The sequence below is a fragment of the Rhamphochromis sp. 'chilingali' genome (genome assembly GCF_963969265.1).
Source record: "Rhamphochromis sp. 'chilingali' genome assembly, chromosome: 14".
Classification (NCBI taxonomy): domain Eukaryota; kingdom Metazoa; phylum Chordata; class Actinopteri; order Cichliformes; family Cichlidae; genus Rhamphochromis; species Rhamphochromis sp. 'chilingali'.
In genome coordinates, this window is record NC_137941.1 from 26258700 (window position 1) to 26499532 (window position 240833).

The window sequence follows — 240833 nt, forward strand, 5'->3', positions numbered from 1 at the left end:
GATGACCTCACATTTTCTGTTATCCTCTCTTTGTATGTCTTTTCAGAAGGCAGCTGATGAAGGAATGACTACTTGATGCCAAGGCCACAAAAAACGATAAAAAACACATCCCACTCTTTTCAGTAAACGAGTCGTCAGCCACTTACCAGCCTTGAGTATGCTGTATTATAAAATGTGTGCAAATGTTACCAATGGCTCTGAAGAGCGTCCCTGACCAATTTCTTTCTGGGTCCTTTGATTCATACACTGTGGGGGAGGTGTTGATGCAGACGAATGGAACTCAAATGAGTGGCCTGGGCAGACAGGGAGGTGAATGACTACTGCTGCTATTGTTTTCCATGAAAAATAGTCAGTCGTGTTACTGGATGAAAAATATCTCAATGTGGTAGAGAGCTGAAACAGCCGAATACAAAAGAAAGGTGTTGTTGCTTTATTATTGGCCCTTTTAAAGTCGTCTGGCTCTGATCCATTTATTATACCTACTTCCTGTTTTGCATCTGTTATATTGATTATCCATGGAACTATGCTTGTGTGGGTGGTGAGTTTGTGTGCAAATATACGTTTCCACATACGTTTCCACATTTCGAACTGTAAAAATACTGATGCTAAAGATGTCCTGGTATCTGTGATATTGATAAGGAAGCAGTTAGAGGAAGTGAAACAAGAGACTGTGGTGGAGCCCAGTGTGGAGCCCTTTCAGTTTTAACCACCAGGAAGTCCTGGGGTGAAGCAAAGAACTGTAGCTTGTAGCAGCCAGCGCCTCATCTTTCTTCTGCTTTGTAGCAGGTGTACACATGAAACTGTCTGACTTGTGACCTTCAAACCTTCAGTTTGAGTATGACATCGCTCCTCAAAAACCATGAACTGTATGAAACTTTTGATGTTGCCACTGCTGTCTCTCCCTGTGATGAAACTAGCCTGATAGCCTCTCATCTCATCACCAGGACGGTTAGCAGCCACATGTGTTCCAGCCCACACACTTCAGTTTTGATAAATGGAAAACAAACTGTTTGATGGGGAAACTGTAGAGGAGGTTTCTCGTTTTGATTTAGTTTCATTTCCCTTATTTCACTAAACATTCATTAGGTTCTTCTATAAATAATGGCTCAGTGTACATAGGAGAAATTAGTTGAGGACTTTCATGATAAATATATATCTACATAGATAACTGTCTGCTAGATATTATGTATTTCTAATTTGCAGCAGAAACGTATCCTGTAGAAATTTGTGATCAGTGACAAAATGTTGTTCGTAAAACGTTCACTGGCAACACATTTCTTTTCTTTTCCCTGACTGTGTAGTTTTAAAATTTGTTCTAGTTATGTGTTGGCTACACAAATGATCAATGATCAAGTCGAGTGACAGCACCTTGCAGTTTCCCGTCGCTTTCAGATTGTGTTTTCTGCATAGTCCACCTGTGTGCACTTTCCTCCACCCTTGTGTCCACTACATTCTTTTTCCAATTGTCCTTCCGCATTCTTAACACCATACCCACACAACACCTTAACATAATCTCTGACTCCTTCAGTTGCATTGTTATTGAAGTCCAAACAGCATTCTCTCCTGGGAACGCTCTCTGCTACTTCCTCAGTACCAACAGAATTTCTTATTCTCTTTTAACCGACATCCAGCTTTTGATTGGATCTCACTCTATCGGAGCTTGGGACTGGCACTAGTACGCTGGCAGTGAAAGCAGTCAGGGGTGGCTCGTCTGGTCTACTGTTAGTCTCCCATCAAAGACCAGAAGTTTATCCACAATACATTTGTGCATACAACCAGAAAAAGCTGCTGGCCTCTCAGCCTAACCTAACAGGGTCCAGTATTTCTCATTGTGACATCAAAATGTCAGGGTTCTGGGTTTTTCTGACCCAGTGTTTTGAGTTCCTGTGTTCTTGTTGTTTTGTATTATGAATTATGTATTAAGTTCTCTTTGTTAGTCTCTAGTTTACTTCTAGAGGGTCTAGTTTCTCGTGATCCTGGTTTAGTTCCCTAATTGTTTAGTAATTTCCCTCTGTATAGCTGACCCCTGTGTCTCCCTCTGTGTGACTAAGTTTATGTGAGTTCTTGTGCCTTGTGTCCACTCCTTATGTTCCGTGTCTCCCTCATCCCGTCATGTCTGTGCTCTCTCTCGTGCCCCTCCGTGTTCTCTCTGCCTCCCCCTCCAGTCTGTCTCTGTGTCCTCCCCGTTTTGTGTGTAATTGCCCTCAGCCGTGTCTCCCAGCTGTTCCCTGTTTGCCCTGTTCTCCTTGTGTATTTATTGTCTGTGCTCACCTCCATTCGTTGTTGCGTCATCCCCTCACACTGTGTGTTTTCCTCCATGCTTCCTAGTTCCTTGTGCCCAGTTTAGCTCCCTAGTGTCTTCGGTTGTTTGGTTTGAGTTTCATGTTTGTAGTTGCTTGTGTTTAGTTTTGGTATTAGTATGTTCCCAGCAATAAAGCTGTCGTTTTGAGTTGCATTCCTCCCCGTGTATGAGTCCTGCGTCTGGGTCCTATTTCCTGCCTGCCACACAGCGAAACATGACACTAAATGCCCATGTAAATGACACAAACCATATTCCAGTGGCTCAAAGTCATGCTAGTTTCCAAAGCCAACTGCAGCCGCAAGATGGTGGTACTTTCCCATGGACAGGTTTAATGTCAGACAATAATTTCACAGACCAGCTTTTAAGGCGTCGCGGATAAATACAACAAAATAAACGATACGACCAAGACAAAAACTGTGGTATTTTGTAAATATAATTATAAACGCAAATTCACTGTGTGATTGTGTAACTTTATTAGCAGCATCCTCCTGAAATGCGCCAACAACATTGAAAGTAACATCCTCCTCTCTGCCCCTTAATGTTTTCTGGTCACTATGGTAACATGTAAATATTTCTTTCAAAATAAGACTCACAATTACAACACGAGAAAAGATAAAAACCCTGAAAACCATAGATTTCACACCTAAGCCTCAAGTCTTGCGGCCCGGTACCAAACGACTCACGGACGGGTACCAGTCCGTAGCCTGGGGGTTAGGGACTGCTTCTATGGAGGACCAGAAGAGTCACGTACATCAAACTAAAGAATTATGCGCTTCAATAATGAATTTTGCAATAAAAAATGCTTTATAAATTAGTTACCATTTATTAAAATACCATATTTTAAAATCAACATTTCAAAATTAATTATTAATCCATTAAAAAAAGGAGCAGAGAGCATTTGAAAGTCAGTGTTTTGTTAAATAAAGTACTAATTTTGGCTAGCAAAAGAAAATTATCGAGCAAGCCTCAACTAGCAATTCAGTGCACTGCAAGACTGCAGTTTTTCCACTTTGGCTTCATATTCCAGCTCCAAAGATTGCTTCTCAATTGATTTTGTTTGACCACTTGTGGCAGCAGAAACAGTCACACTGTGATGTGTGATTTCAGTTATATATTATCCAGTGGCAATCAAGGCAAACAGTGCTTGCTAAAATCGAAAGTTAGCCATCAAATAAAATATACCAAGTGTCTGTGAAGGTTGTCAGTCATCCAGGTCATCGTAGTCTAAGAAGCTTGGAAAGAAAAGCGTCTGGACGTCTTTAAGTTTCTTGAAGATGTTTCACCTCTCAAATGAGAAGCTTCTTCAGGTCTAAGAGAAAATTGTGGAGAGTCCGCGATTTTTAAACCCTACTGGGAGTTTCCCTAAGAGGGTTGTAGTGTATGCTGTACAATGCACAGACCTGTACATTGGAGAGACCAAACAGCCACTTCACAAACGGCACAACATAGAAGACCTACCTCAACAGAACAAGACAACAACAAAAGGTCGCTTATGTCCACTGTGAGCGACCATATTTGAGCAGAGGCAATGGCTTACGATGCCAACTGTGTGCCATCTATAATCCAGTTTTGAGATCCCTTCCCAGCCGCCTTAATGGTCACTCTTGAGTGGCTCACACTCACATGTCACATCCACGACCCTCTTAGGGACACTCCCAATGGGGCTTAAAAATCTGGGACTCTCATTTAGACTCGCTTTTCAGGTTCTGTCCAGATATGTGAAGAATATGAAGGGACACTGCAGGGAAATGAAGTGCTGAACCTCACAGTGTGCGCCTGTGGACCCAGCCTGACCACCTAAATTCATTCGTCACCAGAGATGGGCAGTAACGCGTTACTGTAATCTGATTACTTTTTTCAGGTAACGAGTAAAGTAAGGGATTACTATTGCAAAAACGGTAATTAGATTACCGTTACTTTCCCGTAGGAACGCTGCGTTCCTGCGTTACTAAAACCGTGATTTTTTGCGAGAATGTCTCATGACAGTGACGTAAGCAAGTGCGCCATTAGTGACAACAGCTGTGTGCAGATCAACAGTGGATCACATATCGATTGTGGGAGAGAGTATGAGCGTGCAGCGTTTAAAGCGTGGAAGTACTGACCTTACTTTGAGTTTGATTCCTTAAAAAGTGACAAAAACATTAGCGTCCGTTGTGCATGGGAAGAAAACTTTTTACAGCGAAAAAAACCCCTAAACTTCCAAGCAAGCACCGAGTGCGCTATGACGTGATGGGAAATTCACAGAGAAACTCGCGGATTCTTCAACTGACCGCGGCACACCTGCACCAGGGTAAACCTCCGCCTACCGTAGTCCTGCTTTACAGGTGAAAATAGAGCAACAGGACCGCTGAGTCTTTGACTTTATTTATTTTCTGCTGTGTTTTACTTGCATCTATTTGAAAGAGTGAGTGTAAACACAAAAAATATTTTATTTTATGTGCTGGAATGTGCAGAAAATAGGTTTAAATGTTAAACTAATTAATTCAAGTCAGAGAATGTTGCATATAATTAAATTTTTGCTTGATGCATAAAGTTAAAAGATTAAAACTGATAAAACAAGTTAAAAAAAGAGACCTCTCCATTTGATTACATTTTGTATGATGGATTATGCAGAAAAAGTAGAATTGGGCTGAAAGATCTATCACTTTATCACCTATTCAGGTTGTAAATCGTGTTTTTAAACAGTAACTAAGTAACTAAGTAATTAATTACTTTTGAAAATAAGTAATCAGTAAAGTAACGGGATTACTTTTTTGGGGAAGTAATCAGTAATTAGTTACTGATTACTTTTTTCAAGTAACTTGACCAACACTGTTCGTCACATACACAATCATACAGAGTACAACATGCAGTGAAATGCTTGTATTTGAGCGGACAGGCTGCAGACGTGGCCACGCCATCTCAGGGCTTGGATTTTAGCATGGGGAGTCTAGCCAGGAACCTTACTGGATATCGCCCCCAGGTGGGAATCAAACTTGTGAGTCCCGCTCCAGGTGTGTGGTCACATTCCTTCTCAAATGGACATAAATGATCTTCAAGGACCAAGTTCACCAAATCCCAGCCTCTAACACAAGATCTTCAATTCAATTCAATTCAATTTTATTTATATAGCGCCAAATCACAACAAAAGTCGCCTCAAGGCGCTTCATAGATACAGAGAAAAACCCAACAGTCATCTGACCCCCTATGAGCAAGCACTTTGGTGACAGTGGGAAGGAAAAACTCCCTTTTAACAGGAAGAAACCTCCGGCAGAACCAGGCACAACCAGCGCTAAGATCTTGAATCTTAGCGCTGAATGTCCACCATATTGCAATGAGTATCATTTAACTATTCACTTCACCTGCAGGAGCTACACCTAGTCAAATGTGTTGTAAAGATACATATAACCAAATTGAGCTATTACTCCAGTATATGTAATGAAAAATAAAGATGTGGTTCATTCAGTTTACTAATTTTCTCTGTATGCTCTGCAGTGTCTGTGCCTATAAAGATGCTGAATATGGAGATCTGTGCAGTAAGTTTTGTAGTAATCATTTTTACAGAGGTCATAAAGTTATTAAATACATGCTGATATTTTTGCTGATGTTTACATTTTCAATTTATTTTTACGGTGCTCCGCAAGGGACATTGGAGAAAAAAAAAGATATAGATGAACTTTTGCGAGATCTCGCCAAAAAAAAATTCTCCAGTGTCCCTTATGGGGCTCCGTAGATTTTTATGTGTCTAGGTTTGTTTGTTAATAACAACTTAACAAATAATGTGGGCGTGTCCTCATCTGGGAGATGAGGACACGCCCACATCTTTTCCATACCAAGTTCATGGAGGATGTTACGGCTTTGACAGCACTTTGACTCAGCTTTTTGGCATCAGGCACCCACACAGGAAAACCTTCAACCTGGGCTTCTTCTGGATTTCTTTCTCCTTTAAACCACAATTCCAATCTTTCTAAAAGAGTCATGCAAACTTATTAAAAAGGAAGTCCTTAACTTGCTAACATTTGTGCTTTTACTTTTTTCACGAGTTCTTTTCAATAGATCTTTTTGTCTGATGATTAGCAGATGGTTTACAGTCGTTCTCTTCTAAAAACTGCTGCTTGCTAAGGCTCAAAATAAGGCAGGCCTAATGCTAACTTGTGAAAGCTGCCGTATTATAACAAAGTTTAAAATACTTTATTGAGCAGTATGAAGGTGCAGAAAAGCCCAAATGTAATATTCCCCATATGATGACACATTATTTCAGACAAAACATATGTGACCCAGCATTTTACAAAGAATGCAAACTTTCTTACTGTAAGCTGGTATTGTTTCAGAAAGTTGTACAGTTGGATTTATCAGCTCTGTGAAATCTGCCACAGGTCTCCATCACCTACCTGAAATTTAGGTATTTATCATTTTGTCCATTCCCTTTTATTTAGCTTAATTTAGCAAAAGGATGTAATATCGATGAATTTGTTTTGTTACAGCAGAAAGTGGACAGTGCAAAGTTACATAGCAAAAAATTTGAAAAACACTGGAATAGGATAAGACAAATAATTAGATATTGTACACAATAGAATAAAATAAATAAAATACTATATACAATAGAATAAAAAATATAAATTAAAAAAATATAAAAAAACATAAATATAAAAGGGAGCCAGTTGCAGTGGTTCAGGAATCTGATAAGGATGTCTCCTGGGCGCCTCCTGGGTGAGGTGTTCTGGGCATGTCCCACCAGGAGGAGACCCCTGGGCAGACCCAGGACACGCTGAAGAGATTATATCTCTCGGCTGGCCTGGGAACGCCTTGGTGTTCCCAGGCCAAGCAGGAGGAGGTGGCTGGGGAGAGAAAGGTCTGGGCTTCTCTGCTGTTGGGTTTGAAAATGAAGCCAGTGCAGAAATACTGCATTCTTTCACTGAATGCATAGTTAAGGTTTGTACGTATCTCGCTAAGCAAAATTAGCACTTTATTTAACAAGACACCGAATTACACATGCTCCTTGCTAACAATGACAGAGAGCACTAGCATTCATCGATACCTCCAAGATGATCAAGACCAAACTGCCTGAGATTTCAGAACAGCAGCCCACAAAGCAACTGCACTTATGCTTGGTACTTGGGTAAGGTTGCCGGTGAAAAATATCCATGCACATGAACATGAACATTCGCTGTATGCGGTAAACCTAATGTGCAGGAGACACTTAAAAATCATTCACAAGATCTTTTTAAGAGCTATTCCAGACCGCATTGTAATAGAGATCTCAATGAATAATTAGAAAGACAAACACAATCTCACAGTGTGCTATTTTTTATTTCCCTGCTCCTCAGATTAAGCTGAAAGCCATTTGTTTTTGATGCTGGAGTTTAAGACCCATCCTTGCTTATTGGTAGTGGCTGATATTCAGCTTGCAATTAGATGAATATGACTTTGCCCATGCCACGTGACCTTTGGCTGCACAGTTACATCATCATGGCTGACATTCAACGGGCCCTTCATCCCTCCCTAACATCCAGCATCGAGCTCTTGAAAGTTATCTGTCATGGTCGCTGTGTGGCAGGCAGGATGAGGACCCAAAATGCAAACTCACGGACTCAGGGGATAAACTCAAAATGCAGCTTTATTGCTGACAGGTGACAAACGAAAGCAGTGATACCAAAGCAATACAAAACTAAACTACACTGGGAAAAGCTAATTGTAACATATACCAGAAGACACGGGGAGAACCACACACAGCATGAGGGAGAACGCGACGCCGAACAGAGGGAGACGCAGACAGAAATACACAGAGGGTTAACGAGGAAAGTGGGAACACACGGGGAACACAGCTGACACAGATAACCATAACGAGACAGGGCGGGGTGAACATAACACTGACGGGAGACGGGCAGAGTCAAACAGGAAGTACAGAGGTTCAGACAGGAGGAGAGAGAGCACGGGGAAAACACAGACATAACGGGCTGGGGAAACATGGAATAAAACATAAGGAGAGACGAGGGCTCACAGATACACAGAGGGGCACACAGGGGGTAAAAGCCACGAAGGGAAAACACTTAGGGAACAACACAACAGGGCAACTCAGGAAACATGGCCTAAATAGGGAACAAAATACAAACATACAAGAAAACTAAGAATACTGGGCCAACATGGCCCAGGACCATGACATCACCCCCCCCATAAGGGCTGGCTCCAGACAGCCCAAACACAGGAAAACAAAAACCAAACAGAAAACGACCCAGGGCGGGCGGCGGGGGCCCAGGACGGAGGGCTCGGAACAGAAAACAAAAACGAGCAACAGAAAACACAGGAGCACAAGACCATAGTTCAAATAAAGTTCAGGGGGCCGACCCAGAGCCCACCGGCACAAAAGTTCACGGGTCACACGGTCGGGGGGCCGACCGGGCGGGTGGCACAGGTGACAGAGCTGGTCCGGAGGCCGGCCGCGCGGAAGGCAACGGCGGCGGCGAAGGGGACGACTGAGCAGTTCAGGAGGCCGGCCGCGCGGAAGGCAGCGGCGGCGGCGAAGGAGACGACTGAGCAGTTCAGGAGGCCGGCCGCGCGGAAGGCAGCGGCGGCGGCGGAGGAGACGACTGAGCAGTTCAGGGGGCCGGCCGCGCGGAAGGCAGCGGCGGCTCTCCAGTGTCAGGCGTACTGGCCGAGGTCCGGTGGGCACAGGACCAGTCGAGGCAGGACCAGACGAGGCAGGACCAGACGAGGCAGGACCAGACGGTGGCGATGCGGGGGCCGGACCAGGCGTCGCTGCAGAGGCTGAGGCTGGACCAGGCGACGGCGAAGCAGGAGCTGAGGCTGAGGCCGGACTGGGCGAAGCAGAGGCCGAAGCCGGACTAGGCGGAGCAGAAGCAGAGGCCGACGCCGGACCGGGCGACGTTGAAGGCGATGACGGGGCCGGACCAGGCGATGACGCACAGGCTGGAGCTCGACCAGGCGTGGCAGAGACGGAGGCTGGACCAGACGAGGATGAAGACTCGGATGAAGCCGGACCAGGCGTGGCAGAGGCGGAGGCTGGACCAGACGAGGATGAAGACTCGGATTAAGCCGGACCAGGCGAGGCAGAGGCGGAAGGTGGCTGGATGGGCTCCTCGGGCCCTCCAGCTGATGTGGCATGGTGCTGGACGGGCGGCTCGGGCCCCCCAGCAGACGTGGCATGAGGCTGGTGCGGTTCTCCTGAACCCCCAGCTGACGAGGAAGGTTGCTGGACGGGCTCCTCGGGCCCTCCAGCTGACGAGGCGTGAGGCTGGATGGGCTCCTCGGGCCCTCCAGCGGAGACAGGAGGCTGAACGGGCCCCTCGGACCCTCCAGCGGAGACAGGAGGCTGAACGGGCCCCTCGGACCCTCCAGCGGAGACAGGAGGCTGAACGGGCCCCTCGGACCCTCCAGCGGAGACGGGTGGCTGAACGGGCCCCTCGGGCCCTCCAGCTGACATGACGCGAAGCGGTGGCGTCGCCGCAGGGTGCCGGATAGGCACACCTGGGAGTCCAACAGCAGAGGCAGGATAAACTGTTATGAAGGCCCCTGGCTGGACTAGGAGCTGAGGAAACACAGGCTGCTGAGGCACAAACCCAGAGAGAGAGAGAGCAGGTAAAAAACAGTCTATAGGGCTTAACATCTTAACACAAGAAACCATGAAGTGGACAGTGGTAGGGACCACCAGTTCTGAGCCAGCAATCACTAGGTTCCCAAAGTCTGCATCAGTCCAAAGTGGCTCAGAGGTTACTAGCCCAGTCTGTGTAGTCCTAGGAGAGGTCAACATAAGCTGGTTGGACTCAACCGGTGGTAGTGTGCGACTCAGAGGAGCTGGTTCAACCATACGGAAAACAAGAATTGCCACTCGATCCACAAAAACAAGGCTTAGATCATCAGGAGCTAACTCCTGGAAAAACAGTAAACACACAGGTATGGACCTAACCAATGGCACCGTGGTAGCATGACTGTGGTGTGTTGGATGGATGTGTTTGTTGGAACCCGCACCCGCAGTGATCTGTGGCTTCAGAGTGATGACTATATTGAGTGGAGAGACAGATACAGGTAAAACGGTACGTAAACCATTAACTGAAGCGGGTGACACTTCAGGCTGAGAGTGAGTGGTTACACCATTGTTCGAGGCCAAAATCCTATCTAGTGATGAGTTCACAGAGGCAGGAGAAAATGGTGTCACATTAACCCTGATCTCAGCCTCCATCTCCTGAGTGGAGGTAATGGTGCTGGAGCAAAACAGTTCAAAATCACCCTGTTTATTACCTTCAGGAAGACAGAAGTCATGTTGTGACATTACAGAGTCCAGGTCACCATGATCTGCAGTTATGTTTGCCTCATGATGACTTAACATGGGTTCATGATCAGTGTTCACAGTTTTCCGTTTGTGAGAAACAAGTGTAGCTGGGCAAACCGGAGCACTAGTTATGCTTCCGTTACCTTCATTCAGAGACTGGTGGAGGAGCAGGGCCGGGTCAGGAGGGAAGACATTAGCCACCGGCAACTCAGACTTGGTTGGAACTGCAGACACGGAAAGGGACACAAAAGGAAACACCTCCCTCCCACTATCAACATGAGAAGCAGTGGAAGTCTTTCTCAGTCTATGTGTGGATTCTAAGGTCCCTGCAGGAGTGAGTGAATTAGTCGTGAATGACTGAGAAGAACTGTCTCTAGCCTGCGGCTTGGTGAACAGCTCATTGCTAGCCATATCACCGGCTAAGTCTGTAGCCACCTCACATGCCTTCTGCTCAGAGGTAACTTGGAGTGACTGGACAGTTTCACTCACCTCCGAGCGTCGGGCGATGCGATGGCGACGCGAACGCCGTTTCCTTTTGGCCGTGGGCCCCGTTAACGTGGAAGGTGGAGTCTCCTGTGGCGTCACAGAGGCTGAGGAGGCGAGTGTTGGCGGGGCGGCAGGCGGGAGCTCCAGGCAACTCCGGGGGCCCCCAAGGGCTAGGCGTGTCCCGCGGAAAATCTCACCGTAGTGAGGAGCGAGCCATGGCTCCTCCCGTAGCTCTTCCTCCAGTTGCGCGCATGCGGCGCGCTGCCGCTCCTCGAGGTCGGAATCCGCGCCCCCCACAGCCACCTCGTGTTGCTCAGTGGAGGGCAGAACGGGCCGTGGCGGTGCGCGACAGCGGCGGGAACGCCGTTTCCTCTTAGGGGCGGCCGTGGGCTCAGCCTCGCCCTCAGACCACATCCGTGCCAGGCAGGAAGCAGGAGACGAGTAGCCCGATCGCGGCGGCGAGGGTGGGTGGTCGATCTGTGGTGGGACAGCTGACGAGAGCTCCTCCTCGGTGATAAGCCAGGGCTTCCAACGGAGCTCGTCCTCCCGATATGCCCGTAACACCTGCTGCCGCTCCTCTTCACCGAAGTCGCTGGCCTCTGGCATCTCCGTGCGCCACGTAGTGTAGACAGGCGGTGGCAAAGATGTAGAAGCCGATGAGAAGCGAACAGGCGGCGTAACGGTGGTGAGCCCCATGGTCCCAATCCTGACCGTTTCCGGTTCTTTCTGGGACAGCTGCCCCGGGCGGATGCCCACGGCGGACACAAGAAAGTCCCGGATGTGGGGGCGCAGCGCGCCGAATAGCCACGGGAGCCCGGACACCATCCGCTGAAGACGGACGGCTACGGTCTCCCGGTATTCGCCTCTAGGCAGCGTCGCCCATTCCTCACAGTGGTATTCCACCGTGTAGACCAAGTCTTCCTGGAGGTCCGCGGAGGGGTTGTGAGCTGCTGGGTCCAGTTCGTGGTCGCGTTCTTCTGTCATGGTCGCTGTGTGGCAGGCAGGATGAGGACCCAAAATGCAAACTCACGGACTCAGGGGATAAACTCAAAATGCAGCTTTATTGCTGACAGGTGACAAACGAAAGCAGTGATACCAAAGCAATACAAAACTAAACTACACTGGGAAAAGCTAATTGTAACATATACCAGAAGACACGGGGAGAACCACACACAGCATGAGGGAGAACGCGACGCCGAACAGAGGGAGACGCAGACAGAAATACACAGAGGGTTAATGAGGAAAGTGGGAACACACGGGGAACACAGCTGACACAGATAACCATAACGAGACAGGGCGGGGTGAACATAACACTGACGGGAGACGGGCAGAGTCAAACAGGAAGTACACAGAGGTTCAGACAGGAGGAGAGAGAGCACGGGGAAAACACAGACATAACGGGCTGGGGAAACATGGAATAAAACATAAGGAGAGACGAGGGCTCACAGATACACAGAGGGGCACACAGGGGGTAAAAGCCACGAAGGGAAAACACTTAGGGAACAACACAACAGGGCAACTCAGGAAACATGGCCTAAATAGGGAACAAAATACAAACATACAAGAAAACTAAGAATACTGGGCCAACATGGCCCAGGACCATGACATTATCAGTGGATGTCAGACATTCTTTGGGAAGTGGTAGAAACTCAGAGCAAGTTTTGTTTTTCTGCCCTAACACAATCACATTCCTCTGAGCTACTTAAAACACTAAGGCAGCTGGAGATCCAGTTTCCCTTTTAAGATTATGTTGTGGCCTGTAGATTATTTTGCTGGCCTTTTCACAGAGTTCCCATCAACAGGATTGCCCCCATCTATGGTTTCTGCATCTTTTTTCTACAGTCTCCCTACTGGCTTTTTTAAAGTCCAGCTCTTTTATCATATGAAGTTAAAAACAACCAACAGTTATCAAATAACTTGGTGTAACTTCCAGGCAACAGGAAGATGGAAATATGAGAAGGACTAGAGGGAGAGGAGACACAAAGAGGAAAAAATAGTGAATGCTTCTCTTCTTTCTCTGGGGACCAGCCTCTTTTAGCTCACATCTACAACGGCAGGAAACCATGCAGCATTGTGTGAGATGAGGCAACACACCAAATTGTGTGTGTGTGTGTGTGTGTGCGTGTGCGTGTGCGTGTGCATGTGTGTGTGTGTGTAAAATACAATCAGTTAAGCGACGGGATAAGGGGGGAATAAATGGATAGACACAGCTGCCGTTATTCCTCCAAATACCAAGCAGTGGAACAACAGCCTGACACATTTACTGTGACACCTTTAGATTTATATGACAACCTGTGCAGGATGTTCACTGAGTACATGTGTGGGTGTATGATACACAGGAAGATCACATAATGGTCATGGTGAGAACTGTAGAAGAAAATATAAACAAGAGGCAGTTTTCGGGGAACTAGGTTTCCCTAGCATTTCCCATTTAAAGTAAATGTTGCTTTTCGAGGTTAATTTTAATCGACATTTTTGTGTTATTCCTTTGAAACTGTTTCCTAGTTTATCTCATTATATTCTGAATCATATAAAAATTTCTGAGACATACAGTGGGGCAAAAAAGTATTTAGTCAGCCACCGATTGTGCAAGTTCCCCCACCTAAAATGATGACAGAGGTCAGTAAGTTGCACCAGAGGTACACTTCAACTGTGAGAGACAGAATGTGAAAAAAAAATCCATGAATCCACATGGTAGGATTTGTAAAGAATTTATTCGTAAATCAGGGTGGAAAATAAGTATTTGGTCAATAACAAAAATACAACTCAATACTTTGTAACATAACCTTTGTTGGCAATAACAGAGGTCAAACGTTTACTATAGGTCTTTACCAGGTTTGCACACACAGTAGCTGGTATTTTGGCCCATTCCTCCATGCAGATCTTCTCGAGAGCAGTGATGTTTTGGGGCTGTCGCCGAGCAACACGGACTTTCAACTCCCGCCACAGATTTTCTATGGGGTTGAGGTCTGGAGACTGGCTAGGCCACTCCAGGACTTTCAAATGCTTCTTACGGAGCCACTCCTTTGTTGCCCGGGCGGTGTGTTTTGGATCATTGTCATGTTGGAAGACCCAGCCTCGTTTCATCTTCAAAGTTCTCACTGATGGAAGGAGGTTTTGGCTCAAAATCTCACGATACATGGCCTCATTCATTCTGTCCTTAACACGGATCAGTCGTCCTGTCCCCTTGGCAGAAAAACAGCCCCATAGCATGATGTTTCCACCCCCATGCTTCACAGTAGGTATGGTGTTCTTGGGATGCAACTCAGTATTCTTCTTCCTCCAAACACGACGAGTTGAGTTTATACCAAAAAGTTCTACTTTGGTTTCATCTGACCACATGACATTCTCCCAATCCTCTGCTGTATCATCCATGTGCTCTCTGGCAAACTTCAGACGGGCCTGGACATGCACTGGCTTCAGCAGCGGAACACGTCTGGCACTGCGGGATTTGATTCCCTGCCGTTGTAGTGTGTTACTGATGGTGACCTTTGTTACTTTGGTCCCAGCTCTCTGCAGGTCATTCACCAGGTCCCCCCGTGTGGTTCTGGGATCTTTGCTCACCGTTCTCATGATCATTTTGACCCCACGGGATGAGATCTTGCGTGGAGCCCCAGATCGAGGGAGATTATCAGTGGTCTTGTATGTCTTCCATTTTCTGATGATTGCTCCCACAGTTGATTTTTTCACACCAAGCTGCTTGCCTATTGTAGATTCACTCTTCCCAGTCTGGTGCAGGTCTACAATACTTTTCCTGGTGTCCTTCGAAAGCTCTTTGGTCTTGGCCATGGCGGAGTTTGGAGTCTGACTGTTTGAGGCTGTGGACAGGTGTCTTTTATACAGATGATGAGTTCAAACAGGTGCCATTCATACAGGTAACGAGTGGGGGGCAGAAAAGCTTCTTACAGAAGACGTTACAGGTCTGTGAGAGCCAGAGATTTTCCTTGTTTGAGGTGACCAAATACCTATTTTCCACCCTAATTTACGAATAAATTCTTTACAAATCCTACCATGTGGATTCATGGATTTTTTTTTCACATTCTGTCTCTCACAGTTGAAGTGTACCTCTGGTGCAAATTACTGACCTCTGTCATCATTTTAAGTGAGGGAACTTGCACAATCGGTGGCTGACTAAATACTTTTTTGCCCCACTGTAAGTCATCATCAGTGATGACCCCAGCGCTGGCTCCAAACCTTGTTGTTAAATCCCTGTTGTTATGTTTTGGTAAAAGGCCAAGGAGTTATTTATTTAAAAAAAAATCTAAGAAAACAAAACAGTTTTCAGTGCAAATCAGAATGATAATTTAATTTGTCCCTGATTGTCAATACTCCACTGGCAGAGGTGGCCATGAGTTATTTATGGTGAGAATGTGATCAGACACAACTATCAGGTGTACATTGAATGTTTGAGCTAAATGCTTCCACATAGTCGTGTACTTGCATTCTGGGATGAGTAGCATAGAAACACAGAGTACTGAAGATGTGCAATGGATACAAACTGTTATCTATTACAAACTGTTGCAATGTTGAATGTTCTTATTGGGATGGCTTGACAAATTTGATTTGCTTGGGGTTTTCTCTGTTTCTAAAGAAACCAAACCACGGGAAAAGCTAGGACTATACAAACTTATCAACCAATTTGGACTAGAATAAACCAACTGTAGGTGCCCTAAGATCTCCCACAGTTAACCAAAGCCAATAGAGGTTCATAATTTAACTGTTTCCATTCTGGAAGCCTTACATCAGATTAAACACAAACAATTTAACTGGAACTATTTATTATTATAATAGAACCTGCCACCAATGAAGACGTATGACAATTTGAATAGATGTGACACTCTTGAGTCTATTTCCATTCTCTGAAACATAAATGTGATTGGGCATTCTGCCTTTTGTAGGAAATATTGTTTTAAATAAAAAAAAGATTTATTGTTTTTGAAAATTCAAAAAGAATAAAACAGATATGACCGTAGTGAGGACAGTTGAATCAAAGGGGAAGAGAAGAAGCAAGCGCAGCTGTTGATCAGTGAGACAGAAAAGGAAGAGAAGAGAGCAAGAGAGGAAGCTGAACATGGGGAAGCAGAAACACACACACACACACACACATTCGGGAAGAGAGGGAGAGAGAGAGGGAGAGAGAAAAAACAGCAGCGAGCGAGAGAGAGAGAGAGAAAAAAAGGCTTAATTAATTCAGGCTGGATGGGAGGGATGTTGCTTCTGTGCCTGCTGAGGCTCCAGTCAGTGCCTCTGCTGTCGTGCTGCATGTAGCCGAGTGTTTGTGTGAGCAGAGAAGACGACTCGGCGGCTGCTGCCTGCCTCTCTTTGCCTGCCTCATTGGGAACCAGACACCAGTCCAGTCTAGCCACGACTCCACATCCTTGAGCCTGCTGACTGACTGGCAGTCTTTTGGACTGGACTAGCTTGGTCTCTACTAAACGACTAAACAAGGATGTTACTTGGACTGTAGTGAGAGCAGCAATGGCCAGAGGTAGGACAGACTTTCTTGTGACTACTCCTCATGCTCCCGCTTCTCTCATGTCTGTCTGCTGCTGTTGCTTCCATTTTTCTGTTTCTGTGAGCACTCTCTTCTCTCTCGTTTCTATTTAACCTTTAACTACACTTAAATATTTATATCTCCTGTTTTGTTTCTTGAAAAATTTCTGTCTCTCTGGCTAATGATATTTTCCAACTTTTCTGGGGGTTTTTGTTTTGTTTTGGGTTTTTATTGTAAACAAAACTCTCATTTAGGTTTTGTGATAAAAGACTATCATTTTGCAGTTCAGGAGGTTTGTGACGTGTGTTTGGGTGGAGATGGATTAAAAACCAAAATGCCTCAGACTCATTGTTCCTTAAGAAACAGCTGGCTACAAAACAGTTCAGCAAAATATAGGATCAATAGTGTAGTCTGACCGGGCGGTATTAGGCAACAGAGTCAGACATCATGTTCCAGGTCAGGTTACTGTTCATTTTAAAAATGTCTTTACAGTAAAATATGCAGCAAGCCTAATACAGTGACCTTTGTGAAGGAGTTGCAAGGCAAGAGAAAAATCAAGTAAAAGCATTTCCCCAAACATCAGCTGTTTTGAACCAGGGTTTAAGTTTGAACTAAATGTGTGTGGTCTGTCTTCAGTTCTAATTCTGAGGCTATTATATTTGTATTTTTCATTAAAAAAACACCCATTTATGGGTATATGTTGCACATCTTCAAGTCACTCCCTTGTAATCCCAGGATGCCTCCTTGAGAGCGATGCTTTAGAACGAAGCGACCGACTCCTCGTGATTAATCTCAAATCGGCACGCCTAATTACATCTCATCAAGCAATCACCGAATGTGATGGTTATTTATTCCTTGACAGCATCCACTTGGATGCTGATAAACATTAAGGACTCTCTGCCCCAGCCTCGTCTACATGAACACGACGAGCGAGCTGAAAGGGCAGAGCTGAGCCAATTGGGAGGAGAGGATCAACAGAGAAAATGAGAGGAGCAGAAACACATGAGAAGAGGCTGAGTCCCTAGCAGGGAGTGTGAGGATAGAGGGTGAAGAGAAGAGGATCATTTAGCAGAGCCCTGAAATGCTGCTCAAGCAGCAGGAAAGCATAGAAGCACAAGTGCATGTGTACACCACAGTACATGGCCATGTTGCAGTGTAAGTCATGTTGAAAGAGGATGGCTGCTGGGTCAGTCAAGGTCTGAGACAACAGTAGTGAAACCTACTGATGAGGAGCTGTCTGTCATCAGAGAGTAATTCACTATTAAGAGGTGAATAAGTGCCTATTTCTTTCATTTACACAGTGACCTGAAGAGGTGATCCCACACATTTTGAAACATCTGTTTCTTGATCGAAATACATATTTGTTCAGTCACATGAAAGCAACATTTAAGAAAAATTAGTGTAAATTCTTCTAATTATTTTACACAAGTCTTCACTACTTGAAGTTTTAGACCCAAACAGTGAGAGTAAAATGAGTCATCACTGGCGCTAAATGAATTAGTGGCTCAGCATCGCATTCTGTGTTGTTTGCTCAGTCATGATACACAGTTTTAAAAGCTTATAGACTCAAAGATGATGTTCTGTACATAGGTGACTGCTGAGGCCTTTAACTTATCATTTTAAGACAGAACTGAGTGAGCTGTGAGTCTGACTGAGCAAACAATGACACTGCAAGGTCATAGACTAGCAACTTTCAGTTGCAGAGAAGCCACATGGTAAAAAACAAAACAAAACCTTTTTTTCAATAATCTTCCCCATTGACTTATTTTTTAAAAAATATTCTTATATGTACAATATGTGCAATCAAGTCATAATGGCAGAACACAAGACTTACATTCTGATGTGACCTTTTAAGCTTGTTGCGAAAACTTGCAACAGTATCATTAATTTATAGCCAGTAAAATGTAACAACTGTCAGCACCTGTCATTCCCATACAATTAACCAATAATCAGGTTTCTTCAACAATTATTTTAAACGATGGTCATGTCACATTGCTGAACAGGAAAAATGGGTAGAATATTTCTACTCTTAAACGGCAATGAAAGGCAACAAAAGCCCACAGAACGAGCCTGTACAAATTGCATGCAATCCACCAGCCAACTTCAGCTCAAGACTTATTTCGGACTTTCATTTTAATCATCTGTTTTGTTTTTACTGGTTTCATTAAGGTTTGGAGAACAAAATGACTTCTTTTTTGTTGGAAAAAAGATTCCACTTTGGGTTGTAATAGACACTGTCAGGTAAACATCTGATTAGAAGTGTATCCACCATCTTTTTGCTCTGATTTTGATCTCCACCACTTCCTACGGGAAATATTTGTCCCTTCAGCTGCAAAATTCTCCACTACATATTTCCACTACTGATGAGTTTCACTCTGGGCCTGTAGCTGTTTGCTGCCACGCAAGTAGTAGTAGTATTGATTATAGCTACTTTAGCAAAAAATAACTAAATTACACATTTTTAAATGAGGCCATGTTGTAACATGACTAATGCAACTTTGAGTTTGTTTTTGATGTTCGTCACACCCTCTGCTCTCAAGCTGTTAAAAGCAGTTTTGTGATTATTGAAAGAGGACAGCTGTTTGTATTTTTATTTCTCTTTTAGTGAAGTAAAAATAATTTTATAACAGTGCTAGTTCTATCAGACAAGTGTCAGCAAAACATGTAGCTAACATGATCAACCCGAAATGTTTTAGGGTGACAAATAATAACCTGTAGTACAGCCTCTATTAAGACTAAAAAGATATCCTAATAAAGGGCTTTCAGCAGTGTCCAGGCAGACCTAGATTCTCCACAGAGCTAAAGCAGAGGTAACAGGCCTCCAGAAGCATTTCATCCTACTGAAGTCGCATTTATGAAGTCAGGCTTTATTAAATGGAGACTATATAATATATTTGATGCATATGTGTGAAATCTTGCACAGTATTAATTAGACCCTTTTTCATGCAGTAGGTTTTTAACAGTGTATTGCTGACCAAAACTACAAGAGACTACAACCATTTCACTAAAACATCCTTGTATGGTTTTCTAGTGAAGAGGTTGGGTTGAGAAATGATGCAATACAAAGCATGAGGGGCCAAAACAAGGATTGGTCTAACGCTCCAGTGATCCAGAGGTAAATGTGTCCTGAGTATCCACAAGGCTGCATACCACTGTCTCTTCGCCAGTCATCTATATCACACATTTGTACAGTTAAAAGTAACTCAGGAGTGGATGTGCAAAACCTACAGTGTTTTGATATTGTAGTAAATCTACACCGACCATCCACCACATTACTGGAGAACTGCCTAGTAGTAGGATTAGAATTAGGACGTATTTAAGCCACAAATATGCTGCGTTTCAGAACCTATAAGATGTTTCTTTTGAAATCAAGTCTTTATAGATCTGTATTATGGCCTGTGAAGTTATTACAGTTTGGGTATGCCATGTGTGGTCTGCAGACCTGCAGCTCCAGTGTTCCCTGTGGCTCTTTGTGCCTGTCTCCAGTAATTCCCTGCGGCTTTGGCAAAAATATAGATGAATATGAACACATGAATATAAACGTGGAAATCATATGACATGTATATTATGACATATTCCAATTATACATGTATAGTAATGCATGATCTTAAGTTCAAAACAAAACAAAACAAAACTTTTAATGTTCAGAGTGCCCCATATAGTTTAAGAGCAACACCAGTTAAAATAGGACTGTACATTTTAATAGATTTGACTCCACACTTGCCCAAATTGTGTTAATTAAACAATTTTTATGACTTTTATTCTACAATTTCATAAATGTAACAACAACATATTATTATTGAAATAACAACGTAAAGTTAAAGTACAAAAAAAACTATAAATAGCCCCTTGCAGATGAGTCATAAGTGGTATAAGATTTTAATCATTTAGACTTTTTACATTAGACCACTGTTACAGTACGATCAGCGGGGCCTATCGCGCGGTGCCCCGCGCTTCACTCGGACTTTCTGACCACGTCATGATCCACCTAATCCCCGCGTACAGACAGAGGCTGAAGCTCTCCAAACCTGTCGTGAGGACTAAAAAACTGTGGAGCAACGAGGCTGTGGAGGAGCTTCGCACGTGTTTGGAGTCCACAGACTGGGACACAATGAAGGCTGCTTCTAACAGCTTGGACGAGTTTACGGACACTGTCACCTCCTATATCCACTTCTGTGAGGACAGCATTGTGCCATCACGCACCAGGGTGAGTTATAACAATGACAAACCCTGGTTTACTCCTAAACTCAAAAAGCTGTGGCTGGAAAAGAGTAAGGCGTTCAGAAGCGGAGACAGGGACTGCTACAGAGAGGCCAAGTACAGGTTCACTAAAGAAGTGGACATTGCCAAACATCAGCACTCTGAGAAGATGCAGCAGCAGATCTCAGAGAATGACTCGGCCTCTGTGTGGAAAGGTTTTAGGAATATTACAAACTACAAGCCTAAAACCCCCCACTCCACTGATGACTTGCTCTTAGCCAACACCCTTAACAACTTTTACTGCCGTTTTGACGAGCCATCAGGCAGCCTTCACACCTCCAACGACCCCAACAATAGAGGCACTTTGGACACTCATTCCCCCACCTCTCCCCCCTCCATAGAGCCATCACCACCTTCAAACTGTTCACCTGCAACACCCGCCCCCTCACCCCACACAAAAGAGGATTTCACACCACCTCCTCCGACCACAACTCTTCATATTCATGAAGCAGATGTGAGGAAGCAGTTTAGGAGTCTGAATGCTCGGAAAGCTCCCGGCCCAGACGGTGTGTCTCCTGCCACCCTCAGACACTGTGCAAACGAGCTGGCCCCAGTGTTTTCTGGCATCTTCAACTCCTCACTGCAGGCATGTCATGTGCCTGCCTGCTTCAAGTCCTCTACCATAATCCCTGTCCCCAAGAAACCTAGGATCACTGGACTAAATGACTACAGACCCGTGGCTCTGACATCTGTGGTCATGAAGTCATTTGAGCGCCTAGTTCTCTCCCATCTCAGGACCCTCACGGCCCCCCTCCTGGACCCCCTGCAGTTTGCATATAGAGCCAACAGGTCTGTAGACGACGCCATCAACATGGCCCTACACTTCATCCTGCAGCATCTGGACTCCCCAGGAACCTACGCCAGGATCCTGTTTGTGGACTTCAGCTCTGCCTTCAACACCATCCTTCCAGACCATCTCCGAGGCAAGCTTTCCCAGATGAATGTGCCTGATCCCATCTGCCGGTGGATCACTGACTTCCTGACGGACAGGAAGCAGCACATGAGGCTGGGAAAGAATGTCTCGGACTCCCGGACCATCAGCACCGGCTCCCCTCAGGGCTGTGTTCTTTCTCCTCTGCTCTTCTCCCTGTACACCAACTGCTGCACCTCCACCCACCAGTCTGTCAAGCTAATCAAGTTTGCAGATGACACCACCGTTATTGGGCTCATCTCTGACGGGGATGAGTCTGCCTACAGGAGAGAGGTTGAACGTCTGGTGTCTTGGTGCAGCCACAACAACCTGGTGCTGAATGCCCAGAAGACAGTGGAGATTATTGTGGACTTCAGGAAGCACACAGCCCCACTCCCCCCCATCATCCTGACTGACACCCCCATCACCTCTGTGGACTCATTCCGCTTCCTGGGTACCACCATCACCCAGGACCTGAAGTGGGAGCCCACCATCACCTCCGTCATCAAGAAAGCCCAGCAGAGGATGTACTTCCTGAGGCAGCTGAAGAAATTCAACCTGCCAACACGGACGATGATGCAATTCTACACTGCAATCATCGAGTCCATCCTCACCTCCTCCATCACCGTGTGGTACACTGGAGCCACTATCAGGGACAAACAGAGACTGCAGCGTGTTGTGCGCTCTGCTGAGAAGGTGATTGGCTGCAGACTCCCATCTCTGCAGGACCTGTACACCTCCAGGACACTGCGGTGTGCAGCCCGGATCTCAGCTGACCCTTCTCACCCTGGACACAGTCTGTTTGACCTGCTCCCCTCAGGCAGGAGGCTCCGGTCCATTCGCACCAGAACCTCTCGCCATAAGAACAGTTTCTTCCCCTCTGCTGTTGGACACATGAACAATAACCACATGATTGTCCCCGCCACTAACACATGACCCTACGCTGTGTCACTGCATCATTTCATGTTTGGCACTGATCACCACCTGCACTCATGTATATATCTTTCTACGTAGCACTCATAATTCTTATTCTCATGTATATATCTCATGTATATCTCATGCACATATCTTTCTTTCTACATAGCACTTTAATTCTTATTGTCTGCACTGAAGCACCGCAGCAATTTCCTAATGTTGTAAACCTCAACATCTGGCAATAAACCCATTCTGATTCTGATTCTGATTCTGATTTTTAATAGCGTTGATAGTCAAATTTATATTTAAGTTTAGAAAACAGACAGTCCCTCTACTCTGATTCTTTCTGTGAAAGAAGCAAATTAACTCGCTGAATCCTTTTGAATATCTCTATTTTAAGCAGAGCTGGAATTAGCTATATGCTGTAAACCCTCCTAATTTGTGGTGTATATCTTATCAGAAGGGAAGCAAAAGATGTATAACTAAATGCTTGACTTTAGTAGCCTAAATTTGCTAGTGAAATCGAATTATTTGCTGCTGTAAACAGATGTGCTCCTTGAACATAATCAGAACCATAAATCAGCAGGAAGTAAAAGAAATAAAATTATCAATTTCAGCAGCACTTACAGAAGTAATATACAATTTTATTTATTTATTAGCTTCCACCATGTGATTGCTACTCTTCCTGGTGCCCACCAAGGGGGGAAAAAAATCTTCAAACTTACAAAAACCAAATTAGAAAACACAAACTTTATAACCAAAAAGTATATTGCATATTAAAAAATAAGCATTAAAGAACTGTTTTGTTCATACTGGATTTACTAGATCTAACATCAGTTGACTTCACTGACAGGTTTCATAATTATGATTAGTTCCAGTATAGGCTAATTATATACAAAGGTGTTGTGGTGCATGGCACTTTCTAGCAACAGCTATCAGCTATCAGCAGCCATTGTTGAAATTACATAGTTCACCTGTTTAGACCAACAAAAAAGAGTTATTTAATTTTACATTTTTTAATTTAATCTTCTTAACCTGTTCAATGGATATCCTATCAACATCACAATTCAACAAATGAGACTTAGAAAGAGGTTTCCTAGAACCAAACACAACAGATTTAGTTTTGACAATATTTACTGCTAATTTGATAATTTTCACTGATTGATTTACAGCCTGTAAGCTCTGCCTGCAGGCGCTAATGAAGAAGTTGTAAATGATGTATGTATTGCAAATGTACATATTACTTTGTCAGAATTTTAACAAACTAAATCATAAAAATTAAAAATAAAAGAGGGCCCAGATGGCTGCCTTGTGGAACACAAGAGTAAAGTCCTGTTTTTTTTTTTTTACCTCAATTATTTTCTCTTCATTAAAGTCAACACTGAAGGTGCGAAACCATAGTGTTAAGCTTTCCCATAAGAATGTCATGATCAAAACCATCAAGTGTTATTTAAAAACAGTGATAAAGTTTAACAAACTTACTATTGTTAGTATCCCTTTGTTTGTCTCTTATACAGTACTGGTGGAATATTGAGGTATATGCATGTTGCAAAACTGTTTGCCATTTTGACAAAAGTCATCAAACATTTGTTTCGATATTATCTTTTCAAACATTCACTTCCAGTCAGAACCAATAAAATCAAGACTTGTCAAGGAAATTTATGCAAAGGCAATACTTTGGCTTCTATCCAGATCTGGAGGTAAATTCCGAACATATTATAAGGTTAAAGGTCTTACAACTCTAGACTCTTCAGTAATCTGATTTAATGCAAAATGATACATTTCATCTTTCATTATATTTTTCAAGATCTGTTGAACTGAAAAAAAAAAATAGTAAATTGTATACTTTACTGACAAAAAAATCTTTAAAATAAAATTAGCAATACCTATATGCCTCCGAATTCTACATATCTATGAAATTTTATTAATTCATCACATATTTATCACTTTCCATGATTTCTTACTATTATTTACAGTGTTGTCTCTTATTGTTGTGATTTAGTCATCTTAATTCTTTATCTACAATATGACTTCTGTCATAAATACAACCCAATTCCTGAGCAGTCTCTTTTTCCCTTATCTCTCTGCAGCATTGTTGATCTTAACTCATCATCTGACAACCCTTCGCTGTTTGCTTCCCGATTGGAGCATGTTTGTTAGACAGATTCATTAAATTATCCATAAACAACTTGTTTTAACATCATGCATCTGACAAGTTTCTTTTTTTCATGTTATTCAGAAATAGATCCATATTAAAAAAATTTTTTTATCTGATCCATGGAATACAATTCCTCTTCCAGGTTTTCCAATTTTGTCTTTCAGGTGACATTTATCAAGTTATGATTAGTTGAACCCACCCCCCACCAATACAGCCTGTGAACATAATCTTTTAACATTTGTAAATATATCATATGTGTATGTAGAAATTCTATTATGGTCTATTGTGACTCTGTGGTTATTTAAGGGAAACCTTGTTGGCTGTGTCACAATTTGAAAAAGGTTACAGAAGTCTGACTTAAGACTTAAATCCCTTTTTCTTTTTCTTTATGAACAACTCCTATTAAGCCAATTAATATTCCAGTTGCCAAGAATTAAAATATCAAAAAGTGGTATTCCTGGTGATGACCCTAACCCTTTCCAAACTGAAATCCTACCTTATTGTTTGGAGTCAAGTAAAAAAGTATTTTTTTTATGTAAATGTAAATGGCAAATTTTTCTTTGCAATTAAGGGACAAAGAAAAGTTATATTCAGTGCCAGTGTAGCTCAGTTAGATAAGCCATATGCTGCATGGCTGAGAGCAGCCGACACAAGTTTGAATCTGACCTGCGGCCCTTTTGCCACATGTCTCCTCCTCCTTCTTCCTCTTCTTTGTACCTGTCCAATAAAGCCCAAAACATATTAGAATTATTTTCTTTGTCCCTTAATTGCCAAAGTTTGGGCGAACATTTTTTTTTCTCATAAACAAAATGTATATATTGTGATTGCAAAGGATTCAGGTTTTCACTGATGATGATCTGGACCTCAGAGGGTTAAGCCAGTTTTCATCTGATTGGCTGTCCCTTGGAAACAAAGCGTTTAAACAGCAGTTAGGTGGTTTCTGTGCTCACAACCAGCTTTGTACCTGAGTTGACCATATGAAGGACAACCACTCTTTATGACATCACAGAGATCCAATAGTAGAAAAAAAGTTTTATTATATAGTCGTATATACACGATTAAAATGTGGTAAATTACAACAGGTCACATGTCAATACACTGTATTTTTAAGTTAAAGGTGCCATTCGAAGCATCAGTGGTGTTTTTGCCTTTAAAGAGTGTTCACAATGTTTTTTGGTCAGTGCATTTAACTCTGGGAAAGCGGTATTTCATACATAATCATGTTTCATATACACAAAACTCAACCATGACAGGGTGGACAAGCAGCATGGAAACCTCTTATTTCAAACCGACTGCCATTCCTCTTTAAGTACAGTGCAATCAGTACTTGTGTATAGCTTGGCCTTTCCATTTCCCTCTGCGTTTTACACACAATCCCCCAGTTGCCATGACACCAAGGCCTTCCATAAATACTCGTGGTATTTGTGAGGCTACATCCCCAGTAGGTTAGAGAACAGAAAGCCCTATGTGAGCCTTGCCTGCAGCAGTGCTAATCGCAGATCAATCTGCTCCCAGATAGTTTGTCACCTACAGTGCCATTTCCAAGCTGAGATTTTGCTCCATGTGCTGTGGGTGTTCGCCACAGTAGATCATTATCCTTGTAACCTTCACAGTGTACACTTGCTGTAGGCAAATAACAGTGTGGTAGAAGTTTAGCAGATGACTAACAATGCTCATCATACAGACCTATGAAAGCATAGGTGAAAGCTATTGTGATTCATTCTCTTGAGATTGATAGAACTATCATAGAGAATATCAATCTTCTAGATTAGGATTTAACGGGCGATGAGTTGGGCGAGAATTAAAGATAGTCCGGGACAAGAAGCAGGAATAGCATATGTGTGATTTTGTGAACATGATGTGTGTGCCCTGTCACGTTTTGACATCAATCAGCAGCAGTCCTTTTAAGGGTAAAGATGAAACACGGTGTAGTCCATAAGGTTACCCATGGCTCCATTAAGTTTCTTTTTTGAAACATTAATAATCACTAAATTTGTCTCGAATTTTGTGTTTGGCCTGTTAGACCTTTGCCTCTGACCTTTGTTGCAACACATTAACAATCTCACAGAAAAGGAGTCTCTGTCAGAGCAGAAAGGTTTTCCACTGACTAAGGAGTGGTTTGTTTTAAGACCAGGATTTGAAATAAAAATGTTATAGTAGACAGTAAACCACATAACTATCAGAAAAGTAATAATAAATGATAATGATGTAATCTTAAAACAAAAGGTACTTTAGCCTTCTGGTTCCATCTTGAAAGTAAAAGCCGATTCAAGTTCAAAATACTCCGTTATGGTTGAATTAAAACAATTCTGTAAAAATGAATGGGACATAATTCCTCCACATCACTTTCAACAGTTGTTTACATTTCTTGCTGCCAAGGGTGGCAGCAAGAAAAAGAAAACACATCTTTTTAGAATTGCATTTTGTTAACTTTTGTCTGTTTTTGTTTTATACCTTGTGAAGCACTTTGTGATTTTTTTTTTATCTAGAAATGTGCTATATAAATAAAGTTTTACTTACTTACTTACTTACTTAAGGCGCTTCATATTGTAAGGTAGACCCTACAATAATAGATACAGAGAAAAACCCAACAATCATATGACCCACTATGAAAAAGCACTTTGGTGACAGTGGGAAGGAAAAACTCCCTTTTAACAGGAAGAAACCTCCTGCAGAACGAGGCTCAGGGAGGGGCGGGGCCATCTGCTGCGACCGGTTGGGGAGAGAGAAGGAAGACAGGATAAAGACATGCTGTGGACGAGAGACAGAGATTAATAACAAGAATGATTCAGGGCAGAGAGGTCTATTAACACATAGTGAGTAAGAAAGGTGACTGGAGAAGAAACACTCAATGCATCATGGGAATCCCCCAGCAGCCTACACCTACTGCATCATACCTAAGGGAGGATTCAGGGTCACCTGATCCAGCCCTAACTATATGCTTTAGCAAAAAGGAAAGTTTTAAGCCTAATCTAAAAATTAGAGATAATGTTTGTCTCCCAAATCCAAACTGGAAGGTGGTTCCATAGAAGAGGGGCCTGAAAATTGAAGGCTCTTCCTCCCATTCTACTTTTAAATACTGTAGGAACAACAAGATTTGTGATTGCAGTGTGAGATTGAAGTGCTCTAATGCAGCGGTCCCCAACCTTTTTTGCGCCACGGACCGGTTTATGTCCGACAATATTTTCATGGACCGGCCTTTAAGGTGTCGCGGATAAATACAACAAAATAAAACTAGTACCGGTACTGAAAAAATGAAGATTTATTCATAACATATGTGAAAAGACCCAGGAAAACCAAGTTAACAATAAAAACGATAACAAAATAACGCTGAAAACCGATAAAAACCCTGAAAACCATACATTTCACACCTGAGCCTCAACTCTAGCGGCCAAACGACTCACGGGCCGATACCGGTCCGAGGCCCGGGGGTTGGGGACCGCTGCTCTAATGGAGTGATATGGTACTATAAGGTCATTAAAATAAGATGGGGCCTGATTATTTAAGACCTCTTATGTGAGGAGCAGGATTTTGAATTCAATTTTAGGGACAAGTACTTTTTACACAGGACCTTGGATAGTTCTTTTCCCATAAAAAATGAAATAATGATTTAAAAGCAGCATTTAGTATTTATTTGGGTTGTCTTAGTCTAATATTAAAATTTATTTGACGGTCCTAAAAGTTTAAGTGCGACAAATATGCGAACTAAGAAATTGAGACTATACGATATACTGCACTGTATATGGGCTTGTAGCAAGATATAATAGCGCTTTTGCTAAAAAAAAAAAAAAAAGGGGGGGGGGGGATTCTAGCCCTGTTATAGCTCACCTGGTTGAGTGGGTGACACAGGCAGCATTGTGCTTCCTGCATGTCATTCTCTCTGCCTTTGCTACTATCTTTATCTATTAGTATCTCTACTATCCTATCAACAATAAGGGTAAAGATATTTATAAAAACATTTTTGTAATAAAATAATATTAATAATAGTATAATAATAATAGTTCCACAGCTACACTGTAGCACTATGAGGACTTGGCCTAACAGAAAATATTCTGATTACCATGTTTCTGTAAATATAAATATAATTGTTAAAAAAGTTTGCTATAAGTGACTGATGTTTGACACAAAGGTTGCTGTCTCTATCCATTTAATCCATTTAAGAATTTAAATTTGGGGGAATCTTGGATAACTTTCTTTTAAACTATTACATAGTTTAAAAGAAGAGAAGAGATCGTGGCTCAAGAGTTGGGAGTTCGCCTTGTAATCGGAAGGTTGCCAGTTCGAGCCCCAGCTTGGACAGTCTCGGTCGTTGTGTCCTTGGGCAAGACACTTCACCCGTTGCCTACTGGTGGTGGTCAGAGGGCCTGGTGGCGCCAGTGTCCGGCAGCCTCGCCTCTGTCAGTGTGCCCCAGGGCACCTGTGTGTGGATGGGTGGACGACTGGATGTGTAAAGCGCTTTGGGGTCTTTAGGGACTAGTAAAGCGCTATACAAATACAGGCCATTTTAATAGGGAGTTAACGGTATTCTTCCCGAGTGCTCTTCTATCTAAAAAACACTTTAATGTCATTTGCATTTATCAGTCAGTCCTCTTGAAGCCCCTTCTCTAGTGTTCAAGTACTTTAAGCATCTTCCCTAACATCTTAGACCACTTCAAGAAGCCTAATGAGCCATTAGAGACACTAATTTGTCTGATCAAAGCAGAGGAAACCTGCCATAGGATTCAGGTGACTGAAGTGATTCAAGTGCTTTGGTGACTAATGCTGAAGAACTGGCCCCACTTCATCTCAAGGGTGAAAGAATTAAACCTCAGCCCACGTGCACTTGCTGTTAGAGTTCCTTCTTTTAGTGAAAGCTCTGAATGTGCAGACAGCGCTGATGATGTGCATTTGAGACACACACAAACACACCCACACAGGAAAATGCAAATTGAACAGCAGATATGAGCTGCTGCAGGTGTGCAGTGCTTGACTGAAACCTGTGCCCAGTCCTGTAGCATGAATGTGACTGCTTGGTTCCTCACTGTCATGCTGCAGGACTGGGCACGGGTTTCAATCGAGCATTGTCGGGGGGCACACAAAGTGGGGTCCAAGGACTTAATTTTCTCTATTATGGTGAATTTTTAGTCACCAATTTGTGTAATTGTCTTTTATTTAGAGGAAAACACAAAAATCCGGCACCAGATGTTCTTTTAAAATATATTTTATTAATATAATGTAGTCAGGCTTTCGGAGGTTGTGAGTTGCTTTCAATTAATTATTCTCAATTTATTGCATTTTATATGGTCCCTGCTGAGTCAGAGCACATGCAGGCTGGCTCTAGATGTGAGTCAAGATGTAACTAGTTTAATCATGATATCAGGCTAATTTTGTTTATGTGTTTTAGTAATTAAATGGTAAATGAAGTGATACTTATATAGTGCTTTTCTACTCTACGGCAAGCCTCATTCACACACACATTTACATAATGTATCATTTGTCAAATGTTGCACACATACATTCCTTTGATGTCTTTGTGCGACACAGAAAAAGTGAATGGATGGTCTCTACATGCAAGGAGGAGGTGTGATGGTGTCTTGCCTCAAAATTGAAGGCACACTAAACCAGCATGGCTACCACAGCATACTACAGCGTCATGCCATGCCATCCAATTTGCGTTTAGTTGGACCATCATTCATTTTCCAACAGTACAATGACCCCAAACACACCTCCAGGTTGTGTAAGGGCTATTTGACCAAGAAGGAGAGTGATGGAGTGCTGCGCCAAATGGCTTAGTCACCTGAACTCAACCCAGTGGAGATGGTTTGGGATGAGATGGACCACAGCGTAAAGGCAATATGGCCAACAAGTGCTCAGCATCTCTGGGAACTCCTTCAAGACTGTGGAAAACCATTTTAGGTGACTACCAATAGTAGTCACCAGAGCAGTCATCAAGCAAAGGTTGGCTATTTTAAAGAATATACAACATGTTTTGAGTTATTTTACACTTTACAACATAATTCCATATGTGTTCATTCATAGTTTTAATGCATTCAGTGAGAATCTAAAATTTAAATAGTCATGAAAATAAAGAACAACCATTAAATGAGTGTAGTGTAGACTTCATTTAAAATGTAACACCTGTCAACTTACCTATTGTGACCTGTGACTGGTTGCTTATGACAAGTTAAATGACATGTTTTTCTCAGTTATGTTATTTAGTGACTGAAGACAAGGTGTTTTCTTTAAAGATTTTAAAGGCTTATTTGACTGGCAGTAAAACTTCAAATCTAGAAATTGTATGTACTATATTGCCAAAATTTCAATTCAGTTCATTTCTATTCATATATCACCAGATCCCAACAATCGTTGCCTCCAAAAGACTTTATATTATAAGGTAAAGATTGTATAATAATACAGAGAAAACAGAGAAACCCCCAACAATCAGATGACCCCCTATTAGTAAGTGCTTTGACGACTGTGGGAAGGAAAAACTTTCTTCGTACATGCTTTGTCAAAGAGGATAGGATTAAGCCTATTCTTAAAAGTAGAGAGGGTGTCTGTCTGCTGAATCCAAACTGTAAGATGGCTCCACAGAAGAGGGACCTTAAAGCTGAAGGCTCTGCCTCCCAGTTTACCTTTACATACACCAGAGACCACAATTAAACCAGCAGTCTGAAAGCAAAGTGCTCTCTCGGGGTGATACAGTACTATGAGGTCTGGGGCCTGATTATTCAAGACCTTGCATGTGATGAGAAGGATTTTAAATTTGATTTTGGATTTGACAGGGAGCCAGTAAAGAGAAGCTGGTATAGGTGAAATATGGTCTCTTTTTCTAGTCCCTGTCAGTACTGTTACTGCAGCATTTTGGATCAACTGAAGGCTTTTCAGAGGTTTTAGAACATCCTCATAATTAAGGATTAAGTCCAGCTAGAAGTTATAAATGCATGAATAGTTTTTCAGTATCACTCTGAGACAGGATGTTTCTCATTTTAAGGCTATTACAAATATTAAACATATATGTTTAATACGCGCATTGAAGGACATATCCTGTTCAAAAATGACTCCAAGATTCCTTCCTGTCTAACCATCCAGAGTTACACACTCAATGGGACCACCTGTACAAATAAAGGGTAAATAGAATATAAACACAAAAATAAGACACTATATTTTTAAGGCTGAGTACAATCACTTCATTTTTATTTGAACTTAGAAGCAGGAAATTAGAGGTCATCCAGGTCTTTAAGTCTTTAAGACATAGTTTAACTTACTGATCTGGCTTCATGGTTAGAAAGTTGGGTATCATCTGCATCGTGGAGAAAATGCATGCTAAAGGCTTTATGTAATTTTTTTTTAATTTCTTTTTTTAGGCAGTGTCATTGGAAGGTGGATGTATAATTCAATCACAATCAGAATAGATCGTAGCACAGAACTTGGGGAACCTGACTGTGTAAAATGGAATCTCCATTTCCATGAACAAATTGGAGACTACTAGATAGATATGATTCAAAGCACTGCAGTACTGTACCTTTAATACCTACAAGCACGGTCTAGTAATAAAAAATTATGGTCATCAGTATCAAATTATTATTTAGGATTTCAATTACTGCCAGCTTGTGGTACGTAGCCCATTAATAGAGATAGATTGATCATATTTAAGTTTGAAACACTGATTAAAATAAGAGTACCATCCCAGTCTTTATCCATGGGGTTTAATATGTCGGCCCACTCTTTGTAGCTATAACAGTTTCAACCCTTCTGGGAAGGCTTTCCATAAGATTTAGGAAAATGTTTATGGAAATTTTTGACCATTCTTCCGGAAGCACATTTGTGAGGTCAGACACTGATTTTGGATGAGAAGGCCTGGCTTGCAATTTCTGCTCTAATTCATTCCAAAGGTGTTCTGTTGTGTTGAGGTCAGGAGTCTGTGCACGCCAGTCAAGTTCTTCCACACCAAACTCGCTCCTCCATGTCTTTATGGAACTTGTTTTGTGCACTGGTGCGCAGTCATGTTGAAACAGGAAGGGGCCATCTCCACAAAGTTGAGAGCATGAAGTTGTCCAAAATGGAACGAGACTCCTAAAAAACAGCCCCACACCATAACCCCCCTTCACTTAACTTTACACTGCACAATGCAGTCAGACAAGTCACGTTCTGCTGGCCACTGTCAAACCCAGACTCATCTATCATATTACCAGCTAGAGTCCAGTAGCAGCATGCTTTACACTGAATCTGACGGTTTCAATTGTGCCCGTTGATGTAAAACTTAGATGCAGCTGCTCAGCCATCGGAGCCAAAACCATGAAGCTCTTTAGCTCTGTTCTTGAGCTAATGTGAAGACCACATGAGGTTTGGAGGTCTGTAGTGATTGCTTCTACAAAAAATATAAAGTGGTTTGAGTGCTCAGGTGGCATAGATGCACTACATGAAAGATGCACTATGCACCTCAGCATCTGCTGACCATCCATCCATCCATCCATTCGCTTCCGCTTGTCCTTTTCAGGGTCGCGGGGGGCGCTGGAGCCTATCCCAGCTGTCATAGGGCGAGAGGCAGGGTACACCCTGGACAGGTCGCCAGTCTGTCGCAGGGCTAACACACAGGGACAGACAACCATTCGCACTCAGTGACAATTTGGATTATCCAATTAACCTATCCCCACAAGCTGCATGTCTTTGGACGGTGGGAGGAAGCTGGAGTACCCGGAGGGAACCCACGCAAACACGGGGAGAACATGCAAACTCCACACATCTGCTGACCCTTCTCTGTAATGTTACACGGCCTACCACTTTGTGGCTGACTTGCTGTCATTCCCAATCAGTTCCAGTTTGTTATAATACCGATAACAGTTGACTGTGGAATATTTAGTAACAAGGAAATTTCTTTAATGAATTTGTTAAACATTCGGCACCCTATCACAGTACCAAACTAGAATTCAGTGGCTCCTAAGAGCAATTCATTCTTTTGCAAAAGGTTTTTAGAAGCAGTCTGCATGCCGACACACCTGTGGCATGGAAGTGATTGGAGCATGATGATTTGGATAGGTGAATGAATATGTACAGGACACACATGATGCTTATGGGTAAAAAGTTCAGCTGACTGTATAAATAAAAACGTGCTTGCTAATGATGACAGCCCTCCTGTTGCAGTAATTTGGTCTTTCCGTAACACCCACAGGGGTTGCGTTTGTAACCTTTGAGCACTTGGAGTGTGGGTTTCATCTGTGTGAGCCAGGCTTGGTAATTTCCATGTGGAAATTAGTCCAATAAGGAGAGATCACTTGGAAGAATTTAGCATTATTTATTGAGATTGAGAAATAAATGTGGCAATTAGACTCTGATCACACATCATGGCAGATCGGGAATCCCAGGACTGATGCGATTTAGAACAGGACCCCCTGCAGTCTAGATGCTGGTGGTGGTGAAGATGAGGACTGAGGCTTGACTAGAGCTCTGGCTGAGGTGACTGAGGTGGAGCTGGGGATGAGGTGGGTTATATTGGAAGATGACTGGACTAGAGTAATGATGCCAGTATTGAGACTGACAGAGTGAGAAGGCAATAGTCCTGTAAAGAGCAGAAAAGCAGCTGGACACTTAGAAAAGCAGGCAGAAGAGTGATTACACATCTTCCGTATTGAACTTACACATAAATTCATTTAAATTTCACGTGGTTCAGTCTTCGAGATTACCTTCTCTTTCTCACTTTCTCACTCACTGGGTGGGGTTTAAAGGCTGTCAAATGGTAGGGCTTTCTGTTGTGGGTGGAAATGATAAACGTTTCCCCATTATAAACATTCACAAACAAGTTGAATTCAAGTGTGTCTACTGATATATAAGCTGAGCTCTTGTGTCAGAGTAGATCTGAGGAAAAATACAGTTTTAGAGTAAAAGAAATGAATTGCACCAAAAACACTCAATCCTCAGTTCAGTGAAACATAGGCTTTGTCTGCCTTTGTTTCATTAAAACATAGGCAGACAATGCAGCATTGCAGTATGAGCTACTACATAATGCAGGTGTGAACTGGAGCTAGAATGTGAGGTTTCTAAAGTGTTTTGGTAATCTACCGACCCAGTTATGACAGGATGTCTATATTTAGAAGTGCTTGGATCATGAAGATTATCTCAGTGCTGTAAGTGACTGATGTTTGACACAGAAAAAAGCTGCTGTCTCTATCCATTTAATCATATGGTCACACAGTCCTATGGCTTCCTGCAGCGGACAGGGAAAAATACTTTGTCTCAGAACATAGCTTCAGCTATCAAAACACTCTTCCTGTAGAAGGGGCCTTCCCAGTCCACAGTATCCTGTTTAGCCCTCTACAGTGGGGACGTCAGAAGCATGCTGCATGGCATTTGGCTTCCAGTTTTACACTGAAGTGCATTGCCTCACAATTTCTTAGTTGGAATTCTGATGACTGGACTATGAATCAACCTTCTGCTTTTATCCTGCAGACTCATCTCCATTTAGTCCTCTCTGCACATAATCATGTCCCTGTTTACACTCCCTTCCTTCTTCTGTCGTATCACTGAACTCATCATCACTATCCTAATTTGGCAGTGCTTCTCTCTCTACATGCTTAATATCTTGCAACATGTCCTGCTAGTGAATGCTGAGACATCAGACCGGAGTGGTACGTAGGTTCAGATTGAACGGTAATAAAATGGCACATATTCAACTTTCTGCTATCATAGTTTTAGTCGAGGAAATTTGGATGACTGTATTTCTTGCCTTTATTTTGTCATTCAAAGAAATAAATGAAACTATTATATGTTTAAACCATAGAGGTTCCCAACGCTAGCAAACATGATAAGTAACAGACTAATAAAATACTAGAATTTCACTCACTCGCACTCACAAACTGCTTGGATGGGTTGCACCACGGAGTAAGTCACATTATTTGTTACACAATTCCTTCAAAAATGTTCCAAAAGGCACCAAAACAAACAAAGTTGTAAGGGACAGTTTAACGTCAGACAGCCAGTCTGACGTTCAACTGTGGACGGATCTCTAAGTTTGATAATTAACCATATTTTGACCTAAAGAGGACATGTTATAGTCTTTGTTTTCATTATGTAAAATATTGCGATCAATAACTTTAAACCAGCTATTATTGACTGTCTCCATGCCAATGAGTAAGTGGATTTGTCTCAACTCTTAAAACCTCTTTACGTCAGAACAGTGTGGAGATGTTGCTCTCTAGCTGGTCTGTTCTAAAGATAACTGTTGTCAACCACAGACTGTCAGTTGAAAAATGCAGTGCAGCAGGCTGACAAATTTGTTTGATATAGGGAAAATTTCTTTACTAATACCAAAATAAGTCTATTATGGAAGATGTTGCTTGTAGTGCTGAATTTACAATGAATCATCTCTTATATCTGCTGCTTTTGGTTTCACTGAGCTTTATAGTGAGTTTCCGCTCACTGTTAAGCTGTCCAGCCCACAACTTCACTGTTTTGGTTCAGTCTCACCACCCACGCATTGTGGTTTGTGCAGAGTTTGCGATCCTCATGCGGCTTTAAAGGGTGGTTCCTTTCATTTTATGATAATGTAGCTTACACACATATGTCCAAACATTCTGAAGTGCTGTGCTATTCTTTAAAACACATCCATAAGTTTTGGTGGACCTTTTGTAGCACCACAGTGACAGAAGAGCTGCTGTAAGTGTAAATAAACAGAGCAGTGACATACAGTAATTATATGCAACTCTAAAAGCATTAAATGTTTACATGCATATTTGCCTCTTCCAAATTAAAGTGCCACCAACCTGGCAACAGTGTCAAAGGCTGCTATTCTACAGTAGCTAACATGTAGCATATGAACAATAAACAAGTCTCAAAACACATGGAAAACAACAAGGCGATACGGGAAATCAGGAAAACAAAGCCAGTGTAACAAAGCTTGATCCTTACTAGCCAAAAATTACTGGAGGAAAGGAAAGAGACGTCTGTGGATGTGTGCATTTGTCAGACCCAAAACCCATGCAGGGTGTCCCTCCAGGGGCTCTACAGCTGCTCTGGTGACCTTAGATAACCTGCTGAGCCTCCATGGTGGTGATGTCTCATTCGTATGTCTTCCCTGCCATCTTTCGATGGTACTTTATGGGCCTACTCTGGTGACCACGTGTAAGATGACCTGTTTCACTACAATGCCTTTTTGTTGTCTGCCACCTAAATGCAACTTAAAAAACTATGTATCTGGTAAAGGTGCTATTGCTTTTTCCGGCATGCAGAATGAACATAATGTGCATGGAGGTGTAAATAACCCTTCTATTTTTCTTTGCAAAGCTCTATGAGTCACCGTCGCATTTTAAAATCACAGGCAACAGTTTTAATGCGGAGGCTCATACAGCTCAGCTCTGTTTTGACTGGCTTATTGAGAATGAATTAAAGACTGGAGGGACTCAGGAATACTTGCTTTATTTCATAAAAATATATATATCACTCTCTGAGAGAGAGGCATATACAAAGACTGACGTTACTCTCACATCCTAGTATATTTCCTGATTTTACACTAGGTATGTTAGGTCACTTTGTGAATTAAAAACCTCTGAGTGAAAAGACCAATTGTTGCTATGAAGATCTAACTCCCATAACTCCACCGAGGTTTGACTGGCTTTTTTATTGATACTTATGCAACATTAGCTTTTTGTGTCCTTGTCTTATGGATTTTTTTCTTAAAAGTCCAGCTGATGTTGAATCATTAAATTTCATTGCATTTTGTTAATTTGTTAAAAATAATTTTTTACAAACAAAAGTTTGTAAAATTCATTAATTTCTTTTTTTAATTTTTTATTTGCACCCACAAACAGTATTGAAAGTCTTTGCTGAGATATAATGGTCATTTAACCAGCCAGTATGGCAACAACAAGCTTCATGTAAAGTTGCCTCTGCTCATTATTTGCATATGGTTTACCAGTTGTAAACACCTGGTGGCCCAAACTGCATTCACTCTGTCAACTTCTGTAAAACAGAAAACACATTCATTTTTTTTTAAGTTTTTACTTTTAAATGGAATAAAATATGTTTTCAGGGTATACAGTGGTAACAGTAGTTATGAAAGCTAGTTTTAACTGCCAAAACAAGCCCAAAGACACTTCAGTCCAGCAGAATTTTATCCATTCAAAATCCAACTGTGGAGCAATTAATTACCATTATCAAGCTAACTTTAATAAACAAGCACTCTGATGTTCTTTATTCTGCATAATACACAGACTGGTATCCTTCAAGTAGTCCGCTGGACATGTCACTTTCCTTTTACTTTTCAATCGATTTTCCACCATCTAGTGCACCGCGTCTTCCCACTGGTGAACTCACTTCATTGTTTCTTTTGTTGTTATTTGATTGCTTCACGTTAATGTTCAAAATCACTAAAAACATTCACAGTAACCTAATAAAAAGCAGAATTACGCTGGTATTTCCAGGTAGAGTTAACTAATTTATGTAAGGCAGGAAAGCAGAAAACTAAAAGCACTAAAAGTAGTTGGAACAAGAAAGGGAAAAGTTAATGGAATAACTAAGAAACACAAACAAGACCGGAGAAAATGTACAAGCCAAAGAAAGAAGGAGAGATGAAAATATTTTTGGACGGTTGGCACTTTTGTTTTCGTAGCAGCAGTGCAGAGGGAGCAACCTCAGTTTATGCCTAATTTAGGCATATACCCTTAAAATATAGGTCAATCTTACAATTGCTTAATATTATATTACAGACACAGTAGTAATTATTGTCTACTAGTATTTATCAGCACCTAGCAGTTAGACTGACTAGGCACTAGTTAAACCAATCCTTGAAGATATTTTGTGGTTCAGTAAACAATCTGCATGGTTTATATGTTCATGTGCAGTATCGATCCATGGCATGTAGTTACATCTGGTCATAGCAGCCATAGTGATTCCTGTTTCCCTCTTTGCCTCTCTTTGTCATGTACTCCTGTTACGTCACAGTTGCCAGGCAACCTCATGAGCAAAACAGAATCCCTCTCTGCTCAGAGGGGGAGGCCCACTACCCTTGATCTGCACGTGCTCTGTCTTTCAGTCATGGATTCACAGCATGTACATATAGACCTCCCCTTTGTTCCCTTCCCATTAGTAACATCAGTAAACATGCACAGCCTGTTACAGCATGCTGCTGGCTGTTTTCGCATGTAGTCCGGGAGTGAGGCGAGCACCTGATAGAGGACGAAGGGAGAATATTAAGGAATAAAGCATGACACAGTTTCCCTGTGATAATGTTTGGACTGAAGAGTCCTTTCTGTAAAACCCGAGCGAAATTAAAAAGGCCTTGTGTTGCTTCTGCAAACAAAACCTCCTAAAAGCAGCAGAGGTGTTTAAAGTATACACTATGTACTGCTGGGGGTGCAGGTTATGCCCACTGGATTTTTGCTGGGAAGTATTCCTTTAGGGCTTTTTGGCAGAAGGTATTTCTGACTGAAACACAGAACTAAGATAAGGTAATATAAAGGGCAGCAAAGCAAATATTCATACGAATAAATGTTTGACTGTTTGATTTTCAGTGCAAACTTTTAAGTATCCTGAATATTATAATATACATACATACAGTGCATGTCACATTTTTATTTTGTGGTGTGTTTATAATAATTTCTGGTTATATCATTTCTGGTGTTTAGCTATTTATTTTGTATTTTTACCCTGTAATTTAATGTTTAAATATTTAGATAAAGGAATGTATAAAATATATAAAGAAAATAGAGTACTGACTCACAGTATTGCTATAAGGTGATTATTGACAAAAACTATTATGTTTCAGTGATATTTCACTTGGTTGCAACAGCAGGGAATACATGATGAACATTTGCATTTTTATGTTTGCGAACACAAGACCACATTGGAGTTTTAAATCGATACCACAGGTGCATCTACTGAAAATCTTTGGTAAGTTCAAATCTCAGTGATCTTGACCTCAAGATCAAGGTCCAAAGTCATGTTTTCTGAAAATCTTGTGAACACAATAACTTGAGAAAGAGGTGAAATGTAATTTTCCAGGACTAATTCAAAGCCTGGTGACCTCAAGATCAAGATCAAGATTTGAGGTCAAGTTTTCTGAAATTCATTAGGCGTGCCATGTATGCAGTTTAATGATGCATGACTATTACATTATCTACAAAGAAGCTGGGTTTAAACTGTAAAAGCTCTGCTATTTAGAGTCACTGGGTTACTAATCAAATCAGTCTTTTAGCACTGACTCATTCACAAAAATGCAAATACAGACATGAAACAGCTAAATTCCAAAACCAGTAGCCTATGTGTTGCAATCCTACATTACATTTATGTTTTCATCTATGATTTGGTAATTATGCTCGCTATAAATTTAGATAAGATAAAAACTACATTTAATAATGGATTGGATTTATATAGCGCTTTTCAAGGCACCCAAAGCACTTTACAATACCACTATTCATTCACTCTCACATTCACACACTGCTGGAGGCAAGCTATGGTTGTAGCCACAGCTGCCCTGGGGCAGACTGACAGAAGCGAGGCTGCCATATCGCGCCATCGGCCCCTCTGGCCAACACCAGTAGGCAAGTAGGGTAAAGTGTCTTGCCCAAGGACACAATGACCAGGACAGAGAGCCCAGGGATCGAACCGGCGACCTTCCGGTTACAGATGCGATTCCCAACCCCCTGAGCCACGGTCGCCCCAATTTAGCTAAGTAAACATGCATAAATCATATATATATATGTGTTTAGCTTACGCATGTTTCCTCAGTCCTGGCTTTGATGGCAACTCAGACCTGACTTTTGCCTTTCAGGGTCACCAACCATTTTCATACTTGTCAGCCCACCTATACCATCTCACACCAGTATTTGACAGCATTTTTCATACAAACTAGTGGTGACCGAAGCAATCTGCTAGAAACCAAAGCAATAACAGGGAGGTTTTTAGTGACATTACACACACACAAGAATTGTGTGAGAGCATACAGCATACAAATCACATCAGTGACATATTTACAGTGTAACTATTGTTTTGATATAAACAAGTGAATAACATCAAAACACAGCTGTGCTGAGCTGTATTTTTATGTTATTTAACTATACATTTTTACCTCTGTTGTTTGACTTGAGCATTACCCGTGTAGTAAATGTTTAGCACCCTAAAGTCCAAATACTATAGTAATTCCGAGTGCATTCTCTCTCAGTAGTTCACGGTGTCTCCAACTGGCTCAGATGTGAAGCAATGGCTAGAATCCCAAGTGCTTTTATGCTAATCAGAGCTTTGAAGGGTTACAAATAACAACCGTTTTCTAGCCATATTTCATTCAGTTGAGAATCATTTCTAAAAATAAGCTCTTGTTATTCCCTCGGTAAATTAGAGTTAGTCACCCGTGCTTTTATCTCTTCTCTTTTGGAACTACGTGTACTCCAACATCAGTCAAATAAATCCTCTCATTTCTAATTTACACAAAAAGCACAAGCACAGATTCTTCCAGGAGCCAAGATGGATAATATCTCCTTTTGTTTTTTACACTTTTACACTGGAAACCTCCAAGTTTTACCTCGTGCTTTGAGCTTCTGGTAAAGTTTCAGATGGTTCCATCAGTGAAAAGACTTTTTCTCAGCAGACTTTATGAAAGTATGATAGAAAGCAGAGGTGGCTGTACGCCATTCTAGTGGACTAAGTGGAATGCAGCCATCGTTGATGTTACAGAACACACCTGTGCTTTCTAATGTTACTATTAACATTAATAAAATACACATGAAATAAAAACAAGATGCTAAAAAAGGAGTAAACAAATAGAACTGTTTTTTGTTTTTGTTTTTTTTTGCTATACTATCTGTGGCCACTAGAAGAAATAGAAAGCTTTTGGGGTGGCTGTAGCTCAGGTAGTAGAGCGGGTCACCTACTCAAAAAAACCTTCGATAAAGTGCTTGTGTGAATGGGTGAATGTATGAGTTGTATTGAGTGCTTTAAGTGCTCAGTGAGAGTAGAAAAGCGCTATCTAAGAACCTTTCCATTTACCATTTACTTTAAGAAGGGCTCATATGCCAGCTCTTTTAATGTTAAAAATGTTTTAAATCACTACCTTGGAGCACATGCAGTTTTACACAAGTACCAATCATAATTTTTAGACTTATGGAACAATAAAATTGCTATGAAAATAGCTTCAAAATCCGGGGTTAGGTCTAAAGTGACCAAAACCCTGTTACAAACATGCTGCAGGTCATAGGGGATGAAAACCACGTTTATAGCAGGTCCAGTGCTGAAGTAGTGAACACTAAGAAGTGGTACTAGTTGATTATCAGCAAGTGAACCATTTAAATAAGACCATGGTGTTGTTCAGTTGTACACAAATTGCACTATCACGTCTAGGGCTGGGTATCGTCACTGATTTCTAGAATCGATTCAATTCCGATTCACAAGGTCCCGAATCGATTCGATCCACGATTCGATTTAATTCGATTCGATTCGATTTAAATCTGGGAAATTTTGACAGTCAGAGATATAATTCAGATCAGGACATTTACATATTTTTGTATCTATAAAAAGGAAGCTGACACTCTCAAGACTTTATCCAAGGTGTGAGCATCACAGCAGATGCCTTTGTGTCAAAGTAGCTGAAGATAAAACACAGAAAAACATGTAGGTGATTTTCCTGGCCTGGGATTTTATAAAAATATTCTGCAGTACATCAAAAACGAAAGAAAACCATTAATTAATCAACATTACCTCTGACGTTACAGCGGTTTTATTAGACACACGGCTAAGCATTTTGCATTTTGAATAATATTAAAAAGTTTAAATTTGTTCAGTATTGAACAGCAGAAATGAGGTTTTCTTTTCGGAAGAATGTAAAAGGGAAAAAAACAGCGGCCGACAGCGCTGTAAGCAACAGTAGACTTGTGTAACAAGCAAGCGAATAATGAAGAAAGCGAAACTGTTCGAGAGAGAGAGGGGGGGGGGGGGAGGGGGAGGGAGAGAGAGAGAGCTGCGCATCGCAATGGAAGCAAAACAGTAAAAGAGTGAATTCATGACGATGTTTATGTGAAGCGTTTGGATCTTCTTTTGCTGCTGATTCGGTCAATATTGTTTGGAGAGAGATCAAACTAACAGCTTTAGAATCAGCGCATAAAGGGCGTGAACACAAAGCGCGGACCCGGATCAGCGAGCTGTCGGCTTTCAGCCCCGACTGTGAGAAAGGCGACATCTAACTGATTCTGATCCGCGGGTCGCGCTGTGTGTTTAAGTCTATGTGCAGAATCCCTGTACCTGCTCTCATTTACTGTTTGGTGGTTCTTGAAATTTTGTGAGATGTCACCAGAGATTCTGGCATTTCGGACAAAATAAATTTATATTAAAAAATCGATTCAGGATTTTAATGAATCGATTTTACGTTATCCAAGCCAGAATCGATTTTAATCGATGAATCGATTATAAAAACCCACCCCTAATCACGTCACATATATCCATTTTAGTAGTTTAATTGTCATCATGCTGAAAATCACAGAGCAAATGATTCTGTATTAAATGGCTATACTAGTATATAATAACAACTGTAATGCGACAAAACAACAAAGCTCAGGTTGGGCAGAGCTTTGCAAACATAATGTTAACAATATGATTCCAGCATTAAAAAATGAGCTGCTTGAGTCTACAGGGACTTTTCTTGTCGTGCACTTACAATGTATTTCCCACGGGAAATGTTCAGAAGACAAAAGGCTCCAAAAATGTATCTGCATCGTTTCAAATTTCCCAGGTCAGCTGTAGAAAAGTAATACATTTGTCACAAATAGGAAACTTTAAAGGCAGACTGGTGGTTTAATTTTGCAGCATTTCCCTCAGCTGTCCGCCCCTCACTTTTATAAATCGTTTTTTGTTCATACTTGTTGCTTCTTTTCCTCCTCCCATTCATTTCTCCGTTGTGCCTGCTAACATGAGGCTATCTACATATTTCATATCGAATCAGAGAAGCCTGATGATCAACTCAATAAATTTGTTTCTCTTTTCTCTCTTTTTCCTCTCCCTCTCTCTTTCTCCAGGACAAAAAAGGGATTTTTGATGTGGGCATGCTGAGAAAACTTGTGCCATCTTCCGGTGATCAGGATCAGTTAGCAGCCTTTGTGGACAGACTTCCCATTGGTCTCATTGCTTCAGTGGCTGAACTGGATCGAGTAGACTAAAATCCTATGCTATTTTATTTTGTGATTCAAAGGGACAAATTAAATATCCAGGGAGGGAAATATAAACATCGTCTTCCCTCCCCCACTGTTCATGTGGCCTCAGTTTTTTCAGCTTGCCCTCCTATGGTTCTCGTAAAGTAGGAGCGATGACATCCCAAAACCTCTTCTTCTCAGTCTTTTTACACAACGTGACCGAAGGATAGCCATCAGTTCCCACTGCAGCACTCGTGGACTGACACCAAGAGCTCAGCCCCTGGCTTCAGGCAGCATGGGAGACAGTAGCTGGGTGTGTCTGAGCCCGGCTGAGTTTAGCCAGCTGCAGCAGTACAGTGAATGTGAGTACCCATGTGACTTTGTCCGGAGATTTGTTTGCATGGCAGATTTAGGTACATATAATGAGGTTTGTCTGTATGTGTCTCCATTTGTGTATAGCACATTCATGTATGCATTAGATGTTACTCAAAAGCTTTGTTTGCCAGTCCAAATCATGCAGTCCTCCAGCAGCCTAAGCCTATTTTTAATTAGATAATTAGATGTTTATTTATGATAATGTGCACAACATTTCAAATTATGTATATTTACAGTTAAGTGATGTATCCATGCATGCGTTTAAATACTGCCTCCAGTGGTGAGAAAAGGGGTACTGGTTCTGTTTTAGCTAGAATTGCAAAGCCACTTTGGGGCCATGTCAAGAAGAGCATCTGTTGTAAAAATCTGCCACATAAAACATGTAGACCAGCCTGCTGTGGTGACCCCTCGTGGCAAGGAAGCAGCTGACATTGGGATCAGTATTTTATAGACATATATATGTCATATTTATACATAAAGCAATCGGAGGGATCCAAACACTGGCCCTTCAACCTGCTTGATTTGTATTGCATGACTGTTTGCCACTTATTAGCCTGCTGAATAAGCCTTGTGGCTATCTCTTCCCTCACTGTCAGCTGCATTTGTTAGTCAAAGGAGCATCTGTCTTCTTGCTCCTGCTGGATTGTGCGTGTCATTGTGAGTGATGAACAGAGTGTGATTCTCTCACGGAAGCTATTCCACCGAGGAATTACACAATCATGCATAAGTCATTGTCTTATAGACCCACACGAACAGCATGCAACATGTAAGATTCACCGGCTGATTGCAGAGCCATTAACCCCAATCTTTTCATGGTGATAATAGTAGGTGTTCCCCTAAAGATGATAGAAAAGTCATGCATAGGACTATTTTACTGTGTATGCTCTGATTTAAAGCTGTCACTGATGTTGTCATTGGAGTGGTATTAGGACTGTTTGAATCTCTATCTCTCCAAATACTGTATTATTAATTTAATATACAGCTGTACCTAAAACAGTGATGCACAAAGTGGCGTTTTTCAGTTTCAACAGGTGCACTAGAGGGGCAACAAGGAGACAACCCCCAAAACATAAATGGTTTTACAGGTGGAGCCCACTGACATTTTTCACTCCCTATCATTTTTGGCTGTTTTTTCCCCCACTAGTTTTGCATTTACTGTACCTAGGGTCAGTGTCACTACTGGTAGCATGAGGCGGTACCTGGACACCACCCAGGTTGGTAGTCCAACCTCTCCTAGATGGCACATCACTATCTTTCATTGGCAGAAAGTTGGCTGTGTCTCCCAGCACAGCCTCAAAAGCATGGAGGAGATTCTAGGAGAGGCGGTTACTCTAGGAGGGCTAGAGTAGCTGAGCTGTAGAAGGTCCTCATCTATCACGTTACTGATATCTGCTCTTTTGTGCAAAGAGGAATAGGATGAGCACTTTCAGAGCAACAAAATTACCTCCAGCAGGCCACTGGTGTGAATATCTTAGACCAAAAAATCAGAAACTGACTTCATGAGGGCCTAATGTCCTCTTGTGGGCCCTGTGCTCACTGCCTTGTGTCGCATTCGCCACAGAATACTGAATTGGCACGTCCACCACTGATGCCATGTGCTTTTCACTGATGATTCATTCTGAGCACGTATGACAGACATGAAAGTTTCTGGAGAAGCCGTGGAGGAGGTTATGCTGCTGGTAACATGATGGCCTGCGGAGGCATATCCATGGAGGAATGCAAAGATCTCTACAGCACAGGCAATGCCACCCTGGTATATGGCTGAAATCCTTGAACTCATTATTGCTGCTTTTTAACTAAATACAGGGAGTGCAGAATTATTAGGCAAATGAGTATTTTGTCCACATCATCCTCTTCATGCATGTTGTCTTACTCCAAGCTGTATAGGCTCGAAAGCCTACTACCAATTAAGCATATTAGGTGATGTGCATCTCTGTAATGAAAAGGGGTGTGGTCTAATGACATCAACACCCTATATCAGGTGTGCATAATTATTAGGCAACGTCCTTTCCTTTGGCAAAATGGGTCAAAAGAAGGACTTGACAGGCTCAGAAAAGTCAAAAATAGTGAGATATCTTGCAGAGGGATGCAGCAGTCTCAACATTGCAAAGCTTCTGAAGCGTGATCATCGAACAATCAAGCGTTTCATTCAAAATAGTCAACAGGGTCGCAAGAAGCGTGTGGAAAAACCAAGGCGCAAAATAACTGCCCATGAACTGAGAAAAGTCAAGCGTGCAGCTGCCAAGATGCCACTTGCCACCAGTTTGGCCATATTTCAGAGCTGCAACATCACTGGAGTGCCCAAAAGCACAAGGTGTGCAATACTCAGAGACATGGCCAAGGTAAGAAAGGCTGAAAGACGACCACCACTGAACAAGACACACAAGCTGAAACGTCAAGACTGGGCCAAGAAATATCTCAAGACTGATTTTTCTAAGGTTTTATGGACTGATGAAATGAGAGTGAGTCTTGATGGGCCAGATGGATGGGCCCGTGGCTGGATTGGTAAAGGGCAGAGAGCTCCAGTCCGACTCAGACGCCAGCAAGGTGGAGGTGGAGTACTGGTTTGGGCTGGTATCATCAAAGATGAGCTTGTGGGGCCTTTTCGGGTTGAGGATGGAGTCAAGCTCAACTCCCAGTCCTACTGCCAGTTTCTGGAAGACACCTTCTTCAAGCAGTGGTACAGGAAGAAGTCTGCATCCTTCAAGAAAAACATGATTTTCATGCAGGACAATGCTCCATCACACGCGTCCAAGTACTCCACAGCGTGGCTGGCAAGAAAGGGTATAAAAGAAGAAAAACTAATGACATGGCCTCCTTGTTCACCTGATCTGAACCCCATTGAGAACCTGTGGTCCATCAAATGTGAGATTTACAAGGAGGGAAAACAGTACACCTCTCTGAACAGTGTCTGGGAGGCTGTGGTTGCTGCTGCACGCAATGTTGATGGTGAACAGATCAAAACACTGACAGAATCCATGGATGGCAGGCTTTTGAGTGTCCTTGCAAAGAAAGGTGGCTATATTGGTCGCTGATTTGTTTTTGTTTTGTTTTTGAATGTCAGAAATGTATATTTGTGAATGTGGAGATGTTATATTGGTTTCACTGGTAAAAATAAATAATTGAAATGGGTATATATTTGTTTTTGTTAAGTTGCCTAATAATTATGCACAGTAATAGTCACCTGCACACACAGATATCCCCCTAAAATAGCTAAAACTAAAAACAAACTAAAAACTACTTCCAAAAACATTCAGCTTTGATATTAATGAGTTTTTTGGGTTCATTGAGAACATGGTTGTTGTTCAATAATAAAATTATTCCTCAAAAATACAACTTGCCTAATAATTCTGCACTCCCTGTAAATGTCATGATGGGAGGTAATGAGTTTTACTGGTTAACCTGCAAAATTCACCATTCTTTTGTTAGAAACCGTTTATGACATGTCTAGTGAATTACTCACACAGTGCAACTTACCCTACTGTAGCACACAGTTAGTGTTTGGCAGAGATATGGTGAATATGTATGGAGTTGGAGACGCAGTGGAGGGATTTGCATATATATCCATGCATACTCATTTAGAAAATAAACTCTTTAAGGCAGGAAGAGTTATTCCCATGGAAGAAACTTAATGACACATTACAGAGGAGGAACTTGCATGTTTTTAGAAACAATGCACTTTCTTACACTTAACATGTGGAAGTAGCACAGTGGATTAATGAAGCCACCTACACACACACACACACACACAAAAACCCACCCTCCAAGCCCTCCTTTTTTCTTGCTGCGTCTGTGCTCCAGCAGGGTTTTTGACCTTGGCTGCCTTAGAGAAAAAATGTAGCGAGGAATACAATAATTTGAATGGGTGAGTGAACATTTTTGACAATATAGTGTATCAAAAATATTTTTGGCTGCTCTCTTGTTATCAAAAGCTCCAGATACTTTAATTTGGCAAGAATTTACCCCCTGTGCCTTTTGTGATACAGCTGCAAAGGGATTTGTGTCTCCTCACTAGATCGGGTATTTTAACCCACGTCTCACATTACCTGAGACTGTATCCTCATTCTCTGCATTTGTCTCCTTGTGTCACTCTAATCACAGCAGATATAGGAAACACTTCCATACTTCCATAACACTTTTTTCTTTCTTTTTTTTGCCTGTCCCGTTTGGCTCTTTTGCCATCAGAATTATTGTCTAAAGGCAAAGAAAGATGCCCAACAGATTTACTTCCATAACGCTGAGATTACCAGTGAAACTAGGCCTGGAGCAGATGGTAAATGGACTGATTCTTATATAGCACTTTTCTACTCTCAAATACTGAGCTTCAGTACAGATTCAGTTATTTATATGTCTTATCACCTTAAATCTTCACTCAAAGACAAGTATCTTTGACAGTGCATATATAGGTGTATCATATATAAGAGACAAATGTTGTTCCTTCAGTATGCTGGCATTACTAAATTTGGCTCATTGCTTACATATATTTATAAAAAGAAAATGTACAAGCTGTGATAACTGTTTCTGATAAAATGAAGAGTAGACTGATATATGAAATATTCCTTTATTGGGTGAGAAAATCAGACCATGTCATAACTGCTGTAAGTCATACAGAATAGATATCAGAGCCTTAAACAGGCTGACGTCTGCTAAATGGGTCAAACTGGGCAGAAAGTCTACAAACACATAACATCCTTATAGAATATGATGTAACACTATAGATCAACTTACCTCAGAATATATAAAGCATATAAACAATTACAGCAATATGATGCAACAAACACAGCAGTGCTACTGATCCAAAATACTCAAAGCTTCATAGAACTGAAACAAACATTTGTTTTTAGCTCCATTCTGCTGCTGATACATACTTTAGGTTTCTGAATATTAAACTTGTTGCTGCCTTTCATAGTGTGTAACTTGAAGGCCCTGAGTACTTTCTCCCACACTGAAAACACTGGAATGATAAAATTATTTGAACATTACCTAATAAGACTGATTCAGGACAGACAATTAGTTATTTTAAACTTTTCTAGCAGTCCTTCACAAACAGGGAACGGTCTGTCTATTCTCTCCATCTGTCAGCTGCTGCTGGCTCTTCCTCCTCCTCTTCCTCACACACTGCTGAGTTTGTCCTGGTGGATCATCAGATGATGTGCAGCAGTGGGTCCCTCAGTCTGTCCTCACTCTGGACACTTGCAGTTGTCACACATGGAAATCAAATGTGTGATAAGCTGCAGGATTCAAACACAAGTGTGACTTATAAACACATGTTCATACTTTTATTCCACAATCAGAGAAAAAGAAACAGAGAGCGAGTGCAGGACAGACAGACAGGTGACAGTCTCAGGTGTATACACTGCTACAAAACAGCACAAAAGAAGGAGGATTTAGTGTTTGTGTTATTACGAAACAAGAGGAGTTCCCAGATGGTACAGTGGACACATGTGTGACTCCTGCGATTAAAGCATCTTTCTTTCAGCTTAACGAGTGAACCGTCAGCTGTTCAAACACACGTTAAAGTCCGTTTGGCTCAACACCACCGAACAGAGGCAGCAATATAACATAGCTAACATTAACAGTGCAGTGAATCCTCCTTGTGCTGTGATATTCAGGACTGCAAACCGAGCAGCATCACTGACTTTCAGCTTGTTGTGTTTGTGGATATATGACTGACTTTAATTATCCATAAAATCATCACATTCTCTGTAAGATTAAGGTCGACTATATATATATTTTTTAAAGTAAAGGCTTTAAAACCAAGTTAATTCTGAAAGTACAGACATCACTAATGTCACATAACTTTCCCGACATGTGGCCAACAATAATGGTTTAATGTTCTTCATTAAAAAAATATTTGCGCATAAATTAGTGACATAATATTCAGTACTTACTTCTGAAAGTTTACTCTTCCTCCGCTCCGCTTCCACCGTTTTTTTTCGGCAAAATTATCCACACCACCACCGCACTATGAAGTCTGGGATATGTTGGGCCATGAAGGCTACACCGACCCATCCTTAAAATTCAGGGAAATTATGGACGCATTTGAGGGCCGCATTTCGAGCAGCCTTTGAATTGGGAAAGCCTTCTCTTGTCGCTGTGACGTAATCGGCCTTAAAATGCGGCCTTTAAGGCTGCAGACCCCAAATCCGGTCATTGGTACTTCCTGGCTTGTGTAGTTACTAGGTAACAAAAGCTCAACACTGCCCCTAGCGTCCTGGAGCACTTCCGTTGTGTTTTGGAATTTGCATGTGTTTTTGAGTTTGCAAGTGTTTTGGATTTTGCAAGTGTTTTGGAGTTTGTACGTGTTTTGGAGTTTGTACGTGTTTTTTAGTTTGTACGTGTTTTGGAGTTTGTACGTGTTTTGGAGTTTGTACGTGTTTTTTAGTTTGTACGTGTTTTGGATTTTGCAAGTGTTTTGGAGTTTGTACGTGTTTTGGATTTTGCATGTGTTTTGGAGTTTGCATGTGTTTTGGAATTTGCAAGTGTTTTGGAGATTGTACGTGCTTTGTCTCTAGGGGCCACCGTACTCACGGAGTACTCACAGCGCTGTATAAAACATGCCTAATTCACCCAATCACACCCACTTTATCTATACATAGTGCTTTCTAACGACATTCATACGCATTCATACTCTGATGGACGCATCGGAGAGCAAATTCGGGTTAGTATCTTGCCCAAGGACACTTGACATGCAGACTGGAGGAGCCAGGGATCGAACCACCAACCTTCCGATCAGTAGGTGACCTGCTCTACCTCCTGAGCTACAGCCACCCTGTTGTGTATGTGTTGCGGTGATGGTGGTCCTGTGGTTTTCATGCACACATGTATATTTGGTCTTTCTAATTATTAGATAGATGGCTGTGGGATGAGGTCAGTATTCTGCACAAAGGCATTTAGTGTGTGCGTATAAAGGATTTGCATCAAAAAGTGAGAACTACGCAATGTCCCTTTCCCCTTTTAACAAGGCTGACTCACCAGCTTAACTGATCCAGAGCGCCTTCTTACAGATGAGAGTGTTTATCTGGGAATTTATTTATGAGTTGTATCATGTTTATTTATTTTTTGTATCCTCATTTTGGCTAAGATGTATGTGAGTCAAAGTAAAATACATTGCTCTGTGTTTACTCAGTTTTTCTCTTGCCTCTTCAGACTCCACAAAGAAGCTGAAGGATGTGCTGGAGGAGTTTCATGGTGGAGGAGTCCTTTCCAAATACAATCCAGAGCAGGTGTGTCTGCAGCACAATTCCCTGCTCCATTATTCTTCTTGCACTTTGATCTTTTGTCCCTTTCTGCTTGATATTCTGACTCTTTCCTGCACACTAACAAAAACAGAATCAGCCTCATTATTCAGGTGCTTGTTAAGTTCCTCTAACTCAGGGTTCTATGAGTCTTCGAAATGCTAGGTCAGCCCCAAATTTAGGATGATTATCTGTGTTTAAACACAGCCCGAAATTCATCACTACCTGCCACCTGATGTCAGCAGATCAGCTCCCAGCTGTATTGTAGACTCCTGTGTCTGCGGCTTTTGGTGGAAAAATGTTTATATCATCGTCTGGGCTTTGAACAGCACTACTATATTTCTTAGGCAGTGGCGTGTCTAGAAAATTTTTGTTGGGGGGGCCAGGTAGCGGCACAGATTTGGAGAAGGGTGACAGATGTAATTGGCAGATAATGTTAAAAAAAAATCCTACCAACCGTTAGGTTGTAAAGTTTTTAGATACTGCGTTGATAAAGTACAAGAGATACAATCAGTGCTTTGTCAGTGTTTATTCAGCATTCAAGGACAGCAATATTTGCATAGTATTTTTACTGACATATAGTGCACATATGTTTTGGGCAAAAACATTTTTGAATATTAAAATTTTTATAACATTTTTAACAATTAGCCAATGCCAATGCAAAACTTTATCTGCCTATTAAAAAAAAGAAGACAATCTTCTCACAAACTGGTGTTTGATTTTGAAACAGGGAAAAAGTGGGGAAACAAATGAAAAGACTAACATTTGAATAAAACCTGAAAGCAAGTAAATACTTTCTATGCTGCCTCATGGTAAACTATGGTAATATTGATGTATAAAGAACAACACTGGCTGATGATAAATACAGTCAGCTGGCATGGTGACACTGCCAGTATTAACCCGCAGAGCTGGACTGGGACAAAAAAATCGGGCATTTTCACTACAGACCAGCCCACCAGGTATTAAAGCTATAAAGCCTTTGAATGAAAACAAACGCTGTTGTGACAGTGATGTACAGTCTTTTTGGTATATGTATGATTTCTATACATTTTACGTCAGATAAAAACTTTGTTCGTAAGATTCAGATAATTATTTAATAAAAGCTAGATATTTTAAATGAGAATAAGAAAGAAAAGTATTTCTTTGTGCCCCCTTTCCCTGTTAATGCCCTACCTGGCCCCCTGGCAAAACTTTGCTAGATCCGCCCCTGCACAGTTACCAGCTGTCAGCTACTTAGAAAAGGATCCTGGTGTTATTTGTCTCTCAGAAACAGTTCATAACTTCCCTTCAACTCATTCATGTCACCTAAAAGGTAAACCTGTTTCTCCATCACCTGTTCAGCTCTGATGATTCAGTAAGGACATCTCCTGGTTTCATCTGCATGTTTCCCTCTCACCACATATCCAAACCGACATCATGACCAGCAGCTTTTACAGCATACACCATAACTGCTCGGGGACCCTGACAATGAGTCACTACGTCACTGACATTCTGTTTATTTATTTTTGTACGATGGTCTTTTTTGGTCTTTTGTTTTTACAAAAAGCCTCTAATCGTAAAAAAGCACAATTAGAGCTCCAGTGTATTTAGTTAAAGAATTATTTTTGTGCCTGTATTCTGAACTAAATCTTAACAAAAGCTACATCATAATATTAAAGGGTTAGTTGTTATTGTTGTTCGTGATCTCCTATTCTTATGCATCAGACAGCTATTTAGGTTAGAGTCATGGTTTAACATTTCTTATGGCTTAGGGCTAATTTTATACGTCGGAGTGGAGGACTGGTGAAGGTAATCAACTGATGTTCATTAAATCTATGTTCTCATGTGATGTTCAGCCTCTCCCTGCCACCTTTATATTCTCATATGAGAGCCTCATTTTTCTTTCTTACTCTGTTCATTATCACCTCCACTTGGCTGTACGATTGTCCTCAGTATTTGCGATGACACAACTAACAGCCTGGCTGGACATTTGGCGCCACAGAACCAGACTTAATGTTCACGTGGGCTTTCTGAGACCCCGTTGTCACCTGGCGCCACCGTGACGACTCTAGCCCTGCATCTGCCATCCATCAGTGTGTGTGCGCTTGTGCATGTGTGTCTGTGCGTGTGCGCATACATAACCCCCAATGAGTCATCGCTGCATCAAGCTAGCTGTTGTGGAATCCACTCAGGAAGTAGACCTTTCTTTCTTCCCACTCACTCATTGTTTTTATTGAGCTTTTATTTTTAGCCAAAGTGTGGTCCGGAATTTTTACACTGATAATAATAATAATGAAAAATCACTGACACATGGAGCTGTCGGTGTTGTTGGGTTTTCTCCAATTTAGCAAACAAATAAATATCGCCCTATCATTCTCAGTGACTGATGAGTGACTGAGAAACAAAGACTGAACATCACACCCACAGATTTCTTTTAACAACAGGCGCAGTCTCTATAAGCATCTGTCATGACAGTGTGGGAGTGATGCCTTTTGCCTTTGCTCTATGCACTTTGTTTGTTGGCCAAGGTTTCAATGAAACAGTGCAAATGTTTGGAGAGCTGTTTTTGAGACATGCGAATTATTTATGTGCTTAAAATGTTTAAGTTGGGTGTGCACTTCATGATTGTCAGGTTGATGTGATTTGGATGTGCTGGCTGATCAAAACCAGACAGACTGGGTCACTTCCAGCTGGGCTTAGTTGGTGTTGACAGCTTGTAGAAAGTGTTATCTTTATTTTTAGGAACCAGTCATTGTTGCCTGTTCTCACTATGTTTTTGAAAAATATATCTAATATTTGTGATTTACAGAGTGTTCACAGGATGTTTTCCTTGTGTCTCTGTGTGTGTTCATAGGTGACTCTAAATTGGCTGTAGGTGTGAATGTTCTTCTACAGCAGCAGTCCCCAACCCCCGGGCCACGGACCGGTACCGGTCCTTGATTCGTTTGCTACCGGGCCGCGAGAGTTGAGGCTCGGGTGTGAAATTTATGGTTTTGAGGGTTTTCATCATTAACTCGGTTTCCCTGGGTCTTTTCCCGTGTTGTAGGAGTGTTTTATTTTGAAAGTAATATTTACACGTTACCATAGCGACCAGAGTGCATTAAGGGGCAGAGAGGAGGATGTTACTCTCAGTGTTGTTGGCACATTTCTGGAGGACGCTGCTAATAAAGTTACACAATTACACAGCGAATTCATGTTTATTATTATATTAACAAAATACCACAGTTTTTGTCTTGGTCGTATCGTTTTATTTTGTTGTATTAAAAGGCCGGTCCGTGAAAATGTTGTCTGACATTAAACTGGTCCATGGCGCCAAGGTTGAGGACCGCTGTTCTACAGCCAGTAAAATAAGTACTGAGTATTGAACATGGCACCAATTTTCTAAGGAAATATATTTCTAAAGCTCCTTGACATCTCACCAGATTTTGGTAACAACCCATCCAAACCACTCATGCAAAGAAATCAAACCATAGATGTCCATAACTTATGTGCAATAATCAGAAATGACACAGGGAAAAAGTATTGAATACGTGAAAAAAGCATGGAAATCAAGACACCATACACTATCAATTAGAAATTAATTAGAAAAAAATCTTGCAGTGCTAATTAATATCAGCTGGCTTAGTCCCAACTGATGGCCTATAAAAAGGTGTCTCATTACCAACGTATCACACAAGAAACCTCTCACGATGGGTACAACCAATGAGCTCTCTCGAGACCTTTGCAACTTTAATGTTGCAAACATAATAATGAGATTGGTTACAGAAGAATTTAAACTACTAATGAATGAATATATGGTTTGATTTCTTTGCATGTGTGGATTGGATAGGTTGTTACTGACATCTGGTGAGAATTTCATGTCAATAGCACCTTTGGAAATATATTTACTTGTTTTCTTTTTTCTTTCTCAGCAGGTGACCCAGGTGATTGATATATGCATTTTTTTTCTTTTTTTCTTCTTCTTTTTTTTCTTTTTTCTGCTCATTCTGTTGGTTTTTGTCTTTTGCCCTTCTCCCCCGTCCCTCTTCTCAGCTGTTTCTCTTTCCCTCTTTCTTTCTCCCCTTCTTTCCCCCAGTGAAGTCTGTCCCATATTCAGTAAGTGAAAATAAAATAAACAATAAAAGGTGAATCAAATGGACCATTACGGCAAGGCTGGGATGGTCAATTTGGTAAAGTAAATCCGTTGGGCATCTTTCTTTGCCTTTAGACAACAATTCTGATGGCAAAAGAGCCAAACGGGACAGGCAAAAAAAAAAAGAAAAAAAAAAAAAAAGAAAAAAGTAAATATATTTACTTAAAAAACTGGTGATGTGTTCAGTACTTATTTTGCCTGCTGTATCTCTCTCTCTGTCAACTCTGTGTCAAACTGGCTACCTGTCCATGGTGGACTTTGGCTCCTGAGACCCTGAATCTGGTAAAGGAAATAGAAAGGAATGGATGGATTTGTGGCTGCTGTAAAGTCAGTTTTTTTTCTTCCATGAGGAAGCTAGCTGGGGCTTTTCTCCACTTCACAGAGGTGGTAAACTTTTATTGCAGGCAGTCTTTTATTTGTTATAAGTAGATATGAACAAATCCTGCTTTTGTGGTGCTCTTTTTTCCTCTGTTTAAGTGACTGCTTTAAGCAGCAGTATCAGGGTCTAGCAACTGTATCCAATCAAAGAACCACTCGCTATTCTTTTTTTAGATTCTATTTTTGGCATTTTAAGCCTTTATTTGACGGCACAGTGGAGAGAGTAGACAGGAAAGCTGTTCGAGAGAGTGTGATGGAATGACACGCAGGAAACGATCTGGGGCAGGCTCAAACCCAGCTCACTTTTTACTTTATGAAGATTTTTTAGCTGTTCTTGCAACTTCTAGTAGTTAACTTATAAAAGCACACCTTAGAATTTGCTTGTTTAGCACGCGCTAGTAGTTCTGGGGCAGGTTCTTCATTCATGCCTGGCCCAGCAGTTCTCTGCTCAGGTGCTTAGAGCTGATCAAAAATGATAGCTGTGGATGGAACAGTGATGCATAAGCAAAGTCAATCAAAGCATTTGACAGACGGGCTAAAAGAAGAAAAAGAAGAAGAAGATTAAATGGAGCATGTAAAAGTGTCATTTGGGAGATATTTACAGTTCAGCAGCCTTGAGCTCGCTCACACAGAGAACAGCCTGTAGTTGCTCTCGGGAAAAAGTGTTTCCCAGAGGGATGAGAATTTTTGCAACTGCATCTGGAGGTACTTCGATTCAAAGCACTGTATCAACCTATGAAAAGCAGCTTTTTGTATGTCCTGATTTCATATAAAGTACGTTCTGTGGTATGTGTGCACATGAGCATATTTGACTGAATCTGCTGTGCTACACGATGGACACCGGATTAAAGCCTTGCAGTGTTTTTGGCCAAATAAGGAGAAGCGAGTGATATGAATAATGCCTGGCAGGATTTGGGAGCTCTCAGGGTTAGGTTAGCAGTGTTGAGCTGAGGGCGGATCCTTACCACTGTGTGCTCTTCTCCGATGGGCATCAGTTACAGCAGCTCCAAACCTGCAGAACAGAAGCATTTTAAAAGTGTGTCTGTCTTCAAAGTGAAAAGAATCAATTGTACTTTCTACTATTTTAGAACATACTAAATTCTGTACAACCTTAATATATTTGCTAGTTTTACTTGTATTTACTTTTTTGTTTATTATTATTATTATTATTATTATTATTATTATTATTATTATTATTATTATTGAAACAGAACTCTTAAACAACCCACTAAGAAGAATATGACAGACAGCTTTGGTAGTGATGGGAGCCCTTATAAGAGGTTATCAAAACGTTTTGAGTCCAGCTGCTATTTTTAGATCCCAATGCAGAAGTCCTGTTATGGACCCTTTGTACTTGTGCCTCTGTGAGGAGTGCTGGATCTCCTCGTGTGTGTCAAAATGGCGATCCTTCATTTTGATTTCCAGTTTTGGGAATAAAGTTGCCTGAAGACAAATCAAAAACAAACCAAAAAACACAGGCTTGCTTCCGGCCTCGTTCATTACCTGAAATTCTGCATCCAGGCCTGGAAACTATCGACTCATCTGAAAACTGTGGAAAACTGCCGAGGCTTCACTGGAGAACCAACTCATCATTAGTAATGATCCTTCACACAAAATTTGTGTCAGTTTGAAACAACATAATGTCTGCTCTCTGCACAAGTTTGAGGACCATTGCGAAATTGCAAAGCACAAGATCCCGACCCTGTCCCAACTAAACAATTGTCATAAAACCTTTTTTCTCTCCATTCTGAGGTGCAGACTCCTTAATTTGCAGTCTCAATTGCTGTTTTCTGATAGCACCTATGCTGGATTAGAGCCAAGTGTCACGGTGGAGTGTGTATGGAGGACCCAGGTGCGGACACAGGCGAAGGAACAGAATTAATACTAACAAATGGCGAGCCTTTATTTCGGCTGATATACATGAAACATAAATCAAAGCGAGAAAACAAACTAGACTGTGAAACTATGATTCAACTAAGACACTATGAACTGGACTAGGATTTCTACAACAAGGGTAAGATCCACATACAACACAATGCTGAGCACACGAAGACTGAGGACTTTAATACACACATGAGGTGATCAGGGGAAGTGGAGACACATGAGGACACAGCTGACTCGAATGAAACAGGGGGGAGTAAAACTAACCACATGAACACAGAACACCAGACCCTTTTCAAAATAAAATAGGAAACATGGAGACTTACACATGACAACACAAGCTTAACAGACCTAAAACACATGACAGTCTAGACAAGGAACGACACACAGAAACCAAGGAGACAGCTGATAAGTAATCGTTAACCTAAACCTCCACTAAACCCGAAATAAGAATAACACACAAACTTATAATCACCAAACTAAAATGAGAACTTCAAAATTACAAAATAAGACCCAGAGACCCAGCCTGTGACACCAAGCTTGGTCGACAGAATGATCAACCTTTCAAGTACGGACACTCGTCATCACTGAACAACATTGTTTTAACTAATAGAAGCAGTTGACAACTCTCCAAGAAATACGCTAGTTTTTCCGTCTTATATAGGGTTTTTCAGCAGTACAGTATATATGAGTAAAATAACTATTATGAACAGATGATTCCTCAGATGCCTTGCCCAAATTCTAGACCAAGTGGTTTTGCTTTCAAAAAAAAAAAAAAAAAAACGTGTAAAGATCAATAGACAGCATCCTGAAAACTCTTGAAAACAATCAGGCATTTTATCTTTTCTGCCCAATTTTTAACAATATCCTTGATAAACCCCTTCTACTTCTTTTTTTTTTTTGATAAAATAACATTTCAACCCTTAGTTCTCAGTCATCTTATAAAGCTGCCAAAAACCGTCTGTCATGTTATTGTCCAAATCTTACACATATGTTACTGTATTAGACTATTGTAAGCCAAAATCTAGTTTATATATATTATATATATTATATCTTTGAAACATCTTTGTAACATCTCCTTCATATCTTTGCAACGTTGTCCACTTGATTCACCTGCTTCAAAAAAAATGTTTTGAAAATCAGTTTTACAACTAGAAGTCATATAGATTTAAATCATCAATTCAGCTTGACTTGGAATTAGTTTTATAAGCACTGGTTGTGTACAAAAGCATCTTTAATTCTATATGTTGTCCACCAGATATACAAAACTGAAAACAAATTCTCTTTTGACTTGATAAATCATAGGGACGCCTACAGTAAACTTGGTGATCCATCCCTCCTCCACCTCAGTGCTGATCTGATCGCTAGACTTATAACTCTTATTTGTAATTTAACACTTTCTACAGCCAATTTTTTTTAAATATGGAAAGCTGCACAGGTCTTACTACTCGATAAAAGTAATGACCCTAGTCACTTAACTATGGAAGAGGGCCAGAGGGGCCGATGGCGCGATATGGCAGCCTCGCTTCTGTCAGTCTGCCCCAGGGCAGCTGTGGCTACAACTGTAGCTTGCCTCCACCAGTGTATGAATGTGAGAGTGAATGAATAGTGGAATTGTAAAGCGCTTTGAGGGCCCCGAAAAGCGCTATATAAATGCAATCCATTATTATTATTAACTAATTACCACCCTATTTAAAACTGTTTAGTCCTAAAGCCCTAGATAATGGGCAATTAAAGTGTATAACATTTTACAGTGATAGCAGACAGGTTTTAGATCATGTCGCAGAACAATGCCTGCAGTGTGTGTGTACGTAACAATAGTATGGAAATGCTTGATCATCAGTATTGTGCTGCACTTTTGATAGATCCATCAAAAACATTCGATTCAGTAGATTGTGGCATTTTATGAGAAAAAACACACAGGTAGATCTTTTTTGACTTCTTCTTTTCACCGTGTACGCAAACAATGTTATCAGTGTTACCCAAAACTGTAATGTACATTTTTATGCAGACACTATTTTATATGCCACTGATTTGGCAAATCTATAGAAACAAGAAAATTACACCCAAAGATTGGATTTTTATATAAACATAAATCACTATACAATTTTGTCTGCATAAATAGGCAATTCTTTTCCTAGTCACCATTACACCTTACATGGAAAGGTGGGCTAGTACGTGCTACTGGAGTGATTACAAAGTGTAGGCTGGGGCCATGAAGGTACTGCAGGTGGGCCACAGTAATAACATACCTGAATTTAAAAGTACTGAGAAGTATGTACACATACATGTTTATATAAATGTATTTATATAAAATTGATTTAAAAATAGCAACAGGAGGTGATAGTTTGCGATGTTAATCATTAGTCTGGCTTAACTGTACAGCCCTTGTATTGTTTGTGTCCCAGCTGCAGGTGGGTCGTAAATTGGCTTTAACGCGTTGCATACGAGTGGGTAACATTTGCAACTGATAGCCAACAGTGTGGCCACTGATGGCTGTCACTTTATCTTATCTTAGCCACTATTGGCTAATGTTTGGTTTATGTGTTTTTTAAGGAAATACATCATTTTCTCCTGTATTTTGATAAGAATGAAGATTTAAGGCTCAGTGTGCCCCATGGGATTTTCTGGTATGGAAATTCCCATCCCTGGGAATGGCTGCCCTAGTGAATCAAGGAGCATTGCATGATGTTTATTTACAAGGCTCAACTGCAAAGATTGCCTGCATACCTCTGTTCCTTGACTGAATTTAAACATAGTACTTAAAATATCAGATCACAGGACCCCTTAACATTAGCTGTACCTCACACTCACACTGAACTTGGAAAATCTTGATTTAAATCCTTTGCTGTTACTTAGTTAGTTAAAAGTTGCAAAAACTATGAAACTTGACTATCTGATTTCACTGAAAAATTTTAAAGAGTTGAAAGACTTTTTCTTTATTTGTGATCATGTATGATTGGTTTTATTACATAGCTGGGTGTCTTTTTTCTGTATACATGTTTCTCTTAAAAACAGATCTTGACCTCAATGAGACTACCTGTTAAGAAGCTTGTTAATGCAAACTTAAAAATGTAATGTTTTCATTTGATGAGTAGTACAAAAGCTGATTATATAGTTATTTTTACAACCATTTTTTTCTAAAAAATGCCATTGTCACTTGCACAAACTCTGCCCATGGTTGCCGTGACCTTTTCCAGTAGACCGTACCTCCTTTTGTCATTTTTTCAGCCTGACTTCCTGCTTGATGGTACACCAATGTTGCCAAAGTTGTCCTAGTCAGAAAGCATCACTACCATCGCCACTGAAGATTCACACGAACAAGCTAATTCCTTTTCTTCTTTTACCCACTCCTCCCTCACTCTTCCTCCTTCCTCCCTCCCCATTTCCTCTTTATTGTTCCAAATGTTAAACAGAAGCAAGACGTTCTCAACCAAGTAAGCCTCAGCCCGGTGGGCTCTGCATGCTGTGTGGTGTCTGTGTCAGCAGACTGCATGCACATTCTGTCCACTAACATAACATGACCACGCTCTTACCGCTGCAGATGATCTGTTACACAGCCAGGGGAAAAGGCCATGGGGCTGTTGAGTTCAGTGCTAGTATGTACCCATCATATTGCTGTATCAGGGGAAGCTGTGGGTGTGTGTGTGTGTACATTAACATGACACAACATAACATTTCTGTATTCAGCAATGTGACTATTACATGTTTTACTGTGTATATTTTTTGTGTATATATATCTTTCTTTACATTCTTTTTAAAGCCATTGGGCCTCCAAGCTCAAATGGGTTTTTTTTCTGGATGCAGCTTCTAGTACATCCATTCAGTCATTACTAAGCTTAAAGATGTGATGGTCAGTTGATACCACATTTACATTGAACTGTTTAAGAAAATACTGGCATGGCACTCCAAATCACGACTGTGGACTCTCATTTCAGGTCAGATCAACTAAAGCTGGAAACCCCATCACATTTTCTGTCCATGGGTGGTGGTATTGGTGTATACATGTCCATCAGTAAGTCTGTTAACATCTTTGCCCTTTCCTTTCTCATGCAGCCTATTGACTATGAGGGCTTCCAGCTCTTCATGGTGACTTATTTGGAGAATGACATACCAGAAGAGCTTTGTCAACATCTCTTTACTTCCTTCAAGAGCAAGACGGGAGGCTGTTCTCCAGACCAGTCTCGGGCAGGAACGAGCTTATTGGGTAGGCTGCTTGTGTTGTTGTCTTAAATAATACTCATCCCAGTAATATTCACCCCACGCATCTAGTGGGAATGGATGTGGGAAGTTGGGTAATACTATTACATTATTAGAGGTAACACAGGGTAACAAACTGTGCAGATATAGGAGGTCGGATGATCTGATATCCTCGTGTTGGTGTTGTTCCCAGATCATCATGAAAATGTTGTTCCAGGTTCAACATTGCAAGTGACCAATCACATTGTTGTGACGTTATTCCTTTGCGCGCCAAGCCATTCGTGCATTTATGAAATTCCAATGTTGCAAGGACAATATCAATTCTGCTTACTGTTTATTAAAGGGTCAGGGTCAGGGTCCATTGATCGGCGGACAGAGGCGGTTTTACGCAGCTTAAGTACAGTTTTTCGTTTTACGCCGGTTTTTCCCGAAGTCGCAAAAGTATGACGTCACAACATTCTGATTGGTCACTTGCAATGTTGATCCTGGAACAACATTTAGTATGATGATCTGGGAACAACACCAACACGAGGATATCAGATCAACCATAGGAGGTCAAGGCTGAGGATAATTATATAATTGTGACCATGATGCCATATATGTTATTATTTGAATCAAAACCTTGACCTGTTTCCAAACATAATAAAGCTGCCATATCCCTAAACCTAACCAAATAGAGCAAATAATATATACATATATGCACTGCTTCAGGTTGGAGGACACACCATTCTAATGATGTGTAGTTCATTAGCTAGCTTCCTTCATAGCTACGAATTAGTTACCTTTCTACTTCCTAAACTGGTTGTGCTTTTGGCTGTCTAGCTTTAACATTAGCATTAGTTTGTAAAATCTCACCACTATTTGTCAGTAGATTGCAGATTGCTGTGAACAGAGTTATGTTTTCTTACCCTGTCTAATTCAAGTTTATAATTCTAGCTGCAGTGGACAACATCCGGTTGTTAAGTGATGATGTATGAACCCTGCTTTTGGGTCCAAACTACTCTGTGTTTATTGAGGCTGTTGTGTTTTTAACATGTTGTAATGCTTTGCATCTTGTTAGAGTTAATCGGTGATCACTTTCTGATCACTTTCTCTCTTGGTTGTTATTTCCACTATTCATCGGCAAACACATTTTAAAGCTCAGTTTTTGAAACCATACGATGTAACTACAGCCCAGTCCCTGCAGCAGTAAATTAATGACTAACCTCGTATTGTGGATGGATTATCTAAGTTGTTCTCCTGACTGAAGTTTGGTCCGTTTACAGCATCCTGCTGTGCAATTGCATTTGTCCCTAACCATCGGGAACCCTCACGTTAACTTTTATCGAGTGGAAAGAAGTTAGCGTTCATCCTCCAGCTTCACTGTGTTCATATTATGCTAACATAGCTGTGCAGCTAGCCACCACGTAGCGCATCATTATATACCAGCTAGGCCAACTTCAGTAACCGTACAAAGGTCACTGCTGTTTACTTTTCTGTCTTCATTTCTGTTGGAAGTGATAGCAGAGCTGTACGTTTTAATTTTTCAGAAGTCCCTCGGTCAGAACATGGTACATCATGTTTAGATTGAAACTAGCAAGCTAACTCTCTGCTGACTTCGAACTCCATTAAACTGTCATGGTCCTGGGTCATTTTGACCCAGTGTTCTTAGTTTTTCTGTAGTTTTGTATTTTGTTTCTTATGTCCATTGGATTGTTTGGTTTGGTATTTGGATTCCCCCCTGTGTCCATGTTTTTATTGTGGTGTTTGCTCTGGTACCGTGTTCCCATCCTATGTGTTCTGTGTTCTCCTCATCCCCTCGTATTCATCCTTCTTCTCTGCCTCTCTCTCTGCCTCTCTCTCTCCGTGCTCATCTCTGTGTACTGTGTTGTGTTTAAGGTCCACATCTTGGTGTCAGTATCGTCAGTTTCGTGTCCTCCCTGCTCGGCCATGAGTAATTGTCTTCAGCTGTGTTCCCCGTGTGTTCCCACTTCCCTCGTTACCTTCTGTGTATTTATGTCAGAGTGTCCCTTTGTTCTGTGTTGCGTCGTCCCTCTAGGTTGTGTGCATTTTCCGTGTCTTCCCAGCGCCTCAGCTTTTAGTTGCTCCCAGTATAGTTTTGTATGACTTCTTATGTTCCTGTTAATAAAGACCGGCCTTTGAGTTCATCCCCGTGTGTCTAGAGCCGTGCATTTGGGTCCTCTCTTGCCTTCACACAGCCGCCGCATGACAGAACGACGCAACCACGAAATGGACCCAGCAGGCTCCGCCCGTGAGGGAGATATTCTCCGTGTACAGAGTCTGGTGCAACGAATAACCCACGCCTCGGACTCACGGACGATTTCCGTCGGACTAAACGCCATAAAGGCAATAATCGAGGGAAACCCTTTCCTTCAGCAGCTCACCTGCTATGAAGGCTTTATCGACGAATTGAGCTGAGCTAAGGAGGCATTACAAGCCCGTGAGCTGGCAGACAGTGTCCGTTCCCGGGATTCCACGCCACAGCGACTGCAGACGGAGATCTCCGCCCATCAGCCGCCGCAGCAGCAGCAAACTAAGCTCACCGCGACGGTACCGCAGCAGCAGACGGGGCTCTCGGTGTCACAACAGCAGCTGCTAAAACGAGAGGGTTTTTTGGCGCCGCTGCCGCAGAGCCCTTCTCCATCCCCTCTCAGCTCTGACCGTCGCTCTCCCGCTGCTCTCCTAGCAGCGATGTGGTCGGATGATGAAGAGGAGACCGTCACCTCCGCATCATCACCGGTTTCCCCCGTCACCTCCGTTCCCTCATTAAGGAGGAGACGCCGTCGCCGGTCCTCTCCTCAGTCGGATTCCGGGACTACTGGGCAGCCGGCTGGGGTGAGTGACAAAGACACTTTCTCTGTTCACTCTGAGGCTAGTTCTCACTACTCTGAATGCAGGAATGCAAACTCTGTGACTCTTGCCGTAGACGCTAAAGGCTCACGGTCTGTAAACGTTGAATCTGAACCCGAACTTCTTATGAACCATTGTACTGCCCGGAGGGTCAACTCAGAGACAGTTTCTCCTACGTTTGGACTCATATTCGAGAAAGATCATCCTTCGCTAGTGTTTCCTAGGTCTAAAAACTCGAAGTCAGCATTTCCTGAGTTAGAGACACCTGTTTCTGTGCCCTTTACCTGTGTGTCTGCTGAGGATGATTGTTTTGCAGTTAAGCTCACCCCTGGGGCTTTACTACCTGCCCCCTTAGATGGTAAAACAGTAAAATCCAAGACTGTAAATGTTCCTGTGATAGCTCGACTCCAGCTCGTTGCTTCTGAGCCATCACCCCCGGGGATTGTCCATTCTGACGTATGTACTGATTCAAATGTTCTTGAGTCAGGGGGCTCTACACCCACCACTGTTTACCCTAGGTTTACTGCTTCCGGCGATCCGGTGGTAAAAGACTTTGTTTCATCTGCCTCTCCGGTGCACAGACCTATGTTTACATCGGCTATTAACCCCTCCTCTGTCAGTATAAGTACGGTTAGCTCCGAAGAAAGAAGCTCTAAGACTGTTGGTGTAACTAACAGTGAAGTGTTCCAATGTTTTTCTTGTGTTTATATTTGTAAGTTTCCTTTAATTGTGGAACTTTGTTTTGTAATTGGTGGTAGCGGAAGTAACGTGCAGCACGGACTGAGTTTGTGGTGACACTAGAGCAGAGAAGCATGGCGCTCTGTGAGTTCAGCTGCATCGTCCTACTGCTTTAAACTGGACTTAAGTTTTAAAGAACACATAAGTTAAGTTAAGTTAAATTAAACCCAATTGTGAACTCACCGTTGAGAGGAGTAGCGGCTCGCGCGAAGAACGGACTTTCTCCCGTTTGGTTACAGCAGGCAATGAGGTGTGTTCAGGGTGCCTCTGTTAATTTCAGTTTCAATGAAAGTGCCATAAAAGGGCATTTATGTGTCTATACCTTTATTGTTTGGATTTACTGTGATAAGAGTTATTGTAAACATGTTGCTTATTGCAATTGTTTTCTTTGGGTAGTTCTCACGATGATGATGATGATGACGACGCTGAGTGATCTTGTCGCCGAACATTGAATAAATCATCTGTAAACAAGAACTTGTCCGCGTGGTGGCTAACGGGAGCTACAGTGAGAACTCATCTGCTCCTTGTGAGTGGGCGAGAAAGAAAGGAACATAAGTCATCTCTAGCGTGTCTACAAGGGTCCCCAAGCTCCTGCCAGAAGCCAAGAACGGGTTTGCTCATCCTAACAATTCAAAGAAAGGACATATTGATCTTCTCAAGTGTGCTGCAGAAAATTAACCTGAAGACCATTTGCAAGTTTGGATGCTTTAAAGTGTTAATAAGGGTGTCCAGAAGTGGCTTCATTGTAGCTGCAAGCAAGAAGGTTCAAGTTTACAATTGATCATGAGTTTGAAAAATATGTGTCTTTAAGGGTTGTTAGTGATTTCAGACATGTGTTTAAGGGTTATAAGAATAAGCTACTAAAGCAGTCCTGGATTTTATGCAAGGTTTTATTCAAAGGAAGTAACCAAGTTTGTTACAAGCTATAAGCAGTGTTATTTTATGTTATCAGACTCCTTTACTTAGCCTAACATGTCAGTCACAAATCTCTCTAAACTGAGTGACAATCCTGAGGCAGAGACTGTGACCAGGCCTCAGCAAAACCCTCCACTGTGCAGTTCTCCTCTGCAAAATACAGATGGTCCACAAGAAGTTCGAGTAACATCAGATGTTCATCCATCAACAAGTAAGTGTGCGCAACAAAAAATTCAAAACCCACCTCGTAAAAGCCAGAGGTCAAGAACCTTAACTGAAAAGGGAAGAGGAATGTTAAACCAAAGGATTAAGGAGTTGGAGCAAAGTTTTAAGATCAAGTACGAAAAGTGGAAGGTTCTAGCAAAGGATGCTAACCATTCAATTTCTGACAATTGTTCAGATGAAGAGCTGCAAGCAATAATAAACAACATTAATACTGCTTCCAGCGAACTAAACACAGCATATGAAAACTGGCGTCAGGTGGACATTCCTGATAACAATGCACGCCGCAGAATTGATACTTGCGAGGAGGTAACAAGAACTGTTATTAAGACTGCACAAAGACGTTTGAGAGGAAAGGCACCAGTCAAACCACAGTTTAATGTAGATGAATCTTTTTTAATGTCTGAGAAATCATATGGCGTCAGTAAGCACTCACAGGTTTCCAGTCAATACAAACAGTCACACGTTGCATCAAGAGTCGCTTCTAAGTCCTCCAGTGCGTCATCCATGAGCAGACAAGAAGCTGCTGCTAAAATGGCTGCAGCCCAAGCAACACTGGAAATCCTTCATGAACAACAGTGTCAGCAAGCAGAGCTTCTGCAGCTGGAGGCTGAAGATAAAAGACAGATTGCAGAACAAACAGCTGAAGCCTGCAGACGACGTTTAAGAATGGAGGAAGAAGAAGCACAGTTACAAGCAAAACTTGAGGTTGAAAATGCTGCCAGGCGAAAGCTTTTGGAAGACAAACGCAAGGAACTGGAACGATTGGAAGCACTCAAACAGTTAAGGGTGGCTAAGGCAACCATGCAAGTGTATGAGCAAGAGCAAGATGAAGATTCAGAAGAAGAAATTAAGCAGTTACTGCATGGATGTAAAACTGAAAGCCAAAGGGAAGGGGACCGATTTCAGCACACAAGTCACATACATAACTCACCAGAGTTACACTTACCACAACAAGCTGTTATACATCCACAGCATGATGGTGGCATCGCAGCACTTGCCATGTTATTAGCAGATTCTATTAGTGCCAGTCGTCTTCCTATGCCAGAGCCGACAACATTCAGTGGTGACCCGCTAAAATATAAGAACTGGAAGGCTGCCTTTCAAACTTTAATCGAAAGAAAAAACATACCAGCCTCTGAGAAAATCTACTATTTGTGCAAGTACGTTAGTGGACCAGCTAAGAAGGCTGTTGAAAACTATTTCCTGTTAGGCACTGAGGCTGCTTATAGGGCAGCATGGGAAGTATTAGATGAGAGATTTGGAAACTCCTTCCTTATTGCCAAAGCCTTCAGAGACAAACTCAGTGCATGGCCCAGAATTGGCTCCAAGGACAGTCTGGAACTTCAGGAATTTGTGGACTTTCTACGGAGCTGTGAAGCTGCGGAAAGCCAGATTAAAGGTCTAGAGGTTCTTAATGATTGCAATGAGAATCAAAAAATCCTCTCCAAGCTCCCTGATTGGTTGACATCAAGGTGGAATAGGAAAGTGTTGACGATAGAGGAGGAGACTGGCAGATTTCCAAGCTTTAGCCAGTTTGTGCAGTTTCTCATAAGGGAAGCCAGGATCGCATGCAATCCTGTGACTTCACTCCATGCCTTGAAACAGTTCGATGGAGAAAAGGTCAAGCCACAACGAAACCAGACTCCTGCAGCTAAAGTTCTAACAACAAACACTGATGAGAAGATTGCTGCCAGCAGTTGTCTGTTTTGTGAAAGACCAGGCCACAGTCTGTACAAATGTAGAAAATTTTTGGAACGACCAATATTGGAACGACACAGGTTTGTTCAAGATAATAAGCTATGCTTTGGTTGCTTAAAGCCTGGACATCACTCGAGAGACTGTAAGTACAGAAGCACTTGCAGTACATGCCAGAAAAGGCATCCAACTTGCTTACACGATGATCAAAGAGAACAAAAGACACGAAAGACTGAAGGAATAAGGCAGGAAGCTAGACACAGAGAACAAAGCAATGAACAGCTAGAAGAAAGAGAAGCTATAGCAATAAGTGAAGCAACATCCAACAGAGTTCAGCATGACAACACCAACATTCAGACATCTACAATCATTCCTGTGTGGGTTTCAATGATGAAAGAGCCTGACAGAGAAACACTTGTGTATGCTCTCCTTGATACGCAAAGTGACACAACTTTCATTCTTGAGGAGGCAGCAGATTCTCTAAATGCAAAGGGGGAACAGGTCAAGCTAAAGTTATCTACTATGGCCTCTACAAACAAAGTTGTAGCTTGCCAAAGGATCTCTGGGTTGCAAGTTAGAGGATTCAACTCAGAGAAGAAAATAACTCTTCCTACAACCTACACAAGAAAGTTCATTCCGGCGAACAGAGACCACATACCCACACCAGAGACAGCAATGGCATGGCCCCATCTTGAGCAGATTGCAGATAGGATTGCTCCTCGTCAAGGGTGTGATGTTGGTCTACTAATTGGCTACAACTGTTCTCAGGCACTTCTTCCTAGAGAGGTGGTGTGCGGTGAAGAAAATCAACCATTTGCACAGAGAACAGACTTGGGATGGAGCATTATTGGACATGGCAGCCCATACGTAGACTGTGGAGACACTATTGGAGTGAGTCATCAAGTCATCACAAGGCAAGTGACACCGGAACTTCAGCTTCCATCAAGTCCCAAACAGGAAGTTCACTATGTATGCAGAACACAGATCAAGGAAGTCATCTCATCTGACATAATTAAAGCGCTTGAAAGTGACTTTAATGAGAGAGTTGCTGAGGACAATCACTTCTCTCAAGATGACCTCCAGTTTTTGTCGAAATTGAAACAAGGAATCAAACACAAAGAAGATGGTCATATTGAGATGCCTCTTCCATTTAAACGAGAAAGGCCGAGCTTGCCAGACAATATGGTGTGTGCTATCCATCGCCTTAAGCACCTAGAAAGGAAATTAAGGAGAAACAGCAGATATTACCAGGACTACAAAACCTTCATGGAAGAGACCATAGCGCGTGGAGATGCTGAGAAGATCCCCAAGGCTGATCTCCACAAACACCCAGTGTGGTACATCCCACACCATGGTGTTTATCACCCGCAAAAGCCTGGGAAAATCCGCATTGTTTTTGACTGTTCAGCCCGGTTTCAGGGGACATCTTTAAATGATCATCTATTGACTGGTCCAGAGCTGACAAATTCCCTTGTTGGTGTCTTGTGTCGGTTTCGCAAGGAAAAGGTTGCAATCATGTGTGACATAGAACGTATGTTCCACCAATTTCACGTGAGGGCAGAAGACCAAGATTACCTCCGCTTTCTCTGGTGGGAGAATGGAGATTTAGAAGCACAGCCAGCAGTCTATCGCATGAGAGTCCATTTGTTTGGAGCTGCTTCGTCTCCAGGCTGTGCTAATTATGGCCTCAAACATCTTGCTGCAATGGCAAGGGGGAATTTCAGCGAAGCATCCGTCCGCTTCATAGAAAGAAACTTTTATGTTGATGACGGTTTGACTAGTGTATCCACCGAAGCAAAGGGAATCCAGCTAGTGAATGAAGCAAGGGAGCTTTGCAACACTGGCAACTTAAGGTTGCATAAGTTCATTTCCAACAGTAAGCAGGTGTTGTCATCAATCCCAAAGGAAGAGTGTGCTGGAGGAGCCAACAACTTGGATATGGCTCTTCATGAACCACACATGGAGAGAGCCCTTGGTGTACAATGGTGTGTCACATCAGATGATTTCCAGTTTAGAGTGGTGGTGAAAGAAAAACCCATGAGCAGAAGAGGGGTATTGTCCACCGTGGCCTCGGTGTTTGATCCGCTTGGCTTTGTCGCACCTTTCATCCTTTTAGGAAAGAAAATCCTCCAGCAAATGTGTCTCGAGAGAGTTAGTTGGGATGATCCTCTTCCAGACCATCTGCTGCCCCAGTGGGAATCCTGGTTGAGAGGACTGCAAGATCTAGCAACCATAAAGGTACAACGATGCTACCTACCAGGAAGCTTTGGCAAAGTTGTGAAATACGAGCTGCATCATTTTTCAGATGCCAGTGCCTCAGGTTATGGAGAGTGCTCATACCTGAGAGTAATAAGCGCATCGGGAGAAGTGCACTGTTCCCTCGTGATGGGGAAAGCAAGGGTAGCTCCTTCAAAGGTAACAACTATACCAAGACTTGAGCTCTCTGCAGCAGTGGTGGCAGTGCGCACAAGTGACATGCTCCAGAGAGAGCTTGAAATGGAAGGCCTGCAGGAATACTTTTGGACTGATTCAAGGGTTGTCCTTGGCTACATCAACAATGATGCAAGGAGATTTCATGTTTTTGTAGCAAACCGTGTCCAACGTATCAAGCAGAGCACACATCCTGACCAATGGAACTACATTGCTTCAGAAGACAACCCCGCTGACCACTCTTCTAGGGGACAGACAGCAGAACAGCTCAAGGCATCTAACTGGTTTAGAGGTCCAAATTTTCTGTGGCAGCTAAACCTCCCAAGTAGTGTGTTCACAGTGGGAGAAATATCAGAAGATGACCCAGAGTTACGAAAGACTCATGTCCACAAAATTCACTCAAGGGAAGAGAGGTCACTGCTAGATCGTCTTGAAAGGTTTTCAGATTGGGCAAGAGCAGTACAAGCTGTAGCCATACTGAAACGCAGAGCAAGGGCAGCTAAAGGCCACAAACCAAGGTTTAGTGAACCCACCACTTTGCAGGAGCGTAAGGAGGCAGAAGTTTTTCTCATCAAACTGGTTCAAGCAACACACCTTGCTGAAACCATGAAGAGTCTCAAGCTTAATGGGCAAATCAAGGCAATTGACAAGGCAAATAAATTGCACAAATTAAACCCATTCCTTGATGAGCAGGGTGTACTCAGGGTTGGAGGGCGCTTAACAATGTCCAGTCTTCACCCCCATGTGAAACACCCAGCTATCCTTCCTAAAGGAAGCCATTTGGCAACACTGCTCATCAAGCATCATCATGAAAAGGTGCAGCACCAAGGTCGAGGTATGACTGTTAACGAGCTGCGAGCCAATGGTGTTTGGATTCTTGGATGCAGTAAGGCAGTCTCCTCTCATATTTACAACTGCACAAAATGCAGGAAGTTTAGACGGAACACTGAAGGACAAAGGATGGCGAACCTCCCACAAGAACGCACGGAGTTGTCTCCACCCTTCACATATTGTGGGATGGACTGCTTCGGGCCTATCTATGTCAAGGATGGCAGAAAGGAGCTTAAGCGTTATGGGCTTTTACTCACATGCATGTGCTCAAGAGCCATACATATTGAGATGCTTGAGGACTTAACAACTGATGCATTCATCAATGCCTTGCGTTCGTTTATTGCATTGCGTGGAAGTGTCAGGCAAATTCGATGTGATCAAGGCAGCAATTTCATTGGTGCAAGGCACGAGTTCGCTGAAGCCATGAAGGAGATGGATGGAGAGAACCTCAAGAAAATTGGATGTGAGTTTGTTATGAACACACCATCTGCAAGTCATAAAGGTGGGGTTTGGGAACGCCAAATACGCACCGTGCGTAATGTTCTGGCATCCGTTCTCGACCAAGCAGTTAAAAGGCTCGACAGCAGTTCGTTAAGAACCTTCCTCTACGAAGTTATGGCAATTGTGAATAGCAGGCCATTAACATCAGAGCATTTGCACAATCCATCTGGTCCAGAACCCTTGACACCTAACCACATTCTGACAATGAAGTCAAGCATTATTCCCCCACCTCCTGGAAAGTTTATCAAGGAAGATGTGTACCTGCAAAAACGATGGCGCAGAGTACAGTTCTTAGCCAACAGCTTCTGGGAACGGTGGAAAAGGGAATATCTGTTGAATCTTCAGAGCAGACAAAAATGGAACAGAGCAAGACGAAATGCGAAAGTCAATGATATTGTGCTTCTCAAGGACGATTCTGCTCCACGTAGTCAATGGAAGATGGGAAGGATCATAGATGTCTATCTGGGACAGGATGGAAAGGTGAGAAGTGTGAGGTTGTTGATCAGTGACTCAACTCTAGATGCTAGAGGAAGGCGCACCACAAAACCAACCTATCTGGAGAGACCTATTCAAAAGACTGTAACTCTACTGGAGGCTAATTGAAGAGTCACTTTGCCAATCCACAAGTTCAATTAATGTTAAATGTGATTTCTTGTTATATCCATACATGTTACGTTTTATGGGAAAATCACAGGTGATTTGGTGGGAGTGTAACTAACAGTGAAGTGTTCCAATGTTTTTCTTGTGTTTATATTTGTAAGTTTCCTTTAATTGTGGAACTTTGTTTTGTAATTGGTGGTAGCGGAAGTAACGTGCAGCACGGACTGAGTTTGTGGTGACACTAGAGCAGAGAAGCATGGCGCTCTGTGAGTTCAGCTGCATCGTCCTACTGCTTTAAACTGGACTTAAGTTTTAAAGAACACATAAGTTAAGTTAAGTTAAATTAAACCCAATTGTGAACTCACCGTTGAGAGGAGTAGCGGCTCGCGCGAAGAACGGACTTTCTCCCGTTTGGTTACAGCAGGCAATGAGGTGTGTTCAGGGTGCCTCTGTTAATTTCAGTTTCAATGAAAGTGCCATAAAAGGGCATTTATGTGTCTATACCTTTATTGTTTGGATTTACTGTGATAAGAGTTATTGTAAACATGTTGCTTATTGCAATTGTTTTCTTTGGGTAGTTCTCACGATGATGATGATGATGACGACGCTGAGTGATCTTGTCGCCGAACATTGAATAAATCATCTGTAAACAAGAACTTGTCCGCGTGGTGGCTAACGGGAGCTACAGTTGGTGCATCAGCTGATCACATTTCTCTAGAGTCTGTACACACTGAAGGTGATGCATTAGTGCCTGTAAGCCACAGCTTTAGTACACTTAACGCTACGAAGTCAGAGCGCTGTTCCTCATCCGCTCACTCAGGGCAGGGAATCGATCTCTTGCAGACTGTTCTTTCTAGGCCCGCCTCCCAGGCCCCTTGTGTTCTAGGGATAGCTGCGGCCCAGCACTCACCTGCACCTGTCTCAATTCCCCAGGTGAGGGGGGCTGGCGCCCAGCTGGTCCCTGTTCCGGTTTCCGGGTCAACTGAGGCTCTGCTGGTCCCTGCACCCGTATCGGCTCCTCGGGTGGGGACAGCAGCCGCCCAGTCCCTGCCGAAATCTGTGCCAACCGCTGAGGTGGGGCCCGCCAGGACCCAGCCAGTCTCTGCACCTGTACCTACTCCTCAGGTGGGAGCGACTGGTGTCCAGCAGGTGCCTGCACCTTTCAACTGCGTTGTAGGCCCAGGGGAACTGACACTGCCACCTGTCCTACATCCGCTCCCACACCCATCATTGCACTCAGCGGCACAGGATGCCCCTCAGTCAGTCATTCAACCCATAACCCTGCCATTAATACACTCTGTAGCTGAGCCATTAGCCGCCCGATCCGCAGCCACTTCAGCCACTCCTCCACCCGTCACACCTCCACTACAACCATCACTGCAGTCTCTAGCGCAGTCTCCTGCAGCTCTGCTTTCCCCAGTGCAGTCTCCAGTGTCCCCAGTGCAGTCTCCAGTGTCCCCAGTGCAGTCTCCAGTGTCCCCAGTGCAGCCTCCTTTAGCACAGTCACCCACTCAACCACCAGCACCACAACCGTCACTACCTCTAGTTCATTCCCCTGTGAAGTCATTAACTCCACCACCTACTCCACTCTCACCACCACCGTTACTACAGACATCAGTTCAGTCCCCTGTGCAGTCATTTACTTCTCCACCGTTAGCAGCTCAGGTCCCCGTGTGTCCAGCAGCTCAGGTCCCCGTGTGTCCAGCAGCTCAGGTCCCCGTGTGTCCAGCAGCTCAGCTCGCACCTGAACCTTTGGCCCAGTTCCCCGTAGCAGTGCAGTTTTCTAGCCAGCTTAACGTTGAGCCCGGGGTCCCAATTCTCTCTGGCTCTACATCGGCTCCTGCTGGAAGCTCGGATGAGCTCATCCAGCACTCCGTGGCTCCCGTGCCGCCATCTACCTCGTCCGCTGGGGGTTCCAGTGAGCCCAGCCAGCACCTCCTCGTCTCCGCTGGAGGGTCCGAGGGGCCCGTTCAGCCTCCTGTCTCCGCTGGAGGGTCCGAGGAGCCCGTTCAGCCACCTGTCTCCGCTGGAGGGCCCGAGGAGCCCGTTCAGCCACCTGTCTCCGCTGGAGGGCCCGAGGAGCCCGTTCAGCCACCTGTCTCCGCTGGAGGGCCCGAGGAGCCCGTTCAGCCTTCTGCCACGTCAGCTGGAGGGCCCGAGGAGCCTGTTCAGCCTTCAGCCTCTGCAGCTCCGCCTGGTCCAGCCTCAGCCTCTGCAGCTCCGCCTGGTCCAGCCTCAGCCTCTGCAACCTCGTCTGGTCCGGCCTCCGAGTCTTCGTCCTCGTCTGGTCCAGCCTCCGAGTCTTCGTCCTCGTCTGGTCCAGCCTCAGCCTGTGTTTCGCCTGGTCCGGCCCCCGCATCGCCACCGTCTGGTCCTGCCTCGTCTGGTCCTGCCTCGTCTGGTCCTGCCTCGTCTGGTCCTGCCTCGACTGGTCCTGTGCCCACCAGGCCATGGCCAGCACGCCTGAGACTGGAGGGCCCCCGCTGCCTTCCGCGCGGTCGGCCCCCTGAACTGCTCCGTCGTCTCCTTCGCCGCCGCCGCTGCCTTCCGTGCGGTCGGCCCCCTGAACTGCTCCGTCGTCGTCGTCCCCTTCGCCATCGCCGCTGCCTTCCGCACGGCCGGCCTCCGGACCGGCTCTGTCGCCTGTGTCGCCCACCTGGTCGGCCCCCCGACCGTGTGACCCGTGTACTCTTGTGCCTGTGGTCTCTGGGTCGGCCCCCTGTACTTTATTTTTTGGTCTTGTGCTCCTGTGTTTTCTGTTGTTCGTTTTTGTTTTTTGTTCCGCGCCCTCCGTCCTGGGCCCCCGCCGCCCGCCCTGGGTCGTTTTCTGTTTGGTTTTTGTTTTCCTGTGTTTGGGCTGTCTGGAGCCAGCCCTTGAGGGGGGGGGTACTGTCATGGTCCTGGGTCATTTTGACCCAGTGTTCTTAGTTTTTCTGTAGTTTTGTATTTTGTTTCTTATGTCCATTGGATTGTTTGGTTTGGTATTTGGATTCCCCCCTGTGTCCATGTTTTTATTGTGGTGTTTGCTCTGGTACCGTGTTCCCATCCTATGTGTTCTGTGTTCTCCTCATCCCCTCGTATTCATCCTTCTTCTCTGCCTCTCTCTCTGCCTCTCTCTCTCCGTGCTCATCTCTGTGTACTGTGTTGTGTTTAAGGTCCACATCTTGGTGTCAGTATCGTCAGTTTCGTGTCCTCCCTGCTCGGCCATGAGTAATTGTCTTCAGCTGTGTTCCCCGTGTGTTCCCACTTCCCTCGTTACCTTCTGTGTATTTATGTCAGAGTGTCCCTTTGTTCTGTGTTGCGTCGTCCCTCTAGGTTGTGTGCATTTTCCGTGTCTTCCCAGCGCCTCAGCTTTTAGTTGCTCCCAGTATAGTTTTGTATGACTTCTTATGTTCCTGTTAATAAAGACCGGCCTTTGAGTTCATCCCCGTGTGTCTAGAGCCGTGCATTTGGGTCCTCTCTTGCCTTCACACAGCCGCCGCATGACATAAACTTAATAAATTCTGTTTTCGTGGATGTTAAACTTAATTTTTACACCTGGTAGAGCAGGCACACTCATCATTTTATTAAAGATAAAAGAATTTACACAGTTTGTAACTGTGATGCAACAGTATTAATTTGACTTATTAATTGTTTATTATTATTAAGTATTAATTGTGCCTGAAGCGGAGTTTTGACCTGGAAATGGCGAATGACGTCAGACTTATAGACCGGACAAGGAACTCTGGCCACTGAGTGTAGGCTTTAAATCCAGTATTTACCTCAGTTATCAATATGCCGGGTCTCCATGTGTAGTTACTGTAGAGGACACTGTAAAAGTTGTGATGAGTCGGTGGAGCTCAGGATATCGGGTATGGAGGACCACAAGAGCCACACACATCGAAATAAAGAATTTTATGCTTGAATATTGAATTGTAGAACAAATTATGCATTTTTAAATTCATTTACGAAGTCATATTTAAATTAGTAATGTTTGAATGAATAAAATAAAGTAATTTATTATTTAAAAATTTAATTTAAAATAGTGCTGTCAGCACTTTCAATACTTGAAATGTGCAATTCACTTGTATTTTTATTTTTTATCCCTATTTATTCTATTTATCCCCTTTGTATATTTTATTTATATTTGTCTCTGTATTTATATATGTGTGTGTGTGTGTGTGTATATATATATATATACATATATATATATATATATATATATAACAATTCTGTAACTGTAACTTCGGTCATTGCTGTGCTTTTTGGAAGTCGAATTTCCCAGAGGAACCCACCCGAGGGATTAATAAAGTTCTATCTTATCTTATCTTATCTTATTAATCTCGTTAAAATGACGTTAACGCCATAACTGAATTAACGTGGCAAATCTCCGTTAGCAGGTTAACGCGGATCGCCCCGTGCGTGGGGCTGCACGATGCAAACACATTAACGAGCTAACTGCGCTAACGCGTTGACGGCGTGCAGCCCCACGCACGGGGCGATCTGCACTAACTACTTATATAGTATTTGTATTTGTATTCTATTTTTATCTTATTGTATATTTATTTTATTTTATTCTACTGTATATAGTATTTTATTTTATTCTATTCTGTACAGTTGTGTACTGTATTTATTCTTATTGTATTCTAATTTTTGCCTCATAACTTTTGCACTGTCCACTTCCTGCTGTGACAAAACAAATTTCCCACGTGTGGGACTAATAAAGGTTATCTTATCTTATCTTATCTTAACTCACTAACTGTTATTTGCCACGTTAATGCGGTTATGATGTTAACGTCATTTTAACGAGATAAACGCTGACAAAACGCTTTAAAATAAAAACACTATATTTCAAAATGAATGATTAATCCATTTAAAAAAAAACTTCAAATCAAAAAAGAATTTCACAAAAAAAGAATTAAACTCTAAATAAAAACCTCCTTTCAAAAACCATTTTCGAATTCCAATTAAAAAACTGATTTTCAAAATTGTTTTTAAAACACAATTTAAAAAAGAGACATAAGTAAATGGATTAAAAATCAAACATTTATTTCTGACATTTAAAATGGCGATTCCACTCCTCACTCCCCATTTACCTTTCCTGTTAGCTCACGGATTAGCTATTATATTAGCTATTGGATTAGCTTTCTCATTTCTGAAATACCGAAGCAATGCAAATTAGCCACGCGGCTTTCTGTAAGGAGCTCCCTGATTGGTTGGACAGACACAGGCTGGCTAACTGGGTGAGAATGTAAACAAACTGTTTATCAGAGGGAAATGGCAAATTTTAGGATACTCAAGCCTAACATTAGCCACCATAATGTTAGCTTATAACCAACTATTGCTCATTGTCAGCTGTTCCATTCAGGTTTGCATGTCTACTCTGCAGACAATAACTAACTCTGACAATAGCTATAATAAATCGCCATATTTATCCACGTTTTCTTGTATCAGATCCCTGATTCAGTTCAGGAGAGGTGTCTTGAGGTCATATCTCAAGACACCGCTTTTAAATGAGATATTGATTGTGTTTTCTTTTTTCTCTTTATTGGTGAAGGGAACCATCTTCTCACATGTTAAAACACTGATGTGATCCTTCATATCTTGTTTTTGAAGGTACTTTCGCAGCACTCGCCTATGAGGTCACCATCACCATGGAATACATTGTTAAAACCCCTGCACGGGTTCATATTTACCTCAGTTAGGACAGTTATAGTTTGAAACTGATGACAATAAATGACAAGCTTGGGTAGAGAAACATTCTTTTATCATTCTTATATACAAATGAAAACAATACTTTAACTATTTTTCATGTGTATGTGTTTACTAAATATGTTGTAGTTTGATTCATGCCCTGCTCACTAACAGAAAGGGCAGAGCATATGACCTCTGATACAAACTGAAACCAGGGTACAATCAAGATATTTTGGCCTTACTGTATGGGAGCTTTCCTATTGTACATCTTCATATTCAGTCTGTGGTTTGGGCACTTTGTGACTCTTTGTGTGCTCAAGACAACTACAACTGTACATCAAGGCAACTTTATCAGGGGTTACATCATGATTGACCATCCTGTGTAAAAACCCCAAAACCTTTAAGCTAGCCACTTTCAGTTTAAAGTAAAGAGAGATTCGCTACTTCCATACCTTTTTAAAAAAAAATACCTTTCATGTTTTCATTTAATTCAGTGAACAAGTTTCACAGTATAAGAGAAAGCTGAGCCACCATGTTGGTCCAATTTAAAATATGGGAACCGACAGCCCATGAGACTGTCCTTGTCCAGCCAGTAGCTAGATGCCTGCATGTTAATGGGAGGCTGTAGGACAGGGAGAACACATATCAGTCATCTCTTGTGATGGATTCTAGTGGCACACCCATTCTGTATCCATTAGTAGAAAGTAGCATGATCCCTTGCATCAAAAAGCACTCCTGTGGAAACACAATGCACAAACCTGACTTCTGTACTCGCCAGCCACTAAACTCCATGATCAACCTCGCACAGGTTAGTTAGGTTATTGTTATTGAATCAGCTGTGAGGGCAGTCAGCAGATGTTCACTTTCTGACTGACTGTTCTGTCGTGTTAAGCTGATTTTGTATAAGATTTTTTTAAGCCTATGGCCTGTCCAGGCTCACAGCGCTTTTTAAAGAGATTTTTAAGTCCTAGCTGTAACTTTTATCAAACATGTTTAACACCAATACTATGACAATATAGACTCCACAGAGAGATTGACAATGATATGAAAGTCAGACCAGGTTGTTTAGTTTCCTTTTTTAGGTTTACAGCCAAGATTACTGTATAGAGTTAACATCAAGCAAGTGAAGAGAGCTTTCGAAGTAGCCATGTTTGCTGAAATTTGACCAGTGGTCAGATGGTCATCAGCTGTAGTTGTTCAATTATGTCAGAGTTCAAAGCATTTGATCATTCAGTCATTTGAGAATCTCTTGTTGGGTAAATATCCAGTGAGAAAAGGAGAAGATAGGGATGTAGTACTCTTTATAACGGTATGCCATCAGACAAACATCACAACAGTTGCTCAATTAACACTAAAGACGTCAGCGACAAAAGAAATATTACAAGGTCAGACAGAGAGGCTCTCCAGTCACATTGTCGATCTGCAAATTAGGCTATATTTAAAAGTTCTCAGTTAACAAAAATGCACAGATGAACACTGACGCAAAACTAACTTCACACTGATAAGGGGAAAAGCACACACGAGCACAGACATCTATGGGACACACCGGGTCACTTACTCTGTCCTCTGCGCAGTATGTAAACACTTTCTGCCTCGTTGCCGCCATGTAAGTGCTGCGTGGGCCTAGGCACCAAGATCTGCCCGTCTGACTGCAGAGCAGCTGAAGAGACAGATGGACTGCTGAATTAGGAGTCTATTTATGTGCTATAAAGCTTGTAAAAGTAAGAGGCAACAAGTGCAGAGAGGCAAAATGTGAGTGAGAGAATGTCACTTTGGGTAGTGGCATTGGAGCTGTGAGTCCCAGCGCTGTGACTCAGTCCACAGGCCGAGGTTGCCTGTCATCTGCCTGTCTTTGTGTCATCCTTTTAGTCTTTTGTAATGGTCTGAAAATGCAGAAATGGCAGTACAGCAAATGTTGCTATCAGTCTTATTTGTTTTCCACATGGACCCTAAAGCCTCTGGTATACTTGCTTCCAGGTAACAGTGGGAGTTTGGCTGTTTCGCTGTGTGCAGCCTGAACGATGAGTCTTACAAGTAGCATGCCCATGAGATACAGTCAGGATAGCTAGTTTTTATCTACCCGTAAAATACTTTGGGAAATGTCCATCCTAATTTTCAGCTGTCAAAGGCAGCATATTTTCACATTTGATAGGAAAATTAAAAGATCATTACCATTTACTTTAGAATAAAATCTCATATTACGTGTGTGTCGTGTATCTTAGCTTCATAGAAGGGTGGTAGTGAAATCAGACTATCAACAACAATGAAAGTCCTAAAAGATGATTGATAAACCAAACATCAGGAGACAAGAAGATACCAAGTTGATAAACTTATAAAGGCAAAAAGAGTTAATACTTTAATAAAAGGAGAGAAAAAAAATCAGACACGAAATCAGAAATTAGGATGGGAAAACAACAAAGGTAGGAAACTCAAAAGCAATAGACTACATGAGAAATAACCTTAAAATAAAACAAACTAACTGAAAAATTCATGACATACACAGACATAAAAAGGTCAAATAAATAGGTAAAATACTATAAAATTAGGAAAAAAAATGAAGGACATGCAGAACATGGTACACATTGTTGGTCATTTAGGATTCTCAAAGTAGGTATTCTTGTGTGGGTGAAGGAATTACTCTTTACCTTTGTATATTCATGTTTATCCTCTTTGGGGGGTACAAAGTACAAAGGCCTGAACAAGCAGTGTGTACATGAGCAAATGCATCATGAGTTCATCTTAGGAAGCCTGCATACAAGTGACAGTAACTGAGCATAATAACTTCACTTTATCTTCATCATATTTGTAAAAATGAATGAATAACATTAACCTAACCTGTGTGAGGTTGATCACCGAGTTTAGTGGTTGGCGAGTACAGTCTGTGGCAGCTTCAGTGTTTAGAGTCCCACAGTTGTTAGAGCCTGCACTACCACCTGGTGGTAGACTGGTATAACCTTACTGTACTGGTTAGATTTCAGGTATGGCCTCATATTGTTATGCATGTTTTTTTTCGGTACGTTTCATCTTCATCATTTGTGTCAGAAGAAAAGTCATATTTGCCCAAGTCTATGCTCCTTGGACAACTTTATAAAGACTGTTTCACTGCATGTGATATGTTGCATTCTGATGCTGTGTTGCATTCTCATTTGAAACAATATCTACCTGAACATATAACAGAATTCTTAATTGCACCCACTGATTGTGCAGTTAAACTTCTGTGCTCATTAAAGATCCAAAAATGAGGCTCTTATTTTGATAAGGTTTCTGGGAATCGATTTTGTTCTTAAATACTGAACAGTATATGCATCAGGAGGTCTCCATCAACACTGATGTTCACTCACTGTTGCTGCGTCTACCACTGTCTTTTCCCCCTCAAATCAATGATGGACCATAGAAGCCCGTTCCATCGATGCAGGCATCTCTATTCAGACCGAAGTGGCCTGTGCTCCCATTACAGGTACCACAACAAGCTTGTATCATTGCATTGATGTAATCATAATGGGTCAAGAGTCCTGCGGGCTGTAGCCTCCCGCTCCCTTGGTGGTTGCTTCTTTATGTTGTGTTGATGTGAGTTCATGGTCTTTTGGCTGTAGCTCGGTGAATGACAGTGGTGCTTTGTGAGTGTATTTGGTTTTAATGCAGCATCTTACCGGCTTCCTTTACCTATAAGGCACTTGAGATATTTGTATTTGGATTATTGTTGTGAAGTTATCAGCTGTGCTCATGTTACTCGTTGCAATTAACCACCATCCTCATCCAGCACTGTTGTTATTCTGCTAAATGCCCTTTTCAAATCTCTCTTTTCTGTTCCATCCCCCTTTGCCCTGTTGTGAATCTGTACAGGGATGAATGGGAAAAGCATCCTGTCTGCAATAAGCCGACACACACCAGAGCACTCCAGTGTGATGAGCACAGCGGGTTCAGGAGCGACCACCTCCCCTTGTTCATCTCGTTCCTCTTCACAGCGTTCAGGGACAGGGGCTCACACGCCTGGGGGGCCACACCTATCACCCTGCACCCGAGTCAAAACCTTAGAAGGCAGCAGCAATGCCCTGACCCCTAACCCTGGTCCTGCCAAGTCACCAGTCTCCCCTAAGCTTTCACCAGGTAAGATCAGCCACAATACTGTTTTACTTCTTTTTGTTGGGCTTATAAAGTTGCCTCTCACCAGCGTGATTACAGCACAACAGATCATACTGGTATGAGTGGTAATCATGAGGCGTACAAGTGTGTCTTGGCAGGAAACTAAAACTTATCAGGAAGTGAACACATCTGCTTCAGGGGTATGATACAAATATTAAAAAATCTGTGTCCCTTAGTCTTCCAGTTTTAAACTCCAAATAGCAGTTTAACAAGAAACTTGCTTAGTTAAAGAACAAAACACATTTTAGTTAAATCTTCAGGGTTGTGGTCAAATATGGATTTTTGTTTAGGGGGTGTTTCAGCCAAATCACCCAGGAGTCTCTTAAATACCAGTGATAATAAGACATCATACTCTCTGAATGCCACAGGGAGGACTTTTTTCATTTCTTTGGTGGTTTATGAAAGGAAAAGTGATAATACTGCGCCACAGCTCCTCACAACCATATCAAGAGCACAAAAAAAAATCATGTAGCCATCTGTTTTTAAAACATACAAATAATATAGTTTGTAATGTAAAAGTGTGATTTCAAAAAATTATGAGAAAATCTCAAACTAAACAGTATTTAAAAAAAACAAAAAAAAACCTAAACAGCATACATTTTTACAGTATAATAAAAGAATTACTTCTGACTAGTGCAGAGAGACATGCAGATGTAAATGTTTCAGTTTAAATGATAAGTTAAATAGTGTTAGGATATTTAAGTCAACTTTAGCATCCTTTTAAGCGCTTGAATGTGACAACATGTGGTTAGATTTTAGTAAAGACTGTTTCTTTAGAGTCTGTTACTGATTACACTGGGCTCAATAAAAGTGCAATGGCAAGCAGCTCGCGCTGTTATACCGTAAATCCTGTATTTCATACACAGGGGTTAAAGTGGAATTTAGCAGAGGGGGGAACACTGTGGTGGTGCAGCATGAGGAAAAGATTCACTTACAAATAAGTAATGTAAAAGCTTGTATTGTAAACTCCAGTAGTTTTTACTTTGTGTACAGGCTGTGGTCAGCTGACCTGTGCTGCTGATTTTCTGCACTTTGTGGCTTTAGCCAGTTGAGTTCAACAAGATACAAGCAAATATTTCATACGCTGTCATGGCTTTAAAAGCTCTATGCAGCATAATGCTAGTATAAAAGGCTTGGTGAGTGAATCTAATCAGCATCGATACCTTAAATATACTTTGATCTTTGCTTGATGGCTCTTGGTGTAAACTAATACAAAATGATCATACATTTTGATTTACAAGAGGCCTAATAAAAAAAATTAAGAAAGAAAAAAGCAATGTATCATGTGTACATCCAATACCCAATTTTTTTTTTTTTTTTAAATCCAAAACTATTTAAAGATGATTTCAGACATTAATTCCAGGTTATTGAACGTCACTTTCAGCTCAGTCCTTGGCTTTCACTTTCCTGTCCTGTCCTTCTTACATTAATGTCTATTGTCTCCCTGGAATAAGCTACCAAGATACAAAGTGTTATAAACTGCACTGGAAATGGGTTTGTGTTTGTTGATATTTGTTGAGCTGTATGAAAAGACAAGGAAATCATATGCTGTGTGAGAAACATTCTCACTCTAACTAGATGATAAAGTACCACAAAACCAACTTTGACCACCATGAATGTATCAGAGGGGTGAGGAGAAAAAAGCAGTGCATTGAGGGTGTATCATTGTTATATCATTGTTTTCTCAGTTACTCCATCAGCTGGAAGGAACACCACACAAGAATGAGATGCAGCAGAGAAAAAATGAACTCACTTGACAGGATCCTGTATTGACCTGTCAGATTTAATTACTCATGTACTGGAACGCTGTTCCTCCACTTTAACCCCTTCTGTACAGCACAGTGCTTTAACCTTTATGGTGTGAAACCACATAGTTATAGATTAGTCTATGTGCACTGTAAAATAACAGCACTGACTGTATTTTACTGTAATGTAGTGTGGAACGTGTAGCTTAGTGTAGTGCAGATACTGTTAGCAGCACATTTCCTCATGAGCTGTCCTTTGCATCTTTTATAAGAAATAATTTTTTAATTTATTTGATCATCCATGGCTTAGCTCGCAAACAGGTGAGGTGACAAATCAGGACAAAGCTTGTTGTCTGAAACCAGAAAAAAAAATCAGGATATAGATTCGAATCAGTGAATTCATGATGTAGCCATATTTTATTTCAAAATTCCAGTTCTAAAACTAATGACTAAAAAATGAATTCAGCACATATATTTCGATATGTAAATCGCAACAGGGTTAAAGTATGCATCTCACATCATGGCCACAGTGCAAAACACAAAAAATAGTTCTCCTTAATAATAATAATAATAATAATAATTAGAGCTAATAAAGCTACCTAATATAAGCAAATAAAATTAACTAAAACTAAACTAACTAATCAGATTTAATTGACAACAATATGTCCTCTCAATAATATGATTTATCACAGTTTTTGTATTAAAGTGTGTCATACTCAGACTCAGAATGCAGGTCAGTGAGTTTATTTACAGTCTTTCAAAAAAGACAAAAACATCTACAGTCTCTATGCACAGTATCCAAGCCGACAGTCCAAGCAGTCTTTAGACTCGATAACGAAACAGACTTTTCTCTCCAACTTACACTCACAAATCCTCCTTGAGGAAAACAAAGGGAGCCTTTTGATATCCAGATGAGGGGCAGGTCAGTCGATTGCCACAGATGTGCTAGGCCAGAAGGTGGGGACCAAGAGGATCCCGCGTTTGAAAGGTGCGGTAACCACACAAAAGCACACAAACAGATAGGCAGAGAGAGGAGACAGAGAACCAAGGTGGAGAGAGAGAAAAACTGGCAGGAGTACCAGGAGGAGTGAAACCCAAAGAAAAAAAATCTTTTCACACCCAGCAGGTAAACTGAGGGCCACCATCCGACATGATATCCCAAAGGAATCCGATGCAGCTGGAAGACATGATTGGTCATTAGCTAGGCTGTCTCCAGTGTGGATTGCAGTTGGGTAAGGTGATGAAGTGGGCTGCTTTAGAAAACCAGTCAACAACAGTAAGGATGACTGTGTTACATGCTGAGGGGGAAAGGCTGGTGCTGAAGTCCAGGGGTATGTGGGACCAAGGTCACCTGAGCATAGGAACAGGTCAAATGTATAGAGCAAGAAGCCTTGTTTTTGGGACAAACCTGGCAAGTAGACATATATTCCCAGCCATCTTTCTTGAGAGAGGGCCACCAGAAAAGACGGAGGAAGGTTATCATGTGGTCAGTGCAGAGATAGCAAATGAACCTGGCTGTATGCCCCCAGTGGATGATGTGAGCCAGAGGATGGTAAAAACAAATTATAGGTGGTCTGTTACTCTGGTCTGGTTCCTCCTGTTGAACATTATGGATCAGGGAGTCAATCTCCAACATCAGAGTTCCAACAATACAGGAGGGTGGCAGAATCGTAGTCTCCTCTGCCGAGGCATCCGAGGGTAAGAACTGATGGGACAGGACTTCGGGTTTGTCATTCCAGGAGATGGGGCTATAAGTAATGACAAAGTAGAAGTGTGCAAAGAAAAGGCCCCACCTGCCCCGCCAGTATCCCCACCTTTACTGCCAGGCTCCATCTTTTAAACCCAGACCTTCCCACAATGTGGGGCCCGCCCCCTAGTGGGGGCGCAGAGCCATGGCAAGGGGCGCGCGGGATGAAAAGGGGGGAAAAAAACAAAACGCTTGGACACTGCTAGCACGGGCGCCTACAGAAACGCAAAGCAGGAGATGAAGCATAGCTGAATGTGTTTCCAAACCAACTTCTTTCTAAGCCAAAGACTAGAAAATATAATGAAGCATATCTTCCCTTTGGCTTCACCTGCACAAGTGCCGAGGTAGGTCTCCCCTGCAGGATTAATTTTCCCTTCGTCGGGAGCACGTGCTGGGCTGTTCAAATCACGGACAAACAGTAACCCACATTCCTGATTTTTAGTTCACAAACACTTGTTGTAATGACTAACTACTCCTGATATTTTGGAGATGTTAGCTCTTTATACAGTAAAGTTACAGTGGGATACAAATAATATCAGGCTGATCCTGCCACAATTTGTTCCCCGGTTCAAATCACGGACAAACAGCATCCAACAGCTGTTTATGTTTTTAAACCCATTTTGCACAGAGAGGCATTTTTTGAAAAATGTATTGATAGCAATGTTGAATATTATTACACAGGAAAAAAACAACTACACGCAAAATAATTACACCGTGACGCCTCTGCCTTTTTAAATGGAGGGACAGTAACTGCGTGTGTATGTAAGCGTGTAAAACCTGAAGATAGTCAGATTAACAGTATTTCGTCTCTATCTGCCATTCTGCAATTCATCTCATGTAAACAATGACGTGCGCACAGCGTGACGTGAAAAAAGGCACATACCTTTGACGTCGTGTGACGAACTCTGTATTCCTCGTCCACACATAAACACAAAAAAGGAGTTTTAAAAAAAAAATCTCAGTTTTCGGTGATTCGAAACACCGTTTGTGTGGACGAAACAGCTGCGTTTTCAAAAATACCCGCGTAGGTGCGGACGTAGCGTAAAAGAGTTAGTAGTTTATTTTATTACTACCTGTAATTTATTGCAGATTACGTCTATTTGCTTAATTGTTTACTAAATGTTTGAGGTGTGAAATAAACCGCAATGGAGCAAAATATGGGTGTGTGTGGTTGGAGGATGTGTGCGCGCGTGCACATTTTTCTTGTAAAACAAAGGGGGGCCCAGCAAAAGAAGTTTGGGAACCACTGTTTTAACCGGTGAGAACAGACATCAATGAAAATGCCTTTTTTTGCTAGTGTACAAGCACTCACCAGCCTGGATGCGCTTGAGATGTTTGACAGGAGATAGATGAATACAACCCAGCTACATGGGCTGTTCTCCACACTCTGTTTCTCCTTCCAAGTCTGCTCGTTGCTCTGAGGAAATGGTGCCGAGACTGGACGTTTTCTTGTGTGCAGGTCCCCGGGATTCGTAGTCCTTCCTCGGATGAAGTTCCCGCATTCAATTGTCCACCCTGATAAACGAAGTCAGTCTATCATTTCATCGACAGAGGCAGCCTCTTCAGCCAATATCCAAAAGTCCACTGAAAAATCATCCATACTCTGCTTACCTTGACGCAGGGAGAAGCTTTGTGTCTCGCCAGCTGAGCTTCCTGCTGAACGAGCCAGTGACAAGAACAGAGTTGAGTCCGCTGAGTCTGTTTATGGCTTGAGCTTGAGCAGGCAGGACTCAACCGCAGACTCAGAATGCAGTTCGGTGAACGCTTTCAATGTTGAAGTAACAGAATAAGCCATGTGTTTAGTGTGTGCTGCAATGTGGAATTGATTTAACTTGAATTGTTTCATCTAGGTGCTGGTAATCCAATTACATCCCCTCACATGGCTTCTGTTGCAGCTGTACAGCGAGGTGTTTTGTCCACCGGTTCTCCACTGTCTCAGGGACATGCACAGTGATTGGGGTTCTCCAAAGTGTCATACGAATGCTTAAATGTATAATTTACTGGTGCTTTTACTGTGTATGCTTAATGAGGAAACTCAGCGGAGTAGAAAGAGTGATGGGTGCTATGAGTAGCTTTGAAAGTTTATGTTGTACATCAACAGAGAGGACCCACTCTGAGAAGCATTTGTCACTGCGGAGGAGCCCATCACCTCAGCGAGCCTCCCCACTGCCGTCACCCCAGGTGGTCTTTCTCAAGGACATTGTCTGCTACCTTTCCCTGCTGGAGAGGGGGACGCCTGAAGACAAGTTGGAGTGTAAGTGACAGTGATGGAAGTGTGTTTGTGTGTGTGTGGGTGTGTGGGGAGTATGATAGAGGTGGGAGCAGCTGACATGTGCAGTGTGTGTGGCCTCTAAAGCTAGCCTGCTAGCTCAGGTTGACAGAAAGTAAGTAATAAGGCTATTCCCTCCATCTGGCTGTGTCAACAGTGCCTTAGATACACCACTAACAGCTCCCTCAAAGGGCAGGTCAGTGACATGCTTTACTGTCTGTGGCTATATTGGCACTGACTATCAAGGCTAATCTTCTAATTAGTTCCTTTGCTGCGGTACAGAAGAAGCACTTCTTTAACCCAGTGGCCATCTGGATAGAGTCCAGGAATGAATGTTTCAGCTTCCGAGAGCTACTAATTATCTGAGTCATCATGGGATCTCTGTTCTCTCCTTTCCCTCTAGTCATGTTCCGGCTGTACGACACAGACGGCAATGGGGTCCTGGACAGCTCGGTAAGTGGACTCCATTTGCTTTTGCATCTCCCTCATGTTTCCTCTCCGTCTCTCTCAGCCTCTCCCTGTCTTTCCGTCTCTGTGTTTTGTTCCTTCTCTTTTCACTTTGTACACAGCAGCTCCAAGAATAGTAACCTCGACATTCAGTGACAGCCTTGTGTTTACATAAGATCATCTGTAATGGATCTCTTAAGTTTAATATTAGCCACGTGTCACAGAGATCACATAAACAGACAGATACAGGTTATACAAAGAGGGAAATACATAAAACATTCAGACTTTGTTTTACTTTGCATTTCATGTTCGGAACAATTCCGATAACAATGGCTAAAAAACATGTTCAGGAAAAGACTGGTATTTGCTCCGTGCTTGAAATGAGAAGCTATTCTAAAAGCTAAAATGATAGTTTCTCTGTCCTGTAAGTTATGCTTTGTCTTTACATAGGAGCTGGATCGCATCATTAATCAGATGGTGCATGTGGCAGAGTATCTGGAGTGGGATTCAACAGAACTACGACCGGTGAGCAAACACACTCCCAGTTGCAATAAAGTCTGATGGTGAACAGAAAGAGAAACATCTATTGAGGCCTCTATGCGAATGTCTATGCATCCTTGATGTCTCCCAAAACCTAAGCTGACACCCATAAAGTGGATTTTAATTCCAAAAAGTAAAGTAAAGTTAAGACCCAGTGAGAACATATATCTAATTTTGTACACAATGTATAAAAACCACTTTATCCCACTTTATTCTGAGGTTTTCTGACATTTAGAGGGAATTATTACACTAACTCTGCATTTCAGTTGCGTCATATTTGCCTGATCTAAAATCCACTGTGATGTGCAAAATTACAGACATATGTATCATAGTCAAATACTTATGGGCTGAAGTGTACCTGTGTATCTTTAGATATTGAAAGAGATGATGGAAGAGATCGACTACGACCGAGATGGGACGGTCACCTTAGATGAGTGGATCAGAGGAGGCCTCACCACCATCCCTTTACTTGTCCTGCTGGGCATGGATACGGTATGTGCTTGGAAAAGTGTATGTTTACTTTGTTCTTGCAGTGTTTGAAAGCATTTCTATACTATTCTGGTGTTTTTTTATTGAACTGTAGGGTTCTTACTCACCTACACGAACTGTTAAGGTTTTAGATTTTAGACCAGGGGTCGGCAACCTTTCTGATGATGAGTGCCATCTAAACTTTCCTCAGAAGTCAATGTGCCATATGATTGCATTAGCAATACATTTAATAACGCTCTATATTAACAGTTACACACTATATAGAACAACTTAATAGAATTATATTTGTTTGCAGATGTTGGCAACTATCAGCGAATAGTTATCAGCTATTTTGAAACAAAACAAAGACACTTTTTATCCATAACAGCAAATGAACTGTACAACAGAAAATGCAAACGCTATTTATGGTCTCCTCACAACAATGATAAGGAAAATAAACTGGGCCAATATGGCATGTCTGTTAATACAGAGACACACATGTTAATGTGATCTCTGGTCTCCCACTCAGAGACACAGGTCTCCGAGTGTCCAGCATTCAGACGGCTGCCTGAGGACACTCATGTGAGAGAAAATCTGCTCACACAGATATGTAGAGCCAAATACTGTCAATAAGGCCTCTGCAATGTTCTGAAGACAGTTAAACTTGTCAGGTAGTGATGTCCAGCAGGTGAAAATGCAAGCTCCATGAACACGCACAGATATGGATTCCAGCTGCGTTTGTATTTCTGCAAACTTTGACCCCCACAGAGTCAAGGTTTTTATTTCAATCAGCTGCATTTCAATGTCGCATTAACTCAGCCAGTTACTGCGAGACAAATCCAGCTGCTCATTAAAGCTTTCTGGTTTGATCAGTCTCGAGTCTACGAATGCTGATGCTGCGCTGAAGCATTTGAAGTGTCGAAATGTGGAAATTTCAACATCGCTTGAAAAAACTGCCAGCTAGCAACGTCCCTCTTACCGGTAGGCTAAGTAATTTTTAGCCAATTACAAGTTGAATCTGGTAGTTGGAGTTGTTAGCTAAGATACCGTCATTAAGAAGCGGCACAACTAATCTGTCTATGCAAGCTAATTTGCAATGTGCACCGCTGGCCCGGCCATTTGTTTTTTAATGCACCTTCTCAGATTAATTCACTGCGTGTCGTGCCCAGGGCTGGACTGGGACAAAAAATCGGCCCGGGCATTTTGACTAGAGACCGGCCCACCAGGTATTAAAGTTATAAAGCCTTGGAATGAAAACAAACGCTGTTGTGACAGTGATGTAAAATCTTGTTGGTATATGTATGATTTCTATACATTTTACATCAGATAAAAACTTTGGTTGTAAGCTTCAGATAATTATTTAATAACAGCCAGACATTTTAAATGAGAAGAACAAAGAAAAGTATTTCTTTGTGCCCCCTCTCCCTGTTAATGCCCTACCTGCCCCCCTGGCAAAACTTTGCTAGACCCGCCCCTGCACAGTTACCAGCTGTCAGCTACTTAGAAAAGGATCCTGGTGTTATTTGTCTCTCAGAAACAGTTCATAACTTCCCTTCAACTCATTCATGTCACCTAAAAGGTAAACCTGTTTCTCCATCACCTGTTCAGCTCTGATGATTCAGTAAGGACATCTCCTGGTTTCATCTTCATGTTTCCCTCTCACCACATATCCAAACCGACATCATGACCAGCAGGTTTACAGCTGTGGCTCCAGCAAACATCAGCTGATGCTAGAAATTAATATTAAACAAATTCTAACAACAGCTGATCAAGCTTAAACGTGCTGCTGTTGTTTAGCGCAACATCTCCTTTGTCCCACACGCCATCAGACTGTTTAACTCCTCTCTGGAGGGGAGAGGGAGGGGAAACAGGAGGACAAAGGAGGGGGGAACAACTAAGCTGTAGTGCCTCTGCACCTCACTGTACAATACCTTGTGCAATACTTTTTGTAAATAGTCAACAGTGCAATTAGACTCAATACTTGAAATGTGCAATTCACTTGTATTTTTATTTTTTATTCCTATTTATTCTATTTATCCCCTTTGTATATTTTATTTATATTTGTCTCTGTATTTATATATGTGTGTGTGTGTGTGTGTGTGTGTGTGTGTGTGTGTGTGTGTGTGTGTGTGTGTGTGTATATATATATAACAGTTCTGTAACTGTAACTTCGGTCGTTGCTGTGCTTTTTTTGGAAGTCGAATTTCCCAGAGGAACCCACCCGAGGGATTAATAAAGTTCTATCCTATCTTATCTTATCTTATCTTATCTTATCTTATCTTATCTTATCTTATCTTATCTTATCTTATCTTATCTTATCTGCTGGTTTCCTCTTTCTGGCGCAAAGTGGGCGATAAACAAACAAGAGAGAAAAGCCGATCAGCTGATCATTGATCAGTTTCATGATTGAAGTAGCAACAGGAGAGGGAGGGGGAGAGAATGAGAGAAGAAGAGTCAGCTGCAGCGTGAAGACAGAATAACTCCAGCTTCTTTTCTTTCATTCTAGCTGAAGTACGGGACAAACTGTTTCTTTTCAGCTCAATACGAAACTCGTATTATTTTCTCTGAATACGGGACGATTCCATTTTTTACGGGACGGTTGGCAACTCTACTAACTAACCTTATGAAGTTCACTATCAGAAACATCATAGCACCCACCCAGCTATATAGAAACTCCGTCATGCTAGCTAGCACGCAGTACGAGTTATTGTAACTGACTGTAAAAAGTCAGCACAACGAAAACTCCACCTAAACTTGGTTTATATCTGACCCAGATAGACTGCAGGTCATAACTTCTTACCTGAAGTTCAGTTCACCTGTTGCCTCAGGTCTCTCCTCCTCCTACCTCCACTTTCCCTCATCCACCTGCTGGCCTCTGTGGAAGCTCCACCATAGCCACCATCAAACAACCAAGTTATTTTTACACATCTGCCAGCATCTGGCCAATCCACCATCTTTCATTGTTTATACCGTTACTAAAAAATAAAAAAAATAAAATCATAGGCCCATAAAAATGAAAAATCACCATAGTCCCAACAGGCAAATGCCCTCTGGCCAGTCATCAGTTAACCCTTCCCAGGTTTGCCGACCCCTGTTTTAGACTTTTCTCTTTATTGTGTGCACCTGAGTTGCAGATTGTGTAACAGTGTTGCTTTCTGAAATCTAATATATCAAAAATAAAGAAAACACATTGTACGTCCTTTGTCAATATCATTACACTACTCTTATTCGTTTCATTACTTTCGAGTTATGAAACGTTACCATAGCTACAGTTCCACACATAAACAAAAATACCGATCGTAATGAGGACACACAATCAAAGATGAATCAAAGCAAAGATGAAAAGCAGTCCAAAGAGATCACCACAGTGATTCTCTACAGGTGGAAATGGAGACTACAGTGCTACAAGCCTGACTGCTAATCGCTGCCTTTGTTAAGATCAGATAAATGTAACCACCATAAAAGTTATTCTGAAAGGATGCATTTTCCATAAAGAACAACAAAATTTTTTTGCTCCAGGCTGTTAACGTGTTTTTTTAAGATGCACGTTGGGCATTTTTATATAGGGATTACACAGAGACTGGCTCTCTTTTGGAGCCAGCCTGAAGAGGTCTTTAGAAGATTTGCAGTTTTTGCTACTTCCACACTGGCTTCATTTTTCAGACATGGCCTTTTTCTTTCCTGGTTTTTCTTACAGGAGTATGTATAGATGCTAAATCAGTTATTCAGGAGAGAAAACATGCTGTATATCACTGAAATTAAGTGTTGCTCGAGTTTAGTTGGGATGGTCCTGTTAGGAGAATGAATCGTGTCCTATTTAAATTTTCACTCTTGTTGTGTTGTCCTAGAATGTGCAGGAAGATGGGCAGCATGTTTGGCGTCTCAAGCACTTCAACAAACCAGCCTACTGTAACTACTGCCATACCATGCTGCTCGGAGTGCGCAAACAGGGCCTCTGCTGCTCCTGTGAGTCTCTGCACCTTCCAACGTCTCCTTGTTGGTCTTTCTGCTTTTGCGTCTCCTGGTGTCCATTATTCTCCTGCTCTGACTTCCTCCTCTCAGTGTCACTGTCACTATGTCAGACTGAAATTTAGGCCGTTTATCGTGCCTGAGTGTGTCTGAGTCAGTGTTGTTTTCGATTAAAAGTCCTCACAGGCAGCATTAAAAACGCATTAATGATGCCATTATGTGTAATTTCATTACTGAATTCTCCCATGTAGGAACCGCTTCTGAAGGGCTGATGTTATTGTCACTGTTGATTGCAAGCACTTATAGATTGAAATGATCTTCAGTGTAATTAACTTCTTATTAAATTCCCTGCCAGTCATGTTTTCAGTTGGAGTTACTGGACAAGACAAATAGGTTTAAGAAAGATTGTTTAACAATTCTGCAGCTTGTTTATGATATAAAGTAATTTTACCCTTGTTTTTTTTTAGTATGCAAATACACAGTACATGAACGCTGTGTGTCCAAAGACATCGCTGCCTGCATCAGCACCTACGCCAAGTCACGCAGACACACCAACGTAAGTACAATCAAAGGGTTCATTCTGCACACAGTGTTGCTGCTGGGTAATGAGACGGGAATACCGAGCAGCCTGTTGAGCAGATTCCTGCTGGCTCGTGGTCTCTTTTAAAAGAGCAGCGAGGATCATGGGATTGCCTTTGAGGTCATGTAAGGTTCTCTGTGTTTTAGCACTGACACGCTGAAGCAGTTGAGAATGATTACACTGACTCGGGTCACATGTTGATTATGCTTTGTAGAGCACATTTCCTTCCTTTTGGACTTATTAGAGCTTCATTGTAGCCTCGAGCAAAGTCTCTCTCTAATTATTAACTTAATATATTGGATTACCGATGAACTGTTTTGGTAATCTGTTTTTTATTTCCACTGTGAGCGCGTATTTTGTTTTCTCCATTTCAAAACTTTTGAACTGGAAAGGACTTTTCAGATCTGACATCTCTGAAATTGTTTGGCAAACCTCTGCTGACCATTGCTTCTACGAAACTCTGCCTCTCTAAGATGTTCTTTTTCTACCTCTTTGTGTTACTGACCTGTTGCCAGTTAACCTAATTCACTGCATACTGTTCCTCCAGTTGTTTCTTTTTAGTGCAACCTACTAATCCAGCTTTTTCTAATTTACACAATTTCCTTAGAGATTATTAAAGTATTCTGATTCTAATTTTCTTCGACCCAATGAGAGTTCTCTTGAGAAACATTGTTGTTCAAATTGAGTTTTTAATGGCATGAATTTTTATTTTTAATTAAATGAATGAACTTTTTCTTTAAATTGTACATTTTCTGGGTTTAAACATTTGATATGTTGTCAGTGCTCTGTGGTGAATAGAAATAATGAAATGAAATAAATAAAATGAAATTTGCAAAAATTGATAATAGCTTTTACAAGATTAAAAAAAATATCTTACTTCATATTATACTCACCTTATAGGACTTCAGTGACTGTATAATTTTGTGCAACTCATTTCCTCGTATCTCTACAGCAGAGATGACTAATAGAACAGCAATAAGCACATGAATGGGAAGTATAATTGACTGAAGTGCTTTGAAAAAAAAATCTACAGATAGATACTGAATAGCAAACGTGACTATTAGTGGCAACTGTAAAACCGCTGTTATCAGAGCTTTGCTGAGGTAACAAAACAAGTTTGTAATATGTGCAACAAGGTTTCAGCAAAATTCTTGAGGCTAGCAGAGATGCTTTTGCCTTTTAGCTTAGAAAATGTGCCTCATCTGTTAGTGTTCTTACTGTTGCTCTATTCATGCATGTTTTCTCTTTAGATAAGCAGTGCTGGGGAGTACCAGCATTTCATAGCTGCTTTACATTTACTAGATTTTGAAACCAGTTCTGCAATATTTTTAAAAGGTGTTCAGCAATATTTGTGAAATAAAATATGAATGAATTTGAACTAACAGCATGCACCATTGAATACAAAATTGAAAAGCATTAAATACTTGAATAAAAAATGTCCTGTTCTCCTGTTGTTTCTCTAGGCTATGCAGCATGTATGGATGGAGGGTAACTCTCCTACCAAGTGCGACCGCTGTCACAGAAGCATCAAATGTTACCAGGGCCTCACTGGCCTGCACTGCGTCTGGTGTCAGATCACTGTGAGTCGCTGCCTTATATAAACTCAGATGAACGATTAACAGGAAACATTAATCTCTAGAAGTACACAGCAGTGTCAACACTGCCATACAGAGGAAGACAGCAGTAGATATAGACAAAGATGAAGATGAGGGAAAGGCTGCTTAGCTAAAGTGAAAGCAAAGTAAGCTCTAAAGCCTTAAGAACATGGATGACAGTTCCTTAAATAGAAAAAAATCTGAAGAACATAATTCAATTAAAGAAACGTTTGCACAGCCTAAATAGATATTTTAAGCCAGGTTAGATAGTTTTAAGTGTTTGTGTTACTGTTGTCCTCTATTCCCTGTTCCTTTATAAAACAGTTTTTTACTCATTTTTTACGTGTTTGTGCAAATTTATTGTCTGACTTGCAAAAAGCTAGCAAGAGAAAGGTGGTATTTAAGGCTATTTTTACCTTCACTTGGTGTACTTAATAATCAAAATCATATATATTTTATTACCAGATGATAATTATTGATTGATCAGTCACTCTAATAGTGTAACTGGAGATGCATGTGTATACAGGTATCTATATACTGATGGGAGTTTTATCCATAATAACATAAAGCTAAATATTAGTATAGTGTTATTAAAAGCAGTAATTATTTTAGCAGTGAAACTAATTAAAGTATCTGAAGTACAGCTTGTACTGAGTAACCCCATGTACATTACTTCTCTTAGTATATACCTAATCCTTCTGCAAACTACTATCAGACAAACCACAACATAACTGAAACTGTAATGTCTCCATAATGTGATACATGAATACACAGACCTTCATATATATTTTACTTGTCATTGCACTTCAGATCCTCTAGGTGTCAATGCTGACTTTGAATTTTCATGACTATCAAAAACCCACAGCCAAAGCTCTCACAAATCTCTTGTATCAGTATTAAAGACATCTTGCTCAGAAATACAAAGTGATAGCTTATTGATTGGTCCTATATGACCTGTCAAACAGTCAATACAGCCCATTAGTGAGAATGCCCTCAGAAGAATAGCTTTTCGTACTGGTAGTGTTTAACAGACTCAGTCTCACAGATGGATGACGCCCACAGTTCTTATGTTTCTGGCTTTCCTCTCTGTTGTAGCTCCATAATAAGTGTGCATCTAATGTGAAGCCAGAGTGTGATGGAGGAGCCTTGAGGGACCACACTCTGTTGCCCTCGTACATCTGCCCTGTCGTCTTGGTAAGAATGCATTCCTCTGTACGAGAGCGTGCATACAGCAAAAACTCAAATAGTTTTAATTCACCAGTTTAACATTTATTGGACTCTTTAAAAATCAATTTAACAAAAAATATGTGGTCAGAGTTTAGAAGTTTGGAGAAGTTGCTGCAGTTCTGTAGGTAAAAACAGACCTACTTCATAAGGGTGAGATCAAGCATTTCAAGGTTCAAGGTTCTTTATTATTTGTCACATGCATAGTTATACAAGTATAACACACAGTGAAATGTAGCCTGACACGCTCCTCGACATGTGCAAAAATTGGGGGGGGGGGGTGTAGAGGAAGAACATCATATATATATATATATATATATATATATATATATATATATATATATATATATATATATATATATATATATATATATATATATATATATATATAGTATATACACTGGGTGAATGTGCAGTAGTAGCAGCAAGCAGGTGAATTCTGTACATTAATATGAATAGATATCTGACTATTTTACAGGATAGACAATATAAACATATTTAAAATTAAAGGAATTGAAATGTGCATTGTTCCTTGGTTTAGTGTCTGGAAGAGTCCTGTCTCAGTCAATTATAGATGATGTGAGAGGGCGGGTGTGTGTGTTTAGGGCACGGATGGCTTGGGGATAGAAGCTCCTCTTGAGTCTCTCTGTCCTTGCCCGGAAGATGCGGATCAACGCATTTGATCAAGCATTTGCGGGTGGCTGTTGCTCAGGAGGTAGAGCAGGTCACTTACTGATCGGAAGGTTTGTGGTTCGATCCTTGGCACCTCCAGTCTGTATGCCAAGTATCCTTGGGCAAGATACTAACCCCAAGTTTCTCTCCGATGCATCCATCGGAGTGTGAATGTCATTAGAAAAGCTCAGTTTAGAGTCAGCACTTGTGAGAATGGGTGTGATTGGGTGTTGTATACAGCACTTTGAGTGCTCCAGGAGAGTAGAAAAGCGCTATATAAGAATCAGTGCATTTGACGTGCAGCTACAGAGTACATTTAAGGAAAACTCTGTGATGCATTCATTTACCTCATTTGGTCAGGTATCAGTTTATCAATTCATAACTTTTAGGTATTTATTTTTCTGTTGATATTGTGTCTCTCGCTCTTAAAGATTTACCTTTATGTAATCACCCATTTACAGACATAAACTCTCTCTAAATACAAGTAGTTAGATGTAATGTCACCACAGTGATGTCACCCATTGTGACATTCCCCGTTCTAGTTTTGAAAGGTTACTGCACATCCACTGGTATCCCGACACCAGACAGGAGGCAAGTGTGACAGCAATAATGAGTTAATGCTGATATAATGCACGGCCATTATACATTTGCTATGTATGGCTATGCAACTATTTCATGTTCTGTGTGAAATGACTGAATGTTTCCTAAAAACCTCCCTGTGGAGGTTCTGGAAGGTTAATCAAAGGAAGTCAGTGTTAAACGTGACAAATCGTTATTTATAAAACTTCCTTTTGTCACCGCATGGCCGAGTTACAACCTCCAAACACGTTCGTCTTTTTCACAATCAGCAAATATTATTAAAAGCAGTGATTGTTTTAGTGGTGAAAACAATTATTGGAGTATTTTTATGCTCCTCACTTTTTAATTTCTCACACAAATCCATAAGTGACTAACTGATACATATCAAGCTTGAGTGCCAGAGCACTTTCTGGAATCTGCTGAAGCCACTCTTCCAGTTTCAGGGTTAAAGCTTCTAATGATCACCACATCTATCACATCTGTAAACATCTGCTCCTGTCAGCCACCACTTGTTTGTCCAGCAACTGCTTGTCTGGAGCTCAAAGTCCTACAGCACCTTAGCCCTGATGTTCCCAACTACCTTTGGTGGTGTCTCCTATCAGGAGTTGGGGACTTCTAGTCCCCATGTGGCACAGATATTCACGCACACTATCTCAGTGTACACTACCCCAGCTTGAATCTTAGGTCCTCGAGAGCATCTGCAGTTTGTGCCCTGACTGTATGATAGACTCCTGCATCTGTGAATCTGGTGCTGAGGGCCAGTTCTTATAAGAACAGGAAAGAACAGAGGCTCTGAATATATTCTGCCATGATCAGAGCCTCTGTTCTTTCCTTTACTTCGGTTCTTTTCGTGCCACTGGTAGAATTTCTTGATGTCAGCTTTTTCCTCTGTCTGTTGATGGTACATCCCATGCAGAGGCTTGGTCTTCCATCATAGTTCTTTCTTCCTTTTCCTTATCACCATCTGTCTTTAGCTGTCTGAGGCACTCTTGGAGCAGCTCATCTTTGGGGGCTATCATCCTGCTGTATTCATAGGTGCTTATTTTTTGCTGCTGAGTTGTAACTGACACTCAATAATCTTCGCCCTCCTACTGTCTGTTGCTCATAGAGCCTCAGGGTGCTGGACTTCAGCTGGAGACCTGTACATTCTGAGGAGTTGTTGCATCTCGACATAAGGAGCATCTGTCTCCTGTGGACAGTTTATTATTCCAGTATGGTATCTGATGACTGTTCGGTGAATGGCATGCCGTAATTGGAATCAGAATCCTGTGCTATTATTCCAAAGACACTAATGTTGCCACTGCGCTATCCAGCTGCTTTTTCATGGACTTGGACATTTAATTTGTATTTTGTTTTTAGTTTTTTTAGAGACAGGTCGTACAGACTAGGTTAGGTACATTTGTCATTTTACAACTAAAATGTAATTTAATTTAATGAATGTGACCTGTACACAGTCAATCACTTCACCTTCATTCTCAGGACCGTCATTCTGGGGTGAAGCGAGGGGAGGGGGAATCACCTCCCAGCACCAGCCCTGATGACACCAATCAGACTTTTAAATTCTCCCCTGGAGATGGACAAGCACTCCAGGTATGCTGGCCGCTCACTCTGCACCTGTCATTTCTGCATGGTGCAAATAAAGCTGGTTAGCAGCTACCTGAATCTGTCCTTCCTCTATCCAGATAACCCCGCTTCCAGGCACTCACCCACTCCTGGTTTTGGTCAATCTCAAGAGTGGAGGGAGACAGGGGGAGCGGTAAGTTACTCTCACCCACAGGTCGACTCTCGCTTACCTCTTCGATTTAATAGACAGAGGTTATAAATCTCATTTGACATTTGAGATAAATAGTTAATATTTCATTAATCAAACATAAATTCATTATCATTATTCTTTTATTAAATGGAGTAAAATCTGAGGTATGTAATAGTCAGTTATTCCATTTAAAAACTAAACACTAAACAGAAATGAATCTGTCCCCTGCTGTGGCAAAGAGGACCCAAATGCAAGACTCGCAGACAAAGCAAAGTAAATTTCAAAAAATTTTAAGCACACAAAGTAACAAACGCAGACACTCTAGGACTGAAGGGAGACTGAAGCAGAAATCAAGAAATCAATCAAAATGATGAGACAGGTGGAAGTAAAACTGAAGGAAAAGCTCAAAAGACGGCAGAGGCATAAACAGGCATATACATGAATTCAATTACATTAATGCAACAAACATGCTCAGTAATTGCCAAACACATAAATGCCAACACTCGAGGAAGCTGGAGGTTAAAATTCCCGAGGAAATGCTTTAACAATGATCTGTATAAATAAAATGAGACGAGTGAAAAGTTACTTCATTAACACCAGTTTTCTTTGTTTTTCTTTAAACTAAGTTTATGACATACCTCTAAAGAAAACATCTGGCCCACGAGTTATCAGCTATAGTGACTAACTTGGCTTTCCTATAACACACAAGCACCCACTACAGCAAGTGTAGAACCCACAGTGCATTTACTGCTCATAGCTTAGAGGGCTCTGTTAAATCAACCCCATCATTGAACAAGACAAAAGTGTACCACACCTGGTGCATGGACGTTTGTTACCTAAGCACCTCCCACTAATAATCCTGCTATTCTCAGGTCTATTCTCACTGTTCTTCTAGCAACCTGGGAATTCCATTATATTACAGGAGCTATACTGAACTGAGACACAAAGAAGTAAATACAAAACAATGCACAAAATGTAAATCATCAACGTGTAGTGGATAATTTCTAATAGGACAGTAATTTTAGGTTCTTATCCATACACTTCTGGTTGGGAGGTTTATTCTGCTGTCATATGTTATATTATAGTGTTTCATGTTCGCATTAAACATGTCCAGAGTTTCACATAATGAAAGAATAAGGGGACAGTTGTCTCAAAGAAGCTAAAACAGCTTGTTTCAGACACTACATGAATCATGGGGTCTCCCCCTAAAACTTTGATGTTTTATGATGTTTCTATTACAACATGATGACGTCCGGCTGTTAAGGCATAATTGTGATGTTGTAGGGTGTTAGACTGAGAAAATAAATAATGTGATTTACAACTCTGTCCTTATGATATATTATTTGATATAGTTTCTTGGAATCTTTCTTTCAAGGTGAACCAACCCAAATTCTCATGTCCCTAAAGGCCTAATGTATTGTTTCGAAGTTTGAAGACGATCAACCTTGACCGACCTTGGCCCCATTTTCACCTAGATATGATTAGCTTGAGGTGTTTTTGGTAACTACTGCCAGGCAAAGTTTGAAAATTATATTTTGAAAACTGTGGACAGCAGGCTGCTATCAAACAGACAGAACCTTCGGGGGAGAAAAGGAACTACTCTAGCATTATCTAATCTGGAAAAGATGACAAGAAGAAGGACAGGAAGGACCCCTTTATTTGCATACTAAATACAACATGGATCTGGTGGCCTCATATGCATGGACAAATTAGTTACACTCAAAGACTCCCGAGTTGAAATCCATAGAATGATTCCTCAAGAGCAAAATGGTAAAAAAAAAAAAAAAAAAAAAAAGAACTTCTAGGAGGAAAAAAGGCTTTTTAAAACTTTACTTTGGGGCAAAGTCAGCTAACCTCTTCAGCATTCCTCTTTTTTTTTCTTTCAATTGGAACTGGCCGAGATAAGCCCCAGCCTACAGTGACCCTGAATTAGATAAGCAGTTAAGACGAATGTGATTTGACAGGTGATTCTATACATCCTTTCTATGTCCCACATCCAATGAAATGAAAGCTAATTTACATTAGCAGGATGCTGAGACTAAAATCAGCTTTGATTCAAGCTTTTTTGGAGCCATTATGAGAAAATGACAGTATTTTTACTTATGCCAAAGAGGGCGCCAACATTTCTTCACCTCCCTGCCAACGCTCTGAATGCTGTCATTTAAAGAGGAAGAGATACAAGCTTTAAATTCATGTCTCCATTGTCTCATTGTACCCCACCTAACTCACAAAAGCCTGTGGCTCTCCCCCAGTTTGATACATTACCATAGCAACGCACTCTTTTGTTACAATTAGAAAGGAAATTATTATCTATTAATAGAACAAATAAACAGTTTAAGCAGGAAACCAGAGACAGAGGCTGCTATTTATGTCTGAGTTCAGTTTCATCTTTATTATGAGTGATGACTGCAAGCGCTGCACGAGTTGTAAAAGCTTCTCTTCTACCCAGAGACGTGTCAACAGATAGGATAGAGAGCTTAGGCACTTATTCACTAGCTGATATAAATACAGTGGGGCAAAAAAGTATTTAGTCAGCCACCGATTGTGCAAGTTCCCCCACTTAAAATGATGACAGAGGTCAGTAATTTGCACCAGAGGTACACTTCAACTGTGAGAGACAGAATGTGAAAAAAAAATCCATGAATCCACATGGTAGGATTTGTAAAGAATTTATTCGTAAATCAGGGTGGAAAATAAGTATTTGGTCACCTCAAACAAGGAAAATCTCTGGCTCTCACAGACCTGTAACGTCTTCTGTAAGAAGCTTTTCTGTCCCCCACTCGTTACCTGTATGAATGGCACCTGTTTGAACTCATCATCTGTATAAAAGACACCTGTCCACAGCCTCAAACAGTCAGACTCCAAACTCAGCAATGGCCAAGACCAAAGAGCTTTCGAAGGACACCAGGAAAAGTATTGTAGACCTGCACCAGACTGGGAAGAGTGAATCTACAATAGGCAAGCAGCTTGGTGTGAAAAAATCAACTGTGGGAGCAATCATCAGAAAATGGAAGACATACAAGACCACTGATAATCTCCCTCGATCTGGGGCTCCACGCAAGATCTCATCCCGTGGGGTCAAAATGATCATGAGAACGGTGAGCAAAGATCCCAGAACCACACGGGGGGACCTGGTGAATGACCTGCAGAGAGCTGGGACCAAAGTAACAAAGGTCACCATCAGTAACACACTACAACGGCAGGGAACCAAATCCCGCAGTGCCAGACGTGTTCCGCTGCTGAAGCCAGTGCATGTCCAGGCCCGTCTGAAGTTTGCCAGAGAGCACATGGATGATACAGCAGAGGATTGGGAGAATGTCATGTGGTCAGATGAAACCAAAGTAGAACTTTTTGGTATAAACTCAACTCGTCGTGTTTGGAGGAAGAAGAATACTGAGTTGCATCCCAAGAACACCATACCTACTGTGAAGCATGGGGGTGGAAACATCATGCTATGGGGCTGTTTTTCTGCCAAGGGGACAGGACGACTGATCCGTGTTAAGGACAGAATGAATGGGGCCATGTATCGTGAGATTTTGAGCCAAAACCTCCTTCCATCAGTGAGAACTTTGAAGATGAAACGAGGCTGGGTCTTCCAACATGACAATGATCCAAAACACACCGCCCGGGCAACAAAGGAGTGGCTCCGTAAGAAGCATTTGAAAGTCCTGGAGTGGCCTAGCCAGTCTCCAGACCTCAACCCCATAGAAAATCTGTGGCGGGAGTTGAAAGTCCGTGTTGCTCGGCGACAGCCCCAAAACATCACTGCTCTCGAGAAGATCTGCATGGAGGAATGGGCCAAAATACCAGCTACTGTGTGTGCAAACCTGGTAAAGACCTATAGTAAACGTTTGACCTCTGTTATTGCCAACAAAGGTTATGTTACAAAGTATTGAGTTGTATTTTTGTTATTGACCAAATACTTATTTGCCACCCTGATTTACGAATAAATTCTTTACAAATCCTACCATGTGGATTCATGGATTTTTTTTTCACATTCTGTCTCTCACAGTTGAAGTGTACCTCTGGTGCAAATTACTGACCTCTGTCATCATTTTAAGTGGGGGAACTTGCACAATCGGTGGCTGACTAAATACTTTTTTGCCCCACTGTATACTGGTACACTCAGTAGAAGGATATTAGAAGCCTGTAAAACTGGTTTTACGGCACACATGAACATGTTGGCGAAGGCTTTAATGAACACTTTACGTAATATCCACGAGGTTGCATGAAGCTGCCTTGTCAATGAGCAGCTCACTGAAAACGCTTGTGAACACAAAAAGATGACTGTCCAAATGAAGGGCATGCAAAAAAAACCCTGTACCTTTCCTGCAGAACATGGGACACCGATTCAGAGCAATCAGATGTGTGTGGAGGTTGCAGAAGTCATATAACATTCTAAGTTAAATACATGTTGTCATGACTTTTATATCACCTCGATTGTATACCATTACATAAAAGTGAAAACTTGAGATCTTCATATCATACACATTTGTTGACAAACGAATGATGTGCATGCATTTTGTAACTCTAAAAACCTATGAAAGATTCTTATGAAAAACAGTAAATATATATATAGATATATATGAATGCAGCTGTCCCAGCAGAGTTATACTCGACTAAGCTACACTAAGGCAAAAAGTTTACACTCATTAGGGAAACGTGGTGATTTTGTGGCAACATCATGCAGTTCATTTACATTTTTATTTATTTAGAACAACCACAGTGAGTGAGCACATGGCAACAGTGGGAAGGAATAACATTATTTTAAATAAGAAGACCATAGAAGACCACCTACAACAAACATGACAAAATACAAAGTACAGGAAAGACGAGACAGACGTTAATGACATGTAGCAGTGCATATAAACACATGGGGAATGAGAAGACGAAAGCCAGTAAAAAAAATCTTAAGACCAATGGCCCGATTGGTTTCACACGCCAGACCATGTGTGCAATTTCTAAATGTGGTAATCGGGCTTATGGGCCTGATCATTGATGGTTTTCAATTAATTCGTAGGGCATGAGAATTTATGAAAGAACCAAGCTGATAAAATGTCTTTAGGTAGTCTTTGTGTTTGTTTTGCTGTTCAAAATCTGGTATCCCTGACAGATTGCATCCACGAATTTATAGACCAATGCAGCAGCACGTGGCACACCGCAGACCTGCAAAATTCTTGTATTTCATAATCTGTGTAATTTGAGCACTCATATAAGCCTGGTGTGTAATTACCATATTAACACTATAAACTGTCCTCCTTCTTTCCTCTTCAGGGTACTTAGGAAGTTCAGGTACCTGCTAAACCCGAGGCAGGTGTACAGTCTGGATCAAGGAGGGCCGATGGTAGGGTAAGTCTGCTGTGTTCATCTCTCTTTCCTTTGCAGTGGTAGTGGCTAGGTGAAGTTGCAGTAAATTGTGAAACCTTAATGACTTAAAAAATGAGCTGACTCAAGTTCTAAGATAAAGACTACCCAATTAAATAAAACAAAGACACTACGTGGGATGTTAATTTATTGAAGAGAAGTATGCTGTATTACATGTGTGTGAGGGAAAAACCATGTGAACCTTTGGGTGACCCCTTTTCTATTGAGATTCTTTTCATAGATAGACATTTTCCTCTGGTACAATTTGGAATTAATTGTTCTGCACATGATGACAAGCTGTCCTGGCACAGGTGGCAGCAAACACAAACCATGATGCTACCACCACCGTGTTTCACAGATGGAATAAGGTGCTGATACTGGATTACAGTTTTTTTTCTTGTCCCAAACAGAATATCATTCATTTTAACCAGAAAGTTTTTTGTTTTTGTTTTATTCATGAATTTCGTAGTTTCCTGGGGCTATACTATTTGGAATTAACATGTTCCCCTTGTGCTTTGTGTGGATTTTGTGCATGACAAGCAAGTCAGCTTAATTGGGGATTCTAAGCTATGTGAGAATCTGAGGCTGTCTGTCTCACAGTGTTAGCCCTGTGATGGGCTCTCAACATTATGCCCCATGTCAGAAAGGATATGCTTTAGTGCCTAAAACCAGCACCAGCCCATTAGAGCATACCAACAAAAGAGAAACAATTAAACTCCTATTTTTTCAGCCGATATGATAGTTTGAACTAAAGCTAGTAGTATCCTCTGTTTTTGGGCTGAGTCAGGAGTTTATATTTCAGGATAAAAAGAGCATCATGAATATGAAATAGAAACATAAATTGTTCAGTCAGAGCGCTGTGCTGGGAGACCACCTCCTCCTGTCATGTTAGACTAACCTGCTGGAGGTCAGTGAAGGGGAATGGGGACACTGCCAGAGGTGTGGACTCGAGTCACATGACTTGGACTCGAGTCAGACTCGAGTCATTAATTTTATGACTTTAGACTTGACTTGAAAAAATGTTCTAAGACTTGTGACTTGACTTGGACTTTTACACCAATGACTTGGGACTTGAATTGGACTTGAACCGGTTTACTTGAAAAGACTTGATATTTTACCCCAAATATAAAATTTAACATGCATATTATATAGAGATTGAAAATGTGACGTCATTCACGGGTAGAACCGCAAAGGATTCTGGGAACTCGTGGCAAGCGGTACTAGCGCACGCAGGCTTTCAATTAAAATCAGTTATACAGCGATAAAAAGAAACACAAAAATGTCAAGATGCTGTTGTATTATTAACTGCAATAGCCGGTCGCATGACAGCCACGGGAAGCCGACGGGTAAAGAGATCGGTTGTTATCGGATTACGTCGTTGAAGAGAAATTGTTCGAGCCATGTTTCCGAAGTAACAAAGAGGCGACTGGATTGCAGCCATTCAAAGATCAAATATAACGTCCCAGAACACTCCAGCTCACAGGTTAGTCTGCTCCAAGCATTTACACGAAGGTCAGTGTTTTTTAGTAGTTAATACGTCATTTTCATAACATAATTGGTGATATAGGTTACAAGCAAGTCTGGCGCTGAACAGAAATTGTCGCGCTATGCTCCTTTGTTTATTGTGTTTATTGTGCATAAATAGTGAATTGTCCTGACACAATATTGCGTTTCGCTTCTGTTATTATGGTACATTGACAAAAACATATACTTTTATTCACAGGATAAAACAGGTTTTTTGTATCACCAATTGCCCAGTACGATTACAGCATACAGTATTATTGTCACTGCTACATTTCTGTGATGGGTACCAGAAATTATTTCCTCTACTAATTAATTACCGTTGAGCTCAAAGGTCCTATTAATAAACGGTTAAGGAATGTGTATTTATGACGACAATTTGTGAGACTGGTAAACTTATGATACGTACGATGGTCTTTCGTTCTACACGGTGCATTTCAAGGTCCTGCACCCATCCGTCGGTAAACTGTACCTGGGCTTGTTGCAGTGACCTGGGGCCCGTTCTTCGTACGTCGCTCACTACATCCAAGATCAAATGACACATCCAAGACCAAACCATCGCGCTAACCGTGAGCTCGCTAATCCGGTTCCCCGAACACACCTGCTGTTGACGATTAGTACAGCTGGACGCAGTAATGTGACATCACTGGGTGTTGTAAAAGGGGCTACGCATCGATAGTGGAAACATTGATCGGCAACCCTCTGATTGGTCGGCGAAAATGTCGACGGAGCGCGCTCGGCTCGGTATTTTTCGGCAGCAGAGCAAGAACTCTTGAGTGAGGGATTTCAGGAGTTTCAGAGTTTAATCAGAACGCAAGGGAACACTGCAAAGGCTGCAAAAGCAAGGAGAGAGGGCTGGCAGAAAGTTGCTGACAAATTAAACTCGTAAGTAATTTAATAATAACAATAATAATGGAGTGGGTTTATATAGCGCTTTTCAAGGCACCCAAAGCGCTTTACGATACCACTATTCAGTCACTCTCACATTCACACACTGGTGGAGGCAGCTACGGTTGTAGCCACAGCTGCCCTGGGGCAGACTGACAGAAGCCAGGCTGCCATATCGCGCCATCGGCCCCTCTGGCCAACACCAGTAGGCGGTAGGGTAGATTTATCATATCACACTATATTATCCAATATTATATTACATTATATTATATTATAATATGTTATATTATATCCCCTTTCACATTAGAGCCACAACAGGACCCACTAGAACATGGGAACAGGTAAAAGTGAAATATAAGAATATTCTACAGAATGGTAATATTTATCACTTATATTGCTTTTCGTCTCTTGGAAAGAGACCCTGGAATGATCTGTTTGTTTATAACAGCAACCAAGAAAAGGGCAGAGCAAAAAAAAAGACAGGTGGTGGTCCTGCACCCCCTCGTCAACAAGTTGGTTAAGTAAATAATACCCTCACGGGAAAATCGATATCTCTCTATGAGCACACTGTCGCGCTGAGCTAAAGGATCCTGTCTGTCCCGCAATATACGCGGAATTCTGAGGACTCTCCTTATCAATCTTGCACCTTCCGCAAAGGGTGGCTCGCGTATACGGACAGGACATGGCTGCGACAGGCTTCCCAAATCCACCTTCGCTTTTATAGCCGTGGTCTCTCATCTTGATTACACAAAGTAATTTACAATTGCTACTCTGAAATATGAATTACATCTGTAATAATCACATACATGTGATAGAATGTTAATAGTACATTTCCCTTTTTTAGGAAATGACCTGTATGTATCTGTGTGAAATCAATAAATGGATCAGGTGCTGCATTGTCTTTAGTTACATTGATGTTATTTATTTATGGTGAAACAGTGGTGGAATATCGCTGTTGCTTTCGTATAAATGAAGCGGACATACCTGCGTGGCCGCGATCTAATCCTGTTTACATAAAGTAAACCTGCTCCCGAGCAGGTTTACGCTTACGGCTCTGTTGCTATGACAGCAAGTCCCGGATGAGCTTCGGGGAACCGAACGATCCAAGATCAGGCGAAATCGTCAACAATCAAATCCAGCTAACCTACTTAGCGAGGTACGAAGAACGGGCCCCTGAAGTTACTAAACTTCATGAGTGTATGCACTCACTCCAAGAACCGTATGATTATAAATATGCATATAAATATGCTACGATGAGATAGCTGACTTCATCTAACTAGCAAATGTTGTCCAGGCTACGTTGGTGATACAGTTTTTTTTTTATGTGTATGATATTTTTGTCATGCGATTTTAAAGCCAGTCCTACAACCGCATCCAAGAATAACATGCAGCTTATCTCAGAACTGTCGGTGAAAATTATTCTTGGAGCTAGGTTTAATTGAGCTGCATTTTAAAGAGGTGCAATTTCACAATTTGTGTATATTTTCTAAGTTCACTATTTTGTCATGTGTTGAGAAAAACACAGATTTAAAAATTACATGGTCTAATATTTACATTTAGCATAACTGCAACATTATTTTTTCGTTTTTTTTTTTAAAGACTCGAAAGGACTTGAAATTCAAAATTTCAGACTTGTGACTTGACTCGGACTTTTACACCAGTGACTTGAGACTCGACTCTGACTTGCCTGACATTACTTGAGACTTGACTTGAGACTTGAGGATAAAGACTTGAGACTTACTTGAGACTTGCAAAACAATGACTTGGTCCCACCTCTGGACACTGCGTTACTGCCGCGCTGTGCATTTGACCTCTTGACACTCACATGCGTTCCTGCATACGTCAGAGCTGAGCACAACATGTACTTTGAAATGAATTCTGTTGGGCCCCCTTGTTCATTGGAAGAAGAAAAAAAATGCCCTTATACAGCAGCACAAGGGCCATGAATGCTTTACCTTGAAGGTGAAGTGACTTCACCATCTTTTCACATCCATTTGTATGAGGCTCTCTGCTCCCTTTTCTGTTACTGTTACTGTCTCTGCCTCTCTCTCAGTCACGACAAGCAAAGTTGCTGCCCTCGAGAGCCCATTGTAAGAAAAGAGACCCGATGACGCACACGGGTCTTTGGGGAGAATGCTGTAGATGGTACACGCTGCATCAAACACAGACACTGTGATACACTGATGTGATGCTGGACTCTAGAAAAGATATCAAAACGCTGATCTTGTTTTGTAGTATCTGTACTGTCAGTATACACTGTAGCTTACAGTTTAGTACTGCAACGTTCTGAACTAATCAGAGATTTTATTGAATAAAAGTATCTTCAAATGGTTGATTCAAAGGCATTACATCAGTTTTGTTTGCCACTGCATTTTCCAAATAAGATATGGACAAGACATATAATTGCTACACATGACACAAACAAAAAGAGAAAGCCCCAGTGTCTGTCTGCACAGCCATGGCAATGCTGGGGGGGGGGGGGGGGGGGGGGGGGGGGGGGGGGTTCATGTTTTTTTGAAGGAAAAAAAGGAAGTGACCATATTTGGAAATAACTGGGCTGCTAGGTTATTAGCCAATGCTAGCAAAGCTAGTTGGTAAGGTGCATCCACAAACTCTGAAGGTACAGCACACAGAGTAGCGGTTTTCGATACGGGCGACACGGGTGGTTGCCCGGGGCGGCATAGTGGTGGGGGGCGGCATCACGTGCATCAGCAAAAAAAAAAAAAAAAAAATTGCTCGTACTCATGCTGCCCCGACACCAGCCAGCACATATTGGGAACAGCATAGGCACCGATCGGCTTTCTATCGCCCATTTGCTGGGCGTAAGGGCGCCCTTCGTTTGTGAGGTGCGCCTGCTGCTTGTTGCACAGGGAGGAGAGGGCGGGGCGGGGGGATTCTCTGATTGGCTGGAGCTCGCAAAATAAAATAAAATAAAAACAAAACAACAAACACAAAAACACCAGACGTTATGATACAGACTTATAATTTGCACCGGTGTTTTTTCGAAATTCTATACGCGAAAAGTGAGCGCGAGAGCCCTCGGTGCGCCTGCTTGCTGCCAAAGTCAAAGTAAACTTTATTGTCATCTCCGCTACATACAGTCCAGTATATAGAGAGACGAGACGACGAGGCTCCAGTTACAGCAGTGCAAGAAAACAAACAATAAATATAAGAACAGTAAGAAAATAAACATACACTTTAGGACTCGGGGTAAAGGGATCAATAACAATTTGAAATTTGAAATTTACAGTTTGATGATTTAAAGTCTCACACACAAGCCGTCGAAAGGGGAGGGGGGCCGGCTGCTTCCAAATAGAGCACATTTCATTCACAGTGTTGTAAATCCAAGCCCATTATGTGTTCATGATTTGAATCCTGGGTTGTGCAAAATCCCAGAAATGCACCTTTGACAAAGTGAATCTGTGAACTGAGGTGTAGGTGTGTTAGATCATGTTGTGGTGATCCTCGAGTTGGGGGACTTATGTTCATACTGAAGTGCAAAATTAAAACCGATGGAAGATGGTCAAGAAAAGTTCGAAGCCATCAGGTGCTCAGTTTAGAAAAATTATAAAAGAAGAGGAGGAGAAACGAGCAAAAGATACAGGTAAGCAGATGTCATTGGATAATGGCAGGTCATCCTGAAACAATCAGAATCAGAATACTTTATTTATCCCTAAGGAAATTATGTGGGTTACAGTTGCTCTAAGAAGAAATGTTAAAAATAGTAACAGTAACAGACTAAACTCCAAACAATACATTATGCTACAGATTTTAATATTAATATGTGTCCTGTTCTCATTGTATGACGTACTATGATGGCCATTTGCATACTATGCATACTCTCTCTCTCTTCATATGTGTGTGTGTGTGTGTGTGTGTGTGTGTGTGTGTGTGTGTGTGTGTGTGTGTGTGTGTGTGTGTGTTTCCCTTGTAAAATTCAGTATGGCTCCAACAACAGTTTTATGTTAATGTACAATCCTTAATATGTTTTATGTGTGTGTGTGTGGCCTCTGTAAAATTTGGTGTTTTAACTTTGGAGCCAGCCTCAAGTGGCCATTAGAGGAACTGCAGGTTTTGCGGGTGGCTTAATTTTTCAGCCCCTGAGGGGTTTTTTTCTTCAGGATAATCCTTTATTAACTTGGTCTGTTGTCTGGGTCACACAAGAGGACATCATATTTAGTAGACTGTACCATAAAATTGCTCCCAAAAGCACCAACTAAACATGGTTAAGAGCACCAGTTCAGCGTCTCAAATTGGTGGTGAAGAGACAAATATCTGCTGCTTCTGCTGCTGCCCGTGTCAGCAGAATTAATAATATTTAAACAGGCGCCTTGTCAAATGTTCCAACATAGCTATGGAGAGTGAAATTAGCTATATGTATAAATTATCTGTATTTCTTTTTACCAGACTGTAAACATGCCTTTATGTTGTTAAATTTAGCCTTTTAACAGCAGTGTATTTTATACTGTATATAAAAGATGGATTTGGCATCACATTATCCATTGTTTTAGACTCATTTTGAAGCCTAAGCATCAGTGTTTTGGCCACCAGCATGTTGGTTATAGGGAGCCTGAAGTGACCATATTCAGACTAAAGGGTTGATTACTAACTAATCAGTGGTCGCATGCTTAGCAAGCTGCATTCATAAACTGTATAAGTATTAAGCACAGACACACATGGCAATAGACATTTTGCCCTTTCAGGGCCCCTGTATTGAGTTTCTATCTGCAAACTGACTTGGGCTTGCTCAAAGAAAACCTGCTGGGCCCAGTCTAAACTGGAAATGGTCTGGGCCCTGTACGGTTCCTTCCACTGATATTATGATATATTATAATATTTGTGGCTAAGAACATTGCCTTGTAAGTTCCACTTACAGTAATTATGTAACTTTTAATAACAAACTCCTCTGCCTGCTCAACTCAGCCTCAGTCCTTTTTCCTCAGTGCAGGGATCTGTCTTAAATGAGGTCATATGACTGTCCTGTGCAGCGGGAGATCTGTGCCGATGCTGCTAAAAGGGTGAAAGAGGCCCTACATTGAAAATAAACACACAGGGTCTGTTGTCACATAGAGGGTTAACTCACTGCCAGCTGAACTCCACAACTGTTACCATGGGCTCCTTAGCAACACTCACAGCAGGCATTGAAATGAGGGGGTAGATTTCTCTGAGTAATGTGTTTAGGGAACGCGATTAGCTTGCTGTACTTACATTTCATGTCATTGCACATAATATGTCAACCTCCATGTATTATTTGTTGATGCACCAGCTTCCTTTAAGACATCATGCATAAATCAAACGGAAGATTTTAAATAGGTTTTGGTTAGATGTGAATGCATATTGGTGTTGTTTCTCTATATAGCCCTTAGGGGGTGCTGTTTGCCTTGTGGCTTCTGTGCCTTGTTATAAGGTCTAGAAATAAACATACCACCTACTTTGATTCTGGGGAGGCAGTAACATAAGGGTAAGGCAGGCAGGTTGGTTGTTTCAGGTACCAGAGAGGCATGAAATCTAATCCAGAAGGAACAGCTGGATTATAGATCCATTAGTAGGAAGAGTTTCCAGGTGCCAAAACACAACAGGGCACAACAGCTTATATATTCCGAGGTTCTCTCTATGTTATTGGCTGTTGGTACCCCTGTTGTGTTGGCAGGCTCCTTCCATTCTTGAGAATGCAGGAGCTTTTTCATTTTCCACATAGACCAAAAGTCAAAACCAATTTCCCTAGCCTCTCATTGGGATTCAGCCCCAAACCTGTTTGTTTCTACTGAAATAATGAAATAAAAAAATAAGCTCTATGGGAAAAATGCACAGAGCCACTGTGACATCACAATTAATGGAGTCCTGTTGTGAAGGCTTGAGATTAGTTGATTATAAGTTGCGAAGTAAATATATTGACTACAAGACCTGAAACTATGTCACTTGGATGCCAGCCGGAATAGGCTTCAGTCCCCCTCAAAAATATGAATTGGACAAGTGGTGTAGATGGATGGTTGGAAATAGATGAAGGGAAAACAGGGCCATTTGTCTATATATTACTATACAACCAGGCTTCTTTTTAGTAAATTGTTGTTTGTAGGTGTTTTTAAAAACAGCAGAGTGTAGTTATATTGTGGATTTGATATACTGACCCAGCTGTCATAGCTAATCCTTTTATCTTACTTCCCTTTATACAACCATATAAAAGTAGTGGTAAAACAGCTAACTGATCATCTGCAGAGGAATGGCTTATTTCAGTCAGGTTTCAGAGCTCATCACAGCACAGAAACAGCATTAATGAAGGTTACAAATGATCTTCTTATGGCCTTTGACAGTGGACTCATCTCTGTGCTTGTCCTGCTAGACCTTAGTGCAGCGTTCGATACTGTCGACCATAATATCCTAGTAGAGCGATTAGAACATGCTGTAGGTATTACAGGTACTGCGCTGCAGTGGTTTGTATCATATCTATCTAATAGACTCCAATTTGTTCATGTAAATGGAGAGTCCTCTTCACACACTGAGGTTAATTATGGAGTTCCACAGGGTTCAGTGCTAGGACCAATTCTGTTTACATTATACATGCTTCCCTTTGGCAGCATCATTAGAAGACATAGCATACATTTTCACTGCTATGCAGATGACACCCAGCTCTATCTGTCCATGAAGCCAGATAACACACAACAATTAGTTAAACTGCAGGAATGTCTTAAAGACATAAAGACCTGGATGGCCGCTAACTTTCTGCTTCTAAATTCAGATCAAACTAAGGTTATTGGATGGCATTACCTTGGCCTCCAGTAACACTGTGAGGAACCTTGGAGTCATTTTTGACCAGGATATGTCCTTCAACGCACATATTAAACAAATATGTAAAACTGCTTTCTTCCATTTGCACAATATCTCTAAAATTAGAAACATCCTGTCTCAGAGCGAGGCTGAAAAAAAGAGTTCATGCATTCATTACTTCTAGGCTGGGCTACTGTAATTCATTGTTATTAGGATGTCCTAAAATTTCCTGAAAAGCCTTCAGTTAATCCAAAATGCTGCTGCAAGAGTACTGACAGGGACTAGAAAGAGAGAGCAGATTTCTCCTGTATTGGCTTCTCTTTATTGTTCTTCTGTTAAATCCAGAATTGAATTTAAAGTTCTTCTCATTAAATACAAGGTCTTAAATAATCAGTCCCCATCTTATCTTAATGACCTTATAGTATCATATCACCCCGTTAGAGCACTTCACTCTCACACTGCAGGCTTACTTGTTGTTCCTAGAGTATTTAAAAGTAGAATGGGAGGCAGAGCTTTTTAGCTTCCATGCCCCTCTTCTGTGGAACCAGCTCCCAGTTTGGATTCAGCAGACAGACACGATCTCTACTTTTAAGATTAGGCTTAAAACCAGTAGCAGAAAATGGGTTTCTTCCCGTTAAAAGGGAGTTTTTCCCTCCGACTGTCACCAAAGCACTTGCTTACAAGGGGTGATAAGATTGTTAGGGCTTTCTCAGTTTTCTTTGTCTGTATGGTTTTTACCTTACAATATAAAGCACCTTGAGACAACCGTTGTTGTGATTTGGCACAAAATAAATGAACAGAACTTTTCACGGGATTCTTTGGCAATAAAATAAAGAACGTGACAATACTGTGGGGTAAGCATTTCATTGTCAATACTGCCTGTAAATAGTCAGGTGTTTCTTCTGTAACACTGCACAGCTGGAGAGTTTTCGATACTATTTGCAAAACATGTATCGTTGTATCTTTGACAAACTGGTCGGGGCATCTGGAGTTCACATATTAATGCATCTTATTATGAAGAATTTTGATCCTGATAAGGACCTGAATAAGGACAAAAGTGATATCACTCATATGTTATGGCTTCCCTAATATTTTGATCTCAGGTTAACTTGACATTTTGGACGGACAGCCCTTCCACCATAATCAGTGAAACACCAAAATAGTTCATATGTTTTGGAAAAATAGCGTTCACTCCTCCAGCAGAGTTTGGGAGACTTGAAAAATCATGTGGTGGCCCAAGACCTTACTGAGACACTATATGTCGATTTTTCTTTTAAGTTATCACCTGCTTGTATTATGTTCAAGTGAAAATGTAGAACTGGTTTAAAGGGTCTATGGGAGATCACTGTGCAGGACCAGGTGGTCACCGGGCAGCTGTCTCATGATAGAGAGAGATGAAAGCTTTTGTCGACACCTTTGTTCCAACACACATTAAAGGTCCCTTTGAAGGGCATGCACTCTGCGACCACTGCGTGACTGTGGTTTCCAGGGAAAGGAGTGAAGTAAGCACAGCTGGAGAGGGCGCACACTGATTACTCTTTCTCTCTCTACCTTCCTCTGTGTCCTCTCTGCCCAGGAGCGCCCCTGTTCATTAAACCATCACAAGCTTAGAAATCCCTGTCAGCTGCTGCAAAATGCAACTAATAAATTTGGCGTCACAGAATTCTTAGTACACACTGACATTAGGATTCAGGGACTCTGTGTATAAAAGTGTTCTACAAACAAAACACCTGTTTTCTGTATATGTGAAGATGTTTTCACACATGTACTGAACCCTTAAATGTTTCTGTAACGTCCCTGACAGAGGTACAGGTCAGAACACAAAGTCACTGGGATGTCTGATTGCTTTAAGATGTGAACAGTGCAGTCAGTGGTCCATGCCCGCTGGCTTGTGGTTGTCTTGTGTGCTGCCCCGTGAACTCTCTACCCAGGCAGCTCTCCCGTCTTAAACACATACCATTTCTAGTGCTGCAGACACTTCTGAAATTGATTATTTTCTGCTGTATGTGAGAATGGATAGCAGCACTAAAATGTCAGAAGATCATGTGTGATGATTCCTGGATCTATTGTCTTTCTAGGCTCAACTTTTTCCATGATGTCCCTGATTTCCGGGTTCTTGCTTGTGGAGGTGATGGCACAGTGGGCTGGATCCTCGACTGTATAGGTAATTAGATTCTAACTTATGAAAAAGTTAGAATCTAACTAATACTTTGCTTTGATAGGAGTTTATCTGCATTCTTAACCAGATTTTATTGTTTTAAAGGCAGCTGTAGGTCAGAACACATGTCGAAGCATCTTTGACCAATATACTGAACCCTGAGTGTATGTGAATGTTAGAATGTGCTTTAGCATAGATAAAAGCACCGTGTGAATGTGATTTGGTGGATGAAACATATTGTAGAGCACCAGTCCACATATATTTTCTGTTATTAATAAAAGTAAAGATGAAATGTGGCTGAAAGAGCAGAAAAATAAAGGTGAACATTAAATATTTTAGCTGAAAAATGAATTGTAAACATCTGTTTAAAGACCAGCTCTGAAGTTCCACAGTTCCTGCAATCATGCATAGTTTTTTCCACTGTGAGGAATTATTACTCTCTACTTTATGCTAGCTGAGTACAAATGTAGGTTTAGCAGTAATTTATCAGTAATAAATTCAGTCAGAATTCTAGTTCATATATTGTCATAAAAATCTGTTTCAAGAACATTTTCACATCCATAGCACGAGATCGATCTGCTTGTCTGTGCCCTTGCAGATAAGGCCAACTTTGCCAGGCACCCTCCGGTGGCCATTCTTCCTTTGGGCACAGGGAATGACCTGGCTCGCTGCTTACGCTGGGGAGGAGGTGAGGAGCTCATTCCAGCATCTTTCTGTATTTTCTTTACATAGCTGCATAGGCATCTATAAAGCCTGCAAGAACTGATGCCATAGCTGATCTTTTTGGAAACTTTGTGGCAAAGAGAAACAAGCTGAAAACACTGATAAGATTTTGTGAGCCTGTTAGTTAATGGAGTTAATGTAGCACCATACTTATTCATAATCATTTGTGTTTGTGGTCACCTGATGAGTTTAAGTCCTCTTTAATTCAGTTTTTTTGGTGTTCACCAACTCTTCAGAGGAATATCTGTGTTTCTGCTTACTAAAGCTGCCTTCCACAGTCAAAAAAGACTTCTGATATCACTGGGAAAAAGCATCAATATTGGAGCTGTACAGCTAAGCAGTAAGGAGAAATTGGCTATAAAGAGGGAGCCACAGAGGACAGCTTTCACTTTTTTTCTGCCTTTGTGAGTCTCTGTTCTGTCCCGATTAGTTTCACATTACCAAGTCCGCTGTCACTTTCTATAGCTACGCTTCAGCCTGATTGCCTGTTTGCTTTTCAGTGTTCTTTCCTAAAACTCTGCGTGTTTATACCAATCACTGTTGTCTCCCTCTGGTTGCTGAATTACTTTCTCCTGGACATTCCCGCCTGCTCTCTTTTGTTCTTCTCATATCAGCTTCATTTTTCACCTCTGTCTGCCTTACATGCCTCCTGTCTTCTGTATTTAGATACTCATTTTTGAATTGAACATAATAGAGCACGTTTAAACAGTTAATTTAAAGAATGACTCACTTCTCAAATACAAAAGGTAGCCATGTGTCTCTGCACATTTCTGGGAAATGAAAGATGGGAAGAGAAACAGGGGACTTTTATGTGTCAAATTAAAAACTTAATATGCAAATCACTTGCACACGCTGTAAGTCCTTTGCCAACCATTGATTTCTCGTAGTACTTGGGACCAGTAATTACACTGGCTGGTTATAACTGCTCGATTGTTGCTGCGAGGACCAGCAGAGCACTTGAAAGATATTTTGTCAATAAGCTGCCAGGTCTGGGTGGCTTTGGGCTGTTGAACTGATCATCAGAGATAAACTCTGAAATATTAGCTGCAGCCAATTAGCTTGATGATCATTTACCTGAGAGGGAAAATGAATCTAGTCTGATTTGTATGTGAAGGTGAGCAGCCAGTTTTGATTCATGGCTCTGCAGTCTGTTTTAGTCAGATGTTCATCAACTAACAAAAAAAATCTATCGAACAGCTTTCAGATGTATCACCACTCAATCTAATTCATGATCTCTAGAGCATGAATCCCAAAGATTTAGGCCTTGTTGAATTTTAGTTTAATTACTGGGTTTTTGTGGAATATCTTGACAATAATTTGAAGGATTGTCATAAAAGTTGGTAGAGATATTTGCCGAGCAAAGCTTTTCTCTTAACCCATGAGACATGACTGACTTGATCATTTACCATTTGGCAAGTACTGGAATAGAAACACATTATGCATTAATTCTTACACTGGTTGTATTTGTGAAAGTTAGTGCTAATAATAATGATAATGTGAAAGGAACTTACGTGAATTGCAGTGAAGATGAAACACAGGGCGAAAATGGAGGACATTGGTGAAAGATAAAGCAAATTTTACTTTAAAAATAACACATAATGCAGTGAACACATGAACACTTAATTTCCTCTATTGGTGTCAGTGGATTTTTGTAATCATTTACACAAATATCAGGATGTATTGTACGTGATTGTCTTTCATTATGTCAGGTAACTCAGCACTGACATACCATTAGTGTCTCTGGATGGTTTCATGAGTTACTCTTTGTAACGCTTTCGTTCAACCTTCAGGATAGACTGTAATAACTTCCCTTATGCCATTATCAGGGGAAAAAATCCTTTTATCCAATACAGCCTGATTTTAATAAATACCAGCAAAACTATTGCATCAATCTTGGTTGCACTTTGTGCTTAAGGTTAATTTCCAAGTATTCATATATGCTAACAGTCAAGTACAGGCTTGCAGTCTTCTAAGGTTGTGCACAGATGGCATAATGACAAAAACATGTATCAATTTGTGCAGACGATGTGTGTATTTGTGTGTGTACCTGTGCAAACACCACAAAATGAATAAATAAATACAGCTAAAAAGTAGCTAATTGTTCATGTAAAAAGACAACTGTTCCCCGTGAATTTTCTTTTATTTCTCAAGAGTACAAATGTGAGAACATATGCATATGCAAAATACTCTCATATTTCACACACATGATTCTCCCAGTGTGATGGCACTCATTAAAGCCTCATGCCCTTGTGACACCTTTGGAACAAACATCTGCTTCTTATTACTATGCCTGGCTGTTAAAGCAGGCTGTCAGCTATGGAGCAAATCCAGAGGGCTTCCCGGAGGGCTGTCAGGTCTGGGCTTCATTCTGGGTTTGAAGCAAGGAGGGTAGTTTCTTTGGAAAGGCAGCTTAATCAGTTTCATTGTGTTCCATATTTGAGCTCGTATAGTGTAATTTGCCTGTTACATGTGGAGATTATGATTAAAAATGATGAACTATAGAGAACGACTTTTCTCTGCCAGATTTTGCTCACGCTATGCTTGACTGATTGATTGATTTTTTTCATGTGATTCCTGATTGATTCCAAGTTTCTAGCTTTATACTGTTTAGCGGGATAAAAGTGGCTGCAGCTCAGGAGGTAGAGCTGGTTATCTGCTAATCAGAAGGTTGATGATTTGAACCCTGGTTGCTCCAGTCTGCACTATAAATATCCCCAAGTTGCTCTCTGATGCATCCATTGGAGTATAAATGCATCTGAATGTAAGATAGAAAGCACTTATTTAAGAAAAGCATAGAAAAAAGTGCTGGAGTAAAATGGTAAATATGGCATGTTGTATAAAGTGCTTTGAATGCTCCAGTAGAGTAGAAAAGCTCGATATAAGAACCAGGCCTCTTCCTGTTAAAAAGCGTTTTTTCCTCCCCGCTGCTAAGTGCTTGCTCATAGGTGGTTGTGTCATTATTGGGGTTTCTTTCTAATATTGTAGGTCTCTACTTTAACATATAATAAAGCACCTCCAGCCAACTGTTGTTGTGATTTGATATAAATAACACTGAATTGAAGTAAATTGAATTCTCTGGTTGTTCTCGGCAGGTTATGAGGGTGGTAGCTTGGTGAAGGTCCTTCGGGACATTGAGCATAGCACTGAGGTGGTGTTGGACCGCTGGAATATAGACATCATCCCTGACGACAAGGAGGAGAAGGGAGATCCTGTTCCCTACAGCATCGTCAACAACTACTTCTCTATTGGAGTGGTAAGTAAACTGAGAGAAAGATAACATTGCATGTTTTAAAGAGCCACATTATACTTTCTTCCTGTTTCTGTCATATGTCATTCTACTATGTCAGACAGTTGCCAACGTTTTAAAAAATAAGATGAACTTAATCTGTGTGAGCCAAAAGCTCAGATTTCAGAGTTACATTTTGTTTTCTTTCTTTCATTTGCCTGAGGTACAGCTGATGCATGCTGGGTTTTGGAGTGACCAGAAAAAACCACATTTGCATATTTGGACAAAATAGTGAAGAGCTAATCATCTAACAGTAGATAGTTTGGTAAAGCAACAGAACTGAAAGACAGACTCCTGTAAACATGTTTTTCAATGTTGTGAAGTTGAGCATTTCTACATGGAAATCTTTTTGCTTTTGGAACTGCAGTTTTAGAAAATCCAGTTTGGATTCATTTTTTAGCCAGTTGTGTCTTGTTTCTAAAATGACATGAGCAAAAACAGGCTTATTTTATACAGAAATAAAGGAATAAAGAAACAGTTTAAGATAAATACATTTCAATTTAAAAAAATGTTACTTTATTGTATGCACAAAATACAGCTTTATTGCTGAGGACGGAAAAAGCAAAACCAAAACTGGGAAAATGACACGAACTATACTGGAAGCACTAAATACATGGAGAAATGCACACAACTATGAGGGAGACGCTGACATAAATACGCAGAAGGATAACGAGGGAAGTGAGGAAACACGGGGAATACAGCTGACACAAATTAACATGACGCCACAGGGGAAGCAAAACAAGATACGTGGAACACGGAAACACAAGACCTTCACAATAAAACAGGAAACTGGGGAACATGACACAGGAGCAGTGGCGTGTCTAGAAAATTTTTGTTGGGGGGGCCAGGTAGGGGCACAGATTTGGAGAAGGGTGGCAGATTTAATTGGCAGATAATGTTTAAAAAAAAATTCTACCAACCCTTAACCATAATTCAATAATCCTATAAACCTAATAACCAAATGCACTTTTAACTCTTATTAGAATGAGATTTTAACCACTACGGTGCAAAGTTTTTAGATACTGCGTTGATAAAGTACAAGAGATACAATCAGTGCTTTGTCAGTGCTTACTCAGCATTCAAGGACATCAATATTTGCATAGTATTTTTACTGACATATAGTGCACATATGTTTTGGGCAAAAACATTTTTGAAAATTAAAATACGAACATTTGTAACAAACAATTGACAAATTAGCCAATGCCAATGCAAAACTTTATCTGCCTGTTAAAAAAAGAAGATAATCTTCTCACAAACTGGTGTTTGATTTTGAAACAGGAAAAAAGTGGGGAAACAAATGAAAAGACTAACATTTGAATAAAACCTGAAAGCAAGTAAATACTTTCTATGCTGCCTTATGGTAAACTTTGGTAATATTGATAAAGAACAACACTGGCTGATGATAAAATACAGTCAGCTGGCATGGTGACACTGCCAGTATTAACCTGCAGGGCTGGACTGGGACAAAAAAATTGGGCATTTTTACTACAGACCGGCCCACCAGGTAGTAAAGCCATAAAGACTTTGAATGAAAACAAATGCTGTTGTGACAGTGATGTACAGTCTTGTTGGTATATGTATGATTTCTATACATTTTACGTCAGATAAAAACTTTGGTTGTAAGATTTAGATAATTATTTAATAAAAACTAGGTATTTTAAATGAGAATAAGAAAGAAAAGTATTTCTTTGTGCCCACCTTTCCCTGTTAATGCCCTACCTGGCCCCCTGGCAAAACTTTGCTAGACCCGCCCCTGCACAGTTACCAGCTGTCAGCTACATAAAAAAGGATCCTGGTGTTATTTGTCTCTCAGAAACAGTTCATAACTTCCCTTCAACTCATTCATGTCACCTAAAAGGTAAATCTGTTTCTCCATCACCTGTTCAGCTCTGATGATTCAGTAAGGACATCTCCTGGTTTCATCTTCATGTTTCCCTCTCACCACATATCCAAACCGACATCATGACCAGCAGCTTTTACAGCTGTGGCTCCAGCAAACATCAGCTGATACTAGAAATTAATATTAAATAAATTCTAACAACAGCTGATCAAGCTTAAACGTGCTGCTGTTGTTTAGCGCAATATCCGCTGGTTTCCTCTTTCTGGCGCAAAGTGGGCGATAAACAAACGCGAGAGAAAAGCCGATCAGCTGATCATTGATCAGTTTCATGATTGAAGTAGCAACAGGAGAGGGAGGGGGAGAGAATGAGAGAAGAAGAGGCAGCTGTGCAGCATAAAGACAGAATAAATCCAGCTTTGTGTCTTTTTTCCATTCTAGCTAAAGTCCGGGACAAACTGCGTCTCTTCTCAGCTCAATACGAAACGCGTAATATTTTCTCTGAATGAGGGACCATTCCATTTTTTTAAGGAGCCGTTGGCAACTCTACTAACCTTATGAATAAAATAAAGTTCACTATCAGTAACATCATAGCACCCACCCAGCTGTATAAAAACTCCGTCAAACTGGCTAGAACGCAGTATGAGTTATTGCAACTGACAGTAAAAAGTCAGCAACATGAAAATAAACTCCACCTAAACTTGGTTTATATCTGACCCAGATAGACTGCAGGTCATAACTTCTTACCTGAAGTTCAGTTCACCTGACACTCGGACTGGCGGCTGCTTCGGGTCTCTCCTCCTGCCTCCCCTTCCCTCATCCACCTGTTGCCTCTGTGGAAGCCCCGTCATAGCCACCACCAAACAACGGAGTTATTTCTACACATCGACCTGCATCTGGCCAATCCACCACCTCTCATTGTTCATGCCATTACAAAAAAAATAAAAAATAAGTCACTGGGGATATGCCCGGTATGCCCGATGGCCAGTCCAGCTATGTTAACCTGCAACCAAATCTGCAGCTCCATACAGCAATGTTACGACTTAGATTATATCTTATAACTCATAACTCTTATGTTAGCTCCCCACAGCAGCAAACTGTCTGAAATATTCCACAGCTGCAATAATTCTTTAAGTGTAATTTTTTCCTTGGTATTCTAATTTCACCGAAGTTTACTAAACTCAACAAACTTGATATTACTTACCGGGACATTTATTCTGTCCTCATTTTCTTTCACCGAAAAATTGTTTCCTGCAGTGCCGTCTTTCACGCTTGGCTCTCCTACCTTTGCTAACGTGATGCACATAGCGCAGAAGCGATGCTGCATTCACTTACACTCGGATATCTGAGCGTCACCGTGAAAACATAATCGGACATTTGATATTTGATTGAATTTTATTGTTTTGCCTTTGGGGTGGCACCTGGGGTGGCCAGTCTGGTTTGGGGGGTGGCCTGTGCCCCCCCAGGCCACCCCGCTGGACACGCCATTGCACAGGAGTGGAGGAGAGGCAGACCAGAGGGAGCGAGGGAATGCGAAGGAGCACAAGGGAGAGAGAGAGAAACATGGATAAACATGGAATAAACCACAAGGAGGGGAAACAAGGCACAAGAACTCATACAAACACATAAACACAGACGCACAGAGGGCAAAGACACAAGGGGAAATTACTAAATGATCAAGGAACTAAACGGGGCCCATAAGAAACTCAAAACAGGATAACCTGGCACTATGGAAATAAACTTAAGACTAGCAAGGAGAACTTATACATAGATCATAATACAGGAAAACTCACAACGCTGGGTCAAATGACCATGACAGTTCATATTCCGTGATCTAATTCCATATAAGACAATATTTCATTTGTTTGGAATTTTGAATTCCAGTTCTTTGTATTGTGAAATAAAGTCCTTCAATTTTTCGAGTAGTTATTACAGTAAAAACATGATGAAAGAGATTATTTGATCTATGAGGACATGAGCAATTAGGAGATTCATCAGTGAATTTCTGCATCCTCTGGGCAAGAAACACGTTGCCAGGTACCAGTTGCTTAGCAACTTTTTTATCTTGTCCTCATGGAGATAATATGCGGGCCTCTGGGACATTTATACAGAGGTGACAAACAAGACCTTCATTAAGTAATCACAGGGCAGCACCACTCATTTAGCCTCAGTGTATTAAAATAATTGATGTGTCACCACCACAACTCTGTATATCTCCATAGCCGTCGTGATGTTATAAAGAAAACCTAAAGCAACCATTTTCACTCATTCTAATCTTACTAGTTACTATTAAAAAATAATAATATGAGGCTAGGGTGTAATCATTAACTCCATTCCTATCAGCTAATAGTCATGAGATTAGCAGTGCAGTGTATACGACTATAAATAAACCCAAGTGAGATAAGTGTACAGAGGGCATATGTAGACATTTGAGGAGGAGCACTGACAGGGAGCAGATACACCACAGTGATGTTATACAACTGAAATCCTACTGCTAGCTACATATTTATCAATATGGATGTGTGAGTGTAATACTGCACAGTGAAAGTGGCACACACATCTATACTTCTGTGGTTAGAGTTTGTAAAACTGCACTTTGACAAATCTACAAGTAACAACTCGTTTTATTCAAAAATGGGAGAAGAGGCAGTGACAGGATAGAGCCGTTTCCTTTGTGGCCTGAGTGACACCACGAGTGTCTCACACAGGGAGAGACAATAGTATTTGACAGGCCTGTCTTGGTGTGGTGACTGACGCTTTTTGGCAAATTTTGTCTCTCACATTTTCACATTCAGTAATTTGTGCATCTCTGTTTCACAGAGTTTTTACGTTCATTCATGAAGAATATTTCAACCTGCATGTTACATTGAAGCGCTGCATCAAGCTGCAGCTTATATTTCTTTTGACCTGATCTCCCATTGTTTAAGCCATCGTGGACAGTAGTTACTGCTGGCTGTGGCAGGTGCAATGCCAACACTTCTGACTGTCTCGTCATAGGTCAGAGCGTTCTCATTCCAGAGGTGGAAAAAAATGCTGATTTTTCAAAACTGCTTGTGTGTCTCAGTTACTTCCAAGGTGTCCTTTAGTGGCAATGTGTGTGAGAGAGCACAGCAACATTGTTACAGTACAGTTTTTCAGTCAGTCTCTTCACCTTTGCACTCATTAACAGTATAGACTGTATATAAAATATCCGGTATCCAATTAATCAAACGTTACAGTTTCAAAAGTCACCAAAACCAAAAGATAAGCTTCTTGGATGAACTATGTTTCACAACAATGGGCCATATATCTTGTCCGATCATTTAATTACGATGCTGTAAAAAATACTAGATCTGCAAACGCAGGCAAGTCAAAGCAGTGGGTTCAGTTCGATAACTCGAACTGAGGTCTAGCAGACAGCTGCCTGTGTCAGCACATCTAGTAGTCAGAGTGGCTATGCGCCTAACTTTAAGTCTCATCAGTATCCAAATGGATGAGTTATAAAATTTATAGCTGTTATGAAAGGGAGTTCATCAAGAAATAATGGACTATAAAGATTATTTTTTATTAAGTTGGACATTTTAACATGAGAGTCTATGGGGTTGACCTGCTTTTAGGGACACCCTCAAGTGTCAACTTGAGGAACTGCAGTTTGTGACTTTTAATTATTGACTTACTTTTTGCCTCTGACACTTGTTTTTTGTTTTGTTTTTATTTTAATTTCTAATCTCTTAAAAAAACATAAATAAATTCCACATTGAGCTATACATTTGTGACCAATGTCTAAAGCTGTAAATGGGACTGATTACATTAGGGCTGGGAGCGAAATGGTGAGTGAAAAATAACAACTCTTAACCTCTCATGGGATTTGTTGACAGTAATAAAGCTACAGAATAACTCCATGGTTATGCTCTAAAGGAAAGGTTATCTGTGCGAGTCTCTGACAACGCACCAGCATAGCACAGCCATTAAAATAAAGCAACAGATCGCTGTGCCTCCAGGAGCCATAGTGACAGATGGCTGAGTATCTGTGTGCACACGACACCTGAGCAAACCAAATCTGACTCACACCAATGATGCAGCCATTAGTAAGACCTTAAATCTGCTTTAACAACCATACAAGGTTTGCATTTCCTGCCATCTTATTGCAGACCTTTCTACTCAGGGTTGGGTTGCCATGGAGATGGGAGGCTGGCAAGGCCGAATCTGAAAGCTTTCACAGTCATCTGTCCTTTATCTCGCTGACTTAATTGTGGATGACATAGTGTGGAGCATGTGGCTGGCTCGGTCAAGGCACTTGGAGCTGTTGAGCAGAAGGTATAAGATGATTTTGTGATTTTAAATGACATAACACTTTATTTTGTACTGGTAGGAAATTTTTCAAGTTGCATAGTTCCACAGGAAATAGTTTTATAATTGAGAAAAAAACCACAAAGCTGTGTGTATCATAAGGATTGAATCAATTCAAACACTGCAGCTTTGACAGCAGCACCTTGCTGTTGCCGCATTGAGCAGTGAGCTCATTGTGGGGGCTGACAGTATTACATTAGGCAGAGAGGATCACAGTAAGAACATCAGTAAGAACAATAGCAGCTCCGTATATCTCTGCACTGTTGCATTTTACAGCTCCATCACTTACAGCACCTCTGTTTCTGTGTACATTTTAAAATCTGGACTTAATCAGTGAACGGAATTAATTGGCAGTTATTGAAATAATATATAATGCAACTGGTCATACATTTGTCCACTTGGCTGAAATTGAACTAAACTTGAAAGCATATTTACAACTTTGCCAAAACAATGCTAAAACTTGGTCAAAGTGAGAAAGGAAAAATCTTCTTCCATCTCTCCTGAAAGGACATGCAGAGAAAGAAGTTGTTGTATAATTGATTGAAAAAATACACTTCCTTTTCCAACCTTCTCAGATTTGCACCCACACCATTCACGCCGTGTGGTGTCCTTGCGTACCACTGGACCATCACAGCATGACAGTGTCGTTCTGTGTAGAAGTTCTTGTGGTGACCCCTTAGCTGACTTTGTGGGACTGCACTCTGCCAGTAATTAAAAAGCAAAAAACAAAACAGGCACAATACAAAAAAGAACAAAGAAGGGAAATAAAAACAGAGAAAAGCAGTTGAGAAAGTATGTTTAAAATAAAACAGGAAGTAAACTGACTGGGACACCAAGAATGAACTCACACAAATAAAACAAAACAAAACAGGGAAATAAAGATGGAGGGAACACAAGACGCACAGAAAAGGGAAAGAAAAAAAACAAAGGACGATAAATAAATAAGGTTTAATAACGGAAACTATAAATAATTTATGGAAGCCCGTTTCCGCCACTAAAAAAAAAAAAAAAAAGGATCCATAACTCAAAATTTCGAGTTATTATCTCGAAATTTCGAGTTATTTTCTCGAAATTTCAAATTATTATCTCGAAATTTCGAGTTATTTTCTCGAAATTTCGAGTTATTATCTCAAAATTTCGACATATTAACTCAAAATTTTGAGAAAAGCAACTCGAAATTTCGAGTTAGCGCTGCCAATCAGTAATCTACGTGAATGACGTCATTTCCATGTTACCCGGAAGCTGAAGCCCTCAGCTACAAATGCTACAGCTAAGCTACCGGTATTACATCCAGTCGTGAATGCACAGATTGCTGAGTGTTTTCAGCCTGGCTTCACAAATGATGAAATCCCTGTGTTATTAGCTGAATCACATGGTGTTACTATCAGCAAACATACTTTAATTTGTTGGGATCCGTTTTTGAGTGCGCGGTCCTGCGCCATATGCTTCCGGGTAACAAGAAAGCGACCTCATTCACGTATATTTTTGATTGGCAGAGCTAACTCGAAATTTCGAGAAAATAACTCGAAATTTCGAGTTATGGATACTAGCTTTTTTTTTTTTTTAGTGGCGGAAACGGGCTTCCATAATAATTACATTGTGATCACAGGTAAAAAAAAATAAAATAATAATAATATATATATATATATATATATATATATATATATATATATATATATATATATATATATATACACGGACAAAATGGTGGTGGCTAACCAACCGGACATAGTGGTGGTAGACAAACAGAAGAAGACGGCCGTAGTGATCGATGTAGCGGTTCCGAATGACAGCAATATCAGGAAGAAGGAACACGAGAAGCTGGAGAAATACCAAGGGCTCAGAGAAGAGCTCGAGAGGATGTGGAGGGTGAAGGTAACGGTGGTCCCAGTGGTAATCAGAGCACTAGGTGCGGTGACTCCCAAGCTAGGCGAGTGGCTCCAGCAGATCCCGGGAGCAACATCGGAGATCTCTGTCCAGAAGAGCGCAGTCCTGGGAACAGCTAAGATACTGCGCAGGACCCTCAAGCTCCCAGGCCTCTGGTAGAGGACCCGAGCTTGAAGGATAAATCGCCTGCAGGGGCGTGCTGCGTGTTTATATATATATATATATATATATATATATATATATATATATATGAGTGGTTGTTGTGTGACTGTTTAATCGTAACAATTTCATAACCAAAAAAAATAGTCAGTTTAACAGATTTACATTAGAATTCTTCCATATGTAAACATTAATTGGTAGATGGTTAAAATTAGATTGAATTGAAGTTTTTCTAATAGCCTGAAAAGATGACATTTCACCTTTCAATTTTAAGCCAGGTTTACATCTTCATAACGATTCTCACTGGTCATAAAAAAAATCATGAATAAAAACAGAGGACTTAACCATCTCTGTACAGAGCCTGCATTGTACAACTTGCTAAAGTCCCTTCACTTGACCTGCAGCCTGGAAAGAATCTTGTGAAAAGAATTTGAGAGAAGGAAATCACACCATGTCAGCAGCCATTAAAGATGCCGCCTCATGTTTCAATGAGGAAGCTGATCCCTCTGCAGTGTGTGCCCCTGTGTGGAAGCTGCTTTAGATAGGTGAACGGGTGTAGATGTGTATTTATGTGTCTGCACTTGAATGCACATAGCTGAGTGGTGTGCAGTGCAAGCTGATTCCAATAACAGTGTTACTGGCCAGTTCCTATTGCGTACCACAGTCCCTGACTGTGGGGACGTAGAATATCACGAGCCTCTTCAGATGGAAATATAAGTCGCTGGCTGCTTTTTAACCAGGACAGTGAGGAACTACATTGGGGCAAATAATATGTTGTTCACTATAGACACCACTGTTGCTGTCTTGAATCCTCATGCATATCATCTTGCCATCTTGATCCAGAAAAAGCTTTTTCACTACAGAATTGCTCAGTCATATCACCAAATCTTGTTGCCTTTAGATAACATTTTTCCAGTTATTGATATTCAAACTACATTTTCTGAGAATTTATAAAACTTTTTGACAGAAAGTTCATGCTTGAGCTTGGAAACAGCTGACTCTTGGACAACCTCCTTGAGCTGAATAGTGAGTATGTTAAATAAAACAAAATAGACCACTACTCAGATTTTCCATATTATCATCTTGTCTGTTAAACCCCATTCCTGCAAGACTGCTCAAAGACGTCCTACCAATGATTACTGCTTTGATCTTAAATATGATCAGTGCATCTCTGTTAATGGGCTTTGAAGTACCTTTCGCCTTTCAGGTGACAGTAATTAAACTATTGCTTGAAAAGCCATCACTGACCAACCACAACACTAATAAAGGTAACAAATTCTCTTCTTATGGCCTCTGATAGTCGCCTCATTTCTATAATTGTCCTGTTAGACATCAGTGCAGCGTTCAATACCATTGACCACAATATTTTACTACAGAGATTAGAACACGCCGTAGGTATTAAAGGTGCTGCACTGCAGTAGTATGAATCATATCAATCATATCAGAAGAGTTCTGCAGGGTTCTATGTGAGGACCCTTTCTCTTTGCATAACATGTGTTTCCCAGTATTATTAAAAGGCACAGTATACATTATATATGCAGATGATACTCACCTTTACCTAGCCATCTCTCCATGACACTACCCAAAATACTGCATGCTGGAATGTCTCAAAAACAGGATGACTAATATAAATTATTCTAATAAAAACAGCTAAAAAAACAACCCTCAAAATCACACACACACACACACACACACACACACACACACACACACACACACACACACACACACACACACACACACACACACACACACAAACAAAACAGAAATAAACAAAAAGGACAGGACCATAACCAAATAGAGGGCTTAAACAATAACTTTAATTAGAATTTAAAACATAAACCTATGGTTTAAAACTTAAGAGGATGACAGCTGATACATAAACTGACCTAATTTTTAAAAACTTTAATGATGTAATATGAACATAGGATCATGGCCAAGCTTGAAACCTGTATCCCCTGTAGTCGGTTACCAAGATTACGTGAAGTACCCTCAGAAGGTCTGCTAGATGATGTTAATGCAGCACTACGGACGATACCTACAACCACGATTACCGACACTAACAAGCTGATCTACAATACGGCAGCAGTGATCAGTGAGATGCTTGGCTACAAGTTGAACAGCCACAAGGGGCAGTACCCTCCATGGAGAAGGAGGCTAGAGGGCAAGATCAAAGTAGCACGGAGGGAGGTTAGCCAACTAACAGAGTTGCAGAAAGGTGCGACAAAGAAGGTGCATAAGAAATACAGCAAGCTGTCCATACCTGAGGCCTTGGAAACTGCCAAGTAAAGACTCATAGCCTTGGCCAGCCGCTTGAGGAGGTACACCAGAGAGATAGAAGGCAGGAGAATAAACCAGCTGTTCTCCACAGAACCAGCAAAGGTGTACTCTCAGTGGCAAGGGAACAATAAGAGAACAGCACCACCAAGGCTGGAGACGGAGCAATACTGGAAGAGCATATGGGAGAAGGACGCAACCCATAACGGCAATGCTCAGTGGCTAGTGGATCTGAGGGCAGACCACAGCGACCTCCCTGAACAGGGTCCAGTAACCATCACAGTGGCAGATATCCAAGAAAGGGTCTCCAGTATGAAGAGTTGGACAGCACCAGGGCCCGACATGGTTCACGCCTACTGGCTAAAGAAGCTGACTGCACTCCACGAGCGTCTGGCAGCACAAATGAACCAGCTGCTAGTTAACGAGAGACACCCGGAATGGCTAACTGAAGGTCAGACGGTCCTGATCCCCAAGGACCCCAAGAAGGGACCGGTCCCCTCCAACTACCGACCAATAACCTGCCTCAGTACTACATGGAAGCTCCTGTCAGGCATCATATCGGCTAAGATGAACAGGCACATGGGTCAATACATGAGCGGGACACAGAAAGGGATTGGCAAGAATACCAGAGGCGCAAAACACCAGCTACTGGTAGACAGAACAGTCAGCCGAGACTGCAAGACCAGACTGACCAACCTGTGCACTGCCTGGATTGATTACAAGAAGGCCTATGACTCAATGCCCCACAGCTGGATACTGGAATGCTTAGAATTGTACAAGATCAATGGGACCCTAAGAGCCTTCATCAGGAACTCAATGGGGATGTGGCGTACAACACTAGAGGCCAACTCCAAGCCCATAGCACAAGTCACCATCAAGTGCGGGATCTACCAAGGAGATGCTCTGTCCCCACTGCTGTTCTGCATAGGCCTGAACCCCCTCAGTGAGATCATTAACAAGACTGGCTACGGATACCGACTACGGAACGAAGCAGTTGTCAGCCACCTCCTGTACATGGATGACATCAAGCTGTATGCCAAGAGTGAACGAGACATCGATTCATTGATCCACACTACCAGGCTATACAGCAATGACATTGGAATGTCATTCGGACTGGAGAAGTGTAGTCGGATGGTAACAAAGAGAGGGAAGGTAGTCAGAACTGAGGGGATTAAACTACCAGAAGGCAACATTGCAGACATAGAGGACAGTTACAAGTACCTGGGGATCCCGCAGGCGAATGGGAACCATGAAGAGGCCGCTAGAAAAGCTGCAACCACCAAGTACCTGCAGAGGGTCAGGCAAGTCCTGAGGAGTCAGCTGAATGGTAAGAACAAGATCCGGGCCATCAACACGTACGCCCTGCCCGTGATCAGGTACCCTGCTGGAATAATAAGTTGGCCAAAGGAGGAGATAGAAGCCACTGACATAAAGACAAGAAAGCTCCTGACCATGCATGGAGGGTTTCACCCCAAGTCCAGCACCCTGAGGCTGTATGCTAAGCGGAAGGAAGGAGGCCGGGGACTGGTGAGTGTCAGCACCACAGTCCAGGATGAGACAACGAACATCCACGAATACATCAGTAAGATGGCCCCAACTGACCGAGTGCTCAGTGAATACCTCAGGCAGCAGAAACCCAAGAAAGAGGAGGGAGACGAGGAACCATCATGGAAGGACAGGCCCCTGCACGGTATGTACCACCGGCAGATAGAGGAGGTGGCTGATATCCAGAAATCCTACCAGTGGCTGGACAAAGCTGGACTGAAAGACAGCACAGAGGCACTAATCATGGCAGCACAAGAACAAGCTCTGAGCACAAGATCCATAGAGGCTGGGGTCTATCACACCAGGCAAGACCCCAGGTGCAGGCTGTGTAAAGATGCCCCAGAGACAATCCAGCACATAACAGCAGGGTGTAAGATGCTAGCAGGCAAGGCATACATGGAACGCCATAACCAAGTGGCCGGCATAGTGTACAGGAACATCTGTGCCGAGTATAACCTGGAAGTCCCGAGGTCAAAATGGGAGATGCCCCCAAGGGTGGTGGAGAATGACCGAGCTAAGATCCTGTGGGACTTCCAGATACAGACGGACAAAATGGTGGTGGCTAACCAACCGGACATAGTGGTGGTAGACAAACAGAAGAAGACGGCCGTAGTGATCGATGTAGCGGTTCCGAATGACAGCAATATCAGGAAGAAGGAACACGAGAAGCTGGAGAAATACCAAGGGCTCAGAGAAGAGCTCGAGAGGATGTGGAGGGTGAAGGTAACGGTGGTCCCCGTGGTAATCGGAGCACTAGGTGCGGTGACTCCCAAGCTAGGCGAGTGGCTCCAGCAGATCCCGGGAATAACATCGGAGACCTCTGTCCAGAAGAGCGCAGTCCTGGGAACAGCTAAGATACTGCGCAGGACCCTCAAGCTCCCAGGCCTCTGGTAGAGGACCCGAGCTTGAAGGATAAACCGCCTGCAGGGGCGTGCTGGGTGTTTTTATATATATATATATATATATATATATATATATATATATATATATATATATATATATTAGGGGTGCAACGATACACAAAATTCACAGTTCGGTTCGATACTTTGCTGTCACGGTTCGATATTTTTTCGATACAAAGAAAAATGTTCATGCCTTTTTAATTTGTCATTTATTAAATTTTCACGGCACATTCCGCACCACATCTCTGTGCGTTCATCATTTGTTTGAAGCCAGCTCACCTCCTGCAACCACTTTTCCGAGAATACGCGCTTCTTTTGTGGTTCGGACTCCTTCTGACATTTCTTTGGAGGTGGAGGAACATCACAGTAATTGCTTAAAGGAGCTTCTTCGACATCTTTAAGAGTTCTAAACAAATGTCTGTCCTCCTGAAAATCTTATGTACGCAAACACGCGTTGCAACTTCTTATCTTTTTCGCATTTTTTATTTTGACAGCGAATGCGCACCTGCGGACCACTTATGTGCAGCCCTGGTTATTTAGCTCGTCATATTGCAGCCACAGAAATTCTTTTGTCCATGAAACCATAAAGCTGCACTTTCTTTTTGCCTTATAGTCTGATTTGTCATAACTTCTCCGTTTTGTGGTAAGCTTTTCTTTGGCTGTCACTTCTTCACCCTGACCTGTCTTATTTGGCTCAGCAGAACTAAAATATATATCCTGCTGCTTTTACACACACACACACACACACACACACACACACACACACACACACACACACACACACACACACACACACACACACACACACACAACGCTCAGCGATTCTCTGCGCGATCAACCTCTCACATGTTTAAGCTGCGGGAGATTTCACTTGTCATGTTTGCATAGTAAGCTAACGATTGATAAGACGATGTCAGAGGAATTGGTGCGCAAATTATCATCACTCACAGATCAGTGCTGTCGCTCTCTATACACAGTTTGCGCGATTGCAAAGTAAAAGCAAAAAACAAGCGCAAATTCAAACGCGATATAAATATGTCACATATTGACAGTGGCTCACCGATGCCAATGACATAATTACCCAGCTACATTTCCGAAAGAATGCAAAAGCATTGACATATATTTTTCCTTCCTGCGATAGCCCGACGGGCAGGGCAGAGAGAGATTTTGGTAGCCCGACTGGAAAAATTTTGCGAGCCCTGTATCTGATTGAGGAATCACTTATCTTTGGAAAAGAGAGTTTATTACAGAGAAATGGCTCTTTCCAAAATAAAAGCTATACTATACGCTTCTTCTGGGCTATATTCTCAGCAGCATATTAAACATAACAGCTCCCCATAAGGAGAATCGTGTGCTAACGGCTGTCTAAATGACTCTGGTAAAGTTGGTAGCATGTGCTTGTTGTTTTTGTCGGCTTCCACTTGTCTTTGCACTAGGATGATTTCGGAGTAAATGTGCAGTCATATTCGTTGTGTTCCCACTAGTGCTGTCAGCATAAATCTCGTTGAAATGACGTTAACGCCACAACACGGCAAATCTCCGTTAACGAGCTACCGTGGATCGCCTTGAGCGTGGGGCTGGACAGCCAACACGTTAACGAGCTAACTGCGCTAACACACTAGCTCCCACCCATGTAATTGAGCATTGCATGGCACATCCAACATACTGTTTTACTTTAGTCCATGACGCGCTTACCTTCAGGGTCATACGTCACATGAAAACCAAAATAGCTCCAAACGCCAGATCTGAATGAGGATGGGGGAGGTTCAATTTGCCATGTTGCAAGGAGAGCTTAACTTCTGTCTCGGTAGCTTGCCCTGCGCTCAGTGAATCTGCACTCGACTGCTCCGCCTAGGCTGCACTGTCGAGTGCAGATCCACTGAGCGCTCAACACAGACAGCATCGTCAGAAGGAAAGTTGATAAAATAAATTAAAAACTTTGTATTGTTCGATACATATGCGTACCGAACCGAAAGCACTGTATCGAACGGTTCAATATCGATACGAGTATCGTTGCACCCCTAATATATCTAATATATATATATATATATATATATATATATATATATATATATATATATATATGACAGAAAGGAAAAAGAACAGAATAATTGGTATAAATGGTATGCCATGTTTTCATGAATTCAGAGACTGAAAACGGCATCAGTTGAGAAAACTTACCTGGCCAGTGGTGCATATAAATTTGTGTTCGTGTGTGTGTGTGTGTGTGAGAAAGACAGAGAGAGGGATAGATAGAGAAAGAGCAAGAGAGAGAGAGGGGGACATGGAGTTATTCTGGCACAGACTGAAGGTCAGGGGAAGTATCAGTCACAGGAAGTCAGCGTCTGCCAGGTTCAGGCCAGGTTACCACAGTAATGAATGACCGTGCTGAGTGACACCTGGCTGGTCTTAAAGACAGGAGGAATAGTGCTCAGGGATGGTCTAACATGTGGACTCAAAAAGACACATCTAGACAATTTTTAAAGTCTTAAATATGTCTTCATAACACAATTATAGCAGTTGCCAGGTGCAAGGCATAGTCATCGACTAATTAGTCCTCCTTAAAGGACTAATAAAACAGTAGATTTTCACTCGTTCCAAAGAACAGTCTTCCATGATGGTTTGTGCTGAATATCAGGTCATAATGTTATGACATTAGTGTGGCTCAGTGATGCACAAATTAGCTAACAATAGCCCACTGTCTCCCATTCCACTTTTAAATACTGCAGGGACAACAAGTAAGTGTGCAGTCTGACAGCAATGTGCTCTATTGGGGTGATACGGTACTGTGAGGTTGGGCGCCACATGACTAATTACTATAGTTATTACTATAGTCTATCAATTCATAAGTGATATAGAAATGTTTAGCTTTCTCTGAATCAAACATGCTAAACTGAGCATTCCAGTACAAGAGTATCATGGCATTTCTCTTTGCTATTAAGTTAACAAATATAGGGACTCAAAACATAATAGGGGCACACTGACAATGTATTCCTCTGCCGGGTACTGTGGGCCCCACTGATGTGACATTTTCCATCCACCAGTTTTGTTGTTGTTTGTCACTCTCTGTTCCTTTCCTCCTGTTCACCTCACCCATCCCCTAGAAGCTCCTCTTTCCCCCACACACACCATGAGCAAAACTTCAAACGGCAAGATCAAAACAACCTTGATCACATAGGCAACTACAGGCAATGGCAAATGTCACATATTGTTACTGCCAGATTTATTAGGAGGACAGAATGCGTAAAAGTTGTGCTGGTCAGTGATCGCCTGTAGCGGTGGATTCAGGCCAGATTTGGTGACATGGAACAGCCTGTCATGTTTTAAAAAGCTCTGCAGCTACTTTGTGTTGTTGTCTGACCCTGATCCGTATGCTGTCCTACAGACTTTGCTCGTAATAAACCAAAATCAATACAAAAACAAAACTCCACCATTTGTACACATGTGACAAACAACTCCTTGGGCACAAATTTAAAGAAAAACAACCACTTTGCCCTCATTGAATTCTCACATGTTTATGTGTTTTTGTTGCTATGAGTAACCTTGCCATTAAATCAGAATAGGAATGTTTTTAAGTTATGGTTCCAGTATCAGATTCTCGTGCTCTAAAAGCAGCAGATGCAGCTCTATTTTAAGATGTGAGATTTGCTGATGCATGGAGATCTCAGAACATTGCCCTAGTGTCTGATTGAGTAAGTGCGGTAGCGTCCATTCATGATTTTCAGGGTGACAAGTGAGGAAGCTTGTAATCGCACCTGTCCGCTTGCTTCGTCACAGCCTTCCATTGTCCTTGTTGCACCAAACTGAAACACCTGGACAGGCAGGCAGGATGCCAGCCTATCATCACAGGTGCTTTCACCTGTCAAAATTATGGGATGCACTTTGATCTAAATATATTCCTCCCCAACCCAGTGTGATGGCAAAACATGTAATCCGATTGTTAAGTGATGATGTGACGAATCCTATTTCCAGGCCTAAAGTAGTCTGCGTTTAATATGGCTTTTGTGTTGTTAACATGTTTAATGTTTTGTATTTTCTTCTATTTAATCTCAAAAAGCTCCTAAAACAGTCAGTGATCACTGTTGACCTCCCTCGGCTTTTATTACCGCTAATCATTTATTTAAGCTCAGTTTTTAAAACCTTAGGATGTAACTACAGCACAGCCCATGCAGCAGTATATGAATGACTAACCTCGTATTGTGGATGGATTATCTCAGTTGTTCTCCTGGCTGAAGTTTGGTCCTTTTACAGCATCCTGCCATGCGATTACATTTGTTCCTGACCACCGAGAACACTCACGTTAACTTTTATCGAGTGCAAAAAAAGTTAGCTTGTTTATCCGGTTGTTCAGTCTGATGTCACTAGCCGTGTCTGGGTCTAAACTCCGCTGCAGGTCCATATATCAAACGATCACTATGGCATTACTGAGAGTTGAAAAACTGTCTAAAGTCTTTCATCTTTAATAAAATGATCAGCGTTCTGCTCTACCAGGTGTAACAATTGAGTTTAACATCCAGGCATCCATGAAAACGGACATTTATGACATTTAACGGAGTTAGAAGTTAGCAGGAAGTTAGCTTGCTAGCTTCTATCTAAATACAATATAGCATGTCCTGACTGCGGGTTTTGGAAACAAATTAAAACGTACAGCTCTGTTATCACTTCCAACATAAATGAAGACAGAAAACGAAACAGCAGTGACGTTTGTAGGGTTACTGAAGTTTGGCTAGCTGGTATATAATGATGTGCTACGTGACCGCTAGCGACACAGCTATGTTAGCATATATGAACAAGCTAACTTTTTTTCCACTCGATAAAAGTTAACATGAGTGTTTTCGGTGGTCAGGAACAAATGTAATCGCATGGCAGGATGCTGTAAAAGGACCAAACTTCAGCCAGGAGAACAACTGAGATAATGCAGCCACAATACGAGGTTAGTCATTCATATACTGCTGCATGGGCTGGGCTGTAGTTACATCCTAAGGTTTTAAAAACTGAGCTTAAATAAATGATTAGCGGTAATAAAAGCCGAGGGAGGTCAACAGTGATCACTGACTGTTTTAGGAGCTTTTTGAGATTAAATATAAGAAAATACATAACATTAAACATGTTAACAACACAAAAGCCATATTAAACGCAGACTACTTTAGACCCGGAAGTAGGATTCGTCGCGTCATCACTGAACAACCGGATATTATGCTAACATAGCTGTGTCGCTAGCGGTCACGTAGCACATCATTATATACCAGCTAGCCAAACTTCAGTAACCCTACAAACGTCACTGCTGTTTAGTTTTCTGTCTTCATTTATGCTGGAAGTGATAGCAGAGCTGTACGTTTTAATTTGTTTCCAAAACCCCGCAGTCAGGACATGCTATATTGTATTTAGATAGAAGCTAGCGAGCTAACTCCCTGCTAACTTCTAACTCCGTTAAATGTCATAAATTCCGTTTTCATGGATGCCTGGATGTTAAACTCAATTGTTACACCTGGTAGAGCAGAACGCTGATCATTTTATTAAAGATGAAAGACTTTAGACAGTTTTTCAACTCTCAGTAATGCCATAGTGATCGTTTGATATATGGACCTGCAGCGGAGTTTAGGTCCAGACATGGCTAGTGACGTCAGACTGAACAACCGGATAGACAGGCCAGTCCACCGTGTCCATTTCCCACTTTGCCTCTCTAACCACGTGAAATGGGCATGCATGCAGAAGTTGCCTAACTCCATGCACAAATTGCATGACCAGCAGGGGGCGATGATATATTTAAACCCACAAAGTCGCTAGTGAGCAAAAAATGTGTTAAGTACATTCCAGGGTCCTTAATCACCAGATTCTATTAAGCTTGGATGATTATATGTATATAGATGTAAATGTGTTAAAAATAGTCTGTTTAAAGGCTTTCATGTGATTATTTGCATGTTGGTTTGAAACAAAATACCTCGCTCTTCTGTTACTGCAGATTACCGCAACGTTTTGGGAAGACGGTGGACCGCCGTGTCTATTACACACTCTGTTGTGATATTGGGTTGTCCTTCCTTATTACCAAGCATCTAAAATGAGTTGAGTTTATTAGACAAGAATTTACAAATATCCAGTTTCCTGTTTTTCACTTTTCGTGTAAAGGTGTACCGTGGAAAGTACAGCTTGACCTTCCAAAACCTACATTTTTGCTAAATTATAAGATGCATGCTCACAATTATTCTCACAGCTTATCTAAGTGATGTTAGTGGATAAGATAAAAATGAGTAAATGACACCCTTAGAAGATGAGGTTATGATTCTGTGCGGTAGCCTACAATATTGCATGAAATGTCCAAAAACTTTATCATTATTATTATTAGTGAGTGATGAATAATTGGAGGGTTTGGGTTAGTTCTAGTTGTTAACAGTAGTGGTCATGGCCCAATCAAAGGTAAAGACAAATCATTAATTTTGTTGAGCCTGTGGAAAAGCAGCAGTACGACTGTTTCTAACTTCTAATTGGGTGAGCAGTTGTTAAGGTTCAAAATTGAGGAAGGAGAGTACAAACCACCCTTGGTCCAGAAGCTCAGAAGGTACTGAAAGTAACATGTTAATCTTAAATATACACAGTGCATTCTATATTTATCTATCTACATTCAAACTCATTCAATTACTATACATCCACTACGGCAACTCAAAACTTTATTTATAACCCTCTAATGAACATAAATGGCATTTGAAACACACACTCAACAATGTTTGCAGCAGTATATGTAAAACCAACTGTGGTTTAAACAGTTCACTACTTACTCATTTGCATTTTCACACTCACACACACACATCTAAAAATAGCAGCAGGCAGTCAGTGCATTACTGACTCGACACACAGAGATCTCTCACACCAAATTTTCTTATTCTATATTACAACGACGTCTTATATTTACAACCACTGTCAGATCTGTCAGCTTTAGCGCCTACACAATTTCGACAAATTTAAAATAACCGCCCAGCGGATAAACTCCCTGAGTTTTTTGCGACCAATTAACCAGTATCAGACTTTAACTGTTTCTGGCCTCATCTCTAAAATCCCTAACTCAATTTAAAAGCGTCAACCAACCCAAACTTTGCCTGAAGCTCTATTTTTGGCATTACACAGCCAAGGCTTACCCCGAAGTTTTAAGTTAAAGTTACACGCCCGAAGTCCAACTTCTTCTGACCAAAAAAGCGCAGGTACCGTTCCAAACGGTAAGGAGACTCTAACTCCTAGCTATTTTGGAGGTTCCCAAGTTCTCCCCGGTTGCCGACCGTACTAACCCTATTCGCCGATAGGTCAGGGCCAAGCGTCCTTGGCCGGGAGGGAGCGTTACCTCCGAGAACTGCACTTCCTAGCAGACTCTAACTGCCGTCCTAGAATAATTTATAATACTTTGAAACAACAATCAACACCCAACACAAGTGTATGACTGAGGCAGATCTACCCTGATGGACAATGGGGACTCTAACCCACAAAATGACCAACCAAGGTCTGACCTAATGACCAACCGGGACTTTAACCCACAAAATGACCAAATTCCCTACCAAACTACTTGAGACTCTAACTCAATTTCTTTGGGACTTCAACCCAGTATTTAAACTTTTCCTGGCAGACTCTAACTGCTTTAGCAGACTTTAACTGCTTTCATTTCTTCTTAGCAGAACTCTAACTGCTTCAACTCATGAGATTTTTCATCAAAATCAAAACAGACATCCACCAGTAACTTCAGTGAGTAGACTTAAATTTTATCATATCCAATTTGGCACACTTTGGAAATAATTCAACAGGTAGTGCCTTACCTTTGGATAAGCCGGCTTATGCCCACTCACTTCGACCACTGGAATTCATGTCTGCCCGTCAGACCACCTAAGACCAAATTTCTCCATCTACACCTCCAATTCTCCCTCCTCAACCACCGGACGAAGCCCCCAAATGTTAAGGTTCAAAATTGAGGAAGGAGAGTACAAACCACCCTTGGTCCAGAAGCTCTTGGTCAAACAATGATTTTTAATGAATACACACGTGTGGGAAGACAACTCTGTACGCAGACAGCAAGTAGTCTTCAACTTAATCAAAGCATAAACAGATATTTTATAGCATCAGGGTTTGATTTACTGACGCCCCTTCATGCGTCACAGATACATTTTATACATACGTCAAATCAACACCACAATGACCTTTAACACAGAACATCATCTTCTATTTTCATGGCCGATTCCTCCGGTCAACCTTTCAGTTCCTCTTTCTTGCCGAGAAGACAAGGACGGTTCCTCTTTTACCGAGACACTTTCACCGTTACAATCCAGACATGACTAATCTCTCTCTCCTCTAAATAAATCTAACTCATGTGTGTGTGTCACAACCTCACATGCTCTCTGTGTCACCTCTTCACCTACTAACTGTCTGTGTCTCGTCCTCAAATGCTCTTTCTCAATTCACCTGTTGCACTTCTGACCTTTCACTAGACCAGAGGCTCACTGAGACTATATGTATGTCTTCTACTAAATAAATGTTTTAATCAAGAACCCCTACTAAAAGCTTAATACAAGAATATGAACATATAAAAGATATTAAAATGAACTGTTGTGTAAGCATGTACTGCAATTCCTTCTATGTTCTAGTTTTCCCTCAGCATGGATCATCTAGACACTCTCACTAGGTGAAGCTTTAGACCATTAATGAACCTGAACATCAACTCAAATAAGCACAGATATGCAATATGTATAAAATAGTTATAACTGCACCTGGAATACAAAGTTAATTTAATACCTGTATGCATAAAACCTTAAAGCCTTCTTAAAGCTATCTGTTACATTGTTAAAGCAATGATCATACTGCAGATTATATTATTAATGCAATGGTAATAATGATGATTATTTAACAATAGCAGTAAAATAATTTCCCTGCTCCACACAGTTTAGGTCTTCCACTGCACACCATCTTCACATAATCAAAGGCACAAACTCAGACCATGTAGAAATGTACTACAACTATACTCAGAGAAAGGCAGCAAGCAAAGGACCCCTGCAGGCACGCACACACTCCTTCATGCAAACCCATGTAGATGCATCGTTTTGGTATATTTACTCACTGAGCGTCACCGTATCTGTTGTAAAAGAATTTGCGTTGTTTTTGTTCTTGATCTGTTCTCGCTCTCTCTCTGTCCTTTGGTAAAGGTAACATGTTTAATGTAGCAGTGCATCATTACTGCCACGTTTTGGTCGGTAAAACTGGTCATTACTTCTGTCAGGGACTTTTTTCCCCTCATTTGCATCTTCTCTAGCTGCAGGGCATTGAGAGTATTAACTTTTCATTTACATGTGTGTTGTGCTGAACTGTTATTTACAATATTTAAGTGGAAAAACTGCTTTAAATGAGAAGCCTGGCAGCATGAAAATAACATGCAAATAAGCTGTAAAGGGATTATATTTACATGTGAACTAGAGGATGAACATTGTGTCTGAGTAAATACTGCAGATTATTTTTATCTTGCTCTTACTGTAACTCCAACGGTATATATCAAACCAGCGTGTTGTTCTTTTTCTTCTTTTTAACATCAGTGTAGCATCCTCAAGGCTAAATGCTATGTCAATCGAAAGATAGTCAATTATTAAACATCGTATGTATTACTTTAACATCTGTAAAGGCGACACATCCTGCTATCCAAACAGTCCCATATAAGGTTTTGTTAATAAAATAAGACGATCCTCAGGCTTTAGTGGAGCAGAAGAAGCTCTGGTCAAGCTCAAAGTTCAGATCAGGACTGCTCTGTGTCACAGATCTCATGCAATCAAATCTGTGCGTGTTCTGTGCGTGCTGCGGGTTTATGGTATTTTTGAGCGTCTGCAGTCTTAGTGCTAATTGAACTTGCCATTGTTGTTATTTATCTGGCTTGTAGAGTTAATATGATGGACGTATTTGAGTTGTTTTAAGAGGTAAAAAGAAACAAAACTGTGTACTTTAACATAAAGCACTATCAGGGGCTCTTGTGACTGTCAGGCTGTGAAAAATGAATCAAAATGAGCAGAGGACAATATCATTTCTTCTTAGTTTCACATGGCAAACATCAATTATGTCTCTGCTGGCGGCTGCTGTTGTTTGTTTGCCTATTTAAAGGGGTCATACTGAGGCTGCTCTTGTGACTGATCAGGGGTTTGGCCCAGAGGTGAGGGGTTAAATACACGGGGCAGGAAGGTGGGGTCCGGTCTAAGACCAGCTTCAGTAAACTTGTGACCCTCAGATCAGTGCTGTAATGTGTCATTAGCCTTAGCTTTATACTCCTCAGTGTCTTTGTGCTCTGTAGACTGAATTACAGCAGGAAATAGGAAGGGTTATTGTGGTAGGTTGGATCAAATTATTGTTTGATCAAAACACTGTCTTCATGCACAGCAATTTCAAGTGGGGAGAAATTGGTATGTAAATAGATGTAAATAACTATTATTTCTATTACTAATTACTTTGCCACTTATTTTCCTCTTTCAGTCAATTAATTGCTTCCTATTTAAAATATAGAAAATGAAATGAAAAAAGTAAAGAGAAGAAGTTTAGCTTGCTTGGAAACTTTTGATTAAACTAGCTAGTTTTCTGTTGAATACGGCTCTAACATTGGCCTAGCAAAATGACTCCAAGAATGCATTGATGACTCATCCACAACGGCACAAAAGAACAAAGAGCAACATCTAGACTGCAGATCTCAGATGTCTCAGGTTAGGTATTCATGATTCAGCAATAAGAAGGAGACTGGGCACAAATGGCACCTATGGGAGAGTTTAAAGGCAAAAACGGCTGCTGACCACAAAGAATACAAACATTCATCTCACCTTTGCCACAAAAACATCTTGACGATCCCCAAGACTTTGGGGAAAATATTCTGTGGAGTTACAAAAGTTGACATTTCTGGAGCAGTCTGGAGTCTCGTCGTGTCTGGCGGAAACAAACATGGTGATGGTATGGTGTTCGTCTGGGGCTGCTTTCCTGCTTCAGGATCTGGATGACTTTCCATGACTGATGCAACCATGAAGTCTGCTCTCTATCAGAAAATGCTGAACGAGAATATCCGAGAATATCGGTTTGTGTTTTTCTGGCTTATTCAGCAGAACTGAAACTGAACTGAAACAAACCAGCAAATTCTGCTCTGAAACAACAAATTTAAACAGACCTGGCATGACCTCAAACAGACTGTTAATGCTAAAAAACAACAACAACAACAACAATAACAAAAGAAAAAACAAAACTGAATTTTCAAAATTCTTCAAAGAGAGGTGGGATAAAATTTCTCTAGAGCTATATGAAGGACCAGGTAGGTTTAGATCCTTTCCCCTTCATAAATGAAATCATTTAAAAGCTGTATTTTGTATCAGTGTTGTGGCTCGGTGATGTAGTGGTTAACACATTTGCTTGGTAACGGTTGCTGGATTAATTCCAGCTGGAAATCCCCCTTTGGAGTTGCATCATGGAGGGTATCTGGGGTAAAAAGGCCAAATCAAACATGCAGTTTTTTTGTCAGGTGCAGGTAATTGACATGTATAGGTAAAGCAGTAAATATGCAACTACAATGAAGGTTAAGTTATGAAATCCTTTTATGACATGGTTGTATATTTGGTAGAACAGAGTGGAGTGAGTACAGTAATTGGCTGATGAGTGTAGCGGTACACTCTCCGTCTCAGTTTTTACTGACTGAACCAGTAGCATTTCTGTTCTCATGCCTATTCTAAAAACAAACAATGACTGATGTATGACACCTTTTTTTATGCTGGCACAAAGCTAAGTTTGCATTTGACCTTTATCCAGCTGTAATAACACGTGAGGTTAAATTCACAATGTCTTTTCTGTTTTCTCCTCCAGGATGCCTCAATCGCCCATCGCTTTCATCTGATGCGTGAGAAGCACCCTGAGAAGTTTAACAGCAGGTTAGTGAGATATTTAGTGGGATTTAGCATAATATTTTTCTACTGCAAAAATTAGTTTACCTGCACCCAACCTCATACCATGAATTGATAAAAAACCCTCATAAATAACGAGTGACCTAGCACTTTAATCTGGAAACCCAGTTTCGTACTCCATAATTGTCACCGATCGATAACAGACCAAAACCTGCTGCAGAGAGGGGTCGATATATTGGCGGTGTTGGCCTTATTTGAGTTAAAAGGGACTGAGCTAGAAGAGTTGCATAAACTCTGCGTAGAGTACTCCAGGATCTATGCTTTTAATTTCTTCATTTTATTTTCTAATGTTTACTCGTTCGAGCACACAACTAATTATGAAATGATCTAGACATCCAGCAGGAGAAATGAGTGAGGGAGACTGTGATGACGTAAATGGGAGTTGAATCATTCTCATGGTAGAGAAGACACCTTTAAAATGGCAGGCCAGGACAACAAAAGCTCAGCTGCCTAATTAATAGTTACATCATCTGGGTGGCCGCCTCAGCCTGATGAGAGAGAGGGAGATGTCAGAAGAGAGAGTCACGATGATCCAGAGTTGATGAAATACCATCGCCTGGTTCAGATGGATGAATTCAATCTCACCACACCAGGAAGACATGTAAATGAGACAAAGTCAGGATTGGAGTCTGAGAGCAGCTTGAGGACGTCATCAGAATTTATATATCAAACTTTTATGCATGTTGAGAAAAAAATTCTTAACCTTAGCCCCATGTGTGAAATTATTGTGGGGCGCACTTTTCTGTTTTCCATAACAATAAGGCACTGTGTAAATATCACAGGTCTCAGCCACACAGACTGTGTGACCATCTCAAAAAAACTACTGTTTTCTTAACATAAGTGTAGCGATGCAAAAGGCCTTCTGACAGGCTCTGTTTGGAATTTTGTAGTATCAACACTACACCAGCATCCACCATCAGACAATTAAATAGCATTACATACAATACAATGCAACTTTATTTGTATAGCACATTTAAAACCAGAGTGCCACTGGATTGTCTGACTTCTCTATCTTAGAACAATTTCTGTTGAGATAAAGAAAATGTTTGTGTTAGTGGCCTTTGTGACCCATTGTAAAGTTTCATCTGGTCAAACACAGAATAAAGAAGACAAACAGTAGACAATTAGAAAAATGAAGTTATTCCCTTGTAAAATACCCTCTGCCTCAAACTACAGGCTACTCACAAATTTGATCTATCTCTTTTTAAACATAGACTGTATATAAAAGATGGACATAGCCCCCATAACATCAACTCTGCATTTTGAAGTCTCAGTTGTGTCATTGCTGCTGCCATCCTTGTTTTTGGGGGCCACAGTGCTAATTTATCAGCGAACACTTGAAATCTTGATTCACAAGCTGTATACATAAACTCTGTGGACACATTTACAGTCGCTGGTAGGGATGGGTATCGAAAACCGGTTCTTGTTGAGAACCGGTTCCCACTGTTTCAATTCCTTGGAATTGTTTGCCATTTTTGCAAACGATTCCCTTATCGATTCCAGTCGCCCCGAATGACGTCACCACGTTGCGGAGCGTCATTTACCTGGCAGGAAACATCAAACCTTGAGGAAGACAGCAGGAGAAAATCACACCTGAAAGCTGCTCCTGTAAACTAAGAATGAAAACTTGGGCAGCATGTGGTCACTAACACTGGACAGAAGATTGGTTGCCTGGTCTCCATTTCTAATGCAACATTCAGGATCCACGTAAACGACTTAAAAGCATGGATCTATCCTGCTTCGTATCAATGGTCCAGGCTGCAGTTGGTGGTGTAATAGTATGTGAGATATCTTCTCTGCACACTTTGGAAACTTTAGTAGCAAGTGAGCATTGTTTAAACTCCACACCCTGACTGACTTTATCTTACTGATGTTGTCGTCTATCCCTTTACGACCAATCTTCTGATGGTTGCTGTCAGCTAGATTACATTTCATTGCATCAGGTTATAAATGTAATAAATTTTTGATGCTATGAAGTTGATCTTTTTTAAAGCTGTGGGGACTGACTTGCTTTTATAGCCAGGCCCGTGTGGCCATTAGAGGAACTCTAGTTTTTGGTACCTCGCACTGGCTTCATTTTTTAGCCCTGGAGGTTGATTGGACTCATTGTGATATCATGGAATTAAACATAAACCGAATGCCACTTTAGGAACATTTTGCATTTAAGTTTTATATCCGTGGCAATTGAAATTACACACACAAAAGAGTAAGTGTTCATGGACCCACGAAAAGCAACAAAATGTTTAAAAAGCTGCTTCCTTTTCAGTCCAGCACCCTTTACTACACTTGTGAAGCAATCGTTCAGAAGAACAGTCAAACAGCAGCAGACTGCATCAGCCTCTGTAGACATAAACTGCTGCCCTGAGGGGAATGACTGTTGATGAAATCCTGCTTTGCTTGTTGTCTTTACTGTAGCCTGATGTGTATGAATGTGAGAACGTTCTCAAGTTTCTCAAAGCAAATTATGCAAAATGTCCCCAGTGTGGCTGCATGAAGATCTGCACCTATCGTTTGCTTAAAAGCCGTTCTTTGTTTACTGTTGACCATGTGTGATTGTGCTAAAGTGCGCCGAAAAGCACAATCCCTGAACGCGCTGCTCTGAAGGTTTGAAATCACAAGTTAATTAGAGAGTAAAAGCGGCCGTCCTTCGTCGCAATGTGCAGTTGTACTTTGAATACTCAGTTCAGTGTAGGAGCTTGTTTTGAATGCCTCTCAGTCACTTGGGAACCAGGCTGTGTTTCATGTTGTTTGCATGATGGCAACAACATGTATTCCACTGGTTCACTCCACAGCTAATTAGCTGACATACTGTGGAAAATGAAAAAAAATAGAGGAGCGGCGAGAGTATGAAGGGGTACTAGAGAGATGGCTTGTTTACTCTTTGAAATTCAATAATTAATGCTGAAGTTTCCATCCTTGGTCCCATATCTGTTTCCAGCATCATAAAAGAAAGATACCGCCGTTCTCAGCGGACCCTCTCTTTGATCCATTAGGCAGACTTAGAAGATGTAAAGCATTTATGTGGACAGCGGGACATATTTAGCCCACATAAACCCAGAGGTTAAACACAGTAACCTTTAAAGCTCTTTGCTTTTCTACAAAATCTTCTTGGATGTTGCTTTTGACTGTCTCCATTGCTCTGAGAGCCTCTTGTGGCAAAGATCAAACTGTAGCTCCAAGCGAGAGTGCCGTGACGCTCCGGCAGCTTACTGTACAATATTTACAGTAAGCCTGGTGCTGGAGGTTATTGTTCTTCTTTGAATTTTCTTTTTCAGTACTGCAGCAGAGCACAAGACAGTTGATGGACAGCTGCAACTGTTCTATTGTTGCGTGACTGAAGTTTTGGCAGGGTAAACACCCCTCCATGTTTACAGCAGTTAAAACTGAAAGGAGTCAATGTTGAGACCCAGCTATTTCTTTCTCTGTGGGTAAGCGCATGATAAAATCACCTTTGACCTGGCGAGAGAGGCCCATAGCCACATGTAGCACTTAGCTCAGTGCTTTATTGTACTTCCTGTCAGTCACAATCCCACATTGTCTGCATGTGTTTCTCTCACACACTTGCACCACAAACCATCCCCCACTATCTCAGGCCTACTGGGACAAGGGGGATGTGTGATTCCTGACACCTCAGCATCTGATGGTCACAGTAGCCAGACCTCCAGGAGCCTGAAGCCCAGGTGCGAATCATTTCTCATGCTGTGGACAATGCAGTCTTTGCGTGTGTGCAAAAATGTGTGTTATCCATTCTGGAACATTTTCAGGGAGGAGAGGAAATAATATGTTTAGAAAGTGATTTTTTTAAAAATACTTAAGCAGTATAAATCATCTATCCTAACTGCTCTTACTCAGGCCATGTCCACACTGTTACATTTTCATTTGAAAACGCATCCTTTTCTCTCCGTTTTGGCCTCCCGTCCACACTGAGACGGCGTGTTCGCTCAAGGAACACGGAGCATTGGGAAAACACTCTCCAAAGCGGATACATTTGAAAACGACGTTTTCGCGTCGCAGTGTGGACAGCGAACCCGGAGCATTTTCGAAAACAATGAAACATTTTATCATGGGATTCAGTCATGTGACCAATTAAACTAAGAGAGTGGAGGGCATTATACAGCAGTTGTTTTGTTTGCTCTCAGTTCTGACAGCCCTATTAACGATTAATATCAGTGTGTACCTGCTCCAGATAGCTTTTCTTCAAATTCTTTATTTCTCACTCGCTTTTGCAACTTTGTACTTTTGTGTTACTCGCAGCAACAACTCCAACTCATTGTTAGTCCATTTAAAAAAGTTTTCCTCAACATTTTGTCGCGATGTTTCAAAGAGTCGGAAAGTGAATAAACGGCAGACGAAAATGAGGCAGGTCGAATCGTCTTGCGTTTCACGCATTCGCAGTACTGGAACGTAAGCGTTCAATGTAAATGAACGAGTCTGTGAAAACGAATGAAAACGATAGTGTGGACGCGGAGCGTTTTCAGACGTATACGCCGTTTTCATATTTATTCGTGTGGACCCCTCAGATCAGTTATATGTGTGCTCCCCTTTTGTGACTAAGGCAGACTTGTTCAGAGCTGATTTTGAACTGGTTCCATAAAAAGCAGTGGTAAATTTGCAGCAAATCTAGAGTTTTAGTCATTGTCTTTTGAATAAATTGTCATTTAGTTCTAGTCATAATCCAAATGTTTAAAATTTTGCTCGACAAAATATTGTAAGATTATAACCAGAGATGGGCAGTAACGCGTTACTGTAATCCGATTACTTTTTTCGAGTAATGAGTAAAGTAAGGGATTACTATTGCAAAAACGTTAATTAGATTACCTTTACTTTCCCGTAGGAACGCTGCGTTACTGCGTTACTAAAACCGTGATTTTTTTTTGCGAGAATGTCTCATGACAGTGACGTAAGCAAGTGCGACGTTTGTGACAACAGCTGTGTGCAGATCAACAGTGGATCATATATCGAGTACTGGAGAGAGTATGAGCATGCAGAGTTTAAAGCGTGGAAGTACTGACCTTACTTTAAGTTTGATTCCATAAAAAGTGACAAAAACATTAGTGTCCATTGTGCATGGGAAGAAAACTTCTTTTTACAGTGAAAAAAAAACCCCTAAACTTCCAAGCAAGCACCGAGTGCGCTACCACGTAATGGGAAATTCACAGAGAAACTGCCGTATCCTTCCACTGACCGCTGCGGCACACCTGCACCAGGGTAAACCTCCGCCTACCCTGCTCCTGCTTTACAGGTGAAAATAGAGCAACAGGACCGCTGAGTCTTTGACTTTATTTATGTTCTGCTGTGTTTTACTTGCATCTATTTGAAAGACTGAGTGTAAACACAAAAAAAAAAATTTATGTGCTGGAATGTGCAGAAAATAGGTTTAAATATTAAACAAATTTCTTCCAGTCAGTGAATGTTGCATATAATAAAATTTTTGCTTGATGCATAAAGTTAAAAGATTAAAACTAATAAAACAAGTTTTAAAAAGGGACCTCTCCATTTGATTACATTTTGTATGATGAATTATGTAGAAAAAGTAGAATTGGGCTGACAGATCTATCACTTTATCACCTCTTCAGGTTGTAAATCGTGTTTTTAAAAAGTAACTAAGTAACTAAGTAATTAATTACTTTTGAAAATAAGTAATCAGTAAAGTAACGGGATTACTTTTTTGGGGAAGTAATCAGTAATTAGTTACTCTCAGTCGCAGTCATACCTGAATAGAAAAACACAAATGGAACACTATCAGTGATGGATTACTCTGCCCAGAGTCCAGACGTCAACGTTTTTGAAATAGCTCAGATTCATCTTGACAGTGAAGAAAAATAAGAACTGTAGAATATCCTTCAAGCAGCCTGGAGAACTATTTCTGTGTACTATTTAGTGAATTACAAGAAAGCTTGCCAACAAGCTTTCAGGCTAAGTCAAAGAATAAATGTGGTCCTACTAGATATTGACTCGCAAGCCCGATAGAACTGCAGAAACTGTTTTTGCCTGGCTTGGCATTCATTTACGCAGGTGCACAGCTGGCATCAGTAAATTTTGGGAATGTTTTGCTCCAGTGACACCTTTAAAAAGGGGGAAAAAATCACTGATTTGATGTGACATAGTTAATGTCATAAAGTTCAATTAACATTCCTTTAACAAAAAGTATTAGTATTAAGAGTTATGTCATGGTTCAGGCTTTATTATGTGAGGCATTAGCCCTGGGGGGCTGAGGGCTTTTTGAAATGAAAGTCTGCATGAGACGGAGAATCTCATACAGAAATCCCCCCCCCTCCCCCCCGCCTCTGATGATGAGAAGATCACAAAGGTTGTGCGCTTTACCAGTTTGAACATCTGGCCAGTGTAGATCCAGAAAGGAAATCTCAGGGATTAGTATAAATCATCTTTCTTTCAAAACCACTGTATAGTTGGTATTAGCTGACTGTCATTATGGCCTCTTTGAATAATACCAGCTCAGCAGTTAATGTTATGTTTTATTCTTATTGGGAAAAAAGCCTCAGAATTACCTCACAGTTTGAGATGAAACAATAGTATCTAAATTATATACATTATTATAACCATGTTAAGCATTATGACCACCAGTAAATTATGAATATATTTAATGTGCAAACGTGCACATTAATATACAGAAACTGGACTAGGGAAAGCTTGCATATGTTTCTGATGTATTTTAGAAAGAGTCTCATTATTAGCTGCACTTTAGTCAAAAAAAGCATACTACTTCACCAATTCTCCTCATTTTCAGCTTCATGTATTTATTTTTGGACAGAGCGTTCTCACTCCCGAGGCGTAACATGTCGACGTTTTGTCACGTCCCGCGGCGTTCCTGAGGAACGCGAAAGGAGACCTTCGGCGTTCTTATGGTACGCGGCGGGTTATGGCTGGAATCCAGTGAATGACACTCCCGCGGTAATAGACGTTCCAGCCCTGTATTCCAGCCCTAAACCTAACCTTATCCCTAGCCCTAACCATAACCTTATTCCTGACCTTAACCAGGTCTTTAATGATGTTAAATAGCGTGTTTCTAAGCGATTTGAAGAAAAAGAGCGAACATGTGTAGATTCAGTCCAGACGGTTCTCATATGTCCTCTTTTTTCCGAGGTCGTCATTTAGGAACGTGGTGGGTAGCCGAAAACGTAATATGGTGACGATTTGTCACCTAGCGTAAAATGTTACGCTTTGGGAGTGAGAACGGGTTGTTTTGGACCGCACTGGAGTAGCTTTGCATGATTCACAGTTCAAAATATACGACGGGAAATAAGGAAAAGCAGAAAGGATCCCTTTCAGCTGCTGAGCAACACTTTGATTTATCCTTTCAATTCAGAATGATATTATCATCTCTAATAAGCTCCCATCTGTCCTGTTTCTTCCAAATTACCAACCTTTTATGCGCCACTTGTGAATTTTGAATTATTTTGAGTTATTATTACACTCTCCCCTCTTTTTTTCCCTGGTTCAGAGGGAAAATCCACTCTCTTCCTGTTGTGCAGACAAGGATATACATGTACGCAAGCAAAGGTTCACAACACACTGGGGAAGTTTTTCTCTTTTTAAAAACCACATCGATACAAATGTTCACTGATATGATCTTTTTCCACCTTCTCTTTTCACTATATTAAATTAACTTCAGTGATAGTAAGAGTCCTTTTAGTAACGGTGTGTTTTATAATACAACACAAGACATTCTTCTAAGTCTAAATAATACTGTTGCTATATTATGGTGAGTAGTTTACATGCACTTGTTGTAATATCTGGATTTTAATGATTTTTTTTGAGGTTGGAATGACTGTACAGAATACGTTTTTATTGAGTGCACTAGTTTGAATTTATTTTTGACTTTCTCTAATCCACATAGGTTTAAAAGTATGTAGACTCAAACAGATAGATACACTCACTTAAATCATTTAATAAGTGGTGCTGAGGGTTCTCAGTGTCTTTTAATTTGATGAGGCCAAGACCTGTTAACCTCTTGTTAGTGATCATGATTGGCTCCAACTGGTAGTTTCAGTTTCTGTTTGAGAGCACCACTTAGATTGAGCAACAGTCTGAACAACCGGAAAGTCCAAGTGAAAATCTAAGAAGGAGAACACAAGTTGGAGACATTTCTAAACAGTTGCAGATTCCAACAGTATAAGTTCATCATTAATTGTATGTAAGTACAAGTTATTCGAATGTGTCATCACCTGACCACGGTCTGGAAGAAGATGCAAACTGTCACTCTCTGATGAAAAGAAATACATTTCTAAGGTTATTAAAAATGTGTATTGTAAAATCAATGCACTGTTGAAAAAGAAAGGTTCAAAGAAATGATGAGAAACATGACAAGTTACTTTTTGCATAATACTCAGTATTTTGCACATTTCCATTGCACTGTCTTGTGTCTGTATCGTCCTGTTCTGTCTAGTGTTGCACTGTCTTGTCTTGTTTTGGGGTTTTTTGCATTCTTTGCACATTGCACTTTACGTAGTCCTGTGTTTGTCTGTTATATGTCATATGTAGCACCAGGGTCTCAGAGGAACGGTGTCTCGTTTCACACTGTACATGGTTGAAATGACAATAAAAGCCACTTGACTTGACATTCATGTCCATGATGAGTGTAAGTGTATATCTCACCAAAAATATACCTATTTTCTCACCTGATATGCTTGTATATGTAGCTATAATTAGCTCTCTTCATAAGCTGCTTTGTCGAGCTAAAAGAATGGGTCAATGAAGCTTTAGGTCACCGATCGCCTGATTGGATTATTAGAGATCAGATATCAGCAACTTCTTACCAGCTGTCTAAAAACACTGCAGCCAGCATTGTGTTAGCCTTCAGTTCTTTACTTTATCAAGCTCGAGTATTGTCTTTCCATTGTTTTGCATTTTCTCTGTTCAGACATATACAATGATAATAAAGGCCTATTCTATTCTATTTTTCACACTGTTTAAGACCAACAGGGTTTAATTTCTGCTTGCAGAAAACCAATTTAGTATATAGATACTCCATTTTATATAGAAATTGGAGTATCTATATGTCTGTATACCACTGACTGCACTGGGCTTTGTCTGCACTGATTTTCAAAGTCAGGACACATTCTCTGCTAATTAGTTTTACTCCCTGACCTCGTATCCTTCTGATTTCACAACCGGTATGAGAGAGGAGGAGGGATTGAAAAGACGTGGTGGGGTCATAAAGTCATTTTTCATATTAGTGATTTAAAGAGATGCTTATCTGACAGGAAGGGCAAGAAACTCCAAGGCACAGTATACTGGTGAGGGTTTTGGAGCCCCCGAGCAGTACTGAAGTAGTGAAGCACCTGAACTGTGTTTTCATAACAGCACAGTTTCACCTTGTACCTTACTACACCACCAATCTCTGTTCGCCACACTCTCTTTGAATCTTTTGGTTTCTCTGAAGGAGATGTGTCATCTTAAAAACCAGACAGTACTTGTTAAAGTTGAATAGAATTAATAAGTACTTCTCTTTTTTGCAAGTACGCTGTGAAAGCCAACTGAGGGCTCAGCACACGCTGAACTGGAGACTAATAATGAGAGATTAAAGTGTTAGACTTTTTAGACTATTTACGATCCCCTTTGTTGTAGTTTTGCATTAGGTTTAGTGCAGAAACATGGGAATAATGGTGGAAAGGCTTAAGGAAGTAGTCTGCCTCCCTGTTGCACTCGCTGTCCATAAGGGGGGAGGGGGACATGAGTTAATTGCATTTTTTTACAGGCTGTCTCAAGTGGAAGCAGCTTAATGAGGTTAGGCAGCTCGCCTCGTTGAGAATCACAACTGTTCCTAATTGTGATCTCAAATATGCTCATAATCCCCTGATTTGACAGCAGCAGAGGTTTCTGGGGAGGAATTAAGGTGAAAGAGAAAGAGCGAGACACAGAAAGACAATTAGCAGCAAGAAAAACATGTGAACAAGTGTATCAGCTGAAGACAATCGTGCTACCTTTTAAAGAACATGAAGAGTAATTACAGATTTTAATGCTGTGTCTGAAGTCTGTTCAGTATTGTTCTGTCTCTTATTTTGCTCTGTTAAATTTTGAGACTTTTCTAAAGAGCTTCTGCTTGAAATGTCCTATTTTGTTGGGCTAGGATTGCACCTAACCTTGGTGCTGTCATACCTCCATTATACAACGCTGTTGCGTCAATAACTATGTTATTAGTATAAGCAATATTTCCACATACCAGTGTACCTACTGTGATTTCATTAAACATGCACCACTTTTAGTGATTGCATAAATATGCAGGGTCATCCTTTATCTTCCATCTATGTTAAAGCTAGAAGCTCTAGGAACCCCTTGTTTAGTACTTCACGCGTAGTGATCGTGACAAGTCATGACCAGTGATAGGCCCCAATCCTTAACAGTATCCCCACTTTTTTTTGGCGGGGGGGATTGTGTTTGTCAGAATTATTATTTTTTGTTGGTCACCTGAGTATGAAGAACAATTTAAAAAGAACAAAATGACGTATTCTAATGGCGTAGGTTTAGTGTCAACACAGATGACTGGTTGCTGATTTAGACTCCTGCCATGAATCTCAGCTGAGCTAAAATATAACTTGTGTGTGTGTTTGATGCTGTTGCCAGCATTTATGCTTGTGGTGGTATCCCGGTGTATATGTTTTATATACAGTACCAGCCATGATAGAAACAAATAAAATGCTGAGACTTTTCCCTTCTCGGGTCTCTACTCTTTGTTGCTGTTAATTTCTTTATTTTTATTTCAGAGGCAACCATAGTTGTTCCATCTCTTTGCAAAGTCCTTCAGGTCAACTCCAATAGTTTTGACAATCTCCCTGCAGAAATTTGCTGACATCTGTGAATCCTTATATTATATATTCTTCTGTCACTAATCCATTGAAAAACTGCAGAGACAAAGTATCTACAAATGTACAGGAGTAATCAACAGTACTAAACAGGCCAATCGTAATAGTTGTGGGCTGTGTCGACACAATGTGTAGTTACATTTCTAGGGAAGTGCATGTTAGGTAACAGTATAGGGTTTCAGGGGGGTTGGGGTTTAGCACAGACCTATGTTGTAGATTTAACTCAGTAGTATAAATACACTGTTAGAACTCACAGGGTTGAAAGTTCTTCAGACTATTTAGTGCCGTAATACTGTGGATCGTCTACAGCATGTATGAAGAAGATCCACACTGCCCAGTGATCACGAAGGCAACTAACTTCTTGCTACCTTTAATTTCACGGTATGTTATGCAAGGTGAACCAGACTCGCCTGTACAGCACACCTTGTAACCAGATCATATTAAACCCCCAGAGGAAATAATGAATGAAATTAGGATGTTTTTGCCTGTGGACCAGTGAAGGGCACTTGAGGTCATCTTTCCAGACTGATCAAGCAGATATTTCACCTTGACTGAAAACCGTATCATTCAGCCACTATGCAGTCACAGAACAGCAATGAATGACACGAAGATATGAACATAAATAAATCCATCAGGTCACCTCTGACAAATCCGTCTGCAGGGCAGAAATGAACCTTTGCTCAGTCAGGCCCAGTCAGGTTTGCTTTGAATGTTGTGAATCACAGTAATGGTTGCCCTGATACTATAGCCACCACCAGCAATGTTTCACCCCATGTCCCCTCCGGAGGCAACGCTCACGTTGCAGCTCACAGGATGGTTTCGATGAGAACAGCAGAACGCCTGTTTGACAGATGGCGGGGTCAACTTTCTGTGCATTAAATGCTGGCAATGCTACTGTCCCCATTCTAGCTTCAGGGTGCATTGATGGAGTTTTGAACTCTAAGGTCACATGACCACAAGCTGTCCTGAACTGTCAGAAAATGTGAGATGACTCAAGGCAGCAGACAGCTTCAATATGTGTCCACTGCACCCGAACAAATCGTGCTGTAGGCTCAAAACACAGTACTTATGAAGTGGGAGTATTATCTGATATGTTTGCCAAAAGAAAATGTCTGTCCTCTGTGTCCCCTCTGACTCCTCAGAATGAAGAACAAGCTGTGGTACTTTGAGTTTGGCACCACTGAGACCATTTCAGCCACCTGCAAGAAACTAAACGAATGCATAGAAGTGGAGGTGAGTCACAGTCTTATCAAAGCTGCTATCTCTGATGCGGAATTGATGAGTAATGGCTGAAAGTGACTGGCTGGTTAGATGACAAAAACACTGGAATATTGTTTTTAAATACTGAAGACATGCTATATTTGATGCATCAAAAAAGATAAATATGAAACATCCTGTTACAATAGATACCAACAACTTTGGCTTTCTGTGGAACTCTTTATAGAGCTGATACTTAATGTTTTTCCAAAAAAGAAAAAAAGTGTGTCAGAAGTTTACAACAAAGTAGTTTGCTCGTATTAATGAGGCAGGCTATTCATAGCACATCATCAGATTAATGCTCCATAAAGTCACTGATTGCCTCATTCTGTCATACAGCGCTGAATAATCTGTCACCTGGGTGCTTAAAGCACAGCAAGACTCTGAGAAAACACATGAGAAACATACCTTATCAGAAGGCACTGACGAGAAATGCAAACGAGCTCTGTAGCCCACAAGGTTCACATTCCACTGCCTCCCTCCACAACTCAAAAACACCTCATGTTTACATCATGTTATGAGATATTGAGATCAAACGTCATTCCACTATCTAGAGTATTGTGCTAAACATTTGAGCCACCCCTCATTTCTTTATATTTTGCTTCCTAGACTTTCTTGTAATTTTTTAAGTGGTCTTGAGCAAATTTCAAATTTCTGTGGGGTTTCTAGAGGTCTTTCAGAAGTGTTTCTTTTGACATTGACTGTTTTGTCACTCATTTTCTTTTCTTGTACCTGATTTTTTTGTTTGTTTGATGATTTGTTAAGCCTTTTAACACTGACCTAAGAATCATTCAACAATAGAAAGACACATAACTCAAAGAATAACTTAGCACATTTGTTCCCAATTCTTTAGTTCAATCTTTGAAAAATATGAAAGGTAACAGTTTAATAGTCATAAAATAGTTTTCATTTTTATGCACCAAGAAGGTGAGTCCCAAATAGCTATTAGCTGAAAACTCTGCCTATCTCAACATAGTGTGTACTGTGTCCTTAAACAATTTGAGGAAACCGGACAAGTGGAGGCTGAAAGAAATGTCACGCTTAAAAAATTACAGCAGATGAACTGAAATATGAAAGTTATGTCCTTAAGCAACACCAAAAGAAAGACCCGACAGCCGACCCGAGAAATGCATCTAGGCCTTCAGGTGATCCATCTACTGTTCACTGAAGTTTCATCAGAAAAGTGTCTCAGTGGAAAGTTGGCTGATCACCAAGCCATTCTTAAGGAAGTGAAACAGGAACAAAAGTCTGAGGAGTGAAGATCATCAGTATGTAAGGAGGAAGTCAGGGGAGAGTTGTAACAGTAGTTTTGTCCCAATTCATAGGCCGAATCCGTCGGAGGACCCGGCCTTCGCAGTCTTCATGGGTCAGGTCCCTTGAAGACCGAGAAGGCCGGAAGCTGTGAAATGGGACAGTCTAGCCTTCAGATTTGCATCGCCACTGTCTCGGTGGAGTTTAATAAACTCAGCCGTCTGCTCCTTGCTATCTAAAATATAACAGGACACTGGAGTAAATTCTCGACCATCTCACACTTCTGTTTAATCAGTTTTCAGTTTGATATTCATTCAGCTGTGTGAAAACTATAACTTTAATCTCAGTCAAACCGATTTACTTAGGAATAAATAAAACATTGAAAAAAGCCAAACAGTAACATTTTTAAGTTATCTAAGTGACGTATATATCATGTTTAACCTGAGTAGTGAAAGACAGCACGGGGTCTGAAAACGATGTGCCGAGAGTTCACTATTCTCGCTGGCTCTAATGAGCCTTGACCACCCGGTTAGCTATCGAGCTATCGGTAACAGACATCAAAGCACTTTTGCAAATATGTGATGTCTTAATAAATAGAGCAGATATTTGAAGTTTACACAGCACCATTCTCGCCTGAAAATATGTGAAAAGTTTATTTTGTGACCCAAAAAGAGTAATAAGAGTAATACTAAAACCAACTAGCTGCCGCCATTGTTGGAAACTGGAATTGGCTGGGCCGCGCTATGAATTCTGGGATAGGTTGGTCCACGAAGGATATACCCGACCCATCCTTCAAATTCTGGGAAATGAAGGACACATTTGTCGGCTGCATTTGAAGCAGCCTTCGAATTGGGACATCCTTCATCGCCTGGCTGTGACGTGATCGGCCTTCAAATGCAGCCTCCGAAGGATGCGGCCTATGAATTGGGACATAGCTAGCGAGTGTCTACAACTATCTGTAAAACACTGTCACAGTCCTGGGTCAGTAACCAAATGTTTTGATTTGTTTTATTATTATTATTAATCTGTGATTTCATCATGGTTTCTGTTTTGTATTTCCAACGCTCTAGTCCTTCTTTGCTCTCTTAATTCCAGTTCTTAGGTTTCGTTCTGGTGCCCCCATGTTTAGTGTAGGTTTAGTTATGTCTTCGTGTTTGCCTTCTTGTTCCCCAGTCAGTCGTGTCTCATGTCGCTCATGTCCCTGTACTCAGCGTTCCCTCTGTTCAGTGTCTAGTCTAGGTCTCTGGTCTGTTATGTACTTCCTGTTTTATTTTGACAGTCCTGCTCTGTGTTCAGCCTCTGTTCCCCGTCTCGTCTGTGTAATTAGTACCAGCTGTGTTTCCCTTCTGTCTCCTGTTTCCTGATTACCCCGTCATGTATTTTAGTCCTCTGTCATCCCCTGCTCGTCGTCGCATCTTTGTCTTGTGTTTCTCTCGTCATGTTTTGAGCCTGTGTTTCCTAGTGTCCAGTTTAGTTTAGGTTTAGGAACAAAATGTCATTGATGCCATTGTAGCATCCACTGCTATGAGCTGCCCTTTGGTGTTTCAGCTGATTGTGCACCTCTCAGTTTTTCAGCGGCTGGGTTAAAGATAGTTGTCCAGGTTTTTCCACTGTTTCAGTGATATATTGCTGCAGAACCTAAGAAATTGAAAGCTTATAAAAAGGAAATGCTGCAAAAACTTGAAAAGATTTAGTAGTGGTATAAATGGTGACGGGGCTGTGGCAATATCACAGTTGGATCGCAACACAACCAATGTGATGACAATGAATTTGCCTTTGACATTTAAATTGGTAGATGTGGTGGGCAAATTCAGGAACATTTAGCAATAATTAAAGGAATTCATTCCAGTAGAACAACAAATGAGAGTAGTTGAGACTGCTGGTACCCTGATGAGATTATTACACAATAACAAATGATACAGGTCACCCTGACCTCAAGGCAATACATTTCTAGTGAAAACGTAATCAGTTAAATGAATCTCAAATCTTGTAACTTGTAACAGTAACTGCAGTACTACATGTTCTTTTAAAAGTCAAATATATCTCCTCTCTGAGTGTTTGTTAGAATTTCCTATAGCTGTGGTCCTAGCTGGATATCAAGCTGTTATTTAATCAAACATTCAAGCCAACTGAGAAACAAATAAACCTGAGCTGGTAGATCTCGTGACCTTTTTCATGTAAGCTTAATATGACTTTTTATATACCCCCTGCTCCTGTTTAAAAGCAGAATTATTCAGCACAGTTGCACATCGAGGACTTCAAAACATAATCATCAAGTCTGTGGGTAGTTTGATGAAAAAACCCAAACAATAGATTTGTTTAACACATTCAAAGCTTGTTCTTGTACCGTAGCCTCTCAGAAATGATCACATAATATATTCTTCTCCTTAGCCTTCAGCAGCCAGCGCTCAAAGTGCTTCCTGAGATTGTCTGTGCAAGTTACAAAGCAGGCCTTTCATGTAAACACACAGTAGAAGCTTCTCACATGTGAGCATTCCCTCAGGGTAGAGTAAACAGCAGACACATGTACAGGCAGGGAGAGTCAAAGGCAAGAATGGACAGATAAAGCCACATTTCACAGGTGTGCATGTGGAACCAGGACACCCTAGGCCACAAGTCGATGATCAGTTTAGTGATCATGTATTCACCTCTGCAGCTATATCTTCTAGACACACATGTGAATAGAGGTGCTGAGCTTTCAACTGATGACCAACTGATGGTAAATTGGATGAGGTGGCAGGGGAGGATGCTGGATTAACCTGGGGCACGTAAATGTATAGTGAAAGTGCGCTGGGGACAACTGACAGAGCCACCCGTCCACAAAGTGAAAAATGGCTCAGACAGTGGCTGAAGCAAAAACACAGGTGTGGGAGGAATTCGGGGAGGCCATGGAAAAAGACTTTCGGACTCCCTTGAAGAGATTCTGGAAAACTGTTAGAACTCAGGAGGGGAAAGCGGTGCTCTACCTGAACTGTGTATAGTGTGGGTGGAGCGCTGCTCACTTTGACTGAAGATGTCAGGCGATGGAAGGAAAACTTCGAGGACTTTCTTAATCCCAGTAGTACATCTTCCATAGAGGATGCAGAGTCTGGGGATGAGGGGGACAACTCGCCGATCACCTTTGGCGAGGTCACTGAAGTAGTTAAAACTTGGTGGTAGGGCCCCTGGGGTAGATGAAGTTCACCCTGAGTTCCTGAAGGCTCTGGATGTTGCAGGGTTTCTTGGTTGACAAGTCTCTATAATTTTGATTGGAGATCATGGATGGTACCTCTGGATTGGCAGACTGAGGTGGTGGTTCCCATCTTTTAGAAGGGGTACCGGAGGATGTGCTCAAACTATAGGGGCATCACGCTCCTCAGCCTCCCCGGGAATGTCTATGTCAGGATGCTGTTCGTTAATCAAACCTCAGATACAGGAGGAACAATGCGGTTATCGTCCCGGTCGTAGAACCCTGGACCAGCTCTTCATCCTCTCAAAGATACTAAAGGGTGCATGGGAGTTTACCCAACCAGCGTTATGTGAACTTGACGAACGCATTTGACCGTGTCCCGCGGGCTGCTCTGTAGGAGGTAATAATAATAATAATAATAAATTTTATTTATGAGCGCCTTTCAAGTCACCCAAGGACACTTTACAATATGATAAAACACTTAGTACAACAATGGCAGAATAAGAACAATAAAATAAAAGCACAAGATAAAATTAACAAACAGTGGATTCACAGTGAATATGCAGATTTGAACAGATGAGTTTTGAGTTGGGATTTAAACTGGGGGAGAGAACCAATGTTTCTTATTTCTGGGGGCAGAGAGTTCCACTCCACAGCCTGGGAGCAGAGCAGCTGAAAGCTCTGCTTCCCATGGTGGTGAGGCGGAAGGAAGGTACAGTAAGCTGGGTAGAAGAAGAAGAACGAAGTGAACGGGCAGAACAAGTGGTGGTTAACAGGTCAGAAAGGTAAGGAGGAGCGAGGTTATGAATGGCCTTGAAGGTGAGCAGAAGAAGTTTGAAAATTATCTGGAATTTCACAGGGAGCCAAGGAAGTTCCTGAAGAATAGGGGTGATGTGCTGGTAGGAGGGGGTTCTGGTGATAATGCGATCAGCAGAGTTCTGAACCAGTTGAAGCTTATGGGGGGATTTTTGGGGGAGACCATGCAAAAGAGAATTGCAGTAGTCAATACGGGAGGTAACAAGACTGTGGACAAGAATGGACGTAGACTGGGTGGAAAGAGAAGGAAGCAATCTGTTCATGTTACGTAGATGGAAGTAGGCAGAACGGGTGAGATTATTGATGTGAGATTTATAGGACAGTGAACTGTCTAGGATGACACCAAGGCTCTTAACCCTCCTCTCGTGTTAGGGTCGGCACCGACCCATTTTAAATTTCAAATGCATAAAAAAATCACATACATTTGTTTATTGTATCAAGGCTTTTTGACTTTGTCAGGAACCTCTATTTCTACAAAATAAAACAAAAAAAATTATTTTCACTAAATTATAAAATGCCCTAGTTGAAATTATGACCTTTGTGTTGTTAGGGTCAGTTTCGACCCAGGTATAATATTATGAGTATAAAGCAATAATTAAAGCTAAAACTGAAATCATAAGTGCACTGTCAGCTAAAACACTTACAGCAAGCGCCTCTCCTAATCATATGAGCTTTAGGGGATTCTTATTTTGCATGTTTTTTGCAGTATACCTGCACAAAAACAAAACAAAATAAACACGGGCATGTGAGGTGAATTCACTATTTGAGTGGCCATTTGACTTCCAGAGTGCACATTTACAATTTGCAGCATACAAAAAATGAGAAGAAGATTCACAGTGAGCTAAGTTCTGGATCATATTTTTGGTGAAAATGAAGGAGAGGACACAGAGCAGCATAGCGATTCAGATGGGCAGGTTTCTAAGGAGGAAGACAATGTGGACTATCATCCAGAAGACACAGACACATCTGATCAGAGGTGGAGGCCGCTGGTGCTGAAGCTACTCCTGCTGAAAGATTCAAGTCCAAAAATGGTAAGATCTTTTGGAGCTCAGTACCTCATGATGTACATGGCAGGGCAGCTGCTGCAAATGTCATCAAAATGACCCCTGGAATCACAAGGTTTGCTCTGACCAAAGTCAGTGACATCAAGAGATGTTTTGAGATATTTATGCCATTGTCACTAGAAAGAATCATCATTACTATGATAAACCTTGAAGGAAAAAAAAGTCCATGGCGAAATGATGAGGAATACCTGGATGCTTTCATTGTTCTTGCTGGAGTGTACAGATGCTGCAATGAGGCCACTGATCGTCTATGGGATGCATCGACAGGCAGAAACATTTTCTGGGCAACAATGTCACTTCACACATTTGATATCATTTTGATTCAAGAGTCCTCAGATTTGACAACAGAGAGACCAGACCGAGGTCTGACAAACTTGCTCCCATCAGGGATGTCTGGGAGAGATGGGTGCAGCTTCTTCCACTGATGTTCATCCCAGGGCCAGTGACAGTGGATGAATGTCTTGTCCACTTTTTGAGGAAAATGCACCTTCCGGCAATATATACCCAGTAAGCCAGGGAAAAACGGCAGAAAAATCTGGGAAGCCTGTGATGCAAAAACCAACTATGCCTGGAATGTACAGATTTTCACAGTCAAAGCTGCGAGTGGCATCCCTGAGAAGAAACAATGAAAATGTGTGGTCCTCCATATGACCACTGGACTGCAAGATCAGCTGTGATATTTTATTTTATTTTATTTTTTACCAGATATGACCTTGGACAAGAACTTCACAAAGGAAACTGAGGTGAAGCTGTATCATTGGGAAGTGATAAAAAGCCCACAATTACCCACGGCTATAACCAAAACAAAGGAGGAGTGGACTTTTTCTTTTTTTCAGTTTATATTAAAGGTCTACTGCTGAAAAAAACAAACTTTTTTTGTCTTTTCTTGATGTAAATGTCTATGGGTCGAAATTGACCCGTAACACCATCGATGTCATTTTAGTTATTAATCTTAAAATGAAAAAAATCAATAAAACAGATTTATTTAAGAGATGTATCCTATACCCCTCAGTAATACTCAGGTAACACAGAAACCTTTTATTTATTAATATGATTCTCTTGAGGTTAATTTTACAAATTTTTTTAAATTGAAATCGAGGGGTATAGTGACAAAAAAAGACCCAGAGGCCCACACCAAAAGTATTAAAACCAACATTTTCATGGATAAGGAAGCCTAACAAGGTAACCAAGAGATGAGAAACAAATTGGATGATAACTTATTGTTTTTAGTATATTTTATAGCTGATTTAATTCACGGGTCAAAACCGACCCGCTAACATAAGAGATGATAACAGAAAGCTAACACGAGAGGAAGGTTAACCTGAGGAGAGGGGAAAACTGTGGAGTTATCGATGGTGAGTGAGAAATGGTTTGCCTTCAAAAGGTTGGATTTGGTGCCAATAAGGAGGATCTCAGTTTTATCCTCATTGAGCTTTAGAAAATTAGAGGTAAACCAGGATTTTAACTCGGATAGACATTCTGTAAGGGAAGAAGGTGGGAGGGAGGAATCAGGGTTGCAAGAGAGATATAACTGGGTGTCATCAGCAAAACAGTGAAACTGAAGATCAGAGGAACAACCTCCTTCTAAACGTCAGTAAGACAAAGGAGCTGATAGTGGACTTCAGCACTAAGCAGGAGAGGAACTACCAGACCCCTGTCATCAACGAGTGCCCAGTGGAGAGAGTGGACAGCTTCAAATACCTCGGAGTTCACATCACGCAGGACCTGTCATGGTCCTGTCACATCAACACCGTGGTGAAAAAGGCCCGTCAGCGTCTCTACCACCTCAGACGCCTGAGAGACTTCCAACTGCCCTCCAAGGTGCTCAGGAACTTTTACTCCTGCACCATAGAGAGCATCCTGACGGGAAACATCTTAACCTGGTTCGGGAACAGCACCATGCAGGACAGACGAGCTCTACAGAGGGTTGTGCGGTCAGCTGAGCGCACCATCCGCTCCGAGCTCCCTGACCTGCACTCAATCTACAGCAGGCGGTGCTGGACCAAGGCCAGGAAGATCGTGAAGGACCTCAGCCATCCCAACAACAGACTGTTCTCTCTGTTGAGGTCAGGAAAGCGATTCCGCTCCCTGAAGACCAACACAGAGAGACTGAGGAGGAGCTTCTTCCCGCAGGCGATACGGTCTCTCAATCACACCACCACACAGTACTGACCCACACATACAGTTCTTACACACACTGGACATTCTGGACATTGTTTCACTTCATTACTTAAATCACGCTGCTGTTATTGTGTATATATTTATTTATATTTCTTCATACATTCTTATATAGTTCTATATTGTGTATTTTGTTGTACAGTTATTTTATTTTCAACTTTAATTTATATATTTTATCTTATTCTTTCCCAGTTAAATTTACCCTTCATTCTAATTTGTGTTGTACAGTTATTTCATTTTTAACCTTAATTTATATTTTATTCCTTCCTAGTTAAATTTACCCTTTTTAATTTTTCATATTTATTTCCTATCTTATTCATAGCCTTTTCCTTTTTTGTTTTCTTTAGGTCACGAGCAGTTGTCCAAGCATTTCACTACATATCGTACTGTGTATGACTGTGTACGTGACAAATAAAATTTGAATTTGAATTTGAATTTGAAATTTGCGGAAGATGGTACCTAGAGGGAGGATGTATATTATAAAGAGAAGAGGGCCTAAAACCGAGCCTTGGGGTACACCAGAGGTGACAGGGAATAGACAAGAGCGGAATGATCTTAGTTGAATAAACTGGGAACGGTCGAGGAGATATGATTGAAACCAGGCGAGGGGTGTGTCAGAGATGCTGAGAGAAGAAAGTCTGCTTAGAAGTACAGAGTGAGAAATGGTGTCAAAGGCTGAGCTCAGATCTAAAAGGACGAGAATGGTGAGAAGACCAGAGTCAGCTCCGATTAGAAGATCGTTAGTGACTTTAAGTAGAGCAGTTTCGGTACTGTGACATGAGCGAAAACCAGATTGAAATCTCTCGTAGATGTTATTATTAACCAGGTGTAAATGAAGTTGAGCTGCAACCACTTTTTCGAGTATCTTAGAAATGAAGGGTAGATTGGAAATCGGACGGAGGTTGTTAAAGTTGTTAGGATCTAAAGAAGGTTTTTTCAGTATAGGAGTGACTAGAGCAGTCTTCAATAAGGAAGGAACGATACCGGTGGTGAGAGAAGAGTGAATGATAGCAGAAATGAGTGGGAGTAAAGAAGAGAGGCAGGATTTCACAAGCCCCGTGGGCATGGGGTCAAGATGACATGTGGCAGGCTTTGATTTACATATGAACTCGGAAATATCAGATAAATCAGGAAGATGAAAAGTGGAAAATGGCTCAAAAAGGAGAAAAGGTTCTGGAGAGGGCGTAGACACAGCATTTGATCTGAGTTGCTGGTGGATGTTATTGATTTTTGTAGTCCAGAACAGCATCAAGGAGTTGCAGGTTTCAGAGGAATAGAAGTGCGGTGGTAAAGCATTGGGGGGTTGAATTAGTTTGTTGAGAACTGAAAACAGAGTCCTTGCATTACTCTCATAAGAACTGATAATACCAGAGTAGAAGCTTTGTTTGGCCTTGTTAATGGAGTCTTTATACTGAAGTAGGTGGTATTTATAGATTTCTGAATCAATAGTTAAACCAGATTTCTTATATTTACGCTCTAGCTGCCGAGCTTTGGCCTTCAGAGCTCGGAGGTCAGAGGTAAACCAGGGAGCAGAGCGAGCGAAGGAAACAGAGTGGGTTTTTACAGGAGCCAGAGAATTAAAGACAGTGCGTAGACAATTATTATAATATAACAACAAATCATCAGGAGTAGAATAGAAGTCCGGAATCTGAACATTGTCCGTAAACTGGTAGTGAGAATGTCCATATCAATGTTCTTGATGTTGCGGAACGAGATGAGACGGGTTGGCTTGGTAGAAGAGCAGCAGAGAGTGAGATTAAATGAAAGGAGGAAGTGGTCAGTTATGGGGATTTCAGTAGCAGAAAGATTCGAGGGAGTAAGACCAGAACAGCAGACCAAGTCCAGGGTGTGTCCTTTAGAGTGAGTAGGAAAGTCGATAAATTGTTTAAATTCAGAGCCTTCGAGACAGGAGGAAAAGTCTCTGGTGAGCAGAAGGTCGTTATTGTCCATGTGAATGTTGAAATCTCCCACCAAGATCACATTTGGGGAGAGAGATGAAAGATGGGTTAGTAGATTAGCAAAGTCACTGAGGAAGACAGGGTTAGGTTTGGGAGGGCGGTATACAGTAGCTATGATGGTGGGAATGGGTCCAGTCAGCTCACATGCAAGGACCTCTAGAGAACTAAAGGTATCAACCTTAACTGGCAGGACTTTCAAGTGCTGGCAAAAAAGGATCGCGAGACCACCCCCACGACCTGAGCAGCGGGGTTTAGAAAAGTAAACAAACCCCAGAGGAGCAGATTCGTTTAGCTGAGAAAAGTCATCAGGTTGTTGCCAGGTTTCAGTTAAGCAGAAAAAGTCAAACTTACGGTCAGATAGGAGGTCTTGGATGAGAGGTCCCTTACTTGTCAATGAACGAATGTTTAGAAGACCGAAGTTGAGTGGAGTATCTTCTTTTTTGCTAATCGCGGTGGGCGCCCTGGGCAGGTGGGCTAGAGATCGATGGTTGACAGCCCGATCAGGGTTCCTGCGAGGGCAGCGAGCAGCAGACCAGAACGATTTAGTTTCATTGGAGTTATGGAAAATCCTGCGGGACCCGCGATGGATGTATCTCCGGCGAGGCTGGAAAGTGATGCCTGGGTGGTAGTGGAGCTCCGCCGGCGACGGGAGCGGCTGTATAGCGGAGCAGTCCAGCCGCGCTATGGTCCGTTGCTACAATCCATTCGATCCTTATACAACCATTGCAAAAGCTTGGTCTGTATAGGCAGCAATAAGTCAGGCTTATTCCTGGTGGGTGTTGGACTCTACCAATGCTGCCCTTTATCACTGATTCTGTTCAGAATTTCTAGCAACAGTAATTCTAGGCATTGCCTAATGATGTAAGGCTTCCACTCGAGCGGTCTCAGAATCTTGGCTCATGTAGATGATGTGGTTCTGATGGCTTCATTAGGTGGTGCCCTCCAGCTCACACTGGAACAGTTCATAGCTGAGTGTGAAGCAGCAGGAACGAGAATCAGCATGTCCAACTCTGTGGCCATGGTCCTCAATCGGAAAAGGGTTAAGCCAGAAGTTTCATCATGTTAAAAGGGAGTTTTTCCATCCTGCTGTCACCAAAACGCTTGCTCACAGTTGGTTTTCTCTGTTTTCCCTGTATTATTGTAGCATCTTTACCTTACAATATAAAGCACTTTGAGGCAACTGTTGCTGTATTTTGGCGCTATAAAATTACATTGAATTGAACTGAATTGCAGATCTACAGCTGTCTATGATGACATATTTTGGAAACAGCCAAAGACTGGGATAAAACTTGCTGGGTTGTTTGGTCAATGTCATTGCCACTGATTCAAAAGTGTAAAAGACAAGTAGTAGAATATTATGTATCCTACAACAGAAATACATAAATGATTACTAAATGGAGTACTTCAATCAATATAGTTAATTGAACTGTGAGTCATGCATAGCTACTTTAGTAGAGTCCAGGAATAAAAATATAGAGCTGGAGATGAACAGAGTAGGTCACCTTTAAAGAGATGCACTCATACTCACTGGTAAAGCCATTTAGGGTGATTATAACTTTTTAAGATGTGAATGTTACTCATAATGAGAGGAGTGAAGAGTTTTGCAGTCAGCTATGTTGTTTCTGCACTCATCAGTGTGTATGTACACTTGTATCAGGTTCCACATGTGCTCCACAGTTTTACACTCACACGCTAGGTGATAGCACGTCTGTGTTGTCTTTGCATGCCTTAGGCACACAGTGAAGTCCAACATGTGTGGCTGCTTTGACTCAGCACTGCTCAGCCGTGCTTGCTGAGTCACAGCAATGTGTTGTTGACATAGGGTGAATTATTTGCTGAATCTAGATGATGTTAGATACATAAATTAGAGTGAGGCTCAGGAGTGCCAAATGGAATGGCTTTCTATCAGTTAATTCCTCTCAATATGTATAGACAGTAGGCCAACTTATTGTGTTTTATTGTTACATGACACAACAGTACACTTGGCCGCTGTCCACGTGATGAATCAGGACAGAATAAATCTCGTAGTCATAACAACCCACTCTATTTATCACTCTCTTATTCTTTTACACGCTGAGGCTGGCAATTTAAAGCATCTGTGACCTTTTAACTCAGTGTAGATCAGCTTAACATGTTAACAAGTTTCAAATAAAACACGTTATTGATTTATTCAGTACATATATATATATCAGTATACATATGTATAGTAGCAATTCACAATAACAGTCATCTCAAATATCACAGTACAGAAACCCCAAAATTCAGACATGTCCCTATGACCAAGCACTTGATGACAGTGGGAAGAAAAACCTCCCTTTTAAAAGGAAGAAACTGTGGAATACTGTGAAAGAGAGCCAGAGCTGAATAAGCTGAAGGCATATTGCCTGAAGGAAACAGCAGTTGCCTGATCCAACTCTTACTATAAGCTTTTTAAAAAGGAATGTTTTAAGTCTGATCTTAAAAGTAGAGATGTTGTCTGTCTCCTGAATCCAAACTTGGAACTAGATCCACAGGAGAGGGAACTCAGCAGAAGCTGAAGGCTCCGCCTCTCATTCTACTTTGAGGCAGTCTAGGAACCATGAATCAGCCTGCAGTCTGGGAGCCAAGTGCTCTGTTGGGGTAATAAGGTACTATAAGGTCTTTAGGATATGGAGGGGCCTGACTATGTCCTGATAATTACTGTGCACATTGAAAAGGTATGGAGAAGGCCTTTTGACAGTAAAACACACTGAAAACATTTCAAATGCATATTTCCAGTTGTAGCATCATTACTATATCTCTGCACAGATGAACTCCATGCATTATGGATGGCTGTTGGGATAAGGCTGCATTGCATATTAATAAATACCCTGGTGTTAGTCATTCTACAGCTTAAATGAAATACAGAAGAACAAAGCTGAATAGTTAGACTTTTGTGTCCTTACGTGTCTGTCATAAGCATGCCATGAAATCTTTTCATCTGTTTTTAAACCGATTACGTCCTTTGTTGCCTCCTCAGTGTGATGGGATCATTTTAGACCTCAGCAACACGTCCTTAGAAGGCATCGCTGTGCTCAACATTCCCAGTATGCATGGCGGCTCCAACCTGTGGGGCGAGACCAAGAAGAGGAGGAACTATAACCGCATGAGCAAGAAGGTTCCTGACAGGATGCCGGCCAGCACAGTCACAGATGCCAAAGAGCTCAAGTTTTGCATGCAAGGTGAGTCAAAGGTGAAGGAGGATGCAAGAAGCCAGAAGCTGTTGAAAGCAAGTGGTGATATGCTTTCTACGCTCAAGATAAATAATTTAAAAGATTCAGATTTCAGAAACTTCAACATAGAAGCAGGCAGCATCAAAGAACAAGGACAAAAACGCTATGGCAAAATGTTTAGCCAGCTTCTTCGAGCTGGCCCTGAGATTGAAATGTGTGCAACTGTGTATGATTCACCTGCAAAACATCTTCAGATTCCCTCACTAACATCACCACAACCATTTGCTCCAAGGCTGACACTACTATGAGTGAAGTGGATGGAGTAGTTGTTGTGCTTCCATTCTGGTGTATACATTTTGTTTGCATTAAGTGTTTTTCAAACAGATTCAATGATGCCACCAACTCACAGTTAAGGCTGTTGTTTATGGGGTTTTTTGTTTTTTACTGTTTTTACATGAATAGTAAAAAAGAGTCAGTGGGTTTTTAACTAACTAATTAGGACACGATTTGCTGTACTTCAAAAGATCTCTTGAGTATCTTAAAGTTGTTACTTTTGGGCTCACAGTTGTGGAGGTGCTGTGGACTTAATTTTGGATTTATTTTCCGTGTGCAAATTTAAAGATAAGTGGGGGCTTAAATGGGAAAAGCACTCCAAAACACATGTGTGACTTAATTATATATAATTTATATAAATTATATATAATATAATTTATATATATATATATATATTTTATATGTATATTTATTTGACAGTGACATTGATATATTTGAAACCGGAGAGAGGAAATCAGCAGGCAGATCAGAGCAGGCATCAAAGACAACAGGTGTGACACTGATTAAGTCGCAAACAGCAAGAAATGAGGAGCTGGGCTGGAGCTGGGTTGCAAAGCGGCTTGCAGATTTGAAGGACTTGTAGGTTAAAGCAGCTTGAGCAGCACAACCTATAATGAGTTTCCTTTTTGACACGAAGAATATCAGCCAAGGTAATAGTTGATGTGGGCTGCCATACAGATCAGCCGATCTGAACTATTTTCCTTTCTACTAAACTACACAGCAACCAAAATAAGAGCACAGCTTTTTAAGGTTCTTTTCACCATCATTGGACAGCAGCAAATAGGAGACAGAGCACAGAGGAAGAAAAACACTGTAAAGGGCCTTGGGCCAGACTCAAACCCATGCTGCTATAGTGACCATGTAGCATATGGTCATCTGCTCAACCCCAGAGTACAGTGTCTTCTTGGGTTACTGAATCAGAGTTTGAGTTAGCATAGGCTTCATACAGTGGACTGAGCCTTTTAGGAAAAATGTCTTAAAACTTTACATAGTAGAATTATAACTTGTAGGAAATACTTTTTACAACTGTTTTGGGCAAACTTATGAAACTGTAAAGCATTTTTCTCTTTTCATCAGATACAGTTTTTATGTGCTGCTGGCACATTGGTATTAAATGTGTTACCTCCAAATATTTGCCCAGATTCGTTCCAAGATGGCTACCAAATTTTGAGATTTGCCTTTAGAAGGTCTTTCTTAAATGCTTGTGTGGTTCTTACACCTCGGTATCACCCAACAACACACTGTCTGTTCAGAGCTCGAGTACTTTAGATCCAAAACCTTTTTTCAAAGAGGAAATATAACAGGTTCTCAATAGAAAATTTAAGAATGTTCTGCTTTTAATAAGAAGGATTGAGTGTAACCTTTCATTGTTCTTGAAGCACAGCTTCCTAGCCATCTGTCGTTATTACAGGCATAAGCTTTTTATTTTATAGGCACATCATCTATGTAGCACCTTTACTAATGCATTCGCCTGTAGAGAGAAAGGACTGAATAGTTTCTATAATGAATCAGCTAGTTTAACTGAAAATCTCCAAATAGCATCAGCACAATCGCTCACCGTCATCCCCTTATGTTTTCTGTCTTTATTAAGACAGAAAATACTTAGAAATAGATGTGCTGTGTATAGGTTCTGTATAGATACTGACGCATAATCTCTCAATGTGCTTTGCAAACTATGCTACTGTAACAATACTGTCACTAGGCTAGTCAGACAGATGGAGGCACTGTGTAGTTGCCAGGAAATAAAGATGCTGTAAAGTATTTCTCAGGACGGTAAATGTAAAATAGATTCATTCTATTTATTTAGTGGCTCCTGGAGTCAGGAAGTGCTGGCATTTAAGGACAGTGACAACCATCAAACATCTGTTATAGATGACTGCTTCAGAATGACCCCAACAATACGTCAGAGAGGAGACAGGAGAAAGCTGAGTAAATAAATAAAGAGAATTATATAAGAGAGACGATACATGCAGACACATTTTTTCAGACTGTGTCCTCAGATCCATGTTACCTTTCAGCCTCTGGGTGCTTTGGATGGTGACTGTTGGATCTGAGACAGTGATGCAATTAACACAAGTTTTCTGACATTGATACGTCCAGGTGGTGAGTGGTCACTATCTGAATGATTCATTTTAGGAACAAAGTTCTTCTTAATTAATGAAGCTGAATAAAAACAAGTACAGTGTTCTCTGTAGATTAGTCATCAAAATAACAACACATCAAACCACTGGCTCACAATTTACTTGGTTTTTAGATTTATTGAGAAAATGATGTCCTCTCCTTCTGGCTTGTCCAAAATGATAAAGCAACTGACAAAAGGTGAGCATAGAGATTATAAAACTATCTGCTGGTTTTATAGTAGACTATTGAAAAACTAGAATGTGATTGTTTAAAATAGAAGCTGTCACGGTCCTGAGTCTAATGACTCAGTGTTTTGTGTTTGTTAACATTATCTTATGTTCTTGTTTATTCTGGTCTTTTGTTAAGATTTGCCATTTGTTAGTTTTCGGTTCGTTACTCCCTCTATTCCTGTTCTGTCAGTTTCGAGTCTGTGTCTCTGCGTGTGCGTTGAGCTCCCTGCTTTACTTTGAAGGTCTGTGTCTTATGTCAGTGTTTTCAGTTTTGTGTGGTCCTCTGTCTCATCTGTGTAATCAGTGTCAGCCGCGTCTCCCAGCTGTTTCCCCTTAGTCCTGTTCACCTCTTCCCCTGCTCGTCATCGCGTCGTCCCTCATCTTACACTGTGTGTTCCGTTTGCTAGCTCGCCTGCCTGTTCACTTTGTTTTGCATTCTCAGTTCAGTTAGTTTTCTGTTCCGATGCAATGCAGCAATAAAGCTGAGTGTTTTGAGTTTACGTCTGCCTCCGTGAGTCCTGCTCTTGGGTCCACCATCCCTGTCTGCCTTCACACAGCCATGACAGAAGCACTCTTCCACATTGCCTTCATTTTGCCTTCCTGTGCATGTGTGTGTGCGTGTGGTTGGGGTAATTGTGTTCACCAGAAGCTTTTGTAACCTCACTGTGACTGTGACCGACTGAGCTCCTTAATGGATGTGAGTGGGCGTAACAGTGTGTGTGATTACCCCCCTTTAGTGGCATAAAAAAAACTGTGTGTTGGCATTTCAAGTGATTTAAAGTGTAATCTTCTCTAAACACCAAACAGTAATATTAATCTGACTAAGTTGCAACTTTTGGATATAATTAAGAGTTCTTACTATTTTTGTTTTGTTTTGTTAAATCAGCAAGTTACAGTTATATTAAGAGCAAAGCAAGGATGTATGAAAGTACCTGAGCTGGAATTTTGGATAGTGTTTGTTTTTTTTCTTTCTTTTATTTGACACTGCTGTCCATGTAACTACACATCATCTTCTTCCTAAGAAAGAACAGTTTATTCAGTAATGCTTTCATAGTTGAAGCTGTGGCTATTAGACCATCTGGATAATGACACTTCAGCTTGCATTGAGTGTTTCCTGAGAAGAGGTTTTTTTTTTTCTGCTGCACCACATCAAAGCCTTTGAAGATTTAAAAACATCATAATAACTTATTTGGGTCTGGAGGACCTTTACCTGTTCTATAATTTATTGAAATATATTTCTATTTAAATTGTTATGAAATAAGTGTGTAAGATTTACAAGCAGTAACCTCTGCAGCTAACAGAGTGAAGCCAACTGAACACGCCCTATAGACGTCAATTTTAACACCCAGCTTTTTTTGGCCTGGAACAAAAAAAGAAGGTTTTGAAATCTACAGAAGGTTGATCCCTTTGTAAGAACTATATACAGTATCATCTTTGCAAGTGCCCAGTTTGGGGAGGTTAAAAAGATGGGTAAGTTTTTGTTACAATGGATTTGACTGTTGTAATTACATGTTTTAGGGCTGTTGCTATGTTACACACATTAGATGTGACAGTTATCTTGACTGTAACGACATGGCAGCTTTTGAAATGTGTGACGGTGACTGACTACCAGCATTACACTTCTAACTGCCAGTGGCTCCAGGGCTGCTGCAATATGGCTAAGACCAGTAACATCTTTATGCATTTGTTTAATGCAAACCAGCTTATGAAATGTGACGGTGTGATCCTTACTGGGAACTAAAAGCTCCTGCAAATGCTGCTGAAAGAAAACACAAGTGTTGTAATGAAACCTTGTGCCACAATAAAAGACTAATTCACATCTGAATGAGTTTTATTTTTCAGATTCACAGTAGAGTCACTAAAATACAGCAGCAGCGTTACAATCTTAATATTAGTGGAGTATTTTTTAAAATACTCTTGGGGCACTTAGTATCTAAAGTGGCCTTAAATATCTTGCATTATAATTTGGAGTTAGAATAATCAAATTTAGTTGTAAATATAATTCCTAAATACATCTTAACCCGAGCAGATAATGATTAGTTATAGAGAACTGACTGGGAAATACTGTTCCAGTGATACTGGCATTATTGTTAGTTTGAAAATGTAATTATTAAATCCATGAAACATCCTAAGTTGTTCATAAGTATTTCTGGTTAACTCTGGTCCTTCATTACTGAGGCATTCATAATTAGTTACACTTTTTTATGCATCATCATGTAGCAACTCCTCACACAGAGAAGTTACTCAATAACCCCTCGTGACTTCATGATTACCTAACCGTAACTCACCATTTATGTTCCCTCATGTAAAGTGAACTGTGTACAGTAGCTACTAAGCAACTACCCAACATAATCTTCACTATTTTTTCCTTAATAGGCAATCACAGACTGCATAACACCCAACAAGTGTTTCACTCATAATGTTCAGACCACATTAATATTCACATCATGTCATTAGGGATGTGTACACCCACTCACAGCTGTGGAGCTGTTACTGACTGAATTTGATGATAATGTTCGGGTAGGGGAAAAAGTGCCTCAAGCTTAATGGCCAGTACATAAAGTTACGCTTTAAATGTGACAATCTGTGTGAGATTGGTTTCTTTTTACTGTTCTGTTCTTTCAGTATAACTTTGCATGTGGTCAGTCTGCACGAAAACTGCAGTCAGAGCCTCCCCTCAGTGGCCACAAACAATAGAAAATAACCCACTCTGTGCTTTCACCAAGGTTTTCTGCATCCATCCCACTTTCGTTTCTTTCACATAAGTCTGCACATCTCTGCTGACTGAACTAAACCTTGTTTCCATGGAGATCTCAGTGCTACACTGAAGCAGAGAGTTCAAAAATACAGGAGAAAAGCTAGAAACTGAAGGAGGAAGAAATGATGAATAGTCACTTTTATGCATTCAGAGTTTGTTATTGCAGTCTTCACTCTCGTCTGCATTTTAAGTCCAGTACGGTGTAAGATGCTAAGATTGTTTGCTGAGTTTGCAGTCTTTAGCCCAAACGTTGGGGCTGCAGGGCACTGCTCAGTCCACATGTCCAAATATTAGACTTTTACTCTCTATAACTATTTAGACTGCTGTAAATGCAAGAGCACTCAGCTTATGTTGTTAATCTTCACCCAGGGTTTGAACTCCTGACCCAAATCCACAACACCGGCCTCTTACCAAAGAGGTAGCTGTCCTCGCTTGAAGTGATTTTCCTTATCTCATTACACAGACTGACCAGAAACAAAGCCTGCTCCTTTTAGTTGTTGCTGGAGTGAGAAGCGATGTATGATGTGAAATCAGGATTACTATTTATAAAGGATTAATAATAGAAGAATCAGTGATTGCTAACTTTAATCCTTTCCAACATGGGATTTTGGTGCCATTCTCTGTTGTTGTAGACTGGATGATCCAGTTTAACCAAAATAAAAAAGCTAAAAATGTAATAAGAGCTGAGTCAGCACTTCTCTGACAGAGAAGAGTTAACAATATGTAAATCTGTCATGTTCATCAAGATCATAAATAACATAACCTTTTAGGGTTCTTTTTGACTGCATTGCAATGTACAAACATGGACATGGATTGTGCTTTTATTTAGGTTAGATAAACATGCACATACGTCCATGTGTTTCTATTCCAGGTGTTCAGTGGAAAAAAAGTGTGTACCTTTAACTAGCTTCACCCACCATTGTAGTTTATAGCAGAATATGTTTATTTCTTTGTGACTTCATTCACATTGTGCATGCTGGCACCTTTCTGATGGAATCTCTGTTCTCCAGAGCAGTCTCTGGGGATTTAACCTTTATTGAATTACACTCTCCTGCTAATGTGGTTTAGAAACAGGAGTGCTTGAGCTCCAGAGAGAAACTGTGTGCTGGCTCTGCATTTTCTCTTTCTCTGTGTGTGTGTGTGTGTGTGTGTGTGTGTGTGTGTGTGTGTGTGTGTGTGTGTGTGTGTGTGTGTGTGTGTGACCTCTGTCGCTGTCTATGCTGCTTGTTTATCATACTATTAACTGTTTATGGCAGTTGCCTTCTGAGGCACAATAAACTAAAGCTTTTAAATCAATTTGCTGTAGATAATGCAATCAGCCAGGGTCACCCAGAGAGAGGGTGGGTGCTTGTAACCCCAGTGATGAAACTTCAGTCCTGTGATTCACCACCTTTGCTACTCTGGTCTACGTTCTATGATTTCATACTAAATAATACAACAATAATAAATAATAGTCACTTGAGTTGTTTAATTGAAAGGGGACCCATACTTTTCTTTATTCTCTGTCATATATATTATGTTACAACGGTGGATGTCCTTGTTCATATTATACACGGTCAGTGTTTTAATATTCTCTGCGAGCCAACAGATCAGGTTACAAGTTGCTGTTCAAGACACTTTTTCTGCTCTCACATCTCTGTGAATATTCACCACACATGTGGCAGACTAGCCTCCTGCTAACTCCATAGTGTTGTATTTAAACCTGTAAATTTGGCCACAAAAACACTGCTTTCAAGAATAACAAGATATTATAACAAAAAACAAAATAACAAAGAAACATATTTAGTGTGTGTATAAGTCATCCCCACAAGCCAAAACACTAAACACTAAGAAAGTCATTTCTGCTAATCCATCTACTGTTTAAATGTTGTAAGTGTAAATGGAGGGAAAAGGCATTCACAGGGTGGATGAACTGAATACCTGCACGGAGGCCCAGTATAAGAGATGACAACCTGAACCATGAATCATTCAAAGCCCTTGCAGAGTGCAAGAGGAAAAATGCAGGAAGAGTAGGTCCTCTTTAAGCATTACCTAAAGGGGACATACTCTGTTAATACTGAACAGTTCTGCTATTAATGATTAAAATGAAAACATTATTCTGTTTGCAAAAATGTAACTCTTGGAGTGCGTGATCGATATTTCTCCAGTTCTTGTACCACTTGTTCGAAACAGACATAAGTTGTAACTAGCTTATGTCTGTGATAGCCTTCTCCTTTTAGCTCATGAACGGGAATGATGAAGCCTTAAGAAGCAAACATTTTGCTTGAGATAGATTAGAATATGGCTTTTTGTTTCTGACTGCCCAGCACAGATTTCACACTTCTGTAGTGACTTTTCCTGCAGCTCTGAGAACTGTTAAAAATGTGTTTATGGTTAAGGCATCGACTGTGAGGCCTGCGGCCCCTACCTCACATCCAGCTGAGACCTTTATTGCATGCCAGTGCCAGCCTCTTTCTCCCTTTGCTTCTGACAACCTCTCTGCTCTTACTGTCTAATAAAGCACTTCACACTCAGATACACCTCAAAAATTCAGCCCCAGGTGAGGTACCCATTGACAAAATCAGGTTGAGTTAGTTTACACTTTTGGAAGAACTGTAGCACCACCCTCGTGCAACACGACTAACCCAAATAAAATAAGGACCAAGTGTAATTAGGGGATTACAGCGGTAATCTTGTAACGTGCCTCCTTCTGTCCTTACCTCGTCTGGCTGCTGTTCTGACATGAATGTGTAAATTTCACTGATTTAAAGAGGACATAAAGCATTCAAGTTTTGTGTGAGGTGGAGAGATAAATTCAGCTGAGTGAGAGAAGACAGTGAGGGCTGGAGCTGCTGACAGAAACAGGATTCATGTAGGAAGGACATCACCACGCTCCTCCTCCACTTTTATCTCCGCACCATCTTCCCCCTCCCCTGTTTATTTCCTTTATGCTCCTGGATCAAGTTTCCTTAGCTTCCTGCTGCCAATTGCACTGGAAAGGATGCATAAACACAATGTGCATGTGACACGCAAGCTTCTCGTGAAAGGAACTGAAACTATGAACACTGAATGTGCTGGGTAATGGGCAACATTAATCAGTAGCAGCACGTTAATGCAATTATTTTACCATTACTAGTAAATCCAGTTAGATAAAACAGTCCTTGGAGAATATCGGCTTGTTTGCTTGCTGGAAGGTGGACGGATGCTTGATGAAAAAACAAACAAACAAACAACTAAAATACTTTATTTTACTGATTAATTTGCTCTGTTTAGAGAACAGTGGAACAGCCAAATACATACTGTGTGATCAACTAATAGTGTAAATGTGACACTCGTGACATCCAGTAAAAAGATAAAAAATCCTTTTATTATAGTAGAGCGGAATAATACAGGCAGACGGGAAATAAGGAACAGAAAGATGTGACGTGCAGGAAAGTCGGAAAGTACGGGAGCAACCCTTAATGACTGTTTGGTGGCACGAAGCCCGTGTGAAATGCACACATGATATTGGATCGCCCGACGTTTTTAAAACTTTTTCTTGCATCACATGAGGCCAACTGGAGTGCAGATGTAAACACTGTGCTGTGACCCTCAAATGGTTCTAGTCTTTTGTGTTTTTTAAGCCAGTCAGTTGAACAGACCGACTGTTTTTATTTTGTTTCTGTCAGTTCCAGATTTCATCTTTTCTGTAGCGTCGCACAGATCGCACATGAGCTATGATTCATCAGTGACCAACATGTATAATTGATGCCACAATCCAAAATGAAATCACAGGTTTGAGTATGTTTAGCAGCATTCCACCTGTGGCACATTTACATGTATTCTGATAATGCATATTTCTGTGCCTTTTTCCTGCAGGCAGATTTCTCTGTGTGTCTGAGATGATCAAATTAACGAAATTGACTATAAATAAGAGCCATGAATAGGAAAAAAAAGTGTTTGAAGTGGAGTATTTAGTGGACTTTGAAGTATTTGGCTCTGATGGATTACAAAATTTCAGTACCAAAAACACAATTAAAAAATGCTGCTCCCCATGCTACCCGTGAAAGAGCGTGACCACATGACCACCAATGTACACACCCTTCAACTCAGATGAAAACACAACTTCACATCTATGCATGTCAGGTGAAACTGAGAGAACCATCTCATTCTTTATAAGGTGACACAAGTAAATAAGTAATCTAAGCAGTGCTTGTCTTCATTCCAGTCTTCTAATGGTACATTTTTTCAAGAGTACATGTAGAAGTTATACCTTTATATCGGTGCAGAGTTTATGTTATGAGCATAACTCTAACCCTGAACCAAAGAAATTTCCGTGCCTACAACTAGCAGAACAGAAAGTGAAAGGGAAATTAACAGTGGGTTTAACAACATAAAAGTAAACTTCCAACAGTTGCCAGTGTTGTAATGTCTGCACCTCTGTCAGTGTTTCAAATTCAACTATTTGCTTTTGTTGATCTAGTATTGCCATAGCAGGTGCATCAAAGCTACAGCACCCACAACAGCTTCTCACGAAAGAGCAGCATTTGAGAGCTTGAGACTGAGAACGGTTTAATAAAGTAGTCTTAAACTGCCGTCAGCTTATTGATTAAAATAATCAAAGTCTGTGTTCCTAGTCGCTACAGGGGCTAAAGTAGCTGTTGGCATTCTCTATTTACCTTAAAACTATAGACTGTTTGCTCAAGATTAAACCCCACGTCACAGAAAATGTGGCTTGTGGCTGTAGTAGTGTTGGAAACTACTCCGTCGTATGAGTCATGTAATATAAATCCTTATTCAGTGACACACACAATTAGCTTGACAATGACAGGATGTAGTCACTGCTGAAAGCTGCTAGTTCAGGTATATGCTGGCCTCCATTCATGACTCATTTGTTTTCTTTCCCCATTTGTCCGACACTGTGCCTCTCCTCATCCACCCTTCACATCGGAGTTCTCTCCCTCCCCTTACCTCTTCGTTCTTCTTTCCCTGCTTCCCAAGACCCACAATTCCACCGCCACATCTCCCGCCCACTCTGCGCAACAGAAGTCCAGCTGTGACACACCACAAAGGACTCTATTTTTAGGAGAATTGCATCCACACTGCATACTGTTGTGTTCTCACATAACAGAAACAGCAGAGTATAATTACTCTGATCACCCCCACCAGTCTGTGTGGCTGGAAATAGTTCCTATATGAAGTTGGAGAGCTGCTCAGTGTATGGTGGAGAGCGGATGACCTTTCAGTGATACATTTACTCAAAGTTAATGAATGACAACTTGTACAAGAGGCGATCACTGTCGTTCTCCTGGGAATGGAAAACATGACACATTTCTATAAGCTTATTAAAATTGAAGAGGAATATAAAGTGTTCTTTCCCACGCTTGTTTTTCTCCCGTCTGGAAAAATTCTCATGGCTGTTTGTATCTGGACAATGCTGGGACCGAAATATGAAATTTTACCATCTGGGTCCTGACACGTCCAGGCAAGGATTCAGTAGCAGGCTGCGTGTATGTATTTTTGTACTGGATCATAGTAACATAGTGTTCTTTGTCAAACGGCCAAGTGCTCTCCCCTGTACCTTTACCTCTGCTGGGTCTGGCGAGGTGAGCCGCAGTTCCTCTTGACCATCTGCCATAACTCCGACCACCCTCAGACAATAACAGGCCGGCAGTTGAAGGAAGGAGAGAAGGAGAGAAAGTGGGTGGAGGAAGGATACACAAATATGTTTGCTTATAATTATAGTCCCACACCTCTAGCTGATGCAAAACGAAAGCTGCAGCTATTTCAGAAAGGAAACTGTAAATAATCTCTTGGTATAAATAGCTCATTACTCAGACGAGCTTCTTAAAGTCAGCAAAACCATTCAGAAATGATTGTGTGTGAGGTTTTACCACCAGTAAGGTTCGGCATTGATGTTTTGGATGTATTTTGAATAGTTTCAAGCTAAAATAAACAGATTGGGAAACACCATCTTGACATTTTTAAGAACATATCACAAACTAGTTGAGATATCAGGTTCGACTCGTGCGTGGAGGGAATTTGACTTCTTGATGGAGTTATGCAATCTCACACTGCTCTGTTTTCCTCTCTGCTTTACCAAGAAAACAATAACAAAGGAGGATTGTCTCAGTTTTCTTTTGGTCCCCCAAAGTGATTGCTGAAAAGATGCTGGTAGATGCTGTGGACTCGTATCAAAAGAGACCTCAGCCATCAGACGCTTGTGGAGTTTTTGTGGGTTTTTTAAACATTTTAAGGCCTGATTGACTCTGAAAGACACTGCCAATATAACTCTAGCTTCCAGCAGTACTCTCCTCATTCAAATATCCAATGTTGTGATTATGTAAAAGTCTGGTTCAGTGTAATAGCAGCCCTTTTGAAACAGTAATCTCCTGGAAAAATCAAGATACTTGGGCAATTCGGTTTTTTTCGCTTTTAAATGGCTCAACCTCTTGGCTATTTTTTCAAACCCCTACCTGGAAAACATCCCAGATTCTTTCAGTAACAGCTCTACAGCTGAACAGCTTCAGGCTACATGGTTAAAAACACTTTCTGAAGAACAATAAGTCCACTTGTCCTTATCACCAGGCCAATTGCAGGGACTAAAAAATTCCCTCAAAAATTCTCCCCAATCAAGCAAATCACAATAAAGCTGCATCCAAATTCACACAAGCGTATGAAGTTTTCTTTGCTCATGCATCATTAGCCGCTCTTTACAATGCCAGGATCCCCACACTCGCTAGTGAGAATGTAACCAAATTTGGTTGTTTGCTACTACATGTGAGAAAAGACAACTGTAGAACATATCCTGACCTGATCCTTGCAGAAATGCTCAAAGTGACATTTATTTGTAAAATGTGGACTACAGCTAGATTTATTTTAGTTTTCATGTCAGTCTTTCTACTTAAAATGTAATTTAGGCTTCAATTACAGGATATTTTATATTCATTTCCATATATTTATACAGAGTTACAATAGTGGATGCTGATAAACATGTGCAAATTTATACTGGGCACCTGTACCTGTGAGCCAAAAGTGCCAAATGCTAAATCCTCCACATCAGACAGATCTTTCCTCTGGACTTGTATGTCTGTGCGATAGCTCGCCCTGTCTAAGGCCCCAACCTCTTGCTGTTTAGACCTTTCTGCTATTGAGAGCAGCAAATCAGAAGAGAGCTATCGTAAAGTTAGGAGGAAGGGAACTAAACCAGCTATTTTCAAAGAGAGAGTAAACTGTAGGACTGCATCAAGTCCCAATATAAGATATATTTTGCAAAGCTCCTCAAATAGATTCCAAGAATACAAATATGAAGCGGGTAATATGTGTGATAGTTGTCCTTTTTTTCTCCTTTTTTCTCATCTTTTCAGTTTAGATGTTTTCATGTCATTAGAGAAAAAATAAGGTTTTCTCAAAAATTCCCCAGAATCAGCATTTCACATGCGTCGTTGTTTAAAATGACTTTTCTGTGGCTTCGTACTGACTGCACAGCAGAGAAAATAGTGCAGCACAGCAGCAACAATTCTCACTGCCCGTTTCTTGGCAAAGCAATGCCATCCCATCCCAGAATGCACTGTAGCTGTGTTATGTAAGAGGCTGTTCTAGTCTATTCTTAGCTCTACCTCACTGAGAAAGTAACAGTGCTGGTTGCCTGAGAGTCAAAAGCGCATAGAGATCTGATGAGGCGGGAATCATCAGTGAGGTGAGAACCAGCACAGTGGGCTATTTTGCCATCAGGCTCTCACACTGGGACACTGGCAGGACGGCATGCCCATTTTTGGTATTTGGAGGAAGTAGAGGTGTAGAGGTGGGCATACGAGCGAGCGGATTTTATTTTTAATACTAGAACAGGAAAGAGATGTATAAATAGTGCTGTTTTAAAAATAGGACACGTCACATTGACAATTTCTAGCTCTTCAAATCTAGCAGGAGACATCTAGGCTGCAACTTTCCTCACAAACCAAATATACACTACAATATGTTCATGTTTACATCCAGACTTCTAGTTAATTCCCATCTGCTGTGCGGCCACTGTTTCACCAGCCCCTGCTTCTTGATCCCCTAGTCTCCAACTGTGCCATTTTTTCTCGATGGATGTCGAATCCTATTATAATTATTTCCAGGAAAGCTTTGCAGAAGCAGAGCGATGTATGCAGCGAGCATGTGTCTGGGCCTGTGTAGCAGCATGTAGTCACAGGATGATGTAGGATCACGAACATGTGGTCGGGGCCACAGCTGTCATTTAGAGTACTGGGATTTTGTCCTGAGAATGTTTTCTGGGAACTAAGCGTTCTGTAGTGAGACAGATAAATTTGTACTGGATTTGAACTGTAAATAATTTTTTTTGTAAGTGGTAGAATAAAGAAGAATGTATTATATGTCCAACGTGTTATACCAAAACCTTTACATGCTTGCAAAAGGTGAGCTTAGTAAAGAATGACAGGCTGAAGACCAAACCACTGTGAGACATGAGGGGAGTCCATTTTTCCAACTGTTTCTATATTTAACATTGTGTAACATCATATAATTGCATTTGCAATGAAGCAGTGAGAAGGACAACTCAATTTCACACAGTGCAGATTGTAGTAGAAGTTAATATTGCCATTAACTGTAGACATTTTATAGACATATTTAAGAAATATCTAGAATTTAACAATGTATTTATTAGGAAGTAAGTACATTCAGAGATGTTAAGAGGGTTGATTGCAATGATAATCTCTCACTTTTTTACAGCTTGGAACATTCAGTAGCCAAGTACCGCTTAGCTTCCATAAAGGTTTGTAAAGGGCAAACACACAAAACGTATCAGGTGAACAGATTTTTCCTTCAAATACAGTTTTTCTGCTTTGGGCGGCTAAAGAAATAAACCCCTGCCTGCTCTGCTACAACTTCGAGATGATAATTTGAGACTTTGTCATGTATTTATTGATATTGTTTAAAGAGAGATGTGTGGTGGTGACAGCTGACGTGGCTTATATGTGTCTACTACTCGTTCTTTTTCTGCATCTAAATCTGTATTTGTCACCATAGATGTTCCAGCTGTATTAGTGTACTAGCTAACTCTGCAGAACTTCTATTCTATGCACTCTAGCATCAATAAAAACAGTTAGCCATCACCACACTTTCAATCACTGCATGTACTTGGTATTACACCCATGTATGTGTCAAAGCCAACACCAAAGCTGTGTAATATCCCCCAAAGCCACAGCTACGCTCAGACTCATGAAGTCAATGAGACGGCTGGCCCTTTCAGTATGCTTTTTGTTTGTAAACTGATCTGTTTACTTCTTGTTAGATTGCTTTTTGAATAAACATAGCAAAACAGGCAACTGTATCTGCGAGACCTCATTAACAGTGCAGTCACTGAACTGAATCCCTTGACCAGTTCAGTAACTTTTGGAGCATTTTAATGTAATTATCTGACAAATAACATGGACTGCTGTGTGGTCCACTGCCTCCAGTTGTTTTGGTGTTATTTTCCACTAATTAGCCAATATGTGTGTCTGTGCACTGTACCCATACAGATTAAGGATGCAGCTATGAGTGGAGGTTTCTGATAGTTCAGTCACATCAGAGTAAAAATGGGATAGTAACTTCTATCCGGTTGTTCAGTGATGACGCGACGAATCCTACTTCCGGGTCTAAAGTAGTCTGCGTTTAATATGGCTTTTGTGTTGTTAACATGTTTAATGTTATGTATTTTCTTCTATTTGATCTCAAAAAGCTCCTAAAACAGTCAGTGATCCCTGTTGACCTCCCTCGGCTTTTATTACCACTAATCATTTATTTAAGCTCAGTTTTTAAAACCTTAGGATGTAACTACAGCCCAGCCCATGCAGCAGTATATGAATGACTAACCTCGTATTGTGGATGGATTATCTCAGTTGTTCTCCTGGCTGAAGTTTGGTCCTTTTACAGCATCCTGCCATGCGATTACATTTGTTCCTGACCACCGAGAACACTCACGTTAACTTTTATCGAGTGGAAAAAAAGTTAGCTTGTTTATATTATGCTAACATAGCTGTGTCGCTAGCGGTCACGTAGCACATCATTATATACCAGCTAGCCAAACTTCAGTAACCCTACAAACATCACTGTTGTTTAGTTTTCTGTCTTCATTTATGCTGGAAGTGATAGCAGAGCTGTACATTTTAATTTGTTTCCAAAACCCCGCAGTCAGGACATGCTATATTGTATTTAGATAGAAGCTAGCGAGCTAACTTCCTGCTAACTTCTAACTCCGTTAAATGTCATAAATTCTGTTTTCATGGATGCCTGGATGTTAAACTCAATTGTTACACCTGGTAGAGCAGAACGCTGATCATTTTATTAAAGATGAAAGACTTTAGACAGTTTTTCAACTCTCAGTAATGCCACAGTGATCGTTTGATATACGGACCTGCAGCGGAGTTTAGACCCAGACACGGCTAGTGACGTCAGACTGAACAACCGGATGCAAAGAGGTAAAAAAAAAAAAAAAAAAAAAAAAAAAAGCAAAACGAAACAAGTATTTTTTCATATTCAGCAAGTAGTTGTGGCAACCATCTGCTCACACAGAAGTTTAGCATTCAACACTCTCTGCCTCTGGACTTTCAGTCAATTCCACTATTTATGGAGGAATTTACGAATTTCTGTTTCAAACCCTTCACCGTATTATCTCAGATGGCATGTAATTGCCAACTGGACTCCATTCAATCGCAGACTGATACTGACTGATGTTCTGTCTCTGTCTTGTCACACGCCAGTGTGTGTGAGCAGACTTGTATTCGTAAGGTTTCTCCATGTAAGTGTCTAATAGTGGGTGTGGGGAGCCATAGCCCTGCCCTCCAGGACATGAAGCAGGCATGGAGGAGATCTAGAGGCCCACCAGGGGCCTGGTGGTGGGGGGGTTGGTTCAACCAGCAGCCCCCCCCCTCCACAGACACACACAGACACTTTGCAGCCGAAATTTCCTAATTTTAACATAAATATCTTTTAAATTTTTATATTAACACACATATTTGCACGTAATGAACATAATGAAAGACTCACTTCTTTTCCTCACATGAATTTCACAAATGCATTTACAGGCAGGCTTTTAATCCTTACCGGGACTCACAAAACTGAAATACAGTCTTTGAGTGATTTCTAAATGTGCACTCTTTACTCTGCTCTGACATTTTCTTTTGAATTGTCCTCTTAAATATTAAAGAGTACCAGTGAGTCAGCACAGACGTTTTCCCCGATAAACTCTTATAATCATCATCGTCGTCGTCGTCTTTGGAGCACTTTGCAAATACCACACATGCACCAACACATGGGAGTGCTTGCATTACTCAGCAGGTATTCTAATTTCACCAAAGAACTGGTAACTATTCTTTTTTTTAAGTAGATGCAAAAAGCAAGATGAGAAATGTTGCAAAACCAGTTCCAGTCCACAGTGGAGCTTTTTACCCTCAAACTGTAAATCTATATTAGCAATTAATAAGATCCATAAGATTTGTTACTAGAATATTTTTAATGACTTATCAGGTCTTTTCCTTCATCTGTGATATATTCATGATCTAATGTCATTACTGACAGGTTAATGAAAATCAAAAATGATACAAAGAAAATTTCATTAGACAATTTTTATGTTATTTCTACAAAATGATTTATTTTCAATACTGCTAGAAACCTAAGTTTTAGATGATGAACTAGTGACTCCAAAATCCTTCAGTCAACATGACAATTCAAATGAAGTCATCAGTAGACAGGTTACATACTGCACCACCTTCTTTCGTAAAATCTTCCACACATGAAATTTTATGAGACTTGTTTTGGGTCCTGTGGCCTTTTGCCAAGCCCATTTCCTCTTCAGAGCAAAGAAGAAACACGAGCACTTCCTGTTTGTATTTTGAAATAAAACCAGCAGGGTCTGACGAAATTAGGAAATTATTAAACATTGTTCAGACCGTATCAGACAGACGGAGCCCTAACAGTTTCAGCTTTGTAGGCTGGCTGCAGGAGTGAGATGCTCGGAGAACGGTTCGACGCGCTCTGTGGGTGCTGTTGGCAGACATTTGTTCTTCACTCGTGCACAGAAGCAAACTTTGCTGGAGCCTTCACATCAAACATTATTTATCTACTCTCTTTGTACTTTGATTTTTTGTACCTTTTCCCCACCATTAACATTTGGAATATTCAACCTTTGCAGATATTTAGCGGAGGCTTCGACTGACATTAAGCTGTTGAGTCAGTGCAACAGCATAAAGGCACTCAGGAGAAACCCAGTGCCTTTTGTATGCATGAGCAATGACTGCAGCGTGCTCAGGTGTTCAGCTGGCACCTGCCTGCCTGCCTGAATAAAGTTAATCAACTCTGAGCGCACCACACTAGCCTGCATGATTAGCCACGGAGGTTACAGAAGGTGGGATATGACTCAATGCAGAGTCTATTTTTTGTGCCCAAACCACACTATCCACTTTCCATTATCATTATTATTATTATTGTTATTAAGTATAAACACAAAATAAATAAAAGTCAAAGTTCTTCAGCTTGGTTCTTGTTCCTCTGTGATCTGTAAGCCGCCTCAGTTTATTAGTGCAGACAAAATTGCCACCAGCACAAATTCTGCTGTAGCGCCTCACAAATTATCACACTGACTGTGAACACAAATCATTCATTTCACAACAATTTGTAAAACATGCAAAATTGCTGCCGGGCCACTCGGATGCATAATTCCCCCAATCCCGGTGGATCCTTTAAAAGCTATGTGAAGTGAAAGTGAAATGTCAAATGACATCATCAATGACCATCAATGACCTTTAAGATCATGTCTGTAAATATTGACTGTAAGGCCTCGCACCTGTCGAGCACAGTGAGAACAGAAAAGGGAAAAGCCCGGCAGAAGGTTTGATGAAGAGCCACGGCCTGCTAAAGCGTTCACAGTCTCAGAAGTGACAGGGCGCACTTTGTGTAGTGCATTATTTAACCAGGTCTGCTTGTTTTTGCTGTCACGTGTCTAATGTTTGGGAGAGACACAGTGAAAGGAATAGAATAATCCTTTAATTGTCCCACAAGGGGAAATTTGGTTGTAACAGCAGCCAGAAAGACACATATACAAACAAACAGGACACAGAACAGACACATACACCATTTTTTTCTTACATATTTACATTAAGGACAATGGTTACTATAAACAGAGTACTGTAAGCAAGGATAAGAGTGTGTGGACTGTTAATTGCGTGTGCCAGCTCTGACCCTACTGTAGTGACGATTTTGTCAAACTGTGAACAACGATGAACTGATCAGAGATGATGACTGAGGTTCCTCGAGCTACCCTTGAGACCAAATCTGAGTCAATCCCTGGATTCTCATGTTTATGTTTATTTTATATACATTAACACTTACACTCACAATGCATGTCTGTATTAGCCATACAGGTTCATTTTAATCCACAGTAGGTAGGAACAACACATTTGTTTTCTAAAACTGACATGACTGTAGCTCAGAAGGTAGAGCAGGTCATCTACTGATCTTAAGGTTGGTGGTTCGATCCCTGGCTCCTCCAGTCTTCATATCAAGTATCCTTGGGCAAGGTGCTAACCCCAAGTTGCTCTCCAATGCATCCATTGGAGTGTGAATGTACTTCGAAAGCACTATTTATAGAGAACGTGCTTGGGTGAATGTGGCATGTTGTAAAGAGCACTTTGAGTACTACGAAAAGTGCTATATAAGAATCAGTCCATTTACTTTAGATATCAAAACAATAAATACACAAGAAAAAGACTACAAAGAAGTGCTGGTGCAGAGCATTTCCATCATGTGACTCAACTCTTACAGGATGTATTTTACCACTGAGAGTCTCCCACGTCATCAGGAGCAATCTAAGTCCAGTGATGGACACCAGTTCCCGGTGCCTCTAATGCCTTTAATGTGTATTTATTTTTTTCTGGTATCATAAAAAGCTTATAGACATAAATGATTACAAGGGTTATCGCACTAGCTAGGCTGCAACTTCACTGGATGTTATGAATAATTTACTGTTATGAATAATAACAAACGGGCAGTATCCTGTGCAGCATTACAGGAAAGATACTGTGGAAACTTCCCTTTCAGTGGATCCACACGCTGCTAACTACTCTTGGCTATTTTTCTGGGGGCTTTTTTGTTCCCACCAGCCCAAAAAAACATACCAACCACACCAACTGTGCAGCAGCAGCATTAATGTTCTAATTTAATCAGCTGCTTGCCCGTTTTTGAAGTTTTTTGAAGTTTAAATAGCCTGCATAAACAGCCTTAGTGCTGCTATGACTACTGTCTTGAAAAGACATGCCAATGTTACCAAATATAGCTTGAAAAGATTTGAATGAATTCTGATAAAACTTTGTAGGGGTGTAGAGTGGGCTCATGTTAACAACCCATTAAAATTTGGCTTACATCAACAAAGGTCTTCAAGGTCAACGTAATGATATATTTGCTTATAACCTAGAAACTATGATCCTTTCAACTGTGCTTTGTACATTGTCAACATATAAAAAGTGCCATCTAAGGATTTAAAATATCATTTGACCTCTGAACTCCCCTTTAAGGTCTGTAGATCAATCTGGTCAAAGTGATAATAAAGCCACACAAAGGTATTTAAAACTGTGTGTCTTAATACCAGACAGGGAACGATGTATGAGGATTCTAAATATCACATTATAGTTTGCATTTGATCTCTAGTAACACTGTTCCATTTCACATCTGCCTTTGTCTTTATTTCTCCATCTAATTAAAAAATAACTCTTCTCAAAATGATGTCCAGTATATTCAAATCGATTTCAACAGGGCAAATAACAAAAGCCTGCCCTTTGGTTCTTACTGCACTACAAATGTCTTAAATTGTGCTTAAAAAGATCAAAGAAAACAAGATGACTCTATAGGAAATACAATACCTCTGCCATAAAAGTCAATACTGCCCAGAGAGTGAGCTGAGGTTTGGGCTCCAAGTGCTTCTTCTTTAAGGTTTGAGTAAGGCAAGAATTTTTGTTTCTTATTCTTCCAACCCAAAGTTGTGGGGACCGTTTTTTTGTTTTTTTTTCTAGTTTGAAGTCATTTCATGATAAATTAAATGGCAAAATCCCTGCTGCCATAGAAACTGTACATGTAACTTTACTAGCGCTGTCTGTTTTATTAGAACAAATAACTTCAGTTATATCTGGCCAGGGTGAGCTGGAAGCATGCTAGGTGGTAGCATAGCTGTGTATGAAAGTTGCTATCCGGTCTTTAAGTGATGACGTGATGAACCCTGCTTCCAGGTCCAAACTATTTTGTGTTTATTAAGGCTGTTTTGTTTTTAACGTGTTTTAATGCTTTGTATCTTGCAGTGATCACCGTCGGCCTCTCTTGGTTTTATTACCACTGTTCATTGTAAAGCTCAGTTTTTAAAACCTTACGATGTAACTACAGCCCAGCCCATGCAGCAGTAAATTAATGACGTATTGTGGATGGATTATTTCAGTTGTTCTTCTGACTGAAGTTTGGTCTGTTTACAGCGTCCTGCTATGCGATTGCATTTGTCCCTGACCACCGGGAACCCTCACATTAACTGTTATCAAGTGGAAAAAAGTTAGCGTTCATCCTCCAGCTTCACTGTGTTAATGTGTTTATATTATGCTAATCATAGCTATGTCTTCTCTTCCTTAGTTCCCTTGAAAACAAGCAGTTGTGAGGTGATACTCACTGTTATGTCAAAAAACACAGTAAAGCAAAGTTTAGTCATTTGACACCTTCAACTATAATATCATACATGCTGCCTGGAGTCCTAGTTGTAGCATTAAGATTGGCTGGAAGCGAAGGTCTTCATTCAGTCACAGTAGGTGGAAAAAGTCGTTCTTAAAGTCCTGAAGAAGTAAATATATTGAAAATTGGATTAAAAAATAAAATTTCACATTTAATCAAAAAATCCTGCTAAAAGTCTTTAAAAGATACAAATATATCTGACACTACCATTTGTGTTTGATGGGGCCAAGTTGGAAGCATCATTTCCAGAGATTAAATCCAGGTCTTTGCAGTGAAGAACAATTGCTTTTTCTCACTACTGTGGCACCCCAAGCAGTTACCTTGAGTCACTTGAGAAATTTGACCTTGGCCTCAAATGGAACACATTTGTATTCCAAAGCGGCAAAAAATGTGTATTTTCTTTGTAAATTCCAAAATCATGCCACAGTTTCCATGTCTCTAATACTCTCTCTGTGACCATTCAGACTTTAGTGACCAACTGCTGGAGGTGGTTGGCTTGGAGGGGGCTATAGAGATGGGGCAGATCTACACTGGGCTGAAGAGCGCAGGACGCAGGCTGGCTCAGTGCACCAATGTCACCATCAGGTCAGCACCCCCATCTCCCTGCTGTTCCTCACATCTTCTTGCCCACTTTGAACGATCCTCTTCCCTTCTGTCACCTTCTGTACTCCGTTCTCCATCCTGCCTTTGTCTCGTGTCACTACCCCTGCCTGTCTTTATCTTCCTTCTGATCAACCAACTGGAAGCTGTACTTGGTGCACCAATTGCATCCATCTCCTATACATGCAGGATAAAAAATGTATTCCTTGCGAGTGTTTTTGTGCATTTTAAAATCCCTGCAGTGTCCAAACAATAACATGCCTGCAGCTAATAAATAATATATTCCAAATGCATGTCGTGCTAAGAGTGTTGTTGGAGCTCTGGGCTGACTCGCAGGCTGACAAATGGGCTGTAGTTTGGAGTTCTCATAGCTAGATTTGGGTTTCCTTGCAGGTTTTCCAATTACGCAGAAAAATGAAGATGCTACACTAGTGAACCCTTATTCTTCTTTGTGTATTTATAGAGAACCTTGAGGCTGTTCAGCTGATGTCTCATGGTGGGGAAGATATTATCTCAGACTGATGAATGTTAATTGTGGTTCTGAATTATGTAAATGCCATCTGCCCATATCCATGTGAGTCTGTGCAGACTCATGTCATGTGTGGCCTATAATTAATGATCGAGCTGATTTTTCCCGCAAACAAAAACATTATTTGTTTGTGCAAACAATCTTTGACGCACTGTTGCTGCACAAAAAACACAGTTTGTCATTCTTATTAACCCTCTGATGTCAAAGTCATCATCAGTGAAGGCCTTAACCTATCATTACATATCAAAATATGTCATTTAAAAAAATTATTCCAAAAAAAAGATGTAAATGCACCTAACTTACTGTTCAATAACTGTTAGAAGTCAGTGCAGTAAAGAATTAACTGGATATGATTCGGTGCAAATTCAAATACACTTAGTAGTCTACACAGCACTCAGTGCTGTGAGTGTTCAGTGAGAGGGTAAAAGTGCCATAAATGTGAGTCCATTTACTGAAATTGTATTGTGGATTGCTTTTTGGTTTTACACTTTATTTTATCCAAAGAATGATCTCGTCGCTTGGCCCATTTAACATGCCTAGTGTGCCAGTTACTGCAGCAAAGAAGTGACATTACAAGTTGTTCTCTCACTTGTTCAATAAACCACCACTAATATTTTCCTAGACCAGAATTAAAGGGGCATTCATCCCAGTCATTCTCCCACACTGTGTTTCTCCAGTCACAGAGGCATGCCTGAAAGTCCTAAACCAACTCTGTGTGTGTGTGTGTGTGTGTGTGTGTGTGTGTGTGTGTGTGTGTGTGTGTGTGTGTGTGTGTGTGTGTGTGTGTGTGTGTGTGTGTACAGTAGTTGTGTGAGTTTAAAGAGTGGGAGTTTGTCTGGGAAAGGGTCTCATGGGAACAGAGGGTGCAGTGTCTCACCCTGTCCTAGGACAGTGTTAACAGGCCTCAGAGGTGTGTGTGACCCTCATAACCCCCAACCCCACCCTGCCCTCTCGTCTTCCACTCTCACTGTCTCTGCCCTCTGCCCACTCTTTCTTGTTCTTCATCCCTCTGATGTCTCTTCACAGGACGTCCCGACGGCTACCAATGCAGATTGATGGTGAGCCCTGGATGCAGCCTCCCTGCACGGTGAGACTGAACACCACTACACCACAGTGTGCCAGCACTACAGTTTAAATCAATCACTAGAATTAAGATTTAAACTGCACTTGCTCAGGCCCACGTTCCATATGACGTAAAGTACTATAGGCATGAATGATGCCTTGATGGAAGACTGTTGCTTTATTCTTCGTCAAATTTCATTTTTTAGAAAAGTCATTGCTCAGATTTGTTCAGACAACTGTCTGGTTTAAATGACTGCTCTTATACACTTCATTACTAATTTGCTAATAGTACAGTAATATTCTATATTTGTAAATGAGCCCACCTGAGAATTTCCTCACAGGCTTCAATGAGACGGGTAAGGAACAAATCAGCCATTCACAAAATTTTCACAACAATCTAGCGAAGACAATATTATTTTTGGTCTATTTTGCTGTTGTGTAGACTTGTGCATGTGTCAAACTAAATCAAACAACAACAGCAATAGAGTACATACCACCTTCAATATGTGGGTCCATGGTTGACAACTGGTACAGTGTTCCAAGGTTTGAAAGCCTCATCTTTAGTTCTCCAAATACACATATGGCTAAATCTTTGTCTTATCTGATGTAAAACACGGTTCACTGTGGACAGTGATGCTAGTGTCCCAGCAGTTTCCAGTTCATGGCAGGCCTGAGCCTTGGTGCTTTCTGGAGGGAGAAACACAGCCCAGCCCCCAATGACAGAGTTTGTACCTGGCAGGCGCAGCAGGCATAGCGCAGTTATTTTGTGGATCTGTGACTGTTCTGGTCGGGCCTCGTGCCAGTCAGGTGACCCGCAAAGACACAAAGCATGACAATAACCTAACTGCTGTGGTGGGAATGAAGTTAGAGCAAGTGTGGTTGGTGAACCAGCCCACGTTCTAGTGAGGTGATAAAACCAGTTTAAATGTGTGTTTGAAATCATTGTTCTGTCGAAACACCCAGTTGTGTCCAAGTTTCAGCTGCCAAGCTGCTGAACTGAGGTGGATTTGAAGAATTTGGAGGTAGTCCTCCTTCTTCATTACTTTGTGCAATGTACTAGTACCACTGGCAGCAAAACCGTTCCAAACCACCTTCACCATTACTTATTCAAATTTACCTCATCAATGTGGCCAAATGGCTAAATCTTTGTCTCGTCTGACGTAAAACTGGCTTCACTGTGGACGGTGATGCAAGTGTTCCAGCAGCTTTCAGGTCATGGCATTTTTGAGCCTCGGTGTTTCCTGGCTTGTTCCTCTAGATCATCTGAGGGTGACGGTTCAATCAAAGTGGTGACAATTCTAAATAACTTGTACTTAAACACAATTTGATCTGATGTTAATCAAATCTGGAGTTGGTAATAAATGGCTCCAAGAGAGCTTTCTAACTTGTGGAATTCTACAATAGTTCTTCCATCTTCACTGAGTTCCTTGGAGTTTCCCATCGTCCCATTGATTGGTCAAATCCAAATCTTTCTTATGCTGTGGCCAAACAGAATCAAGTTAAAACATACTGCAGAACCACTAATTAAACTATCTGAGTGTATAATTCTGTCTTTCTGAACTTCTGACTGCAATTCCAAAATTCCAGGTGAGAATGTGTTGGTTGAACTGACTTTATCATGTTCACACTAAACACTACACCAGATTTGACTTTCACTGTGTTTCTCTGGATGTAGTTTAGGGTCTTTTAAAGATTCTCTGGTATCTCAGTGAGCAGGCATTTATCCCTAAAACTGATAAAGTAAACTTGCCGTGTAACAGTTCTGTCCACTTCCTCCTCTGCTTACACCCAATCTCCACCACTGTCGTGCCATCAAACATCCCAGCAAGAGGAAGTAAATTACTGTCAATTCATTCTCTCAGCATTTCAAACATTTTCATTTTATTTCTTAGCAGACCTTCAGAGAAGGGAAAAATACAGAGCTTTGTTGTGTTATATGAGTTATTTGCAAGGTCACAGTAATTTGTCTGTCAAACCAGATAAATCCTGGTAAACAAATCAAAGACATTCACCTCCGTATAGATTATAATTTCTTTCTCTGTGATTTTTGCAGGTCAGGATCACGCACAAGAACCAGGTGCCCATTTTACTGGGCCCACCTCAAAAGACGCCTTTCTTCTTCTTCAAGAAACGCAACCGGAGCCGTGATTAGAACATAGGCATTTACACAAATGAAAAAAACAGACACACACACACATATACAGTACATATATACACACACGCCCACTGTACAGGCAGCAAAATGGGCCAACTGGTACACTGCACACAGTTTGAACACAGGAATAAAATACGGACAAGTGGAAATTTCCTCATGTTGGGATGCCTACAGACAATTGATTCCCAAAGTAACCTGTACTGATGGCTAACAAAACAAGAGGACTCTCAGTATATAGTACCGACCTACTCCTGTGTAACAATCATCCTCCAAGTCTTGTCTCAAACTTTTAAATATGGGTTTAGTCTCAGCCACTTTTACAATTTCTAAGACTCTCAGTCTAAACCACCCCCTGCTCAACAAACTCAGCCATATACCAGTACTGCACTGCCTCCTAAACACAACTTTGGCTGCTGGGATTTCTGCACAGCTCAGAAAAGAAATAAAGGAAGTAATTGTGTGGGGATGGAGGGTGTAAAGGAACCAGCTGGTATGATGAGAAAAACTACTACAGTGAAAAACAGGGTTAAAGTGAGAATGGTATGGCAGTAGCTGTGGCTGTTTACAAGGTCAGTGAGTAAATAGAGTAAGATCCACCTCTTTGTTATGAATAATGAAACAGCGGTTGCTTGTAAGAGCTCGCGCTCCAGGATGTCCCCACAGACTAGCAACACAGTACAGCCAAGGAAAGGAGAGGAGTGGAAAGCCTCATTCATTATTGACTTATTTTGTTTGTGGATTGTTCGCATTGAGGCGTAACAGTGGTCTGGAATGGTGGAAACATGCAGGGAGCTCAGCCTCTTAGCATGACTGGCCTACAAACAAAAACCCCACAGTATTCGCAGATGTGCAGACGATCTGGAAGTAGACTTCAGGCTGTCTCCATATAAACCAACTAGAGACTAGACTAAAAGTAGAGCTTAGAGACACTCTAGTTCATCTTTGCTTTCTCAGAGAGCTCATTTGTCATCTGTGGCTGCACACCATCACTACGATAAAGATCAAATCAACAGCAGCCACTGTGCATGCTTCTAGAGGACTGGGATAAATCCCCTCAAGGGCATAAGAGCAGGGCCCCTGGGGTTTTTATTTACCAGAGCATTGACAAGAGGACTAAATTTATCCTTCTATTTCAGGGAGTGTCTATCTCTCCTTCACTGAAACCTTACCCTTAATAACATGTCAAACATCAATTCACAATGTCAAGTGAGCTGTCAGAGTGCATATCCCAGTGCCAGTAGGGCACTACTGCAAGGTGCCATGTGGTGCGATTCATCATTTGTCAAAACAGAAGGCCGTGTGCCTGAGACGATGGAGTTCATTGTTTAAAGAATGTAACCATATTACTGTTCCAACAAATACGGCAAAGTATATTATAATTTATGTGCAGACAAACTATATGTATATTTCTGGAAAGTAGGTGTAGGTCATGTATACTATACACACAAATGTGTTTTTAATATATCACTGTTAATAATGTGGAATTTTTAGTTTAGAGGGGCTCAGATCAGTGTTCTTCACCATGCAGAGCTGCTGCAGTTGTTCTCTGAAGACAGTTTTCTACACTGATGCAGATCGTTACATTTGAATCTACTGTCCTGTCGCCTTCACTTCCTAGGTGGTCTTGTACACAGTGAGTAAGGAACAGGGAAAAATTTCGATTTTGCACCATTCATGGCAAAACGATCTCATGGTTCAAATACTTAGTTTGCAGAGCTTTTACAATAATCTTATATCAACAGCCGTGCAATGAAAGCTGATTGCATATCAGAGTAAGATAAGATAACCTTTATTAGTCCCACGCATGGGAAATTTGTTTTGTTACAGCAGTGGACAGTGCAAAGTTACATAGAAAAAATAGAGAAAAACACTGGAATAAGATATCAATAAGATACTATAGATCAATAAATCTAAATGAATAATGTGAGCTTATGGCCGATATATTGACAGAAGCAAATAAATCAAAAGAAACTGTAGTATATAGAAGATGAATGTAGCCTCTGGGTCTGACAAGTGAAGTCAATGCCGAAGTGCCTTAAACCTGAATTTGGTATGGTGTCCAGCAGGGGGCGACTCCTCTGGCTTAAAAAGACTTCTGGAAGAAGTCTATGAGAAAACTGCCCTCAGTCCCCGTGATTTGTGACAAGAGATAACCTTTTCCTGATGACGTTATGGTCACAGTTGACAGACAAAAGTCTTTTTAAATACACCATGATGTTCATTTTGTAATTTGTTTCTCATTAGAGTAAAAAAGAACATGTGAATAACAAATTGGATTGCAGCTCGGCTGCTCGTTCAGATCCACCCTTTGCCTTCACTTCCTGATTCAAAACCACAAGATTAAAAAGCTCACTTTAGTAACTAATGGCTGACATGAGCATCTTTTATACACAGCCTATGCTACAAACATGTCTGTAGTCATGCTAGCAGCTACATATCAGCTGCAGAAGCTCAGAGCAATAAGCAAGTGGTGCAAATGCTTACCTGAACAGCCAACCAATGGTACTTTCAGCCAGTCTGTTTCCATTGTGGTCAAGGATCGACACAACTTAAAAGTGAGTGAATCATTTTGCACCAGCTTTGACTTGACTTGCCAGTGTGCCAAAACAGCAATGTAGGGATAGCTGCTCTGTCTGGGTTTGTCAGCCAGGGTCTGTGAGCAATTCTGCTGAGCAACCATATTGAGCCACAGCCAACAGTTTTTAGGGTTGTCAGAAATAAATACAACAGAGTAGATACTTCTTTTCAGCCTAGAAAGGGCCCCTAGATGGGAAACCAAAACTTCTATGGGAATCCAGTCAATAAGCAATTCCCAAATCAGAATCATCCAGCAAGTTACTCATTAACAAGACACTGAAAAGAAGTCTTTGCTAGAAGTCTAAACAATGTTGAGATTTGGTTGAAAGGTGAAAACAGCATATAAAAAGCCTCCTTGCTAATAAATGTGGTCAAAAAATAAACGAATTATCTTCAAACCCACAACTTTCACGCTGTCAGACTAGCAATGGAAACAATAACTTTTGATTGTGTGAAAGCTGGTAGAAAGAAGCTCACCGTGCAACACAAAATTCAACAATAACATAATTCTCGTGTAGACATCTATAAACGGCAAAAACATTTTACATTTAAAAAGTTGCGACTCATGAATAATAAGAGTCTGTGTACCTGTGGGATTAAAATCATTTCACAATCAAATCAAATCTCAAATGAATATTGTATTGGAGAAAGAAATCACACATGGCTTTGGGTCTTTAATGCAGACCTTTGACGCTTAGCCTGCTTGGTGACTTCCCATCTCCTTCTCTCCATCTTAAGATAAGATAAGATAAGATAAGATAGAACTTTATTAATCCCTCGGGTGGGTTCCTCTGGGAAATTCGACTTCCAAAAAAAGCACAGCAATGACCGAAGTTACAGTTACAGAACTGTTATATATATATATATACACACACACACACACACACACACACACACACACACACACACACACACACACACACACACACACACACACACATATATAAATACAGAGACAAATATAAATAAAATATACAAAGGGGATAAATAGAATAAATAGGAATAAAAAATAAAAATACAAGTGAATTGCACATTTCAAGTATTGAGTCTATTGCACTGTTGACTATTTACAAAAAGTATTGCACAAGGTATATCTTTTCCTTCTCTGTGTGTTTATATGCAACCATGGCATGTCATTAGCTTTCTGTGTACCCTCTGAGGTTTGTGTTTTATCCTGTTTGCTTTTAGTGCTCTCTCTATACTCATTTTCCCCTCTTCCCTGTGCTCTCTCCACCCAACCAGGTGAGGCAGATACCAGCCTCTCCCTGAGCCTGTGTCTACTTGTCACCAGGCGCTTGCTCTTATTCGATAAGCTGATTGTTGTGGTTCTCTCTCTGATATTCTAGGGACTTCACTTACTCAGATGACTCTTAATGGGAAATGGTGCTATATAAACAAAACTGAAGTGAACTAAAATTGAATTGAATTTCCTTTTTTTTTAGTAAGAAATAAATAAGGTTTATTTATATAGTGCTTCACAAAGTGCTTCACAATACAGAAACAGGTATACACCAAATTAAAATAAACAATCTGGAAAGCACAGTAACCTTTGGTCTTTAACCTGGACCTAGTTGCAGCCAACAAGGATTTTTATGTAGTCTTCAAAAGTCTTTTCACTTTTCACCCAAATTTAAAGATACATTGTTTCAAAGTCTTTGACTGTCGGACCAAATTTAGCCTAGAAAGCAGTGTCCATGCTGGTTACTGATAACATAGCAAATAGACAGAAAAGTGGGCAACCGTCAACTGAAATTGTAAGGGCAGTGGCTCAAATACTCTTGGAGACATTTGAGTGTTGACTAATACCAAATTTATGAATGTGTAAATTATTCCAATTACTTCGTGCTTTTCTTTTCTTTTCTTTTCTTTTCTTTTCTTTTGAAAAATAGGGATCGACCACAAAAATCCAGCATATAAAGGTGACATGTGGACCTTAAATGAGATCATTCTGTTTAAAATACTGATCTAAATCTCAAGAAAATGACTAAAAATGTAATCCCAAACAAGTAATGTACACCTCTCAGAGAGTCTAAATGTGTATGTATTACAACTAAACAAGATGTGAGTTTGTGGAAAACTGTCCCACAGATATGACTGCAGAGACGCTCTGATGGTGCAAACTGAGCTCCGCCGTAGGGTCAGGCATTCATGCCTTTGTACTCTGGTTCCCTTTAAAAGCATGCCGAGTCTTCCCTCTCGCACCCAGGCCCCATAAAAACACACAAGATGTCCAGCCAAACCCCACCCAAACGTGATCAGCATTATTCAGGACGCTGGGTGGAGTTCAGGTTCATCATTTCATTCAAATATAAAGCCATTTAGCCTAACTGGTAAATAGTACAATACTGTGGAGATGTCACAACAGCATATCGTTATCCTTTAATCGGAGCGAGTGGAGCCTGGGTGCAGAGAGAGCTCAGTGATGAAAGAGTGCATGTTTACAGTAACTTTACATTTATTGAAAGAATGGTTTTAGACAGCTATATTACCATGTGTACATATTTGTTTACAATATTTTATCTGAAGTTAACTTACATCACCGCATGCCTGCTGAAACAAACTGAGAGTGAACAAAAAGGAGAGTGTGGATCAGACTAATCAGACTTATTTCTCTGCATTAAAAAAGCATAGCACAGATTTGTTTGTCGTGCGTCTTCATTTTTCTCCAGGCAGTCTAGTTATGTTAGAAATAAAGAAAGAAACCGAATTCCCACGTGAAGCTTAAATACCCATTTGGGATTTTTCACCAAAGCAAAGGGCAGACAACATGAATGCCCTCATAGAGAGCCTGAGTGATTTCTCAGTGTGTGTCACCACTCATATCTATTCTTGTTCTTTGGAGAAATCAATTGCCTTAACAAATAAATGGACTCGCTCTTTTCTCACAGCTTTGCACCGGCCTCACAGGAGTCGGAGAAAATCACCGCGTCACATACAGAATGAATATTTCTTTCAGCAGGATATTGTTCTGAAATCGACAATTTGCTTTAGCAACAACCAGCGACAGCTAATTCCGTTTTTACAATCCAGCAAATTCATTTTGAGCATGGTTAACATTGTAGTCTAACGTAATTTCACTCGGCTGACCTTTACTGGCAAACAGGGATGTGATACAGTACTGTCTAATGTTAGCTGCTGATTGATTTTCCTGAAGCAAGTAATATCTAGAGATATGCCTGCAAAACGACTGAAAAAGGTCTAAAATGCTGTTGCTATCATGGTTATCGTAGTCAGCACAGGTTTGTTCTCACTGAATATTGACGTTTACATTTTTAAAAAATTTAGTGATATCATTAAATATCTGGGCACATGGGTTTATTTGATTCCTTTAGTTAGTAATCTCTTGAAAGTTTTGTTTTTCCATGTGAGTTTTATGAGTGAATAATATTTTTGTACTGTCTATCTCTCAGCTCGCACACGCTCACATTTAAATGCATGTATACAGGGGAGATGTAAAGATCTTCTTGTGGAATTTGTTTATATATATATATAATCTAATATCACTGTTTTCCCACTTTTTAGACTTGGACTTTTTGCAAAATACAAAACCTTGAGAAAAGTCAAATATATTTTATACATATTTATAAATATTTCTATCCTTGGATCCTACCTGCTTAGCTTTGCACAACAGACAGATCAGAATAGTTCTCATTTATCTTTTACTGGACTTTTATGCAGCAGCAGGCAGTACTACAGAATTCACAGATTCTGTCCATCGTGACTTGCTCCTCATGGAATTTAGCTGCTTGTGCTAGTAATTCTACTTATTATCGCCTCTCAAATGTGTGGAATTGTAGCTGGTTCTCGATGAAACAGGTTCTGCACCAGCGTCATGTTGGTTATAGGGGCTGGAACCTTGCCCAGCTGATGCTGGGCAAATAGTATCAGTTCATGTTTACCCTTATTGTAGAGTAGAGTATAGAGGTAAGGCTCCAAAGACTGGAGGCAAAATTATTTCAACTTATTTCAACTTTTTTTGAGCTATATATAAATATATTCACTCTCTGAACACTTTAAAAAAAAAAATTCAAGAAACAGAGGGGAGCAGCACACAAGTGAACATGAATAAAATAGGTGAGAACATTCACAAAAAGAAAATTAGCCTTAAATTTTGCAGAAAGCAACAAAAAGGCCAATGCAGAGAAACAAGAAGACTCATCCTAGACATCAGTAACAGAGGAATAAGCAGAAAGATGAGACAGAGGGAGATGAAGCCACACAAACACTGAGGGAATTAGACACACCAGAAAGAAGGAGCTGAAAATAGAAACTGAAATTTAATAAAAACCAATAAATCAAAATGACCACTAGAACAGTACCGTGCTCTACAGGGTATACAAAACTTCACAGAAACTAAACAGACATCAGAACTCAGATATACATACAGCATGAAGTAATACTCAGTACAGAGTATAGCTGGGTGAAGCACCTTGATGATCACTCACTGTTTACTGTAAACCTTTCTGTGCTGTGCTGGCATGTGAGGTTGTGTGTGTTTGCATGTGACAGGCTACAACAGACATGCATCAACACAGTGGACTCCATATTTACCTAACCCTGAATAAGATAAGAGCTTAGAGAGTTACAGCTAAGACATACTGTAAGAAAATGATGACAGTATCACAGACTAGGGAACTTCTGGCATCATCGGTTGTACATTATACAAAGGACAAGATTATCATGTAATAACAACAGTTATTACATACATAACAACAGTAATTTGAGTCTGTCAAATTACAGAATAAACTGTCTGTGATATGAACCCTCTCTCCTGCCTCGGGGTCATGACTGAGGATCTTGACTGAATTAAAAGAGGCTGAAGAATCCGTATGACCAGTCTCTGCAGTGAGTCCGGTCTATCCTTACACTATGTCACCCTCACTGTGTGCTAGCTGTTAACATAGCTTCTGCTTGCATTCTCTCATATGTTTCCAACAAAGTTCAAACCAAGAAAACCGCATAATTTGTTTAAACCATGAAGTCAGTTTTAGTTTGGCTTGGTTGATTTTACTTGAAGCCTTTTCTTAAATTACGTTAAATCACATGGTTGTATGTGACTTAAACATAATACAGTAACTTGGTCGTGAATATGATTCTGATTTATACTGGATAGATCTTTGTTGGTAACAACCACTCCCCTGGTCCACTACTGCGGCATCATTAAGCTATACTGGAAGTAAATGTTAGTACATTTTACATTACAAACTTTAAAGAACAAATAAAACACAGCGACAGTGACAATGATGTCATTTAACCTGATATATCTTCGAAGCATCCAAGTTTGATGCAACAGAAATAGAGCTCAGCAATTCTACAAGCTAGTTATTATAATACAGGGTGTTCCAGGACAAGAGGTTCATCTTCAAAAAACATCTGCAGGAGGCCAAATCATATATAGAAATGAGTAGCTAATCTTTTGTTACATGTAAATGACTGTTTTGTTTATGTACTGTATGCATTATAGCTTATTGCCACAAAAAATAGGGGTTAAAGGGGTGAAACGATGACACAGACAACAGTGCTAGGTAGATTTTCCTAGGAGCTGATTTCTGGAGATCCAGGATACAGATGCAGGTTTTCAGGTGAGTGGAGTTCCAAGGACAAGTTTGGCTGATGTACAGGAGGGATACAGAACACAAGGACACCCAAAGGTAAGCTCAAAAACAGTGAGCCCAACATGCTGCTGCTTGTACTACTGTAGAAACCCGACAAAGGAAAAATAAATGAACTTCTCTTTAAGTACTCCAGGTGAGTGATTACTGAGGTGGAGCAGGTGTGTCAGCCAGATCCAGCTGGAACTGGTAGTGCATACCTCTCATATGTCCTCACAACTTCAGAGAAACCTTATTCACACACAAACAGTTACACACACAGTTACACACACAGTTGGTTTACGAAAGGGGGAGAAAGTGGAGGCTGGTTCTGAAGGCAAGTGGAGACAATGACGTGTTTTATTCAACTAATCTAACTCACAGTGTTTTGTTAATTTTGCTGCATTGACTCTGTCTTTATTTGTATGTGACTAAGTGACACCAGCAATCACTTTACACAGTTGTGACAGAATTGTGTTTCTGTCATTGCAATTAGAACAAGTTGCTGATTAGCATGTCTAACATGGAACTTATCAGTAAAACATTAACTGAAAGCATGCTTTTCTGCCAGAGAGCTGATCTTGCAGCACCAATCCAGACTACAGCATCAGCATTGTTGCATTTTTATGATTATTTTTAGTTACCGTCAGCAATTGGTAGCAGAGGGCAGGAAGACACCGAGTCGTTTTACACAGAAAATATTCAGGACAAAATTGACACACGGTGTGTTTATTGCCATTTACTGTACAGTACCATGCAAAATTCTTCAGAGACCCCTGATTTCTTTATACTGTGCGATGGGAAATTGGAAAACTCCAGAGAATATAAGATAAAATGGTTTGTACAATTCCACTGAGCTTGAAAGTCAGTAATTGCTATGATTTCCTTTATTCTTCAGAGCAACCGGAAGCTTCATCAGCAAGCTTTTTCGTCATTTCTTTAAGTCAGGCTTGGCCAACCCCAGGACTCGAGGGCCGGTGTCCTACAGGTTTAAGATCTCCCCCTGGGTCTACACACCTGAATCAAATGATTAGTTCATGACCAGGCCTCTGGAGAACTTCAAGACAAGTTGAGGAGGTCATTTAACCATTTAAATAAACTGTGCCGATCAAGGACACATCTAAAACCTGCAGTAATGTTGAGTTCTGGGCTTTGGGGAAGCCACTCCATGACTGATAGTGTTGTTGGTGGATCAAAATCTGGCAGTGGTTTTCATAATTCCATCAATTTTGACAAGATCCTGAACATCATTGGGCGAAATGCAGTCCCAAGCCATTACAGAACCTCCCTGGTGTTTTATAGCTGGCTCCTTCAGTAAATTCAACCAAAGAAATTGGAAGATTTGATAGGTTTTATTTGACAGCCTGTCCATAATAAAGTGCCCAAAGATACCATTTAAAATGGTTTCTTTGCCAAGTTGTCTGTCATGTGCAGATAAAATACTGGTTTCTCCCTCTTCTCTTTAATGCTTGAATGATTCATAAGTCAATGTTAAATGACTTAACAAACAAAAAACATCCCTTTGAAAATAGCCATGAACAAGGACTGGACAGAAAACGAGTGAAAATCTGCCAGAAGAAAAACTTTTTCTCAAGACCACTTTAAAAGTTACAAGAAGGTCTGGCTCCTTGGAAGCAAATTGTATAGAAACAAAAAAAGAGACCAAGAGACAAGTGTTTATTCATTTTTAATGGAATAATATTTGTTTTGTCTTCTTTGTTCTTTCTAAGAAATTTGAAGAAGTTTCTACTACAGTAAAAGCAAGTGCAGGCGTTTGTTATTTGTGCTGTTCTAACCTATTTTAAAATACTTGACATCGTTTGGGTATAATAATTTCTTTATTTATGTGGATATATTACATTGTAGTACTCATTTCATTGTTTAATAACATTTCTTTAATGTTTCATAATAAGTACTAAATAAGCAGTAAGTAAAAGTTTTGTTTTCAAAAACTTCGGGAACATCCTACATGTACTCAAATTATGATGTATTTTCAAGGTTACTGTTTCTTTCAAACCTGTTATGTACATAACAAAGTTCTAAGGAAATGAATCAACTACAGTCAAAAAGTATAGTCTCTATACCATTATTGTCACTAACCTTCAGATAAATCTATTGAGCTTGAAGGAGAAGACATCACAGTTGTGAGAGTTATAGTTTCTAAATTATAAGACTTTTTGACTTTTTGCCCATTTTCAACCTATAAATCATTAATCATCAACCTATAAATCATGGGCCGGTCTCTAGTCAAAATGCCTGGGCCAATTTTTTTGTCCCAGTCCAGCCCTGGCGTACAAACACACACAAACAAAAACTTAACCTCCTTCATGGAGGTAATGAGGGTTGCATAAGACTTTTGCACAGGACCTTATGTTATACATCTATATACTCAACAAATTTTATTGTATATTCTTAAGAGTAAGAGTGTGGCCACCTGCTAATACTGTGATTAGTATTAGCATTTTAATCAAGTTACATAATTACAATGGTTCATGTAACACTCTGGAAGTATTGAAAGAGTTATAGCTGAGAATGACATCAGTGCATCTGTATTACTTCTCTCTAACGCACAGTTTTTATTATGTAAAAACAAAGATTTGCACCCTTTTCCTGGAGAATTTCCAGATACGTAGCCTGGCAACAGAGACTGTATCTCATGAATTGTCTCCAGTGTCTCTTATTCATGGAGTTAAGGACATTTTAATTTTGAACCTGCAGTTGTGGAATAAAATTAGCTGGACAGGATTCAGGCAGAAATTTCAAAAAACAGTTTAATGGTTTAATGGTTTAAGCTACTCGGACAAAATAGATACCAAAATGACTCCAGCTACAGATAAACAAAGAGCAACAAAGTCTACATTAAAATAAAAATACACGTCATTCTATCAGGAGATTGGAGTTCAAGTCACACTTGAAGACTGACAAAGACAGGGAGCTGATTGTTTTTGATGGTCACGGATGATTTGAAGAGAAACGTATCCAATAACAGCTGTGAGTCACTGACCAGTGTCAGACTGTAAGTTTGACTTTGGCTTTTAGGTAAACAATGGAGAAACATGTAAGATTGAATGCCTTTATATTTCATGCATACATTTGCTGGACACTGTTTTAATGAAAAACCTGAGACACTAACTGTTACTTTTAACAATACTTTCTGTTTAGTGTTGAATACATTTAACATTGTACTACTGCCACAGATGGTAACATGTCAAGGTACACTCTCAAAAAAAAAATCTCTTTAAATGTACCTCAAGTGTTACAGTAGTTTGTCACTTGAGCAGTACCCTCTAAGTTAATGCTCCCTGACATGGAGTACAATTTGCACCTTGTGGTTTGTCGCTTATAGAGACCATTCATAGTAACAATCACTATAAAATTGACTTATTTCAAAGAAACTGCGCAAAACTGGGTATATGAGTACACATGAATGAATGTAATATATTTTTATATATAAATATTTATGTGCAGCCTTTTAAACTCAGAATCACCAGTTAAACTGAAAAAAATCTATGTGAACTACAGGTGTTGGAATGTTTTGCACCTTAAAATCCAGAAGAAACACTCTTTGAGAACATTTAGCTTTTCATTTTTTAGCATTCATGTAGATTGTATATGCAGTTACATAAATAGACCTTATTTCTGGGACAATAATAAGATAATTACAACAGAACAAAGGTCATTGTTTGCAGCTAATCATCATTGTTAGGGCTTGAGTCATGTTGCCCTTTTGGCCCTGAGTTGTGGCCCAGTAGCTTCAAGCTAAAGCAGACAGAGAGTGAAGAAGTATGCATTGAATTTAGACTGAGAGAGAGAGAGAGACAATAAAAGATAGCATGGTTATACAACTCAGAGCCTTAGAAGAGTCTGCCTTTGGCAAGGCTTCTTGAGTACGGCTGCAGAGATAACAAGTCAGGAATTAGCTCCCAAAGTGCTATTAATAGCAGGCAAGTCACATCTTGTCCCTCAGTGAGTGAGCATCCTGCGCCCAGAGGCACTACTTTCCCATTTTAACTCTTTTTGAAATGTGCATTTTGACAGACATTTGCAAGCCAGGGCAGACTGATAAGACTCTCATTTATAAGGCTCTCAGCCACTTGTGTTTCAACACTATGGTTGTTATTGTACCTCCAAATGGAATAAAGGTCAGGTTCACAAACAGAATAAAGACAACAATGGGAAAGAACTCTAAGGTGTATGTATGGTTTGTTTATCATGAAGAGGTTCAATGATCAAGGTAGTGGTTTTGAAGGTTTTTCACAGTTTTGACCTGATTACTCAGAAAAAGTAATGTATTATACATTACGTGTTACTTTTCTTAAAAGTAATGCAATACATTACTTAATTATTTGCCTGATAAAGTAATCCATTATACTACTCATTACAATACTTTACAATACTTACAGTCCCACACTGCTACACAAATTTATATATTAATGCAGACACACACAATGGGTTTTTTTTCTCTTTGGCGTTTATGTATACAAAGCAAACAACACAAATTAAAGATGAAATCCAGCTCAAAGACAGCGATTCTACTGTAGAAACACGAGGTGTAGAAACAGAGGCTGCAGGCCTGACTGCCTTTGTTGTTCAAGTATAGGCTCTGGCTGCTGGGCTGCTGTTGGCATTTCACTGAGCTTTAACATCACATCTGGTGGCTAGCTCTGTACTAGCATGCTGTCTGTGCAGATCAGGGGCGATTTTAGCCCATTTTTGGGGGTGCCTCAGCACCCCCAAAATGAATCAAAGCACCCCCAAAGATTTCTTACTTTTTTTTTGACAATATTTCCTGTTTGTGTGACACACTACTAAAAATATAAAAAGCATACAGTACTGTACTTGTTTGAGACGTAACATTTTAACAACAAAAGTATAGATAACCCCCCCTCCCAAAATGGTTTGTTCCAGCTCGCCTCTCCCCTGCTCTGGCTCTAGTGCTCTTGCTGCCAGAGCGATGGTGGCTGAGAGCAACGAAGCGGAGGTGTAAGTGCCTGGCTTAAAACAGGACATATTAGCTGCATTTAACCTTCAGTTACTCTTTATATAATTAGGTAGGAGTCAGGCCAAGTTTCTTTTTAGCTGAAAAGCATTACACCCAGGTAACATGCAGTGTTGAAAACGTGTTTTTCAACACTTTTTGAAATTTTTTCAAAAAAAGGAGCCACATTCAGGTAAAAGTGTAAAATCAAATGATCCATCAATCAAGAATAATGTTGGATCAGTGTTTCAATGTTTATATCTTGTATTAGATGTTCATGTGATTTGGTTATTTGCCTTTTGGTTGAAAGTAGACTGAGAGAGGACTTTTTGTTAGTGATCTTAATAGAATTTTTTTCATATTAATGTAATTTTTCATCTAATTGAATACAATCTATTTGTGTATGATTGTCAGTCCGAAGAGGGAGAGAGGAAAGAGGGGAACGTGAGGAGAAAGGGCAAGGTCAGGAAGAACCAGGTAAGAAAACAGACAGGGAACAGTGACAGGCACAACACAAACTGTTAAACTGACAAAGAGAAAAAAACTCATATAATCTGGAAGCTGTGTTCTCCCTATATTAAAGCTGCTATACAGAATCTGCAAAACAAACTGGTTTGAAACATTTTTGACCCTCTTTAACAACATTCCAACATAACATTATCATTGGGGAGATTACAATTAATGATATATTTTTATGTGGTTCAGCCACAACTCTACTAAAACCTCAGTCAGTAATAGGTAGGCCAACTTTTGGACCGTCCAGTTGTCTGTATGACTGGTGCAGTACATACATCACATTTGCACACTATCAGAAAGTGCCAAACGTGCCCTGGTGGAGTGAGGAGCTGTAAAGAGAAGCAGATGCTCTGTTTATATTCTAAACATGTTTTAAGCTTGTTTCAAAGATTCTGTACAGCAGCTTTAAATGTTTTCCAAAAGCACACACACACTTATCAGTGTTTCTCAAACTTTTTACAGTGTGTACCACCTGATAAAAATGTCAAGCTCTCTTAAGTACCACTATGAATGCATGAAAGTCATAAATCTTACAACACAAAATTATTATTATTATTATTAAATTAGTAAAATTAGTATCTGCAATAAAGATTTTTTTCATACATGGTTTACATCCTACCACAGGCAAAGTTGCCTCCATTTATATAGTTTTTATTAATATTTTGTAATAATTTATTTGTAATAATTTCGCCTTTCTCACCCGACGGCACGGACACGGTCGGGGCTGAAAGCCGACAGCTCGCTGATTCTGATGTTTCGGCAGGTCCGCGCTTTGTGTTTACGCCCTTTTTACGCTGATTCTAGAGCTGTTAGTTTGATCTCTCCAAACAATACTGACTGAACCAGCAGCAAAAGAAGATCCAAACTATGCTTCACATAAACACCGTCATGAATTCCCTCTGACTTTTACTGTTTTGCTTCCACCGTGATAAAATCACACTTCATGCACAGCTCTCTCTCTCTCTGTACTTCAAGAACAGTTTCCCGTCTAAAAATCTGTTTTCTGCATTATTCACTTGCTTGTTACGCACAAGTCTATGGTTGTTTACTGCGCTGTCGGCCGCTGTTTTTTTTCCTTTTTCTTACTTCTGAAAAGAAAACCTAATTTCTGCTGTTCAACAGGCTTCTGAACAAATTTCAACTTTTTTAAATTATGCAAAATGCAAAACGCTCAGCTGTGTCTCTAATAAAACAGCTGTAACGTCAGAGGTGATGTTCATATGTTGATTAATGGTTTTCTTTCGTTTTTGATGTACTGCAGAATATTTTTATAAAATCCCAGGCCAGGAAAATCACCTTCATGTTTTTCTGTGTTTTATCTTCAGCTATTTTGACACAAAGGCATCTGCTGTGATGCTCACACCTTTGATAAAGTCTTGCGAGTATCAGCTTCCTTTTTATAGATACAAAAATATGTTAATGTACTGATCTGAATTATAATATTTCTGACTGTCTGAGGCAAAATTTCCCAGATTCAAATTGAATTGAATCGAAACGAATCGTGGATCAAATCGATTCGGGACCTTGTGAATCGGAATCAAATCGATTCTAGGAATCAGTGACGATACCCAGCCCTAGTTGTTTCTATCCTAGACACAGTTTGCACCTTACCATTGTGCTCTTGTCTTTTTGTGCAATAGATCAGATATGTTTACTGATGACCCAGTAAATACTTTTCTGATGAGACTGTATTTCATTAGAACATGATGATCCTTTTGTACTCCCACATAATTCAAAGGGCAATACAGCAAACTATACCTTTTTTATTTATTTATTTTTATTTATTTTTTTGCTTACAAGTAATCAGGACTGGGGGGACTGGCCTCCCAGTCCCCGGCCAAGAACAATGCCCAACAGCAAACTAAGCTTTAAGCCACTCCTACCCAGTGTTGGTCAAGTTACTTGAAAAAAGTAATCAGTAACTAATTACTGATTACTTCCCCAAAAAAGCAATCCCGTTACTTTACTGATTACTTATTTTCAAAAGTAATTAATTACTTAGTTACTTAGTTACTTTTTAAAAACACGATTTACAACCTGAAGAGGTGATAAAGTGATAGATCTGTCAGCCCAATTCTACTTTTTCTGCATAATCCATCATACAAAATGTAATCAAATGGAAAAGTCTCTTTTTTTTAACTTGTTTTATCAGTTTTAATCTTTTAACTTTATGCATCAAGCAAAAATTTAATTATATGCAACATTCTCTGAGTTGAATAAATTAGTTTAACATTTAAACCTATTTTCTGCACATTCCAGCACATAAAATAAAATATTTTTTGTGTTTACACTCAGTCTTGCAAATAGATGCAAGTAAAACACAGCAGAAAATAAATAAAGTCAAAGACTCAGCGGTCCTGTTGCTCTATTTTCGCCTGTAAAGCAGGACTGCGGTAGGCGGAGGTTTACCCTGGTGCAGGTGTGCCGCGGTCAGTTGAAGAATCCGCGAGTTTCTCTGTGAATTTCCCATTACGTCGTTGCGCACTCGGTGCTTGCTTGGAAGTTTAGGGGGGTTTTTTCGGTGTAAAAAGTTTTCTTCCCACGCACAACGGACGCTAATGTTTTTGTCACTTTTTTTTTTTTTTTTTTTTAATATTTTTATTGAGAGACAAGTGTACAGTAGTTTACAATGACAACACAATCTGTTCCCCTCACATATTTTTTAGTTTTTCTTACATGAACAGACACAATAACACACACACAGGCACACCTACACACACGCTTAAGTAAACAAACAAAACAAAACCTAATAAGAAACCCAAAACAAACACAAACCCCAAAAGGGGGGAAAGAGAAAAAGAAAAAAAAAAAAGAGACATGATATTAATCAGCTGGTAGAGCGTTTAATGACTTGCAATAGTCCACGAAGGGGCCCCAGATAGAATAAAATTCTCTGTATTTGCCCTTCGCCACAAGGCCTATCTTTTGCAATTTAAGAGATGACATCACATCTCTAAACCAAAAAGAAACTGAAGGTGGCTTTGAAGATTTCCAAAGGAGTAAGATGCAACGTCTAGCCAAAAGTGATGTAAAGGCTAATATTTTGAAGTGTGTAGGGTCGGTTAGACCAGTGTTGACTGGAAGCCCAAAAACAGCTAGAAAAGGGTCCATGCAGATTTGGGTCCCAAGAGCTTTGGAAAGAATAACTGAATACTGACTCCAGAAGCCATGGAGTCTTGGGCACAGAAAGAACATATGGCCTAGGTCACATGGGGTGGCATGACATCTCTCACACTGATCCATCACTTGTGGGTAAATCTCAGACAGACGAGACTTTGAATAGTAAACCCTGTACAACACCTTGAACTGGATGAGTTGTAACCTGGCACAGGACGTACTATAACGGACATTGGATACTGCTTTCTCCCATTGCTGATCCGAAAAAATTATTCCTAACTCCTGCTCCCAAGCCCCCCTAATTTTAGCAACGGAATGGACATTTAAATCCATAAGTTGTTTATATATTAAAGATATAATTGACTTCTTATTGGGTTTAAGGGATAAGAATTCCTCCCATGGTTGGACATTTGGGAGAAGAGGGTAGGAGGGGAAGAGAGCAGAAGTGCAATGCCGTGCCTGAAAATAACGGAATAGATTGGTAGCCGGAAGATTTGTTTCTGAACACAGGTCTAAAAAAGTTAAGAAAGTGCCATCTTTATAGAGATCCTTAAATGTATTAATACCATGACGCTTCCACTGTACATAGGTACCATCAATGAGGCCAGGAGTAAACAGATGGTTCTGCGTGATGGGCATGTGTACTGACGCAGAGATGTACTTAAAATGACTCCTGAATTGTGACCAGACCCTTAGACTAGACTGTACCACGGGATTTTGGGTGAAATGAGAAGGCTTAAGTGGTAGTGGAGAGAATAATAAAGCTTCTAAGGATGAGGAAGTGCACGACAGGCGTTCCAGTTTGCACCACAGCAGGTCTTGAGATTCAAGCCAATGGGTCAATTTGTGAACATGAGAGGACCAATAGTAAAATAAAAAGTTAGGCAAGGCAAGACCACCATCAAATGTCAGTCTCTGTAATAATGATTTCCTCACCCTGGGGTGTTTCCCTCCCCACAAAAACGATGTAACTAGCTGGTCTAACTTTTTGAAAAAAGCTTTAGGTAAAAATATAGGAATACTCTGAAACAGAAATAACAATCGAGGCAAAATGTTCATCTTTACAGCATTGATCCGACCAATTAGGGACAAAGGTAGCGATTTCCATCTCTGAAAATCTGATTGAATTTGAGTCATTAAAGGGGAGAAATTGGAAGAGTATAGAGAAGACAAAGTACGAGTCATGTTAACTCCCAAATATTTAAAGCCAGCAGGGCTAAGTCTAAAAGGAATGTCAGATTGTTTAAGTGTAAGACTTAAAGAATTTATGGGGAAACATTCACTTTTAAGAAGATTTATTTTGTAACCTGACAGAGAGCCGAACGTTTTTGTCACTTTTTATGGAATCAAACTCAAAATAAGGTCAAAATAACGCTTTAAACGCTGCACGCTCATACTCTCTCCCACAATCAGTAATGCATTACAAGTAACGCGTTACTGCCCATCTCTGCTCCTACCTGACTAGCTACTGAACATTTTTCTTGGTTTCTCAGCGAGGTCATGTCTTGCTTTTCACATCCGGTGTCAAAACACCAAGATTTTCTTGACTATACTATGTGATATGTCACACTAACTCTGTCTCTCTCTTATATACAGTCTATTAGCTTGGGTACACTTTTATTTTCTTTAGATCTTGCTCTGGTCTGATTGTATTGTATTTAATCTCATTTTGGCTTCATAGCTGTGAAGCTCTTACTGAGTAAATGTGGAGATGTTTTTAGCTGAAAATCTAAATAAAAATAACCAACAAAATGGACAAAATTCATTTAAGTACTAAAGACAAACTAATTCTGGTAAGTCAAATTCAGAGACAACAGAACAAACAAATGCTGGATGAATGATGATGAATGATCAGAGGTTGCGGGGACACTGTTCCTTGACAGTCTTCACCTGGTGTGGTGAGGATCAGGATTAGCACCCAGGCAGAGCCACTGACCTGGCTGCTATGCCAGTGTACCACTAACATACAGTTACTGGTACAGTGATGGGAAACAGAAAGCAGGGATGCTGAATCTTGCCCCATTTTCATGACACCCACTGCCACACTGGTAGTCATCCAGAGAGAGACGTATGTACACAAGCAGTGTGTCACCCTTTTACATATGGCACATTTATTTAAGGAAAGAGTAAGAACAGCAACACAATGTGCTTGCTCTCCACACGCCTCCAAGTGACCACCCACCACATCCTCACCAGCAAAGAGGTGCACCATACAGCGGACCTGCAGGCTACTGCCTTTGAAATATGTCCTCTGCTATTTAATGCTTCGCACACATGTACAATTAAGTCTGGCAGTGGATATTTTTAAACCCTCTCACCTCCACATTATTCAGCGTGACATTTCCAAAATGAACCCATGTGATGAAAGACAACCTTTTTGCCTTTGGCTTGGGACTTCTGGACTGGCCAGTGAAGATAGGGCCCTGTCGACTACATGTGTTTGTCTTGTTACTATTATTGCTTATGCAGCAGCTTCTTAATCTCTCTTTCATGGCTCCAGGGATTTGCTGGGGATTATAGTTTTCATACCAGCTGCTGAAATTTGTTTTAACACTGAGTGACGTTCACGTTGGGATAGTTTATTTGAGGGATTCCTAATTTGGTGAAGGAAATGATGGTGTCAATGGTGATTTATTTACAACCTCTGGGTTTAAATAACCAGTCCTTCATACAGATATTTCAAAATCATTTATGAGGCTATATTTATTAAAAGCTTTAAAGACCTCTCATAAGAAGGTGCAGTTTGAAAAGCCTAAATAAAAATTGTCTTAGGGAATAATCCTGATGTGCAGTGTTGGGAAGGTTACTTTTAAAATGTATTCCATTACAGATTACAGAATACATGCCCCAAAATGTATTCTGTAACGTATTCCGTTACCTTACTCAATGAGAGTAACGTATTCTGAATACTTTGGATTACTTAATATATTATCATGCTGTTTACAACTACGTGAATGTACTATTGCTGTGATTTATTTCTGTTACTGAAGGTCCGCGGCTCCGAACCCTAGTAAAGGGACCTCTGGCTAATACGGCGGGTTCTGTGTCGGGCTCGTAGCCGAAAAATAGCTTTACTTTGTTGTCTGGGTCAACTTTGCTTGCCTATGATGCTACATTCTTTAGAGCTATACCTGTAGCATTCTGCCTATTAGCTTAGCACAACAACAACAAAAAGGCGCTCTCTCACCCAGGAAACACGCAGACAGAGAGCGTCACCCTGTAACCATGGCAACCGTAACGCTGCCGCCTGGAACAACAGAACGTAGCTGTCAAACAAAACCCAAACAGTCCTGACCCGCGACAATATGAAACAGGGAAGTACTGCCGTGTAATCCATTTATTTCAACAAAGTAACTGTATTCTAAATACCACCTTTTTAAACGGTAACTGTAACGGAATACAGTTACTCATATTTTGTATTTTAAATACGTAACGGCGGTACATGTATTCCGTTACGCCCCAACACTGCTGATGTGTCAAAAAAGTCGCCCCATTCTGCTTGTCCTTATTTTCAATTACATACTGTGATATTTTTGGATGTCATGGGAAAAGAAAATGGACAAAATTTCAAATGATAAGATTAGTGTGTGTTCAAGAAACATGCAAAGCTAGTCCAAAACCAAAAAACAAACGGTATTAGAAATTAGCATAGTTGGTTCTCTTTAAAGTCACTGCAATAAACATCATAGAGATTATTATTCTGTTATCAAACTGTAGGACAGAGCGACTTTCAAGGAAATGCCTCACGAGAAAGAAAACCAAAGGACAACAAATGGTTAAAAATGTGAAAAAAATGAACTTATATGTAATAATACATAATTACATTATTATGTATTAATTTAAATTATTAGTAATTAGTAATTATAAATGATAATAGCAAAGATTTTTCTTTTTCCTTTTAGGACAGAAACGGAAATGACGGGGAACAGAGTGGTTGTGAGGGGTAAATGTTTGTATGTTGCTAATAGGATAAGATTTTTCAGAAAGAAAAGCTTCGTAACCAAAAAATACTTACAATGTAAAAAATAAATACACAATATTAATAACAAGAATCTACAAGATGCAACAGAGTTACAAACTAAATGCTTAGAAAGCATTTGTCTATATAGGCTGTGTGTTCATCAAAGCTTCTTGCACCAGTTACATTTTACACTAGCATGTTTTGCCTATTTCAGCTGCACTTAACTTCAGCGCTCTGACGGTGCTGCACATTTGCATTGCCAAATGGTTATTGAGATTGATATATAATATGTAAATAATGCTGCTGATCCTATTTTTTGTGAGATAATTCTGTAGGCTCACCAGACGCAAACTATACACACAGTGTCATGTGCACACAGCCATGGTGCAACAGTGTTGCAGCTTTTCATTTCATTTTTAAAATTTATTCGCTGCCATGAAACATTTTCTTATTCATTATCCATATTAATCCTCTGTCATTTGCGTCATTCTCCTGGAAAACTAATCTGTTACATTACTACGGTGTTAAATTTAACTTTAAATGCTCTGTGTCTCAAAAAGCACAGCTAATATCCAATTTGTTCTGACAGCATAATGATCTATCATTATATAGCACAGGAAAAGCTCACGCTGACGTCGCTCCGGCACCCTCTGTGTAGGTTTCGATTTTTTGTATATTTCCACTGCAGCTGGCCCTTTAACAAACACCTCTTGGCATTGATGGTTGAAAAAATGTGAATGAAATCCAGCCATTCATAAAAAATAGGCCATCACTGCGCTGTGATTGGCCAAGCCGAGCTTCATGTATAAGTCATGGCTCCGGAGAAACCATTGGCTCTTTACTTAACGGACAGATTAATTCCACCAATCAGAGTGCGTCTCTTGCGTGCTGCTCGAGCCTAGGGGAGAATCGACCGGGCCATTAAAGAAAAAAAGCTCAGTCAAGTTTTGCGAGTCGAAGGGGACACATCAGTCTGTCTGTACGCAGGCGAATACAGGATTCTCGACACGCTGTTTCTTATTTCTGGATATTTTATCTTACTGTTTCGAAAAAGGGGACGTATATATATATATAGACAAACAAGGTAGGCTACAATTTTTATTTTGGCAAAAAAAACCTTGCTTTTGCGAATCCCTCGTATGGGTACATGTTTTTCTAATGCTCTTTTTAGACTACGAACGAGCGCAACGCCATCTTAACCATTTTATATCTACTTATATCCGAGTGAAATAGAGTCGCTGTGCGTGTTGTTTTAACCCAGCATGTGTTGGATTTGACCCCTGGTTTATCTGCGTGGATGTTAGCTTTGGCTTATCAGCACGCTCAGGCGACTGTTTGTTATTTTTATGAATGGACTGGCCGCTTTTTTTCCACACGGATCGAGTTTCACACCATTGAGTAAAACAAGGGAGGGCTTGGTGGGTGGGGGAAGGGCGGGTAGGAGGCGGCAGCAGGGGGGTGTCGGGTGAGCGTAGCCCCCCAGTCCCCGGTCAAGGCTGAAGTGCAAAAAGTTTTCCAAAATATGTTTTCTTCTTTTAGGGAAAGGTCTGGAATGCGCCGAATGAGAGTTTAAGTTTTTTTTCAGTTCTGCTAAAGCTGCTTAAATTTGTCTGGTTTTGGCATGTTTATGTCGCACATCGTATTTCACGTTTCTGAGCACCAGCCTTGTGCCAAAACCGACTGCGGTATGCCGCTGTACTTAACGATGGTAATAAACGCTGTATGTATTAATTTCGACACAGCGCGCTTACTATAAAGACAAAGAAATATTCAAGTATACTGTCTGAATAAAAATATTTGAAACGCCTGCTTCGTGCGTACAACTAAATTCTCACTTCGTCTAACAAATCAGTGTGAATGCGGAGGCAAAATGGAGAAAACAAATGCGCCAACTTAGCTTAAAGTTGAACAAAAGTCCCACGTGACATGCTGTACAGTGAGTTCTAATGTTAAAGGTACTATTTGTGCTGGGCGCCTGTAATTATTGCCCAGCAGCTATCCTTTTATTCGTCATCCATTAACGGGAGATAAGAGGAGTGAGTCATGTCTGTGTGCCGAGGGAGAACAGAGGGCAGCGCTCCTGCCCAGTGTTATTGTTTAAAGGGAACTAGTGTCACTAACGGGATGATACTGGACGCAGGGGAGCGAGGAGCTCTGCTTCTGCCAATTGGAACACCACCATTGTCACCCAACAATAGCTCCAAGCTTCTGTAAGACACTAATCAGCTCTGTGACTGGCCCATTTTCCTATCTCATTCAGTAAGCTTTGAGATTTAAAGCATGCCACAGACATCTCTCCAAGTCTTTTACTCAAGATCTCCAAGCTGATTATAGTGGAAAGTAGTGCCCACAGATGGTCAATGAGTGTGGCTTATATAACCATGTTACATGTGTTCTTTAATGATTGTGTTTACATTGGGCCTCTGTGGTTCAAAGAGCTGTTTTGTAGTTCAGATAAAGGGCACAAGAATATAGTGCAAGTACACGTATACATTCCTGTGAGATGAAGTCAGAGCTCAGAAATGACAACAAGGTGTACCAGATTGTAAAATTTGACCGTAACAGTCAGTGCTTCTGAGAACAGGGCTATCCGAGCAGGTTTGTGACACATGCTGTTTGTTTTCCAGTGACCCAGAAAGTCGCTCGACGCTGTCGCTTTAAAGCGAATACCTCCCCCTCCCCTTAATTTTGTGAGCCCCCACCTAATCGACGCAGATAACATGGACGGATTCTATGACCAGCAAGTCCCATTTATGGTCCCACCCAGTGTAAGTGGACACACACAGCCTCATCACACTTTCAAACATTATCTCGACATCATGATTGGACCCCACCCCCGCCACACGCACCTGCCCTGATAGTAGATCATCTGCATTGTCCATCGCCTATCTTCTGGTGCTGCGTGACATTTCGCATTTCTTTGTCTCTGTCCTCTCCAACAGCACAAATCCCATTTGGAGGAAGCAGCTCACAGCAGGCCTCTAAACGATAGGAAAAGGAAATTTATTGACACGGAACTCGCCCAGGACACGGAAGGTAACAGCATTGGTGTCGATCAGCATTTCGAGATAGAAGCTACTGTACTTTATGATTAATATCTTTTTTCTTTTTCTTTTTTTAAGAACTCTTCCAAGACCTCAGTCAGCTCCAGGAGATCTGGATCGCTGAAGGTTTGTTCTCCATTTGTTTTTGCTCAGAAACCCTCAATTCTTCTGGTAGAAGTTACATCAGTAGAGTCATGTGTTATGTGCCACTTTGTTTCCAAATAGTTAACAGGATGAAATTGGTAAAGTTATAACATCAAAGATTAACTGTTTCCGAGTTAACCTTCAGAGCAAAGTACGACTTGTGCAAACTGCTGACTCAGACCCTTTTTTCATGGGGCTTTTTTTTTCATGTTTTTTGGAGAGTAGGACACTTACTGTGTGATGTGTGTATTCTTCTAAAACATGCTACATTTTTCCTGTGCTTTTACAGCCCAGGTGCCTGATGACGAACAGTTTGTCCCAGATTTCCAGTCAGATAACTGTGAGTACCTGATATTTGTTGTTTATCTCTGAGTCCTACTGTTGTCGACAGTCTTGTATTCGTCCTGGCTCTAACTAGTGAGCCTGGGCAAACCTGTGCACAGAGTCCTGCAGCGGTGGCACTTCAGGCTTAAAAACCCAACTGAAACTGCAATGTTTGCGTCTTAAAGATCTGTCTTATTCCTCCTACTGTCTTTTTTCCCCTCTTGCTCGTTCATGTCTCTGTCTTTTGTCAGAACGTCTTCACTAACATCGCTCTTTGTCTTCAAAAACACAGCTCTGGGAAAAAGCTGCTCTCTCCTCCCTCCCTCTCTCCCGCTCCTCCATTTTGAGTTTAATCAGCCGATTGGCATGGGGCATCACATGAGCCAAGCTCCTAATCTGATTTCACACTTTCCCGCACTCAGGCCCTGCTGCTGAAGTGGGCTAGATTCCAGTGGATAGAGCTGCCTGTTACAGTCCTGCTCTCCACAAATCATGTCTTTCAAACTGTCTTCATAGGTCATTTTAAAGCTGCAGAGGACTGAGGCAGTGTATATATGTCCAAGTGGAGTACCCCCTCCAGTTCTCCTATCTCTGAGTTTATGTTTTGGTCCAGCGTGTGGGAGGTGTAGACAGGGTGTGGTTAATGTCTCATTGTCAGGGCTGCCTTTCTCAGTTTTGGCCTCTGTGGTCCACCAGCCTGCAGAGGTGGAGAAAATGGAGGTCGATGCATTGATGAGTTTTCATAGAAGGCTCCATCCAGTGTTGTAAGCGCTGTAAAATGCCGCTGTGACGTAGTCTTTGACCTTGTGCTGTCAGTATGCCGTGTGTGTGTGTGAGAGAGAGAGGGGGGCACTTGTTGTTGTTGCCAGGCTGCAGCTTGTTCTCTCGCACAAGTTCAGCGAAACCAGCCTTTCCAAAGTCGGCAGGACATCACACGGTGAGCCGCTCCTTCGCTTGCTCAAGTTTCAGAGTGCACTCGGGGGAGCTCACGTGCCCATTGTTATCTCCACACAGGTCCATCAGCACGCCGAGTGATTTATTTGGCTTGTGCTCCCCTGTGCCTGGGGATCTAGTTTCTGCCTGGCTATTATGTGGCGCCCCGGAAACGGCGGCCGATCGGCAGAAAGCTGCAGCTAGTGTCTAATGGTTACAGCACAGGAGAATGAAAATCATTCACAGCCATTACATTACAGCTCCACTGATTCATCAGTATGGGTATTGACAGCTGTAATGGGAATCAGACGAGAGGTTTGATAGCTTTTGTGTGTACAGCGCAGTTAGTATCATGCTACCTAGTGATGGTGGATAGATGGTTGTTTTCAGTCAAACGTCATTAGGGCAGATGATAAATAGCTGCTAAGTGGCTCTGTCAGTCGGGGGAATACAGACATTGTCCATGCATCCATTTATCCCTCGCTTCCAAATCTGGTTAAGAGAACTGCTGCACTTATGCTTATGGCTTCAATTAGGTCATATCTGGAGTTTATCTAATGCACTCAGTCGTGTTCCTTGTCTCTGTGTCTCCTCCTGTCTAGTGATGTTTCATGGCCCGCCACCAGCCAAGATCAAACGAGAGCTGACTCCTTCCAAAGAGCTTTCTCCTTGTCACCAGGACAGGAGTCCCATGCCCTACGGAGAGAAGTGCCTTTATAGCTACAGGTATGTTGTGTCATTACGTTCCACATCCCTCTCTAAATGAAGGATTTCTAGCCAGTTTTATGTTGACCTCCGTCCCTTCTCTTGATCCCCAGTGCCTGCGACAGGAAGCCCACTCCCGGGTTCAAGCCACTAACTCCCCCCTCCACACCAGTCTCTCCTTGTGGCCCCACCAGCACAGCAGTAACCCACCCACTGAGTGAACAGACCCCCCCTCTGCACTCCCATGTAGCTAACCCAACCCCAGGCGCTCGTCCAGTGCACATCCAGCAGTCTATAACAGCGAGCACAGCCCCTCCCAACGCGCAGGGCCTTCCAGTCAACAACCACAGCCCACCCTTTGCCGTGCCCTGTGCCCCTGTCAGCCAGGATGCCAACAGCTTCACACCTGAGCACAGGTGAGCCTCCACAGATGAACTTTGCTGTTGCATTCTGTGATTTTGATTTATTTATTTTTTGCTTTACTTATTACATCGTCTCTCTACTTCTTCTTCCGTGTGTAGATTCCAGAGGCAGATGTCAGAACCATGTTTACTTTTCCCCCCATCTGAGAGTCAAGGGCGCCCCCAGTTCTTGCCTCAGCCCCCCAGCAGCAGCTCCAACAGCCTGCCACGCGATGGCCGGCCGCCATACCACAGGCAGATGTCAGAGCCATTGGTGGCTGTGCCTCCCCAGGGTTTCAAGCAGGAGCTCGTTGACCCACGATACACAGAGCAGGGTGTCCCCGCCATGGGACCCCCGGGCCCTCCACGTCAGGCAGCTTTCCACCCCATGGCTATCAAACAGGAGCCTAGAGACTTCTGCTTCGATTCCGGTGAGTCAAAGGGCAGCACTTATAAAATATGTGAAGCGCTCATCACCTTTCCTTGTCGAGTTCTCTGGGTACCTTTCTCTGCGCATCATTTGCAAGCTGTGTGAAAGCAGTTGTTCAGGACTGCAAGTAGGGCCAACTGAGAGCGAGGAATGTGCCTGGCCATGTTTGTTCTGGGCATCAGCACATGCTTGTTAGTTTTAGTATGCAGCAGAGGTCTGGACACGGCTGCTCATTTTAAACACACAATTATCCTCAAAGCCAGAGTCGTGCCAGTAAAAGTGGCTCTTCTAGCTCAACATTAGCTTCCAAGGGAGGGAGAGAAATAAGTGGGTCACTCAGCCAGGTGCAGAGAACCTTGTCTTCACTGAGCCTACCTGGAAAGGATCTGGGCCAGTGCCCAAAACGGACAGCAAAGTTGGCTCTAAGGGCTTTGAAATTGTCAGCTTGAGGCCAAATGATGCTGCTCCTCTTTAAAAAAGTATCGCTATGAGTGAGGGCACAGAGGCTGCTTGCTCACATGGTTTAATTCAAACAAACCAGAGCGACCCCACGCCCACACAGCCAGCTGTTATCCCTGCTCTGTTGCATTAACATCCCTGTTTCCTGAAATTCGGCAACTCTTTATTTATTTTTTTTATCTTTACCCCGTCACTCACTTTGTATTCCTTTTCTGTGTGCGGGCACATCACTGGCTGGCTGGACTGTGATGTAATGACAAATCCTCTTAGGTTCTTATAGCCTTTAAATACCTACGTCACAGTCCCCTCATATCTCTAGATGGAGGGGACATGTTCATGTTGGGCATATCTACATATAATTTATTCTCTTCTGAGCGTTTGCAAACCATAGAAAGACTCCAGTCTTTTCGAGAGAGGAGACCAACTCTTTCAATTGCCTTCAACATGCTTTAGAGTCGCTTCTATGTCAAGGATAGATTTTCCTCAGATGAGCTGTGTTCCTCCACTAAACAACATACATAAATATGTAAGTGAATATAGTGTCAGATAGTATTTTGCTGGCTTTTGAGCTAAGCTAGCTAGCTGGTACATTGGTATTGAGCAGTTTGTCTCCTTTGGCACATAATGTTTATCCAGGAGAAAGCTAGTTTTATGTATTGAAGCTCATCAGGCCAAACAAGAATTTGATCACATGAATGTCGAGGGAAAGCAGTGGTCAGAAAGGCAAAAGGACATTCAGTGCATGGAGTTATTTTGTTTTTGGGATCAAAATTGAGCTTAGTGCTATTTTCTTCTGAGAAATGTTAGCCAACTCTGGCTTGCCTGTTTGCAAGTAGAAATTAGTGGCTTTCTACAATGGGATAAGTAACTTTTAATATGCCACATTTGGGACTCTCACACAGCAAACTACTGTCTTGAGTGGATAAATTCCGTTAATTAATCCAAACTCTTGAAGTCATCTGGAACCTTAGCTGGTCATGTCCAGATTATTATCAGCCAACTGATAATAATGGTACTAGCCATTGCATAAATCCCAAGATTTATGCAACTAGCTGGCTATAGTCACATTGCTTGTTAACTCATTCACTGCCATTGACGTCTATAGCCGTCAATTGCAGTGAATGAGTCAATGGGTTTAACTCATTCACTGCCAATGGCTGGCAGTGAATGAGTTAATGTTATGAACAGGAAAATCGCATTTGAGTAGAAATGCTAGTTGACTACGACAGGTACAGGTATCTGGTAGGGGCTGGTTCGTGTCCAGGTCACTTATATTAATACTTGCATGTGCCCGAGTCTCACGGGTGGACGGTGTCATGCATCACTTTTGACTGATGCTAGCTTGCACACGTTGCAAGCACACCTTCAGTTTACTTAAAGATTATGTATGTTATTAATAACAGCAGCTGCAGAGCTCCTTTAAGAAACACTTGTTTAAGATTGATGTCTGGTTTTCTTATCAGCAGACAGGAGACAGAGCAATGGAGGTTGTGGTGTGGATGGTTAGTACACTCTGCAGAGATGCTGAAAACGGAAGGCAGGCTTTGACCCCTCAGGGGGAGGAACTGGCGTAACTTGATTGTCATTGAGATTTAATACAGCCACCATGGTGCTAATCCTATTTAAAGGCTTGGAGGACATGCAGGGGATGTTGAGTGCGGTGCAGTGTGCTCTGATCTGGGCTTTAGCCCACTCAAATGTGTAAGCAGACTATGCATTTTTCTGCACAGCTGTTGGACCTCTAGATGAACATAGGCCATGTGTGAAGTGGAGCGAAAATACAGTAATACATTAATTTAGCCTGGACAAAATTAATGTAACCACAACTCTGCTGAAGTACAGCATCAAAGCCGTGTGTCTTTGTGCACAGTGGCCTGAATATATCCATCAGTTGTTAGGTGGATTTTGATGTTTGATGTGAGAACGAGGGTGCTTCTGGTCTAAATTTAGTCTTGTATTTTCTTTGTCTACAGAAGTGCCTAACTGTCAGTCATCGTTCGGGAGAGCTGGAAGCTTCTACCAAAATAACCATGACAGTAAGTTCAGCTTCTTCTCTGCTTTTGAATCGTTTCACATGTGAAGTTTCTCCTGTGACCCTCACCCTCACGACTTACTGAGCCACTGAAAGCGCAGCATGAGGTGGAAAGAGCGGTCAGCAGCATTCATGGGGAAGTGAATCTATCAGTCAATCCAGATGCACATGCACAGTACATTTCTAATATCACCAAGGCCTTAGTGCGCTACATCCATACAAGCAGCTCAGTTCTGTTGCTTTGCATTAAGCTTGGATGTCTGGACTGACCATGGTCACTGGCCTTCATATCAGATCAAAAATATACTCACTCTCATCTGCTGGATTTCTTCTTTTCTCTTCTGTTCCAGGCTTCTCCTTTGACAGAGATGCTCAGCTGTACTTTGATGATACATGCGTGGTTCCTGAAAGATTAGAAGGTAAGGAGAAAAACAAAAGCAGTATTATACGCCCTTAAAGCAGTGGGAATTTTCTACACGCTGCCTAATAAACAAGCGCGCTTCACCATCTGGCAGGAATGTCTCACCACACTGTGGCTGTGCTGGAGAACATTACTGATTGAGCCTTTCTCTTTTTTTCCCTCCTGCTTGGTTCCCCTTCGGCCTCTTTCAATTCCATCCTCTCCTGCTCACAGGTAAAGTAAAACAGGAGCCTTCAGTCTATCGTGATGGGCCTCCTTATCAGCGCCGCGGCTCCCTGCAGCTCTGGCAGTTCCTGGTCACCTTACTGGACGACCCAGCCAACGGCCACTTCATAGCCTGGACTGGTCGTGGGATGGAATTCAAGCTCATTGAGCCCGAGGAGGTCAGTCCTCGCCTTTGTGCAGCATTACTAACATCCTTTGTGACGTTTGTAATCTACAGTCTTTATTTGTCTCTTGTCGTCTGTAGGTGGCTCGTCGCTGGGGCATCCAAAAGAACAGACCTGCCATGAACTACGACAAGCTGAGCCGCTCACTGCGTTATTACTATGAGAAGGGCATCATGCAGAAGGTAAAGGCACGTTCAGTTTTTTTTTTTCTTCCCTCAGCAGCTGCGTGCTAAATGAGGCTAATATAGTGACGTTGATATTTAAATACAACCATGAGCCATCCTCTGATCTTAACCACTGGTAAATAGGCTCTCGTGTGTGTTTGTTTGATGTTGTCTGACTCAGTTTGAATTAGTGCATTAAAATGAACAGAAATCATTTATATTTTAATTTGAAAAACACAGAATAATGCTGAATTAGTTTTTTAAATCAGGTTACTCAGTAGCGCAGAGGTTTTGTACAAATAAAATGACACGTTTGTAGATCTAAAGCTCTTTATTTGATCTCAGTGTGTTTTGTCTCGTTGCTCAGGTGGCTGGTGAGCGGTACGTGTACAAGTTTGTGTGTGACCCCGAGGCTCTGTTTTCCATGGCCTTCCCCGACAAACAGAGGCCCAGTCTTAAGGCTGACCCAGACAGCCTGCCGGGGCTCGACGATGACACCGTGCCCCTCACTCACTATGACGAAACTGCTCCCTACCTGCTGGACGGCGGGGAGCAGTGTGTGGCAGGCCTGCCCTTTCCAGATGGTTACGGCTACTAAATGAGCAGTGGGGGTTCCCCAACTCACAAACACACATGTACATGCAAACACTCCCAATAAGTCTGTCGGCGCCCAGTCTTTAGAATCCAGAGCTGGAGCTGCAGAGCTACTTGGATCAACATCCTGGCACTCTGCTCCTTCTTGGTTCCCTCTCCTGCTCGCTGGAAAATAGAACTCTGTTGGCTCCTCAGCTGAGAATGAAGGGAGAGGGCGGGAGGGGGGCCTGCGAGGCTCCCCTACTTGCACCATCAGAGAACAAGAGAAGAGAGGGTTGTAAAACCAGTGATGGTGAACTGGACTAGGTTACTCAGCAAGATAGGCTGCTGTTGCTGTGGAGACCAAATGAATTGTGGCCACAGGCAGCCAACTTTAGGTGGACTGATAGATCTCCCACCCCTCCTTTTGTAAGAGATTGGAGAAAAAAAATTGTTACACTTTTGATTTTGTGACAATCTGCTCTTCTTAAAACAATCAGTATAAACATGACGAATCTAATGAGATATTCTAAACTTCTTAATAGTTGCCTTTATGGTCCCCAAGTTATTCATGTCACCACATTTGAACCATGAGATCCGTGAAAGGGCTTTAAATGCATTAAAACTGATTGACAAAACACACAGCATATGTTGAAAACATTTCTGTAGATAGGACAACCTTGTTTGTTTTTGTTTTTGTGCCAGCTGTTTTATGATTCTGTTAAGACTTCAGAGACCCAGAACTCTCAGGTCCTTTCTGAGGCGTTGCTGTATTTCAGGCTAGTCAGTTGGTTGGGCTGCTCTCTCGTGTAAATGTTCTTTAACTGTTCTGCCCGTGTAAGAGATTGTATCCGCTTCCCTTTAAAGACTGCACCCCACAGTAAGAGCCTACGGTCTATACAGTACACTCCTCATGTCCGTTCATCACTGCTGGGTCTGTATTGCTCAAACTTTAGCATAGAACTCCCATCTCCTTTTTTTCTGTTCTTTTTTTAAGCCTAAGAAGTTGTATGATAAATGGTCACATTGCTCATTGTTTTTTGTATTTCTGTCTGGGTGCTTAATGTTTCCTTGGCAGTGTACTAGTTCCTCTGATGCACCAGTATGGCAGGAGCATCAGGATGCTGCATGCAAAAAAAAAAAAAAAGAAAGAAAAGAGGTGAAACTTGGACATTTGACACCTCTGCCAATCACAAGCTGTCAGCAGGAGACCTCTGTTTCTCTTTGCATGGTGTAATCTGTTCAAGACTGTGTCCACTAACATATTGCTTTACTGTCATTGGACAAAGAAGATATTTGTGATATTCTCTGCAGTTTTTTGTGTTTATCTGTTTCTGAATGGGGGCAAAGACAAACTTATATAAAGTATATATTTTTGCTATAAGGCTGCGTTTGTTTTGATTTTAATGTATAAGCTGTATAGTTTTGGCTCTAATAGAAATGTACCTTTTTTTTACAAAAACAAAACAAAAAAGTCTTTTCTTGTGATGCAACTACTGCAGACTACAACTACTCTTTTTTTTTTTTTGTGTTGGGTTGGAGAAAGGCTGAGATATTATCTTGCCTGTAAAATGTATGCGTATAAAGGCCAGAGTACCAGCAAAGGCCAAAGTGAACACGTGTTCTATCACGTAATGCAACTCAGGCACAGGGTTTGTCTGCACTTGTACAGGCTTCAGCTCCCCCCCCTCACGATGTGTTTCTTACACTGCTGGCTTTCTGATAATCTGTACTGGGTACAATAAACAGTCCTTAATGCTTCACTGCCTGCACTTGTGGTGTGTTTCTTCTTTTTTCCCTTCTCCTTCCATCCACCCACTCCTACTCCTACTTGCAATGAGCCAGTCAGCTGACTGGCTGTGGTGGTCTGGCAGTCACTGCTTGACCTGGCTGATGTGTGAGTCACATGCCTCTCCTGACTCTTTCTGCTGCATTTCTTGGTAAATGATTACTTGCTTAATCCAAATGTGCTTTGAGCAATGAAAAAAGGAGACAAAGATATACATGCATTTTTTTTTTTTTCAATGCTATATTTCAGGTTAAGGCTTTTGAACATTTTTGGTAATCTGTTATTCAATTTGTTAAATATTTAGTCCATTGAGACCTGTGTACAAAAAACATACAGTACAACTTGAGAATTCAGACAAGTCTGCATGAAGTTTATTTAATCTGCAGTTTAACCTGTGTCCGCATCGCTAGTTTAAACAATTGTCCTGTTTGTGCTAATAAAAATGTATAGGTTCTCATTCGGCACTTAAGTTGAGAATCACCAGTTAACCTAACATCCATGACTCGGGACTGTGGGAGGGAATCAATTGGCTGATTAACATTAACATTGGCTGATTGATTCAACCTAGGACCTGGGGTCCTAGACGGCTGTAGGTCAGGAGGAAGAGCAGGCCATTGATTAATTGTAAGGTTGGATGTTCAGTCGCTGACTGCTCCAGTCTGCATGACAAATATCCTTGGGAAAGATACTAACCCCAAGTTGTTCCATCAGAATCTGGATGTCTGTGAATGTTAGGCAGAGAGCACTTATGAATAGAAAAAAGTGCTTGTGTGAACGGGTAAATGAAGCATGTTGCACTTTGAGTGTTCATTTGGAAACGCACTACAGTATATAAGAATTACTATTAATTTACCGTCTTACTGTGAGCGTAACAGTGTTACACATTTTTTCAAAGTTACAAATACACTGTCTCTAGATTGGCAGTGTGGGATGGTAGTTTCCATCTTTAAGAAGGGGGTTTGGAGGGTGTGCTCCAGCTACAGGGGATCACACTCTTCAGCGTCCCTGAGAAGGTCTATGGCTCATAATTTTTATAGACAGACTTTCTAGGCATAGCCCGGTAGCAGAAATTTTCCACTTTGGTGGCCTCAGATTTCCATCTCTGCTTTTTCCAGATGATGTGGTTCTATAGGGTTCATCAGGTGGTGGCATCCAAATCACACTGGAGTCATTCACAGCGGCGAGGAATGAGAATCAGCACCTCCAAATCTGAGTGTCCACAGCCAGAAAAGCCAGAAAAAGGTGGCAGGTCCACTCTGGGTCAGGGATGAGATCTGGCCCCAAGTGAAGGAGTTTATGCACTTCAGGGTGTTGTTCACAAGTGAGGGGAGAAGGGATTGAGAGATTGACAGACTACAGATTGTTATTCATGCATTCATTTCATCACGATTGGACTACTGTAATTCACTGTTTACATGTCTAAACAAAAACTCCCTGGAGCGTCTGCAGATTGTCCAAAATGCTGCAGCAAGGTACTCTCATGTAACACCGTTGCTTATACAGCTGCATTGGCTCCCTGTTGAATTCAGAGTCCATTTTAAGATACTGGTTCTGACATTTAAAGCTCTTCAAGGACAAGCACCAGCCTACATCATTGAACTTTTACAGCCCTATGTCCCTAGTAGGTCCCTGAGGTCTTGTGATCAGGGCCTACTTGTTGTTCAGCATACAAGGCTGAAAACCAAGGGAGATAGAGCTTTTGCCACTGTGGCCGCCAGACTGTGGAACTCTCTTCCTCAGAACTTAAGATCTGCGGACTCAGTGATCACTTTTAAATAACAACTTTTTAGAATTGCATTGTTAACTTTTGTCTGTTTTTGTTTTATACCTTGTGAAGCATTTTGTGATTTTTTTTTTATCTAGAGATGTGCTATATAAATACAATTTTACTTACTTACTTACTTACAGTGATGTGACTGCTGTACCAGTCCATTGTGGTGAACAGAGAGCTGAGCGTAAAAGTGAAGCTGTCTATTTACTGGCCAATCTACATCCCTACCCTTTGGGTAGTGACTAAACAAATGAGATTGTGATAGAAATGTCAGAAATGAGCTTTCTGCGAAAGGTGACTGGCTTCTCCCTTATACATATGATGAGGGAGGTGAGATGAGGGCTCTGGAGCAGGCAAGGACACGCTGGAGAGATATTATCTCTCGGCTGGCCTGGGAATGTCTATGTATTCCCCAAAATAAGATGAAGGAGGTGGCAGGGGAGAGGGTGGTCTGCTTAGGCTGCTGCTCCCACCTGGCCTCAGATAAGCAAAAGTAAATAAATGGACAGATGGACAGAAGGATGCCACATCTTTTTATAGAAAATAAATATCGAAAATCACTGAAAAATTATGCGGCAGGCTAGTCTTAAAAATGGTATTGAGTAGTTTCTGGCCCGCAGGTGCTTGTATGCATCCCTGACAACATTGGTGCACACTCTTAATCTGGAGTTGGGCATCACTGAGCTCCTGGACTATCTGAGGTGCAGCCTGTAGAACTCCTTCCAGAGGTTTTCTATTGAACTTAGTTCAGGAAAGTGGTATCAATTCTTTCATCCTCCTGGAACTGCCTACATACTCTCACCACAAAAGGCCAGGCATTGTCTTGTACCACGAGAAATCCATCCAGATACCTGATGGTAGTCAGGCTTCTGTTGGCTAGCCTGTAGAGTTCCTTGCATCCCTCTACGGAGATTTCCCCCTAGATCATCACTGATCACTACCAAACCAGTCACACTGAACTACATCACAGCCAGCATAATATTCTCAACAGCTTCTCCAGACCTTTTCATGTCTGTCAGATGGACTCAGATTTCCAGGCCATGCTCAGCATGGCTATTATTGTATACTATGCAGACCACATATATCCCACATATTCCACATATGCTCTTCCTGCTATCATTTTGGACCCTGCCATTATGTGCTGGATTGTCTCAGGGGCATCTTTGCACAGCCTACACCTTGGATCTTACCTTGTGTGGTGGACTCCAGGCTTTATTGATCTTGTGGTACTGTGATAAGGTGCCACCTGTGCACCTTGCCACTAAATATTCCACAGTCAACTGTTAATCGTCTTTAAAGTGGAAGCAATCGGGAACAACAGCAACTCAGTCGCAAAGTAGTAGGTCACATGAAATTACAGAGCGGGGTGAGTGGATACTGAGGTGCTTGTACGCAGGGGTTGCCAACTTTGTGCAGAGTCAATCGCTACAGACCTTCAAACTTCATGTGGCCTTCAGTTTAGCTCAAGAACAGTGGATAGAGATCGTCCTGGAATGGGTTTCCAGCAGCTGCATCAACCATCACCAATTGCAATCCAAAGTATTGGGTGCAGTGGTGTTGAAGCACATATATAGACCTCCTTCTTCCTCTTTAGAGCAGGGACTTGCATGGACCCAACCTCAGCCGACCCAGGTAGAGACAGAGGAACATGCAGGTGCCCAGTCTCCATTGGCCCAGGTAGAAGACCTGATATGGATCTGGCATTTCTCGTTCTCAGCACTGGGAGTGGAGAGGAGCTGGCATGGTCTTTAAGAAGCATAATTTACTTTGGCTCAGGTTTGTGGCAGTTGCAACAAGAACATGCTTCCTCTTTGAAGATGGAAAAATGGTGGAATCTGGCTCAGGCAGGTGGCTAGCTGCTGCATATTTAACCGTTAAATATGGAGCTGAGAACCAGTGACCAGGGAGGTGAGGCTTCTCCTGGACCACGCAGTGGGAGCCCTCACGGCAAGTTCCTCTGAAGATGAGTCACCGTCCTTTAAAACGAAAAGGAAAAGGAAAAAAGGATCAACTGCTGTTATTCATGAAGTTCCAAATCTGTGGGGTTCAACTATAGTCAAAGCGTAGTAGTATTATGATTTTTTTGACCCAAATGTAGACTTGGGAGGCAGACTGAATTTTTGAAAATGTGAACCTGTTCATTCAGGCTGTTTACAAAGTCCAAAAAGCAAGGCAAAACTGAACAGACAAGGGAAGGTAACAAAGAGCACGCCATAATATACACAAACGCCCTGAGGGCTAAGCAGAGGAATGCGACAGTTCCAGAAAAAAACAAGCAATGTAAAGACAAGAGGAATTAAAATTAAATACAAGAAACGAAAGGAAAGAGAAGAGATACATGACTATGAAAATAAAACAGGATGTGAGAATTATAACTAATGGAGAAAGGCAGAGATCTAAATGGACTTATCCTAGGGAAACTGACACAAGAAGGCAAGACGGGGAACACTGAGGGAATAAAACAAATCCAAACTGGAACTAAGACCAAAAAGAGGATGTGACCAAGGGAACACAGGAAGACGAAAAACAAAGCAAAATACAAATCAAAGAGATAATATTTCATAATAAACAGGGCTTCACAGTCTAATCTCAAAAAGCTGCATCAATGGCCAGGACCACGAGGGAACTGCTAGCCTGTATTTCTACAGTGTCTGACTTATAATATGGTTAATGGGTTAAACTGCAACTTTTCTCAAATTCAAGTATATATCCGATAGTATCTGTGAAGCTTTAGACTCAGACTTTGTTTCGATGGCCAGCAGCACTCTGCGTGGTGATGAGTCAGAGCCTTATCAAACCACGGAGTATAAAAGCCGAGCTCTGGCCTCCACTCGCACAGCCTGGTGCTACTTTTCATTGATTGAGAGAGCAGAGTGCCTTTGAATGCTATGAAAGGCCTTTTAGTGAGCTCCAGGGAGGTTCCCCTGCCTGATATCATGTGTATATATGAGTATAGTTTCTAACAGCACTCATAATACATTTTTTTATTAACCTCTTTGTGTTTTCTTCTGCCTGAGGAAAGTAGCTGAAGGAAGGTTTTAGTTGACTAGAATGTGGCAAGTGTACAAAAGTTCACTTAAGATGGGTGAATGGCATTGAGGTTGTTGCTCACAGCTGAAATTGAGAACTGGGGAAATTAGTTGTTGGACTTTTAGGATGGGGCAACAAAAGGCCGGAAAAGTTAGTGGTTAAGATAACTGGGCAGTAACATAACTGGGTAAAAAAAAACATCATCTAAGAGAGACATGGTTTCTCAGAAGAAAAGCTGGACAGAGGTTCACCAGCTGCAAAAAGAAAAATCCCGGAACAATTTCAGAATAATGTTCCTCAACATAAAATTGTAAAGACTTTGAACATGTCATCAGCTACATAATGATATAGATGATATTGTCCCTTGGGTAGAGAAGTTGCTCTACTCAAGGGACAAAAATTAATATTTAATGCCTGTGATTTTCACTCAGGTGGCACTGCATTAAACACATTCTGTTATGCAAATTGCTACATGGGCTCATCAAAACATCTAGAAATCTCTGAACACTGTTCACCGTATCATCCATAAATGAGAGTTTTCCTGATCCCAAAAACACTGCTGCTTTCTCTCAACCAAAACTAAAATGCACTCAGCCAAAGTGAAAAACTGTTCAGTGATCTGAAGAGCCAAAATTTGTTTTTGTTTTTTTTCTAAAAGGTGGATAGAGTATCCTATGGCCTGAAGAGGAGAGGGACCATCTGGCTTCTTATCAGCGCCCAGTTCAAAATCCTGAATCCTGCATTAGCACATCTGGAATACTGCCATCAGTGCTGAACACAGATGGGCAGTAACGCGTTAAAAGTAACGTTACAAGTAACGCGTTACTGTAATCCGATTACTTTTTCAAGTAACGAGAAAAGTAAGGGATTACTATTGCAAAAAAGGTAATTAGATTACTGTTACTTTCCCGTAAGCACGCTGCATTACTGCGTTACTAAAACCGTGATTTTTTTTTGCGACAGTGTCTCATGACAATGACTAAGCGAGTGCGATATTCGTGGCAACAGCTGTGCAGATCAACAATGGATAATATAAGGAGTGCGGGAGAGAGTATGAGCGTGCAGCGTTTAAAGCGTGGAAGTACTGACCTTACTTTGAGTTTGATTCCGTAAAAAGTGACAAAAACATTAGCGTCCGCTGCTCACTGCATTGGAAGAAAACTTCTTTTACAGCGAAAAAAACTCCTAAACTTCCAAGCAAGCACCGACAGTACGCTGCCACGGGAATGTGAAACTGCCAGATCCTTCCACTGACCGACACACCTGCACCAGGGCAAACCTCCGCCTGCCCCACTCCTGCTATACAGGTGAAACTAGAGCAACAGGACCGCTGAGTCTTTGATTTGATTTATTTTCTGCTGTGTTTTACGTGCATTTATTTGAAAGAGTGAGTGTAAACACAAAAAACTATTTTATTTTATAGACTGGTATATGCAGAAAATAGGTTTAAATGTTAAACAAATTTCTTCCAGTCAGAGAGTGTTGCATATAATTTAATGTTTGCTTCATGTGTAAAGTTAAAAGATTAAAACTAATAAAACTAGTTTCAAAAAGAGACTTTTTCATTTGATTACATTTATATGATGGATTATGCAGAAAAAATAGAATTGGGCTGAAAGATCTATCGCTTTATTACCTATTCAGGTTGTTAATCATTTTAAGTAATTAAGTAACTAATTACTTTCGAAAATAAGTAATCAGTAAAGTAACGGGATTACTTTTTGGGGGAAGTAATCAGTAATTAGTTACTGATTACTTTTTTCAAGTAACTTGACCAACACTGGTGCTGAACGACATATACAGGCCGCAAAAGGTTGATTCTGCTCATCTGGACGTAGCATTTTCAGTGGGACATATGCAACATCTGCTCCCACATGATGAGGCGTTGCATATTACCTCAAGACAATGCTAGACAGCATGTTACATGTTTCATGTATTTCAATAGCATAACTACATAGTAGAGGCTACTTGGTGAACTGGCTAACATGTTTATGGCTACCACATTTTCTTGAGTTGGAGAGAGATGTTTTGATTTCTTCTGGTCAAGCCTCATACATTACTATGTGTTAATAGACCTCTCCGCATTGCATCATACTTGTTATTCATCTCTGGCTCTCTTCCACAGCATGTCTTTTGTCTGGTCTTCCTTCTCTCACCCCAATAAGTCACACCAGATGGCCCCGCCCCTCTGTGAGCCTGGTTCCGCTGGAGGTTTCTTCCTGTTAAAAGGAAGTTTTTCCTTCCCACTGTCGCCAGAGTGCTTGCTCATAGGGGGACATATGATTGTTGGGTTTTTCTCTGTATGTATATCCCAGGAACAACATCGGAGATCTCCAGAAGAGCGCAGGAACAGCTAAGATACTGCGCAGGTCCCTGTCCTTTAAGCTCGTGTCCTCTACCAGAGGCCTGGGAGCTTGAGGGTCCTGTGCAGTATCTTAGCTGTTCCCAGGACTGCGCTCTTCTGGACAGAGATCTCCCCACGTTGTTCCTGCAATCTGCTGGAGCCACTCGCCTAGCTTCAGAGTCACCGCACCTAGTGCTCTGATTACCACGGGGACCACCGTTACCTTCACCCTCCACATCCTCTCGAGCTCTTCTCTGAGCCCTTGGTATTTCTCCAGCTTCTCATGTTCCTTCTTCCTGATATTGCTGTCATTCGGAACCGCTACATCGATCACTACGGCCGTCTTCTTCTGTTTGTCTACCACCACTATGTCCGGTTGGTTAGCCACCACCATTTTGTCCGTCTGTATCTGGAAGTCCCACAGGATCTTAGCTCGGTCATTCTCCACCACCCTTGGGGGCGTCTCCCATTTTGACCTCGGGACTTCCAGGTTATACTCGGCACAGATGTTCCTGTACACTATGCCGGCCACTTGGTTATGGCGTTCCATGTATGCCTTGCCTGCTAGCATCTTGCACTCTGCTATTATGTGCTGGATTGTCTCAGGGGCATCTTTACACAGCCTGCACCTGGGGTCTTGCCTGGTGTGATAGACCCCAGCCTCTATGGATCTTGTGCTCAGAGCTTGTTCCTGTGCTGCCATGATTAGTGCCTCTGTGCTGTCTTTCAGTCCAGCTTTGTTCAGCCACTGGTAGGATTTCTGGATGTCAGCCACCTCCTCCATCTGCCAGTGTTACATACCGGGAGGGGCCTGTCCTTCCATGATGGTTCCTCCTCTTTCTTGGGTTTTTCCTGCCTGAGGTATTCACTGAGCACACAGCCAGTCATGGCTATCTTCCTGATGTATTCGTGGATGTTTGTTGTTTCTTCCTGGACTGTGGCTCTGACACTCACCAGTCCCAGGGCTCCTTCTATTTGCTTAGCGTACAGCCTCAGGGTGCTGGACTTGGGCTGAAACCATCCATGCATGGTCAGGAGCTTCTTGGTCTTGATATCAGTGGCTTCTATCTCCTCCTTTGGCCAGCCTATTATCCCAGCAGGGTACCTGATCACTGGCAGGGTGATCTTTGACATGTTTATCCAGATCTTTCTGCATGTTGTAGACCAGCAGTCCCCAAACCCCGGGCCTCGGACTGGTACCGGTCCGTGAGTCGTTTGGTACCGGGCCGCGAGAGTTGAGGCTCAGGTGTGAAATGTATAGTTTTCAGGGTTTTTATCGTTTTTCAGCGTTATTTTGTTATTGTTTTTATCGTTAACTCGGTTTTCCTGGGTCTTTTCACATGTGTTATGAATAAATTTTCTTTTTTTCGGTACCGGTACTAGTTTTATTTTGTTGAATTTATCTGCGACACCTTAAAGGCCAGTCCATGAAAATATTGTCGGGCATAAACCGGTCCGTGGCGCAAAAAAGGTTGGGGCCCGCTGTTGTAGATTGTCAATGGGTCTGAAAATGACCACCTAATTCTGAGGTGCTATATAGTTTTCTTTCTCCCAGTTACAAACCTGCTGTCCATGATCAAAAATAAGCCAATGCAATGACTGTGATTCATTTCACAGGAGCAAGTGAGGCCCTGAAAAAGTCCTGTCACCTTTGAAACACCTCTTCTTGTCCATCACCACTTAAATTACTTGACAAAGTTGAACAGTAAGTTATGGGCAGGGTGTCTATATGTTTAAGGCAGCATTATAAATATCACTCCAAATCAATACACAAACAGAGTGCTTGATACACTGCCTTTGGCTCCAACAGAGAGAAAAGAGAGCAACAAAATGGGCAGTCCTCGCACATACATACAGTACACAACTGTGAGCTGTTGCATTTAAGTTATTGAACCAAAGCAATTCATTGTGATGTGTTTTCTGCTGTGAGCTTTCAGATGTGTCCATCCACACAGACACACAAAGAATCCTTAAACTGTAGTTTGAGAGGATCACCCGCACTGTTCTGGCTTCAGTTACTGAGAAATTTGGGTCACGCTACCAGGGAACAGCTCAAATCTTTCACAGAATTTGGCTAACATGCTGTGTTTCACACAATGCTCATTACCATGGTGAGACTTTAGTACCAAAACTCTGTTGCATAACTGATTTCTCACAAACACACACACCACCCACATGGCATTTAGTTCTGATTTTTAAGAGGGTCATGCTTACTTTACTTTAACCATTTCTGCCCTCTAGTGGACAAATTCTACTAAAGCACATAAAGTAAGTACTAGGGCATCTGGTTTACCTTCTCATTTGTAATTAAATGACTAACACGATATTGTGCACGGTATGTGTTTACTGTACAGCCAGACGTTTGACAGCCATAACCAACAAAAATAAAGGCTCAGAGTCAGTACTTTAAGTAACAAATATGTCCTGAGTTTGTCATGGCTGAGCAGCTCCTATAGGTGTAAAGTATAGGTGGCCTGTTGCACACCGTGTACAGTGTTGATAAAATGTATTTGCCCCCATTCTGATTTCTTATTTTTTATTGTTTTATTAGTGACACTTGCATGTTTAAGATCATAAAACGAATTTTTATGTTAGAAAAAGATAACTTATGATAGTTAAATTATTATATATACACTTTATCTTAGAATTTTGATTTCAGTTATTAAGAGAAAAAGCTATCTAAACCTACCTGACCCTATATGAAAAGGTAATGGATGAATAGTTCTTGAAAACATGAGTAATTTTCTCTAGCCATACTCAGGCCTGATTACTGCCAGACATGATGAATGAAGAAACCAAGTAGGCTAAAACATAAAAAGAAAAGCAGCACATCATGGTACAATCTAAAGAAACTCAAGAACAGATGAGAAACAAAGTCAGTGACATCTATCAGTCTGGAAGGAGTGGCTGTGGACTCCAGTGAACCACAGCGACACCTATTATCCACAATGGGAAAGACTTGGGGTGGCTGTAGCTCAGTAGTAGAGCAGGTCATACTAATTGGAAGGTGGATGGTTTGATACATGGCTGCTCCAGTCTGCATGCCAAATATTCTTGGGCAAGATACTAACCCCAAGTTGCTCTCTGAGTGTGAACATTAGGTAGAATGTACTTGATCATAGAAAGCAACAACAGTATCCATAGGTGAGTTTCAAGATGAAACCCACTGCTGACCAAAAACAACACAAAGGCTTGTCTCATGTTTGCCATTAAATGTCTTGATCTCCAGGACTTTTGGGTAAATATTTTATGGACCGATTGAACAAATTTTTTTGGAAGGTTTGAGTCCCATCACATCTGCCGCGTTCATGCTCAAAACTCCACCAGTGGGACTGGATTGACATATTAACTTTACACAAAGCAATGTGAAAGAGTCATTGCCATCGAACAGCTGATGCAGTTTTTTCTGCAGAGGGTGGCACAATCAGTTATCATATTTAGAGGGCAATTACTTTTTCAGGCAGAACCAGATAGGTTTGGATAGCTTTTGTTCCTTAAGAAATGAAAGGACCATTTAAAAACTGCATTTTGTATTTGTACTTGCATTGTTGTTGATATTGAAATTAGTTTGATGATCTTAAACAAATACTTAAAAAGAAATTAAGAGGGAGCAAAAATATTTTCACAGCACTGTATCTGTTTTTTAGTGTAAGCCAATCATGTCGGCACCATTGCAATGCAGTCTATTCCCAGTAAATTATTCTAAAATATAATGTACATTTTGTACAGTTATGTTAAAAAAATTATATATTGTGTTTGTGCCCCATATGTTTTTCAGATATTTAAATCTGGTCTTGGTCTTATGTTTAAATATCATGCCACTGAGAGTGAAACAAGCAAATTAACATGCTGTCCTTTGACCTCACAAGTCTCACTCCTCATCCCTGCTGTTAACACCATGCTCATTACCTGAAACTTTGGCCATGTTTAATATGGACATTACCACTGTCCAATATACATATGATAGTAAAGGAAATGAAAACTAGTGATGTGGGATACCACTGATTTCCTTTCCAATTAGATATTAAGTAAAATTCAAGGTAGTATCTGATACTGATACTTTGTACAAAAACTACAAATTTTGATATGGATACAATCAGTACCAATAATTTTAAAGT

The 240833-nt window shown here is 41.1% G+C and overlaps 3 protein-coding genes across 4 annotated transcripts; 2 read left to right on the forward strand and 1 right to left on the reverse strand.

The window, feature by feature from the left end:
- Positions 1-9123: 9123 nt before the first annotated feature.
- Positions 9124-12038, reverse strand: LOC308410438 (uncharacterized protein; the record flags this gene model as incomplete). Its single annotated transcript, XM_080903775.1, has 2 exons — positions 9124-9845; positions 10712-12038. 2 exons carry the CDS (start codon positions 12036-12038, stop codon positions 9124-9126), a joined length of 2049 nt encoding a protein of 682 aa, XP_080759901.1.
- A 4281-nt stretch (positions 12039-16319) lies between these two features.
- Positions 16320-202204, forward strand: dgkg (diacylglycerol kinase, gamma). Its single transcript, XM_080902601.1, has 25 exons — positions 16320-16542; positions 43763-44238; positions 51401-51477; positions 61916-62066; positions 82361-82624; positions 88254-88406; positions 88825-88874; positions 89319-89393; positions 89781-89900; positions 93725-93842; positions 94313-94401; positions 95889-96005; positions 97116-97214; positions 99975-100085; positions 100178-100251; positions 105523-105597; positions 116865-116950; positions 117543-117632; positions 120760-120920; positions 145731-145795; positions 157794-157884; positions 171343-171544; positions 193141-193261; positions 194832-194892; positions 196921-202204. The coding sequence occupies exons 2-25, from the start codon at positions 44172-44174 to the stop codon at positions 197017-197019; spliced, it is 2616 nt and encodes an 871-aa protein (XP_080758727.1). The 5' UTR covers positions 16320-16542; positions 43763-44171; the 3' UTR covers positions 197020-202204.
- A 16502-nt stretch (positions 202205-218706) lies between these two features.
- On the forward strand, positions 218707-229553 carry etv5a (ETS variant transcription factor 5a). 2 transcript variants are annotated; one of them, XM_080902803.1, is made up of 13 exons: positions 218707-218846; positions 220390-220530; positions 220705-220798; positions 220885-220932; positions 221240-221290; positions 222810-222933; positions 223026-223328; positions 223434-223744; positions 226176-226238; positions 226585-226653; positions 226869-227038; positions 227125-227232; positions 227576-229553. In XM_080902803.1, exons 2-13 carry the CDS (start codon positions 220483-220485, stop codon positions 227804-227806), a joined length of 1620 nt encoding a protein of 539 aa, XP_080758929.1. In that variant the 5' UTR covers positions 218707-218846; positions 220390-220482; the 3' UTR covers positions 227807-229553. The 2 variants fall into 2 exon arrangements, with proteins under 2 accessions (XP_080758929.1, XP_080758930.1); XM_080902804.1 differs by having other exon boundaries at positions 227125-227226.
- Positions 229554-240833: the final 11280 nt, after the last annotated feature.

What these genes read in the sequence shown, in the direction of transcription:
- dgkg (XM_080902601.1), top strand. Translation starts at nt 44,172, where the DNA reads ATGGGAGACAGTAGCTGGGTGTGTCTGAGCCCGGCTGAGTTTAGCCAG. An exon ending in GGAGGGAGACAGGGGGAGCG is followed by an intron (nt 100,252 to 105,522) that starts GTAAGTTACTCT and finishes TTTCCTCTTCAG; the next exon opens with GGTACTTAGGAAGTTCAGGT. An exon ending in ACGAATGCATAGAAGTGGAG is followed by an intron (nt 157,885 to 171,342) that starts GTGAGTCACAGT and finishes TTGCCTCCTCAG; the next exon opens with TGTGATGGGATCATTTTAGA.
- etv5a (XM_080902803.1), top strand. Translation starts at nt 220,483, where the DNA reads ATGGACGGATTCTATGACCAGCAAGTCCCATTTATGGTCCCACCCAGT. An exon ending in GGTTCCTGAAAGATTAGAAG is followed by an intron (nt 226,654 to 226,868) that starts GTAAGGAGAAAA and finishes TCCTGCTCACAG; the next exon opens with GTAAAGTAAAACAGGAGCCT. An exon ending in GCATCATGCAGAAGGTAAAG is followed by an intron (nt 227,233 to 227,575) that starts GCACGTTCAGTT and finishes CTCGTTGCTCAG; the next exon opens with GTGGCTGGTGAGCGGTACGT.